The sequence below is a fragment of the Phalacrocorax carbo genome, chromosome 11 (assembly GCF_963921805.1).
Source record: "Phalacrocorax carbo chromosome 11, bPhaCar2.1, whole genome shotgun sequence".
Taxonomy (NCBI): Eukaryota; Metazoa; Chordata; class Aves; order Suliformes; family Phalacrocoracidae; genus Phalacrocorax; species Phalacrocorax carbo.
The window spans coordinates 20299994-20561455 of record NC_087523.1 but is presented as its reverse complement, the minus strand read 5'-3'; the positions used below and the strand labels follow the sequence as shown (position 1 = coordinate 20561455).

Here is a 261462-nt window from a genome sequence, read left to right as displayed (position 1 = left end):
GAAGGGTTGCCAGGGCTGTAGATTCAATTAGATGACCTCCGACAAACCGATTTCCACTGCAAATATCTTTGAAAAAAATACATTAAATCCCCAGTAAATACAGTGAAATTGGAGGAGACAGCCCTTCCTACCTCATTGAATGTCCCAAATCACCCTCCAGCCCCAGCTAGATGTCTCGCCTGGGTGTTATGTATGCACGGGCTCTATTATCACCACTGCCTAATGTGATTTAGCACTGTCTGCGGATTGCACTCTTTAAATCTGAGAATGTGACAGTGTCGCAGCTGGATGCAGATTAGGATACAAAATGATGTTGAAAAGGTAAAAACATTTGCATGTATCTTCCTTTTCCTTTCCGTTGGGCAGGGGTGACTCTTCTTTTACCACTACGTGTTGTCCTCAGACAGCTTTTTTTCCATTACTAGCCATTGAATTATTTTGATGGAAGAGGAACTAAGAAGAATTGCTAGATCCAGGGTTTGTACTGCAGCAGTGCATTACACTGAGTTGGAATATTTACTTTCTTCTCAGTATCTATACTAAAAGTGAGTAATGTACCACTAAGGCAACTAGAGATGAGATTTTAAAATTCTGTTTTCTGCGTAGGGTTTTATGACAAACCCTACAATAAAACAACCAATGTGGACACTGTTTGTTAACACTATCATAATGAAATCAGCTAACACCTTAATTACACCTTGTAATTGCTTCTCATAATGTATAAGACATTTCCAATTCAACTTTTAAACACCCAGTTGCCTAAGTTCCTCTCTGTCTCCTCAGACTACAGGATTTTGTTTCAGTCAACATATTCTGCCTTGGTAAATTCATTCTTAGCTCAACTTTTTATTTGCTTTTTTTCTATCCTAAATAATTCTGAACAGCTACCAAACCCTCACCTTTCTTGCAAACATCAATGTTTGAGAAAATCTAAAGAAACAGAGTAGTGCTGGATTCTCTTGTTGCTCCACAGAGAAGCTTAACAAAACACTGTTTTAAAATAATAAATCCCATTGTTTGGGTTACCGTAAGATACAAATTCAACAGCAAAAAAATTATAACGGAATAACAGCTATTATTAAATTATTATCCAGAGGGCCATCAACCAGCATTTTCTCAAATGGCATTGTAATTATTCTTTGTACATGGTGCAAAATAATATACTAAGGGTATTTACAGAGGGGAAACTTTTCTTTACATCTAGTGTAAATTGGTATATGGAACAGAGACACTGCATGGAGTTCAGTCTGATTTTTTTTTCCTCAATGTTCCCTGCTGAGCAGTGCCACAATTAATCAAGCTTTCTAGGTTTTAGTTAATTGCTGGACCCCAATAAATTGGTTTGTACTGGCATTGGTCCAGGTCTGATAATTTCACAGCCTTGGAAACTGCTGCATGTTCACACAAGAACCTTGCAAGCAGGGAGCTGGGATAAAAAGAATAAAAGAAACTCTTGTTCTGTGAGGTTCCATTAATACTTAAAAAGCCAGCCCACTAGCAACAGTGTCTTCACTGTTTGTTTTTCTCCATGTGTTTTATACTGATGTTTTTAATGATGAAAGCAAACCCCCCCCTTTCCTTATTTTACACTTTTTTTCTGTAGTTATTCTCAAAGAGCCATTTCTAATTTCACCAGTACCCTCTTGGAAATTTCCACTGTTCCCATCCTCTGCTGCAAATCCATTGTGGCTTTTTGAGACAGCTCAGCTATTTTTTTGCCCCTCTCTCCAATTTTGTTCATGTGAAAGGATCACCATCTTCTGGTGAAGGGAAGTTCAAGGCTGGCTTTCTGAACGAGACAAAAGAGACAAGGGGTCCCACATCCCGGCCTAACTCAGTGCTGGTGAGTGCCCCCCTTGGCCACTCGGCGCTGCGAGGCAGGGCAACATGGCTTTTCCTAAGCGTGCAGGATCAGAATCAAGCAGACTGGCGTCGCAGTTTAGTGCAAGTCAACGCCTTAGGGTCTGTTATGAGTAAATACACAGTATTGTTATCAATGTGAAAGACAGGTCCACAGCCATTAGTTCATTTTACAACCGGGCTCAGTTACACGAAGGACTTTGCGTCCTCAGCTCTTGCTGGTAGCAATGGGATTTGCGAGTGCTCAGCCCCTGGCAGGCTCTGGCTCCATGCTGGCACACATTTGACTTTGTTCTCCCTGGAGAAGGCTCATTTGGCAAGTTCAGTTTTGCTAATGGGTTTCAAAAGCACTCTCACACCAGCAAGTTTCTGAGCAAGAGAATTACATAATACCCGAGGTGTTCGGTAACCTCATTGTTATTGTCTTTGGCTCACCAAGGCGAGATTAGCAGCACTAATCACGGTTTTATAGAAGTATATTTGAATTGCAATTGGAGCCTCATTCAGTCTGCCTTGACTCCTTCTGTCATGCCTTGGAAGACGGGACTGACTGGGTTTATCTGGTGGATCTCAGCTGTAAAGAAATGCCTCAGCAAATGGATCTTTATCATGGTGTGACCAATCTGTAAGATTTGTTGCTGCTTTTCTCATGCATAGCTATACCCTCAGCACGTGCAAATCACTGTGATTCCTTGAAAACTCCTGCAAATTTCTACCAAGTGTGATTCTAGTCAACAGTACCAATGGCAGGGAAGAACGTCTGTTGCTTTTATGTGAACCATACCACCTTCTGCTGTTTTCAAGAGCGTGTGGTACTGAAACAACAATGGTGAAGTTCCTCCCAGAACTCTGAAAGGATCACTTATAAGGATTATTTAATGCTGCTTTTCACTTGCTGAAAACAGTCACCGAGATGCTGTTGCTTACTATGTAGTATTACTCTCTGGTAGTAGCAGTAATTGTAGGTTGTGCAGGCTTCTCACCCACAGAATGCTGTCCAGACCGGAGTTACAGATGAGAGTTTGGACTGAAGATTTGGACTTGGTGTCTGAAGGGAAAAAGTGCCCCTTTCAGTTTCCTCAAATACGTGGCATCAACTAGGGATTCAGAGCTCTTGTTTCAACTGCTCTATTGATGTTATGCCTCTAACACCCATTACATTTCAATACAGGATTAAATAATGTGAAAGAAATTAATTACTACTATTAATACTGGAAAAAGACAAAAACCCCAATCTGGCATGGCTAAATAATAAAAAAAAAAAAGAAGGTAAATTAGATGGATAAACATACAAAGGGGACAAATTAGAAATCAGTGGTTTCTGCCAAAGATTACAAAGCACCACTGACAGTAAGATGTGCCTGGTCAAGCATTTCCGAATTGGAGATTCAACTACCTGGATAAGAAGGTACAAGGAAAGACAGGATGGAAAGGAAAGCTTTCTGGGAATGTCACAAAGATCAGCCCTTTCACAGTTTAACTGTAGTCTGTGTAGACTCCTTGGGCTTTTTTGAGTAATAATTGCTTCTACATACCTTGGCGATGACACTTCACCACTATTTTACTCGCAGTAAACCTCTGAGCACCGGTGTTTTGGCACACCATGGCAAAGCTCATGCAGCTCATGAATATACCAAAACCCCTGTATTCCTACAAATCGTCTTGCAGACTGTTTGCCATTACAGGTAAGAGAGAGAATTGTAGGATCATCATCACAGCTACACACACACTGTGGTGGCAATAGGTATTTTATAAATACCTGGAATGGAATGGATTGGATTGGATTAGATTAGATTAGATTAGATTAGATTAGATTAGATTAGATTAGATTAGATTAGATTAGATTAGATTAGATTAGATTAGATTAGATTAGAAACAGCAGCAGATGAGCTCTTTGAAATCAATGCAAAATTCAGGAGGGCCTCACCTCTGAGTGCATGTCTATCTATTCCATAGTTATACACTGGTATTTTCAACACCCCACCTAGCGAAGTGTCATCTGCTCTAGGACAGAATGAAAAATTGCGTGGTTCCCTTCCCCTGCATTTTCGTGTTTGCTACTGGCAGCTCTTGCGACTCTCTTCTTACCTGTGTATTTGGAAGTGAGATTTAGTGATGTATGTTTTAGTTGCCTTTTTTGGCGGAAGAGTGAAAGATTTACCTACTCTTCAATCTCAGCTGAATATGTCCACATCAAGGTAATGAGGATTTGGGCTACAATTTGACATTTTATGTAATGTTGTTTTTTTTTAATAAACTGTATTGAAATCTCAGACTCACTACGTTCATCTGCCTCACTGCTAAATAAGTAAATTAATTTCTAATGCTAGAGGACTGAAACCCCACCGCGGATGAAGTCAGTGCTACAGAATGAACAGGAGGGTGGAGAATGTTCATGACCATCCTATGCCATAATCACAAAATCATGCACATCTGAAGCCCTTTTTGTTTAACAGTGTATGTGAAGACTGCTTGATGAACATCCAGATTGTATTCCCAGTATGGTACTTAGAGGGCTGATCCAAACCACAAAAAGTAATTTAGAGATTTTTATAAAATCCTGGGAATAATAGTTAGCATCTTAAGATACATTTTCCAAAGGGCTCCACTGAATCTATAGGAATGCAAAAAAAAACAAAGGAATTTGTTAGTTTAAGAACTTCTTTTCATACTTTTTCAGAAGTGAAAATTTGACCATAGATAATAATTTTTGCTTGAAAGCAAAGAGGGAAAAAAAAGACAGGGAGGTAAAAGAACGTTGTGTCATGTGTCTAACATCTCTCAAAGCTCAATGTCTGTTCCAATTAAGAAAACTCCACATGGTGTATAAACATGTTAGCATTGGCACGAATCTTTTATCCTGGTTTTTTTTTCCCTCAAGAACTGAGAAATAATAGCAGGATACCTACATCCTGCTCAGTCACTGTGAGGCACAGCACAAGGAGCACTGTTTATTAGCTGCTTAACTTCCATTATCTTTAGTTAGAATTACATGGCTACATTTCTATGCTCTTAAAAACTGAGGGCACCCTTGAATCTCTTAATGCCCACTATCAGGAGCAATTCTTTCCTCTCCAGACACCAGGACGCAGAGCATATTCGAGCAGTGAGTTCTGCTTGGCAGCATGAAGGGTAACAACTACGTATTTGATGCTTCTCTGGAGCTCCCTGTGTCACACATGTGCAGCAGCCCTGAACTTCACAAATTGCGGTAACAGCCCACTGCTGAGCAAGAGCACAGAGCAAGGTGGTTGCTAAGTCATGTCAGTGCTGTGGTCTAAGGGGAATAAGACAGACTCCCTACCATGGGGCTGTATTAGCTGCGAGACAAGGCAAAGCATAATGGGCTGTGGCAAGACACAGAGAGTACTAGCTTTTAATTGTACTTACTCCTCACTTAGGCAGAGCTGGGAGAGGAACAGCTCAGGCACGGGTGCAGCGCTACCAGGACCCAAGGGCGCTGGCAACCCTGCAAGCTTAGCAGGGGTCACTCACCGAGAGGCCACCTGTGAACATTTCACTCATGCACAATGTCCAGCATGCGTCACTTTATCCTTTGACCTAACAACCGTAACACTTGCTGCGACACTATCCCACGTGAAGATGTATGACAAAAAACAGAGGCAGCCTTTGTACGTGACCAAGAAAGAAGCAGACCCTGATAATTTTAAACTGCATCATCACTCAAAAGCCCACAGGGACATGCCAGCAACTGATGCACAGCACAGCCTGAGCAGCAGGATCAGAACTAGGAGTAAGGCTAGGGCTTGCCTTCGGAAGTCTAGGTTTCCATCATGTTGCACATTCAGTAAGTCCCAAGCCCTCGCCTGAGAAAGGCTCTTTCAGCCAATTCTCTACAGTCTAAATCTGCCAAAGAGTGGGAAAAGGGCTTCTTTTTTTGTATTTCTGTATTCAGCAAAGGCCTGACACCTGAATGAGTATCTCCAGAGACCCTCGGACACCATCATCTTCTGAAACAGTCTTACAGAATGCTGTGGAAAGTGCTGGCATCTATAGCAACTTTCCCAAGGCACTCTTCAGGCCAAATAAGGAATTTCTTTTCAAAGAATCTCTGAGCAAAAGAATTCAGGTCACAGAGTCTATAGAAAATATTTCATTTCTCATTACTACTACACTGACTATGTGTAAAGAGTACTGCAATGATTACTGTTGTCTTTATCTGCACATGCTGGACTTTGTATCAGCACAGGGAAGGAAATACACATGAAGAATGCTGTCTAGAGGAGGTTGGACAGAGCTGAGTAGCTGTATTGGGTGAGTTGTTCCAGAGGATGTCCACACAGTAAAACTGGCCCAAAGCTGCACCTACCAAAGTCACGTAGATGCTATAAAATCAAACTATCAAGCCTGCCTACAGGGACCTGTGCATTCCTACTCACAAAGATTTGCAATCTCTTTTCTTTTCTAGACAAAATCACAAATTGCATATTTGGTTTTGAGTAACACTGGAAGAAACAGATACTTACATTACCCAGGATGCCTAAAGTCTTCTGAAAACACCGCCATACGTATGTTCACTTTGGCCACTGTTATCCATAAAGAGAATACTGCTTCCAATCAACGACAACAACAGAACAAAAGCCTTGCAGAGCAGAGACCCAGCATGGAGAATGCAGCCTTCATCCAACTGTAGTAAGACAGGAGTTCAGAAAATCAAAACACTCCGCTGGAATTTGGACAGCCCATGCAATGCCCCTTTTCTATAAAGAAAAGCCATCTTAATGATGTTACTATGGGCATTTTAATACCTCCTCAACTCCTCTGAAATGCGATGGCATATCAGTTTAGCTCTAACACTGTAGGGAATGGATTGATTTTTGATTTGGAAGGAAAACTACCGCATGCGGAGTCACCAGCACGACTTCAGCCTCCTGTAAGGGCAGCAGGACAGAAGCGCAGAGCTTCACTTGTAATTGCTGCCCTAAATCCAAGAAACAGCCCTGATGATGCAATCTGGTTTAAGTTGAGAGCTATCAGGGCACGTAGACAATCTACTGCATCTTGCTGGACTGTTCCAGTAACAAACTCCTTTCCTTTCACAGTATGATCTTTATTTCATTTTACTTCATTTACCTTCGGTGCTACATCCTTCGCTGCTGTGTTTCCTTGTGGTGTCTGGACTCAGTTTCTGCGACAAGATCAGCAGCATTGGTGAAGAGGTACTGGGGTAAGATTCACTACTCCTCCCACACCCAGTGGGCTCCCAGACAGCTGGAGGCAGCTCCTAGGAAGGTCCCTCCACCCTGTGCCGATGTCAGTGGGAAGACTCTAACGGGCTGTGGGTCTGCCTCTTTGCAGAATGCAACAGGGCCGGTTCAGCCATAGATCTGAGTATGTATGTTACTCGTATGTGATTTACCTCACAGACTGAGCCCGCACAGTCTAACCCGGCGCAACATCCAAAGGAACAACATTACTAAGGCCCCACAATTTAGAAGCATGTGTCTACACGCTTAACTCTCCTCTCCAGGAGCATGGCTATACCTCTGCAGGACCAGAGCTTGCACAGCTCAGGCTCCCTGCCTTCAAGTGCAAGTTACTATCATATTTCTGATTCAGAGTTACCATTTGTTTTTCCGTTGCCCATCCTTATTTCACACAGTGCCTCTTCCAAACTATCAGCCTGAAGTAGTAGCCACCACATTCAGGACCAAGAGCTTTAAGGGATGATTTTTCCTCAGGGACACTGATTACTGCCTGTGCACAGCAAGGCAAAGTGTGGAAGAGTTATAAAGTCACGTTTTACTAAGAGGCAGACCTGGTTACTCACAAAGTCACACTACAAAACCCTTAGGAAGTCAACTGTTCTTTCCTCATGCTAGTACAAGGTTTCACCATACACTGTATTTTCCATATTTCGTCCAGCTCAGTTACAATGGAAGAAATGAAAGTTCTGCTCAATTTTCAGCTGTCTGAAAATATCTACCAAGCCCGGGAGGCATATGACCTCCCAGCAGTGCTTCCCAAACACCCTGGTCCCAACTAGGGGAAATAGGTTGTAATTTGTTTCTCCACATGATGTCTTTTCATACCTCACCCTTTCTCTCAGATCATTTGTCAAGGGTTCACTGATCTCTTCTTGTTAGTTACAGGGGCTACAACAAGACAGAAAAAGAATGTTTGGCCAAGCATATAATGTCATGAGTCATGGGTTTAATTTAGTTCCACCAGAATCTCAATGTGACCTTGAAACCTTCTAACACAATAAATCAGAGCGGAGGGTATCAGCAGAGGGTGCCTGAGGGATCCCGGCGGAGGCGAACTCCACGGGCTCTGCTCCGGAGGCTGTGCAGAGCCCATCAAAGAGCCGCCTCGGTGCAGAGCCCCCTCCCCGGGAGAGCGGCCGGTTACCGGGGCACGGGCTGTGCCCGGAGCCGCTCGCCTTCCTTTTCTGTTTGAAGGCACCGGAGCCAGGCCCGGCCCGCAGGTGGTTCCCGCAGGGCGGGAGGGGAGGGCGGCGAGGGGGAGCCGGGCCCCCCACCCCGGGGAGCCCCGCCCGCCTCCCCCCGGCCCCCCAGAGCGGAGCAAACCCCACCCCAGGGCCGTGTCCGGCGGCGGGAGCGGGGCGCAGGAGGGGAGGGGGCCGGGGCGGGAGGCGGACCGCCGGGGCGAGGGCTCCTCCACTCCTCCTCCTCCTCCTCCTCCTCCTCCTCCTTCTCCTCCTCTCGCCGCCGCCGCTCCAGTGCCGGCGGGGCTGCGGGGCAGGACCCGCCGCCGAGCATCCTCCGGCCGCGGGGCCCGGCCGCGCCGCCGCGGGGGCTGGAGGCGGTGGCAGGTGTCCCACGGCCCGGGGCCCTCCGAGCGCCCGCCCCGCGGCGCCCCCGCCCTTAGCGGCTTCCTCCTCTCCGTCAGGCGGGGGTCGGGGGCTGCCCGTGGGTCCCCTGCGCGTCCCCGCACCGCCGCCGCTGCGGGAGCGAAGGGGACACTCTGAAGGGCCGGGCGAGGCGGGGGAGGAGAGGATGGCAACGTGAGAGGGAAGCGGGGCCGCCTGGCCGGAGCCCCCCGCACCCCGGCGGAGCCGAGCCGAGCCGAGCCGCGGGGCTGCCCCCGCCGAAGCCGCCCTTGCAGGCAGTCCCCAGGGCCGAGCGGAGCGGCCTCCAGCCCTGCCCAAGGTTTGTGAGCTTTTCCTTCCTTAGGCGAGACCCCGGGGAAGGCGCAGTCCTGCTGGCCGAGCTGCGCCCGTGGGCGCGGGCACTGCCCCGGGGGCTGCGGGGGGACCGAAGGGCTTTGAGTCCGGCTTAATTTCTCCCTGCCCGAGGGTCGGGGCCGGCCGGCGTCCTGCCGAACCCTCGGTGGCCCCCGGGGCTCGGACCGGCACCCCGCCGACGGCAAACCTCGACCTACGCTCCCCTCCCGGGCTGGGCGCCCGAGGGACGACAGCTCCCTGGAGGCGGGGGGAGCCGGGAGCCTCCGGCCACCGAGGGGACTCGCCTACTTGCAAAACAGCCCCCCGACGGTAAAAGTGCAGGCTTACAGCCAGCTTGCAGGAAAAAAAACCTTGGGCAGCGCGGCGGGAGGTGCGTCCCCCCGCTCCTCCGGGCGATGGACGGAGCGGAGAGCCCGGGCCAAGCGTCCGCCAGCTGGGCTCGGTCCTGCTTGGGCTGGGGTTTTGCTGGGTTTTGGGTTTATTTTTTGCATTAATCCTAAAACGTGGCGAGGCCGGACCTTGCCGCTTGTAGTTGCTAAACCGGGCTCTTCTTACGCGAGGCGTTAAAACGGAGCCGTAAACCTTATCGCAGTGAGCAGCTGGGGTCCGAAGGGGATCGCTTTCATTGTTTCTACTAAGCAGAAAACACACCAATAATTACAAGGTTAATCCTAACTGAGATTATTTAAACCCAGGAATATTTTTAGGACGTTGCCCTTTGGGGAAATAAAGGGAGTGTGCTAATAGTGAAAAGTATGTGTTTATATTTGGAGTAACAACAATACAGAAATTAAAGAGAATTAAGAAAGACATCAAAAGTCCCCATCGCATTTCTGTTATTAACTCCTCCATTTCACATCACCGTGCAGCATTTCTGAGCGTAAGCAGTCCAAGTTTTAAAATGTTCTTCCTTCTGAAGACCTGACTTTTAAAATGGATGGATTTCTCAGCCTTTCTATTCGAGCTAACCAATCTAGCGAGCAGGTAAAGTGCCGCACAAAGGATAATTGTGCTGCATTTATAAATATTGTTTGCTTAAGCAACCCCCAAGAAGGTCAAAATATTTAAACACTCCCATTTCTGCTAGTCCCGGTGATGTGCTACCGTTGTTCCCAGCGCGTGCGTGATGTCCTGGGACTAAATTACAAGGCTTTAATTTTAAACAAGTTTCTAAAAGGTTGTTTGGCTTTAAAATGCCCTTTGTGATTTGAACACGTTAAAAGGAAAAAATTACTTACGCTCTTCTTCTGAAATTGGAATATTATTCTCCGTTTCCAAAATAAATGGAAAGTTTTATTTTGTTACTGCATAGGGAGTGTGCTTTTAAAATATTGTTATTTTTTGGAATGTTTTCAGATGCAGTTTGCACTGTTTTGAATGAGCTTATTGGGTACAGACAGAGTAGTTGCATAGATGTGATTAGGTAAGGAAGATGTCCATTTTGGTTGTGGTTTGGGAACGCAGAGAACCCTTGAACAGTTAAGGCAATAAAAACACTCCGATAAAATCAGATCACCCCCGCTTTGTTACAGTATCCTACCTCTCAACAGTCTCAATCGGAAGATTTTCTTTTTAAGTGGTTGTTAACTTACTGTTCCGTTAATTTCTGTGAGTTTTCCACCACTTAATTTTGAATGCACATATCTAAATTATTATTTCTGCTTTGGTTTTCTGTGAGCTGAAACATATTCCTGTACAGTTCTATTACTTACCTGAAATCTGAAGAGGTCAAATTAGTTTACAAAGCAGATTGGTTATTTTTCCAATAGTCAATCTTTTTTTTTTTTTAACTTTTCTAAAACTAATTGTGAATCCACATCAAAACTCTTAAAATCAAACCCAAATCTTTCCAACACTGTAAATTATGGACAAGTGTACTCTGGGAGGTTAATAGTTTTGCAATGAATTCTGATAAACAGTAAAGTATCAACATATTTCTCAATTTAAAATCTTAGGTTGGCTATCAAAGACGAATAAATTGGACCGTAGTTAATTATTTTCTCCCTTGTTTCTTTCATTATAAAATAATTCACCTTTTAAAAGCTAGAAGAAGATAAACGGAATGGCACATGCAGCGAGTACGATGCCATCTCTGCACCGCATAGAGAATACATTCAGCTTTGCTCCATATGCAAGATTTTGCTATTAAAGATCGACAAGAAAGGGGATGACATGTCGCCCCCCCATTCTACTTTCAGATATCAAGGCGACAGAAGGGTTAACTGTAGAAAAATTAATTATACATAATCCCAGAACAACAGTAGTTAGGAGAGGGGAGGAGGGGTGAATTAAACAGTGGTAGAAGCCTGTTAGATGCCGTGAGGAAAACTCCCGTTGACTGCGGCATGGCCAGCGTTTCACCCGGCACAGGGATTGCCATAGGGCAGGGCCAACGCACCAGGGCACCCAGGGTTAATTTTACGATGAAGGAAACGTGTTACAACTGACACCTGTATTTCCTAAGTTACAGCCAAAAGAGCTGCTCTACAAGAAAATCTCCCAAACTAGTTTCTTCTGAAGGAGAACTTCAAGAATTTAGATTGCTTATTTGCCAGATTTCTTTCTTTTGAAATAAAATAGGGACTTTATTATAAGTAATATCCAGTTTTCTGCTTTCATGAATGGGAGTGTGTCCCCTTTTCCACAAATGAAATGATCTGAAGCCAAAGTTGTTTCCACGAAATGAAGATCCATGATACAGACCAGTGTTTTAGTTCTGGCAGTTTAGGATTTCTGTGTGCTGGATGAAATCATGTCAGAGAATGTAAGTATCTTACAGGACTTTAGTTTAATTAATTTAATCTTTTCTTCCCAACAGCTCAACATTCTCTACTTTGGAGGCTCTTTCTTTTCCTTTTGTTGATAAAGATGAGAAAAAAGCGGATATTGGAGGATTTTCATTTTACCTTTTTTGGTGTGCTCTGTCTCCTTTTCCTAGATGGAGGTAAACTAGAACAAGTAAAACGTAAGTAGACTTCGAACAAAGCTGTCACATTCACCCAAATTTGATATTTTCCTTCTATTTGACAGAGGTGGTCCAGAAAAGATCTTCAAACAAGAATGTCCTAAACCGTGGAACTGACTTCAAAACCTTCTAACATTCTTCCTCTTTCTAATCCTATGTTTAGTGGAATTGGGTCACATCCACATTTGGGGCAGGTTTTCCTGAAGCTGTGCAGGTTTCATTGCATCATGAAGAACATAACATGTCAATTTTAGAATCTGTTTTATTTCAAATATCCTAAATCAAGAGAGCGCTTAATTCCATTTTAGCGACCTCTGTAAACATCTGACGGATTATCTGGATTTTGTCCCATGTGTAAGACTATTGTGCTGAAGTTTTCAGCCAAGGTAAAGTTCGTCCAAGACTGTTCTGTTGTGTTCCAAAAACAACCTCATATGAACTGGATTAGATACATCCTTTGAGAAAATTAAGAGTCTAAGCACTGTCAAAAACTTGATGAGAAGCATTGAAAAGAATACAAACAAAACAAAGGGAAGATTTCTACAAAGCCTGTCATCTGTGGGAGATGTTAACACATTTTAGAAAGCGTGGCAAGGAAGAATAACTACTCGGATAAGTCTGGGAGTTATTGACTGCCACAGCCTCATTACTAGCTCTCTGGAATGCTCTCTTCACCTGCACAGGCTGGGTTTTGGCCACCTTCTTACAAAAGACATTGTCTGCCCTTGAGAATTAGTTAAAATTTTCAGTCTTGGTATCAGCAGCTTCTGCTTCTAAGGAGGTAGATTAAAAAAAGAAAAAGTAAGAAAAAAAAAGATTTAAAAAAGGTAAGTGCAGTTCCAAAAGGCTGCCTTCTCTGCTGAACTTAGTCAGAAGAAAACAATGTGCAGGTATCCCTGTTCAAAGAAAGCACAGTGTGAAAAACTATCGGACTCCACTTCAGCTGTCTGCTTTTTCAGATCCTGCATTGCATGTGTCATGCTTTTGCGTGAAGAGAAAGCAGATCACTGCACCGTTGCTACTAATAATCCCTGCCTCTTGCTACCTTCTTTTAGCCCAGTAAATGTCAAGAATGTCCCTTGCTTGCATTATCACTTGGAAGACTTTGATACCCTGAGGTATCATCCATACTGAAGGTGATGAATGCAGCTGAATTTGGATATCATTAGGAAAACAGGAAGGACTTCTCTCATGGACACACATGAGAAACACCCTTTTATTGGAGAGATTTGTGTTTTCATGTAAAACCATAATGTGACAGGGAGAGACAGGACAGGAATGTCTGATAGATCTGTAGATTATATCATCTGTAGATGATATCTGCAAAACTGCATCTGCAAGATTAGAAGTGCTTAATGAACAGAAAGATCTTAAAATATGTTGAATGCTGATGCATATGTAAACCAGCACAAATTGTTCTGAAATGCTAGGACAAACTTCTTTTTTATTAGGTTGTTAAAATATGGAGATACTGAACATGCAGCGTAAACACAGTGCGTTTATCTTCCTTCTGCAGTCCCCGTGCTCAAAATCTCTCTGCTGTACAATCTGGGACCTTCCTGAGTTGACCTAATTGTTTTGGTCTTGCAGTGGAAAGGTTTTGCTTCCCATAAACCTGTCTGAGCAATCAAGCACTTTAATTTTGTTACCTAAAAGGGATCTTAGCCTGTGGTTTTGCAAGTGAAAGAATTAACTCACCCTGTATGGAAACCATTTTGTCGGCTATTTCAGGAGCTGCGATTTTGGAAAGATGGGAGGCCATGCCGTTTATTTTGGTTTGGGAGGTTAGAAACAACAGCACATGCAATTAAGGGCATTTCCATTGTGTGATTCTCCAGGGAAGGAAAATATAGTTTACAGAAAACACTGCACACCTAAAAAGACTTTGTAAGCATGGAATGGGAACATTCATTCATAGCTCTTTCAATTCTTTACTGTTTTACAGATTCAGATACATACTGTGTGTTTCAAGATAAGAAGTATCGTGTAGGAGAAAGATGGCATCCTTATCTAGAACCCTATGGCCTTGTTTACTGCGTTAATTGTCTTTGCTCAGAGGTAGGACTGCTGAGTTATTGATCCTACAACTTCTTCTGCTTGCTTAATTGACTAGAATCCTTTATGTTGTGTCTACAATTTGACAAAGCCCAAACCTGTTTCTGCTGGTGGGTCTGATCATGCTGCAGGAGATAGAGGCAGGTGACCCCAGCGAAGGGAAAACGTTAATAGAGAAGGCCAATACTGGAAAAAACCCCACTTGCATGGGGTAGACAAAACAGCTCCTCAACTAGCCAGAGGCTTTGTCAATGCTGAGCATTACATCTTGAATAATTGGACCCTACTACCTAAATGCAACCCTTGCAATTCCATCAATATGGACAGGTCTGCGGACCCTGAATTTGGTAATGTTTTGATCTGTGTACAGTGCCCACATTTTCCAAGGCACTTCCACAGTCAAAGCGTCTGCTGCCCTAAAGTGCTGAAGGAACAGGCTTGGATATCACCGTTTGTAAAAAGTCTGTGAAATAAGAATGGGATGATGAAAAATGAGAACAGGGTATGGGGAGCAGAGAGAATTGGGTAGGTCATGAAAGGCGAGGTCCTTGGCCGCCATCGGTTGGTGCCTGATACGAAGCCACAGCGGTCATAGATCCCTTACGTGTCGTAAACAGCTGAGTGGGGACACACCAGGAAAATGAGGGCAGAATATGCCCCTTGGAGTACTTCAAAATGACTAAACAGTAAGGGATCTTAATCACTAACACATGAGACACTCCAGATGCTGAGTCTCGTCTGCTGTATTTAATGCAGAATAAAGTTTTCTTGGCTATTTTCCCCCCTGCAAGTATAAAATATTGGGCCCCTGTGCAGCATTTGTTCTGAGGGATCTGCTACTACGATTTAGTGCAGAGATGCACAAACAGTAGTCCTACAAGCTTGGCTGAATCTCAGATCCGTGCAGCAGAATGTATCTGTAAGAGAAAAAGCAACGTGGTATGAAGAAAAGGAGAAGTCCCTGGTTATAGCTAAAAGGAGTTTCCACTCACTTTTGGTGATCTATATGCAAAGTTGAAAGTTCCCTCAGTCCGTGTGTGGCAAAATGCTCATTAAATTGCTGGAAGGCTGTGTCTTGGGTGGGGATGAAATTCACTGGAAACCCTAGAGATCTGGATACAAGTAATCATTCAATGATTTTTAGGAAGGTATTAGACACTCTGGAGGGATAGGAAAGTGCATGGGATGCTCCTCTAGAGAACAGCACTGCTGTGATCCGGGCATTCTCATGCACTGTGAGGCTCCAACAAATGGAGTGTATTTTATTTCTTTCCTTCGCACATGGGCATGGAAGACAAGCATGAGAGTTCAGGGCAACAAGGTTAGTAAGGAAGGAAGTTGCTTGTGGTAATTTTCAGTACATGCAGCTCAGGAGTGGTTCCAACTCTACTACCTTGTTTGCTCTGTTTTGCCTTTGTTATACCGTGAGGGTGCAAAATGTAACTTGAGGTTATTTCAGCAGTGAGGATGCTGAGGGATGTCTGGGATGTGACTCTTGTTGCCTGGAAGGAAGACTCCAGATAACAACTGCAGCATCCAGCCATTCATTTGAGTTTTGTCTTGGCCAAAAGAAATGCCCTCAGAACACTGACCTACAGTAAAATCTCCAGATCATTAGGAAACTCTCAATAATTTATAATTTTACCAAAATTAAGGCCAGATAAAGCATTAGAAAACATGCCATGACATAGCACAGGCACAGACCTTAAACCAAATACTACAGCATAAGAAATGAAACTTAAGTGTGCCACAGATAGCAAATAGGAGAAACCTATGTGTGACCCACCTGTGATTCCCTGGCAGTAAATCAGATAGGTAAAGGACATATTCAGAGTCTGAAGCAGCAACCTACTCCCTCACACTGCAGAGAAAAGCAAAGAAATCCCCAGGGATCTTCATCACCAGTGTGACCAATATTTCTTTGCTGGCCTCAAGTATCATGATGCATATGATCTCTGCACAAAGCAAGTCATAGCAGCCAGGCAACAGACTGAGGTCTCAGCTCCATCTCTAAATAACAGTCTGTCTGTCCATCCCCCCCAACGCAGACTTCTGCTGTTAAGAAAAAGGCAAGACAAATTAACTAACAAACAGAGGCCAAATTATTCAGCCTGGGATTAAAAAAAAAAAAGCCTCCTGTTTCTGTGTGTATGTAGTATTGTATTTTTACAAGTTATAATTTACATACTTAAAGCAGAATAAAACTAAACATAATTCAGCATTCTCACCCTGTTCCCCCTTTTTTTCACAACCCCTCCTCCCCTCCAATACGCAGTGGAAACTGTTGACTGTTACTGTCAGGTAAATTGGAGCACTCACAATTTGTCAGATCATTATTTTACTCTAAAATATAGCAGTTTTTTGCTCGTGTTCATAGTCAGATCTGCAGACTTCAGGGGCTAAAATGAATGCTCTCCACACTTAGCCCTGGTAACACAGCTCAAGAAGAGAGATGCACTGTCACTCTTTGGGTATCTGATGCAGAAGTGCTAACCGTGGCCCTGACTCGCAGAGTCCTACAGGAGCTTAAGTCCTACTCTAGTAAGTAGAGCTTGGTGTCCCAAATATCACTGTGAATCTAAGCATAACATCAGTCTTACCAAGCACAAGATCAGTTAAAGTATTTCTGTCCTGCTGCAAACAGGCAGCACTGAGGAGCGAAGTAGGCCTGCAGAATTTTTATCACAGCTGATCATGCACAAAAAGTAAACATTCACCTCAGGAGATTTCACAGGACTAATAATTAAAAAGGGAGTGGGGGCCTGGAACGGGTCAGGTAAGCGACGCGGCGCCAGGCCAGCAGGCAGTGCCAGCCTTTCTTCTGCGGTAGTGCTTTACAGGCTCTCAGATGATGGCCCGCCTACTGGGCAAGGAGCTGTGCGGACCAGTGGTAGTCCCTAGCCTGCAAAGAGCCTAGAGCCTAGAATTTGCTTCTCCTCTATAAAATCAGTATATTTAATTTCAATCATCATTGGAAACAGATGGTGATATCATTTTAGTGTCTCTTTCCAAAGCAGATGCACAAATGTAGTTCATGGGTTGTAATGAGGTAACAGTATGATTCCAGCCTGTGATCTGCAGATATTTAGGAGTCATTGGATTATTTTGAAAGAGATGGCTAGAAAAGCCTATACATATGCTATCTAAGGAAGTCTGCACATCCACTGGAAACATTTCAGTGCTCCAGAAGGCATATGAAAATGAAGTGGGTTTATTCCCGACGCCACCTAAAACTACAGTCACAACATAGTATCAGTGTTCGTGCTGAAAGATCCTTCTTGCTATAAACATGAGCAACTCAGAGCTAAATTAGAAAGATGAATTATAGATGGGAAATGGGAATTTGAAATGGATAGTCTTTTCTGGTTACAGACACTGGAGAATGAAAATTCCCTGTGTTTTAATTATAAATCAAACTTAGATGTGGTCAAATAGAATATTATGTTAATGACATGAATAACGAACACTATTCCCAAGACTTGCTCGTATTTCTTAGAAAAATGGCTGCTTACCAACTGATGTTTTTTTGTCTACTGGGGAACCCATAAAATGAAAACAAAAGACTCTCCACTGTTTTCAGGAGCAATTATAGACGCTATTGTCTCTTGCGGTCTTGAACTAATCCTCAGTAAGGGATGTATCAGAGACCTAGCATTCATTATCTGTGTCTTAGTTTTGGAAATGCAATTCCTAAGTATAATCTGCTGGGGAAAAAAAACCAACAAAAACAAAAACAACAACAAACTCACAAATGAAGATTGTTGCAATCCATTTTTAGGCACTTCTGATTTTAAGGTTTGTATGGATTTCTGCTTCATTCTGACCTCCAGCATAAAGTCAGAGGCAGTGAAAGTAGTCTGGGCTTACCCTGGTGTGAGTGAAATCACAATGTTGTAAAAAGGTATTTGTTTTTAAAATGTGTAGATGCAGAATAGAGAACATGGAAATTGGTAAGACAGTCCATTTCATTCCAGTATCGTATTTTGTTCCACCTGCAGAATGGAAATGTACTGTGCAGCAGAATAAGATGTCCAAGTCTACACTGTCCTTCCCCTGTGCACGTACCACAGCTGTGCTGCCCACGATGCCCAGGTAATTCCTATTAAAGACATACAGTCCTTTCTGAAATAGTTATAGGATGTGCTGAGTAACAGCAAAATTAAATGTCTGTGCTGGAAAACTTCTGTGAAGTAAACATCCTTCTATATCCATTTAGGTCATGAGAGGCTTGTCCTACAGTGAGTTACAGTATTTTCTATGGTGGTTTCTTTTCAGGAAATCAGAAGTATAGCTTTGGGAAGGGATCAGGTAAGCTACCAAGCCCAGTCCCCTACAATCCAGGCAGAAGGTAGCAGAAGTGTCATTGATGGGGTCCATGGACTATCAGCTCCCCACTCCTTCCCTCATCTCTTCACTCCCTCACAATAAAACCCCATCCCACAAACTTATTTCTGCTTTTGGTGCTTTTCATAAAAGCAGGCTAAAATACATGGTTATTTGCAATGGTTCTCTGCTAACAAGCAGTTCAAAATTGGGGTGGCGAATGTGCGTTTGTATAGTATCACTGTACAACCAGTCTGGTAACATTTGCCTTTTACATCTCGAATCCAGGCATAGCTTCGTAATTAGTAGAGACTGTTGTAAATCATAGAAGCAGTGCTGTAGAAGTTTATGACTATATAAATCCAATTGGATACTGTATAGTAAATTCCTCCAGACTGTACCTTTATTATATGCTCATTATTAAGAGCCACTGTATGAAAGAGACTAAGCAGGATCTTTCACGAGGCTGTTAGAACATTCCCGACATGGCCTAATGGCTGGTAGATTTGACTGGAGCTTTTCCCTAAATGTCTGTCTTAGTGGCACCCCTCATTTCCACTTATAAAAGAGTATTCATGCAGCATCATAGAAAGGGGTTTTATTTTACTTTCTCCAGAGAGTTTCATTGTCTGAGGAAAACAGCTGTTCCCTGACCAAAACCTGTGAGCAGGAGGCAGCACGTAATGGTGGAGGGAGACGAGTGCACAAGTCATTTCACTGTTCAGCTGGGATTGGAGTGCATTCATTGCACTTACTGGAGAATAAATGGCACCCACCCATCAATTTTTGGTAGGATTCATCTGTCTTGACAATTATATACATCTGTCTATCAGATGTGTATATCAATATCTGATCGAGGTATCTAGAAGACCTTTTTAATCAGCAATGAGGAAGAAGCATTTCAAGTGCCTAACTCATCTGATGCCACGATGCCACTCTTCTTGTGTCCTGAGATGAGATTCATCCCATTCAACTGCAGATCTAACGCTTTGGCATCTATGTGATGGTGGAGTTTTATCTATGATGGTCTAATACATAGGAAAGAAAGTTTGTAAGGTAATATGCTTTATTTGACCAAGTAGTACTGTTAGGTTAAGTGGTAAATTGCTGAGAACAGGAACTCCTTTTCTGTTTTCAGATCAAAAAAAGTACTTGCGTGCCGGTGTGCCCAAAATCTCATCTGTCTTTCCAGCTAATCTAAACTTCAGTTGGCAAGGGAATCATCTCAATACCCTTTAGAGCTGTTGGAAGCATGCTGTCCCCAGGGGGTCATTCATCCAGTTACCCAGAATGAGATGAATTTTTCCCTGGAGTTGCCTGTCTCTCTCCGCTGATTACTGAGGGAGCACAGGCAAATAGCTTACACTAGACACTTACTTCTTTGACAGCTTCAGTTAAATCACAGAAATCCCACTCTCAGTATGTAATTGGCATTTGGGGTCAGGTACTTTTTCTTTTTTTTTTTATCATCTCTGTACAGTATTTAGTATAGAAACATAAATGCTTCTAGATTGACTGGTTTTGTTTCAAGTGCTCTTTGGCAGTGAACTGTCTGGCTTTTTTGTGTTCATGAGGCTGTAAACGTCATGACACCTATCAAGATTTTAAAATATTCTACAATGACCTACTAAGGAAGAGTAAGGACCCCTGTAAACTCTCAAGTCCTTCTTATTAAATTAATTTCTTGCTATTCATAGTCTTCAGCTAGAATTTTGTACTGTGTGTTTAAACTGATAAATCCAGAAAATTATCAGAATGAGCCTTTCCTGAACTGTGATCCATTATCTTCTCTTAACTGCTCCTGGAGGCTATCTGTAGTCTATCTGCCACATATGGTGGGCAGCGTCTCATCAAAAATGAGAGTCCCACTAAGGTTTATTTTTTCCCTAATTGGTTCTGTAATTCAGATGGATCTGCGGCAATGTTAGTCAAAAGAGGACCAGGAATCTCCTGTGATTTCAGGGGTTATTTGCATTCTGCTTTATGCAGTGATTACGCATATCATATTTAGTGCTCAGTCTTCAGTGGTAATGTTCACGCCTGATCTGAATAGGAATCCCAAGCATTCTTGCCCATCTTACGCCAGCTTTCCATTCCTATGTGTCTGGCATACAATGTGCTTTGTGCAGCATCCCATGATATGCAGGAAACTCACTTCTCTGGTTTCCCTGGTTTTTTTTTTAATGGAACGTGCCAGAGCTCTGGCCATTAGCCATCCATTTGAATTACTTTCATAAATGCTCATTATATTCTGTCGTGCATGTTTCCCCTCAGTTTCTCAAGCTGCATTTCAGAAATGAGTAGTGCTAGTCACAGTGACTTTGGGCTCTTCCTCCTGCCTTTCTGCAGGCCTTGTAGAGTGTAACTGCCCAAATAACTGCCTCCTTATTTAATGAAGCAGAGGTAATGCCAGGAGGCAGCAACTTTCATTGGAAACTGAACTTCATAACTACCTAAGTGCAGGAGCTGTTGAAGGGATTCCTTTGAGAAAAGTTGGCACTGCTCTCCCCTTGGAATTAGTGTCTCCTGCATTCATAGTGACACTGGACTTGCTGACACAAAGAGATGCAGTGTTTGTATCCTGTCTCCCTGGCACCAGCCACAATGAATCTTAAGTAGTTGTCAGACATATGTTATGAAACATCTTCTACTTTTCACCAGTGTTCAATCCTACCAGCTTCTACCACAGATTCACTGCTAACTTTTTTTTCTTTTTTGAAACCTATTCCTTCTAGCATTGGCAAAATCCAGACCTTGTGTCTTATACAGAACTCGATATTCCTCCCTTTTGCAGCTCTGAAAAATATTTTACTATCTGAATTAGATTCTTATCATCACAGATATGTAGCCAAAAATACTAGGTTCACATTCATTGGGACCCTTTAGTGTGACCCAAAAGGACATCACACACTTCCGAGCTTGAGCTCCTTCCTTCAACCCCAGGATGCTCCAGGCATTGTCAGAGGAGAGGTGATTTATAGAGTCAGGGAGAGGATTCACCATCGTTCTGAGAGCTGGATCAGCTCTTGAGCAAGAGTGGACCTCAGACCTCCTGCCTCCTGTCATGAAAATAAACTTCATGTACAAGTTCTTCAAGCATTTAGCTGCAGCTGTCTTTTATGGCACTGCTATGGACAGTGCCTTTATAAATGGAACATTTATTGTAGATTGTATCATCTCTACGTGGAACGATTGTGAATCAAAGCATTTAGAGCCTAGTTAAGGATCTAAAATTTTTGTGTACACTGTGAAATATGTAAATCTAAGACGGGGAAAGCTTACATCAGAAGCAAAAATGCACAATTGTAGGATTTAGAACGGCTTTCCATATTCCACTTGCTGATTTGATTTCTCAGCAGATAAGGCTGCACACCGATGTATGAATCAGCCCATCTGGCTCTAGTATTTTTTAAGTTTGCTGCCCCGACTAAACACACTGGCTTCCAAGAACATGCATGATTAGTAACACATTTAAGTTTAGGCTCCTTTGGTAGTATGATTTTTCTGTATCAAATTCAAACCACTTTTCCGATGTACTTTTTGTTGTTCTTTAGATATTGAAATAACAACAAAATGCCAGGTGGCACCCATATACATAACGGGACTAAATACAAAGATGGACCACATCAAGTATCTCACAATAGTAGTCTGAGAATATCACCTAAAAATAAATGAGGCTCTGTCTGCACAGTAGACTGCAGCATGATTTAGTAAGACCTGAATCTTTGAACTAACTATTTCAGATCCTGGAAGCAGCCTAGTTCAGACAGCGCAGAACTCACTGCACTGCAAACTTGGTTAAGAAGCAGGAAAAATGCACCTGCAATGAGTTCAGCGCTACCTTTTCTCCATTCCTTCCTGTAACTGAGCTAGTCCAGATAACATGCTGCACTCTGTAGTGCAGATATTCTTAGACTCAGCCTTGCAAGATGCTGAGTACATACACCCCCTGTTGACCTGATACACATCATATACGTAAACACAGAAGCATGTGCATAATACAATGCATCTGGCACTGAATTACAACCAAAATCTTCTACCTGGGCAGTTGGAATGCTCTGGTGGAACGATTTCCCACTGCAGAATGCACATACGATAAACCATTTGGTGAAGAGGTGCTGGGTTCTACTCAGCTCATGCACCAGAGCTCCCAGGCTCTCCGTTCTAGTCTGCTCACTCTTCCATTCAGAAAAAGCCAATATATTTCACAAATATTTGTCAGATGGAGGAAGGCATGTTGTGCCTAACTCTTCCATTCTCTATACAGTTCTTGTTGCTACCACCTATGCGCCTCACATCACTAAGTGAGAAATTCATGGCTCAGGTCACACTCTAGTTAGGAAGAGTTTTAATTGCCTTAAATAGATGGGTGTGAGGCCTGAGTAGGAAAGAGAAAAAACAATACAAATATGGTAATATAAAGAGGTGTTCAGGTGGTCTCTTACTGATCAGATATTGTTTTCCATGCTGTTAGTAAAAGATAGTTTTTACCACCCATACAAAACGTATCTCTGTTGACTGATGCTACACCTCTGAAATTAAAGTCAGAAACACTTCATATCCTGAATTCCAGACTGAAAACAGACCATTATAGCGATACTCAAGATCAAGAATTTTTATAAGTAACCTGGCAAAGGGCATATCATCCTTCTAAAAGTTGTGCCTGAACCAATACACGTGGTTCAAACACCTAAGTATTTCATGAGAATTTGGAGATGGATCCAGCATTCACATATGACTTGTGAAACTTTATAACTCTTCACTGTCCAAAAGATCAGATCTCTGCCCTGCCATGAAAGATTGTCAAGGTTCTCAACCCTGACCCAGAAATCCTTTTCCTTTCTGTATGTTAATCTGTCCTTCTATTGCCTGTGTTCCCAGGCAGCAGAATTTCTTCATGAACTGTGCTGCCAAAACGCCCACTTTCCATCTTACCCCATAAAAAGATTTGAGACCATTGGTCACGCAGCAGTGTAAACAATCTCTGAGCTTGTGATTTCCTTTCTCTTTTATAATGGTGAAAGGATTAAGGAGGAAGGGCACAGGGAGATTCTCATGAAAAGAATGATATGCAGATAGCCTTTCTTTCTTGATTCTTATTGAAATTTGAATCTGACAGTAGCAAATATTACAGCTACCGAAAGTTGATACATGCTGTATTTTGAGACAATAATGAAAAAAGGCATCTTACAAAGGTGTCTCCTAAAGGCCTAGATGTAGCCTGTGAGATGAAAGCAACAGAGCAATAACAGCTGTCATTTTATGAAAGACTGGATAAATTATGGAGAAATTTATAAAACCCATCGCTTGTGGAAAACAACAGCCTGTAAGTGATTTTGATACCAAATTCTTAGTCTGCTATGCACAGCTGATGGGAGTACTGTGCTTGACACATGAAGGGCAGTTTGGCTAGCAGGGACTAAGGAACAGTAGAGGACAATCTCTGTGCAAGCCATTGACTGCGAGTGATTAAATCTTGGCAGAAATGTTCAGATGGAAAAAAATCTAAGGCAGTACAAGCATCAGTAAAGTTAGGTATTGAAAGTACCCCATTTTAATAACTGGGGTTCCCTTCACACATCTCTTCTGTAGCCATCAATGGTTGGCATTGGAGGAGTTCAAACACCTGACCTACAACATGTCACCTACAAAGCCTAATCTATGAGTGACAGCACCACGTACCACATATACAAGTGAAAATCCTTGGAAGGGTCTCTGTACAAAACACAGTGCTAAAAAAATGAGGAAAAAGAAAACTCAGTATGCAGAAAGAGATTTCTGTACAATTACTTTTGGAATACAAGAGAGGAGAAACTTCAGGACTAATCAGCATTAAGGAATGAACTGCAAAGCTTGAAAGTCCTACTGGCTTTATTCTTTGCTCATACAACATTATCCAGATTTCTGGAAGCAGCTGAATTGTCTGAGAGAGAATATAAATAGCTAGACTCCTGAAAATCTTGACTGTTTGAAACCATTATCCATGCTTGTCTGAACTGTTCATCCAAACAATAAAGTCTATATATTCTGTAACTGATGCATGGTATATAGCAAGTTCATAACCACCTTAGTAATGAGTCCTACCAGTATTATTGTCCTAACACCAAGGAACAGAGAGTTGGCACTTAAATAACAGTCTGTTGACAGAAATATGAGTTTGGAGCTGTAGGCACATCTCAGATTTTAGAAAAACTGGCCACATTCATAGCATCCTGCCCACTTTGCCACATGTCTGACATGAGCCTCAGCTCATGGAAGAAATCCTGCATACTCAGCTCCCCTTCAGTGTTCATCTCTGCCTTCCCTTGTTACTTTACCTCAGCAACTGAATCTCTTGAGACCTTTGATCCATGCTGTTGCACTGCCTGCAGACCCAGTAGCCGTGCCTTCACTGCCCACCTCTGCACTTTCCAGTCAATGAGAAAGAAATGAAAAATGCCCTGTGACCCAAACTCTGGGCAGTCACGGCACAGGAGGCTGTGGAGGAGGTATGCCAACATACACAGAAACTGATAGTAATAACTGGAGGACTACTATTGATAAGAGCAAATTCCACATTTTTCCAGTTCACATTTGGTTCCTGTGGAGGTACTGTAGAATTACAGAGCCGTGCTTGTTTATGGCCATCCCACATATACAAACAAGGTGGATATTCATATCTGGAATAGGAAAGACTCACAGAATGTTATGCAGCACCAGAGATTGGTGGGATGCTCTGTTTTTTGTATAGTCCCAACAATGGTTAGCTGTCAGATAGTTCAAATGAATTGTTTATTTGCAAGTAAATTTGATTTGGAAATATAATGATATAGGCATTCTTGGGAGATGTCTAAATTTTTCCTATTGATGTGCGCTCAGATAGTTTGGTTTGTTTTGTGATTTGCCTTTGTTACTGGCTTCATAAGGAATGTTTGCTATCACAGGCAGATGGAGGTTATCACTTGTTTCCATTCTGCTTTTTTGACCATAAAAATTCAAACAATCTATCTGTAAATCAGCATCCTAAATGCACTGAAAAAAATGTGAATCTTCCCACATGGGAATTAGAACTTCCATTCTTTGGACTGACATGATAGGATAGGATAGGCTTCTCAGGGTTTTCCAAGATAACTTCCAAGAGCTTCAGAGATGCTTCAGAGAGGATTCAGAATGCACCAAAGCTTCACTCAATTTGTTTCCTTGGCTGGGAGAGTGATTGGAATATCGGTTGAACCTTAGAGCAGGAATTAGAATGGAGCAACCCAGAAAGTGTTCTATAACTCCTTGAGAGTTTTGCTGGGCTATTTTTTATGCCACTATAAAAGAAAACACAGGAAATTAAGCTGCAGAAAATATATTAAAATAATGTGAAGAGATTTACTTTAGCCCTAGAAATTTAAAAAACAACCAACTGCCTTTTGAATGCTTGAACTGAAACTACATCTTTGCCTTGAATCTGTATATGTCTAGATAAGGTGCTACTAGTTCCTTCAAGCAATGAGTTTCATACACTTTCTACCGTCTGACCATATTAAAGACTTGCTGTTGCGATTAACTTTGAATTACCTTGGAGTTTTTAGAGCTTAACCTGGTCCTTGAAGTTATTTTAATGTAAAGCATTTTGTAGCTTAATATCTTTGACACCTGCACCTCTGAGAGGCACATATGGACTGTGTTTAGAGCTTGCATTTGCAGTTTTTGGATAGTGCACAACTTTTCAATCCAAATTTATTGTCAGCGTCAGTCACTGCTTTAAAAACAACATCGTTGCGCTTTCTGTAGTTTTTTAAAGGGACCTTCACACATCATCTATGTTTCTTTAAATCATAGATTTATAATAAGTTGGATTGTGATGCATGAGTGAGGGAAAAGGCTAAATGCAGATGGACTGAGGGTTGATCCACAATCTACTGTAGTCAATCAACAGATTCCTATTAGCTTTGATAGTTTTTGGACGCAGCCTAGTTTTTGGACTCAGCCTTCTATGAAAACACGTGCAGTTACTGACTGTGATATAGTTCCCTCTCTAGAAATGCTAAGGAGTATGGTGGAAATATGAGACAGAAGATGAAAGAGAAAACTGCCTTTATGCTGTACCACACAGAGTAGGTGTTTGGGCCAGGTTCCAAATCTATTTAGTTCAATGGACTTCAGATCAAACCTTGAGGTGACACATTCATGTAGAGTGGAAACAAAAGTAGAGGGAAGAAATTAAGCAAAGGAATTTTTAATAGGAAAGAAATGCATTTGCTCTCTTATGCTGTGCTATAATCCCCCAAGGACCTCCAGCCACAAAGGTTATTTAAAATAATACTAGGTGATCCCTAGAAGATAACCTTGCACTGAAACAGTGTGATAGTGTTTTTCTATCTGAGGGCCCTGTAGCCCTGTATTCTCACAAGATGATGAATCAATATTTAGTTCTGGTGATGAAGTAGCTCTAGAATATTTGTGGTTTACCCTTCTTGACGTGGTAGTGGTAAAAACATGTACCCTTTCGGCAGCTGGTGGTTTTGACCTTGCAACATCCAGTTTGCAGTAGCAGTTTGTTAAACCACATGCTGAGGGCACTCAGGGCTCAGTTTCGTTGTCCAGCCATGAAGCTGCACTAGGAGCAGGTCAGGAATATGTAGTAACCAATTCGATGGTGCTGACAGGTTTCCTGCCTTTCTGAGGCAAATGTATGCAAAAGGCCTCCACAGATACTGAAAAAAGTTTGGTAAATTTCTGGAAAAAACAGAGCAGGCGTTATCCCAGGTCACCATGACGCCTGTGTTCCACAATGTCCCTTGCTACCTATAATATAGAGACTCCCTGTCTTCCTAGTTTTGTTTATCCCCTCTGCATTTGGCCCCTCTCACCAAGTAGCCCAGCATAGCACGCTAGTGCTAAGGTGGCCAAAATACAATCACAGAATGTCTTCTGCACTGAAGGCCTTTTTGGGGAAGTGAACCACAGTGGCAGAATGAGGGTATTCAGATTCCCAGCTATATGCTTCTTTGCACCAGCCCTTCATGGTACAAATGGATCAGAAGATAAGCATTAACTGGATCTCTGGGTACAAAGCAAACCTACTGCTGTCACCGTGCCATAGTTTCCCTGGAACTGCAGGAAAATACGCAAGTGCTCTGGGTTATATAAAAGCAATGCTATTTGTGCATGAAATACACTGCATAAACACAGAAGAATACTATTTACGTGATCTTTTCCCATATAAACATGAGGACCTTTTTTTTAAAGAATATTTTTAAAAATACGGTTTGGTTTGAACACATAGCATAGAATCATAGAATCATTAGTTCAATCAACAGAGTTGTTCCAGATTTATTCAACATAACTATGATCAAAATCTCGCTGACTGTCACTCTCCTAGCTAGCTGCATAATCTCTTTCTGCAGGATGCTTCCCTCACCTCTTTAAGTCTTAGGCTGCTCTGTTTTGAATTTGTAAGGATCAGATTATCAACACATATTTATTCCTCCACTTCAAATACGTGTCTCATACTGAATAGCTGTTTCTTATATATAATAACCATATTCCATTGGCTTATGTGTAGAGAGGGAAGAGCCTAACATAGAGGATTTCTGCCTGGAGGCAGGCTTCTTTATCTTTTACTTGGAATGTTACTAGCATTTAGATTTTTCCAGGACTGGGAAGAGGCTTGGCTGAACCCCTTGGAACACAGACACCAAGGCAGCAGGGGTGAAAGGACTCATTGCCACTTTTTCATAGCTCTGATTCCTTAGGTGAAAGGAGGCTAGTTCAGATATTGTTCATAAGAGTAGCTCCACGACTGCTCATATCTATAGCACGCTTATCTAGCTGTCAAAATGGCTGTTCCAGCAACAGAAAGAGGCACGTATCGTTTTAAAGCTGGAGAGAGGAGTTTAGGCCAGGTCCCCTTGCAATGCGAATTTTCAAAGTGATTAGATTTACTTGCTTTGTGTTTCTCTCCTGTACATCAGGGTGACAGAGGGTTCAAACACGTTCCAAGTTACTGTAAGAGTAAATTGCAGTCTCTCACTCAGTGCCTGCTTCAGTAAGATGCCAGGCTGAAGTCTGTATCTTGCAGTCAGAAGGAACTGCCAAGGAGCTTCAGATTCTCAAGTATTGTACACATTGCCTTGGTGACGCAGAAAGATAAGTCATGTCAGTTAGTAGGCAGCAAACATGCACAGCTACAAAGGAGAGTCCAAACCCGCTGCTATCCAATGTGATACTAATATATCACTTGCTGTTGCTTCCTCCCGTATACCAGTGACACAGGGCATACTAACCGAGATAATTAACTAGCATACACCCTTGAGAATGAAGCACACCATGTGCCAGGACCTTCCTTTTAGTTTAGTTTCTCCTGCATGAGGTATAAAAGCATTACCCGCTGAAGGAAAATGTTTTGAACCAAAGCACAGCTCATGTGCTTTGAATTAATTTTCAATATTGCTGGTCCAAAATTGAAATTAAAATGTTACACCTTGTTTACTTAAGAGTCTTAGTCTCTGGAGTTATTCAGTGAGGTGTACTTCCTTCCCAAAGCCATTCCCTGGCTTCACTGGGACCCATTTGAAAGAAATGGACTTATCTATACTGTGGTGTAAAAGATGCTGTTCACCACATGCAAGGTGGGACCTCAGGGTATATTGTTACCCTTAAAGTTTTACAGATTCTGCACTGGGAATTTAAAAAAAAAAACGAAAAAGAGCCTTGAGTCAGCCCATTGTCATGGGTGTTTGGCAAAAAAAGACAACTGTTTTTGCTGCTGCCAGTCCCAGCTTCGCTTTTAGATAAAAGCTGGAAGTTGGAGCGTGAGGCACAGTTCCTACTCTGCACGTGTCTGGCTCAGGATAGAGCTATTGCTGTGAATGACAGTATTCAGGCTAGCTAATTTGGGGAAGCCTTGTCCCATACACAAACACAAAGTGAATTCCATTCTAAGACAGATCCACAACTCCTGTGAGTGACAGCCTGTTTCAAGTTAAAAATGCATTTCAGTGGTGGAGGAAAACACAGCACTTTTTATATTCTGGTTAGCCTTTGGCAACTGCAACCTGCATTCTGGGAGCAGTTGAAGAAAGCTAGAGAGGTAACAAGGCGCATAGCATAAATAAAGCTTCCAACATCTTATCTGCAACTCCCTCCTCCCCGCATTTCATGCTTCCAGCTCCTCATATGAATTGCAGTCAGTGCAAGGTAGCATTTTTTCCTACATTGCTGCCTGGAGGTCTTTTCAACCCACTTTGTAAATTGCAATTCCACCTGCAGGTTTTTATCCAGAAATATGATTTTCTGCACATGAATAAGTTACCTTCAGTTAGTATTTTGGGACCTCCTAGAATTAATCCTTCACAGTGGAACCTGAAGCCCATTGTCTTAGCTGTTAACATTGCTATGAAAAACACCAGTAAAAAGACTCAATAATCAAGAATCATCCCTGTACCTCTCTACTGATTTATGTGTACGTTACCCTAGAGAATGATTTTCCTTGAAGGGAAAAGACCTGGACTCCCTGAAGGAGGAGAATTAACAGTATATTTTAACAAGAGACCTAGGGGTATGTGCAAGTCCTACGCAAGCAGTTTTCCAAAAACAGATGTCAGGTCGTCACAGTGCTGCTGCCCACCTGTGTCGGACAGTGTGTGTACCTATCCTGTTACAGGTTTCATAAAACTTTTAATAGGCAAAACAGGGAGGAGTACTCTCATACTCTAGTCATGTTCCCCTTTGGCATTAGAAATGCTCGTGATCTGCCCATTTCCAAGAACTGTGCTTTATTTTGACCTACATAATTGCTCTTCATGTGTTGCTTCTTAATAGTTAACCTGCAATTCTTATGCCAACTTTAAATGTCAAGGCAAGTAATATGCCCTCACAGGATGTTATGTTACAATTTGGGAGTGACCTGAGTTCTGTACAGAAGCAGCATGTGAGACGACCAGTTAGCTGGTGTCCAAAGACAGTTTCCTGCACCAGGATACAGCCTAGAGAGCTTTGAAGAACCTGTTGCAACTCTCCCAGTTGTGTTCAGTCAGTGTGAATACAAGTGAATATGCAGGAGAGATGTCAGTGCAAACAGTTGTCCCAGAGTTATTGCAGAATTCAATTGCTTGTCTGGTGAATAGGGTTCTAAAAGAAATCCTCAGTCTCTTGGTCTGTACATCCTTATGCTCCGTGTTGATTCAGAAAACATGTTCCATAAAATCCTCTCTGGATTCAAATTCATAATCTATCATCTGTCTACTTACAAAAGACCAGAGAGGCTATCTGCAGAACAGTTCCCAGTATGGTAAGTTTCTTAAGGCATTAGACCTCGTGATTAATTTCATATTATTTAACATTTGATTGTTTTTATAATGGTGGTTAATAAAACAGACAAACTGCAAAAACCAAGCCAGGCCGAACGTCTAGTGTTTCTGCTTGATGTTAAAAGCCCATCTTTTTCAGTAAATGACACTAGGTGATTCTGAATGATGCAGTTTAAAAATAGTTTCTAAGTCAGCAAGCCAAGAGTCTGTAGGATTTTTTAAAAATGATCTTTGCCAGATGTTATGATACTAAAATAAGCAATAGTGAGAGTTTTAAGTACTAACAAGAATGGCCAGAATATTGTACAAGAAAGTATCTCATAGAGATGCAGTAAAAGCCCACAGAGCCGTCCTGGGGTGCTGCGCAGGGCCCTAGCAGGCCCTGCTGAGAGGTATGCAGCACCGTGAGCTTTGCCTGAACACCTTCGTGGTCTAATCTGTACAATCTCCATTTCGAGAGTACACACAGTTTCCTTCAACCTATTTCTGGTTGGAGATCAGTGAAACTCAGCACAATGACTTCCAGAAGGACAAGATGCTTGGTCTCATTGACAATGGTGAAGGCTACCCAAAAGCAACTGTTTTTCTTGTCTTGAAGGTCAGATGCCACATCAGAAATACTTTACTGATTACCATGTCGTGACCGGACTGATTCTGAGGTGGTTTTGCCACTTTGTTAGTTAGTGTCCTAAAATTGTTTGTTAGCAATCGTACCTGTACCTCCTGACTCTAGCCAGTAGGATTGAAGTTGAAAACTTAATAGTAAGGCCTAGATCCTAAAGCCCTTCCTCAAGTAAGTCACCCTACAAGGCTAGTTTGCTCATTGCCGCTTACCGCTTTTCACTCTTTGCACAAAAATACTTTTACAGAAGTTACCACTGTTTCAGACACCAGGAACTGCCTGTGGAATTTGTCTAAGCTATTCAAGGGATTAGTTGCAGATAACTGATGTTCTTCTGCTCCATATCCAAGTAAGGGTAAAGCATCTCAGGACCAAGCTTTTATAACAACCCAGGAAGGCATAGTTGTAAATAGAAAGAGCTAAAAGATGGTGTTTCCAAAACTGACTGTGATCCATGTGACACAACATCTGTTTCTCTCAGGAGAGTGGAAAGTTCCAGAAGGCAGGAAACCCTGGTCTGCGTACATAGTATGGCTGCCCTCAAACCTTGGAAACCTCAAGTCATGGGCAGATCATCAGGAACCCAGGCAGGTTTCCATGAAAAATCTGTGATTGGAATAGGTTCCACTGAACCAGAAAATTTCCATAACATATCTGTGGTTTATCAAATTCATATGTAACTTTGTTTTGTCGGACTATCAGGAAAGCATTAGTGCTGCACTTCACACTAAGTTAGCATCCATTCATGGCAAACTTCTTGTTCTTCACACACCCCATCAAATGGACTATAGTTCATGGAATATGTGAGCTATACCTACACACCTACATGCAGTTCTAGTTCACAGTGAACTTTTATATCAGGCTGTACTACAGATATGAACTGATACAAAGCTTGTTTGTATAGATCAACAGTTCCTCCTAGTACAAGCATCCATCTCAAACATAATCTTAAAAAGCAGCGTTCAAGCAAGCAGCTAGGCTGAACCCTGAAGGAAACCTTTCTACTGGCTTCACTGAGGCTAGGATTTACCTTGTGTGTGGTACGCCAGCGAAAAACAGCCTCGGTAGACACAGAAGCTGGACAGAATCCCATGTCTGAAAGAGAGGAATGCTTGGATATAAGAGCCCAAGCACAGTCACCATAATCTCCAGTTGCCTTTAAAAAAATAGTTGTTTTGAAGCTAATCCGTTTTTGCTACAGTTGTATTCTGTTGCCTGTTCCTAAAACCTGAAAGATTTCTTCAGCCAGGTTCAACCTTTAAAGCTCCTTACAGGATAAGTTCAAATCCTTATCAAGTCATGTGAAGCCTAAGTTGCACATCTTAGCCCCTGCCATTACCTAATGCTAATGTTGGTGATAAATCAGTGCTATCCATATTGCTAACTCATGGCCTTATCTTGATCGCACTAAAATTGCGGGTGAATGTTAAGCATGGCCTGTCAACTTCTATACTGAAGTCTGAGCCCTTAGAGAATAAATGCCAACCACAGTAACAAAAATACTTCCTTTTCGATTGATGCTATAACATCTTTGCCCTACATGTTTTATATTGCTTCCACTGACATGCTATGAATGCCAGAAAGAAAAGCTCAAATTGAACCCAGTTAATTAAAAGAATTCACACAGATGGTTTGCCTGGTACTTTACAGAGGCAGCTAATTAAAGCAATGTTAGTCAGCACCATTAAAATGCCAGATAAAGCTTTGGAAACAATCCTGATTAGGAAGCAAGGTTTACAGATAGAGCTTTGAGCAATGCAGTATATTTGCAGTTAATTAATCTCATTCTAACACATCTTAACTATGGCACAGAATAATGCATGCTGATATCAATATTAATGCCAAGATTTTTCAAAGTTCAAACCTGGCACTTATTAAAACAATCCACAGCGACTCTAATTTCACATTCTACAGGAGAATATGATATCATGAGGGAGTCTGAACTCCTCTAATTAGCCATGATTTAAAGAGCATTAGAAAAGAAACCAAGGCAAGTCCTAGTTGTAGAAAGTCAGTCACACATTAGCAAAGACAGAGAGAAACTGCACCAGACAGCAGTTATATTTAGACACGCAATATAAACAAAGCTTCCTTGCAGTTTTAGGCAGATGCTGTGTTTGGAGAGAATCAGTTGTGCTCTCCAATATGCTGTCTCCGATATATGGCTGTATATATTTTTTGCAGCAACAGTAATGTGGTCTTGATCTGAAAACTTCTTCTAAACCTTATTTTACGCAACCAAACAGGCCTATTCATTTAATGTGCTAAAAGATAATCATGTGCACTGGTATATGCAGTATAGGACCTAAACCATGGTCTTATTCCCTGTAATTGAAACTGACTTTTCTTATAATTATTTAATCAAATAAGATTTCAAAATAGCAATAGAATTTCATCCCATATTCCAAAGGCAGGCAGATGTACGTGTTTTGGGCTGCATGTTATGATTTAGCTGTTACAGGCTTAACTTCTATGATCAACTTAAAAGAAATGTAGATGAAAACAACTACCTACTGCATCTCTCCACTGTCATCTTCCAAGCAATAAAAGTTTCACCATCCTCCTTCCTTTATTTCAAAGCCACTGTTTAAAGGCATTTGGTGATTTCATGGTGAGCTGAGCAATGTGGCACATACCAAGGTAAATCCACAGTAAAATTTACTCTCTCATCCAATACTCTGGAGAGTCACGACGAGTCATTCAAGTATTGGTCTTTGCAAATGTCAGACCACAAGCCAAACGCTGCTTTTGGACAGGCATCCCGCATGGGCACAGCAGTGTCCTGCAGAGTCTGCACGAACAGGGCCTCCTATCCAGACAAGAACCCTCTGTATTTTCCTCTCATTTCTCCTTTCATTTTCATTTCTTTCCAGTTCTACTGCTCTGCCAGTTGCCCAAGGGGCAAGGGGATAACTAAGAGTTTGGCAATGTCTCTTTCTGCTTTCCATGAGATGACTCTCAGAAAGCCCAAGAAACTATGGTGACATAAGTTTCAGAAGGTAGCACAGTCCTGAGAAGGGCCTCTTTATTCATGTTTTCCAATATTTGTTCCTAATGGGACAGTAGCTGATTTTCTTGCTGATGAATTTCAAAGGAGGTGTCATAATTAGAGCATACATCTTGCCGTTCCAGAATGTGTATGACTAGCAAACCATACAGGAAGTGCCGAAAGCACTGCATTTCTGTGCCAAGCGCAGGTATTGTCAAAGCTCTGTACTATTTATAAGATTTTGGAAAGGTATCATTAGACACCCTTGATTGCACTGAAATAATGATGTATTTGGTGCTTCAAAGGAGGAAGTGCAAATACCATGTCTGTCTCTTGAAGAGAAATGAAATGTCAGGCAAGGAACTCTAAATGGCTAACTTTGCCTGCCATTCTCCTGCAGAGTGTTCTTTGCTGACCCATTAGACTCTTAAATACTGTAGTTCATGTATGTTCCACAGTCAGATTTGAAATTTACCATTCAAAATATTATTAATATTTGATGGACCAATGTAACTAAATATATGCTTTTATGGAAAACTCTAAATGTCAGTGTTTAATGCCAGCACATGCCAGCAGAAAACTGCTCTTTCACTTGAGCTCTCAGCTGAAAAATGTGCATTCTGTGGCAGCGCAGTTCCACAAAAAAATTTCCTGGGGTTTATCTGATAGATAATGAAAGAGGCTACAGCAAAACCTGAATTTTCAGGTCAGGTTTCTTCTACATGAAAGCCCAAAGCCACTGAATGAAATTTCAGCTGCATTCCTAGAAATTTAGAGTGATTCGCTCTCCAGAGAACAAACACTCCACTGTTACTTCCATAGAGCTCTTGTTCAAAATGCCTCTTCCCATGCTGAGATGCTAAATTCATGTGAATGTAAATGTATAGTGCCAGATTCGCTGCCCAACAGGTATCAAGTGACTTACATTTCATAGGTAAAGTATAATCCCTTTGCACAGTTTGTCAACTGCTAATAGTTAAACAATCTAGGGGATGTTTTAACATAAGGTATGGATAGCTTTAAGTCTTAGAAGAAAATTTAACCCATGTGGTGCAGAACTCGATAAGATCTCGACTCGAAACAGGAGGTTTCACGGTTGAATTGACACTGCCACCTTGTGCACTTTGTCCTACGCACTGGGTTCTGCAAACAAAATGCACTTGTTTGCACATCTGACATTAAAATGCATGTAAGAGAAAAATCAGCTTTTGGGTGGCTTTTGAAGTCTGCCTTTGACAAGTTTTGCCTGTTTTGAAAACACCACAGCAACAAATTGTGAAGGCCACTAGGAACAAACTCTTATATGGTACATAGTTTTCTCTTTATATGGTTCCATCATCAGTATCACTGCTCTTCTGCTGGAAGGTTTGTGCCTGTGGATGGCACGGAAGCAGCATCGTGTGTGCCCTACAGCACAACCTGCAAATCTGCAACTAAGTCTTCTATGGGCTACAGCCATTGATAAAATGATACCAATACTAAGAAGGGGGAAACCATGCTAGAACAGTGCTACTGATTCTGTGGGATTCTGTGTGTATACAGGACCTAATGCCTTCGGCATTAAAGCATGAAGCAGCCATGTGAATATAACAAGTGGCCATATAGCTGCACCTACCTATCCTAATACCGAATGCTACAGCAGACAGCAAAAGAAAGTACAGCAGCATGAGGCATGGCCATCAGTGCTGGCATTGCAGTTGATCATCAACACCGTAAGATTAACTGGGACGGTCAACTCGAAGTGAGAATTATTAAAGTTCAGCAAAATAACAGCATGAGAATATCGCTTATACTTTGTAGCATGACAAAATTTGTCCTTTTATAATAAGAGAAATGAGGGAGAAGGGAAGCTTTTCCTCCTTTGTATTTGTGACATTACAAGTTGTCAAGAACATTTTCATGAGGTGTTCCTTTCCCATTGCTTCCAGAAGACTCTCTTTTCTCAGTAAGCAGCAAAATCACCGGGAAATCCTGTGAATACAATGGCACCACCTACCATCATGGTGAAATGTTTGTGGCAGAGGGGCTTTTCCAAAACAGGCAAGCAAACCAGTGTGCCCAGTGCAGCTGCTCAGTAAGTAACATGATTTGACAGAGCCCTGCTCTGTCTATGCTTCACTTCTCCTTTCTAGAAGACATGACACTGAAATATAAGTAATACATAGCAAAGGCTGGCAGTTGAGAATGAGTGCTGAAACTCATGAGTGTGCTCAGAGCCAGTCTGCAGCACCTGGTAAATGCCAGGCTCCCACTTATCAAACACAGTGGACAAAGCTTACCCTGTCAAGCATCTGCTGTAAGTGAGCTTAGAGTGCAGAGGCAGCAGGTGAAATACTGCCAGTGGACATATATAGAATATCTCACCTCAACCTGACTGGAAAATATAGCACTAAGCCACTGACTGAAACTGAATTCATTTGGACTGAGCTGATAAGAAAGAACCCCCCGGGCTGGGAGCAGACAGCTCTGTTAACTGGCAGCAGGCCACAGAGGTGTCACCAATTCAAATCCAGAATATTTGAGCAGTCACCCAGTGGCTCTTCAGAGCCAGTGTCTGAACCAAAATGTCCCTCTTGATCCAACCAGCTCTTCAGTATCAAGTATTGGCAGCCCTGGACCTCTTCTGATCAAATCATCATCATATTCTACATTAACCACAAATTTAACAGGCCAAGTACTGAACAGGCTTCACGACTTCCAGTTACTGCTAAACTAATCCTCCAGCTCAATGGTAAGACACAACAGAGGGAGAAGAGTGGGGGTGGAAATTTACACTCTGTGATTTTAGTACCAACAATGTCAGGTACATTTTCAGCCCACAATAATTGCAGTTCTTCTCCCCACACACTTTTACTTCTTCCCTTCTCCCTCTGTTTTTTTTTTAAAGAAAGAGACCTTCTTCTGTGTGACAACAAATTTTAAAAAAAGCTATTCAGACTTTTCATTGGTCTAATATTCTGCTTTTGCATATGAGAGTGGCATTTATGTAAACACACGGATTTAAGCATGTCCATAAAAATCACCTTTACAGTACCAGATGAATTGATGACTCCTTCTAAATTTCCCTTGTGTTTTACTGGCAGGAAGGAAATGTGTACTGTGGGTTGAAGACTTGTCCCAAATTAACTTGCTCTTTCCCAGTTTCTGTTCCGGAGTCCTGCTGTCCCGTTTGCAGAGGTAAGTTCAAGTACAACCACAGAAGGAGAGGCTCTGAATTTACCCTGTCCCCTGTCAGAGCCCTGTGTGTGCACCAGGACTGTCACACAGGGCACTATCTGCAAGTTTCCCATGTACTTAAAATCCAATTGATGCTGGGAAATGAAACCTCAAATTCCAGCAGGGTAGCATTGCTACCTTTGTTTTCCTAAATTGAAACAAGGAGAGAATGCACTTACCCCATAATGAGGCAAACCAAGGCTTCAAATGATGCATTGAAATAGGTGCCATTGCTCTGGGTAGAAAAGCTTTGCAATAAAAGACAAGCTTCTGTCTGACAGGTTACCAGATCTGCTCAAGTTATACGAGACACAAGAATTTAAATTCAGGGGGTAAGGCCAGTTGCTCCAGCTTACATTAGTTGTCAATCCATACTCAAGTGACTGCAGTATTTTACTAGCAATTGCATTTTAGATCTTGTACACACAGGAAACTTGATTCCAGGGGCCTTCCCAGCCTTTCTGAATATCTAAACCTAAATGTCTTTCTAAAACCCCGTCTAAATGTCTGAGAATTTGTGAATGTGTTTGTCATGGTTTAACCCCAGCCAACAGCTCAGCCCCACGCAGCCATTCGCTCAGTTCCCCCCAGTGGGAGGGGGGAGAGAATTGGAAGGGTAAAAGTGAGAAAACTTGTGACAGTTTAACAGGTAAAGCAAAAGCCACACACACAAGCAAAGCAGAACAAGGAATTCATTCCCTCCTTCCCACGGGCAGGCAGGTGCTCAGCCATCCCCAGGAGATCAGGGCTCCATCACACGAGACAGTGACTTGGGAAGACAAACACCATCAGTCCAAATGTGTCCCCACCCCCCCTCCTTCCCCCAGCTCTATATGCTGAGCATGATGCCATATGGTGTGGGACATCCCTGGGGTCAGTTGGGGTCACTGTCCCAGCCGTGTCCCCTCCCAGCTACTTGTGCCCCCCCAGCCCCTCGCTGGTGGGGTGAGGGGCAGAAAAGGCCTTGGCTCTGTGCAAGCCCTGCTCAGCAGGAACGGAAACATCCCCTTGTTATCAACACTGTTTCCAGCACAAATCCAAAACACAGCCCCAACCAGCTACTGTGAAGAAAATAACTCTATCCCAGCCAAAAGTAGCACAGTATTTTATCTCAGTATTAGCATTGTGGCATTTGAATCGCCACTTCTAGGGTATCTAAGCACCTGTGGCCAGTTCTCAAAGATGCAGATAAGCACCTAAAGGTACATGTGGATTTTAGAAGTGCCACTCTATTGATACCAGTGATGCCAGGCTGCTTTGAAAAACTCTCCTGCTTGCACCTTTGTGCACCTATATCCTCTAGAGATTCTGCTTGCTTGAACTCAGTACTATTGCATGGCAAAAATAAGGAGTATTATGTTGTCGGTTGTATAATTTTGCCTATGGCGCTAGAGTTGTGAAACACAAACTAGCATAGTCCCACATTCTCGCTCCTAAGCAGTTAAGTGAGTACACATGCTGGACCAAAAGCTCTGAGCAGTGAAGGGGCTGAGCCAAAAAGAGGGTACTTCAGAGTGCATCAGTGCTTAATAATGAAGCATGGTGCAGAGGTAGTACAGCATACTCTGAAGGAACAAGTTCCTGGATAGAAGCTGTGTAGTGATGTCAGTGCAGCAAGTTGTCTAAGCTACTTAACCTGCAGAGATGCAGTGGTAATTAACTTCAGTGTGGCACCATGTAGGACTTGAACTAATCTCTTGGCAGGGCAATGCCGTGTGCTGCATAAATATATCAGCTCAGTCAGAGCAAGGATGAGGATCTTTATGCAGATTGTTCCTCATTCTCTGCTGCTTTGCCGTGTTACTCCACAGTATCTTTACAAATCTTGAAACATTTTGCCAGGCAAATTGCTTATAAAGCTTTCTGATCTCATGCAGGCAAGGTGATAGTCCTGGCTTCCCAGGGTGAAAGTTAGTGATATACTGTTTTAAATGTAATACATTGGCACTTAATTAAAGTAAATCCTTGCTAATCTGGTTCCTGGTATCCGTTCTCTGATAGTTACTTGATCTGTATCTGAAACCAACCTCTTCCAGTTACAAAAATCAAACTGACTTTCCAAGTATGAAGTATCAGACATAGCTATGCTGTAAACTAGCCTTACACTGGAGAAATCAAGTCACTTCAGCCAGAGGGAGTGTCGCTAATGAGAAATAAATTCGTCAGGATTTCCATATGAGAGGTGAGATTAAATTGGATTATGCAGTAGAGATGACCCAATGTCGCCACTGGTGCAGGGGTTTTTAAATGTATTCCACTATTACTGTTATTTAAAAATGTTAAAATTATAATTTATCTTGCAAATAACTTTGCCCTTTTCAATATGGCATAAGCTGTTTTATCTCCCCTCTATGATTCTTATGAAATGCAAACCTAAACAAAATGTTTGCATCAAGATCTAGCACAGCTCATGGGGAGGAAACTGTGAGTCAGTTTCTGCTCCCTGCGTGGCCAAATATATTAACATAATATATATAAAAATTTGCTGATTTTCCTCTGCTACTGAGTAGAGAAGGCTCCAAGCACTACAGTTCAGACGCTGATTTATGTCGGCATCCAACTTCCCCTTAAATTAAGGGGAAAGTTCTCAGAAACTGCATAGAGGATAAAATGCTAATGCATAGCATGCACTAGGGTAGTGGATCCCTGATGGATCTGGTTGAGTTAAATCCGGATGGGTTAACTCCAGAACTGGAGGCATAGCTGCATCAGCACCGAGGCTCTCCCAAGCCAGTATCGCACCCTAGTACTGCTGCAGCAGCTGGCCTCCTTTGAGGACCCAGGCCTGTGATCTGTGCCATTAATATAAGGCTCCCGATGTGGTGGTACTGCTCTGCATTCTAGTGCAATGCTTGGCACATCCAGAGCTAGGCTTTGAGCCACTAGCAAAGCAGCTTTATCTGTACTTGTATCTGAATTCCAAGGCTGGGATAAATTCCAAGCTCCCCTCCACACTAAACGATTTCTCCTGTTCTTGTACAAGTTTTCCAAGAATCAGATAGCAGTTCTCAGTTCCATGGCTTGTCTTATCAAGGAACACCTCTAAATATGTCTCTCAAAACTCCTTAAAGCCACATTCTCTCTCTAGCCTGAACTGATTTTTCCCTGCTATAATCTCCACTCTAGCTTATGCTTAGTTACGTTTGTATTTATGAAGTTGTCTTTACAAAGAAAACAGCTGGACACTGCTCCTGAGTAGAAACTGAGAGCGTCATCTTCTTTCCAACTTTCCTTTCCATGAATCACATGTTTGGCTGTTAGGACCTAGAGCCTGGCTCCGCAAGTCCCTCACATTGATTCTCAAAAGCATTCATTACTTCTATATCACACACACAAATTGCAAGCACTCTAGAAAAGCCTTTTCTCTTTTAAAAGACAAGTCAGAATGCGCTTACTTTGTTATGAGCGTCCTTAGTGCTATGAGCCTTATTCTGTAGTACTTTCATTGGCCTGATTGAAAAAAGCAGTGCTGAACATTTCATACTATGCGCGAATATAGGATCCTCCGAGCTTAGATGGGATCCGCTCTTAGCTGGCCTACTCCTCATACATCCGTCTGTAACTCGTTGTCTGTGCCGGGCTTCCTGGAGGGGTTGCTGTTTTGCGACCAATGAGTCATGCACTGAGCATGGCCATCACTTCTATTTATGAAACAGTCTATCTTTGACAAACAGGTGAAAACACCTCCCTGGTTCATTATCATACCTGGGAGTGAATCGTGACTTAGCAATTTTTATTAAATGAAGCATAAATAAGAGGGAAAAAACAACCATAATGATATGGGGACAGGAAATTTGCAGGACAAAACATGGCTTACTTTTTCTTGTTATATATAATACAATGTTATTTATTATTAGCTACACTTCAGACCTGACTACAAAAATGTAATTCAGGATTCAATTCTCAGTCAAGTTAAATGTCAGTTGAGGAACAGGAACTGTGCCTGTGGGTTCCCTCAGCCCACAGTAAATGGAAGGTCACACAATTTAGCCTTTCTCTGTGAGCTAAGACTTGTCTCCTCAGCTTTGCTTGAGATCACGTAGCAAATGGTTGCTGGAAATTACCTTGCCCACAGCATATTGTTAAACTGCATAAATCTGATAGTAAATCCTAATTCTGAGTTTGCATAACGTTTGGGAAGGGATCTTCCTTTTGGTCTCTACAGAATCTAGTACAATAAAGCCAGACTACAGACTGACAGTTGTACACACTGATGCAACCTCTACCCTAAACTGAGCTGTAAAGCTGGATGGAACGTTCCCCCTGAGTATCTCCCAAGGTGTTGCACAATTACCCCGCTAACTGATACTGCTCTGCTTCATGTACAGGAGATGGAGAATTATCCTGGGAACATTCTGATGGAGATATCTTCCGGCAGCCAGCCAACAGGGAAGCCGTAAGTATGACCTACCATTTTAAGACATACTTTCCTGCTGTGCTGTGCCTGCCAGTACATTGGGGAAAAAAGAGAGAAGGATGAAAACAGGTCTGAATACCTACTGCTTCATCCTGGGTTCTGTGAATCTAGCCCGAAATAGGTTTCTTCCACTTCTGGCAGCCCCTTAACAAACTCAGCCTGAATTCATGAATAACACTGAATTATAAACTCCCATGAGCAGGCTCTGGTTTGGTCTTTGTTGTATATGCTCTATAAGAATAAAATTCTACAATGTTTTGTTTGCTATGCAAGCATCACTTTTAAATCTTAATTGCAAACACTTACTTCCCAGTTGACATATACACATGGCTATATTTACTTTAGGGGCTAAGAGTATCCATTAACAACTTACCTCTCAAGAGGTGATTTTTATAACAGCATTTGGAGAGAATATGAAGAGCTTTCAAGCATTAAGTGCATTACCTAAATACATGAACCAACAGGTCTTTGGATTAGTGAGAACAATCATGCTTTACAAAATAGTTGCTGTAATATACACTATTCCTTCATGCCCATGGGTATTTTGGAAAACAATTCTCTGAAAACAACCAGTGTTTTTCTCTAGAAAACACACTACACACTACCACCTCTACTACTATTACTATTACTACTACTACTACTTTCCTTTGCAAATAAAATGAGACTTCCCAGTATATAAGACAGATTCTAGTAAGGTTCTGCTCAGTCTGTGCAAGGCTAACCCTGGCCTTGCATGAGAGTTTAAAACTGCGAGCAAACAAGAAGCTGGACAGTCATTCTGGACGTGCTCTGCCACTGAAGCCCCGGGAGGAAGTTCTGATGAGGAAAACTAGACAGGCTTATGGTTCTTCTCATCTAATCTTTAAGTAGAGTAGACATCAGTAATGTAGATATCTAGCTTTGAACACCGTTTTGAATACATGTAGCGAAATAGGCACTTCTGGGCTGTGATTCATCTCCTCATGATAGAGAGATCCACAACAGGTCAGGTTCTAAAATTGCCTCTCTCTATTGACTTGATTAGGGACTTCAGATGAGCAGCTTCAATAAAGACACCTACACTGACATACACAGTCTGGTGAGATGAATTACAACTGGGCATGTGTAGATGACTTCATTACCATGTTCACTATCTGGAAAACCTGAATGGCCTTTATTTAGTATGGTGCCATTCATAATATTTAATGATGTTTGATGATAGTGACAACACTCTCGTTGCTTGTGTTAAGCTTCTCTACAGGCTCTTTCCCCAGGTTCACCAGAATGAGACATTTACTTTCCTGCTCTCTTTCTGCCTCCAGAGACACTCATACCATCGCTCCCACTACGACCTGTCACCCAGCTCTGCAAGGCAGGCAGTCAACATTCCACGATTTCCCAATGCCAGGAGTAACCGTGGAGTCCTGCCGGATCCCCAGCAAGCTTCAGGAACAATAGTGCAAATCGTCATCAACAACAAGCATAAGCACGGACGAGGTAAAGACAAGGAAATTATTCGCGGTCATTTTCTTTACACTGTCTCCTATTTTGTTGGTTTACTAGCTATAAACAACATGTTTAAACTGCCCTGCAAATCTCAGATCATAAATCTTTGCCATAGTATCAGAGGTTTTCCACCTCCAAAGCTTAGCAAACTATTCTCAAGAAAGACAATATCCTGACTTCCCCCACCTTAAGCTAGTTGTCTGAGACAGTGAGATGCAAGGGGTGCTTTTCCTCCTCCATGACTTAATACTAGGGGCAGAGTAGGCAATTAGCCTGTACTGGATGCCTGAGCTGTGAACAGGCAAAGTTAACCAAGGTAATGAATGTCACTCCAAGAATCCTTTACTGCCTTCTGATAATATACCATAGGACATACTATGTTATGGGGACAGCAGAACTTTGAGCCAAACCAAGGCAAACCTTATCCAAACACGACCAAGCCATATTCCTGCTGCATTACAGGAATGACAAAAATAGAGGGAAAATACCAATTCTCCAGTTAGTGGGACAGCAGGTTTTGTACAATAAAAAGGGTGGGACACTCAGTTCCCACAGTGGGTGTACCTGAGTGAACAGAGTCTGCAGGAACAAGCCTAAGAAGCCGTAAGAGAAATAGCTGTAAAAATGCATGTTCAGAAGAGCATCCATCCACAAATGCCAGTCAGTACGCACTTAGAAACTACCTACAAAGAGTTAAAAGCCCTTGTATTAGGGCCAACTAATCTTTTAAGGTATTAACTAACAGAAGGAATGTTGGCCATAGGATCTTTATTATCCACCTGAATAAGCATGAAAAAACATTCAGATCATGCCAGTGTTTTATGCTGAATCTAGGAGCAGGAATCTCCATGCAGTGCAATATCTTTGACGTGTAATTCACACATGAAGATATCATCAAAGCAATTTCTAACTGATGTGTTCCGGCAAATAAAGAGCATACAGAAGCATATTTCTGGATGCAGTATATAGTAACCGCCGCCAACTTCAGACAGTCATTGCCTGGAGAGTGTCTGAGAGATCCCCATGATGGAAACAGGAATGCTGACCGTGTATTTGCTTTTGTTCTTGTGCAGTTAACAAGTGTTTTATTAATTAATGCACATGTCCCTTGAGACGCATTTCAGCAAGTTAAAAAATAAACACACAACAATTCTCCTGACATGCAAATACTGTGCAGTTGCATGGATACAGATTTATCATTCTAAACATGAAGAGCACTAAAAACAGGGCATCAGGGAACTAGAAGTTATTTGCCATATTTTGGCTTCTACTGGAGGCTTCATTTGCTACCTCAGAGTAATTATTGAACTGTTCTGTGCTAAACAAACCCTTAAAACAGCAAAAATATGTAGCTACACCATGTCATATATTATCCCTTCCCCTGTGAGGGAGAAATCATGAAATATTTATGTCCATAAAGGATCTGGAGAACTCTAGCTGGGGAAAAAAATCCATATAAGCATAAATATAATGAATAATATAGTATATACGCATTTAAGAAGCCCACTGAGCAGCTGAGTACTTAGCAGTTTTCTCATTTATACTTTTTTCTCCCATGTTCTTAGTATACAGATAACACTTTTGAGAAACAAAACTGTTTCCTACCTCTAGAATAAAAATATGTCTTACAAAAGAGTTAAAAAGTAGCAAATTATAAACCGAATGATAGCATAACCCTGTGAAAGACAATACATTGCAAAGAACACTCCCCATAAATCTCAGTAACTCAGTAAAGTATAAGCCAGTTGGTCACATCTGTTACCAGTTAGATGTAAATTTCAGATTACAGATAAAAATTAAATTGCTTTTGAAAGTTACAGGCAAAATAGGAACATATTTTGCAAATAAAAGCATTAATAAAAATGATGGCATATTAGAAGAATTGGAAATATTTACAACATATCCTGGCTTTACTTTAATTTACTTTAGCTGCTTTTAGAAATCAGGCAGTGCCCTTTCTTTCACCTTGTTAGGATTAGTTTGCATTTTTCTTTGTGTTTATAAAATATTTAAAAAGAAAGGAGTAAGGTTTATAGGACAAATGCAAACACGGTGTAAAGTGATATAATTCCCATTAACTGCCGGGTGACCCAAACTGGCTTCCACTAAGCATGGATTTTTCCACTCTTCTTGTGTCAGCTGTATTCCCCTGTGTCCCAAGACCACTGAGGAATAAATATTCTGAGATGCTTAGATGCTGTTGGAATGAAATTTCAGTCCCAAATGCATCCTTTCATGTTAATGTATTCTTGAGATTCCAAACCCCAAATGTCTCTATATACCTACAGACATATATATTTCCACACAGGACATTAAAATTCATTTTGCAACATTCCCTCACTTTGTTCTGTGTGTTGTGTGGAAGGAACTCTCACGCAAAAGCAATGAAAGGCTCAGGTGGCACTAATCCATCCTGCTGATAGCATGGCTCTCGCGGCACGAGCCGTGTTCGGCTAACGGTAAGAGAAGCTGTGCAGATGACTCGGTAGCAAATGTTGTGATCCTGTCATCTGCCGATTCCCTTCTAGAAGCCAGAGCCAAGGTAGCAGGCTGTGCCCTGCATGTGGACTAACATCAGGCAGGGAAGGAGGAGTGAGTTTTATAAGCTGGTTAATGATGCACAGCTGAAATGCATGCACTGGAGAGGAGATAGTCACATACTTGACTCAGCCACCTTCACTGTTCTCCTCAAAATAGTGATGGACACCAGTGTCAGCAGAGTTGGAATCAAGGCAAAACTGCTCGGAAAAAGGCTATCATAGGCTCAGACTCATTTTAAGTAGCAAAACTCCAAGATAAAGTTAACAAGCAGAGAAATGGGCCAGAGACTCTAACAAATTATGTACAGAGACGCTGCTTTAAACAAATGTGCATGATTCAAATGAATATTCATAGAGAGGCAGCTAGTGAATGTACCTTTTCCAGTTGTACTTTTTCTTCCTTTTCTCTTCTTTCATAGTTTGTGTTTCAAATGGCAAAACATACTCACATGGTGAATCTTGGCATCCTAACCTCCGGGCCTTCGGAATCGTAGAGTGTGTGTTGTGCACCTGCAACATCACCAAACAAGAATGTAAGAAAATTCATTGTCCAGAACAGTATCCCTGCAAATACCCTCAGAAAGTAGAAGGAAAATGCTGTAAAGTCTGTCCAGGTAAAACAAAGTTGATCACAGACCGCCTTTTTGCTGTGCATGTTAAGGGGCTTGGCTCAAGCCTTATGGTCACAATAAGATCTGATGAAAATAGCACTAGCTGGGCCCGTTGTTCTAATGTGCATGCAGAGGTCTCAGTGTGCGACAGGCAGAGCTGCCTGGCCAGCCCTGCTGTTCACTGCTGTTCCTCAGATCGGGGGGCTTGCTGCCTGGGGTACCTACGTTCTGATCAGTCACTGCTGTTCTCTCTACTGCTGGCAGGAATTCCTGACTCTCATTTCCAAAGCAAGTGTTACAGAAACATATGCAGAAAGTTCATTACTGTCAAATGACTCTCCCATCCTTCCCCCACTGCAGTGCCCACAGAACCTTCAAATAATTTTCTAGCTTGTGAAATTTGCGTGGGGATAATATAATTTCTGCTTTATAAAATATACCAGAAGGACTCAAAACCCCTGACTATAAATTGATTGGTGTCAGTTATGTAACTTATTCCTTGAAATAAATACTAACTTAGCCCAAATTTACCACTAATGATTAAACTTACGTAGACATTATTTACTAAAGTCAATGTCTACAGTGGGTGAAAAATCTCCTAATATGGTCTGCCAAAGGACCAGCCATGTTGCATATGATATAAAGGGTAAAGGAGTGTCCAGTTCCCTTCTGTGCCTTTAAACTTCTTTTCTGATCTGTATGGCCCATTTCTGTGATTGGTGATGCACTGGGTGGAAATGCTCTGAGGAAATTAGTTGTTCAGTCATATAAAGAAACCCTTCACAGAATAGGCACTTCCCATTTTCTCTTGCCAGCCTTGCTTGCTGGGAAAAAGCACGATGTAGTGGCAGTAGGCAGGCAGGAGGGGTGATCTAGATCCTTCTGGATACTTGTGAATCAGAGATCCATGGCTTTTACTGGGCTCATTTGAGATGAGAACAATCAGCAAAACCTGGCTGACAGGCTTCAACAGCAAATTTAATAGCGAAGAGAAAGTTAATGTCTTTTTCTCTGAGATTCTATGTGCCGGTTTTTAAGAAAGCTGAACCTCTTCCTGCAGTCTCTCTTGTATGCGTGGAGACGTATTAATTGTTAGGCTTTTCCACAAAGAGCAGTCCGAGTTTCTGAGTTGCATCATCTCTCTTACATTCTTGTCCAACTTCCAATTACCAACAGAATAATTACAATTTCTACGTACATGCTCTATGACTTTACCAGGTGGGCGAGACATAATGTGCTCTGTGGCCAGCCCAGGCTTGCACTGGCCAGCTGGCTGCTGCTGAGCAAAACGCAAACCTTGGAGGTTCTACCTGCCCTTTTCTTCAGCCAAGCATTAATTTGGGTCTCTTCACTCTGTCCAACCACCAATTTTCATTTAGTTATTTTATTACCTCTGAGACTTCTACCATTATTTCAAATATGCTTGAAAAGCGGACAACAGGTTCAAAAATTGTGAGGAATCTCAGACCACATGGTTTTACACAGCTCATTTCTGCATGAAACTGGGTTTTCAATATGAATACTGTCTTGCCACCATAGACAGGCCACCAGAACCTAGCAGAATTGAATATCTGGGGCTTAGCTGGAGATGGATTTTTTGTGGCCATACAAGTGAAAATTCTACTTTGAAACTAAACCTGCTTGGCTATTGGTGCCAAGTAAGTTCTGGAGGACTTGATTACAGCCGTAATATGTGTTTTGGGCTTTTTTTTAAACAGAAGAAGTGCCAAGTCAAACCTTTGACAACAAAGATTACTTCTGTGGGAAAGAAACATTTCCTGTCTATGAATCCGTTTTCACAGAGGAAGGAGAAACCATCAGAAAAATTGCAGTAGAGACTGAAAAGCCACCTCAAATAGAAATACACGTGTGGACAATTAGAAAAGGTGAGTTGAGCAAGTTCTTTCTTTGAACAGTGATCACTGACCATTAAAATCCAAGGACAGTTTACAAATCCAAGCATCTTGAGACTGCTCTTCTTCTGGCTATTCAGGATATCACTGTTACAGCTGTTTCCAACATACTCAAGTTTTGCCGTAAAAAAACCATTAATAACAGACAAAGCTCTAGTTCTGCAAACTCCTACCCTTCATTGTGAGCAAAAGCACAATGACAAACAGGTTGTCAGTAACACCCTGTGTAATTTATTGCAGAGAAATGGGTGGTAGGGGTTGAAACAAGTGCCTGAGGGTTCTTATTTAGAATGGACCAAAAAGCTTTCCATTGAAATCAGTTTGCACTATCTGTCTTAGTGATGCTACACCCATGATGGTCTAGAATATGAGCAAAAAATGTTCAGGATGGAAACAATACCTTTAACTAGACTAACTGGTAAAATCAGAGAAAAACAGGAAAGCATTCAGAAGCCCAAGCACTTTGCAAATCCTGAACTTCTAGTATAATGAAAGTTACCTCCAGCCTCCTAAAAATCCTGTCTACTTAATCTACTTTAAGCAAAAAGCATGTGATCCTCACAGAAACCCTCATATAGTGTGGCCGTTTACCTGGAAATTATACATTTCTAGAATGCACTTCAAAGCACAAAGCCAAGCCCAAAGTTTGAGCAGAGAAGTGGCAGAGGATCGGATGGTTGATAATTGCGCTCTGTGTGTTCAAGAAGCCACAAAGCCTTGTGATGATCTAACAGTGATGTTGCCTGCTAGCTTGTGACAGGCAAAATGGCATCTGACTGCAAAATGATACTGTTTTTGTCCAAGGCACTGGGATTTTGGCTTCTGTTGTAACCTTATATTTACTCATACTAAGGAAGGGTTCAGCTGTGTCGGAAAAGAACTGGCTAATTCTCACACCCCTCACAAACTCTCCTCAATCGTAAATCCACAGAGGGATTGACAGGGGAGTAGTAAAAAAAAACAGGGTGGTGGCAAAGAGAATAAAAAAGAATAGGCTAAAACCCCACATAATTGGTAAGGGTTATTTCACAAGGTGACTCGACGTGGCAGTAACTCTACATAAAGGCAGGGCAGCAAGCCAGGTTTAGAACAGGCACACTTCCAGTAACATGCGCTTCTCATTTCTTTGCTGAAGGGATTCTGCGTCACTTCTATGTTGAAAAAGTGTCCAAGAGAGAATTTGAAGAACTTCCTTACTTCAAGCAGATAACACGGACAACCCCTAGTAAGTAAAATTCTGACCTCTTCAGGTTTCTATTCTCCAAATAATCATAGCCTTGAAAAACATTCTTTTACTCAACACAGTCAAACAGATGTACTAATTTTTCCTCCAGTACCTGGCTCCAATATTTTGTAAGCTTAGATTTAAATAATCAAAATACAGCAATTTAAAATATAGATACATACAACAGTACTTCATGTCCATGCTGTCTTAGTCTCCTGTACTTAAATAAAATACAAGATAGGCTGTTTTCTGCCCATACTGCCGTTAAGTCTGAAACATGACTGATGTCAGCACAGCAGCACAATTTGGATTTACTTAAGTAACACATCAAGTTACCCAATTTTTTAGAAAGTCATTTAGAAGGGAAATATTCAGAGATTATTAAAGGAGCTCGCCTACGTACAGATATGTTATATTTGAAAGAAGCCTTTCCTATGTTCTTAACAATATCTTAATTATTAAAATCTGCCTTTTGAAGGGCCATGTAATTCTGTTATCACTCGTGATTCACTTTCCTTTTTGTATTTCATGCAGCTTGGGATATGACATTTAATTTGATAGTTGAATTAAGGTATAGACATTTTTAGTTGCCTATTCTTTTGCATTACAAGCTGTCATTTTTTTCTGAGATCTTTAATAAGGCAAGGAAGTTTTTTTCCTAGGAAAAATAAATTGCTGATAATACCGTCTTAGTGAGAATCAGACACCTTTTTGCTGGCAGCATTCCATAAGCTCGTTGTTGTTTCTAATACAGTATTCTACTTACTGGGACAGTGGGCATTTCTATTAACATTATCAAAAAATGCATTAAAATATTGATATCCAGCAAACACAGTTTGTATTACACACAGGCAGGCAGAGTTCACAGTGGATGAAACACTTAGACTTGTTGCTTCCCAACTTTTAAATACTTTGGTTTACCATCAGAGTTAAATTTTCACTTCACTGTCATAGAGTCTACAATGTCATAAATGGTTGAATGAATAGGGTCGACTTACAGTACTACTTAATTAAAGAAAGAAATAATATTCTGGCCCTTGTTTATTATTTTTAACAAAGTTATTTTGCATGGAATATGTTACGTGGTTGTAAGATGCTCTGAATATTTTCCATGGGAGGATTGGACATTCTCTCTTTGACCATTGTGAATCATTTGGTCTGGAGAGTGCTTGTAAATGTCTTCGAAGTTCCCTATGCCCTTTTCTAAGTCAGTATCTGTCTCCTTTGTATTTTTGTTTTCAGGCCAGTGGAAAATATTTAGCGAGGGAGAAGCTCAGATCAGCCAAATGTGTGAAAGCAGAGTGTGCAGGACTGAGCTCGAGGATTTGGTAAAGGTTTTGTACCTTGAAAAGTCTGAAAAGGGTCACTGTTAAGGGAGACAGCACTGGAGGTAGAAACACAAGAAAACTTATGAAAACTTGGATCTGCAGCTGGACTGCAGGCTTATTTTGCTTAAGTCAACAGTTGCCCTAAAAACCAAAACTATAATGCAGTAATTATTCACATCATGCACAGCAAATTTGCTGCTTTATGTGTAGTGGTCTGTGTCAACCGTTCAAATATCTCCTCCAAAAGACTAGGAGGCTCTGTATTACTGGTGGGGGAAGGAGAAAGAGAGACTGTACTTTCCCAGAGTTGCATTTCTTTACAAGTTAAAAAGAGAAAACAGAACATTTTTATTATTATTATTTGGCAAGTTATTCAAACTAATGAAAAGAAGGACACCTAATAAATGTGCAGGAGCTATGGAAAGCATTATTTTCTATGCTGAATTTATACCATTTTGGATGTTGAAATGACTCATGGATTTCTTTTAGTGGTGGAGGAAAAATACGAGTGGTACAATACTTGTGTTGGAGACATAAAAACCAGATTTAAACTAACAATCTCCTAAGCAGCCTGCCTTTGGGATGATGTCTTGTAGTTGAGCAAACTGAGTCCATAAACTGAACAGCAGGTGTTAGTGGCAGTCACTATATTGTTGTAGCAATTTGAGCAAATGTTTTCTTTTAAGTGGTTTTCACTGTTTCCTCCACCCACTCCTCTAAAAAATGTGAACTGTTAGCTCCCTATCACAGCACTAATAACTTCATTCTTCTGGGCCCTATTAACACATGGTCTTGGCTGATAAATTGCCTTCTAAAGTGACATGGCAGAAGGTGGTGAAGTACTTGCAGTACTTTCAAAGCACCTAGAGGGTTAAACCTCCCAATTAATAACTCCTTAAGAGTTGTGACAGTGCTTAATTTATTTGTTCTGATATGTTACAAACCTAATCTTCTGCATTTTTCTGAGAGTGACCTCTCAATTTTCATGCTTCAAGGACAAACACCAAACAGCCACAGCAGGCCTTTAGAATGGAGCAGCTCTGTGAAAACTGTTCTCTTGAGAAAAAAAAAACCTGAGAGATTCTGTTACATTTAGTATAGCACGTCTACAGTGTGTTTAAGAAAGGTGGCTGTCATCTGCAGAAAAAGTATAATTTAAAACATGTTTTCTCTGAAGAGTCACCGAAGTACTGTTCTGCCTCGTCGCTGTGATGTTGGATTAAATCCCAAGAAGCAAGTGGCTCTGCCTGCTTTTGCTCCCATTTTCTGTTCCACAAGCAGACAGGAATACTGCTGTTCAAAGACACGCTAGGAAACAACGTTTTACGGAAATTGTCCGAGCCAGGGGCTGGGCCTTCACAGGGAGTGAAATCAACAGTGACAGCAAGGATTTTGAGGTTTGTCATTTTGCCAGTGACAGCACTCCAGGGTGTACCCATTTCTAAAGGGGTGAAGGTATGGGAGAGCTCAGTGCTGAATGACAAAAGCCTGTTTCAAGCAGAGCTTCACGATCCTGAGGGGATCTTTGTCTTGAGCAGCAAACCCTGGCAGCTCTGCAGCTCTCCCCCTGCAGTGCAGGCCTCAGGCCAGGCTTCTTTGTGCCACCCAGGTCCTGCCTGTGCTGCCTCAGCGTCAGGAGGGGTGTAAGGCAGGGCTTCTCAACAAAGAGGAGCAAGTGAGGAGAACAGACACGAAGGTGAAGGAAAGGCTGAAGGGAATTAGGAGAATACATGTAGGGTGATCTCAGGTCCTTAGCGATCTTGCCTGTATATAACCACCCCGTTGTCCCTAGGCCCAGACAGAGAGCAGATAATATTTAGGAATACTTCCCTCCCTAGCAAGCACTCAACACGGTCCACTGCATAACAGAAAAGCATGCTACAAAGGGAGCTCCTCCAGCAACCACGAGGATCTGCAAGAATGAAATATTCTTACCTGGTACAAGAACCACGGGGGTCTGTTTCCAAGCCTCCATGGGCCACAGGGAAATCCTCCGTGGTCCCTCCATGGCCACAGGAGGGCCTTTGCTGGGGGCTTGGAGTGCCTCCTCCCTCCTCCTGCCCGGCCCTCCGAGTGTGGGGCTGCTCCTCACACTTTCCCCCTCACCCCTCGCTGCCCGGCAGCATTTTGCCCTTTCTCAAATACACCTTCCCCGAGGTGCCACCAGCCTCGCTGAGGGGCTCAGCCGTGCCCTGCGGTGGGGCTGCTGGAACCGGCTGTCCCCAGCTGCCCCTGGCATGGGCAGCCCCTCAGCTCTCCTCAGAGGGGACCCTGCTGCCCCGCTGCCAGCCCCGGGGCACGGACACCTGGTAGCACTGACACCACGCTATAGTGCACAGTCTTAACTTGCACCAGGCCTTTAGAAGTCCTGCATCACTCTTCATTAAAAGGAGAGCTAAGTGATCTGCCCCACCACCTTCCCATGGCACTGTAGCCTCTGCCTCCATAAGTCCTGTCCTGGTGTCTGGAAGGGGTGTATCATATTCTGAGGTCCTGAGACCTTGCTGTACCAGACGTTACTGCAGTGTAACTGTAGAAGAAGCAGTTTTGCAGCAGCAACACCTAAGGCATGTGGCAACTACTGCGTTGAAATTTGCTGCAGAAGTGCAAAATTTTATTATAAATCTTCTAATAAGTCATTAATTAACCTTATTGTTACTTTGGTGAAGATGTTGTAAGGAGGAGGTTCTGAGGAACTGTAGCGATCTGGTGGGAAGACCAGCAGTTGACTTCTCATCTCACAGGCATCATCTGTTTGTAGCAGTAGCTGGTGAATAAAGACTAAGTGGAAAGTGTTACAGTATTTGTAATTTTTTTTTCTAAGAAGAAGAAGAAAGCAACCTGCTATTTGTATTTGTGACAGGACAGGTGGAATCCAGATTGTGTATTTATTTTATAATAAACACTTTTTCAGAAAAGCAAAAAAAAAAATCATAAGCATCATTTAGTAAAATGCAGTGTTGCATTTTTCCATTTCTGGTCACTTAAGAAAAACAAAATACACAGTGTCATGTTTTTCATTCTCTTCATGGGATGTATGTCTGTTACAGTACTTATTTATGTACTTGTTGTATCACTTTGACCTGGTTTGATAAATTAATAAACCCTGAAGTTGGTAATAAAACCAGATGTTTTGTGTATGATGCTGTTTGGTCAAGATGTTTGGTTTCAGATCCCTGTTTGCAGCCCCGCTGCTGCCACCTCAGAGAAAGCCTGAACCCACGCAGCCGGCTGGCTGCAGCACGTGGCTGCCCGCTGTGGAGTCAGGTACTGAGCTATGGAAGAGGCAGATTCAAGACTTAGACTGTTGGACAGGGTGCAAAGTAAGGTTTCAGCACTCACCCATGCTCTTAACACTTCAAGAGTGAGCTTGAACCACGTGGACTTCAGCAGTGCACCTAAGACGCCAGTTTATCAAAAACCTAAGAGATATTCATTGGTTATGAGCAGTTCTGACTTAACCATCGCTTACAGCTGGGCCTGAGAAGCTCTGTGGAGCGCACTCATGGGAGTCCCAGTGAACTCAGCAGGATTGTGTGGCCCTCCACAGGCAAGTTCAATTAATTAACTCCTGCAATATGCTGCAGTGTTTAATTCACAGGGGTGGTAATGTTGCTCCCATTTAAGTCAGTATCGGACCAAGGCAGTAAAAGCTTGCTGTAACTCAGCATCCACGGGGTCGACAAAGAGCCCTGAGTGCTCACTATGTCTGAAAATCAGGCACGTAAAGCTTGCAGCAGGACAGCTGTGTCCCCGCACTGCACTAGTTCTTTCTTTCAGGTCTTCTCTCAGGAATGTCTTCCTCAGAATTTTGCAAACCAGCTTACACTAGCACTCACCCAAGCTAAATTGAAAAGCTATAGAAATTATCACAACCTGGGTAACACGAACAAACAAATCGGAAGGATCAGCAGGGTGCTCAAGCTATCAGCTTATTTAAATTGTTCAAACAACTACGATTATGTGCTTTCAGGACTTGTTAGTAGGACAACAATAGTATGCCGGGGAGGCAGTATAGGATCTGCAATATATAGATTTTCTGCTCACAGATATGTTTGACCTTTGAGAAATACCCAGGTTAATTCAGCTTTCACCTACCCAACATGATTAATTTTGAAAATCAAAGCACTAACATCCGTAAATGGAAACCAGCTAAAGAAGAAATCAAGCATTGACAACTGAGAGAACAGTACAGCACATATTATTGCTTTCTGGGCAATACATATTTTGACCCTCAAAATAATTGGGGGACTGTTGATGGAATCAATCTGTGCTATTGATTAAAAAGAGATGATCTTAAGAAACATAAGAAAAAAGCATAAAACACTAACTCACACACAGGTAGCAGTGTCACTAAAATGGAGAGTATCTACCTTGGAAAAGATGATTGTTCAAAGGAGTTCCACAGTAAATCACTGTGAATCAATAAGTACATCAAATCTGAAATTCAAGATGTCTCTGGAAATTCTTCATTAAATTAATTTCTGTTATTTCACCACAACCTGCGTATTCATCTTAGCCAGCTTTTTAGTTCAGCAAGGCATCTGTTACAAGAATCCCTTCCATGAGGGCACACCCTAGGCATGCGTACCTACTCTGCTCTGATCTCCTGCTGTCCCAGCCCCCTCTCCAAGCCTATCTGAGGGGCGTTAGCCTTCCTGGGAGTCGCAGACTGAAAGTCACTAACAGGGTTGCACAGCTGCATCCCCATTGGATGTATTCTCTTGATTTCAGAACATCCACATGCTTCTTAGCAGCACACTAAATCTTCTTTCTCACTCCGCTCCTATTCCCCTCACGTAACACAGATCATCTCTGACTCCACACAACTCCACAGGCCAGGAGGGGCTGGGTACCGAGAGGAGAGCCCTATTCACTGCTGTGTTCTTCTGAAATGACTTTTAAATATACCTACACAACTACAGGAGAAAGAATGTGTCAGCCTAATGCCCTCATCTTCATACACTCTCCATAAAAAAAAAAAAAGGTCAAAACATTTCACAATTCAGATGATGAATACTTCCAAAATAATTGATAACACATGAACTATTTGCGTAATATTGGTGTGCTCTGGTGCCTATTGTGTTATCCATCTAAGATAAAAGCCAAGATTTTGGAGATTTATTGTGGGAGGGGTGAAAATTGACAAAGTTAATCCTTATTTCCATTTATTGCTTTTGTTTGGGGTTTGAAAAATGTCTTCATCTTCTGATCTGAGGTTTTGGACTGGTTTACTTCTTGGGTAAAGTATGTCTGCAGCTACATGAGTATATGAGTATGAACCCACAGCTCTGCCCTTCTCACATAACACCAACCCAACTGTGAGCAAGAATGCAAAGCATCCAAAGCAAAAACAAATAATTGATTTTAACCCGGCAAAACAGTTTTTAATGTAGACACACTGGATGACAGTTCAGCATGTTCAGAAAAGGCAGAGCGCCTGATTTCACTACCACTCAAAGTAAAAACTCCCAGTCTATCCTCAAATGACCTCAGCCCAGGAGACAGTACATCACACTAAGCTCAAAGCGTAGCTAACTGCTTCTCAAACAGCACCCATAGTTAGTTGATCTCTCCACCAAGATCAATTCTGTCTCCTATAGATTTGCTTCTCCTGTTTCTCTCTTCTTTATTTGTTTGTTTCGGAATCATAACACCACAAAATCAGGTAAATTAAAAGTGCATTCTATTCCCACTGAAGTAAATAGCAAAACTCTGAATCTGTTTAAGAAGGGATCCCTGAAGAACTCATACTGGTGTATACTGTACTGGCATTAAACACATTTTAGTGTGCTCTGGTATTTAGTGTGTACCAAAGGTACATTTTCTACTTTTCACAGACAGATTGCCGGCCACTTCATGTTCCTTAGCCAGCACTGTTACTCTAGCCTGTTCTTCCCCAGCTCAGTTGTCCCCTCTGCCAACAGCTAGGATGGGCTAATGAAGCTGAGTCCTAATTTTAGAGGCATAAATAGGAGTCAACTGACACTTAAGGTTTATGCACTGGGGTATTTTTGTTCCACATCTCTAAATGGGAAGATTCAGAGTTTCCCATTAAAACATCTAGCTTGAAATTAGCGTGGTATTTATTTTCATTTCCTGTACTGAAGCATTGTGCAGCATGGCCAGGGTGCGTGCTGTTAAATATGCAGTTTGAGGTAGCTACGGTTCACTAGAGGCTGAAATAGTTCCTATAGAAACTTTTCGTAGTGTATTCCGGGTGGAATGGGAAATGCTGTAGAAGCATCAAACAAGGAAAGGGAGCTCTTGGGCCAGTTTCTTCATTACTGAAATAAAAAGACATTATGTAGCAGTATTTAGAGTTACAGCTGCATAACTGTCTCATAAAGTAATACAGTCACCGACTAACCAATCTTCACAAAGCTCTTCCTAGAGAAAGGAAGATTTGACTGTAAATACAGTTATTTAGTTAACAAAAAGTTGTTCTTACAGAAACACATATAGCTCCAAGTAACGATACGTTCCAAAAAGCTGGGTTTTGGTATCTGAGATCATGTTTTCAATTCTGTGCTCTTAGAAAATATTTCCTTGCTTTGAATGCCTTATTATATATTCACATAAGCTAAGTCTCACAAAATCTTCCTTTTTCGATCTAGCCAGACAGTGGCATCCTTTCAAAAATGGTCCAATGACAGCATTAAAAAACATTAGAGGATGTTTACAATCAGAACTGATTATCCACTAAGTTTAACTTCGCCATTTATATTAATGCAATCTAGTTGTAAAATCATGCAACCAAATCCTACCAGTAGCCCTTGTCATTCACCTCACACTATGTAAATTACCATAACCAAGTCTAAACTTAAAAAAAAAATGTTCTTTTGCGCTTCAGAAAATGTGCTAAATTTCTGGAAATAAAAACCCTGCTGCTGTTTTGTTTGAAAGACTTAGTTTATAAATTATGGATTGTTTTCACAAGTGAGAGGAAAAATCTACAGATTTTTTTACAGCTTCAAAGAACATTCAGCCTACAGTCTCTTTCATTTTGCATTCGTAAATAACTAAAAGATTCAACTGATAATATGGTCAAAGCCTACAGAGACTTAAGAACTTACAACAGCTTTTCCCACCCTGATTTTTCTTCTTCATTCAAAGTTGAACATTTTTTAGAGGCCTTTGCACTGATGAGTCCCTGCTGAAGAGACTGGGCTCTTCCATGACATCAGCTTATAACAAGTTCCCAAGTTCCCAATTTCTTCATAGTCAGCATGTGTTGGGAATGATTTACCCCATCTAAATGATGTCCATGACGAGATCACTCTTATTAAGACAAAGCTGTCATAACTACCGTGCTCGTGATTATCGCGGCTCGTATTAATGCATAGAGCACCTAAAAAACTGCACTAATTTACTTTTCAGGCAAGAAGTTAAGCAAACCCTAGAGAAACTCCTGACAACTGCAAAACTGCATTTGAATACTAAATGTTGAAAACTGGAGCTCTTCATCCTGGTGCCTCCACCAAGTAGTATATTTCTTAAGAGACATTTTATCCACTTGTCTATGATTAGAATATTGAAAGGAGCAGTTGCTAGAACAGTACCTCTAGAACGGAGCTCCAGCAAAATCAATCTGCTGGAAGATTCTTGAAGCCAAGAATCCAGTAACAGGCACATGGGCTTCTCCAGATCTTGGATTACACGGCTCAAACGTACCAGAAAATCACTGCCTGCACTGTTCCCTTAAAACACATTTCTCCGTAAATCTACATAATCATGATAAACTGTGAAGGTTTTTGTGAAACTCAGTAGAAAAACATACATCAAGTAGGATTTCAAGGGAAATCATCAGATCAAATTCTGTTTAAATCAGTTATTTGCGCATTAGAGTGACATCTGACCCAACAGGGGAATAAGCACTTAAATCTAGAGAAAATGCACAAGAAAAAAATCAGACTTTGTCTCTTACAAGTGTAAGGAGAAAGACTTTTCTTGTCCCCACACTTCCTTTTAAATTGCAGTTTTCAGAGCCATTGCAAATCATTCATTGCTACTCCTGCTGAACAACCCATGAAATCTTCATAGATTTCCAAACAGAGGATCCCAGGGGACCACTTAGCCCAGAGGATTAGCAAAGAGAGTACAGTAGTTGTTAATGAGTTCTACTTCAGGGCAACGGGATGAACCCAGGACACTAGCTTTTATTTCCACCTCAGAAAACAGATCCAAAGACCTTGCTTGTAAATAAAGATTGCTCTGGTCTAATACATGGGAAGTAGTCAAGGTAAACCCCAGGATCTCTTCTGGGGCTGCCTCAATCAGCCAATATATCTTAAAGCCACTGCTACTGCTCTATACTATGTTACCTAATATATATTAACAAAAATATAGTAAAAAAATAAAGACATCTCCCTTGTATCAAAATAACCTGATTTCTATCAAGTGTCTCCTTTCTACCAGCATCCTTCCAGTCCTAGAGCTAAAGATGCCTTCTTCTTGTACTTATTCTGCTCTAAAAAAAATTTTGGTAGAACAGGATTTTGTAACAAAAAAAAAAAAAAGCAGAAGAGCCAAAATCTGCTTCCTAAGAACTCTTGGTGCCCTATCTGGCAGAAACTGTAAAACTCCAGCTCTGCTGCCCTGGAATTCAAAAAAGATCCTGGGCCATTTCTCCAAAACCTTTTGAAAAGCCAGTCTGCCCCTGCCAACAGCGTAACTGTTATTCTTACTAATTGCCAACTGAGAGAGAATCCCAAAAGAAAGTTGGTGATTAGGCTTGGGAGACCTCAGAATGATGTAATGTTTGACAATAAGCTTTTGACTTAAAACAGGTAGTCCAACAAGCTGAAAGTGCATTTCATTACAATATTTTATAGATGAAAGGGTTTTCCTTTCTGACAAAGCTTCGGCTGCCACATAATCGTAAACTTTTCAATTTGAAGGTTTGACTACTGTGTAGGAGATGCCAAAATCAGGGAGGAAATGAGAAAATTTGACATAACCCCTTCAAAATGAGCTTTTAAGTAAGTTAAAATAGACTGATGTGCTCTTTTTTTACATCTTAAATTTTGCCCTCTACGCTATCTACTTTGGATATGCTGGGATCTCTTTTCTCCATGATGAAATCTCATTAACTCCTCACTGCAAACACATCATCTTCCACTATCTATCTTGTATAAAACTTATTTTTCCAAAATAATAACAAATAAAATAGGGTGAAATGAAGCTTAAGCCAGTGATGGAACTCTTTTATGAAGTGAATAGGTGCTCTCTGTGCCAATACAGTCTGTTTAATCACAGCCTAAAATTTTAATTATGTACATAGCTAAGCAGACTTGCTTGCATTGGCTTAATTATTCTGCATGATAATATGAACAAAGGGCCTCTGTTAAAGTAATCAACAAAAATTTTAGCTGGCTGAGTTTCCCCAAATGTTCCAAGAGCAATGAAAGATCTGATCATTAAGCATTTACTGCCCCTGAGAGCTGTTTTAAACCTGTTCCCTTCATATCACAGCTGGCCCTTTGAGTAGCCTCAAATTCTTTTTATCTGAAAGCCCTAGTAAGGCAGAACAAAAGAATGTTTCTCGTTTGGAGCGAGCTGTCTGTGTCATCTGTGTGATGTTCACTAGCAGGAGATGTCTATCTTAATGAGCTTTTGGCCAGGAACTGCACTGCCACTTTCTAACTTTTGTCCAGCTCACAGGACTGCTGATGCAGGGCGCACTGGATGTGTTAGAATTGTAAATGAGCCCCAGCAACTCCACATTGCACACAATCCCACAGTAACAATTAAGCAATAGTCTCTGCTGTCGTGGGCCTCTCCTGCCAGATAATTGACCACGACAGGAGCTATGCAGAGAACCCACGCCAAAGGTGAGGACATATAACACAAGTGAAGGTTCATTATCTTGCAGTGAAAGGGAAGTTAGCACCAATGGGAATTACGTTTTAAAGGACCAAAGGGTTAAAACTTTCACATTTTGGAAGCATTTACCATTAATTTCTCCTTTGCCCAACAGAAGCCAAGTGTTTTGAAATGCACTCCATTTTAGCAGGCCCTGGGAATCAGATCAGTGATAGCCATGTAAGCACTCCAAACCTACGCACGTATATGGTTGAAGTGAGTCCAAGAATGCTAGAAAGTTGTGCAGCATGTGTGTCGTTATTAAAAAGCTAAACATTCTGTCATGGTGAAAGCTTTCCATGTAAAATCTGGAAGTTCAAGAAGAAAACTAACAGCCATTGTATTAGAACAAGGGAGGATCTCTCTGGTACCCTGCGACATTTGAAGTCCAAGTACTTTTTGATCCCACTTCCTCTGTAAGTCTCCCTCATCAGATCACATTTCCCATCACGCACAACCTGCTCTCAGAGAGGTCATGTACCACAGCAGCACCTGCCCATGCTACATCTTGAGAGATACAGCTCACCTGCCCCACCGAGGAGAATAGGGATGGGGGGAAGAGAACTACAGAAGTCATCCAGTACCATGGTGGGCATTTACATAATTTCTGTGTTGAATTTTCAAATCTCCATTTTCTCAGTGGATATTCTTCCTTAGCAAAATATGTCAAAACATTGGTGATAAACCAGCAAGAAAGAATTCAGGAAGTTCTGAAAACCTGTTAACTTGTTACATGAGAGGCAGATTTCCTGGAGGGGGGAATAAGGAGGTCTAATGTACTTGCAGGCAGCCCAGTGGAGTATATGCTTCACCCATGTGACTGAGCAGAAGCTGTAGCACTATATAGTCCCCATGTCACCACTACAGCTAATTCAATCTCACATCCAGCATATATGAATGGGATATTCCTCCTGTTTAGTACAGCCTTCAGTCCCAAAGCTGCACTCTTGTTTTGCACTCACTCAGCCTCCTGCTTCTTGCTGTGCTCAGCTGCCTCAGCCCTGTACCATCACCCTAATTCTCTTCCCTGCCCCTATTGCTCCTGCTAACAGGCCTTATCATTTTCCTTAGGCTTGTCAGTCCTCTTTGCCTTTCAGTTCCTCTGCTCGTCAGACTGCAAAGCACATTTCTTTTCAAACATCTTATGTATGCAGTTGATCATATCAGTGAAATGGCAGTGGTGATAGATAATTTTGAATAAACTTGTGCCAAAAAGAAAGAGCATAGCTGAAGGGGGAAAGCGCAGTGTCACACTGTACAGTGGGGAAGAACTAGTCCCATTAGCCTGTTCTGTTATTCAGGAAAGTGCCTCTAGGTGACAGTTAAATTGTTAACACACTACATCATTAAACAAGGCAATAATAAATATGTATTTTTCCATTCACACTCGTTAATAAACTCAAAGCCATTCTAGAATTGACTATTCCCAAGATCTTACTTCCCTCATCTACATTCTGTTCCAGTCCCTGAAGCTTTTCCCTTACCTCATCTGCATTTTTCCTCATTATTTTCTCTTTCCACAAATTCAATTAGTTTTGGCCACCAACTCAAAAATGCTGAAGGCTACTGGAGAACAGTGGGGTTTTTTTCTGTCATCCTATTGGCAAGGGTTGCTGTTAAAAAGTTAGCCTGAAGAATAAAAACAGAAATGAGGCAAAACAATGACTGAAACTCCTATAATGCACCTGTGGTTTTAGAGGCTGGACATTTGGGAGCACTTATTCTGCTTTCCTCAGATCTACCTTTCTGAGACATAGACATTCACTCCTGATAGGAGATGGTAAGAAGGGAGGAAGCAAAGGAGAGGGGAAAGAGAACTTTCACAGTTGTGCAGATGGCAAACATGAGGGAAGGATCTATAATGGAAAAGAAAGGGTGAAGAAACCACCACACCAGTCTTGTCCTGTCTCTTGCTGAACAACTACAGTTGATTGACTTTGCAAATTCTTGAGCAGTTTCCTGTGCAGCACTTCATTGGCTGTTTGCATGCAAGCCTTTCTGCTGTGGTCTTGGCTCCCACATTTGGCATCCTTCCTCTCTAGGGTGAACCTTATTCCCAGACATACTTCCCTCACCACAACCATTAGAGTGGACTATGAAATATTCACAGCCACACGCCTGGTCACAGCACAAAAATTATTCCCTTGGATTGCTCACAAACATCAATATATATGGCATAGTAACAGCATGATGCCCTTGGGGAGAAGGGCAGATAGCAGATATCTACCAGTCCTACCTCTAAGAGCTATATTGGGCCAAACCCCAGCTTTTACAGCTCAAGTTTCCCTGTCATCAAGCACATCATCCCCAGCCCATGCTGAAATAAACAAACAAGACAGCTCAAACTTCATTGTGGTCTCACTCCAAAAATGCAAACCCCAGAATTTATCTGGATCATCAGATTTCATTTTTTGGGGTCTGAAAACATTGACAAAGCTCTGAAAACATCAGAACCTCACCAGAAACTGCACGGAGAAATATTTTCTCATACTGTACGTTTCTCTGGCCTGCGAATTCCAAAAACCATGGCTAACTCAAAAGTTTTCTCTCTGGAGTTATTTTTATGCAATCCACATTCATTTATTAATCCTGCCATCTGAAAATCTAGCTCTGTATTAGACACATTCTGATCTTCATTTGGAACCATTTAGAGAGTTAATAACCTTTGATCTGGAGGAAAAACAAACCTGTGCTCTGTAGCATAGATTTGCCTCAATACACAGCAGAAGTCAGCAAGAGGTTCCCCAGGAAAATAGGTATGGATGGGATATAAGTGTGCCACTACATTAAGGTCAAAAAGTTACCACCAGGAACTAGCTACACCCCAAGACCTTAACAAATCCTTGCTTTTCTCCTTCTTTGATCTACTGAACAGCAGCAAATTCAAAACTGGTTAAAAAAAAACCTCTTCTGCCAGCAGTCTTTGCTGCAGGAGACCACACACAGGAGTCCGGAGTGTTAAAAGTAGATTAGAAACTTATGTGAATAAGGTAATCAATAATTAAAACCCTAATCATTTCACTTTTATAACGGGACAGCAAGAAAGGAGCAGATCAGAACTGATTTCTGGCAGTATGCAGTGTTAGCATTCTGGCACCATTTTCCATAGACACAGATCTACCAAAATAGAAACAACAACCATTAAAACAGTTTAAAAAAATAAACTTGCTTTCACTAGAGATAATAACATTTCTCCCCACCCTGAAAAAACATCCTTTTATTTGTCAAGTCAGGAAAAAAGGTCACGACAGTTTTCATAAAATTTGGACAATTTTCAGCCAGCTCTAACAACAATGACAAACGACAGCTGAGAGACTTAAAGGCAATGTAGGAGGGAGAGCGAGCTTTGCACTGTGAGGGATTCATGCTTTCCTGTATTTCATTTCTGTGTTATTTCTATTTTATGTGTTTAGAAAAGCATTTGTACCCATAGATGTCCAGGCCTAAATTCATACCTGTTTTCAGGCAAGTTATAGCTCTGTCTGTCCTCACTGGCCTTCCAGTTCTTATCAGCTCCAGTCTATCTGAGTTAATTTGTGAAAAAGCCCCAGTTATAGTTTTCTGATAAGGAAAAAAATTTTGTGAAAAATATTACATTTATCCTGCCTTTCTCCACTTAGTTTCCTTTTCCAAGTGTGCTGGTTTTGGCTGGGATAGAGTTAATTTTCTTCACGGTAGCTGGCTGGGGCTGTGTTTTGGATTTGTGCTGGAAACAGTGTTGATAACAAGGGGATGTTTCCGTTCCTGCTGAGCAGGGCTTGCACAGAGCCAAGGCCTTTTCTGCCCCTCACCCCACCCCACCAGTGAGGAGCTGGGAGGGCATAAGGTGCTGGGAGGGGACACGGCTGGGACAGTGACCCCAACTGACCCCAGGGATGTCCCACACCACATGGTGTCATGCTCTGCAGTAAAACTTGGAGGGAGGTTGGTGGAGGGGCAGCTCCTCGGGGACTGCCTGGGCATCAGTTGGTTGGTGGTGAGCAATTGCTTTCATTTGCATCACTTGTCTTTCTTGGGTTTTATTTTTCTCCATGTTTTTTTTTTGTTTTCCTTACAGTTATTTATTGTTGTTGTTGTTATTAAAACTGTTTTATCTCAACCATGAGTTTTCTCACTTTTACACTTCCAATTCTCTCCCCCGTTCCACCGGCTCTCTATTTATTTTACATGAAGAAAAAGAAAGGAATGGATGTGAAAGCACAAAAGGGGAAGAAGCAGTCCTGTCTGTCTCCAGTCTCCTACTGGAAATGCTTCTCAGTCCCTTCTTGTGCAAAGCTGGCATCTTACAGCTAAAGGTGCAGCACCCAGACTTATCACTACCTATCTGCCATATTTTCTTAAGTCGCTGCTAGTTTATTTGTGGCATCCAACTTGATCAGTTACAAAAGTGCTAATTTTCAAAAAGTTATATATCCATAAAGACTGTAAAGCTGAGTACCAAAAATTACTGATGCTTTGACCAGGATGGCTTACCAACTGTTAGACAGAGTCAATGAAGATTCTCTTCCCTGAATATAAAAACCTGTGAATATTTACACTGGAAACCCAACAAGGAAAACTACATTAGGGTCAAAATATCTTGCCCTGGTTTTGTTTCTTGGCATTTACATTCCAGAGTTGCTGAGTTCATCGTGGTTCTCTCAGCTCTAGGAGCAGCATCTCAGAGTACCCCTGGCCACACTTATCATGACCAAACGTATAAGGAAATGGATAGGTATGGTACCTATGTACCATATTGGTACATAGGCACTGTATGTTATTTATCGCCCTTATGTCATCGTGGTCAGTTCTGACAGCATTTTCCATCCCCAGGTAATCTGCCTTTCACCTAAAAAAGACTCTGAGTAGGACAGTTGTGTTGTTGCTGCATGGCTGAGTCCGCACCAGCGAACAAAGTGAGGTTCAAGATAACTTGAGCTGCCTTCTTGTGTGACATGCTTACAGCTGAATGGAAGCTGGGCTGCAATGAGCCGCAAGAGCCAATTATTAAGGAAGCCAACTGTATTCTGAAGGTTTGGACACATTTCCTAGTGCAAAATCTAGCCTTTTCTGATTTGACAGCTTGAGTAACAGAAGACAGAAGCACTGCCTGCCAGGTATATGCTCCAAGCAGCATCCTTTCTAGCAAAGTGCGTATTCAGGGCTGTAAGATGTCCCCATGGTGGCTACACACTTAGTTCTCTTACGGACTGTTGGATTAGCTGATCCCTGCAGCAGTGAGATTCTACCAACAATTTTCTCCTAAGTGAGTAGAAGACCCTCACAAGGATGGTTAGATCCGCTCTGTCCCAGCATTAACAAAGCACAAGAGCAGAGAAAGCCAGGACATTGTTTACAGTGGTTTTGACCTACGTGTCCAAACTGTGCAGATTCAGAGTCACCCAGCAGAAACATCAGAGCACCTATTCTCTAAAAATGAATCTTTCCCCAATATCTCAAATTGGACACCCAGAGAATAAATAAATCTGCAGCACTAATATTCAACTTCCTATTTTCACTAGTAGCAGCTTTTGCAGGGATAATTTAATTCTTCTGTTTCATCTTGCATTGAGGCTTGTAAACTCCTTTGAGGATCCCTACCAGGAATTCATCAACATGAAGGATATATACTGGGAAGATCATAATCAAGTCAATCAAGGGGAGAAATTCAAAAGCTTTGCCACTAAAGGAATCAAACATAAAAGCCTCCCTGGGGCAAAGAGGTTTATGTACCATGCCTGGCCTATGTTAAGAAAATTAAAACTCCTTTCACAACATAAAAGAGCCAAAGTGTCAAGTCACTAAAACCAGTTTCCAGTACAGATGCCCTTTTCCAGACTGGTTTATGAGGGAAATACAGATTTATAATACATTTAAAGAAACACAACTGACAAAAACATAACTAAGGGATGTATACAGGGAAGACGGCACAGAACATAAATTAAACAAGGACAATTTAAACGCAATTTAGCAGCCGTCCATGTTGCTATTACTAAGGATACTTCTGTTTATATACATGGCAAACTTCTTACTTTTTTTCAAAGGAAATGTTTGCAGAGCAGATACCTCTAAGGAAGCTGGCCTAACATAAGAATTGAGGTTTGCTTTTATTATTTCCCAGAGTCTATTCAGATGGAAGGGATGGCAACGCATGAGAAAGGGAATCCAGACTGCTGCTGGGGTATGTGTGTCAATGAATGGAAAATGTACTGGGGTTTGCTGCTTTTTAGTTCTGTTGGAATGGGCAATTCTCCTCTTCCCTCCCCCTTGTCTGGTTCAGTAATTTTGTTTTGAAAGCCTGCATATTGAAGGTGAAGCACAATTTAAATACATCATTCAGAGCAGGATGGAAAGAAATCAGTTTTCTGAAGAAGGCTGTCAATGTAATGTCCAGAGAAGGAGAATGGGATATAAACTGATGGTTACAGGGTGCATGTCAAAAACAAGGTATAATCTTCCTTGCATGCAGAAAAGGGTGATCTACTAGTTCCTTTCCAAAACAGGCCTTCCCTTTGAAACTGTGTCATATAGAGGTCTCAGTAGAAATGAAATAGAAAATTTAGCTCAACAGAAAAATGGGGCTCTTTAAGCTTGAGGAAGTAAGATGATCTCTAACTTTATGTTAGCAGTGTTTTGGGAAATGCAGCTCCATAACTGGGTAAACATTTTGTTGCCTCCAAGACGAACCATAAAGAATCTGGTGGAGATTTTTCAAAGCTGCCTTAGGGGCTGCATGTCTAATCCCCATTAAAATTAACAGAAACTGGCTCCTCAACCCAGTCAATGGCTTTGAAGAATCAACTCCGTGGGGGTAATATGTAGTATCAAAGGGTAGGGATGAGTTGTATGGTTAACTGCATCACATGGGGGTTACTTGTCTGTTTATTTGTTTGTCTGAATAAAAGGGAAGGGGGGGAAGGAAGACAACAACAAAATTAATACTAGATATTATTATTATATATAAAAATATATTATATATATAATAATATATAATAATAATAATAATAGATATTGAACTAAATACTCAGATTTTTCCCAATGGGCTTTAAACACTTTAAGCACTGTGGAAGGTTTTATAATGGTAACTGGAATTCTCTGACTGAAACACACTTATTTTTAAGTTTGCCAGTTTTTTCAATGTATTCTCTTAAGGTCAAAGATAAGCTTTTAGGTATCCAGGAAGAAAGAAAAAATTAAAATGTCATGAAAGTAAATGGTGAGAACTTTCGACTATCTGAGTGACAACCCTCTTAAGGTTGAATAAATTTTATTTAACATTAATAATCCTGAGCACTTTGAAACAATTTCCACCAACTGGACTTAAAAAGCATTTTTAATTTAAGACTGATCCTTTCCTTAAATGATTACAAATGTTTATGAACTGCTGTTCTTAGTAAGTATTGGTAATATCCAATAAAACTTAGAGGCAACAACTTAAAAATCAATAAAAGGAAAATATTTAATGCAGAACAAGAATCTCTACAACTCATAGACACAGGAAGTCATTGAGGAAGAGCCTAACTGGATTCACTGAAATATTAAATGGTTACATGAACAAAAATATCCATGGTTCCATAAGAGTGTATCAACCATTCATCTTAGGAACCTGTCATTTAGGTGGGATTCTCAAAAAATACATTGTGTATGGGCAACACATGTTTTCCCAGTCTTCTCTAAGATAAAAACTTCCTTCATACTTTTCTGAAACAGAGATACTTTTAACCTCTTGATGACAATGGTTCTTAGTCCCATTTTGCAGATTGGGAAACTGAGGCTCAGGAGGAGAATGCAGTTTGCCCAAGGTCAGCAGCAGAGTCAGGATCTGGCCCTTGCCCCCCGCATGTCAGGAACCGCCTGCTCCACGTCCATGACTAGGTACTAGAACAGATTACCCATTGCTTGGTGCTAACGCGCCTCTCATGCTCTGCAGTGCAGGGGCCAGGCGAACTCGCTCCTCTCCCTGAATCCACCTGAAACAGTGTTTGGCAACACTGAGAACGATGGGCCTTAGTTGAAGAAAACCTCATCACTGATGTAGCCAGCCCTCTCAGCCCCATTGCTTTTTTAATAATTTTTAAAATCACACGCTCTTATTTCTTTTACAGGAAAAAAACCTCTTCCCTAGAAAGACTCTACAACAAAAGAGTAAAGGGTTTGTTCTGAGAATCAGTGAGACTGATTATGTACAAAGTATTTGTCCTTTAGCCTCTTTCAATATTTGAGGTGATGTTTGTTGCAATGCAGGAAAATACACGCAAATTGAAATGAGCTTTGACAGTATTAAGTTTCCCTTTCAATTAAACAGCTCCTGCCTTCTCAGACAACCCACGCTTGGTAGGAGCATTGCACTCAGCTTTCCTCCTGACCTCTGGCTTAATGGTTTTATTTCTACAGGGTAAAATGAGAGTGAGTCCATACTTAGGTGCCAAATTGGGGTAAAAGTCACCACAAAAACATGAATAATGCTCAATGTTACCAGAAGTAAATTAAGTCTAACTAAACAAGCCATGGCAACTCACACTGTAAGGTGGAGTTTCACACAGAAGGCAGCTATAAACTGAGTGTGGCCTGCAAATCAATCAGCCCCCTGCCTCTACCTAATGAGACCCTTTTCTTTATTGCATTTTTATAGACTTATAAAACCAGCATAGGATGGATTATATGGGACGTCTGTCTACCCGGTCCATCTGTCGCTATGCTATTGGTTTTTACCCCCGTAGACCAGGATAGTACTTGGCAGGGGTTGGAACTTAAGGGAATATAGAGGTTATTGAGAGACTTTTTTAAAAATTAACAAAACAACAAGAGATGTACAACCTCCTCCCCACTAAAACACTGAATTCCAACACTACCAGTTTGTAAAAAGGCCTGTAAAATCAAAATGAGTCAACAGGAAAACTTCTCTACAAACGCAGCGCAACATTTCAACAGCCTTTGTGTGAGTACCCATGCGGATGTCAGTCCTAATTCATGTTAAAATCACAGACAATTTCTCAGAACTCTAAATGTAATTACTTAAAAAACAAGTTATGTCTATTTGGGTAGAATTATTTCAGAGTTCTAGGATAATGACTTCATTGAACATGCGTTACACAAAAGACATTTTTGGAGCTATTCCCATAGAATCAAAGCTTTCCTGTTCATGTAACTCATTTTTCTGATTCTTTATTTTGTCAGTGTTGCTGTAAACAATGTGCTGCCCATGGCAGGGAGGGGAGAGGAGAGATTGTTTAAGGAAAACAGTCATCCCTCCACAGAATTTTGTAGTTACATTTACCAGCTGCATAAGTGTTCTGATAAACTGCCAAAAAGGGTCAGTATAAAGCAATACTCCTTTAAAGTTTTAATCCCTATTAAAGGAAATTATCTGGACTCTCTCCAGAAACATTTTTGGGGGGAGAAAGGGGCAAAAGCTTCCGCAGAAGATCAAATGTTGTTGATTATAAATTCATTACCAGCATAGCTGCTAACTTCAGTAAATTAACAAGGAACTTTTATTACATCCAATCAAGCTCTTGTTAAAGATAACAAGTTCTTTTCATTCCTTGTATTTGTATAACAGTCACTTTTCTGGAACTCATCAAAGCTTGTTGCGAATCCATGCCAAAGTACCACTCTCTCTTTTAACAGCTTTAAAAAAAATTAATGAAAGCTTATGATCACAGTGAAAAGCACTGATTATGCTAAAATATTCCAAGATAAAAGATTTGGAATTATAGAGAAATCTGCCCCCGTGTCAGCAAAGAGACTGATATTCCACAGCAGAAAAGTCCTAAAATGATGAGTTTTTCACACTTGTTTCTTCTTGTTTTGTTTGTACGGAAAAAGCTCAGCTAAACAGCCTCTTTATGAAATCTGATAGCGTAACAAAGATCCATTATGGTTTCACTTTAGACCAGGCTTTCACTCAAATATTAATTGCTAAAAAGCTATTTTACATAATCAGTTTAACCATATGATTATGTTAAGAATCCTTTCTTTATCAAATAATCAAAAGTGGGAGGGAAGAATGTTTTGCTTTGAAGCTTCTCACTAATAATACATTTTACAGCAAGTGAAGGATTTTCTAAAAAAACAACTACTTCAAAAGCAAATATCTTGGTGACAGGCTATGCACTGAGATCCCTTTCTTACATGCCATGATCCAAATACATATTTTTCATCCATTTCATCTGCCTGCTGTCCAGATTTACTAGTGATGAAAGAAACCCTTCTGGGAAATACTTAAGAAATTTCTAATGCCCACTGAAATCAATGTCTAGACTGGATTAGTCTAATAGGAGAAGTTTTCTTATAAAACTTAAAATTATCCCTACAATAAAGTATGATAAAAGCATACACAATTGATGGGATTCAGCACTTAATAAAAGGCAATGCAAAACAGTTTTTCTCAGTCCCACCCCTCTAGCAGTACTAAAAGTAAATAAAACCTAATGAATAATATGTGCCTTTTTAGGTAGGTCAACTAAAATCCTTCTATATAGAATAAGATATTGCCACAATTTCAAATTTTTCTTCTACAGTCAATAGTGGCTTATTGCTTATCACTGAGATTGCTTGAAGCTCTTTGTTCTAACAAGCTATTTAAGTAGGAGCTTTTACTGAAAGTGCAGTTCCTTTGTTTATTTCTTTTCTATGTCTGATGGCCAGAATGAAATACTCATGCACAGAGAAGCCGGACATGAAGATGGTCATTTCTTCTCCTCCCAGTAGGACACGAGTTGTATCTGGGCAGCCTTCCACTGTCTGTTGTCCCGGCATAGAAGTGTTTGAAAATCCTCTGTTGAGGCACAGTCCAAAAGTCAAGAGGTGAAGCTGAGAGAGCAGCCACCTGCAGCCTTTTTATATCTGCATAATATCAAATAGATTCAACTTAAAATGTTCTTGGACAGCTCTAGCATCCTGTAATTATCATGTAATGCATCCCTCCTCCCCAAAGCAGCCTAAGGTTCATTGGCTCTGGTTAGATAAAAACGGTCATAATTAATAAGACTAACATTATGTAATGCGCTGAGAGAAGACCTACAGAGCAGCACTGTGGTTTGAAGCATAAGCGCTCATTTGCCTCAGGAGATCCAGCGCCGAATGCTGCCACTGATTTTCTGTGGAGCCTCAAGCAACTCACTTCATCTTTGTGGCATCTCCTTTGTGCTGTGCAGACTGAGAAGGAAAGAGCTCTGTTACACTCTGGCTGGTCTGGGGCTGGTTCGGCCCTTGCTCTTAGCCTCGGTCTCTCAGCTGCGTCAGAACGTGAATAGAGCAGTTTTCTCCTTGGAGCCACACTGCTAGTAGTAGTTATAGCATTGGCCGTGCTGCGTTTGCTCTTCTGTCTAGGCCTGTTCCTCTGCAGAGTCTGTTAGTGCCCGCTCCTGAATAAACCAAGCTGTATACTTGGACAACACAAGTACTGTGATAATTCACCTTTGTACATGAGGAGAGAAAAGCCCTGGATACAATGTGAGTTTAAGAGGTGAAAACAGGTGTCTCACATACACCCACCCCAGTGTCCCACATATTTCACTGAACATGAAAAACGTAGCTGGAGTTGAAGTGAACGATGTTGTACTGGCACTTCTGGAAGACGAAGGGTTCCCCGCAGAACCATGACACAACATGCTACCCTGTTAATGCAGCACTGGTTCTCTCCTACAGCTGAGAGGTTCTCTGAGGAACATAGCACAGCAATTCTTGGATTCAACAAGTGGTATCCTTCTTGCCCAGAGAGGCATTGTCCCAGTGAGATCTAAGAAGGAGGAAAAAATCCCCAACAGATAACTAACCGAAGGAAAGGCAAAGTGGTCCAGAAAAGATGAGGGACTGATGATGGAAGAGGAGTCATAGAGAAAGAAGACAAGGGGACTGTGTTCACAAAAAAAATCTCTCTTAAAGGACCATAACAATAAATTGGCCCCGTGTGCCAGAAACTGCCACAAATTAGCTATGATTCTTCAACCTGTGTTTAAGCAAATCTGCTATCATCTGAGTTTGATGGTACATGACCTATAATGCCAAGAAAATTCACAGTCACCTTTCCCTTTAGAAGCAGACCCTTGCTCTAGCAGCAGTCAGGACTGACACCCGTGCTTCTTAGGTTGGGGACTGTTTCGCTCTTTAAAACAAGCGAAATGTCAGGAAAGCAACACCGCCACAGGTAGCACATAGAAAATGTACTGAAGATCTTTCTCACAGCAGCCGGCAGAAAGAAACACTAGCAAAAACTACACAAATCCCCAAACAAAATACAATACGATTTGCTTTCTGTATCAAAAACTTAAAATGCAATGGCCTATGAACAGAAAATATTAATTAGTTATATAATAAGATAGGTAACAACACTCATACACACCTTTCCTCCTTTGAACCACAGATCTATGGGCTGACGCAGGAAACATAAGTATTCTAAACCTTGTACAAGTCAGAAACAACAACCTTGATATTTATCATGTGTTCAAATGCTGACCGAAATTTTAACATCTAAAACTGACCTTACTAGTTATGGAAAAAAGTTTCCTTCTGGTACCAACAGCAATTACCCATCATTAAATATAAGCTAAAGCTCCTGTGTTGATTTTTTATTCCTTTCTTTCTTTGCTTTGTCTCTGTTCTTGCCTTTAATCCTATTAAATTCATTGGCCAAATTAGTCACTGTTACTGTTTTAAGAATAATTTCATAATTAACTAAATGGAAAAAAAAATCAGGTTGTTTCCAATTCCCTAAAACCCAAATCTTATCCACCCACTCCAACATCTGCAGATGGTAAGCACAGTATGTCTCTTCATTAATATCAGTAATGTTAGTTGTTAATATCTACACACAATAATCTTTTGATCTACACTGAAACTATTTGTATGGCCTAGTTCTGCACTCATTGCTCAGGCAAAACTAACTCCTGAATCAAAGAGAGCTTAGCTCAATTAAAGGCTACAAGGAAAGAGCTCTTATTTTGCTTTTGGCACTAAGTGCACTGGAAGAATCCCATAAGAAGTAGCAGCGCTATGGGGATATATGCCTTTGTATTCAGCAGCTGCAAGAAGGTGTCTCAGCTCTGTGAGTCAGCCCCATTTCAGTAAAGCAACTACTGGTGGCAATATATGAAGAGACTTTTTTGTGGAGCCAACAAAAACAGGTTTTAGTAGGAACTGGTTACTTTCTGCTACAGTTTGAGTGTCTCTTGCCATTTCAGAAGGTATATAATTATACTGTGATAAAGTGTGAGAGATACTAAGGACTGTCTGTCTCAAGCATTCAAGAAATAAATCAACTTCTTCCCTAAAGAATGAGCCAAATCAAAATACCCTTTTTAATAGACCTTCAGCTTTTTTTAAAATAGATTTTAAGTCTTTGAGGCTTGTGCTTCCGAGCTTTACTCACAACAAGGAGCTCAAGAACTTATTTTGAAAACTAAGATGTTTGCAGAACCAAATTATTCTAGCAGCTGAGGCTTTAGGGAAAAAATTACTAAAACTCATTAAAAAATTATTAGCTATTTCTGTATGCCTTACAGATTTAGAATTACCATCCATGCCAGTTCAAAGCCAGAGAAAATATGTTTTCTGAAATATGGAACTTCTTTTTATAAGGCTTATCATTCAGTTGTGAGTATTTCATACTTCTGCAGGTTTCTGCCCTGACTAGAGGGCCCTGTTAATTCAGGTTATTTTCATAATGGATAAGAATAGGAAGGTGATTGCTGTTGGGTTAGCCAGTTCAGAGACCTAGCTCCCTTCAGAAACGTTCTTTTAAGGAATGCTGCTGCAACCATTTCAGACAAAAAAGATACAAGAAAATTTGGTTTTCTGTGACAACAGAGTGGTGATCGCATTCATTCAGTGAAGCCTGAGCACACTGGATTTCAGCAGTTGATGGATATTCCCAAAACATGCAATTAAAATGCAGCTGTTCATTGAGAAAATAATACAATATTCTTGCATAAGTAAGGTGTGTCATGAGCAAATAAAGGGGTCATTTTTGGTCGAAAGCCAATCTGTGAATAAATGCTGGACAGGAGATTTCATCTACAATTTGATAATCTGCAATAAAGAGGCAAGACTTGAAGCAAGTGCAGCAATACACTTTTGAGAGTTGAAAACATGACTTGGAGAAAGTCTTCAAAATTATTTTCAATAGTCACAAAAATCAGTACCAGCAACACATACACTGAATTTAGTTAGTTAAAGCATCAGAAATTTCTAGGAACTTTTCTTCCTCAAAACAAATACCAACCCAAAAAGATATGTCATCTCAAAAGCAACTATGTATTCAATATTAAAAATTTCACAGGGACAGATTCTCATTTTCACACTGAGTCTTGTTATTGCTGTAGCAGGTCAGGAGTCTTCAAAACTGCCAGTTATACTCACTCCTTGTTTACTGTCAGTTTTAATTACTGCAATATGAAAAGGACCTTTGTGCAAGTATAGAGTGACTATATGGTATAGGTGCTGATCTGGTTGTTATCTAAAATAAGAAAACTGCTTGCTGCTAGACTTTTTATTCCTCTCCTTATTCATCACTGACTCACATTCCTCCAAGCATTTGGACCCAGAGCAGCGACAGCTCTGTGTTTTCAGTCTGATGCTAGCAAACTCTCAAAGGCTGCTATATAATAAAAATTTCACAAAACTTGGTCATGCAGGATTTCCCATCCATCAGATGCAACAGAAGTGACTGTTCCCCTAAGACACGTGAATTTATCCACAAGTAAGTCCTTTCCAGCCTGGGACCCTTCACTGTGGTGGCAGGTGTGGTTGTGGAGCTCTTCCTCAAAACTTTTTTTTATTCTGTTAATCAAATATGCATCAGTAAAAACTGCCGGTTTGGAGCTGCATTCTACTTACAGAAAAGGAAGATCGCTTTCTCTTTTCCAGTTTCACATGGAACAATGGCTGGAAATGCAGTTACCGAACAGAGTAAGACTCAAAAAATAAAACACAGTTGTTCTAGTTACCACAGTAAAATGGGACACAGACTTGGCCATTAGGAGATAAGGTCTGCTTGTTCATTAATTTAGAGAAAGGCCTTGTCCAAAGATTGTACCAATGAATTAAAGCAATATGAACCCTCCAATGTGGTTTTAATTGCACAGGCACCAATGGAATAAAAGGGATTCTTACCTCTAGGGCATAATCTACCTTTATTCCAGTAACTGCATCTAAGCTATGACTAAGCATTACTGTATAATTTTAATACAAAATAACAACTCAGACTAATCCATCCATACCTCTAAAAAATTATGTGCGCTCTTGCTTTCAGTTCATTCCCTGTCAAATATCAATATATAAAACAGCCACTTAAATTTTTATGATAGATAAACCTTGCTTATTCAGACATAATATCTCCTCAGAGACCCAGCTTGCCAAGTTCATCTTACATGTATAAATTCCTAAGGCAGGGACCATATTATGAATTATTAAGACTAAGAGAAAAAACTGCATTCGATTATTCGTTTTTCATTATTACATGCTATTGTGCTTCATACTTATCACCAGACCGGGGCAGATACATGAAAATGTATGCTCTTAATCTCTGAAAACATGCTTATCCAATTCAGCTCCAGATCAAAGCAGATAACAGATAATGTCAATTGAATAAATCAAAATATGATTACCTAATGTGGGGAAAACAGACTCCTCATGACAACTATCAGCCACAAGGTTCCCAGTTTTCATCTACAGCAAGAATTTCTCAGGGTCTCTTTTTTGCCTTCAAAATCATGGGTTTTCTTGCCCAAGCCTCTGTGGGTAGTTGAAATGCTATTTATTTTCTCTCTTCCTCTAGATCTCTAATTGAAATCCACTCTGCTTGTGATACTTAATATTCCAATAACAACTGGTGAAAACCCCAGGAATTTTCAGGACTGAGCATGCAAATGACAATTAAAAAGCACATGAGGATCCTCTTCTGAATCATTCTCCAGAAGAGCCTACTTTTCTTTCTTGGTTATATCAGCTCTATCAATCTCTTCTTAGAGAGAATAGCCTAGAAACACTGTCCTTAAAGACACTTCCAGTGAGCTAATCCCTCTTTTTACAAATTCTTAATCAGCAAACAGACACAACTTACCTTCTAAGCTGCAAGGCTGGTTAATGCTCAATTCCTTTACGTAGCTGAAGAACTGGATACCATTCTTGAATGAATATAGTGGATTCTAGGCACGAGCAAACATATAGACAGATGCATACAAAGGCACTTATGAGGGATATACTTGAGGTAAAAGCAAATAGAAATATCATCTGAAAAACGTATCTTTCTGCTAACAAAATAGGACTGTAATACCAGTCCAAAATGACTAATCTGTCTGCCAATGGCTCTAGTCCTTAGACGCTATTACACCTCAGTAAGTTGGTGAGTGGTTGCAAAACTTGGCCGATGGCTTGCAGGGGACCTACTGACAAATAAGAATTTATGTGATGATATTTATCTTAAATGTTGCATGTAACATCCATTTGCCTTCAAGAAGTATATGGGAAGCAGCTACTCTAAAGCTTTAAGCGTGCTGCGGACTAGCTTCACTGCTTCCTGCGTACATTAAGTTTTGTCAAGGTGGTGCCCTGGTTCCCATCTGAACTTCTCCATGGGCCGTGACATAAGCGAGGGGTATCATGTTCATGCAAATATAAAACTTCCTCATTTAAGACATTTGAAAAATGTCCATCTGAAAATCCACAAAGACATACATACATCCCTCAGGCCCACCGTTACTTTGAATCAATACACAAGCTTTACCTCAACCACATAAGTCAAGAATAATTTTTACAGTATTAAGTTCACAACCTGGAACTGCAGGATATAAATAATACCACAGGATAAAATAATTATACCAATCATTCTGCTATACATAGGAAGAGACAGTATTACAGAGAGAGATTTAGAACTCTTCCATTTAACTTTGGTACTTAACATTTCAAATCTGAACAGCGTTTTGAGGAACAGAACACACACAGGATGGCTAAACTTTCATTTGGTTAAAAAATATCCCACTAGCTTCCCCTTAAAACTACTGTGTAGCCATTCATTTCTACACAGTACATTTGTCAAGTGAAGGAAGAAGCCACCAGGACTAAAGTTCTAAAATCTGCAACATCTAAAGCAATGCTTTTAGCATCATGTCCAGAGAGAATAGATTGTTCAATACCCTCTCTTATATTCTGGGATTATCACAGCTCACACATTACAATTAAATCCATTTGTAGGCATCAAACCAAAAATGTTCTGACCTCAGAAACTGTCAGCCACCTGCGTCATACATCGACTTCTGTTTCTTTTGCAGGCACTTATTTCAAAGAGAGACTTTCCTCAGGTGTACCCAACTTCAGTCAGCCAGACCGCCTTCACTTTTGAGTGCTCTTTAAAAGACAAATGTGGAAAATGCATGTTCCTTCCTCCTTTGCAGAGAATGGATTCTTTGAGGAAATGGGAGTATTAACTGTGATACAGCTACCCTTTTTTTTTCAAATTCTTTCACAGAGAGATCACCGCTTCTGGGACCCACAGGCCCACATATTATTCACAGACCACACACTGGGAGGAGATGCACTGACCTCAGGTCTGTTACATCACCATTAGTGCTACTCCACCCAGGATCTGAATAGTTCATTTGGATGAAGTTTCAGAAGTTATCAAGAGCAGCCTGCATAATAAGCCACAAACTTGGACTGATTCAGTTTTGAAAGTCTAAACAGTACTCAAAGAGCCAAAGAGGCTACATTTTCCTTAGTTTTTGGTTTTGGTGTTTTTAAAATTCATATTACAGATTCCCTATTTTATTGCTCAGTCCCAAGGAAATGAGAGAAAACTTTCATCTGCACTCATGTATCTCATCCATCATTCAGAGGAATCATGCAGAAATCCCTTCTGGATGACATGGCCTCCTGAATTCTATGAACTGGAAGTGAGGCTTGCCTTACGTGAGCAAAGAGCAGAGTCTCCAGAGCCAGACCGCAGGGCTCTCCTACTTCTTTCGTACAGCTGAAGCAACACAAAGCAAGTGAGAAATTACTAAGGATTCCTTCCCTTGACACAGGGGATCCTTTGGGTGGACGGATGACAGGGCAACCCCTTTTGCACAACAAATGCATGTCCTTCCCAGAAGGAGCCTGTCAGGCGATGTAAGCAACTAAATGGATTGGGAGCTGACATAATAATGCAAAAAGTCTTTGAGCAGCAGAATGGAGGACTGCAGCCCAGTCCTGAATGTGTGCTAAATTAGACTAATAACCAGACTCTCATTGAGAGAACAGAAAGAGACCTGGCTTCCACATTCTTCCCTCTTCAGATTTACTGAGCACAAACCCAGCAAGACTGAGAACTGCGCTTTTGGTTTTTCATTTCTCAATCTATTTATCCTTTCACGTGCCCATAGGACAAAGGGTGGAAGTAACAGAGAGGGTTAATGGCCTCACTACAGTTGACTGGTGTTAAAGCCAGGGCAGATGTGGGCTTTAATTAGAAAGCAGCTGCACATACATAAACCACAGCAATCTTAATCCAGAGAGTGACAGTGTGAATACAGACCTTTTGCAAAAGCACATACCTTTAATCTGCATTTGTCTGTGTTTTTAGGGGGAAAGAGTTTCAGCAGAATTCTGTCCAGAAGCTCATAGGCGATAGAAGGAAAAAGTACATATATGTCTAAAAATCAGAAAAGGCACTAAGAATGTAAACAGAAAAGAGTAAAAATAACCACATAGATCAAGTTACTCAGCACCAAAACAGAGCAGTAAAGTTTTCCATTACCTTTCACAGAATAGAGCTCTGTCACTATGAGCAAGGCTCCAGCTGTTCTCTTGGCTTTCCCTTGGGCATTGATTACGCTGGACATCCTGTGAGCACCCCCAAAACTGGCAATTATAGCTAGAATATCCCAGCCCTTTAGGAATTCAGGTACCCAATTTGCTAGAATACTGCAGAGGAGCTGACCCTGAACATCAAGTTTACTCTGTAAATTTTTACCATGGTCCACTGGGTAGAACGTGGAGGTTCCCTTGTTGGGAAGCAGATGAGTGCACAGGAGGCAGTGCTGCCAGATAAGCCTGGTGCTCCCTTCACATCTGCAAGTAGCAGCAAAACGCTGCAAGCTGCTCCCTGACAACAGTATAAAATGGAGGTTACTTACTTAGGCCCAGAAAGTCCATTGCGTCTGAAGCCCAAAGGCTTCTTGATCCTATGAATATGCCCAAGTATTCCAGATAGAACAATTTTTGGCACTTCTCAGTATCCATGGAGGAATGCTTATGTCCTGCCTCGTCATATGGGCTGCATACGCAGTGTAAATGGGTGCAATGCACTTTGTGGTGTCAGCTCCACTCAACTCTAAGACTCTTAACTCTCTAATGAGGTTTGAAGGTAGAGAAAAGGGCAGGTAAGCTGGGAATTTATATATCTCAACATACACTCTAGTAAACCATCTCCCTTTCTGTCTCGAGTGATTGTCCATATGCAGCCTTGCACTCTTAGGATGCTTTCTGTCTGAATTTCCCACTCCAGTGGTGTAGATTACTTGGACAAGAAACTCCTGGACCTCAAAATGAAATACAGAGACAGAGAAGAGGACAATACAATAAAGAATTACAGCAGCCCCAGAAGCTTCTGTAATAGCACATTGTCTAGTGGAAATAGAGAACTATGTAGTGGCTTTGCAAATTGCATGCTTTCTGCAGGGAAAACTGCTGCGCAGCAGCAGCTAAGAGAGGAGTGAGAATACGTGAGAGAAACAGCCCTGCAGACACCAAGGTCAGGGAAGGAGGAGGGGGAAGAGGTGCTCCAGGTGCCAGAGCAGAGATTCCCCTGCAGCCCCTGGTGAAGACCATGGTGAGGCAGGCTGTGCCCCTGAAGCCCATGGAGGTTAATGGTGGAGCAGAGATCCACCTGCAGCCCGTGGAGGTTAATGGTGGAACAAAGATCCACCTGCAGCCCAAGGAGGTTAATGGTGGAGCAGAGATACACCTGCAGCCCGTGGAGGAGCCCACGTTGGAGCAGGTGGATGCCCAAGGGAGGCTGGGACCCCGTGGAGAGCCCACACTGGATCAGGCTCCTGGCAGGACCTGTGGACCGAGGAGCCCACGCTGGAGCAGTCTGTTCCTGAAGGACTGCACCCTGTGGGAGGCACCTACACTGGAGCAGTTTGTGAAGAGCTGCAGCCTGTGGGAGAGACCCATGCTGGAGAAGCTCATGGAGGACTGTCTCCCATGGGAGGGACCCCACACTGGAGCAGGGGAAGAGTGTGAGGAGGAAGGAGGATCAGAGACAAGGTGTGAGGAACTGACAGCAACCCCCATTCCCCCACTCCCTGTGCCACTGAGGGGAGGAGGTAGAGAAAATCAGGAGTGAAATTGAGCCCGGGAAGAATGGAGGGGTGGGGGGAAGGTGTTTTAAGGTTTGGTTTTGTTTCTTATTACCCTATGTTGATTTGACTGACAATAAATTAAATTCATTTCCCTGAGTCAAGTCTGGTTTGCCCATGATGGTAACTGGCGAGTGATCCCCCTGTCCTTTATCTGGACCCATGAGCCTTTCATTGTATTTTCCTTCCCCTGTCCAGATGAGGAGGGGACTGATACAGTGGTTGGTGCTCACCTGTTGGCCAGCCAGGGTCAGCCCACCACAGTCCTTTATGGTACCCGAAAGGTCGAAATGACCCACTCTGTTGCTAGACAGCTGCACGTTTGAAGCCTGCCCCCCAGACCACTGAGGGTCATCTGCGCCCTGCAGCTCCCCCCGCCCTTACCAAAACCTTGCTGCACAAACCCAACACAATAGTAGAGCCAAACAGGAATGTCCCACAGGAATAGGCACTCAGCTGTGACAAAGCTTATCACTTTTTCCCCACTGAAAAATCATGGTTGGAATTCAACACTGAGAGGAGAAGATGCTAGCAGAGCTGAAAAATCCGGGTCTTCCATACATTTCCATGGTTAAGTGTACGAATGTGCACAGTGTGAATGTGCACAAGGACAATTAGTCAGAAAAAAAAAAAAGATGTAGGGGAAAATCTTGTATGGGATCTACACAATGGCTAGGTAGAACTGGCTCTTTTCTAAATCCATATTGGAGTCCATCACTTGAGTAACCCTGGTATACATACACAGAGACAGCATGATCCTCAGCTGAGAGATGAGAGCAGTCCAGAGCCTTGGACTCTGTCTAAATGCTACTGCCAAAGGATAGATCACTTCTGGCCTGGTTTGGTGGGGGAAGCCACTCAGGCACTGAAGCTGGCTGGGTAACACAGATGCCAAAGCAACAACATGGGATATGAACCAGAGGTGCAAGAGACAAAATAACTAGTAATAAGTCTAATATTAGTTCTTTTTATTTTTCAGCTCTAATAAAGTGCTTGTATTTATATGTAGGCACACTAATGAAGGGCCTGACTTCCAGAACCACTGAGTCTCCAGCAGTATCTGTGAAAACTGCTATATAAAAATCTAGCTTCTCACAAGGGACTAAATATGCATTTGAATAGCTAAAGCTAGGCCACTGTTCTTAACAACGATGTCTCAACATTTTGATATACATACCGTAACAGTTGGGGATGGTGCAAGGCTGATCATCAAACTGAAGTGGGATTACAACGTAAAGCCAGTATTAATTGCATAAGTGAAAGCCAAGGTTGGTAACCTTTTATGTGGAGGCTGTGCAGACTGAATATTAAAGGAGAAAAACTCCAGAAAAAAAAAACCTGACAGATTTTCTTTGCTGCAGCCTGTTGGGGAGGGGGAAGCAGAAGAAAACAGACGTTCAAAGAAAGGAAAAATGGGGGGAAGGAAAACGGGAGGCTAAACATTCTTTGATAGACTGATAGGCTTAAATAATTCAGGATGGCAACATTTTAAAATTCCTGGCAAACACTTGGGCCTGCTAGCTTGAGAATTTTGTCCCTGATACAAGGCAAAGTGCGAGAGCTACGGGGATTATTCCCCCAGAAGGCTGTAAGGTGTAAACCTCAGGACAGGACACCAAATGGTTCCACTCTCTGACATCTTCCTTTAGTGACTGATTCAAAGAAATAAAAAGCATTTACAAAGATTCTTTACCATGACTGGAGCGACGGTTTGGCCAAGGGAGACAATGAGAGACTACACCACCACCCCCCAATATTTACATTAAGCCATAGTAGCATTGTGGATCTATCATTTTATGACAGCCTTCAAGGCAAACTCTATACACAAATAATTATAACAGAGTAAATCTGGAGTCTGGGTGTGGATTTCATGGATTTGGAATTCCTGATGATTATTGTTACTGAGATCAACACTGAGCAGAAAACAACCTTCACGTTGAAGCAGAAACCAACCCTTTTCATAAAGGTAGATGAATCTGGAACTACTGATCACTGACATAGTCCTTATCTAGACCACTGCTTAATGAAGGTTATAATTCACCGTCCGTTTCGTTTGCGAATATGTACCACATTCCCTTCATTCCCCGAACATCCCGGTGATGGCTGCTGACATTTCTGTGTACAGAAAAGTAACTAGTAACATATTTAATACTTTGCAGCTTCTTCAACATAACAGCAGGAAATAGCCGTTGTGTGTGTCAGTGCTTCAGGGACCAACTGCCAGCACCTGATACAACGTGGGTAGACCTTAGAAGCAGTGCAGGAATTACTGGCATAGAGTGAATAATTTGTGAGTAAATTGCACTACCTCCAAATTAAATCTTTCTACCCCAATCTTGAGCTATAAAATAATGTGCTGCAGCTATTCCCTAACATCCATATTATGCTGCAGCTACTTTTTCGTGTATCTTCTGATATACAAAGGACCTTGAAGTGGGGAGTGATGGGAAGGTCAGATTTGTTTTGGAAAAGTCCAAAAGCTCTTCCTGCAGCACAGTTATTAGGAGGACTGTGAGAAGGCCCAGTGGCAATGATATATAGATAAACATCTGCATTCCTTACATACCACAATCATTTTTGCTTCAAGTAGAACTTCACACTTCCAATGCTAAGCAGATTGTGTACGTGTCAATTAGACACCCAAATTCTCTCTCCCCGTTTGGTGTCAGGTATCCATTTTATAAATTGCTTTTGCATTATGAAGAGCCACGACTGACTTGGGGATCCTTTCTTTAGATTTGTCAGAGCTCTCTTGCACGCTGAGCAAACACTTAGTCCCCCTACAATACTGTATTAGCTGACTCTTTAGTCAAAAAGTATTCCACTACCTTAGAGTTGCATTGCAGAGATCCCCAACTATTTTATGCACTGCCTACTTAAAAAATAAATAAAGATTGAATTACATTCCTGAGCCCAGGATCCTCTTGCACTATACAAATGTAAGTATTTAATTTGGCTTTCCCTGTTTATGTTAGTTTGTTTTAGTTGCTCTGTGTCTTACTCAACCACAAGAATGCAGTATAATTGGACTTATTCAGTACTGTGTGTCTTTGGTTGCTTTTTGCTTCCCAGAAGTAAAAAAAAAAAAGGTTTTAAAAAGAAGGTCTAAAAGTGTTTTTTGTTCTTTAGTTGTGAAACTAAAAACTAGACAAACAACCAAACGAAATTTCATACCGAGAGCCTGCAAATAAAGGCATAGAGTTATAAAATGACCTGATTGTAGCGCTGGTGAAAGGAAGGAGATTGCTAGCCTGTAGAGACTGAAGTCTGCTGCTCACCCCTGCAGAAACATGTTGGAGATTAGAACCGTGTGGTATCCACTCCAGAACTCTCTTGCCAGGGTAAGTTGGTTTATGGCAGGTACAGGGGAGAAGAGGAAGACACCACACAATAGACAGCGGTGGGGTGACCTTCCCCGGGAAAGTTTGTTCTAGCATGCAAAAACTGGAAGGTACCAGAAACATGTCTCAGCTCCCACTGTAGGAAATGGAAAGACTGCTGTTGGCTGTAGAAGGAGCTGCCACAGGCACAGGAGAGGCTCAGGTGGCTGTCTCAGCACCACAGTGTTTCACACCCAAGCAGCTGGACTCACAATACCAGTCCCCATAGTTCCTTCCGTGAGACTGTCCATAGTGGGTGTCAGTAGATTCTAATTCTGGTCGAGTTGGTTGATTGGTGGCAAAAGGCTAGGAAATGAAAGCCTGAACTAAAACCCTACTTATTTTACACTGGTGTCTGATAAGGTTTCATATTCTCAATCACTAGGAACGCCATCCTGAGAGGCCAGAGCCTGGCACCTAGTCTGAAGAGCAGCGCTCTCTGGCTGGAAGGGTTTTTCTACATGGAGCTTCTTGCAGAGTTGGACCATAGTGATTTAGGCAGACTGCCCTCAGCGTACTGGGAAATGGTTGACCATACCCAAAAACAGGTCAAGCAAATAAACCATCAAAGGTTCAACACCTACTGAACTTTTTCTGACTTGCCATCCATCTCATCATTACATTAAATACAAATTAATTCCTTAATTTAGGTTTTTTAAAACCAAAAAGTTTTCAAATTACAGGCTGTATTTTTATTAGCAGACATTACTGGCAAAACACGAGAGGCCAGCAGGAGCAGATTTGTTGCTGGTGTAAGCCAGTTCACCCCATTGTTTTCAACAGTACTATGCTATGTTGCATGTTTTCAGAAGCTGACCTTGGTTTTGTAACTTAATTTAAAACAGTTAAATGCTTCTTTTTTATCTGAGTGAAAGAAATTTGCATCAGCATCAACATCTACTACACCTAAGTAATGACATTCATTCAATATCTACTATGCATAAGTAATGATGGTCCTCACATTCAGAGGGGATCTTATGTCTCAGCTTTTCTCCGACAGATTTCTCCTTGCTGCACTCAGGAGTAAGAAGCAGGTTTGGGGGGCGGGGGGAATGAGAGTGACCAGGTAGGATGAGGGACCATCTTTGACTCTGCAGGAAAGAAATGCTACTTGTATGTCAGGCTCCCAGGGAAACAGGTGGTGTCCTGTAGGCCATCAAGCAGCAGAGGAATTTATAGAAATAACCCTGGCCTCATGGATCTTGAGGGGCATCAGGAGAGCTTAAAAGTCGCAGGGAGAGCATCTGGGACAATATGGAAGAAACTTTGAGATCAATGTTCTTTTGGTATCTTCCCTTAGATTCACACTAGTTTACACATACATAGTTTCCCTAAAAAGACATTGCGGATTCTCCTACGAAACATGGTTTGCCTAGCAAGATAAACTCTGCATAAGCAATCACTCACATCCAGTTTCACATCGAGCATGCCGACGGCTTTTCAGTGCAAAGTGCACAGTCAGGGTCGGGGCTGGAATGTGAAGTCGAGCCCTTCCCAGACACAGGGAGTGTGCCTGAGAGTGAGCCTAGCTGAGGAAAGTTTAGGGCAGCCCTGTAGATGCTTTTGGCTATTTCTACGAAATGTGTTACATGAGCAACAACCAAAAAGCAGCAGCATCCAGAGCAACTATAGTCAAATATTCATAAGTAGTTCCCAGTCTGGAGAACTTCTTAGGTTTTAGATGACTGGTAAAGATGTCCCACCCAAAATCCCCAAATCAGTTGCCACATTTTAAAAGACTGCTTGCCTAATGCTGACTTCTATGCCACAAAGAGCTCTATCTAATCATAAAGAGCTCAGTAATTTTACTAAAACTGCAGGAATTTCAGATCTTCACATTTTATAATCATTTATAATGGAAAATTGGGTTGTACAAATATTTGAAATGAAAATTTATTGTAAGTATTGTTCAAGTGCTTGGTTGTTTATGAGAACTGTGAACAAAACTGATTCTGTACTCAGTTTTAAAATGCATGTACAGCAAGCATTGCATTAGCAAATCAAGGAATAGCCCAAAAGGAGCAACATAAAGCAGAGGCACACCCTTCTGGGACAGAATGCAAAACAACACCCATAAGTAAGAAGTAAATAATTCATCACAAATTTTATACCTTGCTGTTCTGTGTTTTGGGGGCCAATACATAAATATTTTGCAGGTGCCATCTGCTGGGGATGCAGGAAAATTAATTGTACATGATTTTCATGTAGTAAATAAGTTTGGAAACTATTCCTAAAAAACTCATAATTTCTTTACTTATGTTAGCTGTTGCAAGAAGAAAAGTGACCAAGGCAACTGTTCCTTCAGCATTTATGATAAGCCAAAAAGAAACAGGGAAAATATAGATACATGAATGTTAACATCACTGAGAGCGCAATCAAAGCTGAAACAGCTTTTTAATTAAACCCTGATCATAAAACTGAGAAACCACTGATATCCTTGAGAAGTACTACATTTAAAACTCAGATTAGATGCTTACAAACTTTAGGATGTCACACTCCAATTGTTTATACAATGCTGCCCTCTAGCAGCATCGCTACAACAGAAAACCAGTCCCCGGGATTCGTGAAAGTTTTTCTCAGGACAGAGGTTGTCTTTTCCTTTAAAAAAGTGTTTGCTGTTTGCCAGTTCTATGCTTTAAACTGCATTTTAAAGCTCTTATTTTTTATATATTCTACACTAGTGTTTCTCGTAGCTGAAGAGAAACAGCAGAACTGGCTACTTACTTGCAATGGTGAAAGTTAAACATATTTGGAGATAGCTGCTGCTTTACAAAGATGTATATACCTGACTAACCTTTGCCCCATTAGACTACCTGATTCCCTGATAATGCATCTGGGAATCTGGCTCCAGCCCTTTGCTTACTCAGTGCAAACTGCACTGTAAGAAAAACAGTCTGGTGCCAGTGAACTCAAGCAGGGGCTCTACATACTTCCAAAGACCTAGGTAATAGCTTGCCAGTTTTTCTAATGCTAAATGTACAGGGCACATTCCAGTTCAAGGCTGGAATTATAAAACCCAACCACACTAGACCACACTCATGGCATCTGACACATCCTAATCCATTCTGCCTCTCCCACACATCCCTCCCCAATAACTTGTGATCACCCTCTGCTGCTAACTCAATCCACCTGGGAATTAAGATGCCAATAAAATACATATTCATTGAAATTAAGAATTAAATCAGTAGTTTGTAAGGGCAGTTATAAGACAAATAGTTATAATTTCCTTTCTTCTTTGGCCTGGTAAAACACATTAAAATTCCCAAGCCCTGTGTTGATATTCAGGCCTAGGCTAGCAAGGCATCGAAGCACGTGTTCATCTCCAAGGCACCCTGAACAGTAACTCATACTGACTGCAGTGGTAAAGACAGACTTACAGACTTTTGTGAATGCCTTCCCTAAACAGAAGTTAAGATTCTGATCTCTAATTGAGTTGAAAGCCACTGAAAAAGGGCTGCGTTTAGAAAATCTTGTTATAATTAAAACAAACCCAAACTGGCTCCAGACCTAAACTGGAGAGAAACATAATTAAATACTGTGATTAAATGACTTCCATGATTACAAAAAATACATAAGCCAAATTTTCTGTTATAAAAAACCCAAACCCACCTCAGGGAAAGCATGAGAAATGCTGACAAAACAATGAAGGTGAGCTGGCAGCCACCAGGCTAAGGGAGGCTCTTCAACTCCCTGTAGACCAAACTGTTCTTTGAAATTATGCAGAATTGGAAAGTTATAGCAAAGGCCAGGCATCAATAGAAACATACTTCAAAAGGCAAAGACATTTTTGTTTCGCAGAGAATACTCCCTAAGGACCTAGCAAAAGATCACTGCTGCCATGTGAATTCAGTTGAGCTGAGGAAGCATTGAGAGGAAGACATCAGTAGGATGCATTTTGCTCCCTGCTTCCCTTCCTGCCATTATCCCAAGCTGAATTAGACTGCCATAGGCTATAGCACCCATAGGCTCGGTGACTCGAGGTGGCCATACTGACCTACATGTCCTTCTTACCCTCTCGCTTCTCAATGTCTTTTGTAGACAGCCCAAGAGGAGGGGGTATGACTATCAGGAAGAGCACATCTGCACTAGAAAATCTCAGCTGTGTATTTGAGGAGGCTTTGGTATTGCCCAAACAGAACAGCAGACTTGATCATTAAATATCAAACATTAAATAAACATACGAGGGGCGAAGGCATGGTAATATATCTGCCTTAGCAACACCAGGGTACTGAAATTTCATTTTACAGTAAACTGCTACATTGCATCTGCTAAGAACTTCATATTAAACTTAAAGCATCTCTACTAACCTTTCCCCGATAAATTTAAACCTTAGGAGGGGTTTAGAAGTGATGCTACTGAAAAGCACGGTGCAGGAGTGGAAAAATGTGTTACATGGAACAAATCAGTAGATTAAAACCACCACCTCTATTTGCCCAAATGTTCTTTTCCGTTAACCTTAATACAGGAATCCTACACCACAGTCTTTGAGGCTGATTATGTGGAACTGCTTTTAAATATTACTTTTGGGTTTCTCTTTTTAACTAACCAATGGGACGTACTTAAAATACCATAGAATTATTTCCCTTGCTTAATATTAGTAACAACACTTTCTGAAACTTTCAGCTTCTTGTCCACACCCAATTTGCTGAAAGGTCAGAATTAGATCCACTAGGGATTCATGCTAGATATTTTTTCAGTGTGTTAAAACCGATAATTGTCGAACGGCACAGTTAAATCTCAGGTAGGATTCTGCAGGTCTCAGGCAAAATTCCTACTGTAGTTATGAGAATTTTTCTTTAGAAAAGACCACGGGATTAAACTGTTGAAGGAAAAGAATAATTTTACGAAGCCCTGCTGGCCGGTTTACACATCAGATGAACTGGTGTTGGAACTGGCAGGCTATTTGAATAGGAATGGAAGAACTATCTTACCCAGTCAGACCTCTGTTTCACCTCCTGCAAAGTCTTGCCTCTGGAAATAAAAAATTTGCATATTCTGAAAATACCTCAGAATAGTACTGAAGGACCTCAGATACGAAAATTACATTTGATCAAAAGAATGGTTAAATATAATCCTAATATATTCCTAAATATGGTCCTACTGCAATATAAACTTGTCTTCAAGTACATGCTTCAGTGGTTTCCTGATTCAAATTATTAATGAACACAATGCTTCCTATAGACAGTACTACCTAAACTGGGAAATACAAAGCTTCAAGAGTACACGTAGCCACAGAAGATGTTTGACATCTTCACTTATAGGAAAAACACCATGAGGTGATAAAAATTCCACTGCCATGGAGAAATCAGATGCAAAGAGCTCTGAGGGAGAAAAGGTAGGTAGCAGCAAGTCTCTGGGGTGAAGGGAAATTTTGGAATGATGGTACACACCATGAAAGCTTACAGACATTTTATCTTATTCCTCTTTGTTTGCGTTTTGGTTGCTGTTGGTTTTTTTGTAAACTGGTTTTGGACACTACCAAATTTCCCCAGTTTCAAAAGGTACCACAAATCAGCTATAGATTGTAAAAGAAGCACAAGCTTGGGCTCCAGTCTCGATCCTGGCATATTCTTCCGGGGCAGCTCTTGACACGGCATTTAACTTCTCTGCTCTGTTTCTTCTCCATTATAAAATTGCTACCCTACCTCAAAGGACTACTGCGATACCATTTTGCTATGCATACTTCCCCAGGATATTTAGGTAGTCTCACTGCAGGCAGCAGAGATATAAAAAGTATGTTTAAACAAGAGGAACCTCTAAGCCATCCTAGCACAGAATCACTGCACTGGAGACAGATAATCATGATGAAAGAAGGGAAAGGCAACGCAGCAACTGCAATAGCAATTTTTCCCCACAGTCAACGTATCAGACAGAATGACACTGATGGGCCTCAGGCTGCAGCTGACTTTTAATGGAACCTTCCCTGATTTGCACACTTCTGAGTAAAAACAAGTCCAACAAAAAAGCCCTAACTCTTTCACAGGAGTCCATGCGCTTGGCAACTGGGCTAATCACAACTATGAGATAAAGCATCTTTCTTTTTTGTCAATGTGAAGCTCGTCTCAAGAAAGGATATACCAATTATCTAACTCAACTTCTACACTGATCTGAAACGTATAAGTTTAGAAAGAATTATATGGATTTACAGCTGTACAATAGAGCAGAACCAGGACCATTCTGCTCACTATTTCCCCTAACATTCAGAATAAAACTTTTGGTAATGGAGTTGTTAGTATCCAGGAGTCAGTTGCTTGAACAAATATAGTAAAGCCAAATTGAATGCTTCATAGCACAGGAATAATTGTGGCTTTGGTGGCTGTTAATATCAATTTCTTACTATATTCTCTCACTTTGCTAAGGCAAACCTGCAATGCTTGGGCCAAGCAGATGCACAATGTATCAAATTAGTACCTTAGGGCAAGGAATACAATAAGATATTTCGTTATAAACTCGGGGAAGAAAACTATATCCTTGGCACACTCTGCTTTCAGACATTGCTGAGGCAATTCATTTCTTTATGTCTCATATGAGGATCACCAGAGGAAATCTCTGCAGCTCGTCATTAATCAAACAAAGCACAGCACAGAGTTAGGATTTTTAAAATGGTGCCAAAGGCAGTTGTGGAAAGTTGCAACGACAACTGATGAGAAACTCCGTGCCTAGATGGAGGGCAGGGTTGTGGCTTTCCTCTGGTTTTGTTTGTTTGTTTGTTTTTGGTTTTTTTATTTTATTTTATTTTTCACTGATTGTGGCAGAATCTGTATAGGGATCTCACAAAGTCTACCAGGCAGTCCTCTACAGAGAAGAAAACTGATTTTACGAAGAGTTTCTATTATACTGGCACCTTTCCTGTAGTTATACAGGATAAGGCTTATCCATCCCAACAGCAGGCTTCCAGCTAAACAAGTAAACCAAAATACAGGGCAGGAATATGGGTCTCAAATAGAGTAGGGTGGGATGAGCCACAATCAGAATGCACTTGGCAAGGGAGATGAGGATTGAAAGTGTGTTTTAAACACAAAGAAGAAAGTCCCAGACAGTAGGGCAGGAAGGGAAAAACCAGAGTGGAGAAAAAAAAAAAGTGAAGACTTTCTGGTAGTGTGGTGGGTTGACCCTGGCTGGACACCAGGTGACCACCAACTGCTTTATCACTCCCCTCCTCAGCGGCAATTTCACTCCTGATTTCTCTACCTCCTCCCCTCAGTGGCACAGGGAGTGGGGGAATGGGGGTTGCTGTCAGTTCCTCACACCTTGTCTCTGATCCTCCTTCCTCCTCACACTCTTCCCCTGCTCCAGTGTGGGGTCCCTCCCATGGGAGACAGTCCTCCATGAGCTTCTCCAGCATGGGTCTCTCCCACAGGCTGCAGCTCTTCACAAACTGCTCCAGTGTAGGTGCCTCCCACAGGGTGCAGTCCTTCAGGAACAGACTGCTCCAGCGTGGGCTCCTCGGTCCACAGGTCCTGCCAGGAGCCTGATCCAGTGTGGGCTCTCCACGGGGTCCCAGCCTCCCTTGGGCATCCACCTGCTCCAACGTGGGTTCCTCCACGGGCTGCAGGTGGATCTCTGCTCCACCATTAACCTCCATGGGCTGCAGGGGCACAGCCTGCCTCACCATGGTCTTCACCAGGGGCTGTAGGGGAATCTCTGCTCTGGCACCTGGAGCACCTCCTCCCCCTCCTCCTTCCCTGACCTTGGTGTCTGCAGGGCTGCTCCTCTCACATATTCTCACTCCACTCTCTTGGCTGCTGTTGCGCAGCAGTTTTTCCCCACCTTCTTAAACATGTTATCCCAGAGGTGCTGTGCCTGTCGCTGATGGGCTCAGCCTTGGCCAGCAGCGGGTCCATCTTGGAGCCAGCCAGCGTTGGCTCTGTCAGATGTGGGGGAGCTTCTGGCAGCTTCTCACAGAAGGCATCCCTGCAGCCCCCCATTGCCAATCCTTGCCAAGCCAACCCAATACAGTAGATAACAGCAAATGTCTGTGCCTAATTGGCCTTAACTAGAACAGGAGAGATATACTGTAGCAATCCCATGTGAATCAGTTGTCAGCTCCAGGAAGGGGCCTTTCTTTTCAGGTTCCTGTCATAAATCAAGATATTTTGCACATTTTTGCACACTGCCTAGATAAACAGTACTAGCTACGGATCGCTGTACTCAAACAAGGAATAGACAGTTGTAATAATCAAGGCATTAACCTCAGGTTGGCCTATCCTATCAAACCCCGACCCTTACTGTTGAAACCATTCTTCAAGAATGTGTCCAGCTGAATGGCTTCAACAGTAGTTTATTAAGTTTATTTATCGTATAGTACTGAGCAACTGATTATTCCAAGATCCAGTGGACCTTATGTTTAGACATTTAGATTGGCATTTTCCAAACTACTGTGTTTGAATTGTCACCTAATATCAAACAAAGCATCTAGGAACGTACTACATGAAAGTCATCACAGAAGAAGGTTGATCTGATACCTTAAATGAAATGGGGAAAACCTTTTAAATAGCCCAAGGAACCCTTAGTTGTTTTGATTCAATAGATCCAGTTTAAACCCACACTATTAGACTTTGGTAAAAATATTTTGCTGTGGGTGTAGTTATAGCATAGTAAAAACCATGAAAATTGCTCTGAATGCTGATATTTTTTGGTTCTAAGGGAAAAAGACTAAAATAAAATTTTAGCAAATAAAATATCAAGATTTATTAATTTTGCTGCTTTGTTCCTATCATTCAACATTCCACATTATTTCATAAGAAAAAGAAATACATCAGGTATTAGACAGTTAAATCCACCTCGTCAGTGAAGAATTGGGATCATACCTATAACTGTTTCAAGCAATAATTTATGGTTAAGCTCTACTCACTACCGTAGCTGCTTTAACAAAGGTTTTATATAAACTACATGCATTCAGCACAACTACTAAAATTCCACAGGGTAGCACTGAGCAGAAGATAACTGCCTTTGTGGGTCCTACATAGGTGCCTGAGCTGCACATTACACTTCTGGAATTATACAAAAGCCAATATGTTATTTTATTCTCAAGGCCATTAATTATTTCACCATTAGCAGACACTTTCAGCAGATCTTTTCCAAGTTTACTACTTTAATTAGGACCTCATCTAGAACCCTCAATCGAAAGGAGCTTTCCCATTTATTTCAATGGGACCAAGATTTGGCCAATGATCCTTCATGTTATTAAATCCAGGATTTTCTCCAACCTACTAGCCAAGGCATTATATTAATGTAATGATTAGCTTGTTTTGACTTCAGAAAGCTTTCATATGAGTTTTGGTCTTTTTTTTAACTCCAAGTTACTTCAGGTAAGTTCATCCTTAAAGTTTTCATACTGCAGTGTAAGGTACTGTGCTCTTTCTCTTCCTGCTGATCTGCCCAGGGCTGACATTTGAGGCTTTTTTTTTCAAATCATGGTCACAGTTTTGGATAATGTAAAATATCATTTTTGTACCAACTCTAGCATTGTCATAAAAAGATAATTATCTGTCAATCCACTGGAAATTTTCCTACTTCAGAGATTTACATGTGCCAGACATAATTTTGAAGTTCATGCTTTAAGAGCTCCCTGAACAAGAGGCTGTCTAATAGGAAAAATAACTGGTGACATCCTGCCCCAGTGAAGTGTGTAGGACATTCACCTCCATATCCCGGTTTATTTTGCTCAACAAGTTTCTGTAACGGGGTTCTCATTTACAGCCACACTAGGCTGGTGGCTCAACTGCACTGGTAGAAACAGGTCTTTGTTTCTCCGGATCAACCAACACCTGCAGGCAAGGACTGTCAAACGTTACTGGACGCTGAAATCCAAATCCTGATGTGCATACAGACACAACGGCAGATGATTTCTTGATCACACTAGACTATCCAGTAGGCTCACAGCTAAGTCAGTCCTGATGGGATAGCACTAGTTTTGGGTACTTCTCCCCTTCTTTCCAGGGAAATTAAAGATGAAAGCCAGTACTTAGCTTACACAGGGTGCTCAGACAAAACTCAAGTCATATGATATTAAAGAAATTACTGAATTGAAGAAAAGAACAAGAGCATTGAAACATTTAGCCCTCAAGAGCATGTCAGATAATTTTGAGGTATGATATAAAGCATCATGACTAGTGGGAGATATATTTTCTCCATACATCTATTTGATAGCCCCCATAAGCATTAGTATTTCACTATAAGAATGATGAATGTATGCTAACATCTTTGTTTCCATGCCAAACCACCCATCTGTTCTCTGCTCAGAATTTTGTCATGCTTTTTTTCTATTCACTTTTGCCCTATGTTATATTTAAGTTAAAAATACAAAAATATGCATTATCTCGTATATATAATTTATGATCTAGACTCTCAGTTTAATGAAATTCAACAAAGAGAGAATGGAACAAAGAGAAAATGGTTCAGAATACTAAGTTTCCAATTGTTCAAGATGAAGCACTGCTTTATTGTGTTGCATTAGCAGCCTCTTCATAACAAGGAGAGACAAAAAGAGTGTTTGAATTAATGATCTCATTTGTGGGGGGAAAAAATCTCATTTTTTAATGCATAGTTCATCTGCTAACACACAGACACGAGCCTCTAATGATAGCCTTATGCTGATATATCCCTAACAGTCTACCATACATAATGAATTACCCACTAGCTGTCATTATTACTGGCTTTAGGTTTTATTAACTTACAGAAAAGGTGCCCACAAAGTCTTTTGTATTATCACTTGCTGCTTCAAAGACAGGAACAGAGGTTTGTATTAGGAGTTTTAGGAGATTAGTAATCAGACCTCTTGAGCTCACCATGAAATTTATGAGATAATATATACCAACACTAGCTATGTGTAAGTGCTTTCTGCCTCTTGTCTGAGAGTGAATGCTGCAACATGAGTCATAATTATTTAGGCCATGATTTCTAGCATTCTACGTTTCCTTTTGGTCAGCAGAAGTACTTCAGAAAGTGCCTGCTGGGGTATAAATACAAATAAAATGACCAGCCTACTTCAGGGATTGTCTACTCTTCTACTCTTCTGACTCTTAAAAGAACACTTACAAGCAGAACAGTTAGAACTGTAGATAGACCGAAAGACCTGGTAATGGGCCTTTTTCTCCAAAGCACCTACAAAAGGAAGGTCATAGCTAGGCATTCTCAGCTGCCCTTGTACATGTGCAACTTAAATGCCTACTCATTTTTATAGGACAAATGCTTAGCTCCTTAGACCCACAGAATGTCGCTGTGAGTGTGAAACTACAGCAACTACTGTATATCAAATACATTCACGTCCACACAGCATCTTCAAGATAAAATGCTCAGGTACTCTTAAAGAAGTTTAACTTCATCGGGTAAAGTAGACAGTCCTATCAGAATGATTAAGTGATCACATACCACGATGGCTGAAGCACGTTAAATATTTTGTTCTCCCTATGGTGCCATTATTGTTTGGCACATCTTAAAAAACTGATGTTAAAAAAAATGCACATTCTGAAGCAAGGGCGCTATTCAGCTCTTTTCTCAGATGCACAGCTGCCTTCCAAAGCAGCAGCTTCTCATAATCGAGTCCCATGTGGCTCGAATCTAACCCAGTTATAGTACTGAAGCTTTTTCCCTTTTCAGTGTCAGTACAAAGAAAACTGGAGAATAGCTCCTAGTCCATGCTCTGGCAGCTTTAATACTGTCCTAAATAGGTTACCGAGGATTACTTTTGGCATTACTTGGGAAACTTAACTGATGTCAAGCCAATGTACCCAGCTTTGTGCCAACTGCTTGTTGTTCTCTTCTAAACAGGGAAGTAACATAAAAAGGTGCCAGGGAGCAAGCTGAGGACTGGGGCTAAAGTATGCTACACTCTGGTGATCTGTGTAAGCACAAGGAATCCACAGGGGACACTTATAGACCAGAACAGCCTGGACTAGTCCTTAAGCTACTGCAATTTGTTCTGGGCACAGTATAGAGATACCAGTGCCTTGTGTGAGGCTGTGCCAAATACTCTGGCAATTCTTGATATTTTGTCCATAAGTCAGTGTCTGCAGAAAACATCCTAGTGTTATGTTTTCTTTCCTTCCTTCCTTCCTTCCTTCCTTCCTTCCTTCCTTCCTTCCTTCCTTCCTTCCTTCCTTCCTTCCTTCCTTCCTTCCTTCCTTCCTTCCTTCCTTCCTTCCTTCCTTCCTTCCTTCCTTCCTTCCTTCCTTCCTTCCTTCCTTCCTTCCTTCCTTCCTTCCTTCCTTCCTTCCTTCCTTCCTTCCTTCCTTCCTTCCTTCCTTCCTTCCTTCCTTCCTTCCTTCCTTCCTTCCTTCCTTCCTTCCTTCCTTCCTTCCTTCCTTCCTTCCTTCCTTCCTTCCTTCCTTCCTTCCTTCCTTCCTTCCTTCCTTCCTTCCTTCCTTCCTTCCTTCCTTCCTTCCTTCCTTCCTCCCTCCCTCCCTTCCTTCCTTCCTCCCTCCCTCCCTTCCCTCCTTCCTTCCAACTTTATTTGAAATCCCTTTCACTCTATGGAATCACAAACAGCGTAAAGGGGGTATTTAGCATATACCCTACACAAGACTCAGCTTTCCAGAAGTTAGAACTGTGCAGTTTCCAAGACCTCTGCCAAACATCAGCTTGCCTGACTGCTTTGAAATTTAGGAAGTAGGGCACTGCTGTAAAATAGTCACATCACAGGTATTAGAGTTGAAAAGAACTTTCTTTGGTCATATTTCCTCTTCCATCTGCTATTGCAGAACTTTCTTCCAAGCTGAACTCTTAAGGGTTAACTGGCATTGTATGGAGGAGGGGGAAATCAGAGGTCAGCTCTTGTTCTGATACCAGTGAACTCACAAGTTACTCCTTAAGCATGTGGTTTCATCCCAGGTTCTTCCTGCCAGCAATTTCTCACTTTAATCATACACCCACAGCAACCCAGATCTTTAAATTCAGCAATTCTTTCTCAGGTTTCAGCAAGTCATTGGCAGCCTGAGCTATTTTTGGGATATTTTCTCTACTGCAGATGCAGCTCAGGAAAACGCAGGGAGCATGCTAAAGACCTGCAGCTATTTGCCTTGTACAATTTGCTCATTTCTCTTTATTTCTCTGTTTTCCTGCACTGATCACTTAAAGGACAATCTCTCTAGCAAACAAAATCCCCGGAGCCTGATTAGAGGGACCGAAGGCTCCCAGACACGGATTGCCTGCCAGCCACAGCACGGTAAGGAGATGGACACTTTTGGCTAGCCTTGCATTGCAGTTTTTTAAGCTTTGCTGAACGTTTATTCGTGTCCATCGCTTCCAAATCAACACTGCTGGCATGGCAGGCAGTCTCCAGCTCCTGGTCTCCATTTTCATTCCCTAAAATCCTCAGCACTTGTAAGTAACACATTTATACTCACCGTCTCTTTGTGTGTTCTAGAAATCAATGACTGACAGTGATTTTGATCAGTCCCAGGGGTTGGGTTTTTTTCCTTACATTTTAGTGTCTTTTGCAGATCTGTAATTTGTAATCCTGACTGAAACTGTGGGTATTTCTATTGCCTGATCTTCCCTATTTTAGGTATATTGCTAGTCTTATTATTTAGCTCAGCAAATTATTCAAATCAGGGAATGGTTTTATGTACAATAGGTGGAAACATTATAAAAAAGACCTGCTACAGCTGATTTATAGTTATATACGTAGCTTGCTTGTCTTGTGTACCGGCTCTGCTATAATACCTTTAAGCTGTCACACAGCAGTGCGCTAACACTACAAAGACATATACAGCATAAAATCAGTGCAGCAGACTGAGCTGTACTAAAAATGAGTAGGTTTTATCATGCAGTTGTTTTTATATATGCTCACAGAAATGCATCGATTAAGTTCTGCAAGAATGGTGAGATTCCAATTTTATAGGACATATTATTTTATTGAAATACTTGTAAAAATAGTTTAACATCCTCAGAGACGTTTGACTTTTACATACCGCTGCAGGAGGATGAACCCAGTACATGTCTAATGAATGTACAATCCAAATCCTGGGAATCTCTGGTGACAGAAACTGGAAAGGGGATTCTTTTGGTCCTTTCCTGTACTTAAGGCTATTTAGAAAAACTGGAATTGCTTTATGCTTTAGCCTTTCATGTTCAGTAATATGACAGTTGCAAACAGAGAATTCCCCTGAGGGTATAATGTACATCATCCAAATATTTAACTGCAACTCAGTGTTTGTTGTCCTACTAAGAGAGGTTTTAGAAAGCCTGACTTTGCACTAGAGGGAGGGAGGCCTTCGGACAGAATAAGCAGTTGAAAGCTACCTGTGTCTGCTGCCAGAACAGACAAGAGCATACTGCACAACCGTTGCTCTGTAAGATTTCCTATCAAAATGCTTAGATGTTACAGTCTGCAGCAGAAACAAAAGTTAGCACAGCCTTTGAAACAGTATTTTAGGAACTTACTCAAACTGCACCTTTCACCTTTTCATTATGGCAGATTTTTTTTTTATTTTCTAGCTTGTAAATGTTTCTTCAGTGATTTATAAAACTGATTGGAGGGATGGGGTAAATTCTGTATGTGCACATGAGTGGATTGAAGGTCTTTACGGCTCAGTTTTCAGTATGGGAAAAGTTCTGATGTTGATACGCAAAGAGTTTAAAAAAAAAAAGCCATCCAGGATATAATGACTTACAACTCAGAACACGAGAAGCAAAAAGTGATAATTTAAACTGGTGTCAATGAGTTAGGATCAGGCTCTGAAAGTGGTATTTTTCCTTCTGAAAGCCTCTTGCCAATTTTGAAACAATTTCTCTGACACTGTCTATGTTGTTGCTGAACATAAGACAATCTTTGAGCCTGGCTCTCTCCTCCCACCAGTGAATCTCTGCCTCAGTTTCACTGAAGTCACTAATACCAAATTAGCTCGAGGAGAAATACAAATCAATCCTTTAGTCTTACTTCCATCTTAAACTCAATCCCAAATGTTAGCACTCAGCTTGCTGGAAATCTTGAGACTCAACACATTTCCCAGAGACTGTGAGAAGAAAGAAATTATTATAACTGGATGTGTTTTGCTAAAAGTTAGCAAAGCATTTGACTGTTTACTGTTAACAGAGGAACTGATTGGCATTAGACAAGTTTCAAGGCATGCATGTACATCTAGCTCCCGTATTTCTCCTTCTCAAAAAAAGTTACTCTCAGCACAAACAGAAGTCAATTAAAGAAGTTCTACTGACAGGACAGGGCTGTGCAGAATTGAGTTTTGGGGATTTCAGTGAGATAAAACTCAACGCAGCGATACACCTGTACAGGCAATCATTCAAGTGGTGCTTGTCCGGGCTCATTTTAGAAAACGTCATACTAAATTGTGCCATTGTTAAAAACTATTACTGGAAAGACAATGCATGTTATTTCACAATATGTGCAGAAAGGAAATAATGTGAGTAATGAAAAAGCAGATGCCTTCTGGGATACATTAACTTTTATTTTTGAAACAAACTGTTGCATACAGGAGCTTTTTGGGAGTTGAAAACCCCACCTTTGTTAAGAGAAGGAATATAGACCATGGGGATTGGCAACTCTCCAGACATTCCCAACCGAGGATACACTCCTGCTACGTCAATACACTTTTTTTTTTTTTTTTGGTGCATATACATTAAATCAGCCATGCGCAAGACAGTAAAGATTAACTGATTCTATAAATGTACTCATTTATAAGTCAACAGCAGCTATGATGTCAGGCACTTCATAACTCATACTTGCTGGTCCTTGCCTAGAGACAAGTATAAAGGGCTAATAGATACCAATAAGGGCAATGGCTACAGTGGAATGGCGCTGACCTACACTAGAACTCATTCTAGAGTCAGAATATGAGTCAAAACCACAATTATTCCTTCACCTGAGCAACCACAGAAGTGGGTCCCTCCAATTTTCTTTTTAAGTTTACTCTTTTCACTTTTAGCTAAAAATTCAGTTTAAAAAAAGGTTTAGTTGGTTGTGCAGTACTCTCTAAATGGCTGGACTAAAAGCGTCTATAGTCTCAGTGGCTCCACTGACAGGCAGTAACTTAGTACGCTGCAATAACCTGATCAGATGGTTGAGCCCTTCATTAAAATTGAAGGAACAGTTTTATTTTTCTTGACTGTCACTTTGGACCAGACTAATTCTATTAAATCCAGCTGAGGGACTGTGTTGAAAGAGGAATCATCAACAAAAAGTGAATAGTACAAGAATTTGTCAAGGACTGGGTCTGAATTTTAAGAGTCTCATAGTGGGGGCTCTGCAACAAAAACCCGGAATATACTGACACAATTTGCTGGTGATGTGTTGGGAGGCAGCATCAATTTAAGGGAGGAATGTCACAGAGCAACAGAAATTAGAGGAAATGTAGTAGAAATTTAAGGCTCATCAGAGGCAGGAATAGCAAATGAAGGAGCAGCCTAGAGCAGGAAGCTGCAGACGCGTGTGAGGAGATAGGCACTAGCTTGGCTAGTGCGAGTAGCTCAGCTCTGTCTTCTCTGCAGCTGCTGACCCCTCGCAGCACCAGCAGTCCCCAGTCTTCTCCCAGGTGGCAGCAGAAGCAAGAAGATGCTCTGCAGCCCATTTCTCTCAGATCCTCCCATCTCCATTTCTTCCCACATCATCCCACAGCAGCAGTAAGCCTTGGTCTGCTTCTGGCTCTCACCTCAACCTCAACTTCAGCCTGCACCTCTAGTAACAGAGAAGCACAGGGAGGTAGTAAGGGCTACCTGGGAAGGATGAGACAGGGGCTACAGGGCCTGGACAGCAGGGTGGGAGTGACACAGGAATGGAGATGGACGTCCTGGGAGGAGTGTGGGAAGAGACAGGGAGACAAGTAAAGTGCAGCTGCTTCCACCCAACACTTCCCAATGTGAGACAGCTGAGAAAAAGACAAATCCATTTTACAGTATGCTGCTAACACTGTGCTGGTTTTGGCTGGGGTAGGACTAGATAAAGACACTAGGGACAGTATAGCACCGATGGGATCCTCTAAGTATGGGTAAGTCCCTATTTGGAATTATATAGTTCTTGTCACTCACAGTACAGAAAGATCAATACGTACCATAATAAGCCAGGAATATGAGCACAATTGCTAAAGGTATAATCAGGGAAATTAATTATTTAAGATGTATGTCAATGTTGCCCCAAGAACAAACAGATACAAATCAAGAATAACAACTAGAATTAGGAGGGTACACTGAAGCAATGAGATGGGAGCAAGAATCCCCACTATCTTGTTTTTTAAGATGGAGCATGATCAGTTACCAAAAGCACTGTATGTTTTTGCAAGTTGCTGCAACACTATAATCACTCCAGAAGTGTTTTCCAGGTCACTGTGATATATGTTAATATGGGATAAGAATCAGTTCCTGGATGTAATGCATGGATGAATGGATAGATGCTATAATTTACTTTAGCAGGTGTTGCTCCTTTTGACATCACTTGTGTCTCTGTAGAAAGACTAAGATAACATCGATGCAATAACATCAGCCTCTTTAAGACATACAAATGAAACTAGCACTTCAAGGAAGAGAAGAATGAATGGAGCAAACTTGGTTCTTGTTGATATTCTGAAGAATCTAGGAAATCTGTTATGAGGCTGCACAGGTCAGGGTATATTGAATGTATTTTAAATGTAAACAAGAACCAAAAAATTATTTTCATGTGAAGGTTTTTCCTCTTTTGCTCAAAAACCAAGTTGACCTGATAGTCCAACAGACTCTGGAGGGAGGGGAAGACTGAGAGCACAAGACCCTTTCTTCCTTTCTCCCCAAAAGAAAATGGAATTTAATGCCACATGGACAAGAGCCTATAGTATAGGTCTGGACTGATTTGTCTGTTTGACACCAAAGCAACAGACCTCAAGCACCAAGGCTAAATTTTTTGTCAAAATCATGTCAGAGGAGCGTAACTCAGTTTCTGTGTAGATTCTACAGCTGCCATATAGATAACAGCATGTTTGACTTGTATTCTTCAGAGGTCTTTTCACAGGCTGCAGTATCAATAAAGAGAAGGCTCTAAGTAGCCTTCAACAGATCAGCATTTCTATTGCCATTAACCTTTAGAAATGGATGGCTGTTCTTTCCAAATTAACTTTTGAAAGATATCCTTCTGAAATTTATGACTGAAATTCCATCCCTAAAACTGGAAGCAGTCATTGCAAATTCCATAATATTCAAGCATTTTAATTATCCTGAAATTGTAAGGCAGTGAGCTTTCACAGCAGCAACAGGGAGTGCAATATATCAAAGAGATCCATTTAAAGATGACATGTCTGAGGCTACATAAAAGTGGCGACAAGAAACAGTTCAACTGCAGTCACTGGGTAATTTTACCTTAGCTGCACTGAAAAGATATAAATCCATTGGACGAAAAGACTAGATGTCTGGCATTTAAGACACCTAATTTGTTGCCAAAAAATAAGTAAAATTGTTAAAACAGGTAAGCTGGGCACTTGAAAATGTTACCTATATAAAGACTGACTTAGTTGAATCACTTAATAATTTTCCTTAAAACTACTTGGGAAAACAAACCCTTGTCATTAACGTTTCATGAATTTCAGTGATAATGCTTTGTAGTCTGCAAGACAGGGAGATATAATCCCTGATACCATCTTTTGGCTTTCTAGACATTGGTCCCAGTTAAACACAGCTACAATATACACCTTAACCTTCCCCATCAAATCTGTCAAACCTTCTTTAGTGGATATTTCTCTAATCTGGCTGACTCTTGATTGACTTCAGTTTTACTACATATGATGATCAGGCCAGCAATCATAAGAAGAAGAACCTTTAGCAAAGGCAGCTAAAAATGGTATTAATTCTTGAAAGTCCAAGCCCAAGTCACTAAGGCAAGTCACTGACAGATACTGAGATACAGCAGATCCTAACTCGACTTCTCATTAAGCAATATAATTTCCTCTGCCACCTTCTGTAAGTCACTAACTTTATCTAAAGCTAGATAAATATACAAACTCAAAGAATATATCAATGCAGCAATGCTCTACTAAACGTAAATGCTATTTTTGACAAAAGTTGGCTCTCATTAGCATTGTCTCTCAATTCTGCTGGGACTATGTCTTTCTCGATGCCAGACACAGTATTCAGCTGTCAGTCCTCAAAATCTGAAGGTATAAACAGGTTGAAACAAAATATTTTTCTGTTCACAAAGGAAAAACAAAAGGCCTCAGCTGGGAAAGAGGAAAAAGATTATTACCACTAAGTATGAGAAGGTCTTCAGATAAGATACTGATCTAGTCATATTTATGGCTAATAATTTAACCATTTTAGAGGTAGATGGAAAGAAATTATATTTCAGCCTTGCAGAGCATGCTGACATCACACAGCCCCCAAATTTAGTTCTTTCATGTAGTTTGTCTGTGCTGGTGTTATTAATAGGCACACTGAAATGGGAACTTCACCCTGGTTCAGCTTTGACTCACTGAATGGCCTTCGGCATCACATAACCTCTGTCTCCAGTTCTCTATCTGCATAATGCATTTGTCTGTCTAGTGACTTTACAGAGTCACAGGGCAAATAAATGAGCCACTTCACAGTATTTTTAGATTGCAATACACTGGCTCCCCTCATAATCCCTGTGCACTTTTATAATACATTTCCTCAGTTTTAACATAAACTTGTCTTTTTCATGAAGGCAAACCAACTCTTTAAACAGAAGGAAGAACTATTTAAAACTTCCAAATTAAGCCTCCTACTATTAGTACGTTGAAGTAAAAGAATGGAACCGTAGCCACATAACAAAGCTTGTAGTCTCACAGCCCAAAGTATCTTTATGTGTTGATGGTTTTTTAAAAAAAAAATCTTCACTGTTCAGGCGAAAGGGAAGAAAGAAGGAAGCTTGATTTCTTACTTTGCAAAGAAATAACTGATAACATGGTTAGTAAAACCTACACTGCAAGGTATGGTCTGGGCATACCAGATGGAAGAATCTGTCAACCAATCTCTGTTATTAAACTGGCAGGGAAAAGAGCTATATTATTTTAGAATCCGAATTAGTTCTGAGTGCAGGGCAGTCATATTCATTTGACTGCACCAGAGGACATAAATCCTCAGTGCAGCTGAGATGATTTGCCCAAAGGTAATCGAGTTAGTTATATGTTTATTTAAATTTTTTCTCATTGCCCATTGAAAGTATACAAATTTTCTAGCCTTCTCTGGATTATAACTTCTCTGCTCTAAATCTGACCCTTTCTCTCTTAAAGGGATAAAGAACCCCTCCTGTCAAGGAAGCCCCTAGGGGGACTTCTAAGGCATTGACATGCAATACTGAAACGTTTACTTATTTATAATTGGAGCCTAAAGTAGATGCAAAAATAAATTATAAAGTCATCTGACATTAGTTTAAAATGCAAAGATGGACAAAGCAAGCACATAAATTATCAAAAGTTGAAGAGTTCAATGCTGATTATTGCATCAGTGAATGCCAGGACATAATCTCCATGCTGCAGCTTTACAAAGTCCAGACTGACGCTTCATTAGTTACAAGTGATTTAATCTTTCAAGGTGGTATTCTTTGGATGTTCACTCATCCATCATTTTCTTATTCTTTCTTATGATTTGATTTACTCTTTGCTTGGATTAGAGTCTAGACCAAAAATGGACAGCATGTAAAAGAATGTTTGTAATCCTGGGATACGTGAGACATACATTGGAGAGTGTGGCATTAACTATCTGAGCAGTGAGTTGTCCCACAAAGTTAGGCCCTCTGAGCTGTGCTAACCAGGAACACAGATCTCCAGAGAGCACAGCTCCCAGGGAATGGTAAATGCCATGCCATTTCTAATTATATCACTACAGAACAGTGAGAAAAAATAATCTATTACCCAAACAGGGCTGCACATAGATATGTATGAATGCATAACAGATACCTGGTGTTGGAAGTGCCTTGTCCACTCCACTAGAAAAAAGAGCTCAGAGCTCTACTCTAATGCACAGCTTGTGTCCTCATGGAACTTGGCAACAGGACAAGGAAAAAAAACTCTAAAGCTGATATAATAACTAATAATGACATAATTATTATGGCATAACTACAAGTATATGATATATCTAGTCTGAAAATGCTAATTTAGGATGATAATTCAAAAACCCCAGGTCTAATTCATTCCCAGTGTAAACTGGCAGTATACCCATTGACTTCAATTGGAGATTTACTTGTTCACCCCAGTTCTAATTTTGGGTCAGCATCTTTACAATATTTAGCATTGGGTTGCACCAGCCTAAAAACTACTCATTCTTAAATCCAAAGAAAGCATCTCCAGGGAGCTGGGGGAAAGGCATATTTTCATGTAAGTATCTACATTTAGACAGAACATTTAAATTTACTGTTGTTGGAGTAACTTACCCATATAAAGAGAAAAGTTCTTTAAAAAGTAAAATTAAAAAGCCTCAGAGGTAAAGCAGCAAGAACCAGTATAAAATATCTATGTGACTCTTCTATACCCAGATAACCAGAAAACAAGACTCAAAAGTTGCTTAATGGCTTAGCAAAATAACATACAGTTTGATGGCAATGGCTCTGAATGTCAGGTGGGAGAAGGTACAAATCCTTAGCAAAAAGAAAATGTAAGATAATGGGAAATTTGGGTACATCGAGCTCCCTGCCATGATCCTGACTATAGTAGACAGGATTACTGCAGAGGAAACCTGTGGTCATGTTAAGCTGAGGAAAGAATAGGAGGAGTCCCTAAAATAAAGAATAATTAGGAAGAAAGAACAGGCAGTGCCTTAGATACATGTAATCTGCTTGGGTTGTGTAAGCGATAATAATAAATTCAAACATTAAATCAGAAGGAATTTCTACTTTTTGTTTTGCGGGAAACAGGATTTTGTTTTCATTGTGACGCAACAAAATGAGTTTCAAAACACCAAAATTTCCTGAGGAAGGGAACTTTTGAGTTGTGCTATGCAAAATACTTCAGTTACTGTGTGACCTGCCGTAAAACACAAAAAGATACTCCACCCTACTGCAACCCAAACCATGAGGCTAGAGGATCAGTAGTAGCCCACAGCTAAACCAGGAGTATTACAACAGAAAGTTCTTGATCCTGGAGAAAACACTTTCCCATAGTTTGGGCTATCATGAAAATTGCTGTGATGATAAAGCATACATTTAGATACTTTACTGTATTATCTGAGGGATTTTGCCACAGAGTAACTCTATAAAGGGAAAAATGAAGAGAGAACTGAGGCAGCCAAGCAGTCCATTATGTCTTCTCAGAAGACAAAAGAGTGAATCATTTATGGTCAGTTTGATAAGCAAAACCACTGGTTTTAAAGCTTAGGTATAAATACATTTTTTTACGTGGTTATTGATTTACTATTTAATGATGGTTGGTTAAAAGATGAGGTTGCCCAAGATCTGTATCCATTACCATTAAAGGATAAGGGCCTAGAACTTGTGGATAGGTGCTGTTTATTGACTTTGATATATTGCATAAATATTATGGCCATACCTCAATGACTCAGTCAGATCAGGGTGTGTTGCTCTCTACAAATGTCGAACAAGTGAGATCCTTGAATTAGTATTTTATATATTAAAAAATAAAAAGTAATAAAAGATTCATAAAAGCACAGGACTCGATCAGTAGTTTCTGAACTGCTAGGTTAGTTTCAATAACCATCACCCACATTTTTTGCCCACTCTAACTATTGCTTCACCTCAAAAAGAGAAGAAATCGACTGGGCTTCATTTGTTAAACGCACTGCAAGTTTCTGCCACTAGAGTGTGTCAAGGCATATGTGAGGACTAAACCTCCTCACACTCCGCATTGTTGAATTCAAACTACGGCCAAACCATTGGACACACACAAGCAGCTTGAATGTGCCATTTTTCTGATTTCCTGCTTGACTGCTAGAACTTGTCTTAAAGGTTAGACTATTGAGGAAGGTTTCACTCCATTACCCTGCTTATGCCAGGCACAGGGGTTTTCATATGAACACTGAACAACACAGGCATCCAGAAACAGTCCAGCCAATTTTAAGATCCATTACACTGTGCCTGTGTTTTCAGTTCAATGTCAATGAAATATCCCTTCCAGGCTAAGACTCTTACTTTGATGCAATACAATAATCCTGTTATTTTGTATTGAAAAGTCAGCACATCCAGTCAATGTATGCAAATCAGTCCCTCCCTGCTTCTCTCTCTGCTGGATGCATGCAGATGAACAGTTGCAGTAAACTTTGGGGAAAAAAACTCACATACCTATGCAAAACCTGCTGTTGTGCTGAGAATGGAGATGCTCTGCTGTATTTAAGAAATCGGTTTGAAGAGAAACTATAAAAGTCCCTCTCTTTGATAGTAAAAAAAAATCAGAACAGTTAAAATTAGACATGCGTAGGCATAAAGCATTGCCAGTATCAAACAGAATATGTTGAAATGTACACATTTGGAAATGCTAAAAATCAGGTTCTGCCTCCGTACTTTACTGAATCGAGGCTTGGCCCCTTCTCCATCTGTAGAACAGCACTGACAGCGCTCCCTTCCTCTCTCTTTTTGCTCATTTTTGTCTCTTCAGATCGCAAGCTCCTTTAGTTGTTTTGATTACAGAGGCTAGCTCTTAGTAATACTTTTTAACTGTCCATAGTGTCACCCTCTTGCTGAAGATTTTAGCTACTAGACCAACCCTATTACCTATTCTTTGAAATATGATTTTTAAAACCATTTTTAAAAACCCAGCACCCAAACGACTACCATATGAGTCTCCTTTTCTCAGCGTATACTGAGCTAATGACACGTTAGGTAGGTATCCCACAGTCACATCAGAACTAAGAGATCCTTCTTTTCATGTGCAGCCTGCTGAAATCACAAATCCTTGCACACCACGTTTTCGTCCCACAGAAGAGGAGTACAGCACCGGCAGAGTATGTGGCACGGCTCAAGGTCTAACACTGGGACAGCACAAGGGAGGAACAATTACCCTTACACACTAACAGAGGTGTAGGCAAATGTCTTCTCACAAGTCACCTGAAAATTATCAGGAAAGTGTCTCATGAAGATTTCATAAATAGACCTGAGCAAGAGAAGTTTCTCCAGTTCAGTAACTAAACCAAAAAGTCAGAAGGAAGCAAGCAGAAACCTCAGTTCACATAGAGCTCACACAGAATACTGTTTTTCTTACAAAATAAAAAACTAGTAATTTTAATTTGGGGTAAACCCGAATTATTACATTTAATCAAAAATAAAATGTTTCATGCCATTTTTTAAAAAAACATATTTTACTTTTTTTATTTAGACTGATTTTCAAGTGGAAATGGCATTTCAGTTTCAAAAGATGAAAAATGTCATTTTAAGCATGTTAAAATATTTCCTTTAAAAACTGAGAAAATGTTTTCATATTTTTCCTCTCATTTCACTTTAAACTCTTTGTCTAGTTCAACCTAATCTCAAAAATGGTCCCGGTCCGTTCAAACCTCTGTCATTCTAGGAATTTAAAATCCATTCAAAATTTTTGTCCAGCTCTATTCATAAATTCAAGCAACATTTTGGCCCTACAATCTTGGGAAAAGAAATATTCAAGAGCCTTTCTGAAATACCTTTCCATTTCCTGCCACTGTGTCCCGAGTTGATACTGCTTGTGCCCCTGTGGAGCAGTAGCTCTGCCCTCACCGTGGCAGAGACCCTCATTAAAGATTTTCTAGAATTAGAATGTGAAGGCTAGAAAGTGAACTCGCTGCTTTTCTAAAGAGGGAAGAACACCCAGGAGAAGGTATTTAAATTATGTCCTGAGGCAGAATGAAGTTGATTTATGTCAGGGATTATTTTTGTCTCTCCAGTCAACTAGAAGTTATGCAGCAAAGTCCGCATCGGCACAGACGTGCAGCGCTGCTTCGCACTGACAGCGTTCGGAAATAAAGGAAACAAGAGCAGGCGGAGCTCTGCCCTCCTGCAGCCCTGCGTGCGCCTCTCCGCGGGAAGGGCTGCCCCGCCCGGCCACCCGGGGGCTGGCTCTCCGCTCAGGCAGGCACCGGGTCTACAGGCAGCACAAGCCGGACTTTGCTTGCAGATTGCCAGGGGAGAATTTCTGCTGAGGAAGGAGGCTGTTGGGTTTGGCTGCTGCACCTACCACTCCACGCTTGTCCCAGTGTAATGATGATGGAAAAACGGGATGGTTATGGCAGAATCCCACGTCCCGTTCTTCATTCACATACTGACACTGAACACCTCTAATCCGTGCTGAGAGCAGGATAGTTAAACCATGAACACCTTGGGATCTTCCTCCCTCCTTTTTGGGCTGGCTCTGACACAGGAAAGACTATATTTATATTCTTCCACCCCTGAGACCTCAATCCAAAGCCCACAACCTTTCCACTGATTTCAAAAATCCTTGCATAAAACCCTAACCAAATATCTCTGCAGAATAACAACAGGAAAACAAAAACAAAACCCCGCAACGGTGAATTTACCTCTGGAAGAGGAATGGCTATTTCCCCAAGATTTTTGTCTTTGAAAACAGGCAGTGTATTTACTGAGATTTTAACATGTAGAGGTGTGTATTCGGTTGCCTGAAAGAACATTAAACCTCTGCATTTAATTTTCATGGGTAGAGAAGGAAAATCAGTACAAAGCTGCTAGAACATAAAAAAATAGTGCAAATGTGTCCAAGCAGCCTACTAAAATAAAGAAATTACTTGGATTTTAAAATTATTTTGCAGTGTTTGCCACACAAACATTGCACCACATTTCCAGTGCTTGCTTCCAGTTACTTTCATTAGAAAGTAACCTAAAACTACATTTTCCTGTAGTACTGGTGAACAAGCAGTGATGTGCAAGCTCATAAATAAGGAATTTAAATGCGTTTGCATGTTAATAAATGTAATGGTGTATATAGCTGAATTTTAATCACCTAACAAATATGGTTCCTAAATTGCAGACGATAAGGAACAAATTGGATTCTCCTCATCTTGTCTGTTGGCTATGAGAAGCATATTGTGTGTTCCTTAGTACTGAGAAAGGACAACATTCTGGAAAAGGAAGGAGTTACGTCCTGAGGCCATCAAGTAGCTTGAACTTTATGATGAGGAGCTTTTATCTTTTTTCTTCTTTTAAATTTTCTAAGTAAAAATACCACTTATTTTAAGAGAGCCCCCCATCCTTTGAAACAAATGCAATTGAGAATCACTAAGATAAGTTATAAAGAAAATTATAATTATCAAAATAGTAGCTAAAAGTAATCATTCTCAGAGCAACTCACATGATTTAACGTCTTTGAAATTTCAAATTTCAGACAGCACATCTTCACAAGAGTGAAGATGTAATTTTACATTATTTAATACAAGCGTAGAGATGCAGTGGATATATATGTTTTCTTAATGAACCTAACTCTGAGTTCTTGACATTTTGAATCAGAGCAGCAAAAAGCACTTGGACGTAAGATGGGGTGATGCAAAAATTAAAAATTTAAAAAGGAAAAAAAAATCTAGTATGTATATACCATGTATTTAGCAGAAAATGTGTATATGTTTTCTGCTAAATACATGGTATATACATACTATATTCACAGGCTTTATTCCTTTCTTGGCATGAATTTTTATGGTAACATTACTTGGAATTAGAACAGAAAGATTATAACGTATATTACAGATTTAACACATGTAAATAGTGTTCTACCAACTCAAATCCAAAGATTTTTTTGAGTCCAGTATTATATTTGGTTACCTTTTTTCCTGTTACGAGAGGAATCTCAAATCATTCCTATGAGATAATGACATCTAATAAGAGCAGATGAAATTTGCACAGCAGTTTGCAAGAAAGGACTATTTTTAATGTCAATTTCACATAAACAAAGCTGATAATAGCAAATCTTCTGGTGAATAAATTTTTAGCAATTAGCCTTAATTGGGGCAGTGTATACTATTGGAGCATTTCAGCGGTAGACAAATGCAATTTGAGAGAGGTTTGTTCTCTAGCGGTAGAATAACAGGCTGAGGTCACTTTAAACAAATGTTTGAAATGCAGTGTATTATTAGTATTTCAATCACTGGCAATTGCCTTTACTTACTATAATTATTGTTTCATAAGATTTAGGACAAACATGTTTTGCTATCTGCTGCAAGACAACACGTCACAAATTGAGGTGATTCAGATTGAGACTTGTCTTACTGTAAGCACATTCTGAAGCCAAGACTTTAATCCTAATATAAATTATTCAAAACACCTCACAACTGCACCTATCTCCTTTAAAAAATAGAGTAAATCTTGTATGAATTTTACCCTTCTTTCTCAGGGATGGCTGCTCCTCTGGTTCTCTTAGTCAGGACCCACCCGTTCCAAGTATTAATTCCTTTCTACCACTTTTCCTTTCCTAATTTTCCAGAAGGGATCTTAGTGACCACAGTTGTCTGATTTTGTCAAAAGTAACTCATTTACAGCTTTCTACAAGCTTCGTGGAGTGGATTCCCTTTCAAACAGAAGGGTGATGCATCAGGCCACCCTGTTTTACCTAGCAAATTAAAAGCAAACATTGGCATAACTGCCTTGCAGTCTAATGCGTTGGTAATGAACAGAAAACTACCTGATAATGTTTCTCATGATAAGTTTTTGCACGCTGATCTTGGTGATGACCAGCAGTGGCCTTGCTGAGGGAGCATATGGCTGCAGCACTGATGACCACAGATGATGTGACATCGACTTTAGTGATTTAACCAAGATTTTTGAAGCAGTTTGTCTTTTGATGTCTTAACTTCTAAGTGGGTATAGTAAGATAATGCCATCAGATTTTCATAAGTAAAAAGTGCATGCATTTTCCATTCTCATCAGCTGGAGAGCTGTCACAGCATTTCTCTTCTTGTGCACTTGTTTCTAATAACAATTATGTCAAGTGTTGACTGTAATATTAAATGCTGCTTTGCAAAAAAATCCCACCAAACCAACCTCCAAACTTTTAATTTATTTTTCAGGTGAAAAAAAGGTACCTGTAGGATAGTTAGCACGAACGGCTGTTATTATCTCCTTGGTCTGGGAATCTGTGAATGTATGAATACAACGGTTCATACCACTCACTTCATACATCGCAGATAGAACAGGTTTCCTGCATTGTCCTCATGGGGCCTATAAGAACTGAAGCTCTGCATTAAGGCAATAATTGTAATCAAACCACATATTTCAGCCAGCAATCCACAGGACTCAGGAAGGAGTTAGTTCCCCTGATGCACAATTAGTTTTTATCTATTGGATTTAGGTTTGGGTATTTTTTACCCCCTTCTGAAGCATCTGCTTAGCCCTAGGTGCCTGGACATACATCCAAACTCTACCCACCCAGATCAAGTCAGATTTTAAATCACATAGTACCAACAGACTTTTAAAATTAAAAGCAATGTAATTCAGCAGTGTATAAATCATTTTCTTCCACTGGCAGCTATGCAACTTCTAAAGCTCCTCTGGTGATTCTTGTTCCAAAGCAGAAAGAAATAATTTTACCTTCATTTAACAGTTTAACAAATAATTCCACAAACTTTGTATAGCACAAATCGCTTTTCTGATACTTTGATTTCTTTTCCCCTAGCAGTGACAACTATAAAAGTAGAACTAGGAAAGTGTACTATTATGCTACAGAATTCTGTTTTAGTTAATATATTTCTAGCCTTCGTGACCCCTTTCATGACTGTAGCGCGTGGCCATCACCCTCCACAATCCTGAGACCCTTCTCTCTCTACTTCCTCCCTCCCCTGCATTTTTTGTTTTTACAGCCCTTTTTCTCAAGCACACAGCCTAGGTCGGTCATAAAGGCCACCTCATGATGGACCGCAGCTTCGGACCTCTGAGTGAAATACAAGTATGATCACATTTGACACAGCTTCTTTTCCTCCTGATATCAGCATGACCACACAGCTGATGGCAACATAGCTGTGTTAGAGCCTGGGCTGCTGCTAAGGAAAAGGGAACTTGGGAAAACATGGTAGCAATGTGACTTTAAAATCTACATGCACACAAGGTCTTTCACACGTCTCACCTCTATACTGGGAACAGGAATACAGAAGTCACATATTGCATTACTTCTCTATTCCTTGGATAACCAAGGAGAGCTACCCATGGGGTCAGAATTCATACAGAAAATCCCAATCTTCCTCACTCCACCTCCATAAAGGCTATCAGGATGACATGTAAGACTTGGGGAGACAAGAATTCTGCATCTCTTTAGGTGCTGACAGCACTTAGAAGAATCTTAATTTGATCTACCTCTGATCTACTTCTGTTTAACTCCTTGGTGCAGGGAGTTCAAAGAATAGCATTTTCCTTATCCCCCTTCTCCTCCTCTGCAAGTCCTCTGTGCTGTTCTCTGAACTTTGTTCTCAGCGTCTCTCACTTCCCCCTCTGTCTGGCAGATACGGCAACCCTTGGGACCCTTGTGCTCTTCATGTCACCACGGGGCAGAGGTTATGATTCATAGAAGAGCTGTCTCCTGCCTGGCTGTGAGCAGTATGCTAATGTGACAGCTTGGCAAGTATTTGAGAATGTCAATTCTAGCAAAATAACTGTCCTGAATGGTATTTGTCATATATACAACTACATATCCATCAAGAAAAAAACCCTACAAAATTCAGCTCTAATATATATTTCAAATGAGATGGCCACAGGCACTTATGAGTACATGGCAGTAGCCATATGTGCTGTAATCCTCCTCTTTGTACAGACACCCAGCATAATCTTTTCATGCACCATATATCTAATCCGTATTCTCTGCTTTGGAAGTAAGATTAATCTAAAAATTTCAGAATTAATTCAAATGCATTAAATAGAATATGAATCTTTATTACTTTGGTTACCACACAGTTAAAGAATGTGGCGAATGACCACATCGTCAGTCTGCCGTTCAGTTTCAGCTATATGCTGTGCTACCATTTCATTTCAGGTTCTTCAAAGCCCTGCAGCTGAACTACAGCCGGGTATTTAATGCAGAATTGTATCTTTTGGGGGAATGTGTTATTTTTAAATGCTTAATAATTATGAATTCATTTGCCATTCTTTTTATAAGCAGGGGATCATAATGAACTCATCTGTTATTCATGCGAATGTCAGATGTGTTCCCATGGGAGTTTTATTCTAATTCACTATTAGTTAGTGGACTCATAAAATCAAACGCTATCCATTTTTTACTCTGAACATGTAACGCTTGGTAATTGCTCATCAAAGGGCAAATGTAATATTTTTCTTTGATAACATTCAGTTCTGATTTAACCAGGTAAAGAACTAGGTTTAAAGTAAGAATACCTTTAGAAACAGAAGTAAATTTGATAAGTGGTGAGTCTTCCATTTAAAATGCAACAAGCAAGATCATCATAAGCTAGTTTTTAAAAATGTATTCTACTGTAAGCATACATGCCCGAACCACATGCATTTAACATAACAAGACAAACTGTACGCCAATATATAAAGCCTAATGATAGTTCAGTGAAAGACATATTTTCAGTGTTCATGAGGTGATCACAACAGTTATCATGCAGCTGTACTATTGCAAGAGAAAATCTAGAGGTGAGATACTTACAGGTCACCGCAGGATTTGAATGTGATGACACTGGACGGTGGGACTTCGACCTGTGAAAACAACACAAACTAAGCAGTAGAAGAACACAGAATTCAGACTTCGATTTGTTTTTTGTTTGTTTTGGGTTTTTTTTTCAGAGAGTTAAATATATTGGGGTTTTCATTAAATTATTTTAAATTTTTTCTAAATCCCTACTCTGAGCTAAATGCTAGCTATAAGGACTTACCCCACAAAATGATAGCTCTGAAATAGTTCAGCAACAGTTCCTTAGATCTGTGCTAGGCTTCTCCTCCAGTATGTCACAGTGAAATGCTCTTTAGACACGCTAACTAAAATGAATGAATAAGATGCATTTTCAAGGGAGATGGTAATAAATCCAGAATCCCATTTGTAATTGGAACCACCTGATTAATATATTTATAGTTTTACTTTAAAATACACAAGCAAGGGAGTTCTTTTTTTCAGTTGAAGTAACAGAAGGATGTGTTTTTAGTGCTAAGGATTACCTCAATTACTTTTTTCTGCATGGAAATGGTCATTTCCTCAAATCAAATGTACAGTGTTTAAATCAAAATATGTTATCCCTGTACAATCTCTGGCAGTCAGTAGGTTATTAGAATATTAACCGTGAAGAAAAACAAGCATGCAAACCAAAGCTCAGATGCGAGTCTTGGTGATCACAGATATTTCTATATGTTAAAGATTGTAACTTCGTGTTTTATAACAGTTAGCAGAAAAACATAATAAGCAACAGTGCTTCCTGAATGCTTTGACTTCTTTTAGAGTTAAAGAAATACTATTTACTATTTTAAAATACTTTTAAATTTTGTTTAAATAATGGTCATGTTAAAAACAAAAGGTCTGTCTTTAATTGCTGCAATATCAGATAGGAGGAACTGAGTTATATAGGAGGGACTGAGTTTTAGGTTGGGTATTAGGAAAATACCCAACCCTCCCCAGAGGGTGGTGGAGCCCTGGAACAGGCTCCCCAGGGAGGCATCACGGCACCAGCCTGGCGATATTCCAGAAGCACTTGGACAAGGCCCCCAGAGACACGGTGTGAATGTGGGGTGTCCTGGGCAGGGACGGGGGCTGGGCTCAGTGAGCCTTGTGGGTCCTGTCCAGCTCAGGATATTTTATGATTCTGTGATTCTATGATACAGATAATGTAGAAATAGGAATATCAGAAAAAGTGAATGAAAGGAAGGGTGCACAAGAGGGCTAACGCTAGTATGCCAAGATTTGGGCAAAACTTCTTTGAAGCTTAGATGTTTATCTGCTGCTTTTTATTCAAAATTAATGTAATGTATTTATTTTATACATTAAATAACTGTGACAAAAATTATCAGCACCACCAGCAGGCAGCCTGAAAGCCCTTGCCTAGAGTGAGAATACAGATGTGGGAGATGTGAAGAATGAGAAGACATACAGTTTTGTTTTGTGGAATTTGTGTGTGCATGGATGTGTATCTATATAAATCCCACTTTCCTTGAAATCAGAGGGTGGCTCAGGAGACCTAGGAACAGACAAGTCACCCATCAATGTACAAGGGAACCTACAGGTTTAAAAGGCCTGATTTTGAACTCATCATTCTGTAACGTTGTAATTCTGTTAACTTCATTGGAGTAATTTGATTTATACATGTCTGAAAGGAGAACTGACTTTTGCAATAGAAAGTACATTAGAGAATATTATGCTGGAGAACATGAATTCTACAGAAAGGAAGCAATAAAACTAATGAATAAGTAACTATGAATAAGTGAGGTACCGAATGCTACCAATTCCCACAGATTCAATTTCATTCGGAAGCTTGCAGGACTTGGGGTTCAGGCTTGCTAATCTCCTCTAAAGCCTTAAGGATACAAGGAGGAGTTATGGATGTGGTCAGTGCACATGAGCTGTTTGGTTTTTGCTACCACACCCAAAAGAAAAAAAAAAAAGAATAGGGGTGAGGGTGAGAGGTGACTGCAAAGGGCCGTGAGGATCAGCCTTACTGGGGCTGCACTCACAAATTGCCAATGATGAAAGTAACAACTGCAATGAGAAAGGTTTTGCAGGGGCCCTGCTAGTTTTTTGCCACAAAGGGTAACATCTGCTATTAATTAACATTCTATTTATACCTTTAGGCTCTTTTAAGACAATGTATCTAGTGCTTTTAGCAGTTACCGGTTGATAGCGCTGGAGCACCAGCATTTTTATGGCAAAGGACTGTCATTTGTCAGTTTTTCCTTTGTGCAGAGGAAGAGAAAGATAAGTGCACCAAAGTGACATAACTGCTGATTTTATAAAACTAGTCGCAGAAAGGAGGATTGACATGGCATTCAGGGTGACATGTACGGATCAGAAGCACCAGAAGATATAAAGTTAAGTAATTTAGGCATTGAGTATAAAGAATGCTAATATTTCTAGGGGAAAAGGAAAAAATACAGTAAAAAAAAAATAATATGTTACAATACTGAAGAGGGAGAAATACTTACGACTGATGTGCATATTTTTATAAGCTGCAATAGTCTACTGCAGCTAATGAACATTCCTTGAAAACAATAGCAAAAATATTTTATGAGGCCTGACCCAAAACATCCAATAAATAATGTGATTAGATGATCCCACCTGGAACCCTGGAAGCCGTTCTTGGCCATCTTAAGACTAACATGTTCTTTTAAAGAAGTGAGAATGGTAAAGGGCAAGCACAAGGATTCACTGATTTTTTTTTTGCTGCTCACAAAGATTAAAGAAAAAAGTTCTTCAGTCTTCGGAGAAAAGAACAGTATATCTCATTTCTCTGAAAGGAACAGAGAGAGGACAGCTTCAATGCCATCTGAGGAGTGTAAAATACCAGAGCAAGGGAGCATGAACCTAAGCTAAGAACTGGCCATTAGAGGAATGGAGGTGGAATTCCTTCAAACCAGAAGCTAGATAATATCTGCAAAAAGATAGCAAAAGCAGCAGCCAGAAGAAATTAAATCATTTCACAAGAAAATTGAATAACCTCTGGAAAAGGAAGCTCAACAGAGTCTTACAGCAAAAGGAAGATCAAAATTTATGCCCACCAGCTTCCTTACGTGGGAGCATTTCTGTCATCCTAATCAATTAACATTTTTATCAATCAATTAACATTGCTAACAATCTCATCTGTTCTGAAATTTCTGCTCCTTGCACTACCTAAATTTACATGAAAGTTTCATTTTGGTGTTTTTAGATGAGATATAAATCCAAGTGCTGACCACTTGGGGTAGTCAAAGCTCTAGTGCAATTCTTAGAAACAAACAGGCACGTAACTGTGATGTCCTGATCAGATTGTAATGCTCAGCAATTGCATTCTATCCTCCTAATTTACTAATTCATTTGAAAATTAATGCTTACCTTTTTTCCTAATACGCTTCAATTGCTGTGTCCTATTAGACTGTTCCTAGGTTTCATTCAGGGTGGCTGTATGACTGCACTGGATAAACAGACATGTATATATTGTTCTAAATTTATTAACTTAAAACTCTTAAAGCTAACACTTTAGACTCTTCAGAAAAAGAAGATTCTGAATTCAGAAGAGTCTGAATGACTCTTCTCATTCAGAAATGAGAAATGCTATTAATACATATGGTTGCTCTACAGTGGTGGAAAACATTTTGTGAAGGAGAGCAACTACAAACAGCCATGTCAAAAAATATGTCCTAAGGCTTATTATTAATGTATCAGCTAGCATAAATCACTGTAGCTCCACTGACCTCAGTGAAACCTTGGTGAATTTATACTGCAAATATGGCTGTGTAAGCTACATCTTCTTTTATCACTGTACAATGGAAAAATACATTCAAAAAGGATAGGATATTGCATTAACATAATGTTTGAGGAACATTCCAGTTCACAGAATTAAGTGAAAAGAATTCCATTAAAAAGATACTACTAGTCTCACCTTTCATTTATTGCAAGTGCTTTGATCCTTAGTTTTTTAATTAAATTACTCTTCTGGCTCCGTTGACACATTTAATGTTTTTATCTCTACTTAGAAAACTATCCAGTCCTAGATATTTAGCTTGACAAATAACATTTTAGACTATATGGTGGGGTGGTTTTTCCTTGTTTGTTTGCTTTGGGGGGTTCGTTTGTGGGGGCTTTTTTTTGTTTTTGGGTGTTTTGTGGTGGTTTTGTTTTTTTCACAAACCGATGCCCAGTTCTGCAGTGCAAGCTCCATGCACAGATGGTTTAACAGGACCAAACCCTTAATTTGCGTAAGAGTGAAAAAATGTCTGTAAAACAATGTTAATTTTAAAATAACACAGATTGAAGTCACAGTATGGTGAAATTATAACATAGTTCAAAATATGAAACAGGGCCAGGATTCCAGTAACACAACATGTGAGGACCTTTTGTCTGCTGGCTGGTATCACATCCTGAGATGACTTTTTGTTCAAGATTTTTTAGAAGGGACTTCAATAGGGGCTTGATACATGGAACAATAGCAGGATATGGCCTCTAACTGGTAGGAACAATTGCTGTTCTCAGACATGTGCAAGTTAACTTTCATTAACTTTATTGGATTTTGTGCATACTTTCTGGCCTAGATTCAGAGCTGCATTTAATTTCTCCTGGGGACAGTTGAGACAGGGAACGTACTGGAGAACAGTAACTATTGTGTCTAAGCAGAATATACTGAGGAAAACTCACATGAGCCTCAAGAGTGTGATAGACCAGTTTGGGAATAATGTGAGAAAGTAATACAGGCAAACCCACTTTCTTCCCAGCTACACCCGGAATGCCTTGGAGGCTGCAGGGCAAGGCAAGAGTTGTCTAGACTGTCTCCACAACGGGTTGAAACTCCTCAGACCAAAGGAATTCTCGGCATGTAAATCTTCCAGTTTCATGGCAGGCCCATCCAGAAAAGATCACTGTGATGGGAAGATATAAAGTTTAAATTTAACCTTTGAATTTTGGGAGATGTAAGTACAGACTCTTCTCTAGAATAATAACTAACTACTTCACAGAGATGCTAGCTGTTTACACTGCTCAATTTTTTGGAGTTTGGGTTTTACAGAATTAACTGTGGTATAATGTTTCTTTTAGTTCTAAGAAAGTGAAAAATTATATATTTTGAGAAAAGGGCTTTCTGTTTCCCTCTCTTTCATTCCCTAGCTCTGACTTTTCTACAGTCTCAAGCATAAACTACTTCCCTTCACTTTCAAGGCCCTTTATCCACCCCTTTCATATCTTTCCTCAACTGGCTTTCTTCACCTATTACTTAAAATTCAAACACTCCTGTGATTTCCGAGTTTCCCCGTAAATACATGTGTCCTGGTTTCAGCTGGGATAGAGTTAATTTTTTCTCCTAGTAGCTGGTACAGTGCTGTGGTTGGGATTTAGAATGAGAATAATGTTGATAACACACTGATGTTCTAGTTATTGCTGAGCAGTGCTTACACTAAGTCGAGGACTTTTCAGCTTCTCATGCTCTACTGACTGAGAAGGCTGAAGATGCACAAGAAGCTGGGAGGGGGCACGGCCAGGACAGCTGACCCCAACTGACCCAAGGGATATTCCATACCATATGATGTCATGCTGAACAAAAAAACTGGGGAGAGTTGGCTGGGGGGTGAGGCCGCTGCTTGGGAACTGGCTGGGCATCAGTCAGCATGTGGTGAGCAATTGCATCGTGCATCACTTTTTGTGTCTTTTTTTATCATTGTTGATATTTTCCCTTCCTTTTCTGTCCTATTAAATTGTCTTTATCTCAACCCATGAGTTTTACCCTTTTTTTTATTCTCTCCACCAGCCCGCTGCAAGGGAGTGAGCGAGCGAATGGCTGTGTGGTGCTTAGCTGCCTGCCAGCTTAAACCACAACAACATGCAACATCACTTTAGGCTGCATCTTCTCATTTTCACCAGTACTGTTTAAGCCACCAAAGGCTATTAATTCTCAATTTTGTATAGCCACCCCAATGGGCCAACACAGATTTTTGTGCAGCCCTCTGATAAACCAGACTGGAGAACTGATTTGGCTGAAAAATAATCAAAGGAAAAGAATAATTGTTTTCCAGCTTGATCTTCTGCCTCACCTCTGCGCAAACAGCTGCATGAACACAACAGAATGGGTGGGACAGGAAAGAGAACAATTAGCTGAGGTAGAGCTGCTTAAACCAACATTACTACTACTGCAGAAATGCACATGGAACCACAGCCTAAATGTGCTATTTTAAGTACCCTTTTAAATCCCTCACCTGTCACAGTGCCTATTAAAAGAATTTATACTAATAAGGCAAGGATTATGTCACTCCTCCTTGCCAATGCAGCCCAATTTTGGCTCATTGTTTCCCTGTTCTGGTTGTTCTTGTCTTGTAATTAGACTGTAAGATACTGAGAACATAGATTATCTTTTGGCCTACTTGAGAGCTATTTGACTTCTACCTCAGTCAGTGCAAATTTCACCTTGGATTTGAAAGGAATTGGATCACGTCTGTTGGGATACCATTTCCCCCAGACGCTAGCCATTCTGATTTTTTTTTTTGTTTAAGAAAGGCAATCCTTCAGAGCAGCTTTGGATCACTGAGAAATATCCTTCTGCAAATAATTCTATTTTTCTTATCATCATTTCTCTATCAGCTCTTTTGAAGAATCATGGGTTGTGAGCTTTAATTAAAAAATTAATTTCAATCTCTCACTTGCAGGAGGTGACAATTCTAAAATCACTGGGGCTTTAGAACAGGATGTGAGCAATAGTGCTAAACAGCTGGAGTCATAAAGGAGAGCTACCTCACACCTAAATTAAACTGATCTAATTGCACTACCATGCTGACTCTGTTCATACTGCTAAAAGAGTTTGGTTTTTATACCGAGTTCACTCAGTACATTTGACTGCATACGAGGCACAGCATAGTCATCAACCAACAGGAGAAAAATTCCTAATGTTAGCAAAATATTGAAGTACTACCTACAAGAAGGAGCCAAACACATTCAGGATTCCTTGTAATAAGAAATGCAAAGGTCCTTGAGACTTAACTGGAGCAAAAGGCCAATGAAACAGATGTTGCAGGTGTCTAAAGCTGTCTTATCCAAATAATAAACTCTTCTTAAAATATAAATGGAAATTTTCCATTGAGCTATGAAAGATGTTTTGCAAGTCTGCATTTCTCTCTAAGATACTGACAAAAATATTTGATAATACAATTGTGTCTAAACAATAGTTTCTACGATTGTCCACTAAACAATATTTTCCACAGTCGCACTTGTGTATTTGCTGTTGTCTCTACAAAGGAAAGATTTGATCTACGTGACATTGCACTGAGGTAAAATAGGAGCACAACTGTAGGCAAAGACAGCACAGAACATCTGCAGAGGTGGGAAAAAGTAAGGTTTTTTAATGAATAAGTAAAATATTAATTTACCCTTTCATTCAGGGACCATTGCAATACATTATTTAATAAAAAAGTGATAGCTGTGCACTATAAAGGCTATGATAGCATCTTGATAGTATCACAGTCTTGATACTGCATAAGGATATCCGTCCTAGCTCTGAGACTTGCACTGAACCTTACAGATATCTGTCCCAGTGCAGTGAACAATTTATATTTGTGTCTGTATCATAAACTTTTGCAATTACTTGATATTTTTACAAATGCTGGTGTTCAATAATGTAGGATGGTTAAAAAAAAAATAAAAATACCAGAATTCAATACCTGGAGAAACTGTTTTCCCAAAAGCAACAGAAGGTGTCACTGCTAACTGATTTTAAACAAATGAATCCCACAAGAGGAAAACACTGCCTTTGTTTTGAAAGAAACTTGAAAGTTGTTTGAGAGAGGGGAACTGGGTTCCCTTCTCAAGTATTCTCCAGCTCCAAAGATAAACATTACATTTTAAAATGGAAAAGACTGCTTTACACCATCATCTAATTCTCTTTTCTGTTTCTTATTATTCCCTGCAGCTGTTTCACCTCAGGCTAAGATTCACAGCCGAAGCAAGGGAAGTTTAGGCCAGTATTTGGCCAGAAACACTCAAAGGCCTTTTTAACCCATTAGTATTAGAGCTCTAGTAACTGGGGATTTCCTCTTCAAATCCATGATAATTCAAGATCCAGCCAAAATTAAGACCATGCAGATACTGGAGAAACCATTTCCAACAAGAAATGTAAAACTGAGTCTCTAAGTAGTTTGCGACTGTGAAAACTTTCTGCAGACTGCATTTGGGCTTGGGTAATGACTGTCTCTCTCTAAATTTGCAACATTATTTTAGCTCTATCCAGCAGTCCTCTTCCCTTGTCTTCCTTGATATTGTAGTGTTGCTATTCTATGTTAAACAGCTGTTACCTCCCATGCCAGAGATGGCTGCGAAACACTGGCGGGTGAGGTGTTATTTTCTAAATATACATACACACCGCTTTTAAAGTACTTTATGGTCTCTCCATAAATTCAGGTATATCTATATGCGAGGCTAATATAAAACACATTTTGCTTCCCACCCCATTAGCTTGGTAAGCTTAATTTTAGATGTCTGGAGCACTGCAGGAACTCACATCCTTTTCACTCCGAGCTTCCCTTCCCTAGAGGTCTCAGCCATGAGAAAGCCTGGGCCGTGGGCACCGAGGGCCATGGTCTCACAGGGTCACAGCTGCTTGCTCGTAGCTGAGGGCCTACGCTCTGAGCCGCTGCTTATTGGATGTGAAGTAACTGGCAAAGCTGTAATTTAAAAAAAAAAAAAGAGTATAAAGCCCGTGGCTTTTATCCATCACGATTGCATGTTTAATAGGTGCATCCAAGCACTCTCTGCAGGCTCCCAGCCTGCCAACTCCAACGCAGCCCCTCGCTTCTCTCCTTTTTTTCCCCTCCTCCCTTCTCTTCCCAAGAGAAAGGCATCTCAGGTCACTTGAATTATTTAGCGGGGTGTTTTTAACCATCTCAAGGGCTTTCCTTCTGCCGTGCGGCTCCTACAGAGCTCGGGTTTGTGGGTTTATTTTTATTTTTTAAATGTTATTTATTTTTTTTAGCACGCGGGGTGGAGTTGCTCCACTTCCCTGGCAGAAGGAGGAGAAAAAGCACGGGGAGGGAAGGCGAGAGGGGTGGCTCGGCGTGTGCGAGGGGAGGGGAAAGGCCGCCAGGCCCCGCCGCGGCCGCCACACCTGCGGGCCGCGCTGCCCCCTCAGCCCCGGCCCTGCCAGCCGGGGCCGCTCGCCGGGACGCTCTAACGCAGCTCTCTCTGTCTCTTCCCCCCCCTTCCTCTCCCTCCTCCTCTTCCTCCTCCTCATTCATTCTTCCCCCTCCCCGCCGCCCTCCTCCCGCCCCCTCCCCGTTGCAGGCGGAGCGGGCCCGGCAGGAGGCGGAGCGGGCCGCCGCACGTCCCCCGGCCGGTCGGCCGGCCCCCCCGCCATGGGTCGGAAGCGCTGCGTGGGGGGAGACGGCTCCAAGATGGCGGCGGGTTGCTGCGGGGTGAAGAAGCAGAAACTCTCCAGTTCCCCTCCCTCGGGCTCGGCCGGCCCGGGAGGCGGCGGCAGCGGCTCCCACTGCGGCGGGGCGGCGGCGGCGGGGGGCGAGCCGGGGGCGCTGCCCCCGCCGGGGGGCCCCCGCCTCAACGGCCTTGGGGGGCTGGCGGGGGGCGCCGCCGGCTGCGCCCTCTCCCCGCCGCTGCCGCCCAGCTGCGGCGGGGGCCCCGCCGGCCTCTCCCCGCCGGCCGCCTCGCTGCTCTCGTCCCCCGGCGCCGGCTCCGGCGGGCCCGGCTGCAGGAAGATGGTGGTGTCGGCCGAGATGTGCTGCTTCTGCTTCGATGTGCTCTACTGTCACCTGTACGGCTACCAGCCCCCGCGGAGCCCCCGCTTCACCAACGACCCCTAGTGAGTATCGCCGCCGCCGTGCCCCGGCCCGCCGCCCCGAGCCCGCCCTCTCGTGTGCGCCCGTCCCGTCCGGCTCCCCCGGCCGGGCTCCCTGCCGGCACCCGCCTCCTCGCCCGGCACCTTCCCGGCCGCCGCCGCCCGGCCCCTGTCCTCGCCTAGCCCGCCTGACCCGGGGCCCGGCCCGCGGGCGCCCCCGCCCCGCGGCCGTATGGGGGCCGGCGCTGCCCTCCCGCGCCCGGCTCGTCTCAGGGAGCGCCGCGCTCCGCCGGCGTGTCCCCCGCGTTGGCCGGTCGCTCTGGTAACCCCTGCCTCCCGGCCCCCTGTTCCCGGACACCCCAGCAGAACCCCGCTCCCAGCAACCCGCCTTTGTGTGAGCGCGGCGTGCCGGGCTCCGCGCTCCGTGCCCCGGCGTGGGCTCCGCGGGGCCCGGGCTTGGCCGCGATGTCCGGCTGCGGACACTTCCCGCAGCGCCCCGTGGTCAGTGCCCGCTCCCCGCTCCCGGTTGTGTGCAGCAGTGCCTGAGCAGACCGCTCCGTGCTCCTTTCACCAGTAGTCCGTAGTGGGACCCCTTCACTGGGCAGCCTCTCTCTGTCCGTGTGTTCTGCATGAGCACCCCTCCCTCACCGGTGCTGGGTGGTGAGTACCTAGTGTAAGAGACCTGTTGTGTGAATCCTAGATTTGTGCACACTGGTGTACCAGTACCTGTGCCAGGTGCTCGTAACGCCACTTTGGTCTCAGGCTGTGCGGAGTCCTTGCTTTGCAGTGACCCCTGAAGATCACTCGACATTAGGCATCCTGAGTCCCCAAGTAATCCACCACATCAAATTCCCAGAGTTTTCAGCAGATCACATAAACACCTGTTACTCCCATTCTCCTCCGCCTCCCAAGCCTCCTTGTGAGAGCCTCCACCAAGGGCCTGCTGCGTTCCCATCCCTGGCCACTCTTGTTCAGTGTGTGTCTTGAACCCGGTGCCCTCCCGCCTTCGGAAGTGACCTGCCAGGACGGCGTGTCGGCACCTGCAGCCTGCCTGCACCGGGGAACTGGGCGTGCAGTTGCAGAGTTCAGACACTTCAGCGAATAACTCCTGTCTGACAGGAAGTTACTTCCTCTCAGCTGGGATGAGTTCCTGAGTGGCTGCATGCTCCAAGTCTGTTTGAATGGAAAGTTAACATAAGGGGTTGTTGAAATTAAGTTTCTGCCTTTTTACTTTGCTTGTAAATGGGATGGAGCTCATGTGGTGTTTCCAAGCTTCAGCTGAGACTCAAGTGTGTTGGTCCACCAGAGTGCATGTCACTTGTTTCCCCTTATGTATAGCATGACTATTGAATCTGTGAGAACCCGTACTTTCATGGTACTTAATGAATACAAATTTTTTGTGTGTCCTAGACCCTTGTGCACCCCCACCGATGCAGCCTGTTTCATTAATGAGATGCAGTGTATGCTTCTCAGTGTTTAAAATAATGTAATGTATTAATGATATCATTTGGAGTCCTTGCTATTCTAACACCCAGGATCTATACATCTCTTGCATACTTTCAGCTGCTGTCATGACAACCCAGCTCTGTGGATTCCTACTTAACCTGCCACCCCAGCAAGTCTTCCCTATATGCTCTTCATAACTCCTATGTGATTACATCAGAGTACCAATAATGAAAGGAGGGCAGGGAGACTCCACTGTGAGTTTCTTTACCCAGGTCTTTTGTAAATCCATGTCTGTCCTTTTGTAGATACCAACTGTGTAGGAACTGCTGCTCTAAGTAACCATTTTGCTTTGCGCTGTCCTGTATCTGTTCTCCATCCCAGACCACTATAGGTTACAGCATCAGCTTTGTGCCTTTTCACTCTTTCGTTGCTGTAAGAGAGTTGAATTCTGTCTGTGTCCCTCTGTTCCGGTATTACCTTGTTGTTATTATGTTTTGGTTTTTTTTAAATTGTAATGCAGAATGTTTTGTTGAACAGATTAGTGCTACTGTCAGTGGAGGAAACTGAGGCAGGGGTGAAGATCTTGCCACTGAAATGTTCTTCAGTAAGCACTTTGATTCCTCTTAGTAACCAGTAGATCACTTGACCTTTCTTCTCCCACTTCCTACTTTGACAAGAACACAGCAGCAAATTAAGTAAAATTATTTGTATTTTTTCTAAAATTTGTATGTGTGCTTAAGTGTTCCTCAGATTTAGTTGCTAGACGTGGTGAAAAGTTACTGCTTCGATGGACTTCTGAAAATGGCACCACCATTAAAATTAGTGACATCATTTCTGCTTATTCCTGTGCTTGTGTCAGCATGCACGGCTGTACAGATTGAGAAATGATCTAATCAAATTTTATTTTTTTCCCTGGTTAGTTTTCACAGAGATTAGTTCCCTTTAGATCATTGGCTTCACAAACACTTGTGCCTGCACAAGTGTGAGGTGGGAATAAGCAGACAGATGGCAGAACTGCTGCTTTCAGCAGCCTGGTGAGCTGATTATGTTTGTGCAGTTGGGGAAGCAACTTTGAAAAAGTTGATCGTTATTACATGGAAAATTCTAGGTCGGTGAATAAATTGCTCCTGCTAAGTGTTCAGAGGCAGTGTGACTTCTAGCATTCAGAAGATTTGCAGATAGTCTTATCGATAACTGGGTAGCTCACAAAGATATGATGTTGTCTTTGAAGCTGAGCTTCATCCTGTACAGCAAAAAAAAAAAAACCAAACTGAATGAACTGGTATTTTTCAGGGAATGTGTGTTGCAGCTTTCTGCCTCGAATCCTTTTGGAAGTTTTGCCTGTAGACCAAAATATGTGTTCTAAGAGTAGTAGTCTTAAATATGAGTTTGTATGTGAATTCTAGAAATATTTTTTTAAAAAATTACATTAATTACAGGGAGGATGAAAGACCTGTGAGCAGGTATCCTCACACAAGCATGACTCATATTCCTTGCAGGTCTTTGAACAATGAAACTGGGTATGATCAAAGAGAAGCAGGTGGCTGAATCACTTGGACAGGGGGTTCTGGTGCGTTGTCTTTTGAACAAAACCTGCTTGTGACACCTCCAGATTTTTATAACTTTGATGCCGAGATGAGAACCGTGGCAGGGCTCGGAGGGAAGGAAATTTGCAGTTAGTAGGAATGAGATGAAATACCTGTTTTGAATGGGTGCAGGTTTTACACTGTAGCACAGCCCATACATGAATGAAATAGTTCACATATTCATATCTCTGACTGTAGTTCTTAAAGGCCAGGATACAGGGTGTTGGTCGAGGGCATTGCTCGGGAGCTGTTGGGTTGGAGAGAGTGACTCATGGAGTCAAAACAAGATAGCTGGAAGATACTGAATCTGTCCAGCAGTGTCTTGGTGAGAACAGGATCAGCAAATCCTTCCAGCCACAGGCTTGTCCTTCTCTTGTAGGCTTCCATTGATCTGCCAACATTTTATTCGATCACTGTCTTAATTGAAGAGTGTTCTTTTACCTATAGTTTTTCACTTCACTTTGAGTTGCTCTCCAAGCCAGCCCTTCCCTTCTTCACGGGGTATGTTCTGCGGGGTATTGTGCTTTCCCCTTGCTTCTACCAGTGTGGTGGCTCCCAAACTATTGGTGGGGAAGGAATGTAAAAATTATCCTGGAGGTGTGGAAGCGGATACAAAGTTTGTAAATTGCTGCCCCATACAAAAACTGTTGCTTATACAAAGTGTCATTCAGATGCTATTCTTGAAACTCAGTTTGATGAGTGAAGTTATGGAACACTGCAATTGGTGAAAAGCAGGTTTTTTTAAAGTGGAAATAGAAATAAATTGCAAGGGGATGCAGCAAGGGTTGTAAAAACTTTTTACCCTCCTCATTTAGGGAGAAGGAAAACTTAGTAGCCCTTTTTCCTATGTTTGTTACCTTTCTGGCACATAACTCACATCCCTTGATTTCCTTTCTGGTTTGGTCTTGTGTAATGCACCCCATGCCCCCATGATCGGTGGAAACACTACTGTGTCCTGCCTTTCGTTGTGGAAGTGGAAAAGGGCCACCCACCAGTGCAGAATGGCTCAAAGTTCACGATACTCGCTACTGTTCTTCCGGTAGGAAAGTGATTGAGCAGAAGTGCAAGTGTGTGCAAGAAGGTTGTGACAGGGTGGGAAGGGTAAGTGTGCGAAGAGGAGGTCAGTTGAAGCTGTGCTGTGGGGAATGAAGATGACTTTTTTTTCTTAAAGGTTCTCACATCTCTGCTCACTGTAAAGATTCCCTTAGCACACAGAAATCACCCTTCGGAGTGTTTGATCCTGCACAGTGCCTGCCTCAGGCTCTTCAGCTTGCCTACTTAATTTTAATGTCGACGTTTTTGTGGGGAAGACATACGGCAATCCAGCAGGTTAACTCATTTGCCAGTTGTTTGCTTCAAGTCCCTTCCTGAAGGTCGCCTGCTAATGAACAGAAATTATTTTACTGGTGATCACCCGTACTTGACGTAGTTTGTGAGGAGAACCATTTGTTCTGCCCCTGTCATCTGGCACATAGTAACCAAGAACAAGATTTTGCAGCTGGAATGGCTAATGCGGCCTGTGCCCTGCTTCCCATCTGGCTGAGGAGCTCATGGGAAAGATGTTTACCATGAGTGCCTTGCATCGAATGCCTAGAACGATGGCTTGCTCATATCCTCCTCGTCTGGCAGGGGAGGACTGTGCCAGAGGCATTAAATGGCGTGTGTATAGCTGGCCCACGTACCTGCGGTAGATCTGGTGCTTTGGGGAGCATCAGACCTGCTGTGCCTGCACAGGCTGCCCGGCCCCTGCACGCATGGAGGTTCCCGCTGTCAGACAGAAGCATTGCTGGCAACCACGTTCTTTGCCACAGGAATGGTCTGTATGGCTGGACCATCTTCTGTGATTGAAGCCCTCTGGATTAAAATATTTTCTAGGCGATATCCAGTCTTGACCTAAAGACTTAGCTTGGAAATCCATCAGTTCCTTTCTTCGTTGATGACTTGTAGTATCTTGCAGCAATGGTTCCATTTGGCTACAGGACAGAGATATAGATACAATGCAGTGTTGATGTGCCTAACCTTTTGTATTTCATTGTGTTTTCAGGTCTAAGAACTGTCAAATCATGTATTCTAGAAGGGTATGGGGTAGCAGTACTGCACTACCTTAATTCTTCATTACTGAAGTTTGGACACATTTAAATTCAATAGAGTTTAAAAACATGGAGCTAGCTAATCTTGTGCCCATTAGTTCTCACACTCTCAAGAAAAGTTGTGATTCTGCTCAGTGTGTGTACATTGACCCTGTAGTAAAGAAACGGTTCTAGGGTTTGTTACTGGCCATCCAATTTTTTTGCCTTAGTTACTGTGTCTTGATACTATGTTGGCACTAGTGGTGGTGATTTGTGAGTAATTTAGACTGAAATAGTTTAAAATCTTCCTGTGTGGTCCCAAGGTTGATTTTTTCCCAAGACGTTAAATTACCGTCTAATGTTTGCTTTTAAGGCATTGAAGAAAAATTAGGCTTGTCTGTAGGTGTGTACTTATTCCTTACACATACCTGTAAATAAAAATGTTAAGGCTTGCAAGTTCATAGGATTACATGCTTTTCTCAATTTCTTTTGTCTTGGCTGCAGCCCGACTTCCGGTTGTAGTCTCTACAATTTATTGTAACGTTTAAAGTTGGAGCCTTGTGCTTGACTCCTTGCTTGCCTTGGTATATGTTTTGTTACAAGCATTTTTGTGAAACTTTGCCTGGAAGCTTACCAAGGTAGGAACTTCATATTGTTTTTAAAAAAGGGAACTTTCTTCCTCCGCAGTGCCAGCTCAGGGTTCAGCTGTACTTATTGACATTGCTATTCTTGATGTCAGAATTTTGAAATTTTGTTGTTTCTCTGCAGGACTTAGTTGTATGGCATTGGAGACTTACATGTGTCGCAGACTCTGCGCAATAGTTTGTATTTATTGTCACACTCAGTAACGTTACACAACAGCTATAATAATTGCTTGGTCATGGCTAAAGATCAACACCAGTCATAAAACAAAACAACAAAAAAAAGGCAGACAGAAGTGTTCTCTCGTGTCTGTGTCTGTCTGATTTAATTCAGTTTTTCATGTGTATGTCATGTTGGAATATGAAGTGGTGGCTCTTTCAGAGAGGCATTCTGTGGTAGACGTTTTAAAAATCAAGTGCAGTAGAAAATGTGTATTTTGGCTGACATTGGCAGTGCTTAGCAGGGAATTCCCAGCATATTTGAAAGCAGGACTGGTGCTTGGTACAGGTCTTGGTACAGCAGAGGAGGAAAAGGGATAAAGCTGCTTGGCTTCAGAAATAACTTATCTTTGCCAGTAAGTTCATCTTCTGATATGACTGGTGAATGGAGAAAATATTGCTATGATAAACTCCAGATTAGGTTGAGGGCTTTTTCCTTCAGAAACTCATTTTAGTGAGCTGTTCTTAGGTTCAGATGAGATAGTTTCTATTAGTACAGGAGATCACATCATAGACAGTCTTAACGATGGACCTTGGTTTTGTTTCTTCAGCTAAAAGCAGTTACCACAAAGTTGTAATAAATGCTCTGATTCACTGCAATACTAGTCTTGCAGAAGCTAATTGTTTTCACACCCCTTTTAGGGTGAGGAGGAGCCAGCAGCCACCTCTCCCCGTGCCATTGGTCTGGTCATTCATTTTTATTGCCTCCTTTGTTTTAGTTATATTCATATTTTTGTCATATTTTCTTTTATTTTATCTCATACTGAGGATAACCTCCTGATAAAGATTTCCATGGGTTTTGCAAATTCAAATTTTGACATTGTCTTTGACATTATATATTCCTATTTAACCTGTTTCTCAGCCTGTGAGAAAAATGTGTTTTGGGTCTGGATTTGCCTTACTTCATGTGCACATCTAATATTCTTTGCTATAAATTGTTGAAGTTAATGATTTAAGAATGCAAATATTTTATTTGGAGTTACTAAAGAGTGCAAAGCTCTGCCTCTCCTTTGGTTGTGAGTTAAAGGTTGTTTCTTATGACACCTTTATAATAGTAATGTTATCTGGCATTGAACTCTAAAACAAGAGGAATCTAGTGGCACTTTTTTGGCATATCTGTTAAGAAACAAGTAAATATCATCTAAGTATATGGACAGTTCTGTTATCAAACCCTAAACAGCATTTTAACTGCTCATCTCCAGATAGTTAGGGAGTAGTTGCTGTTGTTGGCAACTAAGAGAGAACCAGGAAATAAAGGTTTGGACGACGAGGCTAGCTCAGTCCACTTAGCTTACAGAGCTAGGCTGTGACTGGTCAATGAATGAAATATATTTACCTAGTCCATAGTTTTTGGTCTCAAGACTCATGCCATAATTAATGGAGCAAACTCTGTATGCCAAGCCATCTATTTTTACATTAAGTACTTGTTTACAGTTAACTGCAGGTTTTCCATAGCATCAAATTATTTCTCTTCAGAAGTAGAATTGCTAGCATGCTAACACGGGAGTTGTTTGAGCTATATACTGGTGGTTTCTGTGGTAAGAGTCTCTATGGAAGGCAGGAAAAATGCAAATAATTTAAAAATAATAGTAGGTTCGTCAGAGTGTGGCCAATACATGAGCTGTTGCTAGGCTGGAGGCCAAAACAAGTCCAGTCAGGCCCTGACCCTCATTAGCAAATCATTATGAAAATATTTGACCCTTTTTATGATGTTCATGCTCCTACAGAGTGGGGTATTATATTGCTACTCAGTTTAGCATTGCAAAGTTTGCATTTAAATAACAAGATGGGGAAGCCCTACTGCAGTTATTTCACAAATTCTCAAAAGCATGTCCTTAATAACAGAGAATATTAGGGAGTACAATAGCCATAAAGTGGAACATAGCTGTTAAGTTGGTCCTAGTGCTGCATTCAGATAGCACGTAGTTAACAATTTGAACGTGGATTGATGCATCATCTAGATTTCCTTGCTGTTTGTTGGTACTGTGGTATATGTTGACTGACCAAAAGCTGTGGTGATTTTCAGCCTGGCACTGTAAACCACAGTAGGTATCTTTCCTGGGCTACTTGTATGATCTTTTAAAAAACTCTTCATTTTCATAACTGGGATCTTGTCAAAAGGGATCAGTGTAAAGAGCTTAATTTGTTAAGTGGGATATCCCCCTGCTCTATTGCCATGAACATTTATTCGGTGAGATATTTGTTGCATTTGTCACTTCTCTTCACTCCTGCTGTCCCCCTTCTGGACTACACATACATTTCTGTGCCTTATAGGATGTCTTAAATATTTGTGATCTGGCTGGGCTTTGATAGCTTCCTGGAAGGCAGTGCTTGCTGTGAGTATGTGGATATTGCTTTGCCACACTGAGTACTTGCAGCCAAGGTTTTTGAAGTGCTAATTTAATGAGAATGACATCTTATGGAACGCAGAACAGCTCGGCTGAGTTGTGGCAAGGTCAGCGGGACAGCAGCCATACAGAGATGAGTATGTCTTCCAGAGCACTCTTGCCTTTCTGTGTTCTAGGGAGTGACTTCTCACAATCCTTAATGCCATAGAAAAATCTCATTTTATGCCCTTCTTCCCATTAGCTTGAACTCTGTGGCATTTTCGGCAAGGTCCTGCCCAGGGCTGTGGTGTTTGTAATATATAAGCCATAGACATACTCCTGTAACTTATCCTTTGCCCCTCTGCCAGCAAAGATGTCTCTCTCCAGGCTTTGCTGGCACATGATGGGTTCTGGCATCGGTGACACTGCCTGCTGTACCGGGTGGAACTTGGAGTCCATGTTGAAACAGAAGAGAAGGAGGAAAGGATCCTGTCATAATCTTCTTCTGGTCGGCATCAGAAATACTCTGCTTCATCCTTTCCAGAAAGTTAAATAACTTCCCTTGTTCTCCATGTGGTGTTTTGCACAGAGATGGGAATTGTGTGGATGAAGCTCTAGAGTTCTTGAATTTTAGGTGTATTAGGAAAGGTGGAAAAAAGTGTGTGATCCCCCACTAATGGGCAACGAAGTGGGCCAACTAAATAAATCTGGTCACTTCCAGACCCTTTTCTGGATGACCGTAAGGATACGAGGGCTGGGTGCCACACCATTTTCCTTACCTAGCATGTGAGCACAAGGATAAGTTCAGATGCCAGTGAATGGCAAGTTGCAGGGCAGTTCTTTTCTGTATAAATAAATGTGCTAAAAGATTGACCTTTGGGGAAGATGGTGTGCTAGGTAGAGGTCTCTTGTAAGCTTTGTAAGGGGAAAAAGTATTTTACTAGTCTTCAGTACTTTTGACTGCCACATTAAGCAGGCAATGGATGTCAGCCAGAAAAGTATTGCACCGGCATTCTCCAAGTAGTCTTTCTGCAGAGAGAGTATTGGAGGCTGAGGAGGTGGTTGAAAAACCCACAGAAAAGGTGTAGTCATAGGGAGGAAAGAAGCCTTCTACAAAGACTGCTGCAGTGCCTGAAGGGAGTTGAGTAATTGCAAGTGATGTATCCCTTATGCACGAGGGGAGCAAAACTTCAGCAAGCCGCGAACCCAGATGGAAAAAATGCAAGCCAAGCGAAAGAAGGCAAGTTCTTTTGGTACAGTGTTGTACAAGCAGTTATCCAAATGCTGGAAAACCAAATGGAAATGTAATATCAAGACTAATCCCTATTGACGTGCTGATAGAATGTGAAATTCTAGTGATTAGACTCACTCTTCATGAAGAAATAGGAGCATAATTCTGGCTCTAGTTCAGTTCAACTGGAAGTGAAGAGTAAGCAGAGGCAGGTGGCAAAAATCTCGTGTGGGATACCCACCACCACAATATCTGAATTCCTGTAAAACACTGAGAATAAAAGTTGAGAGAAGATAAAGATTGGTGGTGTTTGTTTGGAAGGACCGCTGGGTAAAAACAAGCATTAAAAATGAAGGGTTACAAAGAGCGATAAGTAGAACAAAAATTACCTTTCTCTTGTTTCACAGAAAAAAGATTCAAGTGAGACAAATATTTCCGTGTACCTTACCATTGTGGTCTCCTTTCACCTCAAGGATGAATTATTGCAATTTGCTGTGCTTGGACTATATTTTAACATAGAAATCTAAGCCACTGCAAAAAGTAGCTCCCAGGAGTGCCCCTTTTCGGGAGAATATGAAATCTCTGCTTGGTGTTATTTGCTGCCAGCTGCTCCCCCCCTTGCTGCCTTTTTTGGAGGATTTCAAGGTGTTACCTTTTTTTACATATGAATGTAAGTGGCTTGGAAAAACCTAGTCAGACTGCCTACTACCCCATACCATTCTGCTAATTTAAGTATGTTTTTTTTCTTCTTTAAATGTGTCAGAGAAGCTCAGCAGCAGATGACTCTTATTTGACATAAGCTGGAAGTAGTTACGCTAGACAGGATAGATGAAGATAGAAGGTGATGAGCACTCTGCTGCTACAATGTGTTTTGTGCAAAGTGGTTGGAAATAAGAAACTTCTCCCTGCTAAATAAGTGGGCTCTTCCTGAATGGTTCCTAGTATGGTTTCTGTAAATTTTTGCATCCTGTTAAAATTCATAAATTGAATTATGAATGCTATAGGTCTGATTATTTCTGAAGTTTTCACTGAAAAAAACTGTTTAAAAAACAAAAGGTCTTTTTTTTTTTCACCAAGGAAAAATGCTAAGCCATTGAGACAGGCTTAGATACAGTTTCATCTTAAAAGTCCATATGCCACAAATTGGAGATGCAAGATATTTACTCTTCCTCTGAGCAGTAGTCATCCAAAGGTATGAATCACACAGACATACATCCAAAAGTTAAGCAACGCAAGCATAATATACTTTCTTGGTTGTCATTTTATGTAGAATGTTTAATGGAAATTGCTCTGGAGGAGAAAACTAGAGCAGTCCAGTGAGGTCAGTGACATTTTAATACTGAAGTTTAGGTTTTTGGAGATGCCAGAAATTTCTTGGAAGTTGCCGTTGCAGAGAGATTAGTAATCTTCAGATGGTTCCACAGATAAGGCCTCTATTTGTTTTTAAGTGATTGAATAATAAGAGGCAATCTTACATGAAAACATTGATTAGCCGTTGGACCTCTGAGTTTTTGTAGGGTTTTGCAGGTTCTGTCCAACTCCTCTGTATGCAAGTTATTAGAGGTGGCAAGTGTGACTTGAAGGATAAATCACTGCAGTGAGCTTTGGAAGACTTGTGTTTTATTCCTGACCATATCATTACAGTGGACGAACCTGGATGAGACCCTCAATCTCTCTACCTTGTGTTCTTACTGAAAAAAATAATGGAATTCAACTGACTTTTCTGTGAGTAGAAATTGTAGAAATTGGCTGTTGTTGTGATTGTTCTTTCCCTTGACTGGATTACCCCAAAAGGCATGCCAGGAAGCTCTCCAGACTCAACTTGGGATATTTTTGCCTAAATTGGCAACTTGGAGGCATACACTTTTTTTTTAACTGTTATCCATTATATCTGAAGTGACTCACGGTTGTATTCATGTTAGCTTGAATGCTTCACAGGCTATTGTTGCTGCTCAATTAAGTCACAGAATTTTCAATGAATATTTTTTCAGGATAGTTTTCTCCTGGGTTACCCTGACTAAGAGTTTGGGTACTCTTAGTCACAGTATCCTCCTCCATCTTTTTAGGCTACTGTTCTGTGAATTCTTTCTCGGAGAATACCCTAGACAGTTTTAAATCTTCTAGCGCAAGTTGAAGACAAGACTTTCAAAAAATCATATTGCATAACTGTTTCTGCTCTAGACATCCTGTTTGTCCTAGTTGCATGAACACCATTCTTTTACAGACATTTGAGAACTGAGAGGAGGGTATAGTTGCCTGTTCACTGCCCTGTTAGAGCCAGTAAACTATGGTTCTGTAGTGAAACAAGATTCCTTGATTTACTGAATATTGAAAAATGGAGATGAGCAGAAAGAGGAGGTGGGGTGGCAAGGAAGGTACAGACAGTGGCATTATAATGATACTTCCCCAAATGTTTTTCTAGTCTTCAGCAACTTGCACTTTGGGATGTCTTGAACCAGAAGTGATATCCTTTATCAGTAATGCTCCCCGACACCCCACCCACCCCACCGTGCCAGCAATGGGTAACAAAACTTTAATGAGGCAAAGTTGGGAGGAAGATCAGAATGCTATACAGGAATGATTGAAATACTTTAGGGACTATACTGTTAGAAATGGAATGAAAACCAGTATTTTATAAAGCAGCTTCATGTACTTCAGGATTAATTAGAAGCTGATGCTGTAAGTTAGGAGTTTGTTTCTCTCCTTAGTGGTTTCCAGGAATTACCAGGTGACTGCCAGTTGTCTCTTAGCCTTCATTATACTATAGGTATGTGGCTATTTTGAGGAGAAATTTTCAATAAAATAGGAAAGTACTAAATACAATTGTACAAGAGGGTGGCTGAGATCTTATTTGTAAAATGTTATGGTTCTGCTACTCTCAGGAGAAAGACATTTTCTGTTTGCAGAGCAGGGCATTCAGAGTGCCTGGAAGAAGAATGAGATCAGCTTGCAAAGGAAGATGAGAAGAGCTAGGCTGCTTTAGAGGATCAGAACAATAGCTGAGAGGTACAAAATTTGATTGGGGGCAGTGTGTATGTATACGTGTGCATACATACTGGTGTGTGTGCACAGAGGAAGAGATAGACAAAGGGACACAAATTAGCTCTTTAAACTAGATGCCAGTACTGCCAGAAGAACAAAAGGATATAAAATAACTGTGAATAACTTTTAGATTTAGAGCGTAAGGTTTTGACTTACTGGAGCAGTATGGCTTTATAATAACCTTTAATACGATTAGTGGGGACAAGCAATCCAAACAGTTTAGATAGATCTTGATCACTTCATGATAAGAAATATACGATGCATTGCCGTTGGAAGTGAGCTTAATAGATTGGATGGTTTAAAAGGTCTCTCATTCTCTCTGAGTTCATTGGGGTAGATTTGCGCTTTAGGTATCAGTGTGGGGTTTTTCACCTTCTCGTGGCCCCCTGTGGAAGAGGACTGATGGATGGCAATAATCCTGGTCCCTTAGTGGCATCTGCTTTGGTAATATGTTCTAGATTGATAAATCTTCTGGTGATGAAGTTTTCAAGACTGAAAACATTAGTTTTGCCATTGAAAGTCTCCAGGTATCAGGCTATTGTGACAAAGTGTATCTTCTCCATATCATATTATTGTCAGTATATTTCTAGCTTAAAATTTCCTTTTTTTTCTTTTAATTGATGCTTGCAGATCTTGGTAAATTGTTCATGTCCTGTTGTACAGCCATAATATTAGCAATGATCCACAGATTCTTGTGACATAGTTCAGTGCTGTCACTAATAGCTGCTGTGTCTGAATATGGGGGTAGGTCTTTTAAACTGTGATGCTGAGGCTTTTTTTTTTTTCTTTTAAAGGAAAGATTATTACTGGAGAAGAGTGAAGGTGGATGAAGTTTAATATCTTGTCTCTAAGGTCTGTTAGATGAACTTTCTGTAGACAGCTTCTGATAGAAAGTGGAATAACTTTTTGAACAGATTATTTGTTTCAGTGTGAGTTCACAGATGCCCAGGTTGGCTCTTTGTGACCTGTTTAGGTCTAGCAGGTTTAATAACTTAGTAAGTGGGGTTTGTTTTCTAATAAACTGTTTTGCTTTGGCAGAGGAACTTTTGCTGTTCTTTCCACCCTGCTTTTGGCTTGCATAAGATTTATGTCTTTCTTGAGGTGGAGATGAATAGACACAAACATTGGTCAGTAACGGAGCTCTGTGGAAGTAATGAATTTGGAGAATGTTATGTGTATAAATAATTTTTCACTGCATTGGAACTGAACTGTAACTCAGTAATGCTTCATTCCAAATAGGGAATGGGGATATTGCTTTTCTGAACACAGAATCTTCGCTGTTAATAAGCGTTGCCAAAATGAAACCCAAGGAAATGCCAATTCAAATGGCAAACAAAGTATTTGTTAAGCAATAATTTTTTGAACTAGTGATACTGGAGACTTTACTACTTGACTGTAGCCAACTAAAAGGGATTTTGATTTGCACAGCAATTCATGACAGCAAAGAAATGGAGCAGTTTAGGAGTACAGGTTCTATGAAAGAGAGTAACAGGGAGCTGAAATGACAGGCTCACCCTGAGGTATCTGGGGAAGTCAGGGCTTCCACGTTTACTTTGAGATGTCAGAAGACTTCTCATTGATAGGTTTTGAAATTGTGGTATGTGAACAACTGGGTTTTGGTGTTGTGGTGATTTTTTTTTTTTTAAACCAAACAAACAAAAAAAACCCCCAAACCCCAAACAAAAACAAACCAATCAACCAAAAATCTCCAAACCAGTGAAGTGAGATAGGTGATTCCACAGATATGTTTGTTGTTTATCAGTGTTTTTAAATGGTGATTGTTCTGTTTCCCCTCATCCCAAGGATGGCCACTACTACCTGTACTTTGGGCTTGGATGCAGTTGAGGGAGTGGCAGCCTCTAAGGAGATAAAACTGGAAACAATGGTCAGAGGAAGAGTTTGGCCTCACACCATGAGGTAAACCGCTGAGGTGGAATGTGCCACCTCCTCTTCACGTGTATGCTCTGGCACCGAGCTGAGTGCTGTTGACGGGGTGGATGCTGTGCCAGTGGCTGTACCCGAGCAAACCCATGTATGTAAATCCATGCTTTAGTTTTCAGTAGAACTTGCCTATCACAGTGTAGACCCACTGTGCACAGGTTACAGAAAGAAAAATAGGTGTCAACTTCCAGCTGTCAGGTCTGGTGAATAAGGATTGCAGCCTGGAGTCTGGTCAGTGAGTGAGGCGATAGTTGAATTCTTCTGGAAGACAGGAAAATAGGAAGCCTGGCACCTTGAAGCACTGCAAAAAGGAACAACTTAGACCTATCTGTTGTTTTCAAGGAATTTATAGCCTTTTTCGTAGTCCTTTAAAAGCCATCTACCATTTTCAGTGTGTTGATATTTATAATCAATAGGCAGTAGGATGGCTGAATCTTTAGTCTTCTGGAATAAAGATACATCTTCAGTGGTTTGGCCTTTAGAAACTTAATTGACTAACCAATGTGCAGATTTAATAACAAAAAAATTATTGCCTTTTAGGTCAGTGATTTGGTCCACAGCTGTTTTATTGCAGTTAATTCCCAGAATAATGATTGAATTATGGTGTGTGGGATCTGCTCATGGGTAGTGAGTTGTTGGGAGCTTTTTGGTAGTACACCAAATAACTATCTTTGACAAAACTAGCAATTTTATACTCTATTTTTGTGACAGAGTTGTAACATAGAGTTATTTTCAGAGAATTCCGGTACTACTTTTGAAAGGCTATATATATTTTGCTATAATTTTGTGTTAGATAGCTTCAGAAATGTTGTGTAATTTTCAAAGTTAATTTGAAAATGTAGTTAGCTTTTTGCTTTCATGTTTTGTTTTGTTTTTCTTCACTAGATACCAAAGCATGAACACACAGGTTTTAATGCCTCAAAATAAAAATGCACCATGGTTATTTTCCAGTGTTTCCAGACTGATGAGATGGTTTTTGACATTCAGTTTTAATGTTTGAAGGGATCTTACTGAAGGTGTTCTGTACATAGTTACACGTGACTGTATGTCATGTGGTGTTTGAGAGAATATTTAATTTTAGAAAGAAATGTTTAAGCTTTGTGGAAACATTGTAGTTTCTTTGCTTGAGGTTAATTCTGGGTCTTCTAGAATTTTGTTTTCCTCTATTATTGTTTGTGTTGAATAGCTGACTCCCTTGTGCAGTGTATTTGTATCCGGTGAGCCACTTGAATGACATTATAGAACTGGCCTGAGTTTCACAATCTGACTTCACTCACATACCAAATCTATTGCAGTCATAATTAATGGTGTGACTGTAGTCTGCTGGTTTGGGGAACTAATGGGAGTTAAATGCAGCTTTTGGATGAGACTGCATGTCCATGGCAAACAAAACATGCTCGTGTATGTGCCCCGCACCCTCACTTGTACTTACTTGCATTGATCAGTGTGTGCTTGCTGTGCTGTTTCTGCTTGATAACTCAGCAGCAGATACTCTACTGCTTTTTGTTAGGCTATGTTTTTTTGCTGAGTTGTAAGACTTTTTTTGCTGAGTCTTTTAGCATGTTAAATACCAGAGCAGGCTTAAGGGATTGGGTCTTCCCATGCAGTCTGGGGAGGGATGGGACCCTAGCAACCAGCCATCATTAATTTTAGGCTGCCAAGAACCACAGCTTACTTTGCTTTAACCTGAATTTGTTTTCTGCTCTGAGAATGTAACTGCTCTCCTGGTTGAGACCAGTGGCCTGCTATTGTCTCCAGCAGTACTAAAGATACCACTGGAGAGAAATGCTTGAGTTTCAACCTGGGGTTTTTTTTGTGGACTCACCTCAGTGACTTTTTCCTGCTTTTGGCACCATCAGCAGGTACATCCAGAAGCTGTGGAAGAAAAAGCAATCACATATGACAAACTTTCCTTCGTGTGTCTGCTGTTGGCAGTATTACCAGTGTTTGCCCTACATCCAATTCCCCAGTCATCAGAACAAAACTTACAGGCTGGAATATAAGGCTAAACAAGGTTATGTGATTCCCCCTCCACTGAGTTCATCCGGGTGCGTCATGGTGCTTTTAAGCACGTAGTTGCAAACCTTGAAATGTACAGCAAATCTGTGCATCATGGTTTTAAGATGAAGTTTGCCAGGAGCCTGCAATATGTAGCAGAGGAATGTGCAGGCTGTCACAGAAAGTCTTGAGCCCTTTTTGGGTGGCTGAAGATTACACTTAAATTTTTTTTTCTGAAATAATCCCTATTTGATCCATTCCATAAGGCTAGCTGGTGTTCAACCCAGATATTCAGTGGATCCAACAGCTTAGTCCCCAAGTTCAGAGTGATATGTAAACTGGCACCAGCTGGGGGGAAGGGTCGTGGTCTTGGTAGGATTTCCTTCTACAGAAGCTGTGCATACTTTTTCCAACAGACCATAGTTGTCTATGTGCACACTGATCCGACCCGCTGTTACTTTGCAGGGCTGGAAATCACATTTGCTTTTCTGTAGTGCCAGTCCCTTTGGGGTCTTTTGTGTGCACCGGAATTACACTGGCAACCTGTTGCCCAGCAGTTCTTCAGTTTCATGTTTGGAACTGTCCTGTAAATGCCTGGTCTGGGTGAGCTATGCCTAACTTGTCCGTTCCACCTAATGCCTCCTCTGTACTTAATTCAAACCGACCCAGTTGCTCTGAACTATAAAGATAGGTGTGAAAGTCCCCCCAGTTGCTTCAACAGTAAGACCAGAAACAGTGTGTTCACCGAGCTTCTCTGCATTGGTGCCATCATCCTTGTATCCCTTTTTCACCTTAGTCTGTCTGCAAGAGATCCCACTGGTTTTTCTGGTTGGTTTCCTGCTTTTGATGTAGTTAAGTAACTCTGCAAGGTGCTACCCAAACATTTTTAGTTTCTTATTTACTGTTTACTTTTGAATTACCATGTGTTTTATAGCCTCTTCTGCTCTCATTAGGCAAGCTTTCTGTTTTTAAAAGCTGACCTCTCTGATGCCCTCCTTAACTCCCTTATTCAGTCATGCAGGATGTAGGATTTTGTCGCTGGGGCTGAGGTATTCTTTTGCCTGCTTTTGTTTTATCTTCTAACTGTGGTGAATGTTTTACCTGGTCTTTTAACACAGAATTTTGTCTGCTTTTATGTGGTTTTTTTCTTTTTTTTTTTTTGGGGGTGGGGTGGGGGGGGGGCGGGTATGGGCAGTGTGTGGCAGGTTTGCTTTTAACAGCCTCTAGGCTGCCGCAGCCTTTTTGCTGTTCTGGGTTGCTCCTTTTAGGCTTGTGTGTGTTTGAGTTGATTTGTTTGTTTGGGTTTTTTTTGAGGGGGAATGGGTTGGGAGGATTACTAATTACTTCCAGGTTTTTACACTGCTCCCTTTCTTGAAATTCATTATCCATGTGACAAATATTTTTATTGCCTGCTGTATTCAGCTACAGGGTTGCATTGCAGGCACAGTTGCAGAGCAGCTTTCCTATTGATAGCCTTTAATTAGGTCTTGTGTACCACTCAAAACCAAACCAAAAATGGCATCTTTTCATGTGGGTCCTAGCACTAATTTCCAAGGAAGCAGTCATTACCTGGGGTGGGGTGAGGAATTATCTACCTGTCATTCTGATGAGGCACAGGGTCCACTTTATATCAGGAGATTTCTGCTCCCCCCTGCTATTACCTTTACTAAAATTGTAACTTTACTACCAATTCAGAGAGATTATACAGTTGGTAATATGTCTCTGACTTGATTATGTGACTTAAACCATAAGAAGTTCATTGGGTTTATCTTCTCCTAAAACACTTTATGCCATTAAATGTTTACATGTTCTTTACATACAGTGCTGTTCCCCACCTGCCTGTTGTTTGTCGTTCCTGTTAGAACTGCTGCGTAAGCTGGTAGTCTCTGTTTTAGACTGTATTGATTTGTCCTCCTTCCACCAAGTCGTGGAGATACTTGTTGCTTTGAGGGTGTCAGGTGAGGCCAAGCATTTGGTCTTCCTGTGTGTTACTTCTGAGGTTTCTAGCAGTAGTGTAGAAGCATTTGTGAGTTCCAAAACTCCTACTAGCATGCCAGTCTGGCTGACTCTGGCATGACTAATGTGCATGCCTAACAAGTTCTTCCTGCTCCCATCATGCCTAAATCCTGTCCCTCTGTATAATTGACTTCCTATCTCAGCCTCCCTCTTGGGCCTCGAATGTGGAACTGACAACATTTCTGAAAATAACACCATGAATATCTTGAATTTGTCTTCTGCTTGATAGCCTGAGCATCCATCCCGTGTTTCCATACACTACTGTTACTAGCACGGATCCTGTGGACTACTGTTGACTACTTGGTGATTCAGCAAAGGCAATATAGACACCCTGTGAGGTTGCTGTTTTGCATCTGATGGGCGATGTGCCAGCTGATTGTCAGATGCCACAAATACAGCTGGCTTTGTCTCTAGTAAAGCTGTCCGATACCCCCGCCTGCTTCTTCCTCATCTTGAAGTCAGTCTGCTACAAGGAGGATCCCTAGTTCAACAGGGATATGTAATATGTAATATCCTGGAGGGTGGATTGTTTCTAAGATATTGGCTCTGACCCACGTAAATGCTTGAGATGGCAAAAGACATGATGAAGCATGGAACAGAAAACAAGTAGGCAGCATGAGTGCGCCTTTTCCAATGGCGTTGCTCGTTATCAATTATAAAACTGCAGTGAGGTTCATGCAAGATAGTGTTTTGTGGTTGTTGTTTTTTTAACCTTGTAGATTTGATTCCTTGTAATAAAAGCATAACCCTATACTTGTCGGTCTTTAAATAACAGTGCATTTTTTGGAAGCAAAATTACTATATTCTAGACAGCGCCTCTCTACCCGTGTGAACTTGTGTTCGGTAAGAGACAGTGAAAGAATTGATGCCCGAAATGAGGATCCACTTAGCCCTGTGTGTTGTCTCCCAGGGATGGCCGATGGCAGATACCGCTGGAAGAATGTAAGAACAGGGGATGCCTGTAAAGATGCTGCTGTATCCTCCAGTAATTTCCCATAGTAGAGCTATCGTCTTTGTGTTTATTGGTTATCTAATTGTATGGCTTGACACATTGACAGTGTGTAGTAACCAGTATATTTGCTCACAAAATGATGCTTTGTTATTTTCATGTCTGAGAGTAACTAAGGCATGTCTGCCACGTACTAAAAACGGGGGCCTTGATTAGGTCCACTGGCTCTGTGTATTACTGCATCATTCTATCACTAACTGCAGCTTATCCCTCTTCCAAAGGGACCAGTGACCCATCATCTGACCTGTTGCTAACACACTTCTGTTGCCTAAATGCTGAGTGCTTTTCTTGTTCAAGGTTAGCATGGTTATGTTTACATTTTGAGCAGTTTTGTTCTGTCTTGTGCTTTGCCTAATCTGTGAAAGCAGCAATGTGCCTGAAAACTCTTCTGCTTTTTCCAGCAATGTAGGCTGGTCTAATAAAAGTAATTTTCTTTAAAAAATCTTACTGCTGTTCCTTTTACTTTAAGCTATACTGCATGCATTTCTTCTTGTGGGGTGTAGATTTAAGCAGTCATCATCCTTGCCCCTTTTTTACTCCCCCTTTTGCCTCTTCCTCTTTTTTTGAGCTGACATTCCTGCACAGTGAAACAGAGCAGAGAAACAAGCTCGGTCTAAGATAAACTGGCAAAAAGGAGAGAGAGAATTTTAACCAGATCAGTTCCCCAATTGCATGTGTTTGTTCCAGAACGAGAAAGGAGGCTGTCTATCTGGGGATGGGAAGATTGGGTGAGGCTGTTTTTATTTAAGCAACAGCTCTGAACTTCACTGTTACTCAACCATCTCTGTAGTCATTTGTGATTTAAGGGGTGGAAAGAAATTGGGAGATCATCTAGTTCATCTGAAGGCATGATATCTCTGTATTTTATACCTGTGCTGACTGACTGACAGATGTCTGTCTTACTCAAAAACATCCAGTCTCCATAGAAGACATAACTTACAAACCACTGAGAACTCTGATTTTGAATCGTCTTTGTCAGTCTTCAAAGTGCTGTCTTTCGTATGTCTTTTCTGTGGCAAAAATATAAATTCCATTTGGCTCTAACTCCAGCACTGGATTTCATCTGCCTTTGGACCATTGTCTCATTGGTTAAATTACATGGCTAAGTTCTATACAAGCAGTGCAATCTACAGTGCATTGATTTAATAGTAATTCTGGTGATCCAAAAAATTAATTTATTCCAGCTGTAGAGTTGGTGAAGTCTGAATTAGAGGGCAAATTCAAATTCCGCTGAGGGTTGTTTTTTAGCTTGTCTTGCAACACTATCATGAGCTGCTTAAAACCAGTATCAAAATAATCAAATGTTAATTAAATTTTCAGAGTTATGCATTTTAAAAATATTGAGGTATACTTTAATGTATCTTGTTATTGTATAGTTCCTAGTGTTTCAAGTCTTTGCATGCTACTGTTAGGCAGTGGACCTTTAGAATATGTAGTTTAACAGGAAGAAGGATCAATGATTTTTTTTCAAGGAATAGTTTTTAATTTTTGGCTGAATTGCAGTCTCTACTGTCAGCTGACACCTTGGCATATAAGTTTTGTAACATATTACTGCTATAAAAAAATCCTGTGTAGTTCCAGTTTTTTCTTAGGTTTCTTCAAATATTTCTCATTCCTTTGAACTAAGTTCCACTTAAGCAGAACACTCTTGTGTGTTTCTCACAGGCTTGGCAAATTCTCACTTATTGGCATAAATTTTTTGTTCAGCTGCTTATGTTGTGCCCCTAGGTGCTTGTGTCACCGCATGCGTTGTGCACTTGGCAACTAACAAAAGCATTTTAAAGGGTCAAATGGATGGCTTTATGACTGTATGCCTAGTGTCTTGTATGTATAAAGTGTGTGAATTTAATTAACAAAGTTATTTTCCAGAACAAATTGCCTGCATTTCTGCCTGCTTCTACTCATTCATCTAATATTTTGAAAGAACGACGTGTCTCAGAGTTATCTGAAATTCATTAAAACATAAGTTATGATTTGTCTGTAGCAGGAGAATCCCAGTTATAGCTCTAATAAAATTTTGTGTGACCTTTTAATAACTAAAACTCCTGGCTTTCACTGATGAAGACTAACTGCTTCAGGTAATATATCAGCGGAACAAAAAAAAAGAATTTATGAAAACCCAGCATCCCCATTGCTAATGGTCTCTGGCAGTTTGGGTAAAACTGTCAAGTAATCAAAAGGAAAAATTCATTATCTTCATTGGCAATGAGAACAGACTTTCTTTTAAGGTAGTATGTGTAGACTCTAAAGGTAGGAGTTATGTGTTAAACTGCTGTCTGAAATCTATGCAAAACAATATTCTCTGGCTCCTGGTTTGTGGTTAATATGCAGCAACTACTTGTGAGCGCGGAATCGCTTGCTCTTCAGAAGAGAGTGGAAATGGTGCTGTGGTGCTAAACTTCCAGACTTTTAGTGCCTAGAGAATGCTTTTTTTTCCTCTGACTTTAAAAACTAATTTTATGCCTGAATCATCCTGCTAGTGATAGAAGGGGAAACATTTTACTAGCACCTCAAAACTAATGTTTGCTGTGTTTTTGCTAGTGACTTCTAAGGAAAAGAATCTGGGAGCTGGAGCTACTTTGATTCCTTCAGTATCGTCTTCACTATTCTTTTACAGGGTAGAAGTTCTGGGGACCTTATGCAGCTTTCCAAAACATTTTGGCATTCTCAAAACATTTGGTTTTGGATGTATTTTACTTCATGAAATCTAAGGAAAGGGTTCTGCTGACTCCTTTCAAAGCATTGATTAAAACAAAAAAACCCAAAAAACTGGTGGAAAATGCTTTCACTGGAAATATTCTGTCTCACTTCCAGTTTGTAAGCAGAATGATCATATACTGTACATGAGATCTTTGGTGGTACTGAAATTGTTTCAACTTCAACTTGCAAAGCTTCCAATCATATGTTTTTAGGGTGGCTGTGTTGCATCATTTAAAATGTTTTTCTTTGACATGAGTATCTCTAATTCAGGACTAACTTGTTCCTCCTCAAGAGGAGACCGCATAGCCTTGCTGGGGGAGGATGAGTAGTGCCAGTCCTTTTAAGTGCTTGTTAATTTGAACACTTGTTATTTTGTTAACATGTTTGTTAATCTGACTACACTCGAACATGGGGTACATGGGTTTTGAGCTCATTTTTAGATCCTGGAGCAGCTTGTGGTTTTAAGTTACTTTCTTTGAAAATTGGGTGGGGAGGTCACTTTGGCTGGGACCTATCCAGTTCAAAACACTTAAAATGTAGCCAAAGTTACTTGATACAAACTATTTATTGGCTCAGATGTAGTATTTTACTGTTTTTTCTGCCTACTGCTATGAAAGGGAACATAATTTAATGTCTTCTGGGGTATGAGAAAGGTAGGAATAACCAGGGAGAAAATACCGGTTTTGCTTTAATAATGTTTGTGAAGAGTTTTTGTTAACAAATCAATAGTTCCAATGTATAATCTGAAAGTAGTTTGAGTTGATTAAAAGTAATATAATGTATGACTAATAATAAAGGTGTTGGGGAAATAAAATTACATTTCTTAAAAATATTTAAATATGTCCCATAGAAAGTCATAATCAGGCGACTGCAGACTCTGAAGTAATGACGTTAATAACTTGTAATGACACTGAATTGATTTATTAACCTCATAAAGTCTGATTTTTCTGCTCTGGTTCATAATTGTGCAATTGGGGAAAACCAGTTTGCTTAAGTAGGCCAGAACATAAATGTGAACAGTTTTAGAATGTAAATATACATATTACTTTATAATTTTATTAAATGTTACAAATTATGGTGTCTTGATAACCTAGAATATGTGGGCACTTGTTCTTCGTTGCTTCTGACATTAGAGCAAAAGTTTATCTGGAGGTACAGTCCTTACTCTGGGTGTTTAATAAGCATGTGTACTGTCTTGAAAGATTAAGCATTATTTTGATAAGAGGAGTTAAGTCTTCACGTTTGCATTCCAAAATTCAAAATCCACTTTCTCATAACTTTTTACTGAGTTTTTGGGAACGTGCTGAATGTTCCAGAGGTTTTTTATCAAAATGAGGGTTCCAGAATTTATGAAAGCAAATAGTGAGCCATTTAGGGAGAAAGACCTCAGCCCTACCTGGCCTGTAATGGGCATGTGGAATGCAATAGCTTGAGTATTACTCTATTTCTTTTCCCCTCCTTTCAAAAGCTGGTCACACAGGGAGATAGATTAAGTGTGAAAAAGGAGGAGGGAGGACACAAGTGGAAAAGGAAATGGAAGGGGGAAGGAAAACAAGGGATAAAAATACATGAAATGCAGAAATGAGCACAGTGGGCAGAAGAAGGAATTTTGAAGCGTAACAAGTTCAGAGTCTGATGGAGGCAGGACTACACACTTAAGCTGTCAGTTCCCAAATAAGATTGTATATACCAGTGGTATTTGGCCCTGAGGATACATGAGTGCCCTACTGCTTCCCATGAGGAGCTGTGTAGAGATGGGCTTCTCTGGCTTCTCCGTCCGTGCCGTTCTGATGCTGGGCTGCCGAGAAGGCTGGAATCCGTGGATCAGAGCGTTCCCTGGCTTGGTGAGAGATGGGAGCTGGCGAGTCCAAACTCACACCTGCTTTTCATCACCTTTACCTTGAGTAGTATCAACAGTGCCTGTTACTGCTGTGTTTCTGTAGTGTGTGTTAAATTGTGATTTTTGTTGTTACTTATGCCATTCTGTAATGCCTTGTCACATCTCAAATTGTGTGAGGTGGTAATGCTGATCAGAGGGGTGTTATGTCGTTATGGCTTTGTTATAAAACATTGTACAGTTCAGCAATTCCTGATCTAGTGCTTAATAAGAGCCAGAATCAACTAGGCTAAGTGCAGAGCCAGCCTATCTGCTTTCACAGGTATGGCGTTGTATTGCTCAGATAAGCATGCTTGCCTGGAAGTAGCTGAGGGATGTCTGTCTTCAAGCTGCATTGCTCCCTCTAGACCTGTGCTGGGAGACTTGTAGGCATCTTTAATGGAAAGAATATGTATAAACCAGTAAGCCTTTTAAAAACAGCAAAGCTGATTATTTAGTCTCTTTAGTGATTTTTGGCGTTGAAATAGAGATTTATCTATAGATATAGAGATTGGTTTGTACATTTACCTTGCTAGTCAGGGTAAGATTAGCAGAAGTTTACAAGATGGAAGGTTAAACTGCTAGTCAGAGGTAAATATGGAAGAGCAGGGGATCACGGTGTGCATGATCACAGAAAGTACTGTGATAAAACCCTGGTGAGGGGCCTTGGCATCACAATTGCTGTGTTTTAAAGAGGATGTAGCCCCTTGTCCCATTCTGGTAGTTCCTTTTTACGTCATTAGCTTTTATTATTGAAGATTAGCGGACTTGTTCTACTCAGCATTCAGAAGATGATCAAAAAACTCTACTCTTTCTTCCTGGTTCCTTCACTTCCAGACTCTTCTGGAGGAGCTATGAATTTTCCAATTTACTTCTTGCTTTTTTCATCCTCATGTCTACTCTCAAATCATATCTTCCTGTGCCTCTCTTGTGCAGGTGTCGGCTTTGTGCCACTGTTCTTCATCATTTCAGAGAGTATTTTAAATTTAAAATGACTAATGATTTCCCTATTGCCTGCATGATTCTGACAAGAAATAGTAAACATTAAGGCTGTTTTAACGCTGCTGTTGCTAAGGTCGGCGGCCAAGGTGCTGGAATAGCCTTGTGATACTGCATTGGCTAATACTTGGGTCATACTTGGAAAGCTGTCTCCACAGCTGTATGGGCTAGAAATATTTTTAAGGTTTGGGTTGTTTTTTTTTCGGTGTGGGCTTTGTTTTTTAATTAAAAAAAACTTAATTAAAAAATATAGCCATACCTATACCCTTTCTGGCCTAACTGCACAGGATCTGTGTTGGATCCTTGCTTAAGCTTGATCTTAATGTCTTGGAAAGACAAATGGCTTTAGTGGCTGAAGTATTACCCTAGGGATTGATGTTCTGAAGAAACTCAATTCAAGATGACTTAATTTAATGATTTAGCAGCAGTCCAGATGTATAAACGTGATATCTGCTGATTTGAGATATAAAACTACTTGATGATCTTGGGTTTGTGGTGGACAAGAACTGCAGTTGGAACATTGTCGAAGCATTGTAATTGAAGCAGTATGAGCTGATGAACTGGTACGTCCTCTTGGTTAGTGTGTGTGTACTCAGCTGAGTGTCTGTGCAGACACCATGACAAATCAGTCCCTCATACAAAGTCAGTTTATACCCGGTTGATGTTGTCGTTATGGGAATGTGGGGAAGAAACGTTCAATCTCAGAGGAAACTTCAAGTGTCTCACCCTAAAATAAGATATATTGATGTAAAGATGCATCGGTAACCCTGAGCAATGAAGTGTGTAATTAGATGACGGGTATGGAGGGTGCCGTCCTGAGGAATGTCCAGGTGTCAGAAGTGCTCTGACATTGCCACCCGTACCACCCTGAGGAGTATCTCTATGGAGGATGTTACGATTTTGAAGCTTGTTTTTCGAAAGTGCGGTTATGTCGTGCTGCAAGTCTGTCTGTTTAGTTTCAGGCACACTTGTGGGCTGGCAACATTAAAAACTGTCTTGAGTGTAAAACCTCTTTTGTCCTGAGCTGTGATTCTCTGCTTGTGTAGAACATAACTTCTACTGTCAATTTTGTTTCTCTGCAGAACTGTAGTTATTCAGATCTTTCTTCAGCAGTGCTAAATAAGCCTACATAACCAACTCGTGCGATTTCTGAGTAGTTCTGGATTTTGTTACATGTAAATATTTATTTTAGCAAAGCGAACAGCAAACTTAAGAACATATGTTATAGAAACAATTTTTTTCATGAAGTTGATGGATTGTCTTGTAAGAGTTGGAGGGAGAAGGTGCAAAAGAATGACTTTGTAAATACATAGTAGGGTCTGACTGAGCACCCAATCTGGGCATACCTGAAAGTTGTTGTCCCTCACCTTGTAAATTGTTACTTTTACCTTCTCTTTTCTGGAATGCTGTCCGTACTGCCTCACCCCATCTTATATACTATACAAGAGCAGCAACACCGGTCCCACAGCCAAATGAACAGCCACATCATCTGACTGTATTTGTGAATTCATGTAGATTTTCAAAATGAATTTTAATATATTGAATGCAATCTTAAATAAGCTGTTGTAGGTTCGCTTTAGAAAATGACCTACCAGTAAGCAGTCCTCTTATTTTTAACCCTGATTATACTGTTATTTAAACTAGATTTTCTTAAAATAGTAGCTGCTTTCTGACCTTCCTTAAGATTAGCTGCTTAGCTAAGCAGAACTTGCTAGCAAATTCACACCTAGCAGCTCCGGTTTTGATTGTGAGGCTGATCTCTCTAGGGCATATAAAGATTTCAGGAAAACCACCAAATATATTAAATCTGTTCTATGGGTAAAGAAAGAAATTTCTACACGTTTGTTTCTGAAATATAGTAGTTGGAAGAGTTCCTGATTTGATGATTTATTCCTGAGAATAACTGAAAGAATATGCTGTGCCCTCAGAAGTAGTTAATAACTTTTTCAGTAATTATGTAGTATTTTAAATAAAAAAATTGGAGATCTTGCTTACAGCTTCCGAAGGCAATAGATTGTAGTGATTGTCTTGGATCATTGTGTATTGGCAGTAATGAACCTTCTTCATTGACTGAATGTACTGAAGGAGTAATATAATATAGACTATTTTTAAGAATCTTGGCATATCTCCCACAAGGAAGAAGACTCTTATCACAACATAAATGATCTCCTTTTTGGGGAAATCTATGGGGGTTTTTGACATGCTCCAGTCTTTATGAATTTTTCTAGATGAAAAGTCTAGACTTACCTAGTAAGGTGGGGTTTTTTGTGGATATGTGTGTAACTGGACACAGGCAGGGTGATGGATTTCGGACACTTTACTCAGTAGCCGATTCTTTCTCCGATTGTGTAAAAGTAGCCAGGCAGGTAGTGCTTTTTTAACTTATGTCAAAACATGAGTTAAGTGGCACTGTAGTGGAAAAACTAGCTTTTTGTTTTGCATCTAGGCTAAAAAGGCTGAAGGAGAAGCTGAAGTCTTTAAGGTGAGCTAATTCTAAGAAAAAAAGGGATACTTACCCTTCCCCTCAAAGGGTCTTTATATTGGCTTTCAGAATAGGAAAAATATCAGCCATGGGCTTCTCTAAATTTTCACTTCAGAGCCCACTTTGAACTTGTAGGTAAGTTGCTGAAGGAACTGGCTTCTATTCTTGGTTCAGAAAGTGCTTATGCCCTCAGGTAGACGTTGGATAGCACCTTGAAGCTCTCTGAAACTACTCTGGCTTAAATTCTTTGAAGCAATAAATAAATTAACATTTTCTGATCTTTAGAATATGATTGATGTTATATCTCTCTACTCATTCTGTAATACTGCTACATAGAAGGAAACAAGATGAATGTAGGATTTTTTTGTCTCTTCTTCCCCCTCCCCCCCCCGATCCTGGAGGTTTGTAATGACAATTGTCTCTCCCATAATTTAACAGATAGTTTTGTGTCTGAATTGCCCCTTTGTTCTCTTACATTGCATCATACAAAATCAGAAAATGAGTCTGCAGTAAACATCGGGAGGACATTTGGTCTTGTCTCTTGTTAAAGGATGGAATCAAATACATTTACAATATTCCTGACCCTGACCTGGTTTTGGAGGCCTTTGAGGATTCACTGATGATGGCAGCTGTATGTCCTCCCAGGCAGTCAGTCCCAGCATTCGTGTTTCTTACCATTAGGATTTTCTGAATTGAACGTTTTACAGTTTGGGTTTCTTAGCATCTTCTGTTGCCAGACGTTCCCCTAAGTCTGAGTCAAGTATCTGGCCAACAATTTCCTTGTCTTTCTCTTTCTTCTCATAAATGAGAGCTGTTTTTCCTTTGTACTCATTAATATTCATATATCACATTGCAAATTGGTTATTGTGATTGTGCCTCTCTCTTGTGCTTTGCTGTTTTTCTTTGTTTTCAATAACCTGATCTATTTCCAATTTCTCTAAGTGGATCTATTACTGTGATTGTCAGTCTTTATTGCACTTGTGCTGGTTCTGTTTGAGGAAATTTCCTTTCCTGTGAGGAGCTACCGACTTTTTCTTCCTTCTCTTGATTTTCTTGTGTTCCAGAAAATCTTATGTATTAATTGCCTACATTTATCAAATTCTGTCTTTATAAATTTGGGGGGGTGGGCTGGTGTTGCCATTCTCCTTATTCCCCTTTGGAGGTTCATGAACTCTTGCCTTGACCTTTTTGTGTCTTACCAGACTTTTTTCCAGAATATATCTGGTAAGCTAAAATGCCCTTGCACCACGTTGTGTGCTTGTATGACTGTTGCAGAAAGGCACTCACCAGATTTTGTTATTGTTGTTGACCAGCTCCGTAACGCCATCCATCAAGTTTCCCCTTTCATCACAAACTAGATACTTTCAACATAACTGCCCCCCTCCTGTGCCTCGGAGTGTATGTACAGATGCCCTTGATAAAACTATTGCTGTACATGTTCCCGCCTCCTTCATTACTCAATATAAGAGAATAAGGCTTAGTAATGTGAATTAGCTCACCGAATTGTGACATCTGGAAATGCCACAGCCTGGAGTATAACGAAGTTTAGAGTGCATCGGTTAGCAGGGAGGCTGCTTTCTGCAATTCTGAATAAGACTGGCATTCCTTGTGCGAGGGATCGCAGCGTACTGTTCTGATGATAACCTTTAATTTCTTTCTCTAAATGCTGATAGTTTGAAACAGTATTATACGAGGGTTTAGCATTATTTGAAGGTAGAGCATGATCCTAAATAAGACAGTAAGGTTTATGCTAAAAAACAATAACAAATAAAAGGTAAAATTTCTAGAATTTACAGCAGTAGCTTGTTCACTTAAGTAAAACAAAAAGAAAGACACTGCCATTGCAGCTTTGCTTGTTTAGAGTATTTTCTGGGTGTGTTGCGGCTTGGAAATCCTTGGAGCACTCTGGTCTTACAATGGGGTGAGCGTGCTGACTTTTCTAAGTGTCTGATCCTGCAGGCATGGGTGTCAAGTAACATTAGGGCTGTAGAGACTTTCTTCCCTCTCTGGTAATAAAAGATGGTAGGTTAAATAACTATAATTAAAATGTCTGTCTAAATATTATTTTTTACCTTTCAGTTCATCAAGTTTAATCCTTTTCACTTCAAAGTCCTACAAGATTTTTTTAATACTTGGGAGTCTTCAAATGAAACCGAAAAGGTTCTCACTCATCTTTTATAAAAAGTAGAGAAATATTCTTGATCTGTTCCCCTTCCTTTTCCCTATTCTTCCCACCTTCCTCCCCTTTCTTTTCCTTCCAATCCGTAACAAGGAAGAGAAACGTGTCATACTGCTTCTGATGGTACCAGAGAGAGACCAATGGATTCACTCTGCTTGCCTTCGCCCCCCACCCCCCAACTTAAAGAATCCCTTCACTTTTTTTATTAAATGTACTGCTAAATAAAAGGCAGCTTGTACCCGGTGCTGCGTTATATTAAACAAGGATATTTTAAAGAGTGCTTTCTACATGATGTCAGCGTAAGTTATTGGCATGCTGACTCTTTACTGTGATAGCTGACTGATTCCCAAAATAGCTTGCACGCTTTTGCTTGCAGTCTAAATATTTTCAGTAACATATAGCAAGCGGGTCAAAAATTGGTTTAGGTGAATTTGATTGTAAATCATTAATAAAAAATATGCTTAGGGCATGGGTAAGCATGGTGTGTAAGAGACTATTTTGCTACTTTCTTTCAATGTTTATATAGGTTTATACTTTGACTTTCATGCGAAGTGCTGCAGTTCTCCAGAAGTTGTAACAGATTAATGCTCAAGTAAAGTAGAGGGCTGTCCTAGTTTCTTCATTAATGAAAGTAGTGTAACAGTAGCTGAAGTGGCACATGGGGCAGCATTCTGATCCCGTGACCCATGGTCCTGTGCTTCAGCCACACGTTTTCTGGCTAGCCTTTAAGGTCAGTGCTTAGGGTATTGGATACATGCATATATTTCAGTAGTCTCTCAAAGAGACAGACTATATATGTACGTATGCCCTTTTTGCTGACAGCAGTTGTATATGAGGAAGCAATGTTAGTTTAAACCCTTACTTTGTTGCAACTGTCTCTTTAATTCAGTTTTGCAACTGAAAATAGGGAAAAAAAATATATGATCAGCTAGCTGGTTTTCATGAAGTTGTGCCTGACAATCTCTAGAGCAAATAACTGACCAGTTGCCTGTTTTTTAGATTAGATCTGGGTAAGACTTTTCCATAAATAGTAAATTAGGCAATGGCTGGATGGAAAGTTTATAGTCTTCAGGTCGCTTGTGAATTTGTTGTGGCACCTGTAAGTAGTTTTAGATGGAAATATTTTTTCATTGTGTGGCTCACAAACAAGCAAAAAAAAAAAAATCACAAAATACAGATCCTTACGAAAGAAGAATGATTAAGATATTTACAGATGCTTCTGAGGGTCTGGATTTGGTCCCTTCTTCTGCTTCTGTACAGTTTGAAACATCTTCCACCAACTCTTAGCTACTGCGTATTTGGGGTGCTCTGCATCACTCCTGTTGTTAACACTGTCAGCGGGGTATGTCAGTGATTCCTGGCACCATGAAGTGAAGCTGAATAACCCATCAGACAAGGAAATTTCCCAGTCACTTGGTTCAAGAGGGCTCATTCCCAAGCTCAGAGCTGTTTTGCTTTTTAATAAGATGCTTCACCCTAAATTGAGTAAGAGAACGACTTGAATCTGGTTGTTGGAGCCCTCCCAGGGAAGTGCAGCATCTGGTTCGGTGAATGTTTTTAAAAAAAGAAAACCCCAACCAAACACCCCCCCCCGCCCCAGCTTTCATACTAGATTAAGAGGGAGCCAGAGTCAGAAAGGTGAGCGTGCTCTGCCCCAATATGCTTTCCCACTCTTGTGGGATATGTGGGTTCAAACTTCTTTAGGCAAAAAGAGGACTCGGATCTCCAGCATGCGATGCATATCCTTGCTGTATGTCATTGGAAAAAAGGGACTCCCAGCATCACATCTGCCCCCTCTTCTGCTTTTTACTGAAGATTTTATCTTCTGTTATTTTTTCTGTTTGTTTTTTTTTTTTTTTCCAAGTGCCTGGAGGTGCAGCTTTTCATTTTAGGTCTAACAGTATGTTGTTCGTAAAAAAAACCTCGTTTCTGTTCTAAGAAAAACAGATAACAGATGGAAATAAGGATGTTTTTCAAGTTGAAAATGTACGTATTTACGTAGCTGTTCTTGACATCGATATCTGTGGAGTTTGGCACTTCGCCTCGGAGCTCAGATTTGTAGTTATGCTAGACGGCAAGTTTATTTGTGGGTTTATGGCTTTAAAACACAAGCATTGCAGGCTTGGGGAAAATACGCAAACAGCTGAAACCAAGAATGGCAATAAAAAGCTAAAGAACATAACTAAAAAGAAATGAATGCTTTTCTCTGCATAGCAAGCTATGAGCAGGCTTTCTGTTGTCGTCATTTAGTGTAAGACTAGAAATGCTCTGTAAAGTTTTGCATGGCAGACTTGGACTTTATATTAGGCTGGGAGAATTAATCCTAAAACGTAGCAGTCAGTGTTTTGAGTTCAGAGGTGGAAGCATTAGCGCAGCTGCGAGACCCTCCTCTGTAATTCTGCATACAGTTCTGGATGCTGATGTTCAGGAAGGTGAATTTAAACTGGAAAAAGGTGTAGAGAAGAGCTGTGATGGTCAGATGAAAAGATCCCCTTTGAGAGGAAACTGCATAAACACAACCCATTTAGCTCAGCGCAGTGAATTCTGAAGAGGCATACAAATTCTTTCTATAAATACTTTGGGGTATAATAACCAGGAAGGGAAAAGAACTATTCAAACTAAAGCACAATGTTGGCACAAGAATAGCTAGGTACAAGCTGACTGGGAAAACATTTCGGCAGGAAATCAGAATGTTTCCAGAGGTTCTGAACTTCAGTGAGGTTTTAAGGCAACCTCCTAATTTTTCATTTTGGGGGTTTTGTCCCCGTTATTTCTAGTAGTTTTTAAGATGGAGAATGTGGGTCATTTATGAACACAATTATATAATATCATTATTCCTTATGATAGCAGGAGCCCTGAAGGTCCCTTTTGGCCTTATTTCTTGGATCTTAAGATCTTAAGAATCCTCTTGGCTCACTGACTGCTCTGAACCTTTGGTCCGTATTATTCTTTGAAGACATCAGTGGTGGTAATTAAGAAAAGTAATTATGTTCAGTAGACTTGTATCTTCTGGGTAGGCATGCTGGTACCTTTAGTGGCTCCTGGGGAACAGGGAGGCAAGTGTGGGGGAATACATAAGTTGAAAGGTTGGAAGAACAGCTTTCACCAGATTTTGTGGCCTATAACATGTATGGCTACCAGTGGTGGTTCATTTACCCAATTGATAGAGTTTAAATTTAGTCCAAACAGTGTGTTTATACTACTACCACCACCATTAGTACATAAATATACATATATAACCTTTACTTTTTCTGTTGGTATTCATTGACAAGGACTCCAAAGCATATGCAAATGTTTCAGTAACCTATTTGACATTCAGTGATGGTGTGTGGATGTTTTCTTCTGTTGTCCTAATAGCAGTCGCGATGCGTCCTAGAAAGAATTACGTTTTGACAAGAAAGTAAATGCATATATGTTTCCCTGAATTATAGCCCTCCACTAAGTGTCTTACAGCTAATAAATCTCATAATCCAAAGATAAAGGTCAAGAGAATAATCCTAAAGTCCAATTTGAATCTTCTTCTGGCTTGTTTCTGTACAAGGGGAGAGAGTGTCTCCAGTGCCATTGTGATCTAATAATTTTGTTGGAACTTAGAGGAACTGGGATACCTGTCTTGCAAATGCCAGTAAAATGCCACTTGTTGATCTGAATGGAGAATAGCGTGATGACCTGCATTCTGCTAAATGTTAGGTAATAGTTCCTTCTGGCTTTATGCTCTACAGTTTTTATCAAACAACTTTAAAAAAAAAAAGGGGGGGGGGAAGCAAAAGGAAATGAAAGGAAATCGAAATCCAGAAGAAAGATATGACTTCAGCTTCCTCTTCTACTCATCGTCATTGAAGGAAGGGAACTTGTCCGGTTTAATCAAACAGGGAAGAAGTTGCTTTGCCAGCAGATGGTAACAGGTTTTGGAAAGTTATGAGAGGACGGGGTGCTGGTGCTGTAGAGACTGAGAGGCATATCCTTCTCTACCTTTCATTCCTTTTCATTCATGATGAATGTCTTGTGCCACATGAGACAAAGCGAATGGGATGGAAGGAGACGAGGAATACGGGCTGTTCTTGAGAGTCCAAAACCACATGCATACCTATGTATATACCCCCAGTACGGTTACATCCATCTCTGTTACAAAGTGCAGTGATTCATGCAGTTGTGCAGTGACTGATCTGCTCATACAATAAGCTCTTAGCCTTAATGTAGTTTAAGAATCTTAGCATAGCTAGAAAGGGAAGTTCTGTTTCACAAAATAGAGAAATTTAGATTATAATTTTACTGATCCTTCAGATCAGGAGTCAGACAGGACATAGTTACCACAGGTTGTTTTGCAGTGACAGTGCACTGTTGTAAATGTGCTCATTATTTGCAGCTGATAGTGGTCGAAGAAGATTCTTACCTTTTGATGCAGCCAACTTGACTTTTTGTGAATTTTTGGCAGTATCTGTGCTGGATCTGCTCCGCTCCTTAAAGGCATATGTGATAGTTATGTTTGCTTTGTAGTCTCCTGCTTCCCAGATGCTGGCCTGAGGTAGGTTACCTCATGTTGGGCTTCTTGATCTTCATAGCAGTGGCTATGGACTGTATAGTAGTAAGGACACTGAGTAGGAAACAGCTATAAAGAAAAACAAGCTGAATTCAGATGGCGGTTTGTACACGTGTATAACGCTGAGGAGCAGCGCCTGATCCGGTAGCTTTGGAGAGAAATCAGTTGCACATCCTTAAGTGTTGATGTGGTGGTCGCAGGTGCTCTGAATGTCAGAGATGCACCTTCGGTCAGCTTTAGTGCAGCGTGGCGGCAGTCTTCATATCAAGAATGATACATTTTTGTGCCTGAATGGCCTATGACTTCTCACAAAAATTAATGCCAGATTTACTTCAGGATTTAAGGGGGAGGTGCTCTGCAGCTGGGTGGAGGGGCGGGGGGGTTGCTTGTTCTGCAGAAATGTGAACCCATTGGTGATCAAGAATACTCTTGTGTCAGGTTGTTTAATTGAAATGCCTTTTTTTTTTTTTTTTCTTTTTAAGCCTAACAGTAAGGGAAAGTGCACTCCTGTTTGTATAATCCACTTTGATTTGTCTCCTTTCTGGAAAAAGTAAATTTTGTATGCTTTTCTTCTCTATATGTCCCTGTTTATCTCAGGATCAGAAGTCTCTGTTAGAGTTGAGAGGACTGGGTAGCCAGGAGCCATGTTCACTTCCTTGAGAAATTCAGGTTTGTGTAGGTTTCTGTTGCTTGTGTATTGATGCAGTGCTGTAGAACTGCAAGGACAACTTTGGTCCCAAAAAGTTGTGCGGTTAGTCTCTTTCTTGTTAATTTAGTGTATAGATTGGTACAAAGTTGTTTATAGAAGAAGTATTTCTTTGTAACTGTCACACTCATATAAATGAGATGTGCAACTTATTAGAGATTTTGCTCCACTCTTGGTCATTTTTGAGATTCTTAAATACTAGCTTGGGATTCATAGAGGAAAATATCCTTTTCTCAGGCAGTTCTTTAAGTCTGGAGAGTGTTCCTAAATTTTCTTGTCTTCCAAGGATTTCTGGTAGTCTCTTGCCAGCAGTGTTAAGGACCAAAGTATTTGTGTTCAGGTGGAGGGATGGCTAGTGTGCAGCAGTATTTTTCTCTTCTGTAAAGGGTTCCTTATGTACGGATGTCTAAAGGCGAGGCTGGTCCCTTTCACAGGAGGAGGCTAACGGGTGACAGTGAGAGAGACTGAGCAAATCATATCTGTTACCAAGCAGTTTAATTCTGATCATTAACTATTCCAGTAATCTTATTTTCTATTATAATGCATGAGCAACGTTTCTAGAATGGTCAAAAGAACTGCAAGGGACACTTCTAAATACTATGGCCTGCTCAGATACAGTTATTTTAGAGATCTGGCCCCCCATGCCTGAAATGGAAGGTCTCTGTTGCTGAAACTTCACACCGACTGTCAATATTGCTTCTGTGATCATGTCTTTTTTTCTCCCCTAAAACAGCCCACTGTTTGTAACGTGGAAGATTGGTCGAGATAAACGATTGCGTGGATGCATAGGTACTTTTTCTGCCATGAACCTGCATTCAGGACTCAGGGAGTACACACTTACTAGGTAAGATTTTGTTTTCTGTAGCCTTGACTTATGTATTTAAATAGTCTACTGAGGAGATGATAGGTATGCTTTGGTTCGTTTTGGGATTTTTGGCTGTGTCACTGTACTGATCAATAAAAAATTGTATCTCCTTTTGATGCTAAGCATATTGCCTGGTTATTTGACTACTGGTGTCACGAGGCTGTGGTTTCAGTTAAAAACCATAACTTGAGCCTTTTATTTTTTTTATTATTGGTCTGGAAAACTACTCCCCAGTAGCTTATTGTAACTGACTGTTACAGTATTTTTCCCAGTGTTCAGACAAATTTTAACCTTAATAGTTAATGTCAGGGCAGAAGACCAGAAAGTCAGATTTGGGGATTATCCTATTCACACTTCTAAAACAGCAGGTATTCTCACCTCTTCTCCATCAGGTGCTTCCAATCAGCTGCAGTTAATTTAATGCTACAAATTTCCATTACATGTTACTCTTCAGATACATCCCAGCCCCTGAGTGGGAAGCTTCTGGATGAGGGAGGTAAGTGATGATAATCCTTCACTCCCTGGCAGCATAATCCTTCATTTTTTGATCTACACCTAAATTCATTCACCTTAATATTGTTCCATTTCCTTTGCATAGAGTGAAAACTAATAAGTTTATCACTAGAGCTAGTAGCAAGCTTTCTACTTGTTTTTTCTAAGAGTTTTCTTAAATTTATTTTCTAAAGAATCAATGGAATTTTGTTCCACTCAGTTACAATAGATTGTTTATAGTGCTTTAAAATAGCAACTGTATTCTGGTATATGTAGATCTGTAAAATTGTCATCACATAAAATAATTGGTATCTCCAGATTACTTTAGATTTGAGGCTTTCCTCCATTGCAGGATCTTTGCTGTTAAAACACCTTGTCGATTCCCTTGTCAAGCCCAGTATTAAATAATATTAAAATGGGACATGTTCTTACATGTCTCACTAGTTTGGTCCAAGCTGAAGTTTATTTCATGCTGCTTTGCTCAGCTTGAAGAAATCAACTGCTCATCTCCTGAAGTACTTACAAACTTCTGAAAGACCTAGTTACCTTTATTGTGCTGGTTTTATTTATTATGTGGTCTGGAATGTTTCTGGTTGTGTCCTTTAAAACCTCAGCAATCAAAATGGTCAATGAGAAGCAGTGTATAATAAAATTCAAAGCAATTTCTCTGAAAGTAAAATCTTTAAAATCTTAACCATTAGTGAGCCAGACTGGAGGAAAAACAACTTGTCCCTGCGCTGGAGAGTGTTTCATTTAAATGTACACTGTAGAGTGCCTGATCAGGAATAGTGAGCTTGTACAGAAAATTACCCCTTTTGACTAGGAAGAAGGTGATGGCCAAAAAAGCACTCTGTTGCTCATAGATTTTTCCATTCTCACAAATCAAATAGTGCGGAACTCTTTAAACATGCTTGTAAGATTCCTGTCACTGCGTTCTAACTCTGAAAGCTGAAGTAAAAATATATGAAAAGTGATGCAAATCAAACGGAACTGAAGTATTTTCAGCACAGTATTTAAGCGATGGCCACGTGCTGGGGAAGTTTATACTAGGCTATTCAGAGGAGTGTTCAGTAATTTTCAAGATGAGAGAAATGAAACTATATACCAACCTATATTTAAAAAATCTTTGTGAAATCATCAGTTGTTTTTTTTTTAATTGTTCAGTGGCATATTGAATTCTGTTACCTTTTACGGAGAACCTTTTTCATGTCTATGGCACCAAAAATGTTTTCTGTTGTTTTAAAAAAACCAACCAGACAAAACCACCAAAAAACACCCACAAAACTCACAAAACCAAAAACCAAAACAAAACCCAACAAACAAACTAGCCAACCAAACTTCAGAAATGACCACTGAAATGTAAAGTTCATAACTGAATGTATGAAAAAGTTGTTCCCTTCTATCAATTATTATTAAAAAAAAGCAAGAGAGGGTTACTTGTGATCCGTTTCCTTCATGGTATTACTCTTTTCAACGACAGAGCTTCTAGAGGAGAGCGTTTGAGGAATAAAAGAAGCACCTTTGAAATGTCTCTGAACTTTCAAATTTGGAGCTCCACAGGCCTCCCCAGGAGGGATCAGAAACTAGGGCGTTCTAGCTTGATCCAGCAGTATGTGGGCAATAGGCTCCTGCAGAAGATATGACAATTGTTGAAAGAGGGGAAAAAAAACCCAAACCTTCTTCAGGGAAGGCAAAAATTAATAAAGTAGGAATGAGAATGGCTGTCCACTTCAGAAAGTGGAACTTGACCAAAATTTTCACTTGAGGATACAGGCAGATATTCTGACTTTATTTTACTTTGTCACCAAGAGGCACTTTTCTTCAGTTATTCTGAAGATACAGCGTGGATAAGCAGAACCAGGTGGTTTGTCTAGTTCATTCTTATCTTTTTCAGCACCTTCTGTGGAATTGTGGCCCAGCTTTCAGAGAGTAAAATGGTACAGAAGAACAGCTGTTCTTAAATAACCTGGTGCTTAAGGATCAAAATATCCTCAGTTTCCTTCACGCATGATTTTATTACAAATATGCTGAGTAGTGCTTTGAATCAGGATAAATTAAATTTTTTAAAATTCTGGTAGTGATCTTTAGTTGTATATATTGTATACAGTGTGTAGTGTATACATGTCTACCTGCATACAATAGTATAGTTTCTTTGAAATAGCATAATTATAGTTTATCTAGGAATCTGAAAATGAACAGTTTTTCTTGGGACACCTCCACCCACCCCCTTAAAAACAAATAAACAAATACTTTTTTGGGGTCTATAAACAAAAATGGTGATGATGTGTGACCAAGTGAGTTTCTCTTCCCCGTTTTGAGCTCTGTAGGTTGTTATGCTGGTATTGCCAGTATGTTCTAAACAGGAAATTTATGTAGAATGATTCATCATTAATTAGATGCATCTGCCGAAGTCGTGAGGAGGGTTGAGAATACCCGTAGTTAAAAATGCTAGTACTGTATTCCTAATAAAATGTACTTATTATAATTCAATTTTCTCTGCAGTTATATCGGTGAAACACAAGAGAAAGGAAGAGTAGTATTAAAATCTTCTGCAGAGCTTTATGAAAAGATAGATTCAGATTTAGTGATTTTTATATAATTTTAGTAAGAGGTTAGTTAGATAAAAATCTACCCTTGTCCAAAGAGTTTTACAGTATTGAATATTGTATATTAGGACATAAGAAGTTTATCATGGGTAAAATAGTCCTTTAGACTGAATGTGTTAATTGAATATCCCACCTGAATGCCTAAAAATAAACCAATCCAGATTATGAAAAATACCTTCTGTTTTACAGCTCCTTCAAGAAAATACACTGAACTTGGAAGCAGGTTACCACAGAATTTCATAACAGGTTGATGAATTACTTTTTCATGTATTCTGTTCAGCAGTAAGACTTAGGTTTTGGCATGGAAGTTTTAAACTCTTGCTCTCTTACGCTTGAGATGCTGAATGAAATGGTTTGATCTATTAATTTTCATTTTGTTTTTCTACCCATTTCATATAATGTACACTCATACTTTATTCCTAGTGGGTATAACAAGTATAGGTGTATAAAATAAGTTTTAACTCTGCGTTGGTTTATCCTATCAAGGCTAGAATATGTATCTGGGGAGGGACATAGAGAAGAGGCAGTTAAAGGGAAATGTTTTATGACAGAGCCTTCTCTCATAGAAGAAAGCAGTGAAGAAAAATTGGAGGACTCCAAGCCTTAAGTGGATTAGCATAATGGCTGAAAACTGGATTTAAGTTTTAAAATAATATGTAACCCACCTTCCTTAACTAGCATAGGCCTGTCTCTGCTGACTCCGTGATGTAATCAGCCTTTGTTGCGTGTTCTACTTACCACTCCACCTGAGAGAAATGTGACTGCTGTCAGACAGTCAGCCTGGATGTGGTTGATCAAGGAATGAAAACAAAGAGGCCAGCTTGGGATGAGACGCACAGGGTTGAGGGAAATGAAACCTGCAACCCAACTTTCTAGTAACTGCATTTGGGCGTAGATTCCCTATGAGGATTTGGCTACCAGTGGCATCAACTCTTGCTCTGTCACTGTCAGCAATTTCAAGTCTTAGTCCTTGTTGCTGCCATATCGCCTGTCTGCTCTCTGTGAAAACACTGGCCCTTTCCTCCTGTTCCACGCAGCGAAGTTAACTGTCCAACTGCAAGGCTACAGTATGGCAAACTTAAGTATGGCAAATTTAAGGGGTAAAATTGAAAAACACAGAATGACTGATCACATCAATATTGATGTTGGCCTTATTTACGAAAGACTAGAGGCAAGTATTTGTGCAGACGGGGCAGCTTCCCCCATGTGTTTAGCTGAAGTTACTACTCTGTTTAATTCCTGTTTCTTTTTTTCTAATCACAGGCTTGTTCAAACTTCCCTGTAATCAACCCCTACAACTTCCCAAAGCCTTTACTATCAGGTGGTGTTGCTATGGCTGTAGATAGTCATTGCCATTGATCCAGGGCAAAGCATACTCACGTATCTGACTGCAGTTTTTGAACTGTAGAGTTGGGGCATTTTTATGTTGTTGACATTTGTTGTGGTCTTCACTGTTCACAGAAGTCGCGGTCTGCATTAATTCTGCAAATAGCATTTCATGTAATATTTCAGAGCATGTTGTTGCTTCTGGGTTGCCCACTGATAATACTTTGCAGGCTGTCTTATTTTGTGGCTTTGATTTGTAGTAGACCGCTGCTGAAAGTCAGCTTTTTTTTTTATTCTATTACCACTCGTCGTCTGGTGGCCACCAGTGAAAAATGCCTGATAATTGTGAGATGAAGCTTACACTGTCCCTTTCAAAATAAAACTCTGCAGAGAGCAACGTAGACTCTTGACAGCCTGAATTCACCAGTGTTATGCTATTCTTGTATGTTTAATATAATCTTTAAAGCCAGGAAGCAACATGATGCTTCCTTCTCATTTGTACGTTTCTGTGAAAAGCAGATGTCTGCCGGTTGCCTCTGAGTTTTCAAGGACATCTTATGGAGGCAGAGGGCACAGATTTTCCCCTACTAGAGGGTGATCAGCAGCAGTGGGAGGGTCTCAAGGTGCTTAGGGAGATCTGTGGTAGTGTGGTTCTGTGTCTAGTTGAGTGGACGGACCACCAGTGTGTCCCACTGAGCATGTGAGAAGCCTGTGGCAGTAGCCATCTGGAATGTGTAACTCCTAACTCCCACTTAGCCCCAGTGACCCTAGTTAGCTGTTATGTTTTTAGTGGGGGTTCAACTTATAAAATCCACTAAGCTTTAATAATAGGAGTGCTGTATGTGCTGTCAAAGCCTTTTGAACCAGTAAGACTGCAGGCATCTGGGGCTCCTCGGGTGGTCACAGCACATGCCTTTCACTTACATTGTCATCACTTACACCCTTCACTGAGTGACAAGGCTCTGCCCTAGAGAGTCTGCAGTTATGTGTGATTTCAGAGCATCCTACGTTCCTGGGGAGGTAGGAATTGGGGTACCAAACTGACACTTAAAACAGCGTACTGAGTGTTTCTCCCTCGGCCTAGGGTGGGGTCTCTCTGGTCCTAAGGAAGGTTCAAGGATACTGAAGAACTGCTTTGCTGCTAACGTGTACCGTGTCCCCTACCGAAAGATTGGTAGTTGAGGAAGTTGCCTTGACATGGACATCTTCCAGCGACCAGCATAAGGCAGGTCCTGCTCATCATGTAGTCAGCAGGAGAGTGGTGTAAGTGATTCTCATCACTTTGTAGCAATTTCCAGTCACCAAAACTCCTTTGCAAAAGAAAGAGGCATCTGAGCCAAAGCCATGTTTGAGAGAGGTTTGGAAATACATAAGCACTGTAACCATAACCTTGTGGCGTTATTGCTCTGAAGGGAGGGGGAGTAGCTGTTTGAGAGAAGGTGAGAATGGACCCGAGGAAACAACAGGCCATATCAAAGCAATAGATACATTTAAACCAATTTTACCAGGCTTAATTTTATAACATATTCTATCATCACTCAGAGATAAAGTGCAAGGGCTAAAATACGGCATCTCTAAGGTGGGTTTTTTTTTATTGTGTGGCCACAGGATTTGTGAGCTGCCAAAATACAGAATAGTTGAGATGCTCCTGTTCTCTTTGGTGGTTTTACTCTTCCGTAAATGCTACGTCTGCTGTCGCTCTCTGCTGGCCTGTGCTGCACCTGATATACCTTTGTGTGTAATCGTTTGCAAAGGTAGCTATAATTCTCGCTTTTGCTAACAGGCTTAAATGAGTTCTTTTTTTCAGTCCTCAACAGCTGTCATATCTTGGCAACATGCCTTTTCTCTGCCCCCAAACAACGTGCAGTGCAGGAAAGGTGGGGGGATTCTATCACAAATGAGGGCATTTCAATTAAAAACAGAAATAGGGGGCAGAAATACTGAAAGTTATTTCTGTCAAGCACAGTAAGGCATCATATTTGGTAGAAAATGCATCCTTTAAATTTCTCAGATTGGTGAGTAAAAGCAATTTAATTGCGTTGTTCTAGTTTCTAAGTAAGGTGGGATGTATAGAGAGATGAAATCTCTTCTGTTGGGCTGATGCAGCCACATAAAATTAGATAAGCTTTTAGCATACAAGCTTTGTATAAGTTTTTAAGAAAACCTTTTTTAAGAAGGCAAGTTAATCTTAAACGCAGTAGAAGCCTGTTCAAGTTTTGACTTTGTAGTTTTAGGAAAGAAAAGTTACACTGTGTTAATGTTAATATTTTATTATAATCTTTATAGGAATTGCAGCTGACTTAGTAGAATTGTCTTAAATGCTAAGTCACAACTGGGCCTAAATATATTAAGACAGTTCAGCAGTACCCTTTGCTTAACAAATTAGAAGATAGTATAGATATGTATATATTTATGGTAGTGTTGACCTCCAGAGGTTATTAATAATCTTAGAACCCCCTTTTTGTTTTCCAGAATGCTTCTGATAAAATATTAAATCAAAGTATTAGCACCTTAACTTTTAAATTATTTACCTTTAATGAAACGGAGGCAAAACTATTTTAACAATAGATATTTTGTCCAGGCTCATGTGTTCTGTCTGCCATTTCATCTGTACAGAGATGAGACTTTACTGAAACTTGGAGCTGTTCATATTTCTAAATTTCATCTAAGCCGGAATAACCTTGTTGCTGAACTATTGTAGACATTAATTTTACAAATAACACTACTTTAATTTGGGTAAATCCTCAGATCTGTTATAGTGGAATCTAATTGTTTAGCAGTAAAATGGATTGTGATGTAAACTCACAATACCAGAAACTCTAAATGAAGTATACAAAATCTGAATTTATTGAGCCAGGCTTAGTTTGACTCTGTGTGAGTCAATTCGGTAAGTAGGTCTGTAATGATTTTGTGCACACAGTGCCAGGTCATTATTTCAGGGAACTGTTGCTTAACAGAACTGTCTACTGCCTGTTCTCAAAGGGCAAAGCTAAATACCATACTGGCTCTAAAAGTGGAAAAAAAAAAATCCCCAAACTGTTGCTTTAATGATGGGTTAAATGCTTCTTATTTCATTATGAAATGAAAATAATGTCGTTTAGGTGGGAGAAGGAGCATGCCCTAGTGAATGTGTTTCTTGCACATTATGTGTGTTGCGGATGTCGCCATTCTGCCTTAATTTTTTTTAATTAAAAAAAAAAAAAGAAAAAAGGGATACTGGTTTTGTAATTGTTGGTCTATTTTTCCTGAGAAAAACCTTGCTAGACCCCTGGACCTAATGGTAGACAATAATCTGTTTCCTTAGCAACACTTCCTGAAAGAAAGCAAAGGAAAACACTACAAATGGGAGACAGTCCTTAGATTATCTTTATGAAAGGAGAAGTGCATGGCAATCCCCTACCAAAGCTTTTTATGTAGGTCCAGGGTTAGCAAATATTGATAACCATTTCACTGTTTTGCTCAGAAAACTGAATTATAGAATATGAATTCTTTGGCACAGGGGAATATAGTACTGTGTTCGGAATAAACTTACTCTGCGAATTGACTGTTTATGAAAGGTAACTGGAAATCTAGGAAAAATGGAACTTAGAATTCAAAATGATTACAAAATTGCTATATCTGTATAAAGTGGCTCAATGAAGTTTGGAGGGGGTTTTCATGGACTGTCATAAGTCTGAGGTCTCAGCAGCAGAATTCGGTAAAACTAAGGAAACTGTCCAGAATTAAAATACTTATTTCATCATCTTATTTTCAAAAACATGCATTAAAATCTGGGCATTTCAAAAATATGCTTCTCATAAACTGCATGCTTTGAAAAAGCCATGATCAAGCAAAATAACTTGCATTACTTGATGTAACTTGTATTTTGAATGAATCAGATATTCCTGAAATTTGATTGAGTGTGAATGAGTAACTGGGGAAACCCAGCAGTTACTCAGACTTTCCGGATGGGTTTCAGGGAGGAGCCATGTCATTTGTGACTCTAGTCTTTCCCACGATGCTCTTGTTTCATGTTCTTCCCACACAGTTGCCTTCTGTTATCCGAAAAAAAAGGTGCACACCCTTGTAAGTTCAAAGACAGTTCTAGCTGAGTTGGAACACTAGTTTGGTTGAAAGTCAGATTCATGTGTGTCTTTGAATGTTACTTGATGTACGTATTTGGGAGGGAGGGTGGAGTCAGGGGAACTGGCCGCCCCAGTTTTCCTAGCAAAGCTCTACCTTGCCATAACTCTTACTTTTCCATTACTAGTATGGCTGGTTGTTGGTATCCATGGGTTTGGGTCAACTTCTTCATGTTGTTGTAGGATACTCTTGAAGGGAATGTCTTCAAAACATTTCCAAAGAATCCTTCAGAATGGAATTTGCTTTCATTTGAGATTTTCAGTGACTTGTTGGTTTCTTAAGCACTACAAAAACATACTGGGTATTGGGCCAGTGCTGAAGAATCCAAGATAGGACGGTGTGCTCACACAGCAGAGAAAGGTTTTGCGTATTTGGAAACTCTTAGCTAGGACAGGATGGAAGAAGTTGGTGTAGAAGGTACCTGCTTCTGGGCAAGTTTCTCTGGCTGCTCTCAGTTTAGCAGTAGATGTTTATTTTTAATATAGAGTAAGGGACATTTCCCACAACGTTATTGCTGGGGTGGGAGGGTTAGTCACGGACAAAACTTCCCACTGCACATACAAGCCAGTGCTTACATGCACTGGATATGAGAAGAATGTTCACGTACTTTGTCCCTGACTTCCTAAGATGCTGGAAATAGAGGTGCAGCACTGGTGTATTAGATACCTCGCCCAGTAGAAGTAAACGTAAAGGCTTTCTTTGGCTCAAGGAACTAATTTTTTATGAAATCTGCTGTTTCAGTACAAGCTATCAGGGATTAAGCAAGGTCAAAGGAAAAAGAATTGTCTCTTATGCTTATAAGCTGTTAAAATCTTTAAACTCTGCAGCTTTGTGTAGGAGGCACTGTGGGAAAGCAGTCTCAATTAAAGTTTTCAGTCTGTCAGCACCTCCTCCATTTAGGTTTTTTCTTCCTTTTAAGACTGTATAAAGAAGAAATAGCATGAACTGGGTGTGGGGGACCAGGCTCTAAAAGCCCTTGTTATCTCTGTCACTTTAACCCAAAGAAGGGGAAACTTTTCAAATAGAATTTACCATTTTCCATAGACCAGAGTAGTGAGAACTAAAATGCTCCTGTGAACTGTAGCAGTGTTTTCTGGTGTTTTTAAGTAGTACCAACAGATACCTGTTTCTAAAAATCATTCCTGTTGACACCAGGAAGAGAGAAGTTGTGTCCTTTACAGACCTGTATAGTTGAGATGGTGGAAAAGCTCTTGGAAGAAGAAATAGCGTATCCACCTCTGGTGGACACGAGCAGCCATATCAAATGCTGAAGAACATCTGATGAGATCTAAGCTTAAACACAGCTCAGATTCTGAGGTAGTCTGAGAGTCCTGTAGGCCCCAGCACTCTGTGCTATTCCAGCTCATGTAAGGTGTGTATTTGTGAGCACGTGATCTGAGTGGGGGGAGTTGAGCTGTCTTGAATTTCATCATTTACAAATGACTGAAGTTTTACTATTCATTTGATACATTGCAGGAGGGAATATATATATTTACCTGAAAATAACAGGTTTGGGTTTTTTTCCTAACATTATTTTAAAATATAATATTAGGGAAAAAAACATTCCAGGTTTGTCTCTTTGTTCCCTTTGAGCTGTTTCAGGACATTTCAAATTCTGCCATTTTCAACTGTACTCCGTAAAAGTGTATGGAGTGAAGAATACACTCCATATGAGTGTATGTTGGCGATAGCTTTTATTTTAGAAACACAAATTGAATGTCCTTTGATTTCTTAGCTATGTAAATAATAATGTATTGATAGTTTACAAAGCATCTAATGCAATGACAATATGTAAATAAACAGTTTTTTAGAAATATTTGATGTAGATCCAAAAAATGTTTCTAACCTCTCGGATTCCTACTCTTAAGTGAATTTTCAAAACTTTTGATTAACTTTTCTAAATATAGCTGTAATTAACACACAGAGGATAGCTTTGTTTGGCTGTCAATACCAATTTCAGTAGGATTGATAACACTCAATTCTTAAAACAAGGATATTGGGGAGCGGGAGAGAATGGTGACATGTGCCTGTGTTTTAAATATAATATGCAGGCTGCAAAGCCTGTTAGCTCACATGCTTAAGTTTAGGTTTGCTCTTCCAATGCAATAATATTTTTTTCCCCTTTTTCTTAGTGCAGATTACTTGTAATAAGGGGCCAATGGTCAGGCGAGCAGTCTCAGGCTGGAGAAGCATGGTATATAACTAACTCCCCCAAGAACATAGGGAACTTGTACAGATGTTAAGGAGTGCTCTGGTGAGCATGGGCACAGCTCTTGGGAACTTCCCCATCTGTCAGGAGCTGCAACCGCAGCTTCACTGGAGGGGGCCTTTGCAATAATGGCAATTAGTAACGCGTGTGTAAGTCAGTGTATGAAACCAGGTATATCAAACTTACCAGCAAGCACATGTGACTTTGCTGAAGTGAATAATGTAACGCCTTTCTATTTTAACTGAATTTTCCAGTTGAGTAAATTTTATTTAGTTTGAATTGGGTTTGATTTGACAGGGGAAAAGAAGAAAAGCTCTTGGTTTTTTGAACAGTACAACTTTTTGATACTTCTGGTTCAAGTAATTTTAACGACTTATAGTTGTATAATACCACAAACTGAAATAGGTCCCAGGCTACCTGAACATGCAATTAGTTTGCCACTTTTCAGTGGCATTTTCATTTTCAGTGTTGTATTTGTAAACAAATTCCAGGTAAGAAATACATTCACACTGGTACATTCAAACAATATTTGTCAGTTTAGAAGACTGTTCATTTTTTTCTCTATGAGAAAAGTTGCTAAAGTGAATGATTTAGGACAAAGATACATTTAGTATGTAAAAACCAGTTTATTCTTTTTCTTCAAATACTGGCTTTTATCCCATTCAACTGAAGTATCGATGTAAAGGCAAAAATGTTTAAAGCCAAAATGCATTCTGACTCAACTGTGTGAAGGTTGAAAGAGATTTGAATGTCTGCATTAAATAAATAAAAGTTCTGTTTGCATATGTGTATTTTTAACAGCTTTGGTTCTAATGAAAGACAATTAAAAGAGCTGCTTCTGGTATCTCCAGGCCAGTTACTTCCAGGTGCTGTTGTTAAAGCTCCACAGATTGCACGTTGGTTTTGCCATGAAGAAAAAGTGCTTGTTATATATATGAACACAAAGAAGGGAAAGGGGAAATGTAATTTTAAAATAACTGAAAGGTCATTGCAACCTCAGTCCTCTGACAGGGCATCACTGCTTTTCACCAGAAATATTTTTACATGTTCTGTCAAGAAATTGATGCTGGTTTTGTTTCTGTTCCCAGAAGCTTCTGCACGGTTTGCAAGCTGGTTAGATGGCCCTTTCTCATCTGTGCTGAGGATGCATTCTGCAGTTTGCTCACTTAGCTACAGAGAGGCTTTTTTTCCTTTGACCTAGACTGCTAATCCCTCATTGCAAAGAGCAGCAGCTGTGCTTTGTCTGTGGAGGTCTCTGCGCTGCATGCAGCCTCGTTCATTAGCGCAACCCCCTCTTTCTGTGTTCTGCTTTTTCTATTACTGAAAGGGTGACTTTCTGTTTTCTTGCTCAGAAAACCTTCTTTGGGTTTGTGGAAATCTACAATACGTGATTCCCCCCCATCAAAATGTAGGTTTCCAAGAGCTGTTACATACAACCTCACAAAACAGTGAGTCTGACTAAAGGCGTTGCTGAGGTTCAGGAGGTGAAACATTTCTGAGTTGCTTTTTAGAGAGGTGATGAAACCTATTTCCAATTAATATCAGAACACTTTAGATAGGTGTGTTGAATTGTAGCTCTGATGGATATAATTATGAATAAACCAATTTTTGTGTGTGAGCCCACGTTATATCCTCATTTAACATTGAATAATCAGGCTTCAGTTGCTCTTGGTGTAATTCCCTCAGTTAAACATGCATGGCGACGTAGGGCGTTAGTGGTAGTTGAAAGCTAAGTTAGCACAAGAACAGAACAGAGTCATTTGCTAATTTAGGGTTTATTGCAGTGAATGGCAAAATTCCTACTACCTTCAAAGGGAGAACAACTTAATCTGTAGCTTCTCTAAGAAGATATGATGTACAATATCTAATTAGTAAGCACAAATTTCACATTGCAGTTAATCTTGCAGTCAAGCATTCGTGTTTATACTTTCACGTTTTATAATAAACTTTATTCTGTAGCTGAGCAGAATTTTCAAATATATGTCATGCTGTTGGGTTAAATGCATTCCTTGAATATTCAGGTTATACTTTTGGGGACTATAGACGATGTAGCCTAACCTGAACCTTTTGCCTCTTCATTTCAGAACTTCCTTTTCATTCCACTTCAACTGTTTTTATTTGCTATCAAAACCTGTTTTAGAGTGGAAAACGTGTACAGAGCAACAGCTGGCAGACTTGGAACTGAACGTACCGTTCAGCTGAGCTTGCAAACGTTCTGTTGCTTGGGCATCTTGACCTTAAATACAGCAATTTGTGAATATCCCATCCAGTCACTTCTGTAAGCTGGGTAAGTTGCTGGTGGCACTGAATGTGCAACTCAAGCAGACAGAATTATGGCAGAAAACTAGAAGGAATAAAGGGATGGAATGGCGACCTGCTCTCTTCCAAGAGGAGTGGCAGAGTTGCTAAAAGGAGAATGAGAAGGTGGCATACAGACAACTTGTGTGTGGAAGATGATCAAGGGAGGGAATGCAGGAAGCAAAGCTCCCAGCTGTATAGAATGTGTTTATATATCTGAAACATACTCTATTTTACTTCATGTAGGAAGTAAAACCCTGTACATGCACAAAATTAACAGAAAGAAATGTTGAGAAGCCTTGTTTGTGGCCTTAAATAAGAAATTGAAGGGATGAAGTTTTGTCCTGATGCAGCAGTTCTCACGCCTGCGCTATAGGATGGCTTCGTGACAGCAGGAGTAAGAGTCTAGAAACCAAAACGGTTGCTTTGTGCCTGCAAGTTCCCATGAAATAAGGAGTGGCTGTTCCTTTCCCTGAGGTCTTGTTACATACAACGTGCCACAAGGGATTCATCTTGTGCCTGTCTTTTTTACTATGTTTATAAAAACACTGAGAATTAGTGAGACGCCATGAGCTGTACCAACATTTGCACTGACAGCACTCGGATTTGCATCTCTTTGCAGATGTACTCACGGTATGTGTAAGAGATTCCACTTAGATAAAAACCAGCTGGTTTAAACATAATCCAAGCTGAGTAGTGATACTGATGAAACGCATATCTTAGGAAACAAGCCAGGATAGTATTCAGTGCCCTGTGTTATTGAGTGGTCATATTCCAGGCTGTAGGACAGTGTACACCCTCAGTTATTCTCAACTTATGCACTTGTTCAAGAATTTCAGAACCGGATTCTGTCACCTTTCATTTCATTTATCAGACTAGATTCATCAATACCTTCATAACTGAGAATATTTTATTGTCTTGATGTTTTTCTATGAAACATTCAGTGTAACACCTGAAGTAAGTGAATATGATCTTTTTCCTTCTCAGGTCAGTTGCTGCATGTTCTACCATGCCTTTTGCTTTCCTTGTTCTTAACCTGATTATCTGTATTTAATTTGCCCATCAGTGTGGTTTCAAAGTCCTGACCGTGAAACACGGTTTCTGTATTTGTGACAAACAGCATCAAAAATAACCTTAATTGTAGAATTCCATCCCCAGCACTTACTGGTCTTGGTTGTTTTTAAAGTGGATCATGTTGGCAACTGATAAAAATTCAACTGTCATATATTTATATAAAAACATAGTTTATAGTAGTTTTGGTGACAAAAGGAATATTGAGAAAATCAAGTACTCTTTTGCTCTAGACTTCTGACAATATAAGTAAATCCTTTTTACAAGCTGCAGAAATCAGACATGTAAATGTTCAAATTGTATTCATGTATTTATATGGCATTGCATTGCTGAGGTGTTTAGGAACGTATTTTTCCATGTGTGCTTTAAGATGAGGCTTTTTAAAGTTCATAAAGAATTAAAAATACTTCATGTTAACTTGCACTTTTTAAAAATTATTGCTTGAATACATCTTTAGAGGGGAGTGATATTTTGTGAATGGATTAAATGAGGGTTGCATTCAGAAATAAAGTGGCCTCACAGATTTTTGTCTTCACTTCAATATCTGTTTTGGGGTAAAGTAATGATTTCAGGTCAATACTGAGAGACTTGCTGGGGATGTAAAGAATTCTAGAGACTTCTTTTTACACTCCTGGGGATCTGAATGGTTAGCGTTGCTCAAGCTGCACAGTTCTAAATGTAATTGAGCAGTTCATTTTTGTTAATTATCTAAACTTTGCCATCTGCTGGAGAGCCTTTTAGTGACATTATAATTTAGTCCAGTTGGAGCTCAATTAGAGTTTTCTGACTAGTCTGTTATGGTGTGTTCCCCAAACAAAAACCTACACGCGGAACCCTGGTCAGTTTTGTTATTCAATTTTTAAGTAAGCATCTGGAATGACTGTGACAAGCTTATTGCGTTATGCTGTGAGATTGTTTCAAGTGCTGTGGATTTGCTTTTTAGGTATCAAACCGGGACATTTTCATGGCAATTGACACCTTTCAGCTTCCTGCATGAGTATGACACAAAAATTGTCACGCCTTTTTGAATTCCATTGTCCTCGTTTATCCCAGCAGTGCAGGGAGGGGTGAGGGACAATACAGGAACAGGCAGAAAAGAAGCCGCCACCTACGAAGCAACTACTGCATACAGCTGCTTTACCGTATGTTCCCCTGTAGGCAGAAAATATTGTTCAAGGTCCATGCTGAGCAATTCAGAGTACAGACAACTGTTTCGCATGGGTATTCCCAAGTATCGAGTGTATGGAACATAGCAGGTACAGCCTTTCTCCTACACCAGGGCAAATGTGCGGTCATCGCACGCTTTGTTGTAATTTGCTGTAAGCGGTACCTCTCAGTTATGACCTGTCATGTGAAGACTTTGGATTTAGCTTAGCTTTGTGAAGGCCTACCTCTGTACTGAAGCCCTGCTACATCCTCCAGTTAGGTTCATTTAAGATTTTTTTGTCACTGTAATAGGACATAGAGTAATGCAAAACGATCCCCCCATGCCCTGCAGGATTAAAACAGTATGAGAAAAATGCAGAGTCTTTAACTTGTTTGCTCTTTCTTCACATTCAAGGAGAAAAGTAAGTCCTTTAGAACCACAAAAGCAATATAGTGTAAGATTTCTGGCTTCAGGAAACAGTAAGGAAGTTGAAGCCCTAGAAACTTGATGCTTATTAATGTAATCAGGGCACTACAATATTACTCTGGATTTTTTTTCAGTTCTAACTGCATTATATTTTCTGATGGGAGCAGATTGCAGGAGCTGCGACTTTTGTGATCAGACTTTTCCGCTTGAAGGCCATAACAGCACGTACAGAAAATTCTCCTAAAATTTAAGGATCTAGCCATACAAGCCTTCATTATTTCCTTATGCGTTATAGCAGTAAGAAAGGGAAATGAATTTCAGGCATTATGTCCACAGAGTCTAACGGTATTATGGCATAATGATGAGCTGGGTTTATTTGGAAGAATCCAGAGCGTGGTGGAATATTTTTCTCAGTAGTTGTCAAAGCAGTAAAAAAAAAAAAAAAAAAAATAATCTTTGTTCTTTTTTCTTCTAAAAAGCTCTGTTTAAATTTATGGAAGCCTTAGCTTCTACAGCTTCCATGGGTACGAGCTTTCTTTTCTTATGAGAAATTTTGTAATGGTAAGTGAGGAGTTTGATTGTTTTTATCTGGTATTTATGTAAGACTGACCCAGCTGAAGAACCAGCAGTAGTTAAATGCCAGGAGCTTCAGACAGCGCTCAATTATGCGGGTGCACATTAGCTCCATGTCTCAACAGATACTCACACTGACTGCAGATTCACTGAAAAGCATCCCAGACCACGTTAGTCATTCCATATGTGCTGTGGAGTTGATCTGTGCACGTACCAGGAGTTAAGCTAGCCAGCGTGAGAAATCAAGGTTAAAATAAGGATTTGTTTGGCGAACTACTTTGTGGAAAAACAAGGTCCCAGAACATCATCAGCAACACCAGTGTGGTTTGCTTTTTAATTGTGTGTATGGGCAGCACAATACAGGCATGTGTACACGCACAAATATTGTTAAGAATATAATTGAAGCCATTAAATCATTTTCCACTTGTGATTGCGGTCAATATCAAACTTGGTACGTATTAAAGAATTTCTTTAAGGTTTCCATAGCCCTTTGCCTGCCTGCTGTGACGCCCTAGTGACTGTTGTGTTGCCTGCTATCAATGGAACTGCTTCCGCACAAATGTGAAATCAATTAGTTCATATAGCACAAGGAACAGGTGGTAAAAAATCCTTAACTTCATGTACAATGGAAATACACTGCATTCACCTGTTTCCTCATCACTGTTTATCCTTACTGTCTCTGTTCAGGTTTGAGGAGCACTCCAAACAAAATACCTGAATTACTCCCTCCTCCCCCCCCCCCCCCCCCCCCGATTAATGTTTAAGTTAATATTTTTATAAATACATCTCTCAAGAATTTCCAGTTCAATTATGAAGTGTTAACAAAAATCTCTAATTTACAGCCATAAATACATGCCACTTTTAGTACAGCTTTTGTTAACTTCACCTGTGTTACACCCTCTTTTTACCCCAGCATTCTTCTGGAAAGCAGTCCCGTCACGTGGGGATTGCGAAGGTGCTGCTGGGCTCTGTCGCCACCACAACAGCCACTTCTGTTCCAGACCATGAACCACTTAGTCATGGCTTGCACAGCACTAGTATTAACACACACCACAGCTGGACATCTCTGGATGTCCAGAATACATAGATATACATGCATGTCCATACAATAAATACCTAGGTGTCCTAGAACACAAACGATGGCATCCCATGGGGGAACGTGCGAGTTACCCCGGCTTTGTTCGGCAGGAAGCTGCAGCATTGATTCATAGCCTTGCCCTGTTTTTTTAGCATGTCTTAGATGAATAATTTTACCAACCAAGAAATTCAGGTGTCTTGACTTTAGCAAACTCTCTAAAGATGATGTTTTTAGATCTTTTGACATCTGAATTCAAAAAAATCTTTGAAATGTAGTTGTTCTTGTCCCTATTGTCACTGTTACCTGACTGGGAGAGGAGCTCTGGAAACTATTGAAGTGAGCAAATAATGGTTTCTCTCTCTTTGGTAGATGGTTCCTCTTTTGCCCAGAGGTTCTTTTCTTCCTTGTCACTCAGCAGTTTGAAACTGGTAATAAAACCTCGGTATATTGGTTTGTCCTTCAGGATATTGTGAACAAACCAAAGGGTTCTCTTAGGAAAATGTTTGAAATAGAACACTGTAAACTTTTTGTTATATCTCTCCATTCCTGGGTCTACTCTTAGTATCTATTATGTATTTTTTTAAAAACAGTGTGTTATATTAATGTCTTCTATAGCATTGTTATGCCATCTGCGAGAAGTCTGACAATATCCCGTCCTGCAGAGTTGTTAAAAACAAACAAGCAAAAAAAAAAAAAGGCAGCTGAATGACTTGGTAAATTCAAACCAGCGAGGTGTGTTTGCTGGCTTAGTGTATCATGTCCTGTAACTGCTGCAGCCTTGCTAATGCTAACCAATTAACGATTTCCACACTTACCAGAGGGTTAAGGCATTTCGGAGGGCATGGCTTATTTTAGGCACCTCTGGCTGCCTAAAATAGAGGCATAATTGTCTTATCTAGTCAATGAATGGAGGTTGCCTTTTCTGATGAGCCCTTCTAAACAATTTATCTACATGCTCTGACTCGTCTTTTAGAGGAATGCTATTACTTTCAAAGCTTAACTGTTTAAAATAGAGCATCAGAATATTCCTTTTTCCTATTAAACTACATGTCTGAATCCAGACAGAGATTGGGAGAGAAACTTTCTGGCCTACTTCAGTTTTCTGGACTTCAAAAAAAAAAAAAATTTATTGATCCAAGAGCCAAAATGCCAGATCAATATTTTTTCTCCTGCCTGAAACACAGTTGCCACTGCCTGCTGCCCTGGGCTAATAAAATAAGCTAAGAACCTCAGAGAAGTATTTCTGTGCCAAATGTCAAGAAGTGTGTATTTCTTTTTTTTTACCCTGTGACTGCCACTTAGCAACATAATGTGCAGGAAGCATGAATGTTGTTCTTTCCCTTTCTGTCTCCCAAATGTAAGGGAGGGTTCAGGAAAACCCACGTCATTCATAGTTGTTTTGTTTCCTGGAAATTTTTCCAGTCTGACACCCCCACCCCCCACCCCAAAAAAAACCCAAACCACAATATAAATAAATTCTTTTTCCTTGAATTCAAGTGATTTGAAGATGCATGCAAATCACTCCTTGAAATCTCCTCTTAGGTTGGCAAAGCTCTGCTGGTCATAAATAAAAGTTGTTAGAAGCCTGTCATGTGGGTTGTGTGAGGCTGCCTGATCTCTTGTGCTGAAAGCTAGGAGAATTTGATTCATAATAATTCCACTTTCTGAAGAAGAGCACAGTCTGCCCTGTTTTTCTGGCTTAAAAATTAATTGCAAATTGTGACTTGCAAGCTGCTAGGTTTTTTCTGGTCTCTGCCAAACTGAGTTATGATAGCTGATTTTCATTAGGAAAATACTGGTGATCTGCTTAAGCATTCCTTAAGCGTTGTTCTTATTGAAGTTACTGAATGAAAAAGTAAAAATCTTAACGAACCTCACTGATCAATAACCCAGCAATGGAAAAACCAATGAATATTGACTTTTTTTTTCCTTCCTGAAGCCCTGGCATCAAGTGTCTCTTGTCACTGTCATCTCTTTGCTGTTATCTCGCATCCAGTGAGTTTGCCGCTCACTAATTTCAGGATGTTTTGAATTAAGTGAAGAACAGTATCTATGATTCTGTGATCTGGGCCCTTTGGGCTCAGGTTATTGACATGGGGCCGTTTTTTTGTTCGGTGCATTTTTGAAAGTCATTCTGCTAAGCACATTTCTCTCGGTGAAAGAATCAAGAACCTCAGGATTATACTTATGGAGCTAAATGAAAAGGGGTGCTCAGAGCAGATCGAATTTAAGTCCTTTCCTACCATTTAAAAGTGCCAGTGTACTCTTTATCAGAAGAGGGTAATAGTTCATAAAATGAGATCTTTAGCCTGTTTTTCATAACTCTACTGATGATATTTGAAGAATTGCTTAGATGCCAAAAAATGATGGTTTGGTTTAGCTGCGTTCAATATTGGAAACTGGTTAAGAGAAAATTGACTATAGCAGAGTCAACCGAAAAAGTCTTGGGAAATTTTTTAAAAATGTCATTAATTTGATCAAGTTTATCAGATCTAGACTGATTAATCCTCTGGGAGCTCTGTTTCTACATGGTACGCGGAGCAGATTGTGAAAGAGAGGCTGTCAGAAAAAGATTTTTAGGAGTCGGGGATCTTGGATTCTATTCTTGATTCTGTCACGGACTCGCTGTGCGAGGCTCCTAAATTGCATGAGTCACTTAACGTCTCTGCCGCATTTACACTTCCTATAAAAGTGAGTATTCCTTGTATCGTGCCTGGTGTTTGACAGTTTCCTTTGCATCTCCTTTCCCTGTGTCATGTTTAAGCCCCCAGAGTAACTTCCAGTAATGTACAAAATTGTATTCAGTTTTGCCTAAACTCTCTAACCAGTTTGGGTCTGTAGAAGTGACTGCTCCCAAAAAAGAGGTTTAGTGAGAAATTTCATTGTTAATAATTGTCATTAAATAACAAACAATAAAATGTTAAGAATTTAATTCATTTAATACCATCATTCATCTACACCTAAATCCTGCTTTACTTTTTTTGATGCTTGTGCTATCAGACTTTTAAAGAATCCTTTCAACTCAATCACACAGATTTTTCAGGCATTTCCAAACTGAGTAATGTAGCTCCGTTACTATTGCTTCTTTCCCCAATTTGTATCCTACTGTTTGTTACCCATCTGCCGCATCACGTTTAAGAGCTATAGGTTCTTAACGGCTGAAGCTGACGGGTTTTGTTTGTTTTTTTTTCTAAAAAACATTTTTATACCCTACAGAAATCAGAGATGGACAACACAATGATGTATTGCATTTTGGCTCACCTGCTCATACTCTTATTTCAGATGATTCCAAGGGCTTATCTGGGGTATTTTACAAAAACAAGGTTTAGTCTTAAGGAATATAAACCTTAATTTTATTTTGTACTAAACTTCATGCTGACTTAAAATACTTCAAACAATTTCCTTTTCTTTAAAGATTTGCAGCGTCTTTGAAGTGTTTGCAAGTTTTTTCTGTATCCCAAATACAAGGAGGAGTGGTACATGGAAAATGAAATTGTTGAAAAAACATTTCTGGAGAGCTTATGGCCAAATGAACTTCATTTGAGGAGAAGCTGAGATTTGTGTAGCATGGCTCAGCTGAAGAAAAACTGGTAGCTGAGTAACACTTTGGGGTTTTGGGGTTGTTTTTTGTTTGGGGGGGGGGGTTGTTTTGTTTTTTCTTGACTGGCAGTTACTTGATCTTAGTAGGACACCCAAGACTGCATAAATAAAGTATATTAAACTAGAAAGGCTGTGCGTGTGCATGCATGCATTTTGTGTCTAAAAATAGTTTTCTTTGAACAGGATTCAGTTTTGACTTTGCTTGCATCATTTCTAACGCGGAGCAGAACTCTGAGTGGAAAAACTAGCTGGCCAATAAAAGGACATTAGAATTCCCCTTGCTTGGCACTGCTTTTTTTAAATGCTTCGCTATCGTGTACTTCCATTTAGTCAGCAGCAATATATGTAAATTAGTGCTGGGCATTAAGGAATAAAGAACAGACGGGTTAGAAAATGCTTTTAAAACTTGTATTTTTTTTTCTTTAAAAATAGTTTTGAACTCTGCCTAATTTTTCCAACTTACTTTACTAATTATTTTCACTTACCCTTCCTTAATTCTAAGCTTAACAGAAAAATTGTGGAGTTAATATTTTTTTTAAACGTGGTATCTAATATGCCAGATTTTGTTCCATAAGAATCCTGTTGTGTTTCTAACAGAAGAATTAGCAGAGAGTATGGCATTGAATAAGATAGTAAAATCACATTTTAAGGCTACAAAAATAATGCTTCCATCAGATAAACAGAGTAAAGTCTCCTCTAATAACTAAGAATGTCAACGCGTGGTTACACAGTGACTCTTCATTCTGATCAGCTCAGACCAGTAACATGCTTTTGAGGAGAACATACACTATCTTGTCTGTATTTTATGCTTGCTTTGGACTGGTCACCGAGAGGCGTACTGACATGGCAAGCGAGGCAAACGTCTGAATTCACATACACACATCTTTGTGGAGCACATGAAGTGTATGGAAGCGCCAAACTGCTGCCTCTAGGAACTGATATTCTTTCTTCCCAGAACGGGAACGACAAGAGTAAATGCTCGTGCAAGGTTTTTTATCCTTAGTAAGTGTTGGGATCTGCTGATATTTCTGAGGGTGAGGCCAGTCTGTTAACCCTTGAGAGCTTAGGTTTTGTTCAGTGTGGGCAGCTGCCCCTGAGGAGATCTGCCGATGCCATGCGCTGGTTTTTCTGACATTATCAGAACAGTCAGTAGGTGGTGATTTATTCACTACCCACAGAGATAAAGTTCAGGCGTAAGGATGATGGCTGAATTCTGAAGGGAAGCATCTCTAATGACATACATCTGCTAACCGAGCATTAAGAAATGCGAAAATGGAAACAGGTAGTCTGTGAAGAGATGATACGAAGCCGGCCTGCTCTTAGGTTTTCAAAAGGTGCCTGGAAGTTACTTTAGAGTCTCAACCGTAGTAGTAATAAAAGAAGGATTGAGAAGATGACTGTAACTGTAATATACAGCACTTAAAAGGTTACATTTCCTAGTTATATAGTGTATGATGCACCTAGATCAATTAGGGCAGGATTATTAAGTTTTAAACTAGTTCTAAAACTGGTACCTATATAATTGCTGGATTATTCTAGTTTCATAAAGCTTGCATTAGCAGATTATCTCATGTGTAGCTAACCAGGACCAGTAAACGCTTGCTTGTTGGCATCTCCTCCGATACGTTTTGGCCCACTTGCTGGTTGTTTGTCAACACAAATTTCTCCAGGTAAATGATGTTTTTATTTATGTAACAGCCGAGCCAAAGCTGCTTGGAAAAATGGAAACAACTTGCAATATGGGGTCTGGAGGTGGGGAAAGGAGGACTAGAATAGCAGCAATATTCTGTATTGACCAGTCACAGTGGTGTTAGAGGATTCAGATCTCCAGTCGTGTTCTGTCAGGCATCTCCCTTCCCTTCAGCAGCGTGAGCGCTGCCGCAGGATGCGTGCAGGGGTGTGTGCAGCCATCGGGGTGCCGGGGAGCGGTTTTTCAGCAGGCTGTACAGATTAAGTAGCACCCAGCAGTTCCGAAGGAAGCAGGTAGAGTTGAAATGGCACTACTGTCTGATGAACAGGATTTTAGTTATCGTGAGGTAGTTACGCGAAAGTAAGGTATTTGTGCCAGTGTGTTGAATGCTGGAGTCGGCAGCGAAGCCTGCTGGTGGGTGTGCAATATCCCATTGCTCTGCTTTCACTAAAACCGCACCACTTTGTGCTGTGTGTGCCTGAGGCTTTGGTGCCTTTGCGTGCCTTTGTGCTCTCACTGTGTTCACCTGAAGGTTTCGTATCTCAGCTTTTTATGAATATCCAAATTTATCATGATTCACCCATCTTGTTTCAGGTTGATATCTCGGCATTTGAGCAGCCTAGCCGAGATGTGGCTTACGTGTGCATTGCGCGATGTTTGTTTCCGTACAACTTAAAGTATGTTAAATTAAGGATGGTTTCTCATCTAGTAATGCCAGTGCAGCAGATCTTCAGGGAGTGGGAATTTGCCTGAGACTTCTACTGCTAACATATTTGGGATCTGGCTCACAGCCGTAGCAGACAACCTTTTCTTCAAAAAGCTAAAATTCACAAGTGCATTTTGGCAGCTTTAGGAAGGGGAATTGAAAGTTAGATAAACTCCTGGCGTCAAGTTGTGCAAATAAAAAAAAGTTTTTTGAAGGTTGTAAATTCTTGCCAAATGAGAAGCGTTTTGCATGGGAAGTTTGTTGCATAAATTATGAGAAAAGTTTAAACAAGTATTGGCAATATCCATGCATACAGTTGTTTCCTAAGATAACTGAATTTGTTCTTTATTAATTAAATAATGCTTGTCTCTCTGGGTGCTTTTCAGTAGTGTATTCAAATAGATTGATTATATGATAGAGGTACAGCACACCTCAGGGAAATGAGAAATTTGCATATAAGCAAAGTTGTAGTAGCAATGGATATTAAGAGGATTGGGGTTTCTGAACATAATTTTTTAGTTTTTAGTAAAAGGTGGGGTAAAATATTAAAAGTGTGTGTACCTGCACTTATTAAATAAACCAGTGAAGAGCTTTTAAGTGCAGAGATATCATCGCTGTCTCCAAATACTGAAGCTATAAACAGGTGGATGCCTGGAGAGTATTCCAGGAAAGTACCCCTGGATATCTACCACTCTCCTATATTAATTCATTTTGCTAACTGCTGTTGGTTATTACTTAATACTAGGCTTAGATGGACTTCTGGTTTCGGCTCTCCCTGTGTTCAGAGTATCCTCCCTTTACATATATGTGTTCTTTTCCCCTACATGGAGGGAATCGATGGCTGAATTAGCTGTTTATATTTTCATACGTTGCTGTTGTGCTCTGGCTCTATGAGTTGATCTCTGGTGTTGCTTTGAAACACCAGGCAACAGAGGATGATAACTTTGCCTGCTTCCCAGCAGTTACAAAGCTAGCTTTGCAAATCCCATCAACAAAGTCTTGGAGAATAACATCTTTTGATACACCGTCAGTGAAAGTAATTAAATATCACAGGCATTATGCTTTAAATCTCCTTAGTGTTCCCAGTTCTTCACAGGTCTTCTCTCCCAGCTATGGCAAATTTACCTGGGGTTGCCTGGAATTACTCCGAAATTATGGGTAGTGTAGGCCCGCTAACTGTTACTTAATTATATATTGAATTTGTCGTCTTAATGAAAACCTGAATTTCTGACCTGTTTTGTCATGTAAAAATACTAAAGCAAATTCCCATACTATGGGGCTGGTTTTTTTTTTGAAATTATATAATATCTGGGAAAAACGCCTGCCTTCCCCCCGCCCCAGAAAAATAAAGGTTCTGTTTTAACTCTTCAGGGTATGGTATTAATGATGAAAAGCTATTTCTGGTTATACACATAATGATTTCCTATAGCTAAACTTTACTTTCTTGGGGGTTTTGCATCCTTATTTGATCTGCTTTCATAAAGTTATGCTACTCCTTGTACAAAATGGTGGTGTCTGATGCACAGGCTTCAGCCATATTCTGAGCACCATGGTCATGGCTGCGATTATATCTGCTGATGGCAACCGCTGGCTCTATGCCAAGTAAAACGAATAAGAATAACCTAGTTGTCAGATGAAACAATGAGAGATGTGAAGAGCTTGGTAGTACTTTAGGAAGTCTCTTAATCTTAAATTCTCTTTACTCATCAAAAAGCTCAGTTAGCAGATCACTGTTTTTGTAGGAGATGAGCAGGTTTGTATTCATACATGTCATGTTTCAAATCTTAAGAGAATAAAAAATTATGAGATACCATACTCACTTTAACCTTCCCTTTTCCAATTTAACTGGTTCTTAACCAAACTTATGCAAGTAGGTTTTTACAAATGTTCTTACTCGTGGTACTGCTTTATTGTCTGCTAACCGCTTTGTTGTTCAAAGCGTGCTGGAATGTGCACAGATAGCTCCTCTCTGTATTGAATTTTACCCCATTAGGTGTGTGTTTGTCTATAGAATGGTACGTTAGCCTGAGGACTAGCTTAGCCGTGTGCAAGCTTCCCTGTCACTAATCATTACCTCTGCTTTGCAGAACATCCTCAAGTCCTGTAGGTTTACAGGTCTGTAGAGCCCTTAGATGTTTCTACCTTTTCATATACACCTTTGCCTGTAATCATGAATATTATTCTTTTTTGGAGAATATTCTACTTGTTTGGATTTTTTTTTCACTGAATAATTAACTTCCACAGTTTGGTTACTGTATTACATGTTTAATTATTGCAGGCTATGGAATTTCCCCCTCTACTTTATGGTGGATAGTTTAATCCTTTTTGAAAGGGATTTACTAAATTGCAGGTAGAAGAGCTATTGCTTTTGTAACTTCTTCCAAAAAACTTCTGCTGGTTCTTTAATAAGATTGTCACAGTAGCAAAATCAGCTCAGGAAGGAGTGACCCTCAGAACACCACCCGACTGGCCAGCCAAGGACTGAAACAAATGTCCAAGGAAAAAGTTGGGAACGTTAGTCAGTGTGTTACACTGGCAACTGGATTATCAAACTGGTCATCATTCCATCAGGATTTTTTTTGCCTTTATACTTTTCAGTTGATTCATTAGAACGTAAAAACCCTGAACTTAAAAAACCAAAACAACAAAAAAACACACCAAAAAACCAAACAAAAAAATCCTTTGTAATTTTTTTTTTGTCTCCAACAGTGCCCTTAAAGATAGTCGTTTCCCCCCAATGACGAGGGATGAGCTGCCACGGCTTTTCTGCTCAGTGTCTCTACTCACTAACTTCGAAGATGTATGTGACTACATGGACTGGGAGGTAAGGATGTCAGATATCTTTTAAGAAAATTACTTTGATACCATGAACATGTATAGCAGAATTCACACCATTTAAATTGTCTGCATATATTTAGCATAGCTGTCACTGTTTTGCACCATATACACATTGTTTTGTGTGTGGAATCAAAAGATCCTTGTGGTAGGACTGTCATCACCTTAAAAGGCTGAGCCATGAAAATGGAATGAGGTGGTATTCTTGCCCTCTTCTGCACTCAAAGTAAGAGTGGTCTGCACAGCTGTGTTTATGTCTAAGACCCCACCAAGCAAGGTATTCTCTGAATGATGGTGTCCTGAGACCTGTTTTGCAGCATAGCTGTCTACAGAAATGTGGTAGATCAGCCCATGATTCTGGAAAGAGGATGTTCCAGTATGAAAGTTAATGGTTTGATGTATGCTTCTGGAAGTAAGTACTGCAAAAAATTGCAATCCCAAAACAAGACGTTATATTTCGCTTGCAGGAGAGGGCCATTTATCTTTCCCAAAATTTTCTTTGCTTTCAGAGCGAGTGGCCTGCACAGACCCCACAAAGCCCTTATACAATGAGGCCAAGGAAATCACTGCTTTTGTTTTTCTTAGGTACTTACGCATGGAGCTGCATCTGTTTTAACTGTTAGGTTCTAGGAAGCCTGCATGCGTTCTCTTGGAACAGCAGCATAAAAGAGATTAAGAAGCAAATGCTGCAATCAGAGTTCTTTCTGGGAAGGCGTGCTGAAGGAAATGTTATTCTGTATTCTGCTTTCTCCCAAATTATTTGGTATTAGACGCTTGTAAAAAACAAGTTACTGAACTTAAGATGACCTTCTCATCTCAGTCAGTATGACCCTTGTGTTGCTCTTTGAGTCTATATTTGAGTGGGCATAAAAAAAAAGTGAAATTGTCATATATGATAGCAGACGTTATAACGCCAGAGACACCACACAAGTTACAGTATTTCCCTTTAATAATGACTTAGCACTACTAATTATTTAGGATTTCTTAAGAGAAAAAGAGGCTTTCTGTTGTATTTATGCATGACAAATGTATATTGAATAGAAATTTCATTTGTTGTTAAAACGGTAAGAGGACCTGCTGTATCGAATGGTGGTAGCCGGCAGTAACCTCAGCATTATGAATTTTACAGTAGCTGAAAATCTAATAAAAATGCATTTCCTATTCAACTCATAACAACAGGGACTTCTTAACTTCTGATGTATGTAATTCTGATTGAGAGGAATGTAATTTTCCTTTGGAGTTTATCAGCATTTTCACCATAAACAGAACTATTCATTTTTTTAATGTGATGTCAGACCAAAAAATAAATCTCAGCTGAAACTGCGTGTGCGTTCTCAACAAGAAGCTTTTTTCAGAGCAGTAGTTTGTCTTGTCACTGAGCCCTTAGACTACTTGAAACAACGTTTTCAAGTAACCAAAACTGTAGTGACTTTTAAAACTAAACCAAGCTAGAAATCAAAATTAAAACTGGTAGAATTTTTCTGCTTTACTAGGTTGACTTCTGATAGTAACCGTAATGATGTTTTCCTTTTAATTTCATTTATTATAACTTATTAAAAACCAGACTATGAACGTACTCCAATATGTCTCTTTAAAAGTGTGAAGTGCATAATGAAATAGCATTTAGCTCTTTCCCTGCAATAGTCTATAAATATTTTTAGATACTGCTTTAATTGTCTCAATAATAAACTTCTGAGATGACCAAATTAGTAATCCTTGAAGAGAAGCTGAAACCAAAGCCTGAGTTCAAAAATCCACTCTCCCTTGGAAAGACTGGTTTTAACTTTACTCCTTGGGAGGCTTCCGATTCGTAACTGTAATATTTGTATGAAACAAAGGGGGCTTTTACTTTCTATGTCCTTTCTACATCTTGTTGCAGAATCCTTGAGACTTCAACAACAGTGTAAACAAGCTTAATGCAGAACTGCAGTCTTCCTCAGTTCTGATTAATTTTATGGATTCTCACGATTCTTTTCATTGGAAAGCCCTGACCTACAAGGGAAGAAAGGAGGGGTCAAAAATATCATGATCCTTGTGTTATCTACTTGCTTAGTTGCTCTCTCCTATTTCATTTAAGGTTTTTTAATGATAGGTTTCTAAAACCTTTAAAAAATTCCTAGGAATTTTAAGAAATGGGTTCCATGACTTGTTTTTTTTCTTCTTTTTTTCTAGAAGTTAAACGTGCTTCTCAAGTGATTGTATCACATGTAGTTGTGCATGATCCACAAGCTTTCCATGCAAAAGGAGCGGGGGAGGGTGTATAAATATGAGAAAGATAAAATTTGTCATTGTTAGTCCTTAAAAGATTCGTTGCTGTTTGTGCCCCTGTCAGTGAATAGCTTATGTCATCCATGTTTCTTTTAAGGGAGCTGCAGTTATGCAATATTAATGGCAAAAAGACATTTCAGGATATCTAGAGTATGACGTAAGGAAAGATTCTGCATCTTTTGTCTCTTATAATGCTAATTTCCAGATCATCCTGAAAAACATGAGCCCGGTTAGGAGACCTTACCTCTGCAGGTGTGCTACTCATGATCTTGTGGGAGCCAGTTCAGCAATTCGCTGACAGAGGTCACACTATTTCAAAATTACTGATTCAGACAACTCGCAGTGCTCTGGCAGCTTAGAGACAAGATCATCTGAAGACACGTCAGAAGTGTCTCCTATATCCTGAAGCGGAATGATAGATCTTCTTGTCTCTGATTAGTGAATTATCTTCCCAAACTAAATAAATATTTCAGTTTTAAAAAGCAACGTAAGATCCTTTTGCAGCAGAAGCTTCAACGAAGGAAACAGGAGATACGAGTGAATTGACTATTAGCTCCCATATGATTTTTCAAATTGCTGCCATTTTTGCCTTTTATAAAAGTAACTGGGAGAAAGTACAAACCTTTAAAGGGCTGCTTTGGTGTCATGGTTCATGAGGATGCTTCCTAAAATGTAATTTAGCATTCTAACTTACATGTGACTTTACATGAATCGCAGGGCATGTTAGTAGTGGAACAGAGGTAGGGCTTTGAAATGAACGCTGGGGTGTGCGAACTGTTTCTCCGTTTCTGCTAGACAGAACACGTGAAATGTTGCTGTGGTCCAGCTGCTGCTGGGTGGAGTTTCACAACCTTTCCATCTCAAAGAAATGGGCAACATGAGAATTTCGAAGATAGTTTTCTTTTTTTTTATTGAAGATCAGATATGAAAGGACTACCTGGGAGACAAGTCATAAAGACCAATTATTTTTAAACACGTTTGATGTTGACAGCAGTCATCCCTTCCCCGCATAAACTCAGCTTTGTCCATATTTCCATTCTCCTTGAGCTCATCTTTTTGATCGGTCCTTCTACCAAGTCCTTTCTTTCCTGCACCAGTTTGAATTCCTGCCTCAGGATGCCGCCAATTTTGCTGTTTATTCTTAATGCAGATACACTTGCATCTCATGTTGCACTGGGAACTGTGCGTGCAGTTAGCATCCCCCTAAAGAAGGAATGCAGAAGAGTTTGGATAGATTGCTGTGAAGTATCATGGCTTTGGGTCCTTCGGAGATAACTTCTCTTTGGTTTGTGAAGCTTGTAAGTCTGCAATTTGGGCAAATAAGCCCACACTCTGAAGGTCTTGTGAGTGGATTCAGATCCCAGAAGTGACATGTATAAGGTGTGATCATGTTGCAGGTCTTGCGATTCCAGCCTTGGTGCTACAGGCTCTGCTTCCTTGAGAGCGTGTGGCTGTGAGGTACGTTACGATGGCAAATTATTGAATGTATCCCCTGCCTGCTTTTTTTTTTTTCCTAGAATACAGAAGAGAAAAGCAGCATGCCTCTACTCATTCCTTATTTCATGTTATAGCAGACGAACACCTTTTTAATTTTTCTCATTAATTTAATTAAGAATCTGTGGGGGTTTTGCTAGAAGGTAAAGTCCGTCTTGCTAATTCAGACCCTCTCCCCATGTTTTTATTAAAACAATATAAACATTATGTTTGGAAAACATTATTGTAATTCCAGCAGGGTAATAAATAACTAGAATTGACCAGTGGCTCTTCCTTAAAATACCTTGAAAGAGATCTTTGCCCTGAGCTGCTGTTCTTCAGTGAAGTAAAATCCGCAGAACTGTGCATGCTTGCTGTGTTGATGCAAAAGGCCTTTAGCCTGTGTGTGCTGGTTTAAATATTAGCTTAAATAGCTGTAGCCAAAGATGCTGACCAAAAGGTGGCTTTTCATTGTTGACAAAGTTAGTACATTTAAGAGCTGTGGAAATTCTTTCCTTCCTGCAAGAGCAGCAGCACCAGCAACTTTTGCAGCTTATATTCCTTAGAACAGAGAAGAAAGTCTTGATGTCAATATTTTATTCTCTTTGGATGATATTCAGTGATTCCATGTATGTAAATAAAGGATTCGTTCAAAAAAAGAGTGCTTGTCATGAAGTAGAGAGCATATCTCTCAAGTAGTCTTTTGCCACTGTTAAATCAGAATGTAATATTTAAGCTCTACTAAAGATGATCAGCAAGAAGCAAGCATATTTGCTACAGATGCAAGGCTAAAAAGCTGGAGAATTCAGCTAATAAAAAGTGGGGTCAGCTTCTAATAAGCAGCAATAGTCGCTTAACCTGAAGCGTTCCGCTTCCAGCCAAGTTGGTATGCAGCTATTTCCGTAGGACTAGATCGGTGGGTAGTGGTAGGTCACTACGTTATGTGGTATTGTAAGGAACACTTTACAGGTTATAGGCCAGCTTTTTTGTTTGACGATGTTTATAGCTTGCTGCTGTGCAAAGGCTGAGCTGACAAACCGTGAGTAGCAGGATTAGCCGTAACCCAGAACGGCCTGATCGGCTTCGTCGTGCACTTACGTGAACGCTTTTTACCGGCAGAACCGAGAGGCAGAGAAGCAGTTTGTCGCAGTTTAACTGGCAATAAGGGCTGTACATCGAGCCACGCTGCTCCTCTTGAGTGGAGGAGAACAACTAATGGGGAGTGAGCTTCAGGGACAGGCAGACACTTGTTTCTTACCCCAAGGAGGTGTCGCATTGCTCCGGCTCTGGGGTTTTCCAGGTGGATTCTTTGTAATAGATTCTTTGTTATCCGCTTTAATGTGTTGCTGAAAAAGTGTTTACAATTAATTAATCTTAAACTAGTTAGTGGTAATTGCATGCAAATCTCTTACAGATTTCAGTGCAGTAGATAAAACTGAACAGAATGATTATTTGATGATAATTTACTCCACTGTGGACTAGAAGCTTAAATTTCAACAAGGTCTGATGTTTTAGATGTTATCCAAATTCTGTGTTGATAGTCTAACGGGAATAACGTTCTCTTCCTCTCAGTACGGTTGGAGAGTTAGTACAAGAAGAACAGATTTGTAAACTGTGGTTGGAACTTTGAGTCAGAACAGTCAAACATGAGAGCTGCTCGAACTTCGGGTTCGGGGTGGGTTTTGGAACAATTTTTTCTTAGCCCAACTGAGATAGATCTAGAGACAGATGTGTTACGGGCGGTAATGTAGCAAGTGCCAGGAGTGCTTGGCAAAGCAACGAATGTGCTGTGTGCATGTTTTCCCCCATCCCAAGGTGTACATAAATAAATGATTCATTTAAAAAAGAATGCATACAGATGAATATGAATGTGTATAAATACGCAACCAAGTCTAAAGTTCTGTTGAGGTCACTTCAGAAGGAAAATTTAAAAAGTAGTTTAATGCAATTCTTAGATTTAGTGAAAGGTCTATGGTTTTTAATTAATATTTTCACTGGACCTAGTTTTAAGTAGGCTCTGGCCAAAAAGTTTATATCCACAAGTGTTGCATGCATAGTACACAGTATTTTGTGCCCTAAAACCCTATAGAAATATTTCTGTGTGAGGAGATCGCTTTGTTGCCTGTCTAGATCTCTCTCCTTATCTCACTTTCCTCTCCCCAAAGCAACAGCCTAAATAGATTCCTGTCCATTTGGGAGACTGATACGGCCATCGTGTGGTCTTTCTGCAGCTCAGAAGGATGCCTGTGTGTAGTCATCTCCCTAATATAAATGGTAATAGATAAGACAGAACTTAAACTCCATCTGCAGAAGATGATTGTCGGTTTGTTTTTCTGAACTGCACAGATGTTGTTATTCTCCAAAGACTTGCCTGTAGTGCGCCAGTGTTTTTAGTTCGAGAAGCATGCCACAGGCTTTGTATAAAGGTCTGTGCTGAGCCTGGTAGGCAAGCTAGTTACAGTCCAGTTAATGCCTTCCAGACATGTACCTACCCCTTACCTCCTATCTTAGAGAGGAATATTTTGGGAAATTTCACAGAAGTTTTCATCAATGCAGGGGTATCAGTCTCGTGAGGAAGTAAAAATAAGTTCCTAACTGTGCCCATGCCAGTCGTGGCGTGGATCATTCTTATTTTGCTTGTGTGTGGCTTCCATTTGTTGAACTCGGGCCTGGTTTTGATTAACTGGAGCTAAACAATGAAAAGCCGTTTGTACTGGACTAAGAATACTGCTTAGCTATGCCGTCGGAATTCATGCTTCACGAATGCTGTGAAATTTTCCCAACCAGAGGAATTGTGGTGCAATTGTGTTGCCTTATTCATTTTGCTCTAGATCTTCTTCTGCAGACATGGGCCTAAAAGTCCATTAAAATGGTTAACGGGAAGCATGCAGGGCAACGCAGCTACCTGCTGCTTGAATGCTGCGTCATACTTGGTACATCACTAGTGCTTCTGGTTAGTCTCTCATGAATACTGGATGATCACTATTAAGCAAAACAGTTGTGTAGAATTTAGAATCTAATATTCTGCAGGATTTGAAGGTGTGCAAGACCTGAAAATATTTGATCTTATTGCTTAGGTGATTGAATACAGACAGTTACAAAATCACCAACTACAAAAACTTACTTTGTTCTTGGGATAAACTCGGTGGCCTCGTTTCAGCTTCTAACGCTGTTTCGTTTTACTTTCAGGTCCTTTGGGTTCATAATTACGTCATCTGAGCGTACCGATTTGACCTCTCTAGTGATTATATATCCATGTTATGAAAGTTAGGTCTAGGAGTGTTTGGTAACAAAATGTCACGTTAACATTTGCAGTGAATTAATTTGTTAGTCTCAAAAATTTTCATATTTAAGAAATGTTGGATTCATGGGGAACAATTGTTGAGGCCATGGCCAGCCATGGGAGAGACTCTTCCTCCTGTTTCCCCATGCTTTTATATAAAGATTATAAAGGTTAAAAAAGAAAACCTTAATCTAAGCAATATGTTAATTGAACAAGCGGTAGAGCTCTGTAAATATTCCTTGTTTGCTTTTTGACTGTCATGCAGTTATAGTAAAGTTGGTTGTCGCTGGAAAACCTGTTATGGCATTTTTCGATTCCTTTTGTGTCCAAAAAGAAGTGCCACCCCAAATAACACAATACCCTTTTAAACATAAACTATTCATTTCCACATACAATGTTGGGAACTTGAGGTTTAAATGGAAATAACGTCTTAGTTATGTGGGCATGCAAATAAAAATGTCCGTCTACTAATGCTTTGTGTTTACACACAGAACTCAAAAGCAACTGAAAACTTACTGGCAATGGAATATCTTTTATGGCATGCCTGATCCAAGTGCAGGTACTATCAACAGAATTACTGTGCCTTGAAAACGGGTGCTTAAACAATGCCCTGGAAAGGTGCCTGGCCTCCTTAATTTTTATATTTTTTTTTTTTTTGGCAGTTCAACTTTATATACATCTAACTCCTTGGCATTAGTAATTTTGGTTTCCATGCAGGCATTTTGTCCTATTAGAGTACTTAGTAGCATGCAAATAGGAGTTTAAAGCTGAATGATTTGAAGTATCTCCTTTTCCTCGTCATACATTAGCAGAAATTTTGAAGGCTGCGGGCTGGAGGTCGTAGCATGACAAATCTTTTCTTGTGCAGTTGTTACTTTGAACAAAATTAATGCTCTGAATTGAAGCGTCATTTGATTTGCCACCGGTTTGGTTGCCTGCAGATTGTATCTGGTGACCAGGTGATTTTATCAGCAGCAACATTGCTGACAGCGTCAGAGGGAGTGAGTAGACTCGGAGACAGAAGGAGTTTTGCATCTCAGCTGGCTTCCCTTCCGTCCAGAAGTGAAGCTCTCTGGGGGGGGAGCCGAGGACCGTATTTGTGCTGCTACTGACCTTACAGGGCTGTTCAGGTGAACACCTGTCAAAGATTACAGTCACTTCAGTACCACCTCTTGAAACTCTTTACAAAATGGTATTAACCGCTGAAAGGTTCACATCTGGGGTTTTATCATGTTAGAAATCTCTTGTATCTTTTGTCTTTTGAAGTACTAATAAAGCTGCCGATTTCTTGCAGGTGGGTGTACATGGCATTAGAATAGAATTCATCAATGAAAAAGGATCAAAACGCACCGCCACCTACTTACCGGAGGTTGCAAAGGAGCAAGGTCATTGTTGCACTTTATTTCATATGATCTGGTGAAGAATGTAAACATACATATAAATCTAAAATGCAATATTTGACCTTGCACTGATGTCAGATGATGGAGCAATATTGAATTGTAAGAAGACTCTTATATAAAATGCCAATTACATGCCTGTGTCGATCCCCTTATAGGGATTCAGTAAACTGTAGCTGTTGTTTAAATAAGTCATAAACGCAGTGTAGCTGTAGGAAAATAAAATCTGGAGGGGTGGTACGGTGCTGTCAGCCAGCTTTACAGTTGGTAAAAGCTGTCAATTTTCATATAGTTGTTATGCTGGGATATTAGTGACGTGCAGAAATTCTATTAAGCGATGGGATGTCTCGTCAACTAACAGCTGATTATTCCTAAATTTGCAAACATTTTTTTTTTTTTTAACTAGGTACTTTCTGCTGGTACTTAATCCCTTTTATAAACCCTGGCTTCCTGGGGTTTTTGATGGATGGAAGGGAATCACTTCCAATATAGAAGTCCAAAATAATGTTGTTAAAGTCCTTTTAATAGAGGCACAGTCTGAAGTTTGTGAATTAAAAAACTCTGGTAGATTTGGTTGAACAGTGATCTTCTGGGTGAAGCAGCTGACTGTGACTACTCACTATGTTTAGGTTTGGGTTTTTTTTCCCAAAGCTTGACCATGTCTCTCAGTCATTTACATCTGGACTTTTTTTTCCTTTTTATATTGAAGTTGGTCTACTAAGGAGTAGGATGAAACCTTTACTGAGGATCATCTGTAATGGATAATTCTGTTTCTGAGTAGTCACTTAAAAGTTTAGAGGCTTTCAAGATAATTTTTTTGCTTTTCTAATCTAAGATTGCCTAGTTAGAGAGGTGGGTTTTTGTCAAGACCTTTGGTGATCACTGAACAAGCTTTTTTTTAAATCAGGAATTGGGTGGGTGGGTGTGTTTAAATTTCTAAATAGTTTTAGTAGACCGTGCATTGCAATCTGACTCTTTCAAGTACCCAAAACTACCCATTTGTATTTTTATGTAACCCAAACTACCTTTTTTTTTTTTGTTTCAATGTAACAATGTGACTAATGTAATTGCAGCTTTTGGAAATAACATGTTTTACAGCTACTTAAAATATTAGGCTTTTAAAAAATCAGTAAATAGGAGTTTTGAATAGCATGTGGATTTTATGGAGAACAGTAATGAATCTGTACTTTTAATCCATCACTTTATTACTCAGCCACCTACAATATAATAGTTCTGAAATTAGAAATATCACCGTAAAGTGATATTTATGGAGAAGTGTAATCTCTGAATTCCTCTGCACATGCTCAACTCATAGTTCTTTTAAATTTTATTTATTTATTTTATATTTTTAAATTTTAATTTTAATTTTAATTTTTCCTACTGCCGTAGCCATTTGTAATGTATAAAGTGATTGTGATACATAATCATACCTGAAAGTTTCAGAAAAGTTTAATTTTGTATCTCACCCCCACTCTAGGACACCTGGATCCACTGGGTCCACTTTTAAAATATTTCAGCTATGAGAGAAAAATAGATGTTGTTTGTAGAGCGAACTGTGTGTGTAAAGAAACCCTGTACGTTGTATTTCCCTCAGCTGTTGTTAAGTAGGGAAGAACGATCTCTGTTTCATACAGAGCTTCAGCAGAGCGCTCGCGCTGTCCGTAGCACCACATACTGTACTGTGCTTTTGCAACATCTCTTCTTAGTGCTGTACTTCTCACTAATTTTCACTACTGTAAAATTCCACAGGATGGGACCACATTCAAACCATAGATTCCTTATTGAGGAAAGGAGGCTACAAAGCTCCGATTACTAATGAATTCAGGAAAACAATAAAGCTAACGAGGTACGCATCATGGGATACTACAGATAAGTCCTGTTTTTGTAGTACTGTGATGTGTTCGTTCCCGGTAAGTGCTTATTTCAGATGTTAATAATAAGCTTTCCTGTATATGTTATTAATGAATTCTTTCTTTTCACAGTAGCAGTACGGACTTCTGAGAGCTCTGTGCCTCGCGTAGGGATTAGTGGCACTAAGCAAGAAAGAAAAGGCGGTTGTTCAATATCAGGCTCCATATATATCGGGGTACCCCCATACTTTGTTTCATAACCCTGACAAATCTTCGCAGTGTATTAGCTCTTGATTTTTGCAGGTTGTTGGCTGGCTGTAACAGATCTTCAGGGGCTGCTGATAACGCGGATTACTTGCCGTTGTCAATCTGTATGCGAGCAGATGGCGCACTGTGGGTCTGCTGCTGCGAAGTCATGGGGGCCCCTCGCTACTAGTGATCTGTTCAGTTTTCAGGGAAAGCACTGGGTCTTTCTCATCGCCTGTGGGGTGCAGGTTTCCCTTACCTTAACAGGTGCCGGCTATGCAAGCAAGGTAGCCGATCGTCAGTGTACTCGTTCAACTATGCCAGCGCATTCTCAGGAGTGAGGTCATGAATTTAATATCTTACTTCATACTCTGTCACTCTTGCACATTAGTGTATTTTGATTTTGCTAATTTAATGTGGTCTTGAGGGCTTCTTAGTGGGTGGGAGCCAAAATATTTTAGAATTAGCAGCAGATATTCTGTGTGTAATATTATAGTTATATGGTGAAAGGTGGAGGAGTAAATGTCTATAAGAACGCCTCTAAAACTATATATTTTTATAAGCTTCCAGAATAAAGTGACAGCTAAACTCGAGTTATCTATTCCATGCTTGGAGAAATAAGAATTTTTTTAAATCCTCCACCATAAGGAAGTACTGACTGTTCATCCACTTCAGGGAGGCCACACTTGATGTACTATTAATACAAATAACAAAGTTAGAATCCTTTGACCAAAACTGTTATCCTTCCTACGTTTTATCAAATTTTAGGGACGCATCGCAAGATTAGCTCTAAAAAGTTTCTGTGTCCTTATTTCTTTGGAAATTCTTTCCTCCTTAGTGCAGCTAGGTGTAAGGCAGACTTGACTTCCTTGTCTGTCATTAAAAACCAATCCTTTCATTTCAGACATTTGAAAATACTGGGATTCTCCTGATTGTTTATGCACTTTTATAGGACAAAGACCCGAGATTTTGGTTCTTTTCAGCTTCCACGATTGTCATCTTCATCTACAAATCTTGCTATTACTTAGCAGTAGTTTATGTTTAGACCAGGTAAAGCATTTAGTAGAAAAATAAATATTTTAGTATTAGAGGAATTACTTGTTCAGTGATCTTGTGGCTGAAGAATAAAGACTTTGTCTTAATGACTGCTCAGAATTCTGGATTCTTGTAGGAACCTGATTATTGTGGCGTAGCTGTGGCTAAGGAAAACATGCTGTTCTGAAGGTTAAATTAGGGAGGAAGGATTTACAGAGTCCAGCTAAATTTCCAAATACATAACCCCAATCTCTCTTTAATTTATTTCAGCTGTACACCTTGTTATCTTCTGTTCAGAGAAAGAGTATACGGAGATAGCTGAGGGCAAGAGTAACAGCGCTGTAGTTTTTTAAACAACAATTTCTGTATGCCTCAGTAAATAAGGAAAATATTTTTCCAAGAAACAAAAATTCTGCATAGCACCCATTTTCTTACAGCTACGTCCAAGCCGCTACCAAAATCATTGGCCTGATAAATGGAATAAACAAAGCATAAATTTTAATGTTCAGAAGAATTTATTTTTTGGCTGTCTGTTTTGCTTGCTTAAAAACTCAGCTTCTGCTGACATATTATAAGACAGGAGTATTAAAATAGTAACCATTTCCCAACATCAGACAACCTTTCTTAGAGCCTCATTTTAATAACTTCTTGTCACACGGTAAAACATCTCTTGGAAGAGTGGAGTAAGTGCTTTTAACTTCTTCTTCAAGTCTCTGAATTAAAGTGAATGTCCTGTGTGTGAATAAAGCTTTAAGCTGATCAAAACTAGTCAATTGCTAACTACCTTCACTTCAAGTTAATACCCAGCAGTTCTAGCCATGTTTTGAAGAGGAGAATGAAAAACTCGTGGAGCCGAAAGAAGCGTACCAATTCTGGGGGCCTAGAATGCGTAAGGACAGTAACGGCGTCTTCTCTTCCGTCTGCTGAAGTGAGCAGATGTGATTCTAGCCAGGCTGCCTTTGGCCTGCTTTGTGACCCACTTACAACCAGCTTCATTAACTGCCACGCTTACGGTTTAGTGCCGTAGTGGCAGGGGATTTCATTCACAGGCCAGCTTACCCCTCGGGTGCGGGGTGCCGCGCACCATTCGCATCAATTGAAGGCGAGCTGCAGCTAATCTCACAGCAAGGACCAGTGGCCGTTTGTTAAATTAGTGCATCATTAACAAACACAGTCGCATCAAGTAACCGTGGGCACCTTTGGAGCTCGGAAACACGTCCACCGAAGCAAAAGCTGCAAGTGTAAGATGTTCTGCTCTGTTCCTCTGGCAAAGAGGCAACGGAAGCAAATGCATTTGCCACCTTAACTGCTGCACTTGGCAACTCCGCGGTAGTTTAAACTTCTGTGTTGGGTTGTGAGTGCAAGTGGTTGAGCCATCTGTTGCGGTTTTTTCAGACCTAAAAGAGGAGAGAACAACCAGAGCGACTCCAGAAGAAAAATATGGCAGAAAGAAGAGGTGGCAATATTTTAAATCGCTGTAGCTGGATTCACCAAATCTCATCTGTCAGATCTCTTATGCAAGGTCTTCCTAAGTGAAACTTGTGGAAATGTGGAATAGTGTTGGTTTTGTGTAGATCTTATGCTTCTACGGATAAGTGTAAATGTGGCAATATGTTCCTTGTTGGCAAACAGTACTGATGCAAGTATATCCAAAATATTTGGGCCTGGATTCTGCTTTTACTTACATATAGCTGGCCAATGTTATGGTGGGACCTGTCCCCGTTATTTTCCAAGGTCTTGGGAGTCTGGAGACGTCTGAGTCGACTGGCAGCTGGCAAACGTTGTTGCATTTTTCAGGAAGGGTAAGAGGGAAGACCCTGGCAATTACAGGCCTGTCAGTCTCACTTCAGTGCCTGGTAAAATTATGGGGAAGGTTATTCTGGGAGCTACTGAAAAACACTTGAGAGACAACGCAGCCATTGATCAGAGCCAGCATGGGTTCACAAGGGGAAAGTCCTGCTTAACTGACTTAATTTCCTTTTATGCCAAGGTCACCCATCTAGCTGGGTGTCAGTAGGGAAGACAGTAGATGTGGGTTTGATTTTAGCAAAGCTTTTGATACTGTTTCTCACGGGATCCTTCTGGACAAAATGCCCAGCACACAGCTGGACAAGTCCATAATACGTCGGGTGAGCAATTGGCTGACAGGTCGGGCTCGAAGAGTTTTAGTAAATGGAGTTACATCAGGCTGGCATCCAGTCACCAGTTGGGCTCCCCAGGGCTCGATGTTAGTGCTCTTTAGTATTTATTTATAAATGACCTGGATGCAGGAGTCAAATGTACGTGAAGTTTGCCCATGATACTAAACTAGGAGGAGCTGTGGGCTCCCTGGAGGGTGGAGAGGCCTTACAGAGAGATATGGATAGACTGGAGTGCTGGGCAATCATCAACTGTATGAAATTTAACAAGAGCAACCGCAGGATTTTCCACCTGGGATGGGATAATCCTGGTTATACATGGAAACTGGGGGAGGCTGGACAGCAGCCCTGCAGAAGGAGATCTGGGGGGGTTGGGTTGACGGCAAGTTGAATATGAGCCAACAGGGTGCTCTGGCAGCCAAAAGGGCAAACTGCGTCCTGGGGTGCGTCAAGCACAGCATCGCCAGCTGGTCGAGGGAGGGGATTGTCCCGCTCAGCACTGCCCCGCTGCGGCCCCACCTTGAGTGCTGTGGGCAGTTTTGGGTGCCTGGATATAAGGAGGACATGAAACTATGAGAGTATGTCCAGAGGAGGGTGACGAAGATGGTGAAAGGCCTCGAGGGCAAGACTTCTGAGGAGCGGCTGAGGTCACTTGGCTTGTTCAGCTTGGAGAAGAGAAGGCTGAGGGGGGACCTCATCGCAGTCATCAGCTTCCTCAAGGGGGCGGCGGATGGGGAGGTGCTGATCTCCTCTATCTGGTGACCAGCGACAGGACACGAGGGAATGGAAGGAAGCTGCGTCAGGAAGTTCAGGTTGGACATTAAGAAAAGGGTGGTCCGTCACCGGAACAGGCTCTCCAGGGATGCGGTCGCAGCAACAAGCCTGCCAGAGTTCAAGGACCGTCTGGACGATGCTCTTAGTCATATGGTTTAGTTTTAGGTACTCCTGTGAGGAGCAGGGAGTTGGACTCTGATCCTTATGGGTCCTTTCCAACTTGAGATATTCTATGATTCTCGTCTAAAAATAATGTAACTCTATTTAATGTAGCTGGGATTATTTTAAAAGCAGAATTTGGCAGACAGTTGATACTGATTGTTTAAAAACAGCCCAAAAATCTGTAGTGCTTTTTCAGTTTTTGTCCTAGGTTTTATATAGGGAGTTGGCTGAAGATATGGGACATTCTCAATAGATCGTTGTGAGCTGCTATTCCCTCTGCTTCGAGCAACATAGTAGGCAACAATTGTTACCAGTTCTGTCTGCCTAAAATATTTTTTGTAAGCGCTTATTTATTATAAGTTGTTCAAGAACGACCCTGACAACCACGGCGGTTCCCTCCCTGCCCTTGTGCAGCTGAAGTTAGTCTTGACCCTGCCATCAGTACAGAGCTGTTACCATTAAACATGGCACCAGTGCAGTATTTTTAGTGCTACTCTCAGCTTCCCGGTAACCGTTCTTGAATTTGCTTCTTTGCTCTTTTCTAGGTACCGTAGTGAGAAGATGACGATGAGCTACACAGAGTACCTTGCCCATCGTCAGCATCATCACTTCCAGAATGGTATTGGGCACCCCCTTCCACCGTACAACCATTATTCCTGACACTGAGCCGCATGACCAGTCACTGGACCTCTCTGCAGACCTCTTCCCAGGAGACCCTGCCCCTTCTTGGTCTAGCTATCTCTATTACTGTACCATTTTATGATGATAGTTTCCGTTGCCATGTTGAGGCTTCTTAGTTGGTTAAGCTCATCATGGCAACGGGAGGGAAAACTGCATTACTACAAAGATCCCATACTTTTTTTATTATTGAGTCACTGCAGATTTTTTTGCAGCATATATAGCCCTTGGGTTTTTTATGAAATTTTAAATTTCTACTTCGTTAACATTGAATTATATCAATCAAGGCTTTCTGTGACTGTGGATGGAAGGAAGAGTTTAAGGATTACAGGTAGGGATGCTTTGCTTAGCAAAAAGGCATTCATGGCTTTTGCATTAATAGGTGTGACAGGGAATGAAACATATCAGATTCAGGTATTATACTAGACAATGAATTGCATTTTCATAACGTTCTTAACAGCGTTGTGGGTACAGTAGCTCACCCCCACAGTAAAGACTTCATGTAGCTATATACGTGATCTTCCGATGCAGCACGTACAGCCACCGTGTCGAGGCTGACATACAAAATGCTTTCTTTGGATGAAGAGAAGCGATTACACGTACAATGAGAGGTGATGTGAACTTGGCAGCATTTGCAGAATCAAGTGGGCTAGCTGACAGGGCAGGGCACCATCCAGTCGGCCCCAGGTACCTTTGTCTCCCATCCTGTGCTGGGAATCGAGGGCGATCCAGCCCTGTCAAGACTAGTCGTAAAGCATTTGTAATGAGACGATGCCTTTCTGATGATCGCAAATTGGGAGTGACATTTGTTTTTAAAAACAGGTTGGTGAGTAGCACATGTCATATTAGGAAGCAAATGGATTTAGATTTTAGTGCCTTTGACTATGACGTTACTATATACTTATATATAAAATTCATAGTAAAAAATATAGCAAATACGCCAGACATTCTAGCAAACCCCGTTGGGTCTGCTCTGGTGTCAGGTTTTGGGGGATTTTTTTAAAGTGAGAATTTTCTTTTATAGCACACCGATTTTGGAAAAGAAAAATCCCTGTTTTGTTCTTTCTTCTGCTTTTGAACTTGTTGAGTTTTATCAAGTCATAAATAGTTAGAGAAAATTAACTATTGTTTAAAAAAGACTTGTGGAAGAGCACGGGACAAATATGCCATAATTTTACATGTTTTCATCTATTACAGGAATAGTACTTGAGACTAAGTACTGTGTAATAATTCTGATACCCCTCCACACGGTAGAAGAAAGAAAACTGATTGGAACTTTTTCCTGCTGTAAAAATAGGATTTAGCAAGAGGTATGCGTGGTGTCTTTGCAAGCCCGGTACGCGGTGGGAGCTGCCTCCCCGCTCGCGTGCCTGCAGAGCTCCCAGCAGCGCCTGTTGCTGCACGTTCTAGGGGACAATTCATGCCGTCTGTTTTCGAAAAGACCTTCCTAATATGAGTGAGTAAACCACAGTAAGCAGAAATTGCAGTTATTTTGAATAATGAATGTAAATATCTAGGTATATAAACTTCAAATAGATGAAATGAATTAAAATTCAGTTGTTAAAAGAAAAATCAGGCTAATTGTAAAAATAGGGTTTCAAAACCAGATCCGGATAAGTTACGCTCATCTCTTCCGCGAGGTTAGCTTTGCCACTTAATTTCTATGGAGGTTCTCGCAGAAGGTCTTTGATGTTCCTTCATCCACAGCATTCGATGTCCAAATATTAACATTTTCAGTTGTGATGCCTTAATTTATAAGCAGAGGGCCTGAAATTTCAGGAGCCAAGAGATGCCAGCCAGAAGCTGCAAAATTTAATAGATGTTTATACAGAGGCTATTTTGGATGATACTGTTGTCTTGTTTCTACTTGGGGAACACTTTTAAATGGATTAGTCTTCAAGTGGAAATTGTGAACAAGTGGCTACCTGATAGAGTTGTGTTGGTTTTTGTTTTTTTTTTCTTGCCCTTATAGGGAAACTGAGCACAAACCGAATCATTCTGCTGCAAAAAAAATGTCATCCAGCCCCATCTTTACCCGTCATCTCGTTACAGCACGCTCGTGCCTCTGCACGGGCTCATCGCTAGAAGTTTTTTAAAAAGATCTATTATATATAGAAATATATATGTATTGAAAGGTGCTAATCAACCTCAAGCAGGTCACGTGACTGGTCATGCGGATCTAAAATCATATCAGATTTTTAAAAAAATCTTCGATATATGCAGATGTTATACAGAATTTCTTACCAGTGTAATAATGATATACTGATGAATAAACAATCCTGCAGGTTTTTAAGGACAAGGTCAGCAATACTTCCCACCATGGCTTGGGGGGGAAAAGGATAGTTTTGTCTCCTTTTTGTATACAGCATAATGCACAGTGCATTTTTGTCTATCTCTTAGTAGCTGTTGCTTAAAAATATAGTCAAAAGGGTGTTATACAAACTGTAAAGGTGTGCTTCTGAACCGAGTTACGGCCAGACCCTTCTGGACCAGAGTTTTGTATCACTAATTAAAAAACTGTTACAGAGTCTGTGCTCAATCAGATTGTATGATATTTTTTTAAAAAAGATTGGAATAATCAGTCTATACACAGTGTTTCTAGGGCACCTACCTCCTCAGCATGCGAGTGCTGACAACGCTATGGATTGTTTCTGTGTCATTGTGGGTTTGTTTGTACAAAACGTGCAGTTCACTGTGACATGCGCTGGGACAGAATAGGTCTGTTTGCTTAAAGCCGATCAACAATTGCTTTCACAAACGTCGTTCCCCCGTAGCTCTGTTTAGTACCCTTTGAGATATATTGCCGGGTTTAGATACAGATTTTTTTTTAATTTCTTTTTTTTAAAATTTGGGGTACTTTATACAAAGTTAAGGTACAACCAAGTAGCTTATTTCACTGTTTCTTCAGTTGGAATGCTGATTTTCTTTTATAAGCACTACTCAGTTTGCCTTATTCATTGAAGAGATTGTTGGGGTTTTTTTAAAATTCTTTTGCTTAACCTTCGTAAAACCCCTGTTCTGAAAGCGCGTTAGGCAGCAGAACCGTAGACCTGACACGGAGCCTCCGTCACGCTCCGGGCGGCCTTCCTTCTGCCGAGACTGCTGTAGCACTGACTTCCCACCCTCTCGACCCCAGCGCTGGTCGTGGCAGGGGGAGGCACGCTGGAGTTCTGGCCTCGGCTGTGCTGTTAAAGCGAGGCGGTCCAACCCATTTGCACACCCTGGCGTTTGTATACGGACCTCTTTACTTGTCTCAAATGTGCGGGTTTTTGAAATTGTTGTCTGGAGTAGGTTACATCTCTTATGTGTGTTAGATCGAACCAAAGAAGCCTCCAGCCATGCCCAAATGCTGCTCCTAAAGCCTGCCTTCCAGTCCTTACAAAATCCCTGCAGGATTAAATGTGTTAACTTTTTTATTTTTGTACAGTTTCTAACTGATTTTTGCTAGTGATGTTAATTGAATTAAGTTTATTTGGGGAGTCTGAGCGTCTCCTCCATTTAAATAAACTGGTGACTTTCCTTTTATGTTAAAAAAAAAAAAAAAGTTAAAAAAAAAAAAAGAGAAACCCAAAGTGTGCCTCTCAGATTTAAGGGTTTCTGGTTACATTTATTCTTAAGACCAGCAATGATTCTTTATATACAAAGATATGTTTTCCTCGTTTTTTATTACTGTTAAAGAAAAAAATAAAAAAGAAAAACCTCTTTCTTTGCTCTGGACCCAGTAATTGCGCTGGTACATGAACGCACTGAGAAAACAAACTTTTGTTTGAAACTTTTGTAACAACTTATGACTGTTTTTGTATATCAAAGTTGATTCTTTTCAAGATATTTGGATCTAGTTTCTAAGTTATTTTAGTGTTTTATATGTTACAAAAAAGAAAAAAAAAGAATACTTTAATTCACCAGCATCTTGAGTTATCGTTAATGCCATGGTGACCCCGCAGGCCTAGGGCTACCTGGAGTAGCGCGTAAGGCCTCTCTTTTCCTTCCTTCCTTAGTAACTTGATTGATTACAATAATATCACAGATTACCTGAACCCCCTTCCTTTATAACTAGATCCTCCTTCCTCCCACATTTAATTGCTATTAGTGTGAAGAAACTGTTGAAATGGGCATTTTAATATAAGTACGGCTTAAAAGGAGAAAAATGAGGAAAAGGCAAAAAAAAAAATTCTATATAGAAGGTTATCTGTGGGTCTGTGAGATATGGCTGTGGAAAGATATTGTAGTAGTTTTAACACTATTGTTATTACCTTTTAAATCATTTACCCAATAAAATAAGGAAAAAGAATCACCATTTCTTTTTATGTTTCTCTGCTTAATTGTGCGGCTCGGTCGATTTTCTTAAATTTTATTTAAGCACTTGCAGTTGGCGTTAACGGTAATGGCTGATGATGCGTCAGGAGTCTCTTCACGTGATTAACCCCGTCCTTCCGTTTTGCCTGCTGTAGGAACAGCGCGGGCAGGCGCGGGCGGCTCTCCGCCTAGTGCAGAAGTCACTAAACACTCCAAGTCAGACCAGCAGTTACACCAGCTACATCAGGTCTATCATTACTTACCTCAGCGCATTTATCAGTATTAATGTAAGTTTCCGGGTCAGTTTCGTACTTTTGATGTCTAGCGTCAAACACGGAATTTTGGGTTCCTAATTCTCCGCGAGCGAGAAGTGGTGTCAGCCTCTTTAAGCAAAACTTTGTTGCAGAACCAGTTACGCTGGTGGGACCGAGGCGCTGCCTGCGCTGCGCGTAGCAACGTCGTTCAACAGAATAACGTGGCAAAATGTGTACCGAGGAATATCTTGAAGTGTCGCCTCAGTAATGTCAATACTTTCCTCATATTACTCTTACAATAGTAGGCGTGATTTTAAAAGAGTAGCTAGGCGTGCTTTGCCACGAGGGATTTCTTTACCTTGTGTGTCGTATCGCGCTAATGTGGAGACTGTCACGTTGACCAAATTTTATGGAAAAAACCTGTAGCGTAGAGTGGGCGCGGACCTTGCGGGGCTCCTGCAAGGTGTGGCGGGCCAGGGAAGAAGCCTTTTCCCCGTCCCCAAAAGCTTTTAGTCTTAACACAGCGGGGCCATTTTTAAGTTGCTTTACTCGCGCAGACCTAGTGCGCACAGCACGCCGGAACCTCGCGTGCCCCTCGCGGGGCAGCGGGGCTGCCGGGGCTGGTGGCAGTGGGGGAGGAGGGCTCGGCGAGCCTCGCTGTTGCTACCACAGAGATGATGTATTTGAGAAGGGAGGGAGCGTGTTCCTGTGAAGCAACAAAGCCGCGAAGCAAAACAAAGCACCCAGACAGGTAAAACTGACTTGGAGAACTTTGTTCCCTGAGCCAGTTCTTAGTGCACCGGGCGACGTTTTCTACCGTGTCCGCGTTCAAGGGAGCGTATGTGCTGCGGGACAAGCCCTGAGACAAACCAAGGAATTTCTAACTTCTCCCTGGAATTCAGGGCTGCGCGTAGAAGTGGGTTTGTTTGCCTTTGCCTAATTAATAGATCTCCTGTCTGTCGAGGCAAAGTCTTTGAAAACAAACCAATAAAATCCATGTACCCGTTAGATGCTGAGGACTGAGGCAGCCGTTACTGCACTTGCTTGGAAGCCTCGATTTAGAAGATTTTTTTTTTTTAAAAAAACCCCAAATCTCTGAAGGGAAAAACCTGCCTGAGTAAATAGCTTCCATTGTTTAGTATCTCACGGATTTGGTATCATTAGTCTGAACTGGGTTAAAAAAGAAAAAAAAATACCTAAAACTCTCAGCCCATTGGGAGGTAGTGCTAGTTACAGCTGCCTCCCGACAGCTTCCCACCGCTCTTGCGCCTTTAGCCAGCGATGTCGTTTTTCACACTATAAAAATCCAACTAGCAAAACAGTACTGACCGTTACGGATGTTTCAGAGGGGGAAACTTGCTTATTCTTACATATATGTTGGTATTGAGCAGCAAAGGCTGACACACGAGTGGAGCTACAGCGAGGTGCGGAGGATCCCTAGCGGCGCCTGCAGAAGGAAATTGCTGGCTTAGTTCATCTCAGGTTTCCTAAAGCACTTCACACGACGCTTCTACTTAAGCTGTTCTGTCAGACTTTACACTGTTCAAGAGAAATTCAGCTGGAGCCTTGGGTCTGTTCCCCAGCTCTGTGAAAACTTAAAACGCCTAGAATGCATATCTAACAGTACGGCTGGGCAGCCCCAGCCCAGTCTTTTTCCAGGAACAGCATCTTTCAGGAACCTTACACATGAAATATCTGCTTGTCTGGGACACGACGTTATTGCAGTCTATTTAAATGTATTTTTAATTACAGCCAGAAACATTTCTGAAGTGCATAGAACTACTTTGCCATCACCTGCGGTGTGAGGTTGTCCGAGTAGCCTAATTCTGAACAAAGCCTTGGGCTGAAAGCGTCTGTCCGTGTTCTGTGCTCTCCTACCGACGTGGCATAGAACAGGCCGTAAAAGGCACGGCCGAGGTTGCGGCAGGACCAGTGGAAGAAGCGTAGAGAAAGCCTCGTAATACTATAGTGCCGGTTCCTGCGCTCTTCACCTGGAAGGCACAGCCAGGGAATACTTAAACAGTGATCACAGGATTTAAGTCCTCCAGCGAGGGCTGCCCAGAAACTCAGGCTGGGCTTGTGCCGACTGACAGCCTGCAGGCACCGGTCCTGCGTAATGCTTAAAACTTCCAGAAATCATTGGTCTCGCTTACAGAAACTGCTACGTGCAAAGTAGACTACACCTAGCAGCACAGACTGCTCAAGACAGGAGCACCCATATTCTTACCCGATTCGATGATAAGCGAACATTAGCGTCCCTCCGCGACTCTGTTCATAGCCCAGACTGAAGTGGAAAGTCAATTTTAGTTTTCTTATCTAGTTCTAAGAAGTCTTAAGCAAGCCAGACTTGGTGCCTGGCACGATTAGAATGATAACAAAACTATACAAATATCCATTAAAATGCATTTATTTGTTTTAATTCAAAGGTTTAACAACTGTTTGCCCAGTGATCTGGACTTAGGGCACAACAACAAAAAAATTTAACGATCAGACCAAAATACAAAAACAAGTACACAAATTACCCCTTAGTTGTAAATGTTACCTCATAACCAAGTTTTAGCACATTATAAAGTTTACAAAAAGTCGTAATGCTCTTACAAATTAGTCAGAACTAACAGCATAGGTGGCAGCTGAGCCCTTCCCCGCCCGCCCTGCCCTCGCCCAACCGGTCTGTGCCCGGGTGACGCCTCGCTTGGCCGCGCGGCTCGGGTGCCGGGAGCGGCGGGGGTACGCTCACGGGCCTGCCTGCTGCCGCCGCTGCAGCATTGAGATAGTGACTCAGTAAATGCAGAAATAATTCTTTAAAAAGTACAAAAGTGACCCTGAAGAAAAATAAAATCATTTAAAAAAAAACCAAACCCAAAACAAAAAAACCAACCAAACACCTTGGCTTTGACTAAGGTACGCTAAAAGCTGCAGCACAGATTTACAGCACTATCACTTCGGGTACGAGATCACAGGAATCAACAGATTTGTTGTGAGTGTTGTCACTGTAAAAACGAAAACATCGAAGTTGACCTGTCTGCCTGCAGAAACCTTTCGCCTCCTGACAGCAGGGCTGACACACGCCCTCTGCCTGGGTTTTGGCCTTTCCAGAGCTTTGTTAACTATTAGGACCGATTCAATGCCTAAGAACCCGCCGCCAGTAAAAAAACAGCAACAGCGAGGAAACCAGCACGCCCCTATTTCCCATTAGCCAGAGATGCCTGGGAAACAAATGCCTGTGGTTTAGATGCACGACTTCAGACATAAGCACAGTAATTTAACAGTTGCGAATAGCCATTTCTGAAAGGAAAATACACCTGGGCTTTACAAGATTGTATCAAATATACAGATGTAGCAAAACCCTGATTGTGGCCAGAACCAGAGGGATAAATGTACGATGAGGCACTCCGTAAGGTATGCAAATGCACTTCTCACATCTCCCAGCCTCAGCAAGGCAGAAGCTGCTTAAGCAGGAGCAGGCTTTGCTGAGCCCAAGCCCGAAGGAGCTGAACCGAAACCAAGCATAGGTGCGAGTTCATAGACTGTGGCTTTTCATTGATTGGTACAAGCATGGTTGAGGGCTGTTAATTTTCACGCTTCAAAAGAAACAAGACGCAAATTCTTCTTTGGTGTTTAAATAGGCGGAAGTTAAACAAATAGCTACGGCTCAAACACAGCGTACAGCGCCCAAGTCCTTGAGAGAGAGCGCTGCGTGGATCCTGGCCAGCTACAGCCGTGGCACGGTAACCGCGGCGTTCACAGGCTGAACGGCCAGGTGTTACGGAGGGGGCAGAAATTTCACTGGCTCCCTTTTCTGCTTTGGGGGGCTACTTACTCTAAGGCTGCGCGAACAAACCCATCAGTGAATGACTTTATTGTAGTTACTAATGCTTCGTTTATGTGTGCATTTGGAGGCACATTTCGACACTCATTCACTGGCGGAAGAATCAATGTCATCGCTCTTGTTTCTTTTATTTGAAGCGCCGCAGTACTAAAAGGAGAGTAGAGGGCTCTGGGCAGACACCACACCGCGTACCAGCTTCTCTGTGACGTCCAGGAATTGGCACTGCACAAGACTTCTGTCCTGGTATTGCACCTGACTTGCTAGCGAAGAGCACGCCAGTCTATTCCAGGTTAAAACTTTAGACTCAGCTTAAGCAACTGCTGGAAGGACTAGCCTGTCTGGCTCTATAGGCCACCTCCTGCTCTGCCCCATAGCTATGGCTAATGTTTTAATACCTGGTAGTACTGTGAAAAGAGACGTAGGAACACTTGACCAAGGAGGGCCCTTTCAGTTGCACGGCTGCAACGTGAAATCTCATCACCAGGTACCGGGCAACAGCTTCAAGTTACCTTGACACAGATTGGGTGCGTAATACCGCAGGAGAGAACGCCAATTAGCTTTCAAGAAAAACAGTATAGCTTTGCTCTTTCATTTCCAGCATAAATAAGCATAAAAGCAACCAAAGGAATCATCTGTATAGCGAAACTGCCTACAAAACAAACCATTCAGGGAAAAGAAAAATCAGCCTTTGCCAGGGAAGAGAATAAATAACCCCTATGGAGATGAAGTATTTGCTTTCCCTTTCAAACCGATATCCTGCAGATTGAACAAGCTCTGTCTGATGCATAGTCCAGATACCAGAGACAGCTGAGGAATAAAGATGTGAAGTTCCGCGGCATTAGCTGCAGAAGTTCCGCTCCCATTCTGACCTGTTCTTCACCTTCTGTGAAGCTCCTGTCAGCTACGCCGACACAGCTTCTTGTGGCCCCATACCATAGACCAGAAGGAAACACTAAGTTTAAAGAGCCTTCAAGATGGGGCAATGGGAATAATTTAACTTTTGGGCCCCTCGGGACAAGAAGGGCCTGGAGGGGCTGGAGCGTGTCCAGAGAAGGGCAGCGGGGCTGGGGCAGGGTCTGGAGCACAAGTGTGCTGGGGGGCAGCTGAGGGGGCTGGGGGGGTTTAGCCTGGAGAAGGGGAGGCTGAGGGGAGACCTTATCGCTCTCTGCAGCTGCCTGAGAGGGGCTGGAGTGAGGGGGGGGCTGGTCTCTGCTCCCAAGTAACAAGCGATAGGATGAGAGGAAACAGCCTCAAGGTGCACCAGGGGAGGTTTAGGTTGGATATTAGGAAAAATGTCTTCACCGAAAGGGTTGTCAGGCACTGGAAGAGGCTGCCCAGAGAGGTCGTGGAGTTGCCATCCCTGGAGGTATTTAGGAGAGGTGTAGCTGTGGCACTTCAGGACATGGTGAAGCAACAGCTTACTCTCAAAAAGAGGTGAAGGTTCCACTTCCTTTCCTCCAGCCTGAGTCCAGTTGCACCATTTGACTATTTTACAGCAGCTCTGGTAATTCTAAAATCTTTACTGAGTGTAGCAGTTGGTTTACCTCGCTTCTTTCTTGCTGAATTACCTTGTTCAGTTCGCTATTTTAGCGACTTCAATGGGTATAGGTGAGTTCAACAAGCTCCAGAACCTGCACAGGTAAGGTTTGGAAGGGGAACACAAGTGTCCCATTGGCCTGGGTGAGAAGCTGCATCAGCATACTCCAATTTCTGAAATTATGCCTGAAATTTCTAGTGTGACTCCAAATAACAGGACCGGCGTATCAGGGAAAAGCACGACTCATGGCACAGGAACAGCCACCTACGGTAGGGGGTGGGAGGGAGGGGAGGCGGGAGCAGTCACTTACAGTGGCTCGGCCAAAGTCAACGGCCAAGCACTACACCATGAATCCTTTCATCCAAAATGCCCCAAGGATTTCTCTTGTGTTGGCTATATTTAACGCTGCCATTCCAGCTACTGAATTTTAAGTCCAGAGAGTTCACAAATTTTGCATTCCAAGCAAACAGCTCACACTGAGTGAGACACCTGAGCTTATCTAAATGCTTCTGCATTTAAATAGTCTTCATTGCAGTCTTCATGCAGTCTTCACTGACCAGAGGCAGTCAATGGTGGCAAACAGCAGCTGGTTTATACTTGCTTAGAATGCCCTGGAGCATATGGCTACGGATAGGAAATGCTGTAGTTTTAAAAAAAAAAAAAAAAAAAAAAAAAAGGCTGATACTTTCACATAGCTCAAATTTTTCTGGTAGTTACAATATTCTGAAGAAAAAAAGGTACAAGAAAGATTCTTAAAAAAACAAAAGAACAAAACAAAAAACCCCATAAGTAAAGTTAAGCAAATAGTAATGCTAAATAACACTGGCAAAATTTGGCGAAAATCATTCTGTCGTAATATCAAACGTTCCTTCTAAATAGGAATCCAACATAAGGCATTTGGCAAAATTCTTCAGTAAATAGCCACGATACCCTTGTCCGTGACTATGGGGAGGGAAGGAGCAGTGTGTTTCATTCAGCCACCCGCAGGGGATGAAGCGTGTTAGTGGGGGGCACGTTTGAACGTCCAGCACGGCACGTCTCGGCCTCTCCCAACAACATCCTGTATTTCATCATGAAATACTGAATCTGCTGAAACAAACAGGATGAATTTCTATCCTTCAGCAGCTAATGAAGTGGTCTTGCACAGACAGATTCAGGCCTCCAGTACCAACACATTCTTTCTTTAGGCCCCACTCCACAAATACTTAAGCAACGCACGGCCAGCTTCACTGAGGCGGCAGTCAGGCTGCTCGATGAGACCGTCACGTACTTAGACATTCGCAGGATCAACAACTGACATTAACTCTCTAGGTTGGTAGTTCTCATTACCAGGTGCTTAGCTTTCTCAGGTTGAATTTAATTAAAAACACCAGGAGCCAAACAGTCCGTATAACTGGGGTTAGCTATACACGTCTGATGGATACTTTAGGTATATGATGCATGTTCTCAAGTTGTGGGAGTACAGTGTATTATGTATATATATACACACAGCAAGGCATGGAAGAAAGTCAGAAACCAGGTTGTAAATTGGAACGTGGGACACTATATCTGATTGACGTGTCCTTTTTTTAATCATAAGGAATAAAAAATATTTGAAGTAGCCAGTTGTTCCCTCTCCCATTAAAAGTTTTCTTTTTTAAGGGGGTGTGGGGAAGCCAACGACTTCTCATTCTTACTTTTCCTTCTTGAGGTATAAATGACTGTACCTTAACTTCACAATATATCTTCAGGTGATCCAGCTGGAGGAGGTATGATGGTTTTATCTTGCAAGTCACAGCTTTGACAACAATATGAATCTATAAATTGCAACAAACTTTTGTACAACAAAATTCCTGCAGCTCCGAAACACAGTCTGCATAATCGCCTCAAAACTCACTCTCTGGAGGAACACACTCAAGTTCTCCCATCTTTCTGCCCAACAGTTTCTCCTCTAGCCTTGGAAATTTTGATCAGTGACACACAGTTTACTATTTATCATTCTGCCTATCTTCATCCTGTTCTCCAAAACCCGCGTTGACAGCAAGATTTAGTCATACGAGTAAACTAGAACGCTTTCTTTTCAGTAGAGGCCTGCACTGATTTGATGTTCTTTTCTATATCTGTATTTTTAAATCAGTATATACAGAACGAGCCGTAGAGAGAGAACATTGTTTCTGTTTGTGACTTCACCAACCACTCTACTGAGTGAGGATCAGTACAGAACAGAGGAGGAATGTTTCAGAATGAGTAAGTAAAAAAAAATAGAACTCTGATGTTTACACTGGACTTTGTATCTCAACTCCCCCTCCAGTCTAAGCTAAGTGAAAAACCCATTTTGTTCAAAGTCAGGTCAGAACAGTGGATGAAATATCTTATCATAGCTTATATGTAAACGTGGCCATTTGAAGTTATTTCTACATGGTGTTTTTATTTGAGCAAGTGGAAAAACATCTCCAAATCATCAAGATCTGATGGGACTTACCCAGATAGATATTTATCCACAGCAGCTTAGAAATTAAGTAGCTGATTAAAGAAAAAAAAAAAAAAAAAAGAGATTTTTGAATGAGTTATTGTTCCCCAACATTTTCAACCAGCTTAAAGAAAATACAGAACCACCTCACCGTTTTGCACTTACGACTGGGAGTTTAAGTGCACATCGTTTCCCCGTGACCATTCTGCAACACTCAAGTGCTGAGAGTTAAGCCAGGATGATGCACTTCAACCTGTGTTTTGTTCACATCTGTGGAGTGTTGTAATTCGCCTTTGTTTCCTATCCTATAAGTGTACTTATATTTAATGGAAAAAAATCAGTCAAAACGAGGTAGCACTGCCACTCTCTTTGCTGGAATGTGGACAGATCCTGGCCTAACTTTAAACAGTGGCTTAGCAAGATTCTACTGTCATCTACACAAAATGTACAAAACACGAACCTTTTCCAGAATAAGGCCACTAATTTTGCCATTGGCAATAGGCAGTGAGAAACAGCAGTTAAAAAAACCCCTCGCTTGATTATAGAGGTGTTTCTGAGGCAATAAACTGTGGGGAGAAGTATAAACACGTTGTCCTCTCATCCCTCCTCTTTGTGTTCCAGTATATGTATCTCTGCTTCCTGTACGTACTACTCCGTGGGGAGAAATTTCAGTCTATTTTCTTAGCTGGGAGTCTAAGCAAGTCCACGCTACATTTAAAGATGGGGACAGCACTATAAAACAGCAGGATGACAAGCTTCCCGTGAGTCATGGTCATGACAGTCTGATGTCCAGATGCCCAGATTCGATACCAGGGCCCATAAAAAGGATCTGAGACGGCTGGGCACAACATGTTGTTCAAATTCACTTCTGTAACCTGAGAAAGTGACAACAGATTTACAAATTAACAATATTTTTTTGTGTTGCACTAATTCAGACCCCTCAAATGGTAATTTTAGAATTACCATAATAATCAGAAATGTCTGGGTGACAACCCTCTGTTCAACAGCAGCAGGGCAGCTTTCAGAAGGAAAGCAGGTCCAAATTCAGTTGTGCGTTTAACAGATGGATTTGTGCAGGTACATAACCGATTTATTAAATATTTTACTGATATTTGTGAGATACGAGATACAAATGCCCATTAGAACGTGCAATTAGAAATTTGCATGCAAGTAGTCTTATCCATATATTTATATATGGACACTTTGAAAAACCAGTCAGTGTTTTTACTTTGCAAACTATCCATTTTAACCTGTATTTACTTACCAATCCTAGAATCTGCAAGATGCTAAAATGATATACGAACATAAACCCCGTGGATAAAAGAGCCCACCAGAAATTGCAGAGTGGTTCTGGAGTGTAGATACCTTGGAAAGAAAGGAATACGTTAGCATGCAGCTGAATTGCTGTGTCCATCAAACACTCATGAATAATCCTCTCCTCCTCTGTGGATGTTACGGCATCTGGCCTTAGCTGATAACCTGCTCAACACCATTATAGTAATTAATATTTGAGAGCCTTGTTTCTTACCTGGAGTGTCCTGATGAGTTTCTTCCCTCCTTCAGGTCCAGCAGTAAAATGTACAACACATTACCTCATGAAGCTTGCCTATTTTTCACCAACACCAGTGATTCTTCCTTCTACCACAGAAGTACTAAATGATTTTTAAATACAGTAATGGTATACAATCAGTCTTCAAAAATCAGGTTATTTATACTTAAACAACTGCTTCTTACGGAGGCTGTGACTTCAGCAGGCACAGAACTAACGTAGGTAGCGGCAGTTCCTGCACAGCGCTGTGTTGGAGCAGAGCCTTTTCGCCATTTCCTAATTCTATGGTTGTTTAACAAGCATTAAAAAGCAACTTGCACCAATAACGCCTAGGAACAGAAAAGCTGTGTAAAGTACTCAACCTGTTAATGACCTGTAAAAATGTGCTTTTAAATGAAAACTGCTGTGGAGATATTTTCAGATGTACACTACAAGCAATTTTATAATCAGATATCACAGACACTGTAAAATATTTTCCCCTTCAAATGAAGTAAGCAACTATCACATTATTCCTGGGTTCACCTTTCTCCCTCCTCCTGAAACTAGGTTTTGTCAATTTATCAACAAAACAACACGTCACGTGATCTAGAATGTACCAAGGAAATCAGATCTAATGAAAGTACCCTTAGACACAAGACTATTTTTGGAATTAAATATTCAAACATCAAATGGTGAGAACAAAAACAGTTCACAGAATTCTCAAGACTCACTGGCAGACAGGAAAATTTCAGTGTAAGATATGGGGAAAAGATATTGTTTTCCTTATGATTTTAACAACTTAACCTAGGGATGCAAAAGAAAGATGCACAACGTCATGCTGCTCAGGTGCTGTAAGAAGTTGTAGAGTTTCAGATGATTATGAAAATACACTGGCATTTTTTAATCTGCCTTTGTCTGCTCACTGACCTGTTAGACATCATTAACTATTGGAACGTGTCTCCAGTACTCACAGGACAGCTTACAGCACAGAGCGCAATATTCACGCTAGCCTTTGCCAGCTAGCACAGCCAGGAATTGCCAGAAAGACTCGACAGACTTCAGCACACACTACATAAGGCTACTGGGAACTCAAGTAACTGCACGCACGAAGCTCGCTGTGACAGAACTCACCAGGCCGACGCTGGTATGATCATGCCTGTGTATGGTATCGTGTGTAGATAAAGGCAAGTAACTGCTGTTACTTGCTTTACCACACCACCACACAATGGTGCATCCTGTCTCAGGTTGAAAATCTCTTGAGGATTGCTTTATCAATCCCTGCTGCTCTGTTATGATTCTTTTCTGCATAGTTTTCTTCCATAGTTTGCACCCATCGTGCCTGTTCAGATTGATTTTGCAGTAGCTACCTGAAAGAATCTAATTTAAATATCATTTTGCTAACATTAAAAATTCAAATTTACCTACAGTTTATTGTCTAAGACTGTACATCCATTCATTGTCCATTCAAAATAACATGCCTTCTCTGTCGCTAGTCGACACGAGTAAGGAACTGATTGTATGCTGGAATGACAGCAGCACGTATGCACCCCAGAGATCACTCGCTGACCTCACTGAGCAACAACATTAGCGTAATTACCCAAGACACAACTGCACACCATGTTTTAGTAAGCAAGCTGTGACTTGGTGCAACCACGATAAATATGAGCAGAGAAGCTACTCTGCAAACATAAGGCAGAGCTGATGAGATATCTGGTCCAGCGGGTAGGTGAAGGTGAGAAGAAGTGTCTGAACATAAGCAAAACCCAAAGGTAAAAACAAACTCCACACAAATAACTTAAGTAGAGTGCTCTACCGGTAAAGGGAAAAAATTCACAACAGCCTGGTTCTTCAAACATACCTAGCAAGCGTGATCTAAGAGCTGGTACCCTATTTGGAAAATGCTACAGGAGACTTTACTTAAATAGCAATGATATTCATTAAACTCCACTGCCTGAAAGCACCAGATACGTGACACCACCTTGAATATGAGTTTTTCATTACAGAGAGCAAAAGAAGAAGGAACTAGCCCTGGTGTCAGGGTTCAGGAGACAGTGGCTCTGGTTTTGGCTGCACCAACTTTAAGGGACTTGGTCAAGCTATACAGAAACTCTCTGTGCTCCCTCCTCAGCTGTAGAGTAAAGAAAACATCGTTTGACTTGCAAAGTTTCATTTGTATTGTCTTTGCAATTTGAGGTGCATGGTTAACCTAGATGCAAAACACAAAATAAAATTTAAATAAAGTATCTGAAACAGCTCCCAGGAACTGGCAGAGTAGTGCTATACCGAGTTTGGTTTCACGTGAACTCGCCTGGTCAGCAGTTGCCTGTGTTATTTCGAAAGTATTCTACAAGGCCTGAGAACAGATGGTAGCAGTCTAAAGAAGTAAACACTCAGAAAAGCTAGAACCCAGAGACCTTGATATGTGGGGCACTTACAGTGCAGGTAGTATATAAACACTAAAACAGACAAGCAAACCCAGCTCCGAAACAAGACTGGAGGGAGAAAGCAGTCATTTAAAGAGTAAGGAAATTGCACAAGATGACAAAATAGATCAGCGGCATAATTTGGCTTTGAACCCAAGCTTTTCATGCCCAGCTTCAATCTAGTCAGGGAATCATGTTTCAGAAGTCACTTAGAAGAGCTGTTCAGGTTCCTCCTGCAAAGAATTTCACACTGCTACATCTGTTGCAAAGCTTAAAAAAATACATTAGCAAATCTCACCCTCTACAGATTTTTGATCTCACTGTATAATAGAAAAATCCCTCCTTGCTAGCCTTTGCAATCTGAAAATAATAGTGTGATTTTCAGCAATATCATTATTTGGACATCAAGGGACAGAAAGGAAACAATGACCTCACACAAAAACATTTCAGAGCGCTCTGGATTCCCAAGTGTGCTTTGGGAAACTAATTTGAAATTCAAACCTGGGATATTTTCTGTACGTTTCTCATTAGATAAATAATCACTATCGATTTGATTACTCTATGGTCCTGCTGTTCAGTAGATGACTGTTTAAGGGAGCAGCGTGGTCTGTTGCTGGTAGTACAGTCTGTTAACAGAAACATACGAACAGGAAAATTGAGACCCAGCTGAGCGGTTGTTCGAATGGCCTGTGTTGGCTTTGGCAAAAGCTACTTGCTGCTTACGTAGGAAATCGGTTTCAATAGGTAGCAGTGAGTTTCACTCTCAACAAATAAGAATTCCTGCGATCCTTAGTGAGTAAAGCACTTTCAAAAATTTAATCCAAGTGCCAAGTCTGCCACTAATCTTTCTCAAAAATGCTCACGCCCCAGACAGTTGAGACCGGTCCTAACCAGGGTCATCAAGTAGGCTATATATTTGCTCTTGTGTTGAAAGAGCACAGCAGTGGATATTTCAAATTTAAACTTCATTATTTCAATAGCCTTGATAGGAAGGATTTAATATAGATAGAAAAGTTTGGGGTTCATCATCTGCTTCTGCAACAAGAAATTGTTGACCTGAAACATGCCGAGTGATTTGTTTTGCCATCTAGGAAATGGAAGCATGGCTTTAAAAAAATCTAAAGATCAGCGAAGAGACTCAATTTCTTTTATACTGCTTCCAACCAAATGTCTCGTGCTAGTTTAGTGTTCTTATGAACTATTATTCTTATTTAAAGTTCTCAATATATAGGCTTGTAAAAATTTGAAAGCAACTTAATAGAAAGTAATACTCTTCTATTTCTGTGAAAACGTACTGCAGGAGAAAATTACTCCTCTGTTTGAATTAAAGAATTAGAACCTAAATATAGTATAATTTTAATTTAGTAGGGTATCAAAATAATATTTTTCCTAATTACTGTCTTGTTTTCGTTCCCACTACATTTGAGCTTTACCCGTTTCCCATCCCAGCACACTCTCCTTCAGTAGTCTCACAATTACAGGTAGACCTGTTTAATCCAAAACTCAGAGCAACTAATACAATTCCTTCATTTTCAAGCTTAAAAATGTCAGGGCAAATTTATTCCATTTCACTTCCCTTGATCAAAGGGTTAATTCTAATAGTGTGGCCTGTTGAGCTAGACTAAAGACCAAACTTCCTTTTCAGGGGAAAACAGGAAAACCGTTCTCAAGAGGATGAGCCTGAAATCCACTGTTTCCCCTACAGCTGTTCTGAATCTATGCGGAGATGTCAAAATACCTTATGCCAGGAGATCTGTTCCCCTGAATGCCAGCTACTGCCATCACAATCAGCTAGACAGGTATCTTGTATTACCTGCTCCTCTCAGAAACCATTTTTTGTATTCCATAAAGAACCAGCAGCAGTTCTTCATATAACAGTAGTTCTTCCATATACTGGTACATACCCATCTTACCTCCTCTGCCTCCAACAGAGAGAGGCTTTAACAGACCTCGACCCACTCAGAGAATGCCACGTTAACTTCCTTATTTAGTTTTTAAGTGTTTCATAACAGGCCACCGTAGCGTCAAAGGAACTCTAACTGCCCAGTGCATAACACTCAGAGGGTCACAGGACAGACACGTCCCCTCCTCTTCCTCTCCAGCTCCCTTAACTCATCAAACAAGATTATCCTGAAATGATCAAGCTCCGAGAGGGACTGCAGCCTCAGCAACAGCACACACCTCCAGGTGCTGACAGCACCACAGCTGCCCTGCTGCTCAAGGTGCCACAGTACGAGCACACCTGGACAGTGAACCAGGCATTTACATCTAATATGTGGGATTCAGGAGGTACAAAAAGGCCGGAACAGGAACGTGGAAGCTGCCAGGAAAGTAGGAGAACAATACACGGGAGTTGACAGGTCTCCAAATAATTAAAGAGTTTCACTGAAAGATCTGTACTGCACATTATCAAGATTTTCAGTGAGGATGGAGATAAACTAAACTAGATTTATGACTACCTAACTATATTCAAATATATAGTGATTTTTTCCTGGATTACTACTGGGGTATATAATAAAGCCTGCTTTATAACACCATTTAAGAGCTATGGAAAGATATTGCTAAATACAGGTAAGTGTCACAAAGTGGGGAAGTGGCTGAGAAAGGGTACAGCTGCTAGATAGGTAATCCCTCACTCACTGGCAAGTCCTAACAGCCAATGGAAAACACACTTTTAGACCCCCAGTTGGTTTAATTTCGCTTTGCTAGCATACAGCCACAGGAAAAATGATCCTTTCTTCTCTACTTGATATCTGTGTTCTACACCTTACAACTTAGCCCAGCTTCTCATTAGGTAAGAGACAGTGCACTGCCCTTGAGAAAGCTGGCTATGCAGAGCTGCGCCTGCCTGTCTTTCGAAGTGCGTCGGAGGTGTGCTCCATGAGAGGGGAAAAGAAAAAACCAAACCAAAACATCCACTTCTACTGACTTTCTGCCAATGCCACAGATCTTCATCTCTTCTGGTGCCACTTTTGAAGACGCTTAGATCAAAAAAGGGCTTTATGACTTGAATCAGACAGTTTCTTTATCACTTTTAAAGATACAGCACTTGCCTTATAAGCCGAAAATTCTGACTCTATTCCCAACAAAAACTCACCTACTTCATTATTGAGAGTGTATATGTCTGCCCACGTGTGCACAGCTGTACAACAGTGAATCAGTGCTTAAAACACCTGGGGCCATACCACAGGACTGTCCAGAATTTGCAAGGCCATTACTGTCAGTTTTGGCCCCAAAAGAAGATTCTCCCCACAAAAAATTACAACCAAATCAACTCACTTTCCACAGTGTGGACAATCTGCATTTGAATTGTGAATTTTGAGAATTTACGTAGCCATTTTGATAGAGTGGATGCTGGAGACTGTCTCCCCCTGCAGGCTGAAGTGTCAGAGCCACACAACCCTTCAGTGACACCAATACAAAGGTCTCTGATGAAGCATACACGATATCCTGGGGCTTCAGGTACGGTTGTTCCTACATCAGATTGCTCCTTAAAGTGACAAAATCCTAAAAAAAATTCAAAACCAACATCCTTTTCTATTTCATTAAGTTAATGAAATAACGCTGAGGATCTCAAAACACGAGAAAGATTATCTCCTGAACTCCACTGCTAGGGAGGTGCTATAAAGTAACCCTTATTTCAAACTGTTGTGGATATATAATTTTCTCACAGCACTGGGGAAATAACAATTCCACTTTGATTAAATTTCAATATGATTTCAAGCTCTGAAAAAAGGTGCTCATCTGATCTTGTCAAATCCATCCAAAAGCCTGACCAAACCAGCTTAAGGACTGAGACAGCCAAGAACCGTGACCCCCCCAAGGCAGATGCAGTGCAAACTAGATTTTTTTCATTACATTAAGAGTATATAGTTTGAAAAACTAAGTTGTCCTGAACACCACTGAAGGTCTCTAATACCTTGATCTTAGAGGGTCAGGTTAATGAACTGCTGAAGTAGTTGTGGCAGTTTGAGACATTACACTTCCTCAGCTGCCAGTTCCATGGTCTAAATTCGCACTGCTGCGGCTCCTGCTTTTTCCTTCCACCCGAGAGCAGAGGGAGCTGCCGGAGGAGCTCACCAAGCCACGTCATTTATCAGCAGTGCTGGTTAGCAGGGGAGGTCCCAGACAACTGGAGGCTTGCTGATGTGACACCCATCTACAAGAAGGGCCAAGAGGAGGATCTGAGGAACTACAGGCCAGTCAGCCTGACCTCAGTACCGGCAAAGATTAAGGAGTGATACATCTTGAGTGAGCTCACTAGGCAAGTGCAGGACAACTAGGGGATCAGGCCCAGCCAGCACGGCTTCATGAAAGGCAGGTCCTGCCTGACCAACCTGATCTCCTTCTATGACAGGGTGACCTGCCTGGTGGGCGATGGAAAGGCTGTGGATGTTGTCACCCTGGACTTCAGCAAAGCCTTTGACACTGCCTCCCACAGCATCCTGCTAGAGAAGGTGGCAGCTCATGACTTGGACAGGTGTGTTCTTTGCTGGGTAAAAAACTGGCTGGATGGCCGAGCCCAGAGAGATGTGGTGAATGGACCGAAATCCAGCTGGCGGCCGGTCACACACAGGGTTCTCCAGGGCTCAGTTTTGGGGGTCCATCTTGTTTAATGTCTTTATCAACGATCTGGATGAGGGGATCAAGTATGCCCTCAGCAAGTTTACAGACGACACCGAGTTGGGCAGGAGTGTTGATCTCCGTGAGGGCAGGAAGGCTCTGCAGAGGGATCTGGACAGGCTGGATCGATGGGCCAAGGCCAACTGTATTGGGTTCAACAAGGCCAAGTGCCAGGTCCTGCCCTTGGGTCACACCAACCCCAGGCAACACTACAGACTTTGGGAAGAGTGGCTGGAGAGCTGCCCGGTGAAGAATCTGGAAGCATTGGTTGACAGTGCCCGAACACGAGCCAGCAGTGTGCCCAGGTGGCCACAAAGGCCACCAGCCCCCGGGCTTGTGTCAGCACTGGTGTGGCCAGCAGGAGCAGGGCAGGGATGGGGCCCCTGTGCTCGGCACCGGTGAGGCCCCACCTCGAATGCTGGGCTCAGGTTTGGGCCCCTCGGGACAAGAAGGACCTTGAGGTGCTGGAGTGTGTCCAGAGAAGGGCAGCGGGGCTGGGGCAGGGTCTGGAGCACAAGTGTGCTGGGGGGCGGCTGAGGGGGCTGGGGGGGTTTAGCCTGGAGAAGAGGGGGCTGAGGGGAGCCCTTCTCGCTCTCTGCAGCTGCCTGAGAGGGGCTGGAGGGGGGGGGGTTGGTCTCTGCTCCCAGGTAACAAGCAATTGGATGAGAGGAAATGGCCTCAAGTTGTGCCTCAAGGTTTAGACTGGGTATTAGGAAAAATATCTTTACTGCAAGAGTGGTCAGGCATTAGCACAGGCTGCCCAGAGAGGTGGGGGAGTCACCATCCCTGGGATGTTCAAAAAACATGTAGACATGGCTCTTGGGGACACGGTTTAGGAGGCCTGGGGGTGTTGTGTTGACGGTTGGACTTGATGACCCTAATCCTAGCACTCAGATGATGTAACAGTAAACCAATCCAGAAGCCACAAAAGCATTCATACTTTTTTTGACAGGGAAGCAAGGGCCTAGCCTCCTAAGGACCAGAGAAAACAGTGATCTAGAGCTCTATAGCTCTACAGTTCAGGCTATCCAGCTATTTCAGGAATGCTGTGTGCTAGCCACATGCATACTATAATTTTTGGCATGGTTCACAGGTGATACAAGGTGATTCATTCAGCATAAAAGCTGCCAACTGCAGATATACTCATTTAAGAACTGCCTTGAGTTAGGAATCTGCAGTGCTAACCTGTCCTATCCGCACTACATCTATTTTGCATGAGCGCCTCTCATTGCAGCCAAGAAAGATCTGAGGCAAAGAGCACAGGTGTTTATTTTGTCTAGCCTGGCATGCATGTGTATGTATACATGCATATGTGCACTTGGAAATAAAATATGTTAGAAAGGGAAATATGGAAATTTACAATCACTCAGTACAGAGGGGAGGGAGAGGGAAGAGGAAGAGAGAAAGAGGTCTTAATCCCCAGGAGGGAATACATCCTTCAGAGAGTTTGCTGTGCAACACTGAAGCCTGAGTTCTGAAAATCTCTCTCATCAATTTGATCCTACGCACAGTAAAGCCCCCACACTTACATGGGGGGATGACACGAAGGTGATGCTGCCAGTGCAACATGATCCGTCTTCACCACTGTAATGAATAGCAGGGAGGGAAAGAAAATAGATGATTGTAGCCCTTGCTTACTGTCACCCAGTTTCCTTTCAAAAAGGAAAACTTCAACAGGTAATTGAATGTGTGTGCATGACTGGTATGATACTTGATGAGCAAGTCAGTCTCGGGCTTGCAGTTCTGTATGGAATGAGCCTCAAATCACCTCTGCTTCAGGTGTTCTGCTCAACCTTCTTTTGAGAAATGCTAATACTACAGTTGAGATCCCATTAAGGCCATCAGTAATACTGGCAGATTCCTAATATAACTGAATTAGTATATTTTTCCATACACAATCCATTCCTTTTCATTTTTCCAAGTCACCCTTCAATTACATTCTCCCAATCATAATCCATTGATTCACTGATGGAAATTTCTATTTAAGATACAGAAATAAAGCTGCATGCTGTGATCAGTGATGAAAAAGCAACTTCAACAAAATACAGTTAGGATAAAGGGTGTGATCTACTCAAAGTACTTTAAACAAAGGTGCTAGTGAAATTACAAAATATTAACAAATGTTTTCAGGCTGAGTACTTGTTCCATTAGAAATCATGCATCAGGTCTCCTGTGGCACTAGGCTAGCCATAACTACTACAAGGGTCCATGGGTGTTTTGCTAATGAGGTATTAGTCAGTCAGGTGATCAAGAGCCAGCTGTGTAAGAAAATGAACAGTTATAAGTTACACAGCCTAGGACAATCTCCACTGATATATTTAGCCAAAGTTCTTTTAGAAATTTCACTGCTACCATGTCAACGTTAGATGGCAGCAAATAGCTGTAAATTAATAAAGGGCAAAAATGCTGAAAACTGCCCTAGGGTGACAACTGTACAACAAAGTCCTTCAAACTGCAGAAAGAGCCCTGTCAGCCCCAGAAAACAGGTGCTGAAGAACCCAGAGAACCTTTACTTCAAAACAAACAAAACACCAAACCAAAGCGACCCAACAAAAATCAAAGGAACACATCAAGTGGCATCCAAGGCCAAACTTTAAAGCAAAAGAAATACAGGTCTTCAAATGATGTTCTATGGGAACTTCAAGGCCATCAAGGGAAGTGATTTAGTGACATCACAAGAGCGTGGTTTGTCATTGCCTACAGCGTACTACGCGGCCGTTTACACTTTCTTCCCGCTCTCCCCACCCCCTTTCTGCAATGATTAGGAGTTTGTGTGACTTCTACAACTATACTGAACTTTAGCATTATTTGCCAGGGTTTTAAGATATCACAGTGGATTAAAATTAAACATTGTTGGCATACTTCTCTGGTAAGAGAAACAAACAGAATGATGCTTTGAACCATATTCACTTTTTCCTTTAGATTATTTTTATTTATTTTCATTCAGCAGTGAAAAAATAATAAGGTTACAGACCTATAGTGAAATAAGTGTCACTGCTGGTATAAAACACAAAAGATTCAACAGAACAGAAGAGGCTGACTATACTTGTCTGAGCATTTGCTAAATTGTATCCCATTGCTTGATATCTGATCCTCGGGGTTTTCATTAAAGGCTACTACTGAACATCTAGACCATAAATTATTATCTTTCATTTCCTGGATGAAACAATTTAGCTCTGCTAGAAAATGCAGCTGGAGGCAAGTCAACACTAGAGGGGAGCAGAGCATCATACCAGATGAATACGTACTGCATTCCCTCCTAAGGAGCAACAATTAGAAAAATCACTGGCCAGCGGAACAATTTGGGATTCCCATACTTACTGAACTATTGTGGTATAAGTGAATGCAAGATGGTAAGCTTGTTAGAAGAGATAACAAGCAAGCTAGTTCATTGCACTAATACGCATCACTTTCATTAGAGCTTCAGAATTTCAGGAATTTATCTAACAAGCCAACTGATATTTACATGGGGATATAATAAATTTTTTTTCAGCTCATTTTAAGTTGCAGTAGTTCTCACGAGACATTCCAGAGGGCAAAAGTCTTAAAAATACATCCCACCAACAGCTTAGGATGTTGCAAGATGGCAGAGATGCTACTCTGTAGAAGACAGTGCCTATTATGCCAATAAGTTCTTGATATCCCTTTGGGCAAAAGACAGGGTTTTTTATTCCCATTTCAGTGCCTGACAAAAGTCTTTGTTACCTGGGTTACAATTCCAGCATAACATCGGCAACTATTAAGTAACAACATAGAGAAAATTTGTAAAAAAGAGTAAGAGTAAACCCTGTGGTAACCATTAAGCACAGCTATTTCATCACGTCAGACCAATTCAATAAGTAAATTGCCAACCTACCTCCTTTCCGCAGCAGGTAGATGGGCACAACATAAAGCATCACGTGCTGGATGTAATAAATTTCCATTTCAAATGGAAGCTGTGGAGTAGGAAAAGTATTTGTAAATGTTTTTCATCACTAACAACTGAGTAACAAGGAGCCATTCTCCTCACAACCCATGAAAACCCCTTCAGTTCAGTTATTTTATTACCTATGTACATTAACAAAGAGATTACATTAATGGTCAGTGCTTTGAAAGCACAGCTGACTGTACCCCTTCCATTCCCCTTGCCACCAAGGCAGTGCAGCACTGCAAGGAGACAATTCTCAATTAGCCAGAAGCACAAAAAAGACGAACAACATAGGATTGCTCTCTTCCCTTTTTTAGTTAGCATAAATTAGCAATAACAATGCAAAACTCTGAAGTAATCAAACTAGAAACTATGCACACCCCATATGACAGTAGCCTGTTTAGAAAGAAAAGATTATTGCTATTTGAGAGAGACAGAACTCTATAAATGAGGTCTTTTATATATAAAGTATATAAATAAAGTAATTACAGGAGGCCTGTGCAAAAATCAAAAGACCAAGTTATAGCAATCTGCATGCATGTATGAAACTGCTAGACTTCAAATAGAAAATAAAATATAAAATAACCAATATTTTATTGTTTTTAAAGAGAAGCTGCAGAAGTATGTACGTAAACAAGTTACTGGTTCATAGTAAATCAGGTTTTTCTCCCACCTGCTGACAACTTTTGGGAAACAACAATTAGTCATTTGTGTGTTTAGTTGAATTCATGTTATTTCTTAGAGGAGAAGCCAGAGAGTGTGTGCTAAAATAACACGGCGCTAAAAATAACTTGGACTACAACTCTGAGTCTAATTTGAGCCCCTTAATCCAGACCCAACTAATTCTAGCTCTTTCTCAGTTCGGAAAGGTGATACACTGTATTTCAAAGTTATTCCCACCTGTAAATGTCTTTGCCTATATCTATTTAATAAAGTAACATGAAAAGTTGCGTGCAAAGCAACACATTTAAAACTGAACAGTAGTAGGAAAGATTCCAATCCAAAATTCAGAATTCAACTTCTTGCTGCAGCTCACATACAAAGCTGAAAAGACATAGTTTTTCCATCATTTTTCAGAACTGAAAACTGGACAATACCACCACACAACTATGAAACCTCACAGGAATAGTGCAAAGCCATTAGCTTTGGTTCAAATGCAGACATATCCTATCATTCTACAGGCTAAAATGAATCCAGATGCAAGTCCTACCGTTGTGGCTTGTCTGCTGGGAAGGAGGAAGAAAAAAAACCTCCAGTGTCTCAGAACAGGAGGGTTGGTTTGAAGTAATACATTGAAACAGAAACATTACAAAAATTTGTACATCAACTAAAGTAAAGAGAGGTTGAAACAGAGTTTGGTTTTCTTCCTAAATAGCAGTCAGTAAACAGCTGGTAATGAATGTAGTGATCTTTTAAATTCAACAGCAATTCTTACATCCTATTTTGACTGTAAAAGATGCTAAAACCAACAGCTGGATTGTGCTAGTCCTGGCATCCCCCAGCTGAACACTATCAGTGTCCTGACTGCAACCTCCAATATGTTCAGCCAACTCTTGGGAGACTAAGCTAACAAAATCTTCCATACAAGCTGCTGGGTTATTTTATTCCAAGTACTTTGTTTCAAAACATAAAACCAAGCAAGATAACAGTATGCAAAAGCAAGAACTTCATGGAAGTTTTGAGGTTTCCTGAATCTGAACCTTTTCTGCTGTTGCTTTTTGAACGACAGAGGGCAAAGCCAGGGAATCAAAATTATTTGGAAAGAGGCTAAAGCAGTTTTCCAAACTGGAGAAAAGACTGTACCTCCCCCAGCTGGACAGGCACACTTCAGGAAACAATAGCTCCTGATATAAACAACACAACGTGAGGCACTCACTCCTGCCAAGGAGCGTTCTCTATTTAGTATCCGTGGTTTCATAAGGGCTTCTACACTCGGCAGAGTTGTGAGGGCCAGTTACACAAACACCACGCTCAGGACACTTCTGAGAACAGAGTGGCAGTTGTTCTGCTGCAGTAGCGCTAACAGTATTTTTTGTGTGTGTAAACAAAACATCTTTTTTCTCTAGAAAAGATTGCTTGTTCTGAAGCCTGGCGAATTATGCAAGTGCATTTCCTGGTATAGAGCTTCAAAAGCAGAATTTCTGTACAACCAAGCACTCAAGTTGTACAGCCAGGCTACAACAAACTGAAAAAGAACAAACACACAAGATGAACTATAAAGTTGTACGGAGCAACTGACTCACCTAGCTCTAAAGGTCTTGTCTATAAATAGGTTTATTCAATAAAAGACTCTCTCACAGATAGCAGATAGGTACCTTCTATATGCAAAGAGAAACTGCAGGTGAAGACAAGGCAGAAGGGATTACCCATCAGTCTAGGATTTGAAGAACCTCTTTGTGAAAGAGGTTCACTTCAGCAAGTGGTAAAGCTTGAGAAATTTAAAAAAAAATAATTAAAAAAAAAAATCAAAGCAACACTTACAGATCAAGGTAAGTCAAAATATTGAGTTGGTGCCTCTAATTATATTTGATCATAGGCACCCCTGAAGGCCACATGTATTTAAAGCCAGACTCCAACAATCTCCAAAGTGGACCCACTTCATGGGCCCCAAGAGACTTGTCCTCTCCTGTTGGATGCCACTGTGGAAACCCAACAGCCACTCTGAAGAGCAGTATTACCCTAGTAACAAACCAATGATGTTCATGGCACATTTATTCAGCCACACCTGTGCCCACAGAGATTCAGAATCACTGGATATTTGTTACCAAGATAGAGTCATCTGAACTCTGTATATTAATTGTCATTTATTTGCCTTTTTTTTTTTTGTACTAAACTCCTGCCTCCCTTACAAGCTGCCAGATTCACTCTTCCTGCATTTCATCTTGTTTCCTTACTGAGACTCTTAAAACAACTAATGGTACAAAACAAAGGGACAAATTACCTATTTCTTCTACTAAATTATAGTCTAGGCTCCCTTAACAGTGCACATGAATACATAGGACAGGCTATTCTGTACTCAAGACAATACATAATTTTTTCTCCTTTAAAGATTTACTTGTGGCAAAGTAAAGCTGCTTCACCTATTCATAGGTTTTAACATGGGTATAAAATCACGTATGTTTCAAAACACACTCAACTAATACTGACATACACAATTCTTCTAACATACTAGATCAAAACACGCAAACAAAGTACTCTGGACAGGAATCTTGAGACTATCACTTTTTACATTTTGTAATGAAGTTTCTGTTAGAAAAATAAATGGTGTTTTGTTCCTCCAGGAAGAGCTTGGCTCAAAGCAGCCATGTGTGCTTCAGGCGCCTACCTCAGCCTGGTATGATGCAGATTCAAAAGCACCACGTTCCCTGGACACATGCTGAAGGCCCTCTGGAAAGTACCAAGAACAGTGAGCAGGCAGCAGACCTCCACCCCGGGATCAGGTAACTTACGTACAGTTTTACTAGTCTAGCTAACTGCTAGCAGCTGCTTACATTGCTTGCAAGACTGTGGAAAGGAGTGTATCACAAAGGGTTAGAGCTCACCTTTGCACCTCTGAGCAGAGTGACAGCCAACAACAGCAGTCCTCTGAGCACATACTTGATGTCCTAATTTAAACCAGCTGCTGCCCTAAGCGGACAGCTAGGTCTTCCCATTGACTGCACTAAGCTTTAGAAAAATCTCTTCAAGACGCAGTAGAGTTGAATCCAAAAGTCAGATAGTCAGGTGAGGGTTTCACCCCAAAAAAGCATGGCACACAATACTAGTTTAAATCCACTTAGACACAGCAGTTGGTTTTCAGTGGGCTAGGAGGTTACTACTTTGCTCTGAAAGCAGTATTCCTCCCACCATTAATTATTTATACCTTGGCCTGATATTTGCAACAACAGCTCAAGCACTGTACTGTGCAAGAGTTCTCCCTCCATCATCCTCTACAAGGACTGCAGAGTATGGCAGAAAAAGGAATAGAAGGAATTTAACTCCCAGATTCCTGTCTTTTCTGCAGCACATCTAGCATGGAATCTAGTGAACATCAAATGTCATTCTGTACCAGTCACCTGCTTAAACGCAATCAGTAACTTGGATTCATAAGGTATAATAAGTACTATTTCTTTCATTACTGATTATGTTTAGGAAACTAAACTAGAAATGTAGGTTTTTTCTTTTTACCCACAAAGCAGACCACAGAACACATTAAACAACAGAGAGGAAGAACCTATATAAAGCTATACAATACAAAAATCATGGGGCAAACAGCTACAAGGCGCACGTAACGTACTGGTTGCTATCACAATCCTAAATACGCTGCGAAATTAATTGCTTATTTGGCAGTGAAGAAACAGCTGCCAGAGAAGCTTAGAAGAACATTCTAAAAGCAGACATGAAGACTTAAAAGAAAACACCACAAACTAAAACCGAAACACAAGTGGCATTTGGAAAACAGACTATTTCCAGTCTTACCAGGAGTCATTTCCCCAGCATACATCCAAACTGGCAAACAGCAAAGAAGCTGACCCATGCTTAAGTTAATGCTACACTATTCAGGCACTGTTACAGCTCCAGCACCAGCTTATGCATCTGGCATAGATCAGAAGAGACATTCCCATATAATTTGGATATTGGGAACAAGTAAACCAAGAAAACAATTTATGTGACTATCGGCATTAATGCCAACAGCCAAGTCCCATGAAATAAAGGGGTAGCAGGGCTGTCACCCAGCTGCATGACAGTCTAAAGCAGCATCCCAGATTTTATTTGCAACAATTCCTTTCCATTATATTTTTAGGGCAGTGTGTTTCATTCCGATTTCCTGCCGTACACCCCCTTGTCTGAAATGGATATGACCACATATTGATCAATCCCAATTCACAACCTCTGTTTCAAGGTGTCTCAACCAGTAGCCACCTTCCCAGCACAATCCAGTCAGTGCAGGGAATTATAATTCCCTTAAAGTAACATTAATTGATCAGTTTTATGGATGAATTTTATTTAGTTCTCATTTTCAATTAATCCTGTTAGGGTGGGGCATATACAGGGGGAAAGAATCAGAATCTGCACCTGCTACCAAAGGCAGCATTTGCACAAGAGACCTATAACTCAAGAGTTTATAAAGAGCATCTCTTGTGCTGAGTCTGTAGAATGAAGAGTAGAACACAGGACTAGAATAATATTCTGCTACAAGGGTGGAGGGGACGAGAACCTAACAAAACAAGAAACAGGGATGTATTTTCACTAGTATGAGTTACAGAAAATCCAGCTAGGGCATGGCCCCAGGATTCCAACTCACAACATACCCAAATTCTGGCAAATTTTAAGATAATTTTTTTCTTAATGTGCTGGTTTTGGCTGGGATAGGGTTAATTTTCTTCATAGTAGCTGGTTGGGCTGTGTTTTGGAGTTGTGCTGGAAACAGTGTTGATAACAAGGGGATGTTTTCATTCCTGCTGAGCAGGGCTTGCACAGAGCCAAGGCCTTTTCTGCCCCTCACCCCACCCCACCAGTGAGGAGCTGGAGGTGCACAAGGAGCTGGGAGGGGACATGGCTGGGACAGTGACCCCAGCTGACTCCAGGGATGTCCCACACCACATGGCGTCATGCTCAGCATATAGAGCTGGGGGAAGGGGGGGACATCGATGGTGTTTGTCTTCCCAAGCCACCGTTACGCGTGATGGAGCCCTGATCTTCTGGGGGTGGCTGAGCACCTGCCTGCCTGTGGGAAGGGCGGCATGAATTCCTCATTTTGTTTGCTTGTGTGCACGGGTTTTGCTTTACCTGTTAAACTGTCTTTATCTCACCCGACGAGCTTTCTCACTTTTACCCTTCCGATTCTCTCCCCCACCCCACCGGGGGGAGGCGAGTGAGCAGCTGCGTGGGGCAGAGCTGCTGGCTGGGGTTAAACCACAACACTTGGCCTGTCACTACAGAGGACGATGTTCACCAGGAAAATCAGGAGAAGGCACTGTTCAGTGCACTGCTGATCTCAGCTGAATGCATTTGTTTTGACTTTTACCAGTATTTTGAGTATTTGACTAACACTATGTTTGATGTTTACTGTGTCTCATAAAAAGACACCACTGACTTTGATTTAACTCAATTCAATATAACTAGCTCACATGAATGGCGCAATGGACACTATCAGGCATTTGTAGAGTCAAGCCTAAAAACAGAAGTTATGACGTCAATAAGACCAATTTCAGAAACAGTATTTTTCCAGTTCCTCTGGAGATAATACTAGGACTTCTTATCACCACCAGCAGAAGTTAGGTTTACATTACCGAACAACAGTGTGACTGTATACTCCGCTTACACACCCATACCATTTCAATGCACATAGCATAGATAACGGCCAAAGGATGCAAAAACCTTGGCTTTAGCATCCACCAGCAACCAAGGCCCAATCTCCAACAGCCCCCAATGTACAACTGTTCTGTTAGATTAAGCCAACTGAGATATGACATAATGTGCTGCCATAACCTACTCCATTTTACTGTGTAGGACAGGTGTTTCAGGCTTTCTATTTAGTACAGTGAATTATTACCTTAACAGCCAACAGAAATGCAGCAGGCAATGATCAGAGGCGCTACAGAGAGTGCACTGGAAGTACTACTCAGAGTATGGTTCTGTTCCTAACACAGATTTAGAATGCGTACCTCTCAAGCCAAATAGTTCTAATAATAGAATACAGCAGCTTCTGGAAACATTAAAACTGCACCATCTCAGCTGGGTGAGCAGAGACAGGAAGTCCAACACCTCTGGGACATGTCCTGTTTTTTACTTTATCTATATGAACATTTTCAGGTCGTCAGCTTGCAAAAAAAACCCCACTTTTAAACCAGTGGAAAGAGTTTCCTTTAAAATTTGATTCATGCAATATGAAAGGTTAAACAAAGACAGTTACCCTCCAAACACTTCCAAGTCTTTGTGGCAGTTAGATGAATTTACTTGGGTAACTAGGTTATCATATAAATACAGAGTAAAAAGAAATCTTTCTACTCCTGTATATCATCTTATGCCTTTCTAGGGTCCCACTTTGGAACCTAATGTTCTCACTCCCTCAGCAGCATCTTCTATATTTACTTAAAGGTCATAAAAGATTAGCCTGTTTTCCATGTGAATTATTAATGCTGACCAAGAATGATTTGCATCATGATAAAAGAAGGAAATTATGAGATAAAATTAAAATACCCTTTATTTCTGAAAGGGTAGTAAGAACTCACAAACATTAACTGAATAAGAAACTAACTGTTCTGTCTTTATGCAATGATTACTGAATGCACGAAAAATAACTCCATCAGCACATTGCAGATACTTTTGCAAAACTGGTATATTAGTTGCCAAATAAATACAAGCGGGTGCATCTGTTGCTCAAGACTTAATTGCTGGCACCTCGACACCACGCCAAGGCAGGAAAAGAACAGAATAGACTGACCTGATCTTTCCGACTACTTTTTTTAAAAAAAAAAAACAACCCACACTTTCCCAGGTGCCCATTACAGTCCAACAAGATTTTTCGTAAGTATAGTGTCACTGAAAGGTTAAAATAACAGAAAGCAGACACTTTCTGCTGTAGTTTCAATGAATATCTCAACTCTCCATTCCACTGGCAACAGACAAGCACTTAAGAATAGTTTTGAAATGACTGAGGTTCTAAAATAATTTAATACGTACATTACAAGACAATGGAAGATGTCAAGTTATGCTAGAAGCTTCCAAAAATTTCTTTTTAGCATTGAATCATATATACAAAAAGGATATTTGCAATGCATTAAGTAATGTAACTGGTAGCAAAAATATGTGACCCTAACAGACTGCGCCACAAAATATTGTGAGAGGCGTTCTGGAAATTATTTTGAACAGGTTAACACTGAGAACCAAAACCCTGCCACTGAGTTCCTGAACAAACATCCATCATCAGCTGCTAATTATCTTTCATTCTGCATCTTCTGCCTCTTGCCCTGTTCCAGTTATTTATATGTACAAATGAAAAGGAACATCTAATGTTTTCCTCCTGCATCTCACTGCTTGCAACGCCATAATGATACACAGTTTACTAGCTAGAATGTACATGCCTACTGCTGAACGTGCTAAATTAGCAGCCTTCTCCCAACAGAGGCTGCAGCTCTTTTGCAGTAATCATCTGCTGCTGCAAGATAACTAGCAGGCAATCCAGGTGGAAGAGGGAGATTTAGGAGAATGTCAGCTGAAGACAATGGAAACTACCTACAGCAAGACAACATGCGGCTGTATATCAAATAACTCATAAGGATAGATCACATTTTACACTGTGAAAGGTAACAGCAAGGCATTTCAGTGCTTAGGGCAATACATCGGTTTGGTACAACCTCTCAAAGTGATGGGAGGTGATAGTCTCCTGCTTGCCCGTTCCCACTGACCTCAAAACTCTGCCCTAGACAACATCGCTCTCCTCACTTCTAAATTAATAGCTGGGTTAGGCGCCTAATTTTTCAAGCTCTTTGTCTCAAATGCTATTTATTACATCTGTTTACAGGTGCAACTCAGCATCCAAAATTTTTGTATGAAACGTGCACACTAAAATATGTCTTAACATATCATGAAATGTTGTGTCTCTATGCCTCAACTTCTTAATTTCCAATTCTCAACTGAATCGAAAGTTTTTCACTTAGATACTACAAACCAGAGCAGACAGCACGGACAAAATTATTGTCATTTTTTGAACTTCCTGCTAAGTTTTAGGAGACATTTATTGCTTTCAGGACAACGTCAGCGTAAATAACTACAGCAACAGTTGCAGAGTACAACGTGTGTCTACCACAAGAGAATCTGGGTCAAAACAGCAGTGCTTTAAAACATCACCCACATTATCTTGTGCCAGAAGAAACACTGAAAAGGGAACAGCCTAGCAAGCAGCTGTTGGACCAAAAATATCCTAAATTGTATTTATTCCAAAAATATTTGCTCTTGGACATTATCCTTTGGCTCCTCCATCTTTAATTAAGGAGAGAATTTTATAAGTAGTTTGTATTTTTCCTGTTTAATCACCACTGCCCTAATATGAATGAGATCTATGATAATGGCAGAGAAAATACGAGCTAAAGATTTACTAAATATTTCAACGTTTTTTCCTTAGAAGGTTACTCAGAAAAATAATTCTGTTGTGCTAAAGTTTATATTTACTTAAAAACTAGATAGTTGGAAATACAAAATAAAGAGTTCTCCTTATCAGGAAAACACACTTTTATTCATTTGATGTCCCTTCAGCAGTATCAAGTTTTATTAAAATATAATTGCACTCTGCACATAAGCTGTTAGAGTTTAGAAAAGAAGATCTGCAGTTACCAGATCAGGAAGGCCAATGTAAATCTTGAAAGCACTCTAGGGTTATATTACACTACTAAATCCTCTCAAATCTGAAAAATATGATCCAACCTCCTGTGCATGTATGTGTCATGCTTCATGGAAGACTAATTTTAACATGTAAAAATCTACAGATGTATTATCCTCTCTGTAGTAATTAAACTGTCCCAGTGCAAAATTTTAGTGTCTTAAAGAGGGAAAAAGAAACCATTTACAAGCCCATAATATTCAGGTCTCCTAGCTACCAGTGTGGCCAGTCAACACAGCATATCATCCATACAGTTCAACACTGATGCAGATTTTGATACTTAATCTTATTAAGGCAGTCCAGATTTGCACACGGAGAGCCACTAATGAGATTTGTAATGGAGTCTGAAGTCCACAACAAATTTGTTAATGATATAATTAATTCACATGCTATATGGATATAGATATGAGTACTTTATCCAAACACCACAAACACATAAGCAAACTTAAAGTGAACTCTATCTTAAAACAGACACTTAAATAACAGCAACCACAGATTTTTGCACGAGTCAAATGACAAAAAAATGAACAAGCATGTAGGCGTCCATGCACATACACACACCCCCTACACGTGCATGCATAACAGCTTTTGAAAATGATCCATAGAAATATTTCATACGGCTCAGACTCAGGACAACTTTTCTTACCATTAACTCTCGACACCTTTAAGACTCTTACTGAGGACACCAACAGGCTGATTTTTTTATCTGGGAGACAGGAGTTTCATAACAGATTTGAAATCTTGGATGGAGAAAAGAAACCTGCTGTGCCTAATCTGGGGAAGAGAGGGGATGGCAGCCACCAACAACATTTGGCATTTTCCGTGCCTAAGGAATCTTACATTTACATATTGTCTGAAAATCCTGAAACTGCATTGTGACCACAGGCCACAACGCTAACCTGTGAAAGCCTCTTTCAAAGCCATTAAGTATTCCCTCCATTTAAAGGCTAGAATGGAATTGACAAAGTATTTTTTTCTACACTTCCAATACAGCAGTGTTTGCTTTCCACACTGGTTTATAAACACACACCAAAAAAATAAATCCAAGACTGGTGTTTTGGCTGCATTTTAGTAACCTGTACCAGGAACCTGCAGCCTGATTTAAAGTTCATTTTAAGGCCAAACAAAGCAAAAACACCTTTCCAAAGAAAATCTTTCAGAAATAAATAAAAGAGGAAGAGGAAAGGTACAGTACACTCACCAGGCGTGTATTAACAACAGGAAACAGCAATGCCAAGAGGGCCCCATTCAGCATATGCATCTGCAACCTTAGAAAAGAGATGTGGTATTATTTTCACAAATGGAAATAAAACACAATGTTTTCACATATTTTGTGTAGTATCTCTTCAGTAAAAGTAAGAGATTTAAGAAAATTCTTTTGGCTTAAATTTGAATAAAGCCACTGTTAAATGCAATAACCAGATACTGTTAAATGCAACAACCAGGACAAAAACCTTTCTTTAAATAACTTCTTAACGTAGGACTGCTTTCTATAATGAGCTTTGGATTCCTAGAAAGCCTGGACTGCCCGTTTCTGTTAATCCTGTTCATGATGCAAGCTGCTAAATAGTTGGAATTTTGCTGTTCATTTATCTTTCAAAGCTTAAAATACCCTATTTGATACAGGTTTTTACTCCTGTCTAACTCTATAAATGTACAGCTTCAAAGTAAAGCTTCAGGAATTTGGAAGAAGTCTCTTAAATAAAAGAAGAATTACATTTGTCAAAATGCAACAGCAAGTTCTAAACAAAGAATAAGGCAGGAAAGTAGTATTATAATATTGCATTTTGTACAGCTTTCGGCCATCTTCTTCTGAACGACTGCTGCATCACAAAAACACAAAAATAGCATCAGTACTGTTTCAGTCTATTTTACATAAGACACTAAGCAAAGAATAAACTGTCTACAACCACTGCCTGTCATAAACTGCTAGGAATTCAACAGTAACTTGAGGTGGGGGAAGGTATTACAATTTCAAAACAGTTTTTCTAAGCGTGATTTATATGCTGTCAAGGTGTTAGAAAACAGAAAGGCTCATTCTGAGAAACAACAAACATTGTGGCCTCTGCTCCGCAACCAGCCTTTTACAAATGCAGAGTAAATCCAGGATTGCCTGGACACCAGACACACTTTTCACGCTCTCCGAGAAGGAGGCATTAACACAGTATCTCTGTATTCAGCCTACTCCCTGCCCAAATAGGGAACAGCAGGAAAAACTTGCAGACAGGCAGTAACAGTTCCAAAATAATTCATGAGGCATTCCCCCAGCATCACTCTTCCAGTCACTGCCTAGACTAAGACAAGAAAGAGCTGTGTTAACTGTCACTATGGTCCTGACTACCATTCCGCCTGGGAAGTCCCGCGACCCTGCCCACAATACGACCAGTTACACCCCTTAGCTGCTTACTGGACTCTACTGCAGTAGCCCATCAGAGCTTCCTGCACATGAGAAACAATTCTGCTTCCTAAAGTTAGTAACGATACGGAACATTTTAGAAAAGATTGCATAGGTTTGAGAAATATCCAAAGTCAGCAAGAATTTGCTTTCACTATTTAACTTGTATCTGCAGTTTTAGAACTAGACCCTTACTGTACACATGACGTCCAATGAAGCCCAGTTACTAATTTTTGGTGAGGATAATAAAAAGGTACAAGGCACATGACATAAATTACACAAGCCCATGTGTTAATCTGTAGAAAGATGCCTGCACTCTCATCTGTGCCTGCGCTCGTTCACGTTACTTAGCGAGGCCAAAACCACCAGTACAGAAGAGCCAAGGGTATGGCTTAACACCCACAATTTAAGCCCTGACCCTTTTCAAGGTGTCATTTTTCAACCCAATCAATATGCCTTTCCAACTGAATAGATATCTTAATATTTTATGACTTAAGCTGTGATTAACTACTAAAATACATTATGCAAAAAGACAGAAATACAGTAGGGAAGAGGCATTACCTGAAGAGAATCATTGCAATCCGGCATGGAGGACAGGCAAGAAGAAAAATCTGAAATGTTAGAAACAAATTTAAATTAATGATATGACCTCTTTTAGTCTCCATTTTCTATAGCCTTCTTTCCCAGTTCTGTATGTCACAAATCATTTCTAACAGGCAGAACTGTTTTACAGCAGAGCTAGGAAAGACTAAACATCTTCAACAAATTAAAAGGTCTCACATTACCTATATATAAAAGGATTAAAGTGGTACAAGCAGCACCTAGGGTTCGGCTTCTGCCCATGCCTGAGAAACAAGTCAAATTCTAGCTTCTGATATTGTCATTATAAAAGGTCTCCCATAAAGCAGATTACTGTATTACCAACCATTTTACTACCGCAGCGCTCTCAGCCCTCAATCATGGTAAGGTCCTTGCTGTGCTAAAGCCCAAGCATTTACAACGGCAATACTTGCCTTCACTTTAGCAGCACATGACCCAGCTCTTGAAGATCTCATGTGAGATGGCTGTCTCTAAAAGCCTCTTAATACGTCCCAAAATAGGGCCACCTGAGTATTTGCTCTATACATAAGCTCAGCAGTCATCTTTAAATATGTCCATTGCCACACTCGAGAAAGTGGTTTTTAAAGTACTGTAAAAATTTCATCAATTATTAGCTACCTGTCTCACAAGACCAAAAGTAACTGAATACAATTCGTAGTTTTTCCTATATAGGCCACACTCCTACCATAAATAGGACCTGACTGAAATTTTTATATAATAAAGCATTGTTGATTTGCAACAATGCCTCATGTAAATTTAGAGGATAACCACCATCTTTTGATACTGCTGTCCAAAACCTCTCACAGCAACTTAAAGTACTTTGTATCAGTAAGTCTTACTCTAGATACAGAGAGATTGCTACATAAGTGTTTAGTGATAAAAATCCTATTCCTTATATTGTCCACTACTGCAGAGATAAGACTTTGGCCTACTGTCTGATAAAAAGTATTTCGGGGAAAAAATGGATCACACTTTTTACTGCTGTTAAAATAAATTCACAATAGATTATTTCACTGCCAACTTACTAAACAAGTTGTCATTAAATCAATACAAGTGACAACATCTGGAGAATACATCTGCTTTGTGGACAAGATTAGACAATTAACCAAACATGTTTCTTTGAAGCATTGCAGGGCTGGGAAGAGCCCTCTGATGTACATTAAAATTCGTTACCACCTGATCATGTACTTGCTGCAGCCACATCAGAAATGTTGATGCCTAAATCACTCTACTGAGCTCTTGTGTGTAAAAGGGGCTTACTGTCATTGCCAAACAAATACATGTACAAATTCCAAATATTTTACTTACAGTGCAAGTCCTTAATATACAGCCATTTCTCTGATCCACTTACTTGAATGCTTAATTCTAGTCAGTCTCAATAACAGTTTAGAACATGCACACACACAAATCGTTTTTCCTAAGTCATACAGAACTGTAATAAAGACACAGCAAGAAAGAGGCAGCAATTAAATTTAACTGAATGTACCCCAAGACATTTTCTTAGTGAATACTGTTAAAATCCAATCAGAGTTTCTCTTAGGTCTTGTATTTAAAAAGCAAGGAATTCCAACTCATCTGGGCAGGTTAAAGAAGAGGACAAAACAGATGCATGATGACAATCCACTAACGCATGCCTTTTGTGGTAAGAAAAAAGAAAAGAAGAAAGTATATGCCAGAAAAATCTTAGGAGGTATCTATACATCACCTTGCACATAAGGCCCATATGGCTTCTGGGAATAAGTGTTTAACAATTATGCTTCACGATTCCATCATTGCATATTTTTGCAACAAACTGTTTACTAACTAAACTGAAGTTCCTTGAATTGTGGACTACATTTTCCCTTCTTTGGAGACCATAAATATCTTCTACAGGTGTCTTATAACAACTATTTTTCCCCATGCTACTTGTATGCATTAGTCAAACTTTTTAAACATTCTATGTTGTAGGTTAGCAAAAGGAGATAGGGTGTTTTGTCTCACTAGTTCATTCAGAGTTCGAAACTCAGATTATTTTATGATTTCCTTAAATTCAGGAATCTGACAGGAGACGTTACTTTTGAAGCATAGTTCATACCTTCATGGAAAAAACTGTGTTCTTCCAATACAGAATTTTTTCTTTTTCTTTCCTAAAGCTTAAAACAAACAAACAACCCCCACCAAAACCAAGCCAGATTGACCTTTCCCCTATATCCGCAAAATAATCAAGCCAGAAATATGTCTTAATCACACCAGTCATTTCTTTTCCTGACAGACAGCAGAGTGCTCCAACTACCACATGGTAGAGCAAAAACTACCGCACAAGTCTGTACTGTATAAGACAGTGCAAGTACTGTGTGATTCTCACCACCATGATAAAAGATAGGTATTATCAAAAAAGGATGGTGCTGTTACAAAGACTGAGAGGGACATACCAACCTCAAACACTTCACCAGCATGGAGACAGGCAAAGAGAAAGAAGTTTCACAGCTGCTTATTTTTAAGTCAACTCTACTGCAAGAAACAGTTTCAGGAACAGATGAAGGAAAAGTAAATATTTTATATTTTTAAGCAGGCAAGTCCCTCTGTTGTGAGGGATCTTTCAGAAAAAAGCCTGACCTCCATTTTTATGGCAGCAATCATAACTAGAATGTTTATGTTAAAACTTTAGGATAATGGAAGAGTTCTTAAAATGTTTCCACTTCAGCAGTTTAATATCAAGCACTTTCTCTCTAAATATGTAAATACTTCCCATGATAAATAAACCCCAACTTCTTAAAAAGGATGTTTTACAGGACACCCTTGTATCTGATTTTCAAAAGAACTGTATCACTGAGTAGATTGAAACATTACCGAGAGTGTCATCATTCAGCTCAGAGTAATTAGCAGTCTTAAAATATCTAGTTCACAGCAGACAAGCTCACAAGCTCTACCGCAAGTGTTCACATACTTAGCCCATAATCATATTACATTTCACTGTCACACTGGAAATTAAATTCTTTGCCTTGCAGGAGGAAACAGCTATGTTTTATAAACCAAACAATGTCATATTAAATTAGCAGCATGGCTGTGAAGAGTTACCAGCCTCTGTTTTCCTGCTGGAACTCTCAAGGTTTTACGCGCTCTGCTAGCACAGATGTTAGGCCCCTTCTCTGGCACATTGCGCAGTTCTAGTGCGAACAGGCCAGCGTGTATTTTAAAGCACACTGAAGTAGGCTTTTCCTTGCTCAAGGCAGAATAACTAAACTTTCAATTTAGAAGAAACACTACGGAACAACTTCAATGTCCCTCCTTATTCTGTCAGATCTGTTACATGTTACATTTGTGTTACAAATGAAAAGGAGGACAAAAGAATTAATCTGAAATCCAAAATGTACAAAAGTAACTATTTCAGGAGGGGAAAATAAGCTATAAAATATACATCATCTGATAGGCTGAATTCTGGGCACAGTTCTGATCATTCCCGTCCCCTTTAGCCTCTCTCTCTCTAAAAAGAAAACAAACAGGCAGATTTAGAAAAGGGTTATGGAGGTCCACAAGAATGATCAAAAAGTATAGAACATCTTCCATACATTAATTGATTTAAGACACTAAGACTCTTCAATCTGTGACAGACCATAGGCTAATTAGAGCGAGGGGAAACAGAGGGTACAAAATCATGAGTGGCATTGACAAAACGTAGAGATAACAAGTCCTAGGTGGGGGCAATATTGTGAGTCGGGATGTCCGAGTCTTTCACCAGCACAGAAGATTCTACAGTTGTTCTCAGGCAATAAACTGCAAAGAAACTTGCAACACTGGTCAATTCGCAAACTGAATCATAGAATCACAGAATTGTTAAGGTTGGAAAATACCCTTAAGATCATCGAGTCCAACCACCAAGAAGTTCACTTCGAGGACCCAGATGAAAAGTCAGAAATTCTGTCAACCTACTTCATAATTGCTCCTGAAGACCATAAATATCAGTGTCCATCCCCATGGGAAATATTTCTGGCATGAAGAACCACATGGCCAGCACCCCCCTGCATAAGCCTAAATACAAAGGTCACAGCACAACACATGATGGATCAGCAGGGCTGTTACAATTTGGAATCTGTAACGTACAGGATTGCACTGCTTAACTGTTCCTTCGCTGAGACAAGATCTTAAAGAGACTGAACTCATGGATGCTCCAAACTAACCCAGGACCAGGCAAATCAGTCTCTTCCACATTCCCCTCTTCCAACCGTGCACTAAGATGAGAAAGCTCCAAATGATAGACAGGTCTGGGACGGACTGGAAGGCAAAAAGAAAAGGATGGTATTTTTCCACCTGTAATAGTATATTTTTAAAAAAATTTTAAGAGAAACTTGTGCAACCCTGTCATTCAGTATTGGATGGGGTTCCCAAGAAATACCTTTTGAGTTCAGTAAACTTCAGAGATCGTTATTTCTTTAAATCTGATTGTATTACTTATTTGTGCCAGTGTAGCAGGTAGGAGAACCTGCATGTAAAAGGATTATTCTGAAGACCTTAAGAAGGTAACATTGCATTAGCTTATGCAGAAAGCTTCTTTGATCACAATCAGGATCATGTGAAAGACCACAAACCTATATAGTGTTATTTTTAATCTTTTGATCTAGGAAGATGTGACCTAGAGAGAAATATTTCTTCATTTGGTTATAGATAAAACGTTCTCTTTAAGAAGTGACTAGAGCAAAGTCTGTTAGGATACACTCCACTGTTAAGGGAGGTCAATACAAGGTTTCTTTCCCTGCTACTTCCACAGCCTCTGCCCACATAAAAAGCAGAGAGAGATAAAAGGCAGCCCTTCCTATTCCCATGGTATTGTGTGAGAGGTGGATTCTCTAGGGCTTCAGAAGCACTTGCAACTCTTCATCTGCTCACTAATCCAAAAATAATACTTTCAGACTATGCATTTCCTACCTTTAGGTTTCCTGGCAGGACGAACCAGAGAGCAATAGGTAGGTATCACAAAGCATTACATTGGCCCTCCACAAGTCCCTGGCAAGTTCGCTCCCTTTTTAATCACTAAAAGAAAGCATAGCCAAAAAAGGGAAATGTTGCTGTTAAAGAGGAACTGGGTAGCTGGGGATAGATTAAAAAAAAAAAATCATAAATTAATTTTTAGAAGTCAGAATTCACCAAAAAAAAATGTACTCCTTAACCTTGCAATAGTGCCTCTAGGTAAAGTCAAACTCACATGCATGGAAAAACAGCTAAATATCAACCATACGGAGCTGGTATTTTTCAGCAAGTTAGGTTTTTTTATTTATTATATTGTTTTCCTACTGCCAAAATATGACAAGGAAAGGTACCCAAATTTCAGAATTGTGGAAAAAAATCTAAAACCAAAAAGAACTACGTTAACTTTAATCTGACCTCCATTTAATACAATCCAATTTCCTAAACTCTATGCACTGTGTTAACCCCTAATAGTATTTTCACTTCTTGCACTCCAAGCATCACCTGTGCTGTAATTATCCATTAACTTGGAGGTGTCGGAGGTTTCCATTATTTGATATTTTTTTTTAAGTTCATATGGAAAGAATTTTATTCAAACAACCTCTTTTACAGTTTGCACATCCAGACTTCAGCAATGGGCAAGTGCATCTGTATAAAGAGGTGGGGAAAAAAGTGAAGAACACAAACCATCAAACATACCTGGTTTCCTATTTTCCATTTAACTGTATTGCTGGATTCAAAACAGTAAGAAAGGAAAGGGTTTTGTATTTGTATAATTGTGCATTTTTAATCCAGCAGTGCTTTTACATAACATTTGTTATGGATTCCTTTTTTTGGAGGGAGAAAAAGAAAAAATAATTTAAAAAATAGGTCATGAGGTAAGATGGTTCTACTAAATCTGCCTTACTGCAACCCCAACATACTCAGATATTGAGAAACAAACTCTAACATATGGTCCAAATATATTAGTGACCTATTGTAGCTAACTACTATACTAGAATGCCTGCAAGCATTTTACCCAGCCTGTCACTATGAGCCATGGCATGCCTAAAATAGAAATCTGAAAAACAGTTGATTAAATACCTAAAATGAGAAGCTGTGGTACATGCTGGAGTTATGTCCAGGAAAATTCTCAGGTACTGGCAAGGATGTTTATATTTATGTTATGTTACAGGTTCCAAAAGCTTTGAGACCACTGTCATAAAATTATTTCCCAGCTGCAAATTCTCTCATTTGCCTAATATCTCCTAGTTTGACATGCGAAGATGCCATATTCCACCACTAGTTTTAGTAATCAACATTTCAAAAATCAAGACTAGTAAAAATCTCAAGAGCTATTCTCAAGAGAGATGCACAATCTTTTGTTCAACAAGGATGGGACTGAAGGGTGTAACAGCGATACTAAACTGCAGTAAAACACCTCTTAAAACATCTAAGCCTGGATACCATTCTATTCATCGAATGTTACTGGCTCACTCCATGAGCACTCTACGGAAGGGCAGCTCACCGATTTGATATTTCCTTTGTTTTTTGGGGGCACGGGTTGTTCTATGACTCGGCTGGATCTCCAGGTTGTTTTGATTACAAAACATTCCAAGCCCTTACAAAATATTACACCTAAGAGCTCCCTTCAGAAGTATTTTAATGATGCTATTTTTCAGTTAGTGCAGCAAGGCAGAGGGTGCAGTCAAAACTTGCCATGAAAGGCTTTTTTTTCTATGAGTCTTAGTCCTGCTGAGACAAACATGCATAACACAAAGATAAAATCGTTTGATCAGGAACAAACTAAAAAGACAATTCCAACAGTAGTGGGGGAAGAAAAGAACAAGTCACACAACCCTAACCATTCCAGATCAAACATCACACAAACTAGCACTTATATTATCAATGGGAACACTTACAGACGTCCGAGTACAGTGGTTTCTGGCAGCAGGCAAAACCCCTGCACCCCACATACGCAGCACAGATTTCATTCACCTTTCAAAGCAGCAGCTTCTCTGTCCCTGAGCCACCCATTTGATTTAGTATCATGTTGCAGCAAACTGGAAACATATCTTTCTTTTCAAACATTCCAGTCATGGTCACTTAAGCAGGTCATAAATTGATTTTTAGCACAAAATGAAGACTTCAGGAGGTTAGATTTTAATTTCTACTTGCAATATTCAGAGCAATGTGAAAAATTCATGGGAACTAGATTAATCCAAAACTGAAATAAATTTTAAAAAAAAAAAGAAAGAAAAAAAAAAAAGAGAGACACACACAGGTTTTGGTCAATCTGCACTGAAATAAAAATTTTCACCCTTTCTTAGGTGTATCAAAGTACCCTCCAGAGCAGAAGAAATTGCAAGGTATGTTTAAAAGTCTAAGATACAGTGGTAAAGTGTATTTTCCCGTGCAATGGTAAAACGTAAGGCAAGGAACATTCAAGCAGCTGGATAATTGAAAAGATTTAGAAGACTTTGTTAATTATCTCTAAAATTAACTTTTTAAGTGAGTTAAAAAAATCACCCTGTCATTTATCAGAATGTAATGGTTTAACAACTCCATCATACAGATTTGATACAGCATCGAGGTACATGTTAAGACATCAACTGTTTTTGCATAAACTATCAATTCAGCACAGAACAGCCATATCACTTAACAGCCATCTGTTTGCCTTCTAAAAGGTAACTTTAAAAGAAATTATAACTGTGTTTTGACAAGTTCAGACTGCCAAATCCGAAAAGAGAACAGAGATCAAAAGGTGCTACATTCTCATTACTGAACAGCAGCAATGTGAATGTATTTAAAATTTTAGCATAAAAATCACAGCTGCCTTACTACAGCTCCCGGAGAGGTTCAGGGAGTAATTAATGTGTCCAGTGGAACTGCTGATCTAGCTTTAAGGATATTCATGAGTCAAAGCAACATTGCTGGCAGACCATTAAGTAATTCTACAGTAAAAGTACTTTCTGTGTTATATAAACCAGACTGGGAACACAGGAAGCTGCCTGTCCCTCCTTCCAACCTCCCAGTTTCCCAGTTCTACCCAGGGGTGAAAGAAGTGTAGCAAGCTGAAGAATTTCCATCATCTGCAATCTACTGTCTTCTAAATTATGTATGGTCATTGGGACATTCTAGATTAGTCTCCCCTTCCACACGCTTGTTTACTCACAAACCTGTGCTCACCTTCCTCCCTTTTACCATCTTAGGCAAAAGATTTCTAGACTTCTCATATTTTAAGATTAATTATTAACATAAGACTCAGGTCTACATGTGCGCAGTAGCATTAGTTATCGCATCTTAGGAATCAGTATTTCAGAGAAAAAGTGTCACTGAGGTGATTTTTCTTCCTTTTTCTCTCTAATCACTATCTGCATCAGCCCATCACTAGTAGTGGGTTACTTCCTTCCCCATTCTGAGCTTAATGCTTTAGCAAAAACTGACAATCAAAAATTTATCTGGGGTCAAAGAACAAAAAAAAAGGCTGAATTAAAAAAATATTCAGAAGTCCAATTTCTGAAGAAAGTTTAATTTGCACTGAATTTAGATTAACTTGCATTCACATCTGTCAGTGACAGCGTGGAAGCTTGTCTGAGTTCACAGTAAGATTCTCATGTGTATATTCATACACATTCACTTTTGTACCTTTTCGCCAAGCATGATGTTTCATATCAGCTTCCTACAGAAGCAAAACCATCGTAGAAAGCCCTGCTCTTCGCTGCCTCAAGTCACCAATACGTTTTCCTTGTCACAGTCCACAGTTCCTCAATTTGTAGGATTTTACAACAGAAATTTGTAATCTTTAAAAACAGCAGGTTAATAAATATCTAATAGCTTTATTATTACGGATATTTTTTGCCAAAAAACCAGAAACAGTAACACGATCCATAAAAAGCGAAGGCATATAATATCATATTCCTGATAATTTAGGTAGGCATTTCATGAACTACCGAGGTATTAAAATATAAACAATTGAAGTGACTTGACACTAATTACTTGGCAATCTGAATAAATGTAAATCCTTACCACATCTATCTAAAGCCCTGGGGAAGTGTCACAAGAAACATGAGTCCCATTACACTCTTCACAGGTTTCACATTCATGGTGCAGAACTTGCTCTCGGTGAACACCAACTCAGTTCAAATTGCTACAGTGAACATGGTTGATGTACAACCACTGCAGTAAAACTCAGCCTCTATGACTAGGCGTGTAAACATTTACAGCAGTGCAAGGCAGGCAACAAAGAAGGGGTTTTTAGAATTAAAATAATCAGATTAAAAAGTCTGTGATGATCTCATCAGAACAATCCAATATCTGATTACCTAATTATTCACCTAATGGCCTTTAGGTAATAACCCTCAGTGTAAATATTTGGGGTAAGAGAAAGTTAAGTTTTTTCATCTGGAATTTCCAATCATGCAATTCCTGCTCCTTTTCAGAGAGTAAGATTACTTGTTGTCAACTCCCCACTTTTTATATTCTTTTCTCCTAAGGATATACAGAGTAAAGGTGAGAATTACCAAAGAATGCATTCTATCCTCAAGCACATCGGGTATTTCCAAATTCCAGCAACTTCAAAACAAAGGTTTAACTTAAGTGAGAGCTTTAAACTCCAATTCCTCAGCTAGAGCATTCATTGGGAGCATGACCTTACCACGATCCCCATCACCTTGACTAATGCACACATATTTCAGCTCAAAATAAAGCATGTACTGGCCAAATCTTCCCTAAATTAAAGTGGCTTAACTGTAGTCTCTTCAAACAAAGAAAACTGATTCACTGCCTTCAGACACATTTGCTATTCTTTCTACACTAAATCAAAAGTTACTATTATTTCTGCATAAGAATCCTTGTCTTGCCTCAAACTATTAGTTCCCTATTTCTATACTATGTGCTGGGAATTACTAAAAATAAGCCCAATGAGGAAACAAACTATATATATGGTGTTAAAATTGTCAGCTCAATAAATAACCATTACATTAATTATGGTATCAGTTAAAGCCTCTAAACTTCAGTTGACAGTGTTTTTTAAACACAACAAAATCATTGCTTGAGAATAAATAGTAGCAATTAAGAAATGACAGTTATTGGAACCAAGGGCAGATTAAATTATACAAGCGATCCATGGGCGGGTTTTTTAAAGCCAAATTTATAGCTCTGGAACATCCCAGACCCAGTATGAAGGAACTGAAGATGTGTCTCATGACCTGTCACTTCATATCTACGCCCCTTGAGCTGCTATCTTCTTTCTAGCAGTAAAATGCACTCTTTTGCAAAAAATAAGGCTTGTCATCAAGGAATACTGTGCTTTCAGTGCTTTAATTCAGCTGCCCTTTTTCAACACACACTATGATGAATTTCCTCTCTAGCCATCAGCTTTAAGAGGCAGTATCACAAGTTGATTTGCAGTTGTAAGAAAAAAGCCTCGTGTATTATGCAGATCTAAAAATCAAGCTGCATACTTCATAATCCCACCTGTTTGTGAGCTCCAGTTACGCACATCTTCCACTTAAGTTTAACTGAGGAATGTTATGTCTACCAGATGGCATTTCAGAGCACTGAAAGGATTGTTGACCTTGCTGCAACAGACTCACACACCTCCTGGATGTACTGATTTGGGAATAAATCATACTATACACCAAATATATAGCCTTGATTTCCTCAATTATTTTTTTTAAACAATCATTAACATATAAAGTTCTACTAAATTTCACTTTTATCATATCTCCTGAAATGAGTCCTACCTTCTGGGGTACTTTAAAAATTACAAGGTCTGCAAGTAGAAGTACCAGGTTTTGGAACATGGGAAGTATACACAAAATTTATGTGGGTAAGGGAAATATGCACACGTAGAAAAAGGGAGATTTAGAAGCTTATATTTAGATACTTATATTTTGAAAAAAATGTGTATATATTCATAGGAAATTTTTCCTTCGCTGCTCTACATCTTGCCCAACAGTCTTAATACACTAAGCATTGAATGAAACTATTGGAAAACATCTTTGATTTAGAATACTGCCACCCTTTAAAGACTGAATAACTCATAAAACTTTTACTTGCAGGCTGTTGCTCATGTAACCCAATACCATTATTCAGTGTCATTTCTATAAAAATGTACTGAATTTCTGTAATCAAGGGTTCTTCATACTCACTCCCAAATAACAGGACATGAATGTCCCTTTAACTTTAATTCAAGGTTTTGAAGAGACAAAATATAGAAAACCATACACAATTTAACTGGATTCTTCCAAATATTACAAAGCACTTAGGAGCAGTGTACACAACTTAAATCCAGATTCACACCTGAAAGAAATCACACTTTTTCCAAGTTGTTTTTTTTTTTTAAAAAAAAAGGGATGGGAGGAGGGGAGAGAGTGAGAGATAATTATAATTGGTTAGTTATATGTTGGGACATATCCCCAAATAATGCAGGATTCAGTCAAGCTATGTTTATTATGTAGAGTTCCAAAACCAGCCCATTGTTTCCAAAAACACAGTAGCGTCTTTTGCAGAGGACAGAAAGGATCCAGGCCACTAAAAAACTGGAAATAATGAACACAGGATTTAGTATTTACTGAACTGCAGATGCACTTAGCACTGTTTTTCGTCACGCAAACATCAGATCGAGATCTCCGGACAGAACTGGACTCCCCTATACTTCTTTCCCTTGCCTTTTTTCCACCTGTCACTCCCCCTTGAGTTTACTTCCCTTTGCCTGAAAAGACCACTGTTTGAAGAGTCATCCAGCAAGACAGATATTTCCTATAAAAACGTTTTCTTTATTCCAGGCAAAAATCAGTCCTTATCTGTCTTAAGTGCACTAGTTAGGTGTAGAACTGGAAGAGTACTACGACAATTTACCAGCTCAGGATGTACCACTGAGAAATGATTCTGTAGGAAGAACACTTGCAAACCTCTTCCCAAAACAAACAAACAAAAAAATCCCAAAACTCATTTTGCAGACTAGTGTTACATCACCCTTCTCAAAGAAGGCATTGGCATATTAAAATCAAGGAAGCTGATAATTTACAACAGTTTAGGAGAAGGACTAGCTGTACCTATCGTGTTAGGATTAGGCTATAGTCATATCTCTGCCACATCCCTAAGCAAGGTTTCAAGAAACTTACACACATGCTTTTAATTTCTACAAACTGATGAGTCATAACCTTCAGTGTTTAGAACTGAATAGGCTTAGCAAAGCTCGGAGAAACCAACTTAAAACTACCAGCTTCAAGATGCAACTCGCAAACCTAAAATTCGAATTTTAAAAAAGAAAAAAAAATAATATTCATGTAATCATTGAGGTTTGACAGGGCTTTTGAGATCACTTCACCCCACCATTGTTACCCGCCTACTCTGATGTAGGCGGCTTCGCATAATAGTTTTTCCTTACATTTTGTTTTCCAAATGTCCCTTTTGCAGACTAATTTTATCTCTGGGTCCTGGTTTGTATTTGTCTACATGTAACCTTACTTGCCTGTTAACGCCCGCTTGGTACCTTACAGGACATCAAGACACACCCATGTTTACACATTTTCATTAAATTACATTGATTACAAATAACAGCTTGAAAAATACATGTCAGAAATTACAAACTGGGGCTACAGGAACAAATAATGAAGAACACAGTTTTTGATGGCAATTCTAATGCTGTAAGTATTTTGATGCTCATACGCAGGGACACAACACTTGCATACGCTTCTCAACAGCCCCGCTCTGAATGCTGATAAAAGTCTCCTTTACAAAGCTTTTAAAGAAATCAGTAGTGCTGTAATTGGCTACTGGGTGAATCCTCCCTCTTACACTGCTGAATCAGAAACTTAAAAGGTTTCCTTCACATCTTCAATTTCAATACCATAATTAAGGGTCATAAAATACTGAAAAGGATTAACATCTTGAAAATATAACACTTGGCCCCCTAAACATATGCTGACTTTTTTCTGCTATGGAAAGGAGAATAGGTTTGCAACACCCTAGTGGACTTAATGTTTTCCTCTTAGGATACCCTTCTATGTCAGGGTTACAGCAGTATCATTGGGCCAATCATTTCCTCAGTCCTAAAAACAGAGTGCTATTTTTTCTTTTTTAATAGAGGTATTCAAATAATTTTCAGTAAGACCACTCTTCATGTAAAGGAAGAGCTTAGTATGATACTCCTTCATAGACGTCTCTCCTGCTGCACCACATACTAACTAAATACTGTACTGCACAAGGACACCTCCATCCTCATCAGATAGCTGTCACAGAAACCAGAGACATTTCCATTCACCTTTGGTTTAAAATACATATATACATACAAATTTTCAAAAAAATTGAAGTATTTACCTCTCAGCAATGGTGCACTTATATCACTTGTGAAGGCACAATATTGCCCTTCTTCCTCCAAAAGCTATGCAAGAAGCCAAACCCAAGATTAGGGCGGGAAATGAGCAGTACTGTTTCTAGATAATGCAACTAGGTGGCAGGACAGCAACAAATTCTCTGAATCTGATTAACCACGAGAATCAGCAGTTCATTTGATCAACAATTCACCCTTGCAATAACAGACCTAAACTAGTTCTTCCCACTTATGAAAAACCTTTTCATAAGAAAAACAAGAAAATTCAAAGATTTGAACATGGGTTGGCAGAAATCAGACACCTGATCAGAACAGACTCACTTGTAGAACTCAGTATCCATTGTATTATATTACACAGTTCTGTCTGCCCAAATGCACCACAAATGTAATTCCCATTTTATTTTGTGATTTCATTTCAGTCTTGGGTCTTTTAAAAGCATGACTTTTGCTTTTATGCAGAGGAAATCTGAAGGATAATTTCCAGTTTCAACTATTTTTGGCTCAGAGCCCAGAGCTTTTGTTGCTCTGAGGTGAAACAGTTAGCTGAACGAAAACAGAAATTGAGTGAAAGAAGAGACCTTTACCAACAGCTACTGTTGGCTTCCCTTTGAAGTCATCTTGATTGCTGTAGCATGTTTCATCTCTTCACCTACTTTGTTCATCCTAATGTTTAGGCACAGCAGCAGGATTATGTACAAACTACTGTAAGAACAGAAGTGAAGGATAAATTATCTTTTCATACATTTCATCTTGCCAACCTGTTCCCCTCAGCAAATTCAGGCCAGAAGAACAACGCTTGCAAGGTGCCAGCTACTATGTATTACTCTTCTGGTGTTGGAGGTCATCAACTATCTTTGCATCTAATCTGTTTTCTCTGCTGAAAGCTATTGGTTTTGCAGCTATTTTCATTCTCCACATTAAGCCCAGGCCTATTTCTGTTCTATATCTGTTTGAGGATGAAGAGGTATGATTTCTGAATTTTGCTGAAATATCCACCTTCCAATTTCACAAATGCTGGAACACCATTTCTAATGAGTAATTAGCAGAGAATTATTTAAAAAAACCTTCACAATTGGTGAAGAAGAGATTAAGAACCACCCATGCCCGACTACAGAGGCTAAGTGTCTTCCTGGGGGAAGCATTAATGAACAAGGTAAATGGGGAAGCTTGTATTGTTTATGTATAAGCACTAGATTTTGCTGAATACTTATTACGATATCATGTTCTGTGATTCTAATTCCATATCAAGACAACTAAACTTCCAAATTATAATGGTAACGTATCCTCACCTCCTTCCCAGAGAATTAATAGGAAGTTTTTCCAGTAAATATTGAGTACTGTCAAGAAATGGAATGTGGCTATATTATTTCATTTGAATTATTTCTACAGTTCTTGCATACCTTCTACTTTCCCCTTCATTACCAATACTGACTAACTGATTGCACAGCAATTGTTACCACTTCAAGGTGGTAAGTGTCCTATGGTGTAAAACACTAAGCTAACATTGCATCACTGCTCAGGACTTTACATAACCTACTAATTAAGTTCTGGAAATGTAAGTTAATTGCTACAAAGGTATTGAATATTGCTGTAAGAGCTTGTTTTTCTCCTCTTGAAACAATATCCGTCTCCCTCAGACCTCTGGTACAACCAGAAAAGATGTTTCCATTCCTGTTAGGAAATGCTCTCCAGGAGTGAAAGTAATGACTGGCTTGATCTGATACAGCCCAGATCATTTCGCGTTCTGCAAAGGGAGACTAAGTTCATTTTTTACCTGTTTTGGTGAAACCAAAAAATTGGTCCGATTTTCACCTGTTACTGATCATAGATGTTATCACAGCAGCTTTTATGAAAGCCTTTTTGACATTCTTCTATTAATTCTTGAGCTTAAATTTTGTACATTGTCCAGTGTGAGGGTACAATATTAGCATAATTAAAATAATTTTTGACATCTCCCCCACTCCTTACCAAGCTCAGTGAGACGGACACTCAAGTGCATGCACAGGACTATTGACAAACACAGCTTCTAAGCTTTAGATACCGCCTTTCAGTAACTGTTTATGAATGCTTCCATTATTTTGGAAGCTATGCAAATTGCACATTATCATGCACCAACAACCAAGCCACAAGTCATTAAAGTGCATAGTATATCCACAGGTATTAAGCCAGATAGGTTTGTGCACCCCATGTATGAGACATGGTAACTCCTGTTTCCTTCCTATTCAGCTTTGAAAATTAGAAAGGTAAACCAACATTGCCTGCACAAAATGAAGAGTAATTTGTTGCTTCAACATCTTCACAAAATACATTCACACCCCTAAAAGTGACTTGCTTGAAAAAGCTGCCTGTAAATTACATAGCTGCTTTAGCAATAATCGTGTTTTTATTAAGTTTGGTGCAAATTTTACCACCGCTGTTAGTGGAAACAGCATTTTCTATCCCTGAAACAAAGATTAGGTGATAGCAAGTGCTGAGACAGCTTTAATTTTTTGTATCTTCAACCAGAGATTTGGACATTAGTCCAAATTTCACCTTTTCACTTGACTTGTTTTCTCCATAGATTTCAACTCAGCTGATTAAAAACTAAATCGGATTTAAAGCATTCATACTAGTTTTTGGCATTTGTGCTTTTGCTACGCACTTTCAGTCCACAAACCGACTACGGGGAAAAAAAATACTGCTTTGCAAGTATAAAACTAAAGCAAATTTCCCGGTAACCATACACAAGCCTTACCTGCATCATAGTGACCACATGGCAGGGATTCAGGAGGTAAATGACAGTCCTGGTGGCAAACTTGAACCCCACCTCCAGCCCAAAGATGAGGCAGAGCACCACCAGCAGCACATTCTTGCCCAAGCTCTCCTGCTTAGTCTGGGGCTGCTGCAGCAGGTGACCCTCCAGCTCCCTCAAGTGCAGCTGCCTGAGCTTCCACAGGGACAGGAGGATCTCCACGACGCCCACGCTGAGGAAGACCAAACTCTCCAGAAAGCGCTGCTGCCCGGAGAGAAAGGCCGCGCATTCTGGCCCTCCGTTGCCAGCAAAGCTGGGGTCCACACCCCCGTACATCCAGTCGAGCAGATTATGGAGGCTGTAACGAGACATGGTGGGACGGTGCCTCTTCTCCTCCCCGTCACTGTCCAGGAACAGGTAGGAGCAAGACGGAATCAAAGCCAAAATGCTGTCGGGCTGACGAAACATGAAACGCAAGGACGGCCCCTCTGTAGTCCCCTTCCTCCCCAAGCTTCAGGAGGAGCGAGCAGCTCGGCTCGGGGCAGGGCTGACCCGGGGCTTTTCCTTTCGATGCCCGGACGAGACCCGCAGGCAGCAGCCTGCAGGAAGGGAGGAGCCACCGATGAATGGAGCCTGCGAGCAGCGGCCGAAGCCCCTCGCCTCAGCAGCCCTCCTCCTCCCCGCCCGGCACTCTCCCTCCGCCGCCGGCAACGCTCGTCGCTCTCCCCGGCCGTGGCGGGGCCGCCCCCCTCGGCAGGGAGGCACGACGGCCGGCCGCGACGCCCTCCTCCGCCGGGCCACCGCCGCCCTGCCCGCCGCCGCCGCTCCCGCGCCCACCCCTGCCCGCCGCCGGGCCCGGTACCTCCGCCGGCGGGAGCTCCGTCAGGGAGGCAGGCCCAGCGCCCCCCCGCCACGGGGCCGGCCTCGGCGAGGGAAGGAGGAAGCAGCGCGTCCCTCAGCGGCGGCGGCACGGTTTAAGAGTAGGAGCCCGGGCGGGCGGGCCGCTCCCCGCCGCTCTCCCGGCCCCTTCCCGGCGCCGTAGCATCACCCCACCGACGTGCCTGACTCACACCGTAAAATGGACGAGTTCCCGGGATTGGCTGCGCCCGGCCGCCCGCTCCTCCCTCCGCCCCGGCTGCTCCCGCCTCCCGCCACTGCCTCCGTCCCTCGCCGCCTCCTCCCCGGCGGGCCGCGCTCCCCTCTCCCTCGCCCCGACCTCGGCTTCCTCCTGCCTGTTGCCTCTGCTTTCGCCCGGCGGCTCCCCTTCCTCCTCCTCCTCCTCCTCCTCCTGCTCCTCGCAGCGCCCGCGGTTCGCCCGGCCGCCCCCGCCCTCCCCTCAGTGCCACCGGCGGCGAGGAGGCGAAGGGCCCGAGGGACTTCGCCGCTCTCCGCGCTGCTCGGGCCCGGCGTGCCCGCCTGTCACCGCCGTGCTGCTCCCAGGCCCGGTTCCACGGGCGGCCTTAACTTGATAAACTAGTTTCTCAAGCGCTGTGGCAGCAGGTGGTAGTCGGCCAAGAAATTGCAGTGGCCTGCCTCTTACCCGCGCACCATAAAAGGCCGAAGTTGTGAGGGTTTTCAGCTCAGCTGCAGTCGAAGCATGGGGTAAGTGTGTGCAGATGTGTGCTTGTGCGATACCATAGAGCGCAAGACCCTGCTTCTGTGCGCGCTTGAGTTACTGAAGTGTGCCCAAAACTGAGCCTTGCGCAGCAGAGGCCAGGTTTGGTCCCAAGACCCTGCTTGTGTGCATGCACGAGTTACCTAAGTATGTGCAAAACCGAGCCTTGTGCAGTGGAAGCGAGGTTTAGTTCCTGGAGGCAGCTGGGTTGTGGCTTTGTGAAGCAGTTGTAGTATTGGTGGCGTAGTAATTGGGGGCTTTGTTGTATCAGATGTCCAAAAAGATCACCTGCGAGCAGATGCTTAGGACTGGTGATGCTGAAAACAAAGTTGTCTCACTCCAGAGTAGGTAAAGAACAGATTAGGAGCACTCAGGTAAATGAAATGTTTTCAAATTGTTAAAGTCTAGGGAACGTGATCGAAAGACAGTTGAAGAATTGACTGACTTAAAAAGGTGAATGAGATGCTGAAAAAACAGAAGAGGCAACTGTAAATTGCTGTTATCAAGGTGGGATGGAGCCAGAGAAATACAGCTCTATCAGAGTAAATAACTGAAACCCAGAAAAATCCAAGGACAAATAACCTCCCAAACTATTATTAGCACCTAGATGATAACCAGGGAGCTATAGCAGTCAACATGGATTTGTCAAAAATAAATCACGCCAGATAACTTGATTTTCTCCTCCAGTAAGGAACAGGCCTTGTGGGTAGGACAGAGCCTGTTGTCAGTTTGATTAGGTTTTGACACTTACATGACATTCACATTAAAAAGTTAGAGGAGTACGGTCTGGATAAATGTATTATAAAGTCTATACAAAACTGAATGGAGAGTAAGCAGTAGAAGATTGTGAAAAAGAAAATATATTGCTGGGTTCCTAGAGCCTTCTTCAGTTTGGGTCTTTTTGTTAGTAACGATGTAAATAATGAAACATATTTATTAACTTTGCAGGTGATGCGAAGCTGAAGGGGACAGAATGAAATATTAAAATAGTCTTGATCATTCAGAAGCATGTTTTTAAAAAAAAAAAAATAAAGAAGATATTCAGTGAGATCAAGTTGCATCCAGCACGTTACACTGGTATGAGGCACCTGGTGTAAATCATTGCTGCCTTTCCTTTTCCCCTTGCTACTTATTTTCTCTCTCACTGTCTGTTGTGGTTTAACCCCAGCCAGCAGCTCTGCCCCACGCAGCTGCTCACTCGCCTCCCCCCGGTGGGGTGGGGGAGAGAATCGGAAGGGTAAAAGTGAGAAAGCTCGTCGGGTGAGATAAAGACAGTTTAACAGGTAAAGCAAAACCCGTGCACACAAGCAAACAAAATGAGGAATTCATGCCGCCCTTCCCACAGGCAGGCAGGTACTCAGCCACCCCCAGAAGATCAGGGCTCCATCACGCGTAACGGTGGCTTGGGAAGACAAACACCATCGCTCCAAATGCCCCCCCTTCCCCCAGCTCTATATGCTGAGCATGACGCCATGTGGTGTGGGACATCCCTGGAGTCAGCTGGGGTCACTGTCCCAGCCATGTCCCCTCCCAGCTCCTTGTGCACCCCCAGCTCCTCACTGGTGGGGTGGGGTGAGGGGCAGAAAAGGCCTTGGCTCTGTGCAAGCCCTGCTCAGCAGGAATGAAAACATCCCCTTGTTATCAACACTGTCTCCAGCACAACTCCACAGCCCCAACCGCTATGAAGAAAATTAACTCTACCCAAGTCAAACCCAGCACGTTCTCCATCCCTTTTCCTGCTCCCCACCCCCTGAGATGTTTATCTGCCTGCCAGATTAAACCACAATGCTGTCTTATGCCAGCATAAGCTTTTCTGGGGCTATGTGGTTGACTGTATGAGAAAGCTGAGTAACATTACAATTATAATTCCAGAGGTTGTCATAACCTGGGGCACTTAGCTGATCTATTTGATGCTAGTCTGGGTCATAGTGATGGATGAGCTGACCTGCTGATTTCTTGTTTTTCTGTGATTTTCCACTCATTAGAAAGAAGGAACATAGTTGATATAAAAGTGGACATCCTAGTACGATTGATATTTCTTTGCAACAGCACAATATCATTAGTTCGCGTTCAGATTGTCATCCACTATAAATCTGGAAGGTCTGGTTTTCTGATCTTGATCTGCTGGGTGGCTCAGGCACACTTCCTTCATTCTCTCTGTTTCAGTTTCTTCAGCGTTTTTGAAAAGTACTCTGAAATCTGTGAATAAGAATTTAGTATTATTGACTGAACAGTATACTGTTGCTCTTTTCTGTTTGTCAATCATTTTTTCTCATCCTTTCACTAATTGAGGCTCTTCCTAAGATCCATTGTAAACATATATATCTCCTATGTCAATAGAAATGGTTCTCTAAAAGCAATAAATTCCTGTAACTAAAATGTTTGCACGAGAGCCCGAGGCTTGTTCCTATATCTAACATTAGATTTATTTTTCTGTCTGTAGCTTCTTGAAATACAAAAACGGTGTCCTGGTTTCAGCTGGGATAGAGTTAGTTTTCTATGGGAATTAAGGTGATGCCCAAACCCAGGTCATAAATTTCTGAGATTTTATTCAGAAGACCAGACAGAATTCTAGGAATCTTTGTTCCAACACACACGCACCTTCTGGCAGCGGATGAAGCAGTCACCCAATATGTCTTATATCTACAAAACGGTTTTAAAAGAAACAGGATGAAGCTGTAATTACACAAACTTTAGGAGACTATTTGCCTCCATATCAACCAGGAGATTATGTCACAATAAAGATCTTTACGACTAAAGATGCATTACAACCAGGGGGGAGGGTCCTGTGCAAGTGTTACTATGTACTTATTCTGCTCTCAAAATTGCAGGTAAAGACACGTGGATCCACCACTCTCAGGTGAAAGCCGTGCCAAACTCCTGGTCGCGATCCTCCTTTTGCTGCTGTTGAACACAATCGGAGGACTTCCGCTACAACACGTAACTCTGAGTTCAAACCAGTGGCTATTATTAGCAAAGACTGCCTTAAATAATTCAGATGAATTTTGTGTACGGTATGGGTCAGGTATCATGGAAGTTGCAGCTACACATTTATCATACACTGTTCCCAGATTATTATCCGCAGCATGACAGATTCTGTTTATTAACACACTTCACTGATAAGATGCCAGGCAGTTAACATATACAACAATTTATTAAGTTTTCCACTGTCCTCAAGGGAGTCACTTTAAACCATATAGTAAGCTCAATACAGAGTAAGACAAAAATTGGCAGAGCAAGATACATGAAGTCAGGGGAAGGGGGATACAACCTGTTCGGTGTTCCAGCAGTCCGCAGCAAGGTCAAAGGTGGTGGGGGTCTCAGGCCAGCTGAGAGGGAGCTCCTCTGAGTTGCTCCTATTCTCTGATTTTATAGCTGGTGTGAAGCCCCTAGTCCCTACATACCTTTGTATCCAGAGTCTTAATCACCACAGCACACCCTGCTATGACTTTTGGAGCTGAACAGGGTCTGTTTGGGTAGATAAATGAGGACAAAGAGGAAGGAAGGCCTCATGGTTCAGCAAAAATGTTCACAATTTTATAATTTAAAAAAGCAACACAACTAAACCCTCAGCCACGAGTTGCGCTTGTGATTAGTGTTTAGCTGCGAGTGGGTGACAGCTTCCTGATTCGGTTCAAATACTTTCCTCAGGGTGTTTTGTTAGAAACTGTCCAGGCTCTTGACCTAAGTTTAGGCCTAATTTTCTGGCAGCTGATAAGCAGTGTGGGGAGTGGCGGGGGCATATTATAGGAGTCTGCAGAGTTGGGGCTGCGGGCTAAGCAAGGGGTGACTACCAAGTCTAAACCTAGTTCCGCCCCTCTCCTTGGCCTCGTCATGGCATTTTCCACTTCAGCAGGCCCGTGACGTTGGTCTGGTCCCAGGGCTGGGACCCCACAACATTTTGTAAGTGTGAGCACACCCCTGTCACTAATACATAATGACTTAAACTTGCCCAGGTTTAAGGTGAACCTAACCTACAGTCAACATCGCGATATAGGGAAAGTCTCAACACTGGCTGCATGGTCAAATCAGCATGCTCTGCGATTCCGACTTCCTCAGTGTGACTCCATCTGGATCTTGCGTGAACATGGTTAACACTGCTGCACCATCAGTAATTCTGAACAACAGTGACTTAATCTGTAATACAACAACAAAGGTTTCCTATTACTCTGCTGATAATCTGTCTTCCAAAGGGATGGTTTCTATTTTGTGGACTTCAGACCTATAATTACATACCCAAAAATGCAGCCGCAGGTCTGTGCACACTTGGAAGACTCACAATCTCCATACTAAAAAGAAATACCTCAACCTAATGTGACACAAAAAGAAGCAGGAGCCCATCTCAGGCCCCACCAGCGAATTGTGACTCAAATGCAAATCTGTTGAGCGAAGCAGTAGCATTAAGTGCATCATTAGTGGAGGTCCCTGCGCTAGCACTAGGTGCCAACCTCCCACTGACAGAGGTGGCTTGTACGCTAGCAAAAACTCTGAATGCCACCTCCACT

At 40.8% G+C, this 261462-nt stretch overlaps 3 protein-coding genes, 1 long non-coding RNA gene and 1 other non-coding gene across 11 annotated transcripts; 3 read left to right on the top strand and 2 right to left on the bottom strand.

Annotated features, from left to right (window-relative positions):
* The first annotated feature begins 8560 nt into the window (after nt 1-8560).
* Nucleotides 8561-54119, top strand: CHRDL1 (chordin like 1). Of its 4 annotated transcripts, none has more exons than XM_064463366.1 (12): nt 8561-8993; nt 11847-11993; nt 13939-14051; nt 18047-18140; nt 36210-36337; nt 37347-37440; nt 41808-41875; nt 43198-43372; nt 46341-46535; nt 48251-48418; nt 49581-49670; nt 50913-54119. In XM_064463366.1, exons 2-12 carry the CDS (start codon nt 11897-11899, stop codon nt 51041-51043), a joined length of 1353 nt encoding a protein of 450 aa, XP_064319436.1. In that variant the 5' UTR covers nt 8561-8993; nt 11847-11896; the 3' UTR covers nt 51044-54119. The 4 variants fall into 4 exon arrangements, with proteins under 4 accessions (XP_064319436.1, XP_064319434.1, XP_064319435.1 ...); XM_064463364.1 differs by having other exon boundaries at nt 36195-36337; XM_064463365.1 differs by having other exon boundaries at nt 36192-36337; nt 48254-48418.
* Nucleotides 54120-81457: 27338 nt separating this feature from the next.
* Nucleotides 81458-81544, bottom strand: TRNASTOP-UCA (transfer RNA opal suppressor (anticodon UCA)). Its single transcript has one exon. It is a non-coding gene; the product is annotated as a tRNA-Sec (tRNA).
* A 42726-nt stretch (nt 81545-124270) lies between these two features.
* On the top strand, nt 124271-206445 carry AMMECR1 (AMMECR nuclear protein 1). Of its 3 annotated transcripts, XM_064463360.1 has the most exons (6): nt 124284-124817; nt 160534-160644; nt 186719-186833; nt 195163-195253; nt 197015-197111; nt 202016-206445. In XM_064463360.1, exons 1-6 carry the CDS (start codon nt 124357-124359, stop codon nt 202128-202130), a joined length of 990 nt encoding a protein of 329 aa, XP_064319430.1. In that variant the 5' UTR covers nt 124284-124356; the 3' UTR covers nt 202131-206445. The 3 variants fall into 3 exon arrangements, 2 of the variants coding, with proteins under 2 accessions (XP_064319432.1, XP_064319430.1); XR_010374843.1 differs by lacking the exon at nt 202016-206445 and having other exon boundaries at nt 124271-124817; nt 195163-195367; nt 197015-197117; XM_064463362.1 differs by lacking the exon at nt 160534-160644 and having other exon boundaries at nt 124280-124817.
* A 2644-nt stretch (nt 206446-209089) lies between these two features.
* Nucleotides 209090-256598, bottom strand: TMEM164 (transmembrane protein 164). Of its 2 annotated transcripts, none has more exons than XM_064463359.1 (7): nt 256559-256598; nt 255346-255941; nt 239312-239361; nt 237557-237623; nt 226944-227022; nt 215778-215878; nt 209090-215388 (listed from the first exon to the last, which is right to left on the bottom strand). In XM_064463359.1, exons 2-7 carry the CDS (start codon nt 255808-255810, stop codon nt 215182-215184), a joined length of 969 nt encoding a protein of 322 aa, XP_064319429.1. In that variant the 5' UTR covers nt 255811-255941; nt 256559-256598; the 3' UTR covers nt 209090-215181. The 2 variants fall into 2 exon arrangements, with proteins under 2 accessions (XP_064319429.1, XP_064319428.1); XM_064463358.1 differs by lacking the exon at nt 256559-256598 and adding an exon at nt 256205-256423.
* LOC135315382 (uncharacterized) lies at nt 256387-259340 on the top strand. Its single transcript, XR_010374842.1, has 2 exons — nt 256387-256944; nt 257906-259340. It is a non-coding gene; the product is annotated as an uncharacterized LOC135315382 (long non-coding RNA).
* Nucleotides 259341-261462: the final 2122 nt, after the last annotated feature.

Excerpts from the sequence above, each read along its gene's own strand:
- AMMECR1 (XM_064463360.1), top strand. The coding sequence starts at position 124,357 with ATGGGTCGGAAGCGCTGCGTGGGGGGAGACGGCTCCAAGATGGCGGCG. Across the intron at positions 124,818-160,533 it reads CGCTTCACCAACGACCCCTA|CCCACTGTTTGTAACGTGGA; the intron begins GTGAGTATCGCC and ends CCCCTAAAACAG. Across the intron at positions 186,834-195,162 it reads GTGACTACATGGACTGGGAG|GTGGGTGTACATGGCATTAG; the intron begins GTAAGGATGTCA and ends GATTTCTTGCAG.
- TMEM164 (XM_064463359.1), bottom strand. The coding sequence starts at position 255,810 with ATGTTTCGTCAGCCCGACAGCATTTTGGCTTTGATTCCGTCTTGCTCC. Across the intron at positions 237,624-239,311 it reads ATTGCAATGATTCTCTTCAG|GTTGCAGATGCATATGCTGA; the intron begins GTAATGCCTCTT and ends CTCTTTTCTAAG. Across the intron at positions 215,879-226,943 it reads CTACCTGCTGCGGAAAGGAG|GTATCTACACTCCAGAACCA; the intron begins GTAGGTTGGCAA and ends TTTCTTTCCAAG.
- CHRDL1 (XM_064463363.1), top strand. The coding sequence starts at position 11,897 with ATGAGAAAAAAGCGGATATTGGAGGATTTTCATTTTACCTTTTTTGGT. Across the intron at positions 46,536-48,250 it reads ATGCTGTAAAGTCTGTCCAG|AAGAAGTGCCAAGTCAAACC; the intron begins GTAAAACAAAGT and ends TTTTTTAAACAG. Across the intron at positions 49,671-50,912 it reads GATAACACGGACAACCCCTA|GCCAGTGGAAAATATTTAGC; the intron begins GTAAGTAAAATT and ends TTTTGTTTTCAG.